Below are 288,358 nucleotides of genomic sequence, written 5' to 3'. Positions count from 1 at the left end.
TGGGCCTAGGGGATCCGGAGGATCCTCTTAGAAGAGGGGGTACTGTTAGAACTCTCCTGTTAGGTTTTTTTTAGTTTGCTGGTCACATGACCATTTTTGCCTATTTAATCCGGCTCCGCCCTCCTGGTCTTGCTGGACTTCATTGTATTTACTACTCTTGAGCTAGCTTGGTGCTCTGTTGCCGTTCTCTGTTAGTTTTGCTAGGTCTTCTGACCTCTATGCTTTTTGTTGTGTGTTTGTCTTTGACTGCTACTATTTCTGCTAGGAGGTGTCCAACTTATCCCAGTCCCTAGTTCTTGTAGGGATCCCTCCCTCACATCTATAGGTCTTCGTTCAGACTAGCCGAGGACTTTAGCGGGTCTGATCGCAGGATCAGGTTCCCCGTTACATCGTAGGGATCTAGTTTAGTTCTATTGTAGGGACAGTTCTCCTGTCTTTCCTTAGTTCCTGTAGCAGATCATAACATAGGAGATGGGGGGAACCAAAGATAGGGGGAACCATGTAGTGGGTGAGGGTGGAGAACACACTTTTAGGTTACACTTATTCATTCATATTTAATCTTCAGCCATCTTAAGTTCAAGGTCTTTGATTGTGATCTTCATCGCTGAATGTGGCTTTCTGCTAAGAACCTGCAGCCTATTGAAGATACACGGTCCTCGTCCTCTAGCCTTGAGGCAAGGAGCGGGTCAGAGTTAACCACAACCTCTACCCGGTCAAGGTCCCTACCTAAGAAGGCCTGGAGGGGAGTAGAGGAGACAAGCTCCACAGGCAAAAGGATCCCTGGGGGATACGGACGGAGCGGCATACGCCACCTGTATTTCTTTATTCTGGCCTAGTCAGAGGGACTCCTGCTGCAAGAGGGGTGACCGGCCCCCGATATCGGACTTTGCTACTTCACGTCTCAGTCAGAAAAGCCCGGAGGCTTAGTGGATCCCAGGAGGGATACGGACGGAGCGGCATACGCCACCTGTACCTCTCTACCTGCGTTCATCCAGTGGGACCTGGCCTTACACCTAGTTCTAACCACACAAACAGTCAAGTGAAGACTTAGTGGGAGAACTCCCCAAGGAGAGGAACACACACACCAGAGGGGTCTCGACAGGTGCTCCTGATCTATCTGGAAAGTGCTGAACCCCCTTACTTGTGGCCGCAGCACGCCGCGAGGAGCAGAGGGAAGCTTTGCGGCTAAAGTTCATTTGAATGTGAGTAAAAACCCGGGATGACTTCACACCCCGCTTCAGCCTGTTATTTTCTGCGCGACACTGCACCCACCATCCTCCCTCACACTGCCCTGAGGCCTGCTCCACCTGCGGGGAGCCATCCCATCTTAGCTGTCCGTAACACCGGCCTCAGTGGACTGAAACAGCGCTGGTGTTCATCAACGGAAACCGTAGGTGGCGTAGTCGGAAAAATACCACTCAACCCTGAAAGCCCATTAAACTACTTTTATGTGACCGCCCTGGGCACGGACCGGGTCCGGGCCACACTGACCAGGCTTCGAGTAAACCCATTTCTCATGGAGGGCCTCACAATAACTTCTTTTCACAGAAGAAGGCTCCCTATTCAGAGACGAGGGAAAATATGCTGGTAGACAGCTTTACTTACAGAGTGATAATGAACTTAAATACCTCGGACAAGTTGCAGAGTTACGGAAGACCTCGGACAGATTGCAGAGTTACTGAAGACCTCGGACAGGTTGAAGACCTCGGATAGGTTGCAGAGTTAATGCAGACCTCAGAGAGATAGGAAAGTTAATGACGAACTCAGACAGGTAGCAGACAAAACTGGAGTAACAAGAAAGTCTATTACCATGGAAGCCACACACAGCCCGAAATGAGTCCTGAAATCTGCAGGTGGACACATAGAAGAGGTCCTAGAAGAGCGGGGGCAAGTAGCAGATAAATCTCTGGAGTAAACAGAAAGTCTGAATACTTTGGAAGTTACCGACAGCCAGGAAGATGTTCCAGAAACCACAGGCAGGTTGCAATATTGGAAATCGCAGGCAAGTAGGTGAAAGTCCCGAAGACCACTGACAGGTAGAAAGGTTACTGGAAACCGCAGACAAACAGGTGATGTCCTGAAGATCACTGACAGGCAGCAGGGTTACTGGAAAAAGCAGAAAAAGTTCTCCACTGTCAGGTAGCAAGCTTACTGGAAACCGCAGACAAGTATGTGAGGTCCTCCACTGACAGCAAGCAAGGTTGCTGGAAACCACAGACAAGTAACTCATGGACTGGAACTGTGCACAGACCATTAAAAGAGTTACTAGAAAGTCTTAGAGCAATACCAAAACCCAGGTGTGAGTCTTGAGAGGCCTTAAATAGGCCTATGAAGTTCATTACATGAGAGCATGCCAGGCTACATGCAATGTCCGATGTGGAGCACAATAAAATCAAACGGACTGGGGCACTTTCATAAGTCAATGTGCTTGGTGGATACAGAATCTTACAAGAGGTAACAAGCTTAAAAAGAGGTAGACAGCTGACAATACAGCAATGGGCTGAAACTTGGTCAGTAGCAAAGTGAAACACTTAGTCTATAGCAGGAATGGACACCGACAAAAGAGTGTCCCTGTGCAGGTGTGGGGGGGGGGGGGGTAACGTTCACACAGTCAACAGTTTTACAACAGTTCTTGTACCCTGACGGGTAACTATTTACACATGTACTTTGCTACTCACTAGTAGCGATGTCCTCCAGATGCTCCTTCCTCCTCCTCATACTGTTCTTCAGACCCGTCCGGGTCCTCTTCGCTTTCCTCATAGCCATAGTGCTGCAGCTCCTCCTCTGTAAGCCGATGGACATGGAGGGTGTACGGTCCTTTTGCGCCCTCGTGTCGGGTAAAGGTGACCACATCACCTGGGTAAAGGTCACGTCCACGGTGTCACTCGGGGTAGATGGCTTTCAACGTCTCTGCGGGTCACAAAGACGTCGCCTGCCGTTTCCGGACCCCTGATGAAGCCCCAGCCGTTCTCCATGTGAAACATGATTACGGTCCCGATGATTCGGGGACCGCGGGCGGCCCGGGGGTCTTGACGGGCTTTGCGCTTTTGCTCAGCGCTTCGGGCCTGGAGCCGCTCCTCTCTGACGCGCCTCTCTCGCCGTTCCCACTCGAAGGTCACCAGCTGCTGCTGGCAAGCCTCTAGACGACGGACCGCGTCCGCCCGGGTGTCCTGAGTGAACCCCATTAAGTTCTCACCAGCGGGGTCCCACTCAAATTGGGCGTCTTCTAGTGGGAGCGGGGTGACCTCTACGGGCTCCGGAGCCGGTATCAGAGGCTCGCGCGGGGGCTGGGTTTTCCAGGGCTGACCGCTGGTCAGTTCAGCCGGCCACTCCAGCGGCAGTCCATCCGGACCAGTATGATGGGCAAACAGGTCTGCGCCCAGCCGTGGTATAGTGGAGGGACCCGGTTTGGGAGCAGCGCCCGGAGGCACTCGGCCTTGCGACCAGGCCGGTGGTCGCCTGCTGGTCGTGCCCGGTAGTGGCGCAGCCAAGGTAGGGGGCGCTGGTGAGGCAGCGGCGCCCGGGTGCACTAGGCCTTGCGTCCCGGCCTGTGATGCCTCTTTCTTTATTGCGCCCGGGGTCAAAGGGCACGGCGCGTGGCGGGGCGTAGCCGCGGCTCTTGCCGCCTGAGGCCTAGCTGGGAGTAGCGGAGGCGTGGTGACAGATACGGTTCCCGGGGCTTCGGGTCCCGCAACGGGATGCTGGGGCAGGCTTGCAGTTGCTGGGCCTGGGGTGGTTACGTCCCCTGTACTTGCCTCAGTCCTCGCGGCTCCCTCCGCGACGTCGTCTCCGGCCCTCACTCCTCCTGCACCGTCCTTAGAGGCAGGCAGACTCCGGGGTGCGGGTGAGGCCTGTCGCTGGTGGGTTCCAGCCTGCCGGGCCAGTTCCTCCCTCCACTCGACCATCCTCCGCTCCAGGTCCTCCAGTGCAGCTTGCGCACGCTCCGGGTCTCTAGGAAGCTGCGCTAGGATCTCTGCCAGGCTGCAGGGTGGTTCAGCCTGCAGCAGGCTCCGGGCCAAAAGGTTGGTGTGGCTGAATGCGTCCATTCCTGGGTGCAGTCTGTCTAGACTGATCCAGACCGCACCCTGCCCCACAGTTTTCTTTCCTGTCCGCCCCCATTGGGGGTGGTCTTGGGGCCATCTGCTGACAATCACCTTCAGGGGCAGCCCCCCCACGTTGATGGACATCTCCACAGCCGCACTCATGGCTGTTGGGGGCGGGCTCCTTCTTTGGCGCCATTCTGGGACCTGGCCCACGATGGGAGGTGGCTTCCTGCTGTCTTTTGGCGCGCACATTATGGCGTCCGTTCTGCTGGGGCGGGCGCGATTTTTCAACACAGTCAATTTCAATTAAACAGTCTCTTTCTCATCAGGAGCGCAATACCCGTTTGCGGCGGGTTGGCAACGATTCTGCCGACTACGCCAAAGCTGACGCGCCCCCTGGGCCGTGTGGGGAACCCGGAACCGGGCCTTTTGTGGGATGCTGGGGGTTGTAGTCACCGTGGCGGCGACCCGGTCCCGTGGCTCAGGGTGGTCAAACCAGTGGCAGTCTATTTGTAAGGTTTTAGGTTAATAGTCCGACTACGCCACCCGTGGATTGCGGTCAGTGCGAACCGCCGCTGCAAGGCAGACCGCTGGGGCTGATGGTGTATGCAGCTGAGGTAGTGTAACTCCCCACGGTAAGAGTGCAGCCCCAGGGCAGTGTAGTAGATGGTGGGGGTGATGGTGCGGGCGTCCCAGCACTAGGAGTGCTGTATGCGGTGAGAAAGCACAGAGACAAGGTATTGCAGTTCAAGCTCTTTACTCACAGTTCTCATCCAGGTCACTTGTGCGCAGGTAGGACCGCCCGAGCCGTGCTGCATCCACCAGGCAGGGGGCTCGATCAACCCCCAGATAATTCCGGAGTGTGGCACAGGACTCCCTTCTATCCTTTCGTCAGCCGTGCCCCACCAGTGACACTACCTCTGTCCAGCTGCCTCGGGTCTTCTCCTGGGAGGACTGGGTGTCCACTTCCCTGACCCTATGTGGTGTGCCTTTCTGGTAGGTGTAGTGAGGGGTCGCACCAGTAAATGGTCACGACCACCGGTCCTTGGTTAAGGATTAGTCGCCTCCACCAATTTGGGATCCGGTACCCTGTTCTGCCAACCCGTCACCCGCAATCTCCTGGGTCCTTAGGGTTCCTTCTGCCTTCGTGTCTCTGGGCCTCTCTTGGTGTCCTGTTCCTTTCTGCTGGCTCCGGCCTTCACCCTAGGCCTGCCTCATGGAGCTGGGCCCAGACTGAGCCACAGCTCCCTGTCAGCCCTCTCTGGCTGAACTCCTTCTCTCACTGAACTGACTGAACTGACCTTCTTCTCCCAGAACTAAGATGGTGCCCACCTTATATACCTCCCCTAGTGTATGAGCCCAGGTGACTTGCAACCAATGGGCTCCTGCCTATGCCCAGAAACCGTCCCCTCCTGCTCCTACATCACTGGGTTTTCCTCCCCCCTCCCCACTCCAGCCAGGGACAGATTCTGTCGTGCCTGCATTACTGTCTAATGGGAGCACCGTTGAGCTGTCCCCCGGAAATGGGGTGTGTGTGATGCATGCAGCTAAACGAGCCCTGGTCCACACTCCATCCTTACCCGGGAGTGGAATATCACACCTCTGGCAGAGGTGCAATACCCCTGGGCGCTACACAGGAACCATAAATGGGCCCTTTGCAGTCCAGTAAGGCACAATTCCACATGCTTTGGAGGTGTAAGTGACGCGCCCCTGGGCCTTCGTCGCGCGGCATCGCGCGCACGGGGGCTGGCTTACCCGGAGCCGGATCCGATGGGAGTAGTAGTCTCGTGGCGGTGACCCGGTCCGTGCCCAGGGAGTCAAGCTGGACGGCAGTGTTTTGAACGGTAGATGTTGGACGACTACGCCACCCGTTGAATGCAGCTATGGAGCTGCCGCTGCAGGGCAGACCGCTGAGGCCGGTGGTACGATTGTGCAGCGTAGATGGTATAACCCCCAACGGGAGGGGTATGGCCTCAGGGCAGCAGACGTAAATGATGGTGGTAGTGATGGTGCGGCAAGGAAGCTCAGAGACGTGTGATGCAGTTTCAGGGTTTTTACTCACAGGTGTTGCTCCGGTCACTTCGGCCAAGGGTGACCACCCGGGCCGTGCTGCGTCCACCAGGTGCGGGACTCGGTCAACTCCCGGGCAGTTCCAGAGCGTGGTCCTGAGCTCCCCTCTCTCTTTCTTCCTACTGGCCGTCCCCACCAGGGACCCACCTTTGTCCGGCTCCCTCGAGCCTCTTGGTGGCAAAACCTTTCCTGGCTTTCCTGACCCTATTCGTGGTATGCCTTCCTGGTGGATGTGGTGAGGGTCGTGCCAAAGCTTGACCACGACCTCCGGTTCCTGGCTAAGGATATTTTGCCTCTGCCAGTTTGGGATCCGGTACCCTTTTCTGCCAACCCTTCACCCTTCTGGTTTACTTCTGGGATCTCAGGGTTCCCTCTCTCCTTGTGTCTCTGGGCCTCTCTTCCTCCTTCTCTCTGCTTCAGGCCTGGCCCTGGAGCTGGGCCCAGCCGGAGCCACAGCTCCCTGTCAGCCGTCCTGGCTGAACTCTCCCTCAGAACAGACCCTGTCTCTAGATGGTGCCCACCATATATACTCCCTCTATGTGTGAGCCCAGGTGACTAGCACCCAATGGGCTCCTACCTCTATGCCCAGAGCCCCTCTCTTATCTGCCCCTACACTACTGGGATGTTCCTCCCCCCCCTCCCACTCCAGCCAGGGACAGACGCTGTCGTACCTGCACATCTAACTGGTGGGAGTACCGTAGTTCTGTCCCCCGGAAATGGGATGAGTGTAGTGCATGCAGCTATCTGAGCTCAGTCCCACACTCCATCCTTACCCGGGAGTGGAATACCACACCTCTGGTTCGAGGTGCAATACCCCTGTAGCAGCCGAGTCCTCGGGGTGCTACATTCCCCCCTGGTAAACCACAGCACGTCCTCGGGCTGGAAAAGAGTAAAACATACCAAAACATACAAACTTTTTTAAAACATACACTAACAGGTAAGACATCATAAACATTATCAGCAAATATAACATGACAGGTAACTTCTTATATATTATTCTAGCAGTAAAAACTTTTGATATAAAACTTTTTCATATAAAATGTTCTTGATCTTCTGGCCACGGTGCAACTTGTGACCAGGTAAAGTGCCACAGTCACTAGAAGAAAAACAGCAGTTCTCCTATAAAACCGGTAGGGGGCGCCTTAGGAAGCGCAACTATTTACAGGGTATGGCCGCTCTCAGTCCTCGGCCAGTGAGGATAAGGAATGGCTGCTCACAGTCCTCAGCCTGTGGGGATAAGGAATGGCTGCTCACAGTCCTCAGCCTGGTTAGGGATAGGGACACACGGGAAACAATTCACACTAGTCCCAACGGGGACCACACTTAAATTGGCAGCATGACAAGTACCCCTACGGGTAACTATATACAGTTTCAGTTTATGCTACTTCCCTTCAGCAGCGGTGTCCTCTCCTTGTCTCCTCCTGAGGGTAATCTTCAGACCCATCCGGGTCCTCTTGATCTTCCTCATACCGCAGCTCTTCCTCCGTCAGCCGGTGCACATGAAGGGCGTATGGTCCTTTTGCACACTGATGCCGGGTGAAGGTGACCTCATCACCCAGGTAAAGGTCACGTCCACGGTGTCCCTCTGGCAGGTGGGACTCGACATCCCTGCGGGTAACAAAGACGTCGCCGGGGGTTCTGTGATCCCTGATAAAGCCCCAGCCGTGCTCCATTTGAAATTTTATTACAGTCCCGGTGGCGCGGGGACCGTGGGCCGCACGGCGGTTTCGTCGGGTCCGGCTTTTCTGCTCCGCACTTTGGACCTGCAGCCGCTCCTCGCGGACCCGCCTCTCTCGCCGTTCTTTGTTGAAGACCTCTAGTTGTTGTCGGCAGTACTCCGCACGCTGGGCTGCGGCCGCCCGGGTCTCTTGGGTGAACCCCATGAGGTTTTCACCGGTGGGGTCCCATGCGAACTGCGCCTCCTCCAACGGGAGTGGGGTGATCTTGGCGGGCGCCGGAGCCGGGATCAGGGGCTCACACAGGGGCCTTTCCTTCCGGAGTCGGGGACTGAGGTACTCCGGTGGCCACTCAAAGGGCTGCCCATCCGGGCAAGTATGCTGTGCGAACAGGTCTTCACCTAAGGGCAGCACGGTGGAGGTTGAGGGCGCGGTGGTGATAGCTGCGCCCGGATTCACCAAGCCTTGCGACCAGGCCGGTGGCACTCTGAAGGTGAAGGGCACTGTGGAAACGGCGGCGCCCGGGGGTGCTCGGCCTTGCGACCAGGCCGGTGGCGTTTCCTGCTTGGCCACACTCTGGATTGAGGCGCGTGACGTCACAGGGGGCGCGGCCGCGGCTCCTGCCGCTTGAGGCCTAGTTTGGAGCGGTGGCGGTGCAGCATCGGGCACGGTACGGGGGATTTTGGGCTCTGCGACGGGGAGCTGGGGCAGGCTCACGGCTACTAGGCCTGGGGTGGTGACGTCCCCTTTACCTGCTTCCATCTCTTCAGCTCCTTCCACGGCGTCGTCTCCGGCCTTCGTCCCTCCTGCACAATCCTCAGAGGCAGACAGACTCCTCGTCTCGGGTGGCGTCCTTTGCTGGCGGGTTCCAGCCTGCAGGGCCATTTCTCTGCTCCACTCGGCCAGCACTTCTTGCTGCACTCGGGCCATCTTCCGAGCCAAGCCCTCCAGCGCAGTCTGTGCATGCTCCCGATCTCTGGGGAGCTGTGCCAGGATCTCCACCAGGCCTTCTGGGGTGGCGGCCTGCAACAGGCTCCTGACCACAGGGTCGGTGCTGCCTGACTCTCCCTCCATCTCCGGGTGCGATCTTTCCAGACTCCTCCAGGCTGCACCCATCCTCTCTCTTTTGTTCTTGATCCGCCCATACTGAGGGTGGTCCCGGGGCCACTTGGTGATTGTCAGTTCCAGGGGCAGACCCCTCGCTCTGATGGACATCTCTATCATTGCAGTCTCTGCTGGTGGGGGCGGTCTCCGCTTTTGGCGCTCTTCTGGGACCAGGCCCACGATGAGAGGTGGTCTCTTGCCACCCTCTGGCACGCCCATAATGGCGTCCGCTCTGCCAGGGCGGGAAATCGTCTCAGATGGCGGGAATCGTCTCCTAATGGCGGGAAACTCTGCGGATGGCGGGAAAAGGCTGCAGATGGCGGGCAAACGGCGGGAAACGACCCGAGATGGCGTCCGATGGCGGGGACCCTCTGGAATTGGCGGGAGACTTCTTCTTACGGTACATATAAACTTTTCTTCAGGCACGCAGTACCCGGTAGTTGCGGGCACGAAATCCTGCCGACTACGCCAAAGTTGACGCGCCCCTGGGCCTTCGTCGCGCGGCATCGCGCGCACGGGGGCTGGCTTACCCGGAGCCGGATCCGATGGGAGTAGTAGTCTCGTGGCGGTGACCCGGTCCGTGCCCAGGGAGTCAAGCTGGACGGCAGTGTTTTGAACGGTAGATGTTGGACGACTACGCCACCCGTTGAATGCAGCTATGGAGCTGCCCTGCAGGGCAGACCGCTGAGGCCGGTGGTACGATTGTACAGCGTAGATGGTATAACCCCCAATGGGAGGGGTATGGCCTCAGGGCAGCAGACGTAAATGATTGTGGTAGTGATGGTGCGGCAAGGAAGCTCAGAGACGTGTGATGCAGTTTCAGGGTTTTTACTCACAGGTGTTGCTCCGGTCACTTCGACCAAGGGTGACCACCCGGGCCGTGCTGCGTCCACCAGGTGCGGGACTCGGTCAACTCCCGGGCAGTTCCAGAGCGTGGTCCTGAGCTCCCCTCTCTCTTTCTTCCTACTGGCCGTCCCCACCAGGGACCCACCTTTGTCCGGCTCCCTCGGGCCTCTTGGTGGCAAAACCTTTCCTGGCTTTCCTGACCCTATTCGTGGTATGCCTTCCTGGTGGATGTGGTGAGGGTCGTGATAAAGCTTGACCACGACCTCCGGTTCCTGGCTAAGGATATTTTGCCTCTGCCAGTTTGGGATCCGGTACCCTTTTCTGCCAACCCTTCACCCTTCTGGTTTACTTCTGGGATCTCAGGGTTCCCTCTCTCCTTGTGTCTCTGGGCCTCTCTTCCTCCTTCTCTCTGCTTCAGGCCTGGCCCTGGAGCTGGGCCCAGCCGGAGCCACAGCTCCCTGTCAGCCGTCCTGGCTGAACTCTCCCTCAGAACAGACCCTGTCTCTAGATGGTGCCCACCATATATACTCCCTCTATGTGTGAGCCCAGGTGACTAGCACCCAATGGGCTCCTACCTCTATGCCCAGAGCCCCTCTCTTATCTGCCCCTACACTACTGGGATGTTCCTCCCCCCCCTCCCACTCCAGCCAGGGACAGACGCTGTCGTACCTGCACATCTAACTGGTGGGAGTACCGTAGTTCTGTCCCCCGGAAATGGGATGAGTGTAGTGCATGCAGCTATCTGAGCTCAGTCCCACACTCCATCCTTACCCGGGAGTGGAATACCACACCTCTGGTTCGAGGTGCAATACCCCTGTAGCAGCCGAGTCCTCGGGGTGCTACATAAGCGGGCCCCCTTACCTCTTGGGCCCCTGTGCAGCTGCACAAATTGCCAAGATGGTATGTCTGCCCCTGGTCTGTAGGCACCACTTACTCTGACACAGTATTTGTGTCTCTCACCATGATACTATATAAAGGTGTGCTGGTCTCCTCCACCTTGGGCAAACTACACTGACAGGCACCTTAGGCTAGAGAGCTTTACATGCTCCTTTGTGGCCCTCTCTAAATTCCTGTGTCATCGCACCATAATGCTACACATTCCCACTTGCTAGCTAGCTAAGCGACAGGCCTTTCTGCTGGGCTTCACAGCTTATTTTTGCCAGTCTAAACTCTACAGGTGGGAAACATGAATCTTTTATGTTCTCTATACATGGCATGGAAGAGTCGAATTATTATAAATATATTGATAACCTATCCTATGGATATCACCATTGGTTCACAAATGCCACCACGGTGTTCCGTTTAAAAACTGAATCTTTATTTCTTCACCAACGCATTAAAATTGATGACATAGTATGAAGAAAAAAAATATTCTTGGGAATTATATATAAATATATTATGGTTATATGCTACTCTAGGGAAATGTCATGAATATGCTGTGGCCATAAATTTCCTTTAATACTTTTAAAAGGGTGGCGTACTAATTCTTAATTCTTACGTGTTTTTCTTTACCCAAGGCAAAGGTTCAATTTACTGCCTTGGCTCTGACCAAGACAAAGTAACTGGTTGGAACCTTGAAGATTCCCCTTCCTATAAAAGTAGTATATCTTTGCCATGTCTTGCTTATTTTTATTTCTTACTATAAGTTAATTTGCTACAATAAGGACTATACCAGGAAAGGGGTTAAATTATCCTTTGCCAAGCAGCTAATTAAACTTCTCCTCCTTTTGCCAGGATAACTGGCTGCAGGTTGTGCTGCATCTTAACCCCTTTTGGCAGCAAGAATAATAGCAGAGGATAGGACTGTTTATACAGCGTATGAAAAATGACTTGCTGGGTTACTGCTCAGTATCTCAGGCAGCACAGATTAGACCGAGAGTAAAATACTTTGTGAAGCACTTGACGTTAATAGCTGATACTGGCAGCCATTTGCTGGAGCTGCCAATTCCTCAGTCTGTTATGACAAAAAAGATGTTTTCGTAATGGATGTGGACACTGTTCACTGGGTACAACTACCAGCGTATTTCCCATACTCAGAATTTTCCTACAAGACATCACTAAGACCACCACCAAAGGACTAATCCCCCCACTCAGTTTCTGCAAATGACTCCCTAACTGATATCACTTTCAAAGTCTGTACATTCCTTAGAAGATCGCTTTTAAAATCCACCTGGCACTGATGCTATGGAGAGGGCGGCGCTTGTCAATTCGCCCAGTTTTTTGATCACATTAAAGGCATTTTTTTTCCAATTTTATTTTCTTTGAAGATGTTTCCTACAATGCTCTGCTTCTATAGTTTCCTCTGTTTTAGTGATCAGCGAGCACGCCCGCCACTGCTCGATACTCGGTCAAGCATCGGGGTGCTCGGGTACGCTCGTTACTCGATCGAGTATCACGGGTGCTCGAGCGCCATGCTCGAGTCCCCGCCCCGCATGTTTTGCGGCTGTTAGCCAATAAACATGCAGTAAATGCCTGCCATACACGGTAAATGTTGGCTACTGGCATTACTGTGATTGGTCCGCTGCATCGGGTCAAATATAAGACCCGGTGACTTGATGCTCGGCACTCTTTCCTCTGAAAGCAGTTCAGGGATCGTTGATCTAGGAGGAAGAGCTTAGATTAGAGCAGGCATACAGGCAGTGTTTAATTACTATTGCAGCCCTCATACACAGCATGCTAATATGCTGTATACAGTTAGGTCCATTTATATTTGGACAGAGACAACATTTTTCGAATTTTGGTTCTAGGCATTACCACAATGAATTTTAAACAAAACAATTCAGATGCAGTTGAAGTTCAGACTTTCAGCTTTCATTTGAGGGTATCCACATTAAAATTGGATGAAGAGTTTAGGAGTTTCAGCTCCTTAACATGTGCCACCCTGTTTTTAAAGGGACCAAAAGTAATTGGACAGTTGACTCCAAGGCTATTTCATGGACAGGTGTGGGCAATCCCTTCGTTATGTCATTCTCAATTAAGCAGATAAAAGGCCTGGAGTTGATTTGAGGTGTGGTGCTTGCATTTGGAAGGTTTTGGTGTGAAGTAAACATGCGGTCAAAGGAGCTCTCCATGCAGGTGAAACAAGCCATCTTTAAGCTGCAAAAACAGAAAAAACCCATCCGAGAAATTGCTACAATATTAGGAGTGGCAAAATCTACAGTTTGGTACATCCTGAGAAAGAAAGAAAGCACTGGTGAACTCATCAATGCAAAAAGACCTGGGCGCCCACGGAAGACAACAGTGGTGGATGATCGCAAAATAATCTCCATGGTGAAGAGAAACCCCTTCACAACAGCCAATCAAGTGAACAACACTCTCCAGGAGGTAGGCGTATCAATATCCAAATCTACCATAAAGAGAAGACTGCATGAAAGTAAATACAGAGGGTTCACTGCACGGTGCAAGCCACTCATAAGCATCAAGTATAAAAAGGCTAGGCTGGACTTTGCTAAAAAACATCTAAAAAAGCCAGCACAGTTCTGGAAGAACATTCTTTGGACAGATGAAACCAAGATCAACCTCTACCAGAAGGATGGAAAGAGAAAAGTATGGCGAAGGCGAGGTACAGCTCATGATCCAAAGCATACCACATCATCTGTAAAACAGGGCGGAGGCAGTGTGATGGCTTGGGCATGCATGGCTGCCAGTGTCACTGGGTCACTAGTGTTTATTGATGATGTGACACAGAACAGAAGCAGCCGAATGAATTCTGATGTATTCAGAGCCATACTGTGTGCTCAGATCCAGCCAAATGCAGCCAAACTGATTGGTCGTCATTTCATACTACAGATGGACAATGACCCAAAACATAAAGCCAAAGCAACCCAGGAGTTTATTAAAGCAAAGAAGTGGAATATTCTTGAATGGCCAAGTCAGTCACCTGATCTCAACCCAATTGAACATGCATTTCACTTGTTAAAGACTAAACTTCAGACAGAAAGGCCCACAAACAAACAGCAACTGAAAACCACCGCAGTGAAGGCCTGGCAGAGCATCAACAAGGAGGAAACACAGCGTCTGGTGATGTCCATGAGTTCAAGACTTCAGACAGTCATTGCCAACAAAGGGTTTTCAACCAAGTACTAGAAATGAACATTTTATTTACAATTTTTTAATCTGTCCAATTACTTTTGGTCCCTTTAAAAACAGGGTGACACATGTTAAGGAGCTGAAACTCCTAAACCCTTCATCCAATTTTAATGTGGATACCCTCAAATGAAAGCTGAAAGTCTGAACTTCAACTGCATCTGAATTGTTTTGTTTAAAATTCATTGTGGTAATGTCTAGAACCAAAATTAGAAAAATGTTGTTTCTGTCCAAATATATATGGACCTAACTGTATAAGCCCCTGATCCGTACTGCAACAAAAGAAAAACAGCTTTTATTATACTCACCTGCAGGCAGGGTGGTCGGGTCCGATGGGTGACGCTGGTCTTGGTCCGGCGCCTCCCTTCTTCTTGCGATGCCATCCTCCTTCTGTGCTACGTCATCCACACAGTGTTCCCCTGCGTAGGCGTACTTTTCTGCCCCGACTAGAGCAGAGTAAAGTACTGCAGTGTGCATGCGCCGGGACTCTTTGACCTTTCCAGGCGCATGTGCACTGCAGGAATTTGCTCTGCCCTGGTCAGGGCAGAGAAGTATGCCTGCGCAGGAGCGCAATGCCGGAGAACAGTGGGTGGATGACGTAGGACACGTCATCCACACGAAGCACAGAAGGAGGGCAGCATCGAAAAAAGAAAGGAGGTGCCGGACAAAGACTAGCAACAGCCATTGTACCCGACCGCCCTGCAGGTGAGTATAATAAAAGGTGCTTTTATTTTGTTGCAGGCCGGATCGGGGACTTATATACAGCATATTAGTAAGCTGTACACACGTGGTTAAAATTGTTGGTACCCCTCGTTTAATGAAAGAAAAACCCACAATGGTCACAGAAATAACTTGAATCTGACAAAGGTAATAATAAATTAAAAATCTATGAAAATGAACAAATGAAAATCAGACATTGCTTTTCAACCCTGCTTCCACAGAATTTAAAAAAAATTAAACTCATGAATTAGGCCTGGACAGAAATGATGGTACCCTTGAAAATAATGTGACAAAAGGGACATGTTAAATCAAGTTGTGTCCACTAATTAGCATCACAGGTGTCTACAATCTTGTAATCAGTAAGTGGACCTGTATATAGGGCTACAGATACTCACTGTGCTGTTTGGTGACATGGTGTGTACCACACTCAATATGGACCAGAGGAAGCAAAGGAAAGAGTTGTCTCAGGAGATTAGAAAGACAATTATAGACAAGCATGTTAAAGGTAAAGGTTATAAGACCATCTCCAAGCAACTTGATGTTCCTGTGACTACAGTTGCTGATATTATTCAGAAATTTAAGATCCCTGGGACTGTAGCCAACCTCCCTGGACATGGCCACAGGAGGTAAATTGATAAGAAATCAAAGAGACGGATAATTCAAATGGTAACAAAAGAGCCCAGGATAACTTCTAAAGAGATTAAAGGTGAACTTCAAGCTCAAGGAACATCAGTGTCAGATCGCACCAATCTTTCGTTGTTTGATACAAAGTGGACTTCATGGGAGACAACTAAGAGAACACCATTGCTGAAAAAAAATCATAAAAAAGCCAGACTGGAATTTGCCAAACTACATGTTGACAGGCCACAAAGCTTCTGGGAGAATGTCTTATGGACAGATGAGACAAAAATGGAAGTTTTTGGCAAGGCACCTCAGCTCTATGTTAACAGACGGAAAAATGAAGCATATCAATAAAAGAACACTGTCCCTACTGTGAAACATGGATGAGGCTCTGTTATGTTCTGGGGCAGCTTTGCTGCATCTGACACAGGGTGTCTTGAATCTGTGCAGGGTACAATGAAATCTCAAGACTATCAAGGGATTCTAGAGAGAAATGTGCTGTCCAGTGTCAGAAAGCTTGGCCTCAGTCGCAGGTCATGGGTCTTGCAGCAGGATAATGATCCAAAACACACAGCTAAAAATACCCAAGAAAAACATTGGACTATTCTGAAGTGGCCTTCTATGAGCCCTGACCTATATCCTATTGAGCATCTTTGGAAAGAGCTGAAACATGCCGTCTGGAAAAGGCAACCTTCAAACACGAGACAACTGGAGCAGTTTGCTCATGAGGAGTGGGCCAAAATACCTGTCGAGAGGTGCAGAAGTCTCATTGACAGTTATAGGAATCGTTTTATTGCAGTGATTGCCTCAAAAGGTTGTTCAACAAAATATTAAGTTAAGGGTACCATCATTTCTGTCCAGGCCTATTTCAGGAGTTTATTTTTTTTTTAAATTCTGTGGAAGCAGGGTTGAAAAGCAATGTCTGACTTTCATTTGTTCATTTTTATAGATTTTTAATTTATTATTACTTTTGTCAGATTGAAGTTATTTCTGTGACCATTGTGGGTTTTTCTTTCATTAAACGAGGGGTACCAACAATTTTGACCACGTGTGTATATCAGGGCTGAAAGGTGATGGCCATATCTCATATGGGACAAACCTGGTGAGAGGTTCCCTTTAATACCGGAAAGTTTGCAAGCATATATTATATACCTAATTTAAAATGCGCAAGGCATGCGGCCCTCGCTCCAAATTTTTAGAGGGTCATCATGCGGCCCTCACTCATAATTCTTAGAGGGTCATCAGACGGCCCTCTAATACAGGATTTATCGGAGTCCCTCTTCCTTCTATTTTTTGTCAGTTCTTGCATTGTCCGCATAGGCTTTGTGAGTTTCAGAGTCCCTCCTTCACAAATTAAACAGGATGTGTCTGACTATCACATACACACCACATGTTCAGATAGGGTAGTAAAATGTTAAAATTACATTTACCGGTGACGTTTTAGTAAAACATTAGTTTTATTTTCCCCTCTACTATGTCATCTACTGTAGTCATAGGTGACGGGGAAATACGGTGAGAGATGGCCTGGCTATTAAGGGGTGGAGGACTGCTGCTATAGGGGCACCCCAGAATACACATAAAAACTGCTTTTATACGGGGTGCTCCAGACAACACATCAAGACTGCTGTTAAAGGGAGCGTTCCAGACAACACATCAAGACTGCTGTTAAAGGGGGCACACCAAACTACACATCCAGACTGCTGTTGTAGGGGGAGGTCCAGACCTCAGAACCAGACTGCTCTTATAGGGAAAGATCCAAACAGTCAGAGTATTGTTATAGGGGTTACCCCTGACTACACAGCTGGACTACAGAGCCAATCTGCTGTTATAAGAGGTGATCCACTACACAGTGAGACTGCTGTTATAGGGAGCACTCTAGATTACACAAGCAGTCTGCTGTTATAGGTGACACTCCAGTCTACAGACTGGTGTTATAGGAGGCGCTGCAGAATTCACATCCAGACTGCTGTTATAGGTGAAGGTCCAGACCACACAGTCAGACCGCTGCTAAAGGAAACACTCCAAACTACACAGTCGGTTTGCTATCATAGAAGAAACTCCAGACTACACAGTTAAAGTACTGTTATAAGGGGAGGTCCAGTCAACAGTCAGGTTGCTGTTAGGGGGCACTTCAGACTGCACAACCGGTTTGCTGTTTTAGGAGATACTAGATTAGAGCGACGGACTTGGGGGAGTTCCAGACTACACAACCAGACTGCTATTATAGAGAGCACTCTAGATTACACAGCCAGTCTGCTGTTCTAAGTGACACTCCAGATTACAGAAACTGAGTGCTGTTATTGGGGGCATTCCAGACGACATGTTCAGACTGCTGTTATAGGGGTAACTTCAGACCATAGGAAATTATGCTATTATGGAGTTAGGTCCAGACCACACAGTCAGGCTGTATGGGACCAATAGTGGCAAGTTTTGCTTCGCGGTTCTAAAGCGCACCCTGAGTGTGTGGAAACAATATGGGGCTTTGCTGTGAACCCATTTTCAGGCTACAAGTGGTCAAGTGGTTGGATGGTATGGCGAACTTCATAATAAGCAAGGAAACACAGAGGTGTGTCTAGCTCTTCTAGCACCCGGGGCAAGAATTCAGTTGACGCCCCCACCACCACCACCACCACCTCTTCCCCAGCAAATATGCGATTTGCAAACTAAGGCCACGGCCCCACTATCAGTATTCCCCACTATCAGTATTCGGTCAGTATTTTTTCTCAGGAGTGGGAGTCAAAACCAGGTGAGGAACAATCAGAGAAAAGGTATAATAGAAACAAGTCACCAATTCTGCATTTATCACCCACTCCTGGTTTTGGCTGCCACTCCTGAGAAAAAATACTGACCAAATACTGACAGAGGAGCCGTGGCCTTAGTCACATGCCGACAAGCTGCTCTTCCTAATTCTCTCTGAGAGAAGCAGGAAGTAAAGCGAGTTGTCACGTGACCGTAAGTATGAAAATCGCATATGAGTGAAGTGACCATATGATGACTGATGGAACCTGAAAACAGAGCTGAATCCTGACAGTGAGGATATTACACGCTGTCAGGATTGGCTGATACAGGGTTTCATTTTATAATTAAAGGGCTTGTGCAGGTTTGAGATGAAAGTCTGCAGTCACTCCATGTGACTGCAGGCTTCTGAATTCTCACAGCGCATGCACTGCACACTTTTGGATTCTCCCTTGCCGTGGGAAGAGTGGATGGTCATGTCAGCACAAGTATGCGATTTGTATATGACTCGCCCCCTGGGCCGTGGGGCACTCGGATCCGGGCAATAGGGGGAACGATGGGAGTAGTAGTGGCAACCCGGTTCCGTGGCTCAGGGTGGTCAGGCCAGTGGTAGTCCGTTATATGTTAATGATTATGTCCGACTACGCCACCCGTGGATTTGCGGTTATTAGGAACCGCCGCTGCATGCAGACCGCTGGGGCTGATGAGGTGTGCAGCTATGGTAGTGTGACTCCCCATGGGAAGAGTGCGGCCCCAGGGCAGTATAGTGGATGGTGGGAGTGATGGTAGTGAGAGTCCCAGTGATGATAGTGCTGGAGGAGCAAGGAGCACACAGACAACAGGTTGCAGTCCAGGGCCTTTACTGAAACAGGCAAACTGACCCCTAAACAGTCCCAGCTAGGAGGGGACCTGGATGTCTGAGAGCAACGGGGAAATTGGCCCTGGTCAGGGTGAGGGTGTAGGCCTACCGTGCTTTCTGCGCTCCTTCTGACTATCTCCTCCTGATAGGATAACAGCCCACGTTTCCAAGCTTTCCGTGCTTTCTCGCCTGTATGGCCTGCGACGTGAGTTCCTTTCTGCTCTGAGCCTTGTACGGCTTTACTGGTCCCTTCGGTTGTGGCAGGGCCTCCAGGCTTCTTAGGCCAAGGAAAGTACAGTCCCTTGCGAACTGGTTCTCTGCTGGGGGATGTAGAATCCTCCCAGCCTCAGACACCAAAGTCTGGTAAAATTAAGTCTTTTCTCTGCCAAGACAGGCTTGCTTCGCCTCTTGTCTCTGGCTTGTGGCTCTCTCCTACTGCCACACTTCCTCTTAGGTGCAATCAACTTTCTGTCCCTGCTCCACTCTGGGACACGTCTCAAAGCTGAGACAGGCAATCCAGTTCTCTCTAACCCTGTCCCCAGTACCAGCTTTTATAGGGGCAGCCTGCTCCCCCTACTGGCCTGAGACAGGAGGCATTGCATGCTAATGTTCCCCTGGCCAGAGAACCTCCCCCTTGCTCTCAGACACAGCTTTAATTACACTTGTGGCATCCAGGTAGGGTGACACATTCCCCCCTAGTGAAATTTAGTACTCCGGGACTAAACAATAAACAAAGACAATATGCACAACAATAAAACATTAATAGACAGACGACGCACAAATTGAGTTCTTTAGGTCACAGTGTGGTCTGTGACCGGGTGTCCATATCACCAAAACAACGGGGAGCCTTAACCAGGTGGGGGTCTGTCCTACCCCAAGTCCTTTACAGTCTTAGTTCATTCCTGGGTTAGGCTCAGAACGCAGTCCATACAAGGTCCCGGGTTATAAAAAGTCCATAACCTGTGAGTCCTTACGGTTGCTGCAAGAAACTGAAACACACTAGCAATAAACATGCAGGTAACTTTGGCAAACAATTCAACATTTGGCAACAGGGTTATTTACAATTTTTAGTACACTCTATATTCTCCAGCGAGCGGGTATCTGTCCCTTTGTGCTCCTGGTTGACCTACGTAGCCCACTGTCTGGTGGTAGACCAACCTGGCTTTCCCCACTAGCGTTAGGGGTACAGCTACCAGCTGGGTGTACAGGTAAGGCAGGCAGCTGTCTGCGGGTTCTTTGGCTTACCGCAGGCATGGCAGGCTCACTGTCAGCAGAGGGTTGACTCTCCTGGGCTGCTGGAACAGGCTCTTCTGCCTCTGGAACCGCTTGCTCCTCTTCACCTTCCGGCTCTGGTGCTGGTTGTTGCTGTGCCGGTTGCAGGAAATGCAGGACGGGTACCACTATGGCATCATTTATGCGAGTCCAGGACTGAGGGAACTCTCCGAGAACAGTGCTGATCATTTCTTCCTTGTCCTCTGCGGGTTCAAGGTCACTCTGATCCTCTTCTGCACTACGGAGTTGCTCGGGGCACCTTTTGAGGTGGTCTCTGGAGACGACACTAGTGGTTTCTCCTCCGTCCTTGGTGATTACGCACACCTTTGGGTTGTCATGGTCAGACTGCAGTACGGTGTAGGGTTCCCTTTCCCACTGGTCGTCCAACTTATGTAGCCTTCTTTTTCGCTTTAGGACTTGCTCACCAGGTTCTAGGGGACCAGCAGGGGCGTGTTGATTGAAGAGTCTTTCTTGCTTCTCTCTCACCTGGGCCAGGCTCTTCTCCACACTCTCCTGTACCTTCTTGTACTGCAGTTGCCTTTCCGTATCCCAGTCCGCATCCGGGGAGGTGTCCTCAGGTATTAGGACTCCCATCTCCAGGTCTACGGGCAGCTTTCCTGGTCTCGCTCGCATCAGGTAAGCCGGGGTGCAGTTTGTAGCGTTCACTGGGATGTTGTTGTACATGTCTACCAGGTCCGGCAATTTTTCTGGCCACAGGCTGCGTTCCTCCAGGGGCAACGTCTTCAGGAGATCAATGACTATATTGTTCATCTTCTCACACATCCCGTTGGTTTGGGGGTGGTAAGGCGTTGTCCGTATTTTCTTACAGCCATAGAGGTTGCAGAACTCCTGGAAGATTTCAGCCTCGAACGCTGGACCCTGGTCTGTCAGGACCTGTTCCGGATACCCGTGTGGACGGCAGAAGTATTGCTGGAAGGCTCTGGCCGCTGTTTGGGCTGTCAAGTCCTTTACCGGGACCACCACTAGAAAACGGGAATAGTGGTCCACGATTGTCAGGGCATAGATGTATCCTGACCGGCTGGGAGCCAATTTGACATGGTCCAGAGCTACCAGCTCAAGAGGCTGCGTGGTGACGATGGGCCTCAAGGGTGTCTTCTGGCTGGTGCGGTCCTTCCTCCTCAGGTGACAAGGGCCACAGTCTCTGCACCATTTTTCCACAGCTCCTCTCATGCCGACCCAAAAGAACCTCCCTCTTAGTAGGAACTCCAGTTTCTTCCAACCGAAGTGTCCCGCTCTGTCATGGTAAGCTCCCAGGACCATAGCTGCATCTCGCCTTGGGACCACGACTTGCCAGGTCAGCTCGTGCGTCCGGTGGTTGACAATCCTTCTGCACAACTTGCCTTCGTAGAGGAACAGCTTGCTCTTCTCCTTCCATAGCTGCTTGGCTTCCTCTGGGGCATCTGGATCTAGGCGGGCGTCTTCCCGGGTCATCAGATCTTTCACCAGGCGGACAGCAGGGTCACTATCTTGGGTTTCGGCCCAGCTGTGGTGAGGTAGGGGATTCATCATCACAGTTGTTAGATCCTCCTCCTTCACGCGATGAGAGTGTTGAGCGGCTCCATACCGGTGAAACGCGGGGAGTTCTACCTCTTCCAGCTCTTCTGGGTCTTCGTCACCTTCAGGTAAGTGAGGCATTCTTGATAGGGCGTCCGCGTTGGCGTTGGTTTTGCCTGCCCGGTACTTGATCACGAAGTCATAGTTGGAGAGACGGGCCATCCACCGCTGTTCCAGGGCACCCAGTCTTGCATTGTCCAGGTGTGTCAACGGGTTGTTGTCCGTGTACACGGTGAACTTTGCGGAGGCCAGGTAATGCTTGAAGCGTTCCGTCACGGCCCACACCACCGCCAAGAATTCTAGCTTGAAGGAGCTGTAATTCTCCGGGTTCCTTTCGGTGGGCCTCAGCTTCCGGCTGGCGTATGCGATCACCCGTTCTCTGCCCTGTTGGTTTTGGGACAGTACGGCTCCCAGTCCCACATTACTGGCATCTGTGTGGAGAATGAAAGGCTGGCCATAATCAGGGTAGGCCAGGATCTCATCCCCAGTGAGGGCCAACTTTAGCTGGCGGAAGGACTCCTCTTCCGGTTTATCCCACTTGAAGGGTGGCTTTTGACTTCTGGACTTGGACTGTCCGATCAGGAGGTCCTGCATAGGAGCTGCCATCTTAGTGAACCCGGGGATGAACCTTCGGTAGTAGCCTACCAACCCGAGAAACTGTCTCACCTCTTTGATGTTCGAGGGGCTTGGCCAGCTCTTGATTGCCGTGACCTTGTCAGGGTCGGGGGCCACTCCTTCCGCGCTTACCACGTGCCCTAGGTACTGGACCTTTGGTTTCAGCAGGTGGCACTTCGATGGTTTCACCTTCAGGCCATAGCCTGCCAGGGCTTCGAACACCTCAGCCAGGTGCTTGAGATGGTCCTCGTAGGTCTTCGAATAGACGATCACGTCGTCCAGGTAAAGGAGGACCGTCTCGAAGTTTCGGTGCCCTAGACAGCATTCCATCAGCCGCTGGAAGGTCCCTGGTGCGTTGCAGAGCCCGAAAGGCATGCAGTTGAATTCGCTCAGTCCCATCGGGGTGGTGAAGGCGGTCTTCTCCTTGTCAGCCTCTGCCACAGGAACCTGCCAGTACCCGCTAGTAAGGTCCAAAGTAGAAAAGAAGTTAGCTGATTTTAGTGCGGCTAAAGACTCTTCTATTCTAGGCAGCGGATATGCGTCTTTGTGGGTGATACGGTTGATTTGTCTATAGTCCACGCACATTCTCATGGTGCCGTCTTTCTTTTTGACCAGAACCAAAGGGGCTGCCCAGGGGCTACAGCTGTCTCTAATAACCCCAGCTTCTTTCATCTCTCTTAGCATGCCCTTTGCGTTCTGATAATGTGCAGGGGGTACAGGTCTGTGCCTCTCTTTTATTGGTGGGTGGCTCCCGGTGGGGATGTGGTGTTCTATCCCCTTTACTCTGCCGAAGTCTAGCGGGTGCTTACTAAAGACTCTCTCGTACTCCTGTACCACCCGGTAGACTCCTTGTTTTTGGTGCAGGGGAGTGGAGTCAGCACCCACGTGGAGTTTCTGGCACCAGTCCTCCTTTTGTTTCTGGGAGCCATTACCCTCCGCCTGTGGAGATGGAGGCAAGGGTTCCACGGCCCTGATAGCTTGGTGTTCGACGACAAACAGTTTGGCGAGTGTAGCGTACCTGGGTAAGTGTACTTCCCTCTCCCCAATGTTGAGGATGCGGACGGGCACCCTCCCATGACGGACATCAACCACCCCCCGGGCTGTCAAAATGGTGGGCCTGCTGTCTGAGTACACGGGTTCTACCATGGCTTGGTAGTCTCTACCTCTCAACCCGATTGCAGTCCGACACCAGATCATCATTTCACTTTTGGGAGGCATGGAAATGGGGAATGGATCACTGAGTCTTACGCTACCGATCTCACCACCAGACAGTTCTACCTGCTGCCGTCTCATCAGGGCTTTTATCTCCTTGTTGAGGACTCTCTGTTGGCTGGAACTAGCATTCACCGCCACCTGTTGTAGAATTACAATTACCTCTGAAAGACAATTTTCAATTATGTTAGTACCCACAGTTATTTTAGGGTGACTTTCACGACGGTCAATGTCCACAATAATCACTCCCTGTGCCGGCAGTTCAACTTTACCAATTTTAATGGTCATCTCCTTGAACCCCATCTGCGGCACGGGTAAGCCATTACTGGCGATGATGCTCAAGTTACTGTCTGGATACCGTGTGATATCAGCATCAGTCCAATACTGCTTAAAAAGTACATAAGGGATTGTGGTTACTTGCGACCCAGTATCCAGCAAGGCGCTCATGGGGATACCGTCCAGCACCACGGGTAAAACCGGGCGCCCCCCAACGTACTTATCACGCCAATTATAAGGGCCTGGTGATCTTATGCCTGGGGGTCGGCCCTCTGCCCCAGGTTGGACCCGTTTAAATTACAGTACCTGGAAATGTGTCCGGGCTGGTTGCATCGACGGCAAATGGGCTGTCCATCCTCTGCGTAGCGGTCTGTGGGCCTCCCTCGGAACGACGGGATCCTCCTCTGTCGACGCCACGGGACATCCTCCGGACTTGAAGCCAGCTTGATGGGTCTTGACGGGTCCACTTGCAACGCCTGGACGGTCCTGGTCAACGCCGCGACGCTCCTGGTCAGCTCCTGGACTTGGTGGTGCAGGCCTTTCGACGGGGCTTGGTTCAGGGCCTGTGCATCAGCCTCCACGGAGTCCATAGAAGAGGGCGCCGCCTCCTGGTGGTGGGTGATAGCAGGGCGCCGGGGGTTTATAGCGCCACTGGTTGCAGATTCACGGAGCACCCTTATGGCCCTGTCCTTAAATTGGGCAAAGGTCAGGTCGGGGTTCTGGAAGAACATGAGGCGCAGCTGGGCCCTGTGGGCGCTGGACAGCAGACCTTCTATGAATTGTTCTGTTAGCAGCTTATCCGTTTCCTGCACACTGCCAGGGTCAGTTTGTTGAATAGCCCTCAAGGCTTCCTGCAAATTTAGGGCATAGTCTCTGATGCTGTCCTGTGCCCGCTGCTTACATCCATAGAACCTCATTTTAATTTCAGCGGAGGTACGCGTATCAAAGGTACCCCGCAGCCGGGCCAGAATACCCTTCACAGTCCCTTTCTCCTCAATGGGCCATGATTTTACCTCCCTTTGGGCTGCGCCAGTTAACTGCCCTGTCAATATACTGACCTTCTGTTCCTCTGTCAGGGGGTAAACTTGGAACAAACTATACAGTCTTTCCTTGAAGTCAGTTAGGGCATGGGGCTCCCCTGAGTATTTGGGCAGCCAGGCCGCTCCAGGGATGTAGGGCAAGGAAAAGGGCATCACCGCTGCTGCAGCTGCGTTGCTGGTAGTGGGCGCCTCTGTGTCCGACATCTTCCTCCCCCCTAGTCAAGCGTGGCCTACCTTCCGACGATCCTCTTCTGTAGGCCGCGGCTCCGCTGCTGCTGCTATGGACGAGGACCTGGCGTCGCACTCCGATGACGTCAGCGTCGCTCTCTCTCCCTTCCAGGACCTTGCGCAGCGTCGGTGCGTGGGGCGGAGCTTCGGATCTCGCGCGGTTTTGACGTCCACGCCCCTCTTCTTCCCGCGCGGCGTCCTGGAGATGGCGTCCGATGGCGGGAAACAGCTGCAGATGGCGGGAAGACGGCAGAAGACGGCGGGAAAAGGTCCAAGATGGCGTCTGATGGCGGGAATCGGCTCCGGATGGCGGGAAACGACTCTGGACGGCGGGAAACTTTGCCACAGGTAAGTTACAAAAGTCTTTTTCAGGCACGCAGTACCCGGTGGTTGCGGGCACGAAATCCTGCCGACTACGCCAAAGCTGACTCGCCCCCTGGGCCGTGGGGCACTCGGATCCGGGCAATAGGGGGAACGATGGGAGTAGTAGTGGCAACCCGGTTCCGTGGCTCAGGGTGGTCAGGCCAGTGGTAGTCCGTTATATGTTAATGATTATGTCCGACTACGCCACCCGTGGATTTGCGGTTATTAGGAACCGCCGCTGCATGCAGACCGCTGGGGCTGATGAGGTGTGCAGCTATGGTAGTGTGACTCCCCACGGGAAGAGTGCGGCCCCAGGGCAGTATAGTGGATGGTGGGAGTGATGGTAGTGAGAGTCCCAGTGATGATAGTGCTGGAGGAGCAAGGAGCACACAGACAACAGGTTGCAGTCCAGGGTCTTTACTGAAACAGGCAAACTGACCCCTAAACAGTCCCAGCTAGGAGGGGACCTGGATGTCTGAGAGCAATGGGGAAATTGGCCCTGGTCAGGGTGAGGGTGTAGGCCTACCGTGCTTTCTGCGCTCCTTCTGACTATCTCCTCCTGATAGGATAACAGCCCACGTTTCCAAGCTTTCCGTGCTTTCTCGCCTGCGACGTGAGTTCCTTTCTGCTCTGAGCCTTGTACGGCTTTACTGGTCCCTTCGGTTGTGGCAGGGCCTCCAGGCTTCTTAGGCCAAGGAAAGTACAGTCCCTTGCGAACTGGTTCTCTGCTGGGGGATGTAGAATCCTCCCAGCCTCAGACACCAAAGTCTGGTAAAATTAAGTCTTTTCTCTGCCAAGACAGGCTTGCTTCGCCTCTTGTCTCTGGCTTGTGGCTCTCTCCTACTGCCACACTTCCTCTTAGGTGCAATCAACTTTCTGTCCCTGCTCCACTCTGGGACACGTCTCAAAGCTGAGACAGGCAATCCAGTTCTCTCTAACCCTGTCCCCAGTACCAGCTTTTATAGGGGCAGCCTGCTCCCCCTACTGGCCTGAGACAGGAGGCATTGCATGCTAATGTTCCCCTGGCCAGAGAACCTCCCCCTTGCTCTCAGACACAGCTTTAATTACACTTGTGGCATCCAGGTAGGGTGACACATATAATTTTGGCCACATTCTGACTAGACGTGCCCGGCCTCGCTCAATTCATTTTCATTGAGTGAGACCATGCATGTCTAGTCGGCACGTGTTCGCATGTATGCAAATCACAGGCACGAGTGACTCGTGACAGGGTGCAGTGCGCACTGTGAGAATTCAGAAGTCTGCAGTCACATAGAATGACTACAGACTCATCATAAACCTGGACCACCCCTTTAATGCTGCTAACATAAATAAAAATATAAAAATGTCAGCATCACAAAAAACATTTACATCCAGGTACCTGATAGATGACGTTGTCTCTGGAGTCGTTTTCTTTCTTTTCTTTCTCTTGTCCAGATGCCATGATGACTTTTCTCATCCACAGCCCGCCTTTGCAGACTTCCATCTTCTCCGGTCTTCTGTAGCACATCCCAACATGATGCCCTTAAAGATAGCAGTGTCATTATATTGCTCCTTAATAAAAATGTCTGCCCTACGGTGAGCCCCTGAATAAATAATTGCCCCTCACTATATTCCCTGCCCAAAATATGACCCCACACTGTCTCTCTTATGGTACTGACGCGCCCCCTAGGCCGTGGGGTACTCGGTGCCGGGCCGGTCGTTGCTAGCGGAGATGTCACAGTGGCGGTGACCCGGTCCGTGACCCAGGGCAGTCAATAAAAGGGGTTATTGATAGGGGATTTATAGTTTTTATATACAGTTCGTGATGCCATCTGTGGTATGCGGCTAAAGGGAGCCGCCGCTGCGGAGCAGGTCCTCTGGAGCTGATGTGAATGCAGCAGAGTTGGTTCAGCTCCCCACAGGTAGAGCTTAGCTCCAGGGCAGTGTAGATGTTGTTGTTATGAAGTAGCACTCATGGTGCAGTGTAGTGCAGGGAGTGATGGCGCAGCAGCAATAACTGACAGAGACGGTGGGGTGCAGTCTTCAGGGTTTTACTCACAGTTGTCAAGTTCCTCAGGTTGCACTGTCCAGCTTACAGCCTCCCACGTCGCGCTGCGTTCACCAGGCAGGGGCTCAGCCAACCCTCGGGTACCTCCAGAGTACATAGCAGGACCCCCTTCTGTGTATTCCTTCTGGCCGTCTCCCTGCACTTCACACCTAGTGTCCCACTCCAGTGATCGCGGACCTTGTCGGGCGATGTCTTCTCTGTCCCCTGGGTCCTCTATGGTTACCTTCTTGGTGAGACTAATGTGGATTGTGACTGCAGTACCTGAAATACTACAGCCTCTGGTTTCCTAGTTGAGAATTGAAGAACTCTGCAAGTTTAGGGACTGGTCCCCTCTGTGTGACCTGACCCCTCCACCGCCTGGCACATTCGGGTGTACGGGTGGCCTCCAGCACTTCCTGTACCCCTGGGGTCCCTTCCACGTTCCTGGTGCCTCTCCTGCTCCTCTCTCCCTCAGTCTGTCCAGGGCCTCCCCTCAGGCCCTCCTCCTGAGCAGAGCTCCTACAGAGCTCCTGCTCCCAACTCTTCCTCTCACTGAAGAACTGTCCCCTTCTAGATTGTTCCACACTCTTTTTATATCACTCCTTTCAATGCTCCCCTGATCTACGTCCTCCACCCACACCCACTACATGGTTCCCCCTTCTTTGGTTCCCCCCACTCCAGCCAGGGACAGGGCTCAGCAGGGAGCGCGACACATCTTGCCCTTCCAGCTGGTCTGGAGTAGTGTAGTGTTGGATGCAGGTGTTAGGGTACCGGGCTGTACTCCTTCCTTACCTGAGAGTGAGATACCACACCTTTGGGTGAGATGCAGTACCTCTGTGGTGACAGAACCCTCAGGGGCACCACAGTACATGCTCTTCACACTGCCCTCTCCTTTCCATAGTGGGCCCTCTCTTCACACTATCCTCTCACCCCATACTGTGTCTACACACATCCCATCACCCTCGCTCCCCATACTGTGTCTGTACACATTTTTCCTCTCGCTTCCCATAATGTGTCTGAGTCCACCCCCCCACGCGCTCCCCACAGATTAAATCTCCCCCCTCCACACAAATTAAATCTCCCCCAACCACACAGAATAAATCCCCCCCTCCACACTGAAACCCCCCCGCACACTGAATAAGTAGCCCCCCTCCACTCTGAATAAATATCCCCCTGCACACTGAATAAATCCCCCCCTCCACACTGAATAAATCCCCCCTCCACACTGAATGAATATCCCCCCTGCAAACTGAATAAATATCCCCCCTGCACACTGAATAAATCCCCCCCTCCACACTGAATAAATTCCCCCCTCCACACTGAATAAATCCCCCCCTGCACACTGAATAAATAGCCCCTCCTGCACACTGACTAAATCCCCCCACAAGGAATAAATCCCCCCCCACACTGAATAAATCACCGCCCTGCACTCTGAATAAATATCCCCCTCCACACTGAATAAATCCCCGCCCTGCACCCTGAATAAATATCCCCCTCCACAATGAATAAATAGCCCCCCCTGCACACTGAAGAAATAGCCCCCCACACGGAATAAATCCCCCCCCACACTGAATAAATAGACGCCCCCCCCATGCTGAATCTTCAGTGTCTTCAGCTCCGTAGCCACAGGAGCACTTACCACCGATGGTCTTCTCTCTTCTGGGCGCCGGCGAGTGACGTCAGCAGCGTGATCACATGACCCAATCACGCTGCTGACGTCGCTCTAAGCCGATGGTCAGAGCTTCAATTGTACTCGCATCTGAAAGACGCAAGTACAATTGAACGCTGGGAGCCGGTGAGCTGCAGCTTCTGTGAGTCAGCTGTCAGTATGACAGCTGAGTCAGAGAATGGCTGAATCCCAGTCCGGGGGGCGGCAGAATGCAGCCGCAGGGGGAGACACCTCGGACCGCCGCATTAGGCGGCCCGACTGCGTCCCCCTGCCGGCTGCGCCCAGGGCACATGCCCCGGCTGCCTCCCCCCTCTAGATACGACTCTGACGAAACAAGGAGACCAGAGTCTGATGTAAAAAGACAAAAACATTTTTACTGGAATTCCTTAAATAGAACAGAAACAATCGATAACAGGCCATACACTTTCGGACAATTCTTTTGTATCATACAGGGGCGTTCGTCTTATACGTATCAGACACAGCATTACGATGGTACAATATGGTTACACAAGTGTAGGAGTACTTTCCAAGCTCTCCTGCTCTGGCCTTTTCCTTTCTTATCCTCCACTATTACAGGTGCACCTCCGTGTTCCCTCCTGGTCAGAATGAAAACTGCTATCTTTCAGGACTGGCTAACACAGTGTCCTTTGTAGCCCGTCTTTCTAGCTGCCTTGGGGAATTCTGCCTCCCACAGCTCTGTTATGCTACGGCCCGAACTCACTCCAGATTGGTAGATGCTTTCGTCCTATTTGTCTTAACTCCACACTCCAGCCGTGTAAGCACTAGTCAGTTGCCGGTAGAACTTGTCCTCAAACTTGCTATCTTTAAATTTGTCTGTACTAAACACACTCTCCACTTGTGGCCTAAACAGTAATACTTCTTACTCCTTCAGAAGCTGCTGTCCCACTCTAACTAAGCAAACAAGAAACAAATCCCTATGTGCCCATTTTCACTCCCCCCACCATGGGCTGCTTGTGCCTAATAGTTAACCCTGTCCACAAGCTAACTAACTGTTGCAACACAGATTATATAAAATCACATATGAAACAGGCCAATGCATTACATTCATACAAATGTTTTTCAGAAGGAGTGCCGACAGCTCTTCCAATTCTTTATACACACACACGCTCTTTAAATGATTGCTGTCCTCGGCAATCCAAGGCCTGAAAAACATCCAAACAGGATTGTAATATAAAACAATCAATTCTTGGATTTAGGACATTCTGGATACATCTGTCTTCAAGGAACAGCAGTTCTTGGCATCAAATCAGGTCCTTCTTTGTAAAGATACCGGAAAATAAGAAAGTAAGACACAGTCCTGAACATCACCAACAGTCCATAAAGTGCAAAATAGATCTGTGGACTGAGCTCAGTCCATAGCTGAGGGTGTACAAACCTCAAACTGCATAGGCACCCCTAATCAAGGAGATAAGGACGCAAAAGGAGCAACAAAAATGGGAATATCTTTTACGAGCTGGATCCTTCGTCATCTGAGCAGTACCTCCCAGATTCACAGTGGCGCTGACATTGTGTAAAGGTTTAAATCTGTTGGTTGTATTGCCTGTAGCAGGGGTGGCAATGGTGTTGTCTGCCGCGTGGCCTGAATGGCTGGAAGTATGAATATTCTCCTTTGGAGTACCATATTAATGATGGTACCCTTGACCCTCCTGCTCTGTGGGTGACTTCTCTCTTTTGGCAGGGACTCCCCAATCACTCTGTCACTGCTCTTCACATGCTTCCTTCTCTACAGCACTCCTCTTCTCCCAATAGTCCACATCCTCTTCAGTGGCAGGTCGAGTCACTCCAAAAGCAAATCAGCCTTTTCTGCTGCACACCTTCATAAACGAGATGACTTCCCCAGGTAAAGATTGTGTAGACTAAGGGGTAGGTATCGCTTCTTCATCATTACACTCTGGTTTAAGTATATTTGGTCTCCTGTGTCTAGTTCTTCTAGGAATCCATTCCTTTTTCTATGTTAAACTGGATTACCCGGCCCTTGGAGCATTGGTCTTCAAAGAAGATCTTCTTTGCCGTGCCAACCATTCTTGAGCCATTGCTTCGGTTGCCTAGCACTCTTTCACAATATCAGTGGGCCAGTCATCTGATATGTGCAGTTTCACTGCTCTTCCAGCTGGCAATAGAGGTAATGAAAGGGTTAGAAAGTCTACCTCTGGTCTACCTCTTGGTCACGATTCAGTGGTTTCTCCAACCACCCTGTCCCCTTCGTTTTCAACGGTGTTCCAATCACCACCTGCCAGCGATGGGGCCGCTGTCATGGCCCAAATGGATGATGTTGCTGTTGCTGAAGCAGCAGGCTCCTCAGGCACTTCACCATCGGGTACCCAACTCCAGCACAGCACCCAGAATTCGTGGAACAGCATGCCGGTCGAAGGCCATGGTAGACCCGACAGCTAGCAGATAACCTCATTCAGCCGTTTGGGGCCCTTTCTGGTAACCTTCTGGATCTGCGTACCTGACATGGCTTTACAGGTCGCAACTTGTGGGAGACTGTTTGACTCAGTCTCGACTGCTTGCTCCTCTGCAAAGAGGACGGACAATCCCATGTCCTCGCTGTCGCTCTCAAACTCCTCACACTGGGGCTTCTGGCATGCTATGCTCTTGCTCAGTAAATCACGTAGTTCTCTCCTAGACCTCCAGCAGAACATTGGCGCTGGCTCTCTTCATCGCACACCTTTCCATTCTGCTCCACCTTTCTGGGGGCTATACTTTGGACCTGTCAGGAGCATCATGCTTTACTCCTGGTGTTTCAGCCTTCTGCCACACTTCCTGTGTTGTTCCTAAACCTCTTGGTGGGCACAGTTTTTGTTGCGAATACACCTTCTCCTTGTGATCGCCTCCCACAGAGGGTTGTATCTTCTCCACAGGGCATTTCCTTCTCTGGGCTGGACCTCTGGTGGGTTGGGCAACTCTTTGCACTCTTCGGCACCCTACACTAAAGATGGGTGGCTCTTTCTCTCCGCACTTCGACACCAATCGCCATCTTGATACTCCTTTCAGGCACCATCTTTTTTTGTGCCACGAGTCTTAACCCCGCAAAATTTCTGCAGTGGAAACCGATCCTGCCAACTATGCCAATTAGGTGTAAGGGACCAATCGTTGTGAGGTTTGCTTTGTAGTCTCAAAGCACTCGGTTATAGTAGCCCTGTGTGTAAACGATCTGGGAGTTTGCTGTCAACCCCTATTTAGACCACAAGTGATAATAAGCTATGGAACAGGGAGATCAGAGTCCAATGTAAAAGATGAAAACATCTTTACTGGAATTCCTTAAATAGAACTGAAACAATCGATAGCAGGCAATACAATTTCGGTACAATTCTTCTGTATCATACAGAGGCCTTCTTCTTGTGTGTATCAGACACGGCATTATGATGATACAATATGGTTACGCAAGTGTAGGAGTGCTTTCCAAGCTTTCCTGCTATGGCCTTCACCTTTTTTATCCACCACTATTACAGGTGTACCTCCGTATCCCCTCCTGGTCAGAACAGAAATTACTATCTTCCAGGACCTGCTAACACGGTACCCTTGTAGCCCACTTCTTCTATCTGCCTTGGGGAATTTTGCCTCCCACAAAGCTGTTATGCTACGGCCATACTCACTTCAGATTGGCAGATGCTTTCGTCCTAACGCCACACTCCGGTCGTATAAGAACTAATCAGTTGCTTGTACAACTTTGTTCTCAATCTTGCTATCTTTAATTCATCTGGACTAAACACACTCTCCACTTTTGGCTTTCTCCTAAACAGTATTACTTCTTACTCCTTCAAAACTGCTCTTCCACTATAACTAAACAAACAGGAAAATAATTCCTATGTGCCCATTTTCACTGCTCCCACCACAGGGTGTCCCCTAATAGTTAACCCCCGCCACAGGCTAACTAACTGTTGCAACACAGACTATATAAAATCACAAGTAAAACAGGTCAATGCATTACATTCATACAAATATTTTTCTGAAAGGGTGCGGACAGCTCTTCCACTCCTTTACAAGGCATCTGTTATGGGGGCACTTTAGACCATATATCTGGACTGCGATTATCTGAGGGACTCCAGGCAACACAGCCAGACTGCTGTTTTAGGGAAACTACAGTGGGAACCATTTCCTAATGAAACCAATATGTCTCTGAATAGGAGAATTTTCATGTATGGTTGATATTCCAATTTAAACAAAGGAACAGTGCTCCAAAAGACTATTTCAGCACATATTTTGGTGTATAACCTGGTTTGTACAATCCTGTGATAACAGAACATTAAAACATCCATACAGGCAGGAGTAGGGTGATTTTCTCCAGGCATCCTCAATAGTCTGACCCCTGTTCTCTATAGCTGCAAAATGACTGAAGTCAGTATAATCTATGGATATTTTGTGAGAGTCCAGACACAGCCCAGCTCTACCCGGGAATATCTGATGAGTGTCTCGCACGGCTCTTTGATCTTAGAGATTGACTTATAAGTATTAATATGATTCTCTTTATTGCCTTTCCCCAGTCAGATAATAAGTATAAAATGAAGCTTCTGCTAATTTAATGCATATGGCTAATCCTGCCGATCGAGAAGTACCTGAATGCTTAAAGGGTAAGCGTCTGGTAACACTGTCCCCGATGTCGGGAGGTTATCTAACAATGGGGTATACAAATTATTTCTAGACCCAGCAAGGACTTCGGAATAAGTCAATGACACAATATTATTCAAAGGAATCTGCCCAAAAATTATTCAAATTCTTGTTATAGATGCTTCCAGTTCTGGTCCTCACCACCACATCCTTACAGTGGGGTCTGTGTAAAAACTGAAAAGACAATATCTGTTTTTTTCTTCTTAAAGGCAATCGGCACGCCAGTCTTACTGAAGGCAACGCTGGAGTAAGATGCGCCCCATTCATTAAGAGGAGAACTCCACCAGAAATGGTACTCCAAATAGGAACTGACTAACAGTTCTGCCATAATTATGATGAAGTTGATGAATTAATAAATTTGAAAAAGTGGTACAAATTTTGTTGAATTTGACAGGCTGATTTTGCCACACTCCAATTCACCTAAACACTACACACTTTGGCAGAGTGTAAAAACATTAAAAAAATCACATTTTTTTTGTGCAACTTCGACTTGCACAAAAATTTTGCACCATTTTAAGGCATTTTGCGTCAAATGAAAACACTTTAATGAATCAGGCCCAATGTGTATAATTAGAATATAGTAGTATTTATGGGCAGTGGCCACTGATGAGCTCGTGTGTTGTGCCCCATCAGGTCAAAATCACCACTCTGTTGTCTTTACAGTCAACTACAGTTGCAGTCAAAATTATTCAACTATTATTACAGACTAGGTTTATAAGCCAAATTTACAATTTTTCTGCTTTTTCCATCAAAAAATGTTAAAATCTCAACACAACTAATACAAGTACTATCTCCAAATTCAATACAAAATATCACTTTTATGGACTGCTTCAGTCTCAGAATTATTCACCCATTTCATGTGAAGCGTCTTTAGTACTTAGTAGAGTCCATTTGGCTGTTATGACCTGCTGCAAATGTGATGCATAGCCAGACACCAGCTTCGGGCCGTGTTTCTGATTAATCTTAGATCACTATTCATGGACAATGACCTGCAGTTCACTAATACTCTTGGGTTTGTGTTCTGCAACTGTCTTCCCAACTTAGCAAATATTTTCTTGAGGTATGTCTGGGAACATTGCAATCATTCTCCTATAGAGAGGTTCAATGATGCCCAAGTGTCAGCTTCCTCACAAAAGACATGATGTTTTCTCCTAGGATTTTTTGATACTTGGAATACATCTTGCCTTCCACATGCTGATTGTTTCCAGCGCCAAAAGGAAGCAAAGTAGCTCCAGAGCATCATCAAGCCACTGCCATGCTGCATTGTAGGAATTACCGAGTCACCACTATGCTTCACTGTAGGTATCATCAAAATACAGGAAAATACAGCAGAACAGAGTACATTAGGTATAGTGACTAAAATAAAAGGGGCGTCAGGTCGCTTTAAAGCATACTTTCCAATTTTCAGGAGGCTCCCAAAAGATGACTTGGCAATTCTCTCAGAAAACTTTGGAAACCTCCCGGAAAGGAGTGCTTCCCTTGTGGTCTCTTCTGTATGGCACTGATAAGTTTCATCTAATGGTATTCGAAGACACATTCAAAGAAGTGTAAAAAAAAAAAAGGCCCCGGGGGCAGCTATAAAAAGAATCTCTGTCAATGTTCTCCCTGAAAGTCAAACTTAAATGTTGTCAAGTAAGTATTACGAAAGGTGTTTATCTTGCTTGAGCTTCCCCCTGATAAAAGCTCAAGATGAGAAATTTTGCTTCTTGGTGTGCGGCTATGGTGCATACCTGCCAACAGTTCTGCTTTTTTCTGGAGTTGTCCACAAACTGAAAAAAGCTCATTTTAACCTTGGTGCATATTCACACATTGCAGTCATTTTGTGGTTTTGCACAATGGCAGCAAAGCATGGTATAAGAACACAATATGCGAGTATGTCTCTAGATAGCTATAGCATTTACAGCTGTGTAAAAGAACAATTCAAGAAGAAAATATTTCTGCCCCTGCCTGCACAGCATGTTTTTCCCTATGGCCATTAAGTTACTAATATTGTATATACGTTAGTTAGTAAAGTCTGGTCAAATTCGGTGCTTGTGTTTTTTGGAAAGAAAAAAATGACATTGAGAGCCCTTAATAGAAACCAGCTGTGTTCCAGGGGTTAATGGAGCCTCTGATAAGTAGAGCATGAAACCAGAGGAGTCTCATGTTAATGGAGAGGTTGTGGTTTGATGTGCACAAGATATTAATCATGTACAAGACCACACTTTGATGCTTACTACTTGTAGAGGCGGCAGGGCCAGTCCATGATAAACACTTGCACCCTCTTCATTTATTCTGCTTTACAATTTAAGGGGCTATTCAGTTTAATAAAAACTATTTTCATAATACCTTATTTTCATATTATGACTGAGAATCTGTCACCAGATTTCACAATACAAACTGCATACAATTTTAAAGGGGTCGTCCAAGCAAAGATATATTGCAGGATAGTTCATCAATATCAGATTAGTGAGGTGTCGGCTATTCAACCCTTAACAATCAGCTGTTATTAAGTCTAGGTAACAGGTGTCGGACCACCATCGATCTGATATTGATGACCAATACCAACATGGCCGCTATGGGGGCCTTGAGCAGATCCTTGGCAACCACGAAAACCCAGCACATTTTAGGTGTAATAGCAGCGACCGGAGCTCAGCTCTGGTGGCTGCTGTTACATGCAGATGACTGCTGTATAACACAGCCTACATAATATGGGCTTAGCTCCTGAGCTCGCTTCATACACCTGCATGTGTGAGATGTACATGTACGTCACACATCGGAAAAGTTTTAAAGAGGAGGTTGTTTGCAAATGCCATCACTTCCGGGTGTCGGCTGTATTATACAGCAGAAACCCAGCTCTACAAGCCTGTATCAGTGATAACTCTGATCCCAGCAGTTTATCCCATTAGATACTGCAGTCAATGCTGACTATGGCATCTAAGTGCCTAGACAGATCTACATTGTAGAAGTAACCCTCCGCTACCCTACCAGCATTACACGATTGCGTGGTGCCCAGAGGTTGGCATGGTATCCAGGAGCCTAAAAATGGCTTCCAGGCTTTCTATGTATGTAAGCCTCTTAACCACTGTCAAAGAGAAGGCCCAATAAGTTGCCGGTCAGTTTTAGGTTGGGGGTCACACGAGCGTCGATTCTCTCATGGGAGAGAATCGGGCCGATTATGCTAATGACACTCGGCTCAGACTCTGATCAGAGTTTGAGCCGAGCGTCAGTTTACTGTGATCCGATTCTCTCGCATGACCAAATCACAGCACAGGTGTGGAGAACTTATTTTCTTCATCTTCTCAATTGTCTGTGTCCACGTAAATTGGACTGCACTCGGATGACATCCGAGTGCAGTCCGTTGTTTTACACACACCCATAGACTTGCACACGATCCGATATCGGAGGCACTCGCAGCATATTGAGATTTTTTTCCTCATGCCGAATCAGCATGAGAAAAAAAAAACGAAGATCTGCACTGCCCAATAGTGTAAGATTGGTCCAAGTGCTATCCGATAAAGCATCAGATAGCTCTCGTCTGAGTGTGAGAGAGCCCTAACTCACAGAAACATTCGCACTCTTTGCCTAGGTTACTGAGAACTCTGAGGTGGCTGCAGAGGTGGCGGGTAACCTAGGCAATGAGCTGTGCACAATAGAGTTAAGTATCTCTCCCTTCTTAAGAATGGAGTAGTTTTGTAATAAGATGTAAATTGCAAAGTTACTTGTTTTCACAAGCACTTTGCAATTTTAACCATTTAACAGCCTGAGACAATCCCTTTAAAGAAAAATAAAGTGCATCCTAAGGAACCCAACTGAGGAGCAGCAGCCCTTCCTCCAGTATTTTAGTCCAGGCCGGTCTCGTGCCTCTATGGCTATGATCCAGAAACTTCTCTTACGGCAGTTTTAGGTTGCCGCGGTAACAGTGAAACACTTTCCCTCCTGTTGATAGTTGCCTTCGTTGCTGCTCTCTGGTGAAATACATTTTTCTCATGTCATTCCATGGTGTAACGTGTGGTACAGGTGTGTTATTTTATATGTGGGTTTTCCAGATGAGACAGAAAGAACAGTCTCAGTTTATTTTTTCTTGCCTTCCGATGTAGCCAGATGTCGACCCCGCTACAGTCTGTGTGGGCCCCGATCCTGCGGCTGGTCCAGGAAATTATTACGACCCTTTGTAATTTGCCAAATATGGGGACCTCTCCTTCTAAGTTCCCCTTTCTAGAAACAAATCATGGGTTATATGGGATTTACATGGGCTGCCTGATATGTGTTCATTGGCTGAGGCTATAAGTTACTGTGTTGTCTTCCTTCAAATTGTGGACATAATTTATTGCATTTAGTGGTAACGTAGGATGACTCCTATACCTCATAGTTTGGGTTACGGTAATAGTAGTTGGCGCAGTCGTGCGCAGCTGTTGGAAGACGCCCATAGAAGACTCTGGAGCCCTATTATACGTCCATATGCCCCGGATTTTGTCGTGGCATGCTCCATTAGATGCTGCATTAGTATACTTTCCAACACAGTGGAGAAAAGGAAGACTTCTTGGAGGAATTGTGTCCCAGGTCCAATCTAACACCAGGAAACCTCATTAAGTTATTATACAGCGTTCTGGAGTCCATTGGTGCTTGGATTGGGGCATGGCTTCAAATGGGGGCATGCAAAGCCATTACCTTTTGGAGAGCCAGCATGAAAAGTTGGTTTAAAAAAAAAGTCTTGAATGCTTCTTTTAGGAGAAAATAAAATTAATGCTTATCTAAACGTATAATGTTGTCTTCTAAATATTTGGTCCAGTTGATAGACAACTGGGATCAGGAGTAAAATATTGGCTCTTTTGGGGGGGATTGGATCATGCATTGTGGTTGTGCAGGTGCACCTTCTTTCTCGTTTCCTATCCCTCGATTGAACTTGATGGACATTTTTTCAACCGTATTAACTATGTAACTATATATGTATTACAGAGGCCTTTTTCCTCCTGCATCTAGGATAAAATATACCCATAATAGACTATATATACACCATATGGCAACACAGGACATGCCTTTGGCTCCTTACTATGGAGCCTAAAACTCTGCATTGTCCATGCTCTCTTGACCACTTGGACATCGTGGGACTCTCAGTTGTTGGTTGCATGTTGGAAAAACTGGTAAATCCACTGGAATCTTGGTGATCACTTCATGGAGTGACAACACCTTGTATCGGACTTCTTCATACAAATACTTTAGAAGTTGGTTCAGGAACGGTTCACCGATTCCAATCCGAGGGTCCCAGGCCGAGCAGTAAGTCGTTATACCTCAATAACTTCTAACAACATAGACGATAAAGTGAGCAATCGTCCAAAAATAATCGGTACTTCTCTCTAACTAAAGCTTTTGATAATAAGAAACAGTAACTGGAAATCAGCACAAGACAATATGGCCGCCTCACATACATGCAGACCTAGCGGGAGAGGCCAGCGCTGTGATTTACTGCTCTTCATGGATACGGAGGCTGGTAAATGTCTGTTTCTTTATTTTTAATCCTACAGGGGAACCTGATAATAACTCACAATATGATTCTAAGAACAGAAAAGTTTGTTTTCTCGACTATGAATTTGTCATGTAAATAACTTGATACTGGAATCGGCATTGTCTATCTCGTCTTCCACTAAGGCAAACCTGAAATTCTCATACTTTCCATTACTTTGTACTTTTTGCAACAAAGCAGGTTTAGTCTTTCAGTCTTGGGGAGGTTGAAAAATGTATACAGCTAGCTGCCATAGAGCAGAATACTGTGTATGTAGCAATGATAGAAGCCAATCTGACGTGATATAAAGTAATGTGATTTTCATTTCTGTACTCATAAGGTTGCCACAAATCATGGATAAGAAAACTTTGCAAGGCAAAATTCAAGTTAAAACATGCGTATATCATCTGTATATAAGTCGCTGTAATAGAACACGGTAATTTATGAGGCTCTTGTGGAAACTTGTGGCGAGTTGTACACTATTGCTAATTTGAGAGGGTATAGAGTTTATATTTACAGCTTTTTGTTTTAATACTGCTTTTCTTGGACAAGAATATAACAATTATAGCACTCCTGTAATGGATAAGAATATAACTATTTTAATACTGCCCCCTATGTAACTAATATAATACTGCTGCTAACGTAACTACTGTAATATTGTCCCTTATGTGGAAGAATATAACTACTAAAATACTGCCCCCTGAGTACAAGAATATAATTACTAAACTACTATCAACTATATACAATGTAATATAACTAATATAATGATGCTTCCTATGTACAAAAATATAACTACTATATTGTTTCTATGTACAGTACAAGAGTAAAACTACTATTATACTGCCCCATGTACAAGACTATAACTACTGTAATATTGCCTCATAGAATCATAGAATGGTAGAGTTGGAAGGGACCTCCTGGGTCATCTGGTTCAACCCCCTGCTCAAAGCAGGATTCACTAAATCATCTCAGCCTCCTCTATGTACAAGAATATAATTACTATAATACTGCCCTCTATGTACAGTAATATAACTGCTATAATACTGCCCCCTATGTACAAGAATATAACTACTATAATACTGCCCCTATGTACAAGAATATACCTACTATAATACTGCCCCCTATGTACAAGAATATAACTACTATAATACTGCCCCTATGTACAAGAATATACCTACTATAATACTGCCTCCTATGTACAAGAATATAACTACTATAATACTGCCCCTATCTACCAAAATATAACTACTATAATAGTGCTTATATGTACAAAAATATAACTACTATAATACTGCCCCCTACTTACAAGAATATACAGGTGCATCTCACTAAATTTTGAATATCATCAAAAAGTTAATTTATTTCAGTTCTTCAATACAAAAAGTGAAACTCATATATTATATAGAGTCATTACAAACAGAGTGATCTATTTCAAGTGTTTATTTCTGTTAATGTTGATGATTATGGCTTACAGCCAATGAAAACACAAAAGTCATTATCTCAGTAAATTAGAATACTTTATAACAACAGCTTGAAAAAGATTTTTAAAATCTGAAATGTTGGCCTACTGAAATGTATGTTCAGTAAATGCACTCAGTACTTGGTCGAGGCTCCTTTTGCATCAATTACTGCATCAATGCGGCGTGGCATGGATGCGATCAGCCTGTGGCACTGCTGAGGTGTTATGGAAGCCCAGGTTGCTTTGATAGCAGCCTTCACCTCGTCTGCATTGTTGGGTCTGGTGTCTCTCATCTTCCTCTTGACAATACCCCATAGATTCTCTATGGGGTTAAGGTCAGGTGAGTTTGCTGGCCAATCAAGCACAGTGATACTGTTGTTTATAAACCAGGTATTGGCACTTTTGGCAGTGTGGACAGGTGCCAAGTCCTGCTGGAGAATGAAATTTCCATCTCCAAAAATGGAGTATCTGTAGCCCTATATACAGGCCCACTGACTGATTACAAGATTGTAGACACCTGTGATGATAATTAGTGGACACAACTTGATTTAACATGTCCCTTTTGTCACATTATTTACAGGGGTACCATCATTTCTGTCCAGGCCTATTTCATGAGTTTAATTTTTTTTTTAATTCTGTGGAAGCCGGGTTGAAAAGCAATGGCTGACTTTCATTTGTTCATTTTCATAGATTTTTAATTTATTATTACTTTTGTCAGATTCATGTTATTTCTGTGACAATTGTGGATTTTTTTTTTATTAAACGAGGGGTACCAACAATTTTGACCACGTGTGTATACACTATAATATTGCTTCTGTCTACGAAAGTAAAACTACTATTATAGTGTTCCCATGTACAAGAATATAACTACTGTAATACTGCCCCCTACAGAGGTTTGCTCACCCCCTCCCGTTGGATTTTTTGTGTATGTTACCTCACAATCTGGAATTTCACAGTTGTTTTTGAAGGTTTGCATCAGTTCATGTAAAGAACATGACTACAACTGTGAACATTTGGTTTTCTTTTTATTGTGAAGCAAACAACAAATAGAACAAAATAACTGAAAGCTTCACTGTGCGTAAGTATTCACCCCCCTAAAGTCAGGACTCTGTAGAACCTTCTTCTGCACCAATTACAGCTGCAAGTCAATTTGGATAAGTCTCTATGAGCTTTCCACATCTTGCCACTGGCATTTTTGACCATTCCTCAAGGAAAAACTGCTCCAGCTTCTTCAAGTTAGATGGTTTCCTCTGGTGAACAGCAATCTTCAAGTCTGACCACAGATTCTCAATTGGATTAAGTTCTGGGCTTTGACTAGGCCTCTCCAACACATTTACACATTTCTTCTTAAACCGCTTGAGTGTTGCTTTAGCATTATGCTTTGGGTCATTGTCTTGTTGGAACGTGAACTGCTGTCCCAGTCTCAAATCACTGACTGACTGAAACAGGTTTAGCTCAAGAATATTCCTGTATTACGTACCATCCACCTACCCATTGACTCAGACTATTTTCCCTGTCCCTGCTGCCGAAAAACATCCCCACAGCATGTGCTGCCACTACCATGTTTCACTGTGGGGATGGTGTTCCTGGGGTGATGAGCTGTGTTAGTTTGGCGCCAAAAAAGTTCAATTTCAGTCTCATCTGACCACAGCACCTTCTTCCATACATTTGGGGAGTCTCCCACGTCTTTTGGCAAACTCAAAACGAGCCTTACAATTTTTGTGAGTAAGTAAAGGCTTTTTTCTGCCCACTCTTCCATAAAGGCCACCTCTATGGAGTGTACAGCTTATTGTGGTCATACGGACAGATACGCCAGTCTCTGCTTGGGAACTCTGCAGCTCCTTCAGGGTTACCTTTGGTCTCTGAGCTGCCTCTCTGATTAATGCCCTCCTTGCCCGAGCTGAGAGTTTTGGTGAGTGGCCCTCTCTTGGCAGGTTTGTTGTAGTACCATTATCTTTCTATTTCATGATAATGGATTTGATGGTGCTCCACTGATCATCAGAGATTGGGATATTATGTTAACACTCAACCCTAATTTGTACTTTTCACCAACTTTGTGTCTGACTTGTTTGTAGATCTCCAGGGTCTTCATGGTGTTTGGTTAGTGGTGCGTCTTGCTTAATGGTGTTGCAGCCTCTGTGACCATTCAGAAAAGGTGTGTATATACTGACAGACCATGTCACACAGATTGCACACAGGTGTGATTTTCACTAAGCATGTGACTTATGAAGGTAATTGCTTGCACCAGAAATTTTTAGGGGCTTCATCGCAAAAGGGTAAATACATATGCACATGCCAATTTTTAGTTATTCTATCCCACAAATTTAATTTATGCATATATTTTTCTCATTTTACTTCACCATCTTAGACTATTTAGTGAGCCGTCAAAGCTGTAGAAATGGAACAGATAATGCACTCACCAACAGTGTTGCTTGATAATAGTCCTGTTTATTCGGGATTACACATGCAGAGTGGTGGTGCAGGTTCTGGGGTGCGGGGGTGAAAGGACAACGGCCGTTTCGCGCTGGTCCTGCGCTTCAACGGGTCCACTACTTGGTAGATGGCTCAGGTTTTACTATATATGGAATTTGCACCACCTGTCTCACATGCACATCGCTAGTGCCCTGTCTACGTGGTTTACAGGCTAACACTCCTTCATATGTAGAGTGCAGCGACTAGTGCTCGACATTCGAATGCTGCACATCGTGACACCAATTAGATTACAATAATAGAGGTTGCAATGTAACAAAGTAGTTAAAAAGCCAAGGAGGGGGGCTGAATACTTTTGCATGCCACTGGATATCGCCTAGAACACTGCCCCACTATGCACAAGAATATAACTGTTATAATGCTGCGTACAATAAAATTAGTACAATACTGCCCTATGTACTAAAATATAATTACTATAATACTGCACCCTATGTACAAGAATATGATTACTATATTATTGGACAAGAAAATGGATATGAACAGATTTGCAGTTTGGTATTTTAAAGGGAACTAGTCACAACGCTATTTACCTGCATATATAGAAACAATCTGCAAGTAAATAGTGATCAAATGCTCTATCTGGATTATTGGAGCAGAGGCTACAGGAAGAAAATGAGCTTATATTCTCCCTAAAACCACTGACTTCCAGTCATTGGGGTGGTGCAGGGAGCTATTAATTCATCGCTCACTATACTGTGACCACGCTTTAATCACACCCCTGCACCATGGCAGCCCAATCTGGAGCATATTGAGCAGACTGTCAATCATTGAGTTGTCCAACAATACACATCCCGTCAGCAGTGTTTCTCAGCACTGGACATGAAGTGACAGCAAACAGGACAAGCCCTTTAAGAGCATATTTACCCAGCATAAATTAATTAAACTAAAATAAATATTAAATAAACATAATTTTTGATGCAGAAATTTCTAGGACTGTCCCACTTATGAGAACAGGGCCTGCAGAAATCCATGCACCTGCTGCAGAAACAGCCTCATTCACATGTACTGAGCAGGTTTTTGCAACAAATCTTCAACTTGTGTATGAAACCCAAGGAATAAATCAATTAGCAACAAGAGGTCTAATATCTAAAATAAAATTGAGATCAGAGGTAAATTGGTCACTGCATTGTTATCTGCGCAATATTCTGAAAAAATGAGCAGGAAAGATTTGTCGTACGGCTCATAGTCTAGATTTTTCCTTCTTGGCGTCTCCCAGGAGGTGCTAGTTCCTGCGCAGTTTTTATATTTAGCACCTTAGAAAGGTCCGTCCATCCGTGTTATTAGCAGCTTCAGATAGGAAAATATCGCACTCCGCGTGACGAGAACCTGGAACGTTTCATCAAGCGACCTTTCATCTTCCAGCCATGATGTCAACTTACTTTACACCAGCACATAACTCACATGACGTAGGCACTACAATAGCCGGCCGATCATAAAACATATCCAGTAATTACAAAGAAAACACTGGCTTTCCCTTCCTTTCATTTCCTGGATCCTGCTCGCCTATCAACAGATGCCCCAGATTAGCAAAAACTTACAAAGTGCTCTGGTACCAAGAGTGACAATCTAGGGCTTAAGGCTCTCCGAGGTGCCAAAAATTTTGCTCATAGGTTTAGTTTTCTTTCAACTTGGTCAAATATTTATTTTTCAGCTTCCTGCAAATCCTTTACACGAATCGCGGCCTGTTATTCTAAAAGTCATTATTGTTAGAGAACTTGGCCTTTCAGGGGAGTTTTATAGGACCGTAAAGTCACAGGTTACTCTTCGAAAGGTGTTTATTCCACTCTGGCACAGAAAGAGAATTTCTACGAGTTGGAGAAGGTCGGGCCTCTTGGCTGCAGGTTCTAACCTTTCTCCAACCTTGTGATTTGTGTAGGTGCTTTTCACAACTGAGAATTATTCTTCCCATACTCGGTGGTGACAGTGTCACTAGTTCAGATGAAAATTCCCTGGCTGATCCTACAAAGAAATGTTGCTATCTCGAAACTTCATTGAAGACAAGATTGCTTTTCTTTCGTGGACAGGAACTCTAAGGATTTGTGGACACTGCGTCTTTTTCAGGTAAAGTTGTGTTCAAAATAATAGCATTCCAATATTACTAACCAGATTAATCACTGTTTTTGACATAAATTATATTACCACGTGTCAAACAATTTACCAATTGGTGCAGCAGATTCTAAGAAAACCAACAGACTCAGCATTCATGATCTGCATGTTTTTGAGTTTGTGCATTTGAATAATTAATTGAAAGGGGGTGTGTTCAAAATAATAGCAGTGTGGAGTTCAATTAGTGAGGTCAATCATTCTGTGAAGAAACAGGTGTGAATCAGGTGGCCCTTATTTAAGAGTAAAGGCAGCACATGTTGTACATGTATTTCTCCTTGAAAGCCTGAGAAATATGGGTCGTTCAAGACATTGTTCAGAAGAACAGCGTACTTAGATTAAAAAGTTGATTGGAGAAGGTAAAACTTATAAATAAGTGCAGATGATGGGCTGTTCAGCTGAAATGATCTCCAATGCTTTAAAATGGAAAGGAAAATCAGAGAGACGTCGAATAAAATAGAAGCCTACCATTCGAATGGATCGAAGAATAGCCAGAATGGCAAAGGCTCAGCCAATGATCAGCTCCAGGATGATCAAAGACAGTCTCAAGTTACCTGTGAGTACTGTGACAGTTAGAAGACGCCTGTGTGTAGCTAACCTCTTAGCAAGAAATCCCAGCAAAGTCCCACTGTTAAAAAAAGACGTGTACTGAAGAGGAATCATTTTGCCAAAGAACACATCAACTGGCCTAAAGAGAAATAGAGAAATATTTTGTGGACTGCTTAAAGTAAAATCGTTCTTTTTGGGTCCAAGGGCTGCAGACAGTTCATCAGACGACCCTCAAACTCTGCATTCAAGCCCAGCACACTCTGAAGACAGTGAGGCATGGTGGTGCAAGCATCATGATATGGGCATGTTTCTCTTACTATAGTGCCGGACCTATTTACTGCATACCAGGGATCATGGACCAGTTTGCATATATCAAAATACTTGAAGAGGTCATGTTGCCTTACGCTGAAGTGGATATGCCCTTGAAAGGGTGTTTCAACAAGACAACAACCCTAAACACACCACTAAACGAGCAAAATCTTGGTTCCAGTCCAACAAAATTGAGGTTATGGAGTGGCCAGCACAATCCCTGGACCTTAATCGATAGAACACTTGTGGGATAACATCAAAAATGCTGTTTCTGAGGCAAAGCCAACAAATGCCAAAAAGTTGTGGGATGTAGTCAACGCATCCTGGGCTGGCATAACAGTTGACAGAAGTTAGTTGACTCTATGTAACATAGATGTGAAGCAGTTCTAAACAACTGTGGGTATACAACTAAATATTAGGTTAGTTATTCATGGGAATGGTAAATCATCAAAAAAAGAGTACATATTGTGAGTTTGTAAAGACAAATTTAGACACTGCTATTTTATAGAACAGCCCAATGTTTTTGTTATTTTCTGTAAAGTAGTTAAAAATTCTATACATTTCTCTTCATGTTTTCAATTAGAAAACAGTGTACAATGTTCCCAATGCATGGAAATAAAAACTAGTATAAAGATTTTGTGCTTAACTCATGTTTTTGAACACACTGCTATTATTTTGAACACTACTGTAGGCTTGCTCCGAAAACTCGCCTGAAAAAAATCATAAAAAATGCTAAAAAGAATGACCATATGCACTGTAATGTCAAAACGGATTTCTGTGCATGTTTTTAGTCTTTTTGAGTTTCTTTTATCCACTTCAGGCTTCAAAAGGCACAAGGCGATAAAAAGAAGAGGCCTGGCCATTCCTCTGGGGCTTCCGCAAATGATCACCAAAGAAGACGCTTCATGAAAAAACACTGCCAGAGTTATCCTGAAGCGTCTTCTGCTTGAAATACTTGGCAGGTTTTCCCGAGATTAAAAGACATTTACCTTAACATCCACTTCTGCGGTGATATTAGTTGTAGATTCATAGATGACTGGTGATCATAGTAATGATAAAAATGTGGCTCCTTTCAGAAACTACATGACACTATCACATTCCTAAATACTCAACTCAGGAAGTCCTACTGCCCCATCCACATTTGGTCTATAATTAGAGTGTATTTTCCACCCTGTCACATCGCAGTATTGTGAAGACCACATCTTTCTACAGGTTACTACCACCAGTTAAAATGGGGTGGAGACCAGCTTGGAATGGAACACAATACCTGGACAGCAACCTGGAATGGAACAATATACTAGAAGCATGGACAACAGTTGGACAGTGGAGCACAGGTAAGAAAAGAGTGTCTACTATGGTGCTCATGCACCTTGATTGGTCAACAAAGGGATTATTTGGCACCATTTACTTCGGCATCGGAGGTGAACAGGGCCGATGATGTTACGAAACCACACACTTGGTCAAACGCATTCTCGATTGGCAGGTATTGTGCTTATGTTCTATTTTAATGAACAGTACACGTGCACTATACCTGCTGATTCTGCATGTGTTTCAGCAGGTGTGTAGGGTTGTAACGTCATTGTCATTGCTGATCGCCAATGCAAAAAATGTTAACCATACTGTTTGGAGGGACCATCATACTTTATAGGGGGCTGTTTGGGAGACCATCATACTTTACAGGGGGCTGTTTGGGAGACCATCATACTTTATAGGGGGCTGTTTGGGGGGACCATCATACTATATAGCGGGCTGTTTTTGGGGACCATCATACTTTATAGGGGGCTGTTTGGGGGGACCATCATACTATACATGGGGTTGTTTGGGGGGACCATCATCATAGTATGTAGGGGGCTGTTTGGGGAGACCATTATACTATATAGGGGGCTGCTTGGGAGGGACCATCATACTATATGAGGGCTTTTTGGGGAGACCATCATACTACAATGGGGGCTGTTTGGGGGACCACCATACTATATAGGGGGCTGTGAAGTGGACAATCATACTATATAGGGGCCTGTGACGTGGACCATCACACTTTAACTATTTCTCCCCACACACATGCATGTTCGGCCAAGCATTAATGTGTTTGCATTGGGGACAGTGAGGAAGTCCCTGACTGACACCTCTAGCAGCGGCATATCTCCCTTAAAAGGGTCGTCCCCTTTCAAAAAACTTCTGAATCCAGGCTCAAAATTGCTAAAAAGAATGAACATGTGCAAGGCAATGTAAAAACGGCTTGCTGTGCACATGATAAGTCTTTCGAGCTTCTTTTAACTGCTTTGCGTTTCTAAAGCCGCAAAGAGCTTAAAAGAAATGAGCGGTCTGTTCTTCAGACGACATCTTGTTGGAAGCCAGTCACTATTTTATACATACAAGGTTAAAAAAAGTAGCAAATGACGACCATTCCATGAAAAACATCGCCAGCGGTTTTCTGAAGTGTCTTGTGCTTGAAAAAGTCGAGTTTAAATGACGTTGTGTGCACATAGCCTTGGGTGTAAAAAACAGAAACTGAGCTTTACTTACCCTCCTCAGGTCCAATGCTGAGCATTGTACCCCAGCCTAGTTCGTGACAATAGGTCTGAGAGAAGGAGGACACTGCACAACCTTTCCAAACCATTCCGAATTTTCCTATCAATAATTATAATGTGATATAAGAATACATTACATGGTGCTGCCACCTACAGGATATATATGAGAATGCATGCAGCAACAATTCCAATGTGGAGAAGCAATGCAGAATTGATCCCTAGTCATGTAAGGCATGGGGGTAATTTTACTCTAATTTTACACATGGATGGATTTATGTCTTTGGACATGACAGAATATGGCACAGAGGTTTTTTTTTTAAGGGGAAACAGTCTTGTTGTATCAGCTAATTGATATGTTACTGAGCATGGTGTACCTGACATGGATGCCATTGGGATGGGGGGATCATTGCATAACAGAACTATCCGCTGCATAGAGTAATACCAGCTGTATACAGTTGTATGCGCCCCCTATTGGAAGTTGCATGCCGCCAGAATTTAATAATTTATCAAGTCAGAAGCTCAACTATAAAGACACATTATACACTGATCAATCATAACTACAGGCGGTGCTAATTGATTTGCCAGGCCCAGTCCAGCGCCCAGGTCAGTAATCTGTGGCAACTGAGCAGGAGTCCTGAGAGCCGCCTCCTGCCTGACGGTGCCAATGACTATTCTTTTGATTAGCCGGCCTGGTGCGACGTCATATGTGCATCACACCGAAACGATGACTTTGCACCAAACCGGCTAATCCAAAGAGGAGCCGGGGTATGCCATCAGGTAGAAGGCGGTTCTCAGGCCACAGATTACTGACCTGGCCGCCAGACTGGGTCTTGCAATTCCATTCATACCAACACTATTAATAACATTAAAACAATCTACCTAATATTTTTTAAGACCCCAAAATGCTACCAAAATAGTTCTGGCGCGTCGAGGCATAGACTCTACAAGACAAAATAAGGTGTCCTGTGGTATCTGCCACCAAGAAGCAGCAGATCCTTTAACCCCTTCACATATGCAACTGTACATCCTGCGCTAGGTGTCATGTGTGGAGGGGGCTCAGGATCTGAGCTCCCTCCACATCCAGCTGATGCCGGCCATCTTAAATAACATCTGTCTCTAACAGCCGTGGCCGGAGCTGAGTTCCCACACCGGTTGTTAAAGGGGTTATCCAGGAATCTTACACTTATGGACTATCCTAAGAACACATAATCAGTACTAAATTGGTGGGGGTGCGATACCTGGCACCCCCGCCGATCAGCTGATTCTGGTGCCAGCTGGACACGTGCAGTTGCGGAGCTGCAGAGCACAACGCATGTACTGCGAATCAGTCAAGGCAGATGTGCAGTACCCGGCTGCGGTCACTATACCGTTGACAGAACTGTGCAGCTCCGCAATTGAGCACTTCCCTTTCTTTGAAGTAAAACATTGTTTAAAAACAGGCAGGGAAATATTTTTAGATGTGTTAAAAAAATGTCCCTGTGCTGAGATAATCTTATAAAGGTGCCCCTGCTGTACTGTGTAATGGCTGAGTCTGACCGTACAGGAACATGGTCTGATCATACCACATCTCCTGGGCAGGGCAGGAGGCAAAAGAGTATACAGACATTACAGCAGGGGATCACAGAGGATTATTTCTGTGAGGAAAAATATTGTTTAAAAACAATCAGCAAATGCTTGTGTAGTGCGGGATCCTTCGCTCTACCGTCCTCCATGTGTAGTGTGAGGTCTGTCACTCTACCTGTCCTCCATGTGTAGTGTGAGGTCTGTCACTCTACCTGTCCTCCATGTGTAGTGTGAGGTCTGTCACTCTCTACCTGCCCTCCATGTATAGTGTGGGGTCTGTCACTCTTTACCTGTCCTCCATGTGTAGTGTGGGGTCTGTCACTCTCTACCTGTCCTCCATGTGTAGTGTGGGGTCTGTCACTCTACCTGTCCTCCATGTGTAGTGTGAGGTCTGTCACTCTCTACCTGCCCTCCATGTATAGTGTGGGGTCTGTCACTCTTTACCTGTCCTCCATGTGTAGTGTGGGGTCTGTCACTTTCTACCTGTCCTCCATGTATAGTGTGGGGTCTGTCACTCTCTACCTGCCCTCCATGTGTAGTGTGGGGTCTGTCACTCTCTACCTGCCCTCCATGTATAGTGTTGGGTCTGTCACTCTCTCCCTGTCCTCCATGTATAGTGTGGGGTCTGTCACTCTCTACCTGTCCTCCATGTATAGTGTGGGGTCTGTCACTCTCTACCTGCCCTCCTGTGTAGTGTGGGGTCTGTCACTCTCTACCTGTCCTCCATGTATAGTGTGGGGTCTGTCACTCTCTCCCTGTCCTCCATGTATAGTGTGGGGTCTGTCACTCTCTACCTGCCCTCCATGTGTAGTGTGGGGTCTGTCACTCTCTACCTGTCCTCCATGTATAGTGTGGGGTCTGTCACTCTCTACCTGTCCTCCATGTATAGTGTGGAGTCTGTCACTCTCTACCTGTCCTCCATGTGTAGCGCTGGGTCTGTCACTCTACCTGTCCTCCATGTATAGTGTGAGGTCTGACACTCTCTACCTGCCCTCCATGTATAGTGTGGGGTCTGTCACTCTCTACCTGCCCTCCATGTGTAGTGTGGGGTCTGTCACTCTCTACCTGTCCTCCATGTATAGTGTGGGGTCTGTCACTCTCTACCTGTCCTCCATGTATAGTGTGGGGTCTGTCACTCTCTACCTGTCCTCCATGTGTAGTGTGGAGTCTGTCACTCTCTACCTGTCCTCCATGTGTAGCGCTGGGTCTGTCACTCTACCTGTCCTCCATGTATAGTGTGAGGTCTGTCACTCTCTACCTGCCCTCCATGTATAGTGTGGGGTCTGTCACTCTCTACCTGCCCTCCATGTGTAGTGTGGGGTCTGTCACTCTCTACCTGTCCTCCATGTATAGTGTGGGGTCTGTCACTCTCTACCTGTCCTCCATGTATAATGTGGCGTCTGTCACTCTCTACCTGACCTCCATGTGTAGTGTGGGGTCTGTCACTCTCTACCTGCCCTCCATGTGTAGTGTGGGGTCTGTCACTCTCTACCTGTCCTCCATGTATAGTGTGGGGTCTGTCACTCTCTACCTGTCCTCCATGTATAGTGCGGAGTCTGTCACTCTCTATCTGCCCTCCATGTGTAGTGCGGGATCCTTCGCTCTACCGTCCTCCATGTGTAGTGTGAGGTCTGTCACTCTCTACCTGCCCTCCATGTATAGTGTGGGGTCTGTCACTCTCTACCTGCCCTCCATGTGTAGTGTGGGGTCTGTCACTCTCTACCTGTCCTCCATGTATAGTGTGGGGTCTGTCACTCTCTACCTGTCCTCCATGTATAGTGTGGGGTCTGTCACTCTCTACCTGACCTCCATGTGTAGTGTGGGGTCTGTCACTCTCTACCTGTCCTCTATGTGTAGTGTGGGGCCTGTCACTCTCTAACTGACCTCCATGTATAGTGTGGGGTCTGTCACTCTCTACCTGTCCTCCATGTGTAGTGTGGGGTCTGTCACTCTCTACCTGTCCTCCATGTGTAGTGTGGGGTCTGTCACTCTCTACCTGTCCTCCATGTGTAGTGTGGGGTCTGTCACTCTCTACCTGTCCTCCATGTGTAGTGTGGGATCTGTCACTCTCTACCTGTCCTCCATGTGTAGTGTGGGATCTGTCACTCTCTACCTGTCCTCCATGTGTAGTGTGGGGTCTGTCACTCTCTACCTGTCCTCCATGTGTAGTGTGGGGTCTGTCACTCTCTCCCTGTCCTCCATGTGTAGTGTGGGATCTGTCACTCTCTACCTGTCCTTCATGTGTAGTGTGGGGTCTGTCACTCTCTACATGTCCTCCATGTGTAGTGTGGGATCTGTCACTCTCTACCTGTCCTCCATGTGTAGTGTGGGATCTGTCACTCTCTACCTGTCCTTCATGTGTAGTGTGGGGTCTGTCACTCTCTACCTGTCCTCCATGTGTAGTGTGGGATCTGTCACTCTCTACCTTTCCTTCATGTGTAGTGTGGGGTCTGTCACTCTCTACATGTCCTCCATGTGTAGTGTGGGATCTGTCACTCTCTACCTGCCCTCCATGTGTAGCGTGGGGTCTGTCACTCTCTCCCTGTCCTCCATGTGTAGTGTGGAGTCTGTCACTCTCTACCTGTTCTCCATGTGTAGTGTGGGATCTGTCACTCTCTACCTGCCCTCCATGTGTAGTGCGGAGTCTGTCACTCTCTATCTGCCCTCCATGTGTAGTGCGGAGTCTGTCACTCTCTACCTGTCCTCCATGTGTAGTGTGGGATCTGTCGCTCTCTACCTGTCCTCCATGTGTAGTGTGGGGTCTGTCACTCTCTACCTGTCCTCCATGTGTAGTGTGGGGTCTGTCACTCTCTACCTGTCCTCCATGTGTAGTGTGGGGTCTGTCACTCTCTACCTGTCCTCCATGTGTAGTGTGGGGTCTGTCACTCTCTCCCTGTCCTCCATGTGTAGCGTGGGGTCTGTCACTCTCTACCTGCCCTCCATGTGTAGTGTGGGGTCTGTCACTCTCTACCTGCCCTCCATGTGTAGTGTGGGGTCTGTAACTCTCTACCTGCCCTCCATGTGTAGTGTGGGGTCTGTCACTCTCTACCTGCCCTCCATGTGTAGTGTGGGGTCTGTCACTCTCTACCTGCCCTCAATGTGTAGTGTGGGGTCTGTCACTATCTACATGTCCTCCATGTGTAGTGTGGGGTCTATCACTCTCTACCTGTCCTCCATGTGTAGTGAGGGGTCTGTCACTCTCTACCTGCCCTCCATGTGTAGTGTGGGATCTGTCACTCTCTACCTGTCCGTCATGTGTAGTGTGGGATCTGTCACTCTCTACCTGTCCTCCATGTGTAGTGTGGGGTCTGACACTCTTTACCTGTCCTCCATGTGTAGTGTGGGGTCTGTCACTCTCTACCTGTCCTTCATGTTTAGTGTGGGGTCTGACACTCTCTACCTGACCTCCATGTGTAGTGTGGGGTCTATCACTCTCTACCTGTCCTTCATGTGTAGTGTGGGGTCTGTCACTCACTACTTGTCCTCCATGTGTAGTGTGGGGTCTGTCACTCTCTACCTGTCCTCCATGTGTAGTGTGGGGTCTGTCACTCTCTACCTGTCCTCCATGTGTAGTGTGGGGTCTGTCACTCTCTACTTGTCCTCCATGTGTAGTGTGGGGCCTGTCACTCTCTACCTGACCTCCATGTGTAGTGTGGGGTCTGTCACTCTCTACCTGTCCTCCATGTGTAGTGTGGGGTCTGTCACTCTCTACCTGCCCTCCATGTGTAGTGTGGGGTCTGTCACTCTCTACCTGTCCTCCATGTGTAGTGTGGGGTCTGTCACTCTCTACTTGTCCTCCATGTGTAGTGTGAGGTATGTCACTCACTACCTGTCCTCCATGTGTAGTGTGGGGTCTGTCACTCTCTACCTGTCCTCCATGTGTAGTGTGGGATCTGTCATTCTCTACCTGTCCTCCATGTGTAGTGTGAGGTCTGTCACTCTCTACCTATCCTCCATGTGTAGTGTGGGGTCTGTCACTCTCTACCTGTCCTCCATGTGTAGTGTGGGATCTGTCATTCTCTACCTGTCCTCCATGTGTAGTGTGGGGTCTGACACTCTTTACCTGTCCTCCATGTGTAGTGTGAGGTCTCTCACTCTCCAACTGTCCTCCATGTTTAGTGTGGGGGCTGTCACTCTCTACCTGTCCTCCATGTGTAGTGTGGGGTCTGTCACTCTCTACCTGTCCTCCATGTGTAGAGTGGGGTCTGTCACTCTCTACCTGTCCTCCATGTGTAGAGTGGGGTCTGTCACTCTCTACCTGTCCTCCATGTGTAGAGTGGGGTCTGTCACTCTCTATCTGCCCTCCATGTGTAGAGTGGGGTCTGTCACTCTATACCTGTCCTCCATGTGTAGAGTGGGGTCTGACACTCTCTACTTGTCCTCCATGTGTAGTGTGGGGTCTGTCACTCTCTACCTGTCATCCATATGTAATGCAGGGGCTCTCACTCTCTCCCTGTCCTCCATGTGTAGTGTGGAGTCTGTCACTCTCTACCTGTTCTCCATGTGTAGTGTGGGGTCTGTCACTCTCTATCTGCCCTCCATGTGTAGTGCGGAGTCTGTCACTCTCTATCTGCCCTCCATGTGTAGTGCGGAGTCTGTCACTCTCTACCTGTCCTCCATGTGTAGTGTGGGATCTGTCGCTCTCTACCTGTCCTCCATGTGTAGTGTGGGGTCTGTCACTCTCTACCTGTCCTCCATGTGTAGTGTGGGGTCTGTCACTCTCTACCTGTCCTCCATGTGTAGTGTGGGGTCTGTCACTCTCTACCTGTCCTCCATGTGTAGTGTGGGGTCTGTCACTCTCTCCCTGTCCTCCATGTGTAGCGTGGGGTCTGTCACTCTCTACCTGTCCTCCATGTGTAGTGTGAGGTCTGTCACTCTTTACCTGTCCTCTATGTGAAGTGTGAGGTCTGTCACTCTCTACCTGTCCTCCATGTGTAGTGTGGGGTCTGTCACTCTCTACCTGTCCTCCATGTGTAGTGTGGGGTCTGTCACTCTCTACCTGTCCTCCATGTGTAGTGTGGGGTCTGTCACTCTCTACCTGTCCTCCATGTGTAGTGTGGGGTCTGTCACTCTCTACCTGTCCTCCATGTGTAGTGTGGGGTCTGTCACTCTCTACCTGTCCTCCATGTGTAGTGTGGGGTCTGTCACTCTCTACCTGTCCTCTATGTGAAGTGTGAGGTCTGTCACTCTCTACCTGTCCTTCATGTGTAGTGTGGGGTCTGTCACTGTCTACCTGTCCTCCATGTGTAGTTTGGGGTCTGTCACTCTCTACCTGTCCTTCATATCAGCAAGCTTCAAAAAAGCCCTGTGGCTTTAGAAAGTCATTCCTGCAATATGAGCTGCCAAAATTAGATCACTTTAAGGGTATAACCGCCAGTAAGGGCTTAATAACCAAGCATTATGGTGGCAGTGTAATAATATAACTCAGACAAATTGGGGTTTGCCCCAAAAGAACCCTCACTAGCACCCCTAAAACGTAACTTTGATTATTATTTAAAAAGCGGGGTAAATGGATATTTATACAATTTGTCCCTACACTGCCTAGATGATGCTAATTATGTATAAAGGCGTTAGCCAAGATTATCTAATGGTGACATCTCCGGGTTTCAACTCTATTGGCGAGATAGGACAATTATTTTTACAGCACAAGCAGCGTCATCAGTGGTTGGGACAATAGCTAGAATGCTATTAACCATTTACCCGCTTTTTAAATAATAATAAACATTAGGATTTAGGGCTTGCTAGTGAGGGTCCTTTTTGGCATCCCCAATTTGTCTGAATTAAATATATGTATCCCTTCCAAGTCCTTAATGTCCGTTTTATATATTTCCAGTGTAATATTAATAACAAGACCTTGAAAAAAACAAACATTCTAATAATGGCGTGAGCCACCTGTCACCAAGGGTTAAAGGGGAAACGTGAATGTAGAGCCACAGCAGCGCCAGCACTCACCAGCCACTGACAGACACCTGTCACTTCCAGCAGCCAATCAGGGACAAAGGGCGTGGTTTAATGGTTTAATCACAAGAGGTTAGATCGTATTTATTCTAATACGTCTCCTTCCTCAGTCATTTTGCTATTGCCTATAGATAAGACGTCCAAAGCACACGGTCTACAAGAAAATGGCGGCTGTAGTTTTGTCTGCCGGAAGTCTGGGGCATTATTCCCACTCACTCCCCGGTTCTGGCGGAATTGGCGGACGTGTTTCCCCGGTTGAGGTTCCTGGCGGAAGTGCTGGGATGCGGGCTGTCGGTGCCGTGGTGTCCGGCGGCGGGTGTAGTAGGCCGAGTGGCCGGAGTGTGTGAGCGGCGGGTACCGGGCGGGAGGGTTAGTGGCCCGTGGGGCCGGCTGGGAACATGGCCACTCGCCGCCTGACCGACGCCTTCTTATTATTGCGGAACAATGCCGCCCATAACCGGCACATTCTGGCCGAGCAAGTGAGTAACCCCGGCCGCCCGGGGAGTGCGCAGAGCCGCGGAGCGGTGAGTCCCGGCCCCGGGGTGTGACGGCAACATAGAGCCCCGTGTAGTGTGTGACCGGGGGAGGGTGTAATCTGCCCATTTATGTAATGTGTGACCGGGGGAGGGTGTGATCTGCCCATTTATGTAATGTGTGACCGGGGGAGGGTGTGATCTGCCCATTTATGTAATGTGTGACCGGGGGAGGGTGTGATCTGCCCATTTATGTAATGTGTGACCGGGGGAGGGTGTGATCTGCCCATTTATGTAATGTGTGACCGGGGGAGGGTGTGATCTGCCCATTTATGTAATGTGTGACCGGGGGAGGGTGTGATCTGCCCATTTATGTAATGTGTGACCGGGGGAGGGTGTGATCTGCCCATTTATGTAATGTGTGACCGGGGGAGGGTGTGATATGCCCATTTATGTAATGTGTGACCTGCCCACCCGTGTAGTGTGACCAGGGGAGGTGTGTGACCTGCCCACCCATGTAATGTCATGTACTGTGTATAATGGATATCCCCTATATATGAGTAATAACCTGTGTATAATACTGTACTGTGCAGAAGTTTTAGACAGGTGTGTACAAGGCTGCAGAGTAAGAATGTTATCAGAAATAGAAGTGTTAATAATTTGTTTTAAATTTCCAATACAAAGTGAATGAACAAAGAGAAATCTAATATCAGATGAATATTTGGTGTGACCGCCCTTTGCCTTCAATACAACATCAGTTCTTCTAGTTACACTTGCATACAGTCTTTGAATGAACTCTGCAGGGAGGTTTTTCCAAACATCTTGGAGAACCAACCACAGATCTTCTGTTTCTTCCTGCAATGCCAGACAGACTCAATAATTCTGAGATCAGGGCTCTGGGACTGTATCATCACTTCCAGGACTCCTTGTTCTCCTTTATGCGAAGGATACTTCTTAGGCCACGTTCACATGGTCAGTATTTGATCAGTATTTTACCTCAGTATTTGTAAGCTAAAACCAAGAGTGTGCTGAAAATACAGAATTTATGCCCATGTTTCTATTATACTTTTCCTCTGACTGTTCCTCACCTGGTTTTGGCTTATAAATACTGATGTAAAACACTGATCAAATACTGAACGTGGCCTTAAAGGGGTTGTCCACTACTAGGACAACCGCTTCTCTATCTGAATGTTTTGCGCCGATAAAATAAAAACACATACTTATCGCCGAAAAATAAATTCGGAGCCAACTAGTTTCCTCCCTGATGTTGTTGCATGAAGCATTTGTATCTGCCTGTATTTCTCAGCTTTGAGGATACCATTATTATTACTGACCAAATCCCCTACTCCATTTGCTGAAAATTAGCCTCAAACTTGCCAGGACCCTCCACTTATTCTGCAGCAGGGCAATGACCCCCAAACACACAGCCAATATCATTAAGAAAAATCGTCAGTGAAAAGAACAAGGAGTCCTGGCGGTGATAATATGGCCCTCCAGAGCCCTGATCTCGGCATCATCCAGTCTGTCTGGGATTCCATGAAGAGACAGAAGGATTTGCACAGGTGACATCCACAGAAGATCTGGGTTTAGTTCTCCAAGATATTGGAACAACCTCCATGCTGAGTTCCTTCAAAGACTGTGTACAAGTGTAACTAGAAGAATAGATGCTGTTTTGAAGGCAAAGGGCAGTCACACCAAATATTGATATGATTTAGATTTCTCTTTTGTTCATTCACTTTTCATTTTGTTAATTGATAAAAACTATTAACTCATTTTAAAGCATTCTCTTCAGCATTATTTCCACACTTGTCTTAAGACTTTTGCGTAGTACTGTATATATCACCTGTATAAAGGGAGACGATGTACGGTACATAATCTACACTACTCACAAAAAGTTAGGGGTATTTGGCGATCGGGCGAAATTTATGGAAAACTTAAAATATCACTGTTGCGTCAACATTTTATCATGAAAGTAGGGCATTTAAGTAGAAGTGTGCAATCAGGGCTGTGGAGTCGGTATAAAATGGACCGACTCCAACTCCTAAAATATATAATAAATTGGGTACAGTAGTTCAATGCAGTTTGTGGGGAATATTTTTTCATAAGAATTTGGGAAAGTTGTGAAATGTCCTATAAATGTCTGTCCTATTCCTGATCTAAGGGTCTAGACTTTTAGCTGAGATGAATCTGTGCTACAGTAAATTTATCACTTAAACATGAGCCATGGATGAGGGAGTCGGAGTCATGGAAATTGAGGAGTCGGAGGTTTGGCTTACTGACTCCACAGCCCTGCGTGCGATCATGATTTCCTCGTCTCAAACAATTTATTGAAGCAAACGCCAACAACAGTGGTGGCTAAGTCCCCCCTACCCCCCCCCCCCCCCCCAAAAAAAAAATGTCAGTGTCTCAATAACTTGTCATGTCTCCTTGAGCATGTCTCGTGCTTTTCACAAGTGGAGTTATTGTATGCTGTGGCATGGCATCCTACTCTTATTGAAGCGTGGCCCTCAGGTCATTGAGGTTCTGGGGTACAGAGTTATGAGCCTCTACGTGGTGACTCAGCTGATCCCACAGGGTTTCTATAGGATTCAGGTCTGGAGAAAGTGCAGGCTGCTCCATGTGATGTACCCCTTTTCCAGCAGCCATTCCCTAATGATGCGACCTCAATGAGCTGGAGCATTATCGCCCATGAAGATGAAATTAGGCCTGTTTTGTTTGTACAGAGGCACAATGACTACATTAATGAAGTTATTCAAGTAGTAGGGGCTTGTCACTGTACCATTCACAAAGTGTAGGGCAGTTCTGTACTGACTAGACACACCTGCCCACACTGTAACACCAACCAAAGGCTCGTCCGGTGACCACAGTGGCTGATGCATAAAGCTCTCCTTGACGTCTCCAACATTGTTGACCGCCATCATTTCTGCTCAGTGTGAATAAGCTTTCATCAGTGGACAGCACTTGAGGCCCACTGGTCCTCACTCCCTGGACCATGCAAGATGATGACCCCCTGTGCCTGGTGGTGTGGTCAGATACCCTTGGTCAGACTGCGCTGATGTAAAGGGTTTTGAATGGTCTGACATGACACTTGGATGCCACTCACCCTCCCATACATGTGCCTGGAGTTGTGTGGCATTTATCATCCGGTTCAGAAGGGCATTGTTCACAATGAAGCGGTCATCAGTTTGGAATATGGCCAAAGGACGTCCACTTCTCTGCCTTTCTGTGACTCTTCCACTCTCTCTGTGTCTCTGCTGATGACACTCTAAGCTCTGCGGCCATTTCTGTGTGAGAACATCCTGCTTGAAGCCTAATAATGGCGAGGTACTGGTCATCAATTGTTAGGTGTTGTTTGGGTCTCATGATGTCCATATGTGAACAGCATGATGAGGAGGACTGTTTAATACCAATTCTCATTGAACCCCGAAACTTATTGGGCGATTCATGGATCAAACACCTGTTGTGAATTTGCCATTAAGCTGCTTGTTAGAGAACAGCAAGTTGTGCAAAAGGTACTGAGACAGTGAACAGCTGGACATGTGCAGTCACAAGTTTAGAGAAGGTCACATTAAGTTCATCTGAAAAGGTTAGAGGGCATTTTAGGATCATCCTGAAATTTCCCCCGAAAGCCAAATATCCCTTTTTGTGAGTGGTGTATCTGGTCTGTATACAGGGAGCTGTCGCTGATATGCTGTATCTTTGTGCTGACATATATAATGCCTCCCTGTGTCTCAGGGTTGTCTTGCCTCCTCCTGGGCTGTTGATGGCGGGGTGGTCTGGTTACAGGCTTCCCCCCCCCGGGTGTCATGTTTGTTGCATGTGTCTCCAGTCTCTTGTCTATTTTCCCTTTCTTCTTCCATCTGCTGCTGACGTGTTCCCTTCTGGTCTGGGGCCTGGTGTAGGTGACAGACGCTGTGCATACATGACCTATACTGACTTGTACATTTCTGTTCCTTGCTCTGTTTTGCTGTCTGCTCTGAGGTATTACACTGCTGTGCTGTTCCAGAACTGTAGACAGTAGTGTTATAGTGCAGGATCCCACCCCAATATTTATCAGTGATGTATAGACCAGCGCTAGGTGTTGTCCTGCTGTAGACCAATAGATGACACTGGGTCTCCTCACAGACTCCATGGTGCTTTCTTTGGTTACTCTGGTGCCTTTTAACCATAAATCATATTCCTTCTGTGGGCTCTTTTTTTAGTGCATGCTTTTTTGAATAAAAATCACTTTTGCAATTGGGTTTCATTGAATATTGAATATGTTTGCCTTCTATAGCCTCTGTGTCTATTGTCGGCTGCAGAATGAGAAGCCATCAGTGAGCTCCTTCTGACTAGAGGAGTTGTAGTCTTTCTTCTGAGCTCCTCTCAGCTGATTTATGAAGAGTTGAGTTGAACGTTGTGGTCATAAACCAGCTGAGATGAACTTAGAAGAAGGAAGCGGAGTTATAAACTCCCATCAGAACGCGCTCACTGACAGATCCTTTAATAGCATTTTTATTAACATTCTGTTAAAGCTTTTGTACTAATCATCTTGTAAAGAATACAATAGTTGAATTTTGTTGACTGATCCACTTTAAAGGGTAATGTCTTATAGACACTATTGACCAGCTTGCATATAATGACTTCATATAAAGTTAAGTAGTTTAATGTATGTACACAGTGACCTATCGTGTACTGATTTTCGGGTTATATCCAGTATTATACTCCAGAGCTGCACTCACTATTCTGCTGGTGGAGTCACTGTGTACATACATTACATTACTAATCCTGTACTGATCCTGAGTTACATCCTGTATTATACTCCAGAGCTGCACTCACTATTCTGCTGGTGGAGTCACTGTGCACATACATTACATTACTTATCCTGCACTGATCCTGAGTTACATCCTGTATTCTACTCCAGAGCTGCACTCACTATTCTGCTGGTGGAGTCACTGTGTACATACATTACATTACTAATCCTGTACTGATCCTGAGTTACATCCAGTATTATACTCCAGAGCTGCACTCACTATTCTGCTGGTGGAGTCACTGTGTACATACATTACATTACTAATCCTGTACTGATCCTGAGTTACATCCTGTATTATACTCTAGAGCTGCACTCACTATTCTGCTGGTGGAGTCACTGTGCACATATATTACATTACTGATCCTGTATTGCAGCATATGTTATACTCCTGAGCTGCACTCACTATTCTGCAGCCTAAGATGTTAAAAAGGTTGTCCAGAGCTTTAATATTGATAGCCTTTCATTAGAATAAGGTCATCAATAAATAACCCGTGTGGGTCTGACACCCATCAGCGGTAAGTAGAGTAAGATTTGCACACTGTGTAGTGGCCGTTCTCCATTGAAGTGACTGTGATCTGCCAGTGTGCGGAGCTGCCCTTTCCTGGCTCTGTACAGTGCTTACAGATTGCCAGAAAACAGCTGATCAGTGAGGATGTCGGGTGTCATACCTGATCAGATCTGATATTGATGACTTATCGGAAGGCTAGTCTGCCATCAGCAAATCCGAGACTATCTTCTTTAATTTTCCCTGCTGGTTCGGTGTCTGCTCTTCACTTTGTGGCCATCTTTATATAACATACTGTACAATTATATGGTAGCGGCAAGCATCTGCCCCATACCCCTTATATTAAAGCAACCACTCAGCTTTTAGAGAGGTGTCTGCCAACAAGCTCGATAGAAAAGCATGGATCCACCACGCTGCTGCCCTGTATAAGAGCTCCTATCTGGGACAGTGACTACAGCTCTGTTCACATCCTGATTCACAAGGACAGATGCCATTCATATATATTGGGGTCAATCAGTTTATTTAGAGGGGCTTCATGCAGAGGAGAAGCAGTCTATGACGGGGGCTCTTATGCAGTGTGAATATAGCCTGAGAACTATCAACAGAAGGACATTTGCCATCCAACCAGTTGTGAGATGCCAAGTGACGTGGTCCTATGTATGATGACTTACAATCGTCTTCACCTTCCTTTCCCATTGGATCTATAGTTGTGAAATCTGTAGTCTTTACCAGCTTTGTGTTTTCTTTTTCTTATACGCTTTTTTTTTTGCCTTTCCACTTATTTGTCCCAAGGGTATCAGGTCCTGTGCCCACGGCCTGTCCTGAGAAGGGTGGGGAAATATCCGAAACCTGCAAGTCGCTGTTAATAGATCTGTCATTATGCGTCTCACTATGAGCGCACAATGGTGACCTTTTGTGAATCAGCCGTGCACCTTAACTCTTAAACGACCAAGCTTTTGTTAACTCATCGCCTTTTTTTTCCATCGGCATAGCCAAGCTAGGGCTATTTTTTTTTGCTGAATCTGTTGAATTATTCAGTGGCACCATTTCAGGATACATAAAACGTATCAGATAACTTTTATTGAAGCATTTTTCTCATTATCTCAAATGGGTAAAATTACAAACTGCTTGTATAAAAAAGTAACTTTGCAATTTACCGTACATGTTATTAAAAATTCTCTCTAGTCTCAAGAATGGAGCCATTTTTAATTGTATTGATCATTGCTCGTTACCGGCCACCGCTGCAGTCTATATGCAGTGCTTACAAGCTTTTTCTAATAGAACTTGTAAGCACTGATCTGAAGCTGGCCGGATGGCTGGAGTTGACTGTTCGATTTCGGCTACCTTTTGTTCCATTGCACTCCTCCCTTACTGTAGTGGCAATATATATAGATACATACATATACACAATGGTCCAAACTGTCAATTTATCAGAATATATATATATATATATATATATATATATATATATATATATATATATATATATATATATATATATATATATATATATATATATATATATATATATATATATATATATACACGAGAGATTTATCTATTTTTTTTTTTTTTTTTTTTTACACAAAAAAAAAAAACACTTAAAGAAATAATTTATTTTTGTGTCTGCATGTTCTAAGTTGGCTTTTTCATTGGGGGAGCTGTCATGTCCGTTTTTTTTTCTCGTAGCACGGGCCGCAAAACGCCCCGCACACTGATGACACACGGATGGCCAGGTACATGTGATACTGATGGGGCACACGGTTGCCACACGTAACAGACACACGGACACGGATCTCTCCAGTACTGTTTTTTTCCAGTACCGAAAATATCCGGACTTGTGAAAGAGGTCTAACAGCGAGTGGGGCTGAGCTACGTCCACTGCTTTTGACCTGTTAAATTCAGCTGTCAATCTCTGACAGTGGCATTTACAGCATGTGGCCTGGAGCGTGCTCTTCCATGTGCCTATCTGCTACCTTATGATGCATTCGCGGGCTGCTGATGGATTGACATGACAGCCCCATCCATTCCCTTTATGTTCTTCTATGAAACGTGATTTTACCTTGTATTGCAGTATATTGAATAGTCGATCGAATGTTCACAAGTTCAAGTCCCCTAAGGGGACTGAAACCGAAGCAAAATAAATAAAAATACAATACAAAAATACTCCAATCACCTTTCCTCCCCTCCCACCAATTAAACATACAGATGTTAAAAAATATACATATTTGGGATTGCCAAAAATAAATAAAAGTTAAATCAAACGTAAAGAGAAAAAAAGTAGCAATGGCAGAATTGAGCATTTTTGGTCACTACCACCCCCCCAAAAAAAAAAAAAAAAAAAAAAAAAAAAAAAATTCAATAGAAAGCAATCAAATTGTATCTACCCCAAAATGGCATCAATAAAAACTTCAGCTCGCCACACAAAAAAAAAATAAGGCATCACACTATTCCATCAACCAAAAAATGAAAACGTTACTGGTTTCGGGAAAAAAAGTGAAAAAAAATGTATATTCCGAGCTTTAAAAATTGTTAGTTTTGGTATCACTGTAATCGTACTGATCTGGAAAATCAGTCTGCCAGATTATTTGTACTGAACAATGACCGCTATGAAAACAGACCAAAAAACAATTGCGGAAATGCGTTTGTTTTTTCCTGCAATTTCACTGCAGTTGGAATTTTTTATTCCAGTTTTCCAATACGTTGCATGGTACAATGAATGGTGTCTGCAAAAGAACAAACCCTTATACGGCTATTTCGATGGAAAAATAAGTTATAGCTCTAGGAAAAAAGGAAGGAAAAAGTGAAAAATTGGCCGGTCCTTAAGAGGTTAAAGCAGCACTCTGGCCTTTTTTTATCCCCTTCTTTGGCCATAGGTAATATGTGCACAGTGAGTGTATTAAAGTAGTCACCCATCCTGTCTCTTCGCGTTCCCAGAGATTCTCTGGTCCCCCTCTTCATCCTGTGTCCACAGTACTGACTGGCTTGTTCTGAGTTTACACTTATAGTCTTACATTGAGAAAGCAGCTGGTCAGTCAAAGCTGTTTTTACCTGGTGCATAAGAGGACTGGACAAGTACTGGAAATTAGAGATGCAGGACGGGTCAGTATTTGAGTGCACATTACCTATGAATGGGCCATGGTCAATCATGTGCACTACCTCTCTGTTCACGCAGGGACTTTCTTGTGATCAATGGGGGTCCCAGATGTCTCACCCCCAATGATCGTACATTTATCACCTGTCATGTGGACATGATGATCCTTCATACAGATGTCTTGCTTAAAATTCTTGTTCTCTTTGCGTTATCAGTTTATAGGCAAGCTGTGAGATGACCAGTATGGCCAGAGGGGAAGACAGTTTGCCAGGCTCCTGAATGGCGCTCTGCCAGGGCGGCTCAATGGATTGCACTGTTTCCTTGCAGCACTGGGATCATGGGAAATATACTGATCGGTCACCAGACGTCCTGGGAAATGGACCTTAGTGTGTTTAAAGCGGCCCACAATCTGTAGATATGCTGATGCTTTATAATCGATGGGCAAAGCCTGGTCAGTGTGCCATTCAGGACTCGAGGTAAGATGGGTGACCCCTTCTGTGGACCGTGAATTGTTACTCTGCTTACCAAGATTTGGGGGAAACTCTGATCATTCTGCATGGAAAATCAAAGCTTTCTCTCTCTGCCTAAGAATCAGTAGTGTCGGTGATTGCTATTAATCAGCATTGATGATCTGTGTTCTGTCTCTCTCTTGTGCCACCGCCTGCACCCACTGAATGCCCATCCAGGAGCTCGATGAGGTACAGTCTCCCCCACCTAATTCTATTTTGGCTGTTTCATTTTCCATTGTAATTGATATTCTATCTGATCTCCCAGGGTTTGTTTATCATCTGTAACCATGGAAGATCATAGGTCTGCCTAGGACCTGCATACACAAAAATAGTCTATTTTTATTCATAGATTTGCATCATTCTTTCCATTAAATTCATTATAGCAAATCCAGTGGGTTTGTAATGATCTATAAATAGACTTCCATTGCTATTGTGTCTTCCATTTTTACAGGGTTATGGCTGAGCTGATTAGTCAGGGTCCATCAGATCTACATATGTTAGGGCAGCCAGTGTGGACGTGACGTACGTCAGGAGGTTGCTGTCAGGCTTTTTGTGTGGCCATACATTACTCCCCATGCTTGACCATGTCCTCTTGTTTTATTAGTTGGCAGATGATCGTATGGCCTTGGTGTCAGACATCAGTCTGGACCCAGAAGCCGCCATCGGAGTCACCAGACGACTGTCTCCAAAATGGGTGGATGGAGTGCAAGAAGTAAGATACAAACGATCACCTATGGTTCAAGGAGACGGTTAACAAAGCTCAAAAATCATCATCACTTATCCGCAATATATTTCCAGCAAATATAAATCCGACTACTGATCTGCTCCAGTATATGTTAAGCAGACTGACAGCCAATATGATATTGCAAGGTTGTCACCCAGCTTTCCTTGGCAACTGAGTGGTTGGGTCTGCAGCCATACGGCCAGGAATCCGAACCCAAGGAAAGGTGGGTGACAGAGGGCGGTGATGACAGCCTGTCAGGTTACTGGAATCTAATGTTAAAGGGAAGATATGATCAGAAAATGACCTACGGTTTAAATGTATTTTTTTTTTTTTTTTTTTTTTTTTTTTTTTTCATATCACAAACTATTAAAGATAAAAAATGAGAAATCATGCAGTTTCCATACTGGCCACTGGGGCTGTTTTAGACTCTTAACTTCCTGTTTCAGGAAATTCACATGTACATTAGGCACAATGAACAGTCACATATTATATGGAAGCCTCTAATGAGCGTGTGCAAAGGTCATTGTGAAGAGAGGGCGAGCTGTGACATCGCCTACTGCAATTGTTGGATCCTGTGTTATCAGCTGTGTATAGAGGTGTCACCTGTTTTCGTAATCCTGCCTGACAAAACTACTGAAAACTCTGCCTGCAAAGACAAAGTATGGGCCGGATTCATCAAAACTTGTATACTAGTATTCTGGCGTAAAAAGCTTTGATTGAAAAGTCGTATCATTTTGGTGCAACTCGAGGCTGCGCTAAAATTTTGCGACTTTTGGGATTCTCACAACCCAGCCCAGCTCCAAAAAAGTGGGTGGACCTGTGGCAGGACGAGCGGCGGCATTCACTACACCATACATCTTACTCCAGCAGGGACTGGAGTAGGATTTGTGTCAAGGCACACACTGAGGTGCATGACACTTGTCAGACGCTCCTGATTCATAAAGAGCCATGCACTTCTTCATGAATCAGGCGCATTTGACCCAGCACACTTCATCAAATCTGGCGTGGACAATGTCTGTCTTGATGAATCAGGGACCTATGAGTTAAAAAAAAAAAAAAAAAGCTCCCATGACCAGTGTAAGAATTGCAAGATTACTAATTTTATTATTTTTTTTTTTTAATAAAGATGATATGAAGAAAAAAGTCAATATTGTTTTTTTCTTGTTAAATGTCAAGGTCATGTAACCATTTTTTTTTTTTTTTTTTTCTTAAAGGGGTTGTACACCCCCATTAAATGATAACGTTCAGGCTGCCACCACTAGAGGGAGCAGTCTGTGTGCTGTTATTGTTGTGTTCCATGTATAACCAGTATGCAGTAAGCCCCTAACACTTTGTGCCCCAGATCCAGTATGACGTCACACGTATCAAACAGAAGATGAAGGAACTGGCCAGCCTACATGACAAGCACCTAAACCGACCTACGCTAGATGACAGCACAGAAGAGGAGCACGCCATTGAAATCACCACCCAGGAGGTCACGCAGGTACAGGACAGGATTGTCACACACAGGCGTATACCCCCCTGTTCTCCTGTTCTCACCGGGCGCATTGTCTTGTAGATGTTCCACCGGTGTCAGAGGGCAGTGCAGGCCTTACAGAGCCGAGCGAGGAACTGCACCGAACAGGAGGAGCGTGTGTTACGTAATGTGGTCTCCTCGCTGGCACAGTCTCTTCAGGACCTCTCCACAAACTTCAGACATGCCCAGTCTGATTATCTCAAAAGTAAGAGCTGCTAGGAGGATCTGAGCCTCACGTAGAGTCGGATCATTAGGGCGCAGTCAGACGACCCTATAAATGCAAGGACTGGCCGGCAGGTCTTCCAGCCTGAGCGTGACAACTTCATATATGAAGCTGTCACGCTTGGGTTGAGAGAACCGCCAGCCAGTCCATGCATTTCGGTCTGATTTATATGGTCGCCCTAATTATCGGCGGGATTCCAGTTTAACCTCTTTTTTTTTCCCTTGCAGGAATAAAGAATCGGGAAGAAAGATCAAAGCATTTCTTTGACACCTCTGTCCCCCTCATGGACGATGGAGAGGACAATACGTTATATGATAGGGTAAGGGCCATCTTGTGCCACATTGAGAATTATGTTTTCTTTTTGGGGTATTTAAAGGGAATCTGTCACCAGATTTCACAGTACTAATTATAGATATTATTAAATAGCTCTTGGACCTGACGAGGCTGGTGTACTTACTTTGAAAATCCCTGATGGTACATCTAGAAAATCCTTACTGAAAGTTTTCCAGCCGGATATTAGCATGAACATAAGGCCGGCTAGGTCTGGAATCATAAAGTGTTAATTTTAAGATCCGGATTACACCGTCATTCTGACATGGATTCGAAGCAAGAACCCCAGACCTATCTGGTCCAAAGGATCTATGTAATAATATATACAGATAGAGACAAATCCATTTTAACCCTGAATACACAATTTTAAAATGTTCTTTTTTTTTTTTTTTTTAACCCCACAAGGACCAGGGTGTTCGTTTTAAGTGACCAGACACCACTTGATAATTGTCCACTCATGGTCATTTAACATTTTATTATTTTTTTAGTTTATTTGCTGTCCTACGAAATGTTTACATTTTGTACACTGAGCTGGCTGCTTATCACAGGCATCTAGCCTTTACTCTTATCACTGCGGTTATTCAGAGAAAACATGGTTTGGAACAGGCCGAGCGGCCATCTTGGCTGGGCCCCACCGGATGTTCCCGACCTAAATCCCACTTCTATATTTCCCTATAGATGATCAGATGGGGGAGAAGCTTGAGGGACAGCATGAATTGCCCAATGGGTTCCCTTTAAGTCGAGTGTGAATAAAAAAAAATATCTATGCATATGTAATCTTTTTTGTCAATTTTTTAACCACTTCGCACCAGAGCCTGTTTTTGCCTTTGTGACCGGGCCAATTTTTTCAATTCTGACCACTGTCACTTTATGACGTAATTACTCTGGAACGCTTCAACGGATTCCCCTAATTCTGAGATTGTTTTTTCGTGACATATTGTAATTCATGATTGTGGTAAAATTTCTTCGATATCACTTGCGTTTATTTGTGAAAAAATTGGAAATTTGGCTAAAATTTTTCAATTTTTCAATTTTCAAACTTTGAATTTTCATGCCCTTAAATCAGAGCGATATGTCACACAAAATAGTTAATAAATAACATTTCCCACATGTCTACTTTACATCAGCACAATTTTGGAACCAACATATTTTTTTTATTGGGTAGCTATAAGGGTTAAAAGTTGACCAGCGATTTCTCATTTTTCCAACAAAATTTGCAAAAACATTTTTTTAGGGACCACATCTTATTTGAAGTGACTTTGAGGGGCCTTTATGACAGAAAATACGCAAAAGTGACACCATTCTAAAAACTGCACCCCTCAAGGTGCTCAAAACCACATTCAAGAAGTTTATTAACCCTTCAGGTGCTTCACGGGAATTTTTGGAATGTGGAAGAAAGCAATGAACATTTAACTTTTTTTCACAAAAATGTTACTTTTAGACACAATTTTTGTATTTTCACAAGAGTAACAGGAAAAATGGAATACACAATTTGCAGTGCAATTTCTCCTGAGCACGCTGATACTCCCATATGTCAGGGAAAACCACTGTTTGGGCGCACGGCATGGTTCGGAAGGGAAGGAGCGCCATTAGACTTTTTGAATGTAAAATTTGTTTGAATAATTAGCGGACGCCATGTTGCATTTGGGGAGCCCCTGATGTGCCTAAACAGTGGAAACCCCCCACAAGTGACACCATTTTGGAAACTAGACCCTTTAGGGAACTTAGCTAGATGTGTGGTGAGCACCTTGCACCCCCAGGTGCTTCACAGAAGTTTATAATATTGAGGCGTAAAAATAAAGTTTTCACATTTTTCCCACAAAAAATGTTTTTCATCCCCTAATTTAGCATTATCATAAGGATAACAGGAGAAATTGCACCATGAAATTTGTTGTGCAATTTCTCATTACAGGGAATCTTCCGTCATGGGTTCCGTCTGAATCACGTATTTCAGAGATTTACACGGAAACTCTGGTGTAAGCGCTTAGCGCAGAGCACAGGATAAATGTGAGCAGAGCCATACTGCGATCTTTGAAAGACATAATAAACAAATCAGTAGCAGGTGAAGAATTGGTTTTATTTATTTTTTATGCTGTTCCTCGTGCGGTGTAAGTGATGAGATTACTTTATTCTTCGGGTCAGTGCGATTACAGAGATACCAGATTTATATCGGGTTTTTATGACTGACAGCTGTCACACACTAAAAGACTCTTTTTTTTGCAAAATCTAGTTTTTGCATCGCCATATTTTGAGAGCTGTAATTTTTCCATATTTCGGCCGACAGAGTCATGTGATGGCTTGTTTTTTGCGGGACGAGTTGACATTTTTATTGGTACCATTTTTGGGTACGTAACATTTTTTGATGGCTTTCTATTCCGTTTTTTGGGAGGTAAAATGAACAAAAAACAACAATTCAGGAATTGTTTTTTGAGGTTTTTTTTTATGCCGTTCTGCGTGTGGTAAAAGTGATAAGGCAGCGTTATTCTTCGGGTCAGTACGTTTACAGCGATACTACACTTACTGTATATTTTTTTTTTTTATGTTTTGGCGCTTTTACACAACAATTTTATAGAAAAAATATTTTTTTTACATCGCTTTATTCTGAGAGCAATAACTTTTTTATTTATCGGCTGATGGAGCTGTATGGTGGCTTTTTTTTTTTTTTTGCGGAACAAGATGACCTTTTCAGCGGTACCATTTTTATTTCCATTTTGCTTTTTGATCGCATTTTATTCCACTTTTTGTTTGGCGATATGATGAAAAGCATCGTTTTTTGCTACGTTTTTTATTTATTTTTATTATGGTGTGCACAGAAGCAGTTAATTAGTGTGACAGTTTTATAGATCGGGTTGTTTCGGACGCGGCGATACCAAATATGTGTACTTTTTTTATGTTTTTGCATAAATATACGGATTTATTGGTTTAATATTTTATTTATTTTTATTTTGTGATTTTTTTTTTTTTAACAGTTTGAAAACATTTTTTAGACTTTTTTTTTTTTTTACATTTTTACTTAGTCCTGAATGGGACATTAATTTTTATTTTTCTAATCACTGTTCTCATGCAATGCAATAGACATGTATTGCATTGCATGAGAGCTCTGCTGACAGTGTAAAACTGTCATTATCTCCTGCTAGACTTCAGCTGCAGGCTGAGCCTAGCAGGACACCGTACATGGCAGACCCGGAGGCGGTCATGTGACCTCCGGCTGCCATGACAACGGCAAGTCCTCTCAGACATCAGGGGGCCGTCGGAGAGGTAAGTGGACGACCCCCTCTCCTCTCACTATCTTCTAAATGCCGTGATCACTATAGATTGCGTCATCTAGAAGATAGCAAAGGGTTAACATCATTGGGACCTGATCCAATCAGGTCCCGATGATGTCCCCTGTCAGAGCTGTCGCTCTGCACTGCACCCGCAGCGCTTGCAGGACCTTGGGGTACCTGAGGGCTGCGGGACCACCGACCGTTTATAAACGTCGCCGCTGCACAGAGCCCAGGCAGCGCCGACGTTTATGTACAGTGGGCGGTCGGGAAGCGGTTAAATACATAATTGCTCCAAGGGGATGTACATGACATCATTACTTAACTTTCTCAGTGTCACTGAGGTATTCATATGAAGAACTAATTATAGGTGAATATATAGCCCCTGTGATCCTATGCAGGGCTGATCCCCCGCTGATGAGACTTGAGACGTGTCTTCTGTTTGATGCCCAGGGTTTTACAGATGACCAGCTGGTTCTAGTACAGCAGAATACACTAATGGTGGAGGAGCGGGAACGGGAGATCCGTCAGATTGTACAGTCCATCTCTGACCTGAATGAGGTCTTCAGGGAGCTGGCGACCATGGTGGTGGAACAGGTATCTCACAATTTTTCCTGCTGTCTTATGAGGTTCATACACATTGGCTCAAAATTTAAAGGGGTTATGCAGAACTATTTTATTTATTTTTTTTAACTTTGCTAACTACCTGCCTGTTGTGCCCTGTGCCGATCTCTGCCGACACAGAGGGGTCACAGACTGCTCTTGCCGGCAATTCGGCAGCTTCTGCTCTGTTGACAGAGCTGCAGCTTCTCATTCGCTCTGCACTGTTGATGGTCATGCTGATTGACAGCCGGCTCCCTTCTGCCTAACTGCGGGGAGCAGACTGTAATAAGCATGACACCGGCAGTCGTGCCTCATCGGCAGAGCAGCCCAGAAGAGGAAGAACTGCTCTGAAGACATGGAGCAGCTAAATTACTGGCAGGAACGGTCGGAGACCGCTCTGAGCCACAGGCAGGTAGTTGCCTCTGTTAGCCACTACCTACCTGTTAGTTTTTAGGCCCATAGTAAATCAAAATAAATAGTCCTGGATAACCCCTTTAATGAAATGGATGATTTTTTTCCAAAAGGATTGTTTGTGACTATTCGTGACACTTGCCATTTCCTTATTTCTCCTAAACTTATTCTTGTTTTGTTATAGGGCACAGTTCTTGACAGGATTGACTACAATGTTGAGCAGTCCTGTGTTAAAACCGAGGAGGGGTTAAAACATTTGCAGAAGGTGAGTGCCTCTCCAGTGAGTGTATTCCCTTGTAGTATTCTGAGACGACACAACTTGTAGTTTCTTCCTTTTGCTCTTTTACTTTCTTACTTATTTCACTCGGAAAAGTCTATGCAGCACGGGAAGGCAGTGGATTGTATAGCACAAAACTTACCCTGTCCTCCTCTGTGCTTACAGTGGCCAATGCTCAGTGGTTGCTGCTTCTAGTGGGATTTTTATTTACTGTACATCAGGGGTCTTCAGTAAAAGTACAGCTCCCAGCATACCTAACAATTGTGGGAACCATAACCTTTATATGTTTCTATTAATGTAGCTATAGGAGGATTGTATACATTATTGACACGGTTTTTGGATACATATGCAAGCATTAATCCATTTTTTTACTTTTAATACCTATGATGGCTCCTATAATACAGTACAGACCAAAAGTTTGGACACACCTTCTCATTTAAAGATTATTCTGTATTTTCATGACTTTGAAAATTGTACATTCACACTGAAGCCATCAAAACTATGAATTAACACATGTGGAATTATAAGGCTATGTGCCCACGATGCAGAAATGCTCAGGTTTTTTTCCTGAGCTTTTCTGCATCTCCCTGGCAGAAAAAAACACATGCGGATTGTACATGCTTTTTCCTGCCAGGGACATGCGGAAGTGAAGCGTTCTTCACATGCATTTCCGCATGCAGCTTGACAAGCGCTTTCTAAGCGATTAGCATCACTTGGAAAGTACTTGACAACTTGGTCACACTATATAAATCCATGCAACCGGCATGGATTTATATAGTGTGACCCGAGAGAATGTCAAAAAATAAATATATACTTACCCTCCGATGGCCCGCGCTGCCTTGCTTCGCTCGGTCCCGGCTGCCGGCAGCGGTACACTGAAGGACCTGCCGACGTCAGCGTCGCGTGACCCGTCACATGACTCTGACGTCAGCGCAGGTCCTTCATTCCATCGCGAAGTGCGGGGGAACAAGGAGGAGCGCAGCACGGACCGCCAGAAGGTAAGTATATATTTATTTTTTATTTTATTCTTTTTTTACAGCTTTTTTAATGGTACCTGGGTGTGGATGAGACTCTCCTCTCCTCTACACTCGGGTACCATCCGCACATTAGAACGTGCCAATTACGCAAGTACAGATGCAGTCTTGCGGAATTGGCGCGTTCTAATGCAAGTCAATGGCGGCGAAAACGCAGCATTTCCGCAAAATAATTGGTAGTGCTGCGTTTTTTTCCGCAATGATAATCCGCAGCGGAAATTTCCGCAGCATGTGCAAAGCACATGCGGATTATCATTGGGGGACATGGCAGGCCTTCTAACGTGCGTTTTTAATGCGTTTCTGCAGCGTTTTTGCCGCTGCGGAAACGCTTAAAAAACGCATCGTGGGCACACAGGCTTAACAAAAAAGTATGAAACAACTGAAAATATGTCTTAGATTCTAGGTTCTTCAAAGTAGCCACCTTTTGCTTTGATGACTGCTTTGCACACTCTTGGCATTCTCTTGATGAGCTTCAAGAGATAGTCACCGGAAATGGTCCAACAATCTTGAAGGAGTTCCCAGAGATGCTTAGCACTTGTTGGCCCTTTTGCCTTCACTCTGCGGTCCAGCTCACCCCAAACCATCTCGATTGGGTTCAGGTCTGGTGATTGTGGAGGCCAGGTCATCTGGCGTAGCACCCCATCACTCTCATTCTTGGTCAAATAGCCCTTACACAGCCTGGAGATGTGTTTGGGGTCATTGTCCTGTTGAAAAATAAATGATGGTCCAACTAAACGCAAACCGGATGGAATAGCATGCCGCTGCAATATGCTGTGGTAGCCATGCTGGTTCAGTATGCCTTAAATTTTGAATAAATCCCCAACAATGTCACCAGCAAAGCACCCCCACACCATCACACCTCCTCCTCCATGCTTCACGGTGGGAACCAGGCATGTAGAGTCCATCCGTTCACCTTTTCTGCGTCGCACAAAGACACAGTGGTTGGAACCAAAGATCTCAAATTTGGACTCATCAGACCAAAGCAGAGATTTCCACTGGTCTAATGTCCATTCCTTGTGTTCTTTAGCCCAAACAAGTCTCTTCTGCTTGTTGCCTGTCCTTAGCAGTGGTTTCCTAGCTGCTATTTTACCATGAAGGCCTGCTGCACAAAGTCTCCTCTTAACAGTTGTTGAAGAGATGTGTATGCTGCTAGAACTCTGTGGCATTGACCTGGTCTCTAATCTGAGCTGATGTTAACCTGCGATTTCTGAGGCTGGTGACTCGGATAAATTTATCCTCAGAAGCAGAGGTGACTCTTGGTCTTCCTTTCCTGGGGCGGTCCTCATGTGAGTCAGTTTCTTTGTAGCGCTTGATGGTTTTTGCAACCGCACTTGGGGACACTTTCAAAGTTTTCCCAATTTTTCGGACTGACTGACCTTCATTTCTTAATGATGGCCACTTGTTTTTCTTTACTTAGCTGCTTTTTTCTTGCCATAATACAAATTCTAACAGTCTATTCAGTAGGACTATCAGCTGTGTATCCACCAGACTTCTGCACAACACAACTGATGGTCCCAACCCCATTTATAAGGCAAGAAATCCCACTTATTAAACCTGACAGGGCACACCTGTGAAGTGAAAACCATTTCCGGTGACTACCTCTTGAAGCTCATCAAGAGAATGCCAAGAGTGTGCAAAGCAGTCATCAAAGCAAAAGGTGGCTACTTTGAAGAACCTAGAATATAAGACATATTTTCAGTTGTTTCACACTTTTTTGTTAAGTATATAATTTCACATGTGTTAATTCATAGTTTTGATGCCTTCAGTGTGAACGTACAATTTTCATAGTCATGAAAATACAGAAAAATCTTTAAATGAGGTGTGTCCAAACTTTTGGTCTGTACTGTATATTGCAACACTACTGTATTGTGCTAGTCAAGCAGGGCGTAGTAGGCACCTAGACATGGCGAGACTGGGGGCACCCACTTAGGTCCGGTGGTCGCTATTGATCGTAGCATCTGAGGGGTTAAACAGCCTGGGTTGGAGCTATCTTCGATCCTGGGTTCACAGCTGGATTTTGGCTTTATAATACTATTAATGTTCTGCTATGGCGGCAGAATAGCCATCAGTGTGCTGTCCTATGGCGGATGACAGTAACTACATACAATCTGCGCCATTGACTACGCAGAGCAGGAAGGGAATAAACCCCCTTTCTATGAGGTGAGAAGCCCCCCACATGTCATTGTTTTGTACTTCTCTTCACCCCGTGTTGTCTTCTTGTTTTGCAGGCGGAGCAGTACCAGAAGAAGAACCGCAAGATGCTCGTCATATTAATTCTGTTTGTCCTTGTGATTGTCCTAATCGTTGTGCTCATTGGTGTGAAGTCTAAGTAGGTCATCTTCAGTTCCTTTCTGTTAGTTCGGACACTCCTGTGATTTCAGAGGGTTATTTTTTTTCCCCCTCGTGCCTTCCCATGTGTTCATAAAAATCATTATTTTTTTTAATTATTTTTTCTGCCGAGGAGCTGAAGTCATTTTTAACACTGAAGGAGATCATCGAAAAACTCAATGTCTCTTTGACTTGGTTGTTGTGATTTCTGACCATTAGCGGGGTTTTCATAAAATGGACTATGGACCAAAGCAATGACGGTGGGCTAAAACTTTGCACAATCTGCTTGAAAAAAAAACACTATTGTTTGGCCTGACGTCTGGAGCAGATGGAAGGTTTTTGTGGGTGCAGCCTGAGGCCTGACCTATAGGGAACGCTGGGTCAGCGGTGGTATCTAATCTGACCTAGTTTGCTGGGGGGGGGTTCTTTCTCTGATGTAACAGTGATCTTGGGACCCTCCTTTGCATCCTGTTGGTTATCTGCACGTTGGACTGGAATGAAGGATCCCAAAGCTGTGGTGTCAAGGTGGGCAGGCTCGCAATATAGCTGCCATCACTACAAAGACACAGCAAACTGTTAAGTTCTACATCGCACCGACTTGTCCCGTTTGGACTTAATTGAAGTGTTTGTCAGAGATGCTGGTGGCAGCGCTACTCTGAATCTTGTAGGCCCCTTGGCCTAGGTGGGATTAATACTCCTGCACCCCTCCCTACTTGGCCACTTTTCTACCTGTACCAGTTGCAGAATCTGGGACTTTTATAGTCAATAGCAAACACCCATCTCTAGGAAGACCAACCTGACAGACTCCTATTAAAGGAGTATTTTCCCTTTTCAAAGGGATCAACCCTGGGACCTCCGGATCCTGAGAAGGAAAGTCAATGCTTCTTCAGTGCTGCATGCCCTTAGTTTTTTTCCTTGCACGGCGGTCACCCAACTGTGCAAGAAGCTGTAGCTGCCTCTATTCACCTGAAGGAACCCCTGCTATCAATGGGAAAAACTGTGAGGTCTCCGGATCGGTGGGGGTCCCAGAGATTAGACTCTCCAAGGGTCATGCAATGATTGCATATTGTAGCGATAATTTACCAGACTTTTATGTAAATTATGCAAATCAATTTGCAGGACCTGGTCCTGTTCCATGTCAGTAATTCATGGTCGCTGGACTGGAACCCTGAGAACTGCCTCTATTTGACACCATCCGTGACTCTTCTTTTGATTAGCCAGGTTGATGTGGCGTCATCCTTGTGGCATGAACACGTGATGTCACACCAGGCCGGCCATCGAAAAGGAGTCATGGATGTCAAGTAGGAGGTGGTCCCAAGGCTCTCATCCAATGGCTAAAGACTTGGTCTGGTGAATCAATTCGCACCGACTCTATTGTCTATCATTTATTGATATTTTTTATTTGCTTCCTGTTTGCATCCATAGGATGAAAACCTGTTTTTACGTAGTACTGCTCACACAGGTGCAGGATTTTTTTTTCAAGGCACCATTGTTGTCATACATTTGAAATAGTCTGTCATCGGATTGATTCCCTTCAAAGGGAATCAGTCAGCAGTTTTTTGCTATTTAATCTAAGAACTGCATAATATAGGGCAAGAGGGCCTGATTCCAGGGATGTGTCGCTTATTGGGCTGTGTGCTGTAGTTGCAATACAATCAGTGTTTTATCAGCAGGAGATGATCACTGCAGGACTAGGTGTCACATGCAGGGCAGTCAGGCTGATCTGTGTGACCCCACCCCCACCACTGATTGGCAGCTTGCTGACAGTGTACACAGGAAACTGCCAATCAGTGGTGTGGGCGGGGTTATCCATAGCTCAGCATTCAGAGCACTGCTAAATCTACAGCAGAGAAAACAGGGATTCTATCAAAACTACACCAAGCATCCCAGTGAGTGATACATTGCTGGAATTGGGGTATCTTGCCCTGTATTTTGCTGCTCTCGGATTACATAGCAAAAGCCTGCTGACGACAAATTCCCTTGAAAAAATAAATAAATAATATGAATGAAATAACAGAATACGATAACCATTGGATCACACTGAAGTCAAATTAAAACCCACAATGCCCCGATTTATCATGTCTGGAGTTTTGCACACCAGTTTTGATGAAATGTGCGCTGGAGTAAGGTGCCCCTTAATTGATTTGGCACGTCTCTCAGCTGCCGTGCACCACTGCAGGGACTGGAGTACAGTACTATAATTCTGATGCCTTTATCGCCCTCTTTCCGCCAAGCTCTGGCAAGTTTTCAAAGAATTGTTGGAGGTGGCATAAAAATGTTAAAACTTCATGTTCAGCTTCAAACAGTTTTACTCTAATATTCTGCTGTAATCGGTGGAGCCAAATTATACAATAAATTTACAAAACCTTTCATTATCTACTGATATAGCGTTTCCGGTCTAGATTGACCAGCCTGATGGCTCATTCACTATTTGGCACTAACGTGAAGATGAGGACGTACCCTGGTAGCTGTCAGCCTGGCATTGAGGACTGCCAGCCCTGGCGTGGTCCCTGACCCTCTGCCTGCCACTAGCATTAGCTTCTAGAATTAGTCAAACTTGTGACAGTTGTGATACATTGTAAATACGATGATATATAAGAGTTGTATTATTATTTATCGTGAGCCGGACTCGGACAGTCGTCGCTTTTTTTTTTGCGTTTCACTGTCATTTTCCACATCTGCTCTTTGTAGCTGCAAATCATAAAACCCAAAAATTGTGACACCCATTTCTGGATCAGTTTGTAGCTTTACCCGTAAAGGTGGTGATGAGATGTCTGTATATTTGTAATTTATAAGACTGTAAGTATTGAGGGGGGTAACAAGCCTATTTTATTGGGAAAAGCTGCTGCTGTATGTTCCATGTAAGATAATGTACATGATGAAGTGCCCTGCGGAGTGCATGTCCCTAATGTTCGCGATCATATTGGTGGGATCATTCTCGGAGCCCCTTCTTTTATCATCCCGTTTATTTCTCTCATTAAACTGTTGGAGTGATTGTCTATCATGTCAGCGTGTATTTTCTCTTACCGTCGGTCCATGGTGCAGGTGCTGCGCCGCAGTTTGTGGAAATCTGTAGTATGTACAAGCACTTTAACACCAATATCCAATGATTAAATATAGATTAAAATTGGTAAAGTGAATGACATCATCACCTGTCAAGTAATGGGATCTATTTGGCAGCAAGCGAACAGTCTTTTCTTGAAGTAGATATGTTATCATCGGGGAAAAATGAACAAAGGGGTAAGGATGAGGCCACTTTGACCAAATTGTGATGGTCAGAACATTTACCAAGCAGAAGCTCATGTGGCGTGTTCCAGTATTCAGTGGTTGGGACCCACCAGAAGTGACCAACAATAAGGGTAATGGGTGCTCAAGGCTCATCCATCCTTGTGGGAATGATGGCTGCCGACCTCTCTAGTCCCATGGAAAAGCTACGGTAGCATAAACTGCTGAGAAAGTAATTCTGACTATGATGGGAAGATGCCGACCGAGTTCCCATGCTGACCCATCTCCACTGCCAAAAGCGCCAATATTGGGCATGATGTCTTCAGAACTGGACCCCGGAGCAATGAAACCAGATGTCTGGACTGATGAATTACACTTTTTAGGTGGATGACTGGGTGCAGAAGAGTTGACAGCAGGGGCACTATGAGAAGAGGACAAGCTGGAGGTGGCAGCATGATGATCTGCTGGGAAGCCTCAGTCCCTAGCATTTATGTAGAATTTTCTTTGACATGTACCACCTAACTCCTGACCAAGTCACCCCTCCATGGCATTGGTATTTTGTAAATTCATGACCTCTTTCAGTTGGTTATACCCCTGCCACAATGAAGAAATCACATGTGGTAGTAGAACACGGCACTCCTGAAAGCAGGTACACAAGTAGGAGCCAAATCCGTAGTATAATATCTATGAAGAACTTGGCACTCTGATGTAGAACAAAGGTGATTTATCTACAATCCAGTGAACATATGACGTTTTGGTCTCAGTTGAGACCTCCAGGTCTCCTATGGACGCCATACCTCTAGTGGTATTCCCACTCTCTAGTTGCACTGTATCCTGTGTATAATTTCATCATTGAGTCCTATATACTTCTGTGACAGTCTATATATCTAAAGATCTAAACTGAGACCAAAACGTCATATATGTTCACTATGGATTGCAAATAAATCATCTTTGTTCTACATCATCTCGGTGCCAAGTTCTTCATATATGCAATGAAGAAATCAGTCAGTTCTGGTTATAGGAACGTGAAAGTTCAATGTGATGATTTGTCTCCATATTCTTCAGATCTTAGTCTGATCTGTCATGTGAGATGTGCTGCGAAGATAAATGATCCATGGAGGCTGCACCTCATAACTTGCAGTACATAAAGAATCTACTGTTAACGGGATGGCGTCACATACCCCAGGCTCTTTCAAAGGTCTTCTGACATTTATGCTTCAACTGGCGACAGGTGTTTTGGCAACACAAGGGGAGCCTGCTGAGTATAGACTGGTCGTCTCAATTTTTAGTTCACTGATGTATTCTGTCATGCTGTATACCTTGACATCCATCATTACATTACCTATCCTGTACTGATCCTGAGTTACATTCTGTATTATACTCCAGAGCTGCCCTCACTATTCTGCTGGTGGAGTCACTGTATGCATACATTATATTACTTATCCTGTACTCATCCTGAGTTACATCCTGTATTATACTCCAGAGCTGCACTCACTATTCTGCTGGTGGAGTCACTGAGGATCAGTACAGGATAAGTAATTTATGTCCACAGTGACTCCACTAGCAGAATAGTGAATGCAGCTCTGGAGTATAATACAGGATTTAACTCAGGATCAGTACAGGATAAGTAATACACAGTTGAAACCAGAAGTTTCCATACACTAAGGAAAAAACATGCATATGTGTCTTTTTCTAATCACCCATGACAGCACGTACAACGAGAGAGGGGATCCGCCCTTCCAGGACAGGAAACCTACAGAATAAAAGGGTGGCGCCTCTCCACCACCTCAGTTGGTTTCCTGTCCTTGAGGGGGAACCTTGTTAAAACGGCGGCAGAAGAAAGAAAAGAAGATTATTCCCAGACCTGGGCCGGTCAGTTTCCAAGAGCCATGGTGTGTCCAAGGGGGCCTGTTCCGTCAGACGGGCGCGAGCAGCAGCCGCACCATTACCTTATGGTGGCTTGGCAGCCGCGCATCCCGGTTGCGCAGGACGCTATCCAGGAAATCGCGCCCTAAGACGCACGCCGGTGAAAAAAGAAGTAACTTCCACCATGTTTCTGGCTACTGTTTTGTACCAGCAAAAAAGAAGCAAGACAAAAATATATCTCATACCCTACCATAATTATATATAAATGTAAAGCAAAATTGCATAATAAATATAGGGTACTTAGTGAACTATTTTTGATCAAAAAAAGTATACAAGCCGTCCCACCAGCGGCAAGGTGACCCTAAATTGGGACGGTACCTATACTGCCTATATTAAAAACCTTACTGTATATCAAAGTTGAAGTAATGCATATAAAAGGGTAGACAAATAGGACCGGGTCCCAACTCCAGACCACCTAGGCCCGTGGTAAGCTACATATATACCAATCAGCTCAACAAAGGGCATGCCACACCCTTAAATTGCACAGAATGCAAACAAGTCAAAAAACCAGACAATGTGAACTGAGGTCTAAGATGGCAGACATACAAGAAACAGAGGCATGTTCACACTAGCAAAAAAGAAGCAAGACAAAAATATATCTCATACCCTACCATAATTATATATAAATGTAAAGCAAAATTGCATAATAAATATAGGGTACTTAGTGAACTATTTTTGATCAAAAAAAGTATACAAGCCTGCGGCCCTGATGATGAGCGTACCAGAGGGTCCTTGATGGGAGAACCTTAGACAGGCTTACCTGTTGAAGATCCGGATATGACTGAGCAGCGCCCCTGCCTGGGGTCGGCAGCTCCAGCTCTGTGCATCAGTGGAAAAGCTGCTGTGGAACTGCACCCCTGTCTGGGGTCGGCAGCTCCAGCTCTGCACGTCAGTGAGAGAGCAGCTGTGGAACTGCGCTCCTGTCTGGGGTTGGCAGCTCCAGCTCCGTGCATCAGTGGAGAAGCTGCTGTGGAACTGCGCCCCTGTCGGGTTGGTAGCTCCAGCTCCGTGCATTAGTGGGGAAGCTGATGTGGAACTGCGCCCCTGTCTGGGGTTGGTAGCTCCAGCTCCGTACATCAGTGGAGAAGCTGCTGTGGAACTGCGCCCCTGTCTGGGGTCGTCAGATCCAGCTCTGCACGTCAGTGAGAGAGCAGCTGTGGAACTGCGCCCCTGTCTGGGGTCAGCAGCTCCAGCTTTGATTGGTGCACTATTGGAGGCGCCCCTGCCTGGGATTGACCACCCCAGTATTGCTCAGGCATGGCCGGATGGAGAGTAACAGGCCTGTGACTCGTTCCAGCCTCCGAATCCGTACAGCTGGTGGTGAGTGATCTTCGTGAATGTTTACCTTGTTTATGGGGCCATTTCCTTGTTATGGTTACTAGGAAAGGCTGAAGGATGTTAGCACAAAACTCAAAAATGGGTGTGTGTGCGCTCTGTAAGACCCCATCTTGGCCAAGGGCCTCGTGCTTTAAATTTGGCTTCAGGACGGAAGCTGGACCTTAGACCTCTAGGCTAAAGTGAGCCACATGTCTGGGCCGCACAGAGCCTCATGATTGGGCTTCAGAACTTACCACAAAAATGAGCCTCAATCTGCTCAGTAAATGTTAAAGTAACACTCAGAGGTTTTTACTGTTGTCCCCCATCTGTTTACTCCATCCATAGGAGGGCACATGGTGTTAATACAGCACATGGCCTCTGTGGAGGTCTGCTGTCCAGCTGCGTCTCATCAGTTGGCTCCTTCAGGTGGGGCTAGTCTGACAGTTGAGATTTACCATCCAAAGGAAAGATTTATCCTTCATTCAGATAGATTACTCTATTAAATAAAAATCTGAGCGCAGTGCCTCATAAAGCCTCTTTGCGCTTCACAAAGAGCACATCTTAGCGCTTTATATCACATCATAGTGCCTCACAGCGCCTCTGGGCACATCATAGCGCTTCATAGCACATCATAGTGCCTCTTAGCGACTCATGGCACATCTTAGTGCCTCATAGCATAGTGCTTCATAGCACATCATAGTGCCTCATGACACATCATAGCATAGTGCCTCATAGCATAGCGCTTTATAGCACATTATAGTGCCTCATGGCACATCATAGTGCCTCATGGCATAGCGCTTCATAGCACATCATAGTGCCTCATGGCACATCATAGCATAGTGCGTTATAGCATAGCGCTTTATAGCACATCATGATGCCTCATGGGACATCATAGTGCTTCATAGCACATCTTAGTACCTCATAGCATAGTGCCTCACGGCACATCATAGCATAGTGCCTCAAGGCACATCATAGCATGGTGCCTCACGGCACATCATAGCATGGTGCCTCACGGCACATCATAGCATGGTGCCTCACGGCTCATCATAGCATGGCGCCTCACGGCACATCATAGCATAGCGCTTCATGTCACTTAATAGTGCCTCATAGCGCATCACAGTGCCTCATAGCACAGCGCTTCATGTGACTTAATAGTGCCTCATAGCGCATCACAGCGCTTCATAGCACATAATAGTGCCTCATAGCGCTTCACAGTGTCTCAAAGCACATCATAGTGCTGTATAGCGTCTCATAGTGCTTTATAGTGCCTCATGGCATAGTGCCTCATAGCACTTCATAGCGCCTTATGGCTCTTCATTGTGCTTCATAGCATAACATATCATAGTGACTCATAGCATATAATAGTGCCTTTTGGTGCATTCATAGTGCCATATAGCGCCTGTTAGTACCTCATAGCGCTTCACACTGCCTTTTAGTACCTCATGGGGCCTCATAGTGTCTCGGTGCTTCAGGGTGCCCCTGTGCCTTGTACTGCTTTATAGGGTGTCTGTGCCTTGTGGCGCCCCGGAGCCTCATAGTCCCTCTTTGTAAAGGTACTGGTTCCACAACTAAGTTATGTCTGACAAAACCAAGTTCAACGACTGTAAACTGTTCATGGCTAGCTTACCGAATTCAGGGGGAAAAATATCCTAGCCTCTATTTTGAGACAGAGAGTGGCAGTATTCCTGGCGGGTGCTCAGCTGGCTCGGTGTAATGCCAGTTGGGGGCAGGCGACCATAAGAGCACTTCCTTAGTTTTGCAGGTTAATAATAAACCTTGTAGGGTTTCACTCTTAAAGGTAGGAGGGATCACGTAGTGCTCATACAGCCATTGTGGGTTTGGGTCCAATCGAGTGCAGTTTTATTGCTTTTTACAGGTTGCACAGAAGTCATAAACATTAATATTTCTGGTCTTGTCCAAGCTCTGACTAAATAGGACAGACCCTGACTACTCATATACAGCTCAGCTAACCCAGCTTGATCAAACAAAACAATATTTATCCAGGGCAACCACTGATACTTGTGGAGTCTGGCCTGTGTCTCTGATTAGCTCCAAGACATACCAGCAGTCTGACTGAGGTGAATGCCTAGCCTGCTCTGGTGCTTAGCTCTCCAGGTGCCCTAATCAAAACCTGTAAAGATATTATTTAACCCAGGCCTACCTGGGTTTGCTACAACCCGAATGGGCTGTACAGATTCCTGAAAGTTAGATCATTGGAAATGGACTTTATAAGACCTGCTGGTAAATCTGCAGTTCCAGATTGCGATCTAGTAGTATAGGCGTTTAAGGAGGTATTCAATCAGGTTCCAATTTACATGAAACATCAAATTTCCTGAGAATAGTTCTTGGCATAAAATGAGGATTTAGGCTTTCAGTTTGTGTCCTTCCATTCAGATGTTAATGAGCCTTAAGGCTTTATGGAGAATTATAGTAGTTAGGACAACTCTCATATCGAAGAAAGAGGCATTGACAATAGTTACCTCAACAATTTCGGGTTTATGGGCAGATCCATCGAGCGCTGCAGAACTCACTGGGCAGTGAGTAAGAGTTGTGGTCTCCCAAGGTAGAATAAGGAGTCCTGCTATATGTCAAAATTAATAAGCAATATGAAAAAAATCGCTGCACTACTGTGTATAGGTGCACAAGTAGGGGCCGAACCCACTGATATATAGAAAAAGCCTTGGCACTCAAATATTCAAAGCGGTGAAATTTTTATTTGCAGTCCATAAGCATAAAAAACGTTTCGGTCATAGTGACCTTCATCAGTTAACGATTTCAGTATATTGTGGGGTTTGGATGAACTATTCCTTATGGGAAAAATGTTGAGGACCACCTTAGTGTGAGGGACTTGGCAGGCTCCAACAAGAGGTGGATACCGCGTTGTGGAGCCTGCCAAGTCCCTCACACTAAGGTGGTCCTCAACATTTTTCCCATAAGGAATAGTTCATCCAAACCCCACAATATACTGAAATCGTTAACTGATGAAGGTCACTATGACCGAAACGTTTTTTATGCTTCTGGACTGCAAATAAAAATTTCACCGCTTTGAATATTTGAGTGCCAAATCTTTTTCTATAAAAATGAATAAGCAGTCTGGCCACAACTCTGAACAAGGCAATATTGCTGTTAATAACTCTAATCTCCTACATTCCAGTAGTAGCATGGTCACAGGTACACACCCATGGGCTGCCTCTAAAGACCCGGTTCCTCTAACCTAAAGAAGCTTTAGGCAGTATATAAGAAAGCTCCATTCATATATGTATGGTCACAATGTAAAAGTCTTATCATACAACAGAGTAGCTTTATCTTACATAAACCATTATGGAGGAACTCGGCCAAGATCCCTAATGACACTTATGTCTAATCAATTCAGATGGCGAAGTCTTACCTTTTATCTTTAACAGCACCTCATATCAATAGGAAGAAAATTGCAAGTGGACCTTTTTAGCCCTAGACTACTGGAACAGTGTCCAACCTGCATTGAATAAGCAAGGAATGTGAATGTGCGTTTTGGATCTAGGCCCATTTTCAGTCCAAAGATGGCACCCTGGGATCTGAATCCAGTGCTTACAGCTCTAACAAGCCTTCGCTTGAACCTATGGATTCTGGGTCTTCACATTAAAAACTATTATCCCGGTGGCCCTGACTTCAGCATGGTAAGTTAGTGACATTCAAGCTTTGTCGGTTAATCCTTTGTTTATACAGATCCTAGAAGATGGGCCGGTTCCGGAGCTACCCTATCTTCCGAAGATGGCTTCCAATTTCCATAGAAGTCAGGAAATTGTGCACCCTACTTTCTGTGCTAATCCGGGGAATCCATGGCAGAACAATAAGAAAACGGATGTCCCCATCAAGCATTATGTAAGGTTGCGATTCAGTCTTCACTTTGCACCTTCTATAGACACTATAGGTTTGATCTGGGATCTTCTGCTGTCCTTTCCTTTAGGAAAACTGTTCTACAGGCTGTGGTCCCACCCTAACTTTGAAGTTTTTTCTCTGTAAACCTCTCGTTGTAGGTGCTGTCATGGGTGATAGGAAAACACTAAATTACTTACCGGTAATGTGATTTTCCTGAGCTCATGACAGCACCCTTATATTCCCTCCCATCACTTGTAGAAGTAGATCACTTCATTTCCTTCATGGTGTTTGATTCACGTGGTGTGTAGAAGGAAAAATCATGGGATATATAACTATTAAGTAGTGTCCTCTCATTCTCTGTAAACTACTGAGGTGGTGGAGAGGCGCCGCCCTTTTATTCTACAGGTTTCCTGTCCTGGAAGGGCGGATCCCCTCTCTCATTGTAGGTGCTGTCATGGGCTCAGGAAATCACATTACCGGTAAATAATTTAGTGTTTCTCAATGTCTGACATGAAATCAGAATAAACCTTTCCCATTTTAGGTCAATTAGGATTACCATTGCTGAAGCATAGTATGCTCAAAACCAAAAGATGTGGCATGCTCAACAAAGGTGTCCGCCTTCTGCAAGCCAATGCACCAGTTCACAAGTCACATGTTGCCCATATGGAAGCATGCACCTGTGGCTTTGAAATTCTACCGCATCCCCCCTATTCACTCGACCTTGCACCATCGGACTTCCACCTCTTTCCAAAAATGAAGTTATTTTTGAAGGGCAAACATTTTCCAGATAATGAGACTCTGATTTCCGAAGTCACAACGCGGCTTTTGGAGCAACCTGTCGACTTCTACAAGCGAGGTCTTTACAGTTGCTTAAAGAGATGGGAGAAGTGGGTGTCCCTAGGTGGCAGCTATGTAGAGAAGGACTAATAACTGTGCCAAGTTTCATTGCTCTCAGTCCACAGGAAGTGAGCCAGGGGAAATCTTTAATGAACGCCCCACCTATGTAAAGGTGTCAGTACAAGCGAAAGCAGCCATTGTCGGGCTGAAAGAATTACCTATCATGGAGATGGCACAAACTTTGTTAAAGGAATTCTTTCACTGGGTTACTGTTTCCCAAGCTGAGGGGGCAGGGACCATATAATGGGGACTGTCATGACACCACCAGATCGGAGCCACGTGCCCCCTGATCCTTCCTCACAATTTCCATGAGTTCCGGGTTTAGGATAATGTGAAGCGATCTTATAAATTTTATATATTTATTTACTCAAAAGAGCGATGCTATGTACAGTATATACAAGCGGTTACAAGATATATATGTATGCAGTAGTCAGACAAATACATTAAGGAAGCAGTAATACGATACATTAAAATAAAAAGGAATAAAGGTGAATATACCACTCTTTCATTAAAGATCTCTGGACGGCAGGGAGGGCGCTGTCATGGATCCAGAGCTGTTCCTTGGTCTTTCTGCACATCTGTAGCGACAGGTGACCCTCAACAGAAGACTCCTCCTCTCTCTCCGAGGGACACATTTATTCGTAACTTGGGCAGGTGAGAAAATAGGTGATTTACATGTAATCTCCTCTTCCCTTCTATCAGACCTTTCATAATCCATTTCCCAGCAATATACTCATTGTAAGGTGCGCATGTTAATTGATCTAACAAAGGGGCTTCCCCTGACTTCAGAGGTACTCAATTAGCTATTCTTCATTGCCATGATTCAATTAGCTCCCCCATACTCTTGTCAGGAATAGGCGTCTGCACTACAAAGGTATATCCTAGCTGACCTGTATTCAATTCTCTCCTGGCTTGTCACCCTGGTCAATAGCATCCTTTTAGTAATTGCCTTTTGGAACCGGCATAGTAATGTAATGGTAACTAAGTCATATTCTGACTGTGGGGAATATACCATTTCCCCTGGGGTCCTTTGAAGTCAGACAGACTAGCATTCCTGCTGAGACCTTGAATATGAAATAACTGGGAATATGAAATAACGGGGAATATGAATTTCCAGTCCCTGGCCTCACCACACCTCCCCCTTTTAGAGTGCGTTTGGAGGAAGTCCTCGTCGGTCATCATCCGCAAGCACTTCAGCAGCCTCCCCTTGCCTGGATAACCCATCTGCGTTACCGTGGGCCCGGCCGGACTTATACCGAACATCAAAGTTGTAGTGTTGGAGAGCTAGGCTCCAACGCAACAGCCTTCCGTTCTCACCGGCTACTCGAGATAGCCAAGTGAGGGGGTTGTGGTCCGTCACCACGGTGAAATGGTGCCCGTACATGTATGGCTGCGGATGCTGCAGAGCCCACACGATCGCCAGGCATTCCTTCTCCACCGTAGAGTAGGCCACTTCCCTCGGCAAAAGTTTCCGACTGAGGTATTGAACAGGGTGCTCTTGACCTGCTGAGTCAGGTTGGCTCAGCACCGCACCGAATCCGTAGGTGCTGGCGTCAGTCTGTACTACAAGCGGCCGGGAGTCGTCGTACGCCTGTTTCAAGGCCTGGAAGGAGCGCTCGCAGTCCGCTGTCCAGTTGACAGCTTGCGGCAGCTTCTTCCTGGTGAGGTCTGTCAGGGGCTTGGCCAGGGCACTATAGTCCTGTACGAACTTCCTATAGTACCCGGCCGTACCCAAGAAAGACATTACCTGTTTCTTGGTCCTTGGGGTGGGCCAAGCCGTGATTGCATCCACCTTCCCGGGTTCTGGTCTCAGTTTCCCCCCACCTACCCGGTGTCCCAGGTATTGGACCTCGGTCATGCCCATCTGACACTTTCCCGGCTTGATGGTCAAGCCCGCCCGGTGGATCCGCCCTAGCACCTCTGACAGATGCCGAAGGTGTTCCTCCCAAGTGGGGCAGAAGACGGCAATGTCATCCAGGTACGCAGCTGCGAACCCTTCGCACCCTGACAGCAAGGTGTTGACCATCCGCTGGAAAGTGGCGGGGGCATTCTTCATGCCAAATGGCATGACGGTGGACTCATATAGTCCAAAAGGAGTGATAAAGGCTGATTTCTCCTGTGCCTCTGGGGACGTGGCCCATGCGCTGGGGGACGGGCGGATCACCCCCAGCTCCAGCATCTCGGCAATCTCCTTCCGCATTTGCTCCTGTACCTCCAAGGAGACGCGATATGCCGTTCGCCGGATAGGGGCGTGATTCCCCGTGTCCACTCGGTGGACTGCCAGCTTTGTCCGCCCGGGCTTTCCCGAGAGGAGGTCAGGGAAAGGGCGCATGACCTCCTTCAGCTGGGACCGTTGGTCCTCAGACAGAAGGATGTTCATGGGGGCATCCTCCATGGATCCTCCCGCACGGGCTTGTGCGAGCAGATCCATGAGGTCCTCCTCCTCCCCTTCCTCCGGCAGACTGCACACCGGAAAGGCACAGGCTTCCCTGTCATGATGCGCTTTCATCATGTTGACATGGAAGACCTTCTGCCTGTTCCGGACCGGGTCAATTGTGACCAGGTAATTGACCTTGCTGAGCTGCTGATGCACGTCATAAGGGCCCTCCCATCTCGCTTGAAGCTTGTCGTGGGGCACAGGGACTAGGACCCATACTTTCTGCCCTTCCTGGTATGTCCTCTCTCGAGCATTCTGGTCATACCAGTGCTTCTGCTCTGCCTGGGCCTGGACCATGTTGTCATGCACCAGCTGCGTCAGAGCCTGCATTCTGTCACGGAATCGCAAGACAAATTACACGACTGAAACGCCCGGGGTGGCTGCTTCTTCCTCCCAGGATTCCCTCACGAGAGCGAGGGGTCCCCGTACCCGTCTTCCATACAGGAGCTCGAAGGGGGAGAACCCCGTCGGGGCTTGAGGCACTTCCCGGTAAGCAAACAACAGATGTGGGAGGTGTCGCTCCCAGTCGCGTCCCTGGGACTCGACCAACATACGGATCATCTGTTTCAACGTGCTATTGAACCGTTCACAAAGGCCATTAGTCTGTGGGTGATACGGGCTGGACACCAGATGTTGCACCCCTGTTTGCTTACACAGGCTCTGCATCAAGTCAGACATGAACTGGGTCCCTCGGTCTGTGAGCATCTCCTGGGGGAAACCAACACGGGTGAAGATTTCCAGCAGGGCTTTGGCCACTACATCTGCCCGGATGGAGGACAGCGCGACAGCTTCTGGATACCTAGTAGCGTAGTCTACTACCGTTAGTATGTAGCGTTTCCCGGAGCTGGTGGGAATGGGCCGCGGCCCAATGAGGTCCACAGCAATCCGCTGGAAAGGCTCACCTATTATGGGCAGAGGTATCAATGGGGCTTTAGGGCCTGGCCCCGCCTTCCCCATCCTCTGACAGGTGACACACGAACGGCAGTAGGCAGCTACTGCTGTCCCCATCTTAGGCCAATAAAACAAGTGGGCTAGCCGAGCCTTGGTCTTAGCGACCCCTAGGTGACCAGCCAATGGAATCTCATGCGCGAGCCGTAACAGCTCAGCCCGGTACGGATGAGGTACTACTAGGTGCTTCTCGCCGCGCCAACCTTCCTGTCCATCGGTGGGCAGAGTTTCCCTATACAGCCTCCCTTGGTCCCAGAACAAGCGGTCCTTGTCTGTCTCCAAGGGGGGCTTACCTGCGCGTTCCTTCAAGGCTTCCAGGCTGCTGTCGGCTTGGACAGCCGCCTGGAACTCCTGGCTGGAGCCCGCTAACAGGGACCTGAAGGCCGCACTCTCGCCGGAACCCTCAGGGAACGGCGCTGGGGGGTTAACACCAATGGGCCCAGTCCCATACCCAGGTGATGGGGTGGAGGAGTCAGGGTGCAAAGCGGCCTCTGCCTCCTGTGCCCTCCTGCTGCGGGTGACCACAGCAATGCCCGGGGTCTCCTCAGGGAGTCCCCGTCCCCTTCCCTCACCTGGATGGGTTGTGGGGTCACTGTGGGTTGCCCCAACATGTAATATACATTTGACAGGTTCACTAGGTTTTGAGCAGCTGGAGGGATCATGTGCAAGCTGACAGTTGGGAGGGGCAGGCAAGGCTCCCACCAGCTCCTCAGCCAAGCCAGAGAGTTCATTAGCACAACAATGAATCACATTAGCATTCTCACTGAAAAGTTCAGAGCTGGACATGTCAGCTGAGAGAGCAGGAAGGGGGGCTAAATCCCCCCCAGCTGCACTCCGGTCAGCTGGCACGGCACTACAAGGACCAGCATCCATGGTACCACAAAGCATATTATCACTTACAGATACATTACCACGGGGCAGTGGGGTTGCTCTCTTCCCATACTGAGAGGTGAGAGGCCCCAAGTCGGTCCCCAACAAGACATTAGCAGGGAGACGAGATGTAACCCCGACCTCTACCAGCCCCTTGTCCACACCCCAATCCAGATGCACACAAGCCATGGGTAGAGTTATCTCCTCCGTACCAACCCCGCTGACAGTCAGCGTCTTTCCAGGGATGATACTCTCCGGGGGTACCAGTTCAGGCTGTACTAGGGTCACATCGGCCCCCGTGTCCCTTAGTCCCATAACAACTTGATTCCCCACAGTCACTTGCTGGAGATTGTCATTGGGCCTGGCCCCACCCCTCCCCACCACATAAACTGTTGGACCCGCTGCTGGGGTTTGGGAAGTAGGGGGGGTTCCTCTTCCGGCTAGGGCAGTTCACCCTGTAATGTCCCGGCTGATTGCAGGCGTGACATCGAGGGGGTCCTCCCTGGGGCTTGGAAGGGGGAACAATGGGGCCCATAGGTTTTCGGGCGGGGGTAGTCTCAGGGGGATCTGCAGGGTCACCCACAACAGGATTGGTCTTACCCCCCCTCCAGCCGGTGCTGACGGGTCTCCGCGACGTCCGGTTGGCGACGAACTCATCCGCTAGCTCCGCAGCAGTTCTGGCATCTTGGGGTTTCCGGTCCAAGACATATTGTCGCACTTCCTCCGAGCAAATGTTTAAGAATTGCTCCTTGAACAGATCCAAGGTTGCTTCGTTGAGATTGTCCATCTCTCCCTCTGCCCATCTGTGAAGCTGGACACGCAGCTGGAGCAGAGTCTCTAGGTGGCTCTCGGTCGGTCGTTTCCTCAGGCTGCGGAATTTCACTCTGTACACCTCAGGCGTGAGACGGTACCTCAGGATCAGCGCAGCTTTAATGAGGTCATAGTCCTGGTGCTGGGCTGCAGGGAGGGACGAGAAAGCGTCCAGGGCTCTCCCTCTTAGCCTGGTGGACAGGGTGCGAGCCCAGTTTGCCTTGGGTACCTGGTACTGGAGACACACCTGTTCAAACCCTTTCAGGAAAAGGTCCAGGTCTCCGTCCGATTCCAGGACAGGCAGATCCTCTGAGCGCAGCTTAGCTCTTGGAGCTGCTGGAGTCTGTGCTGTTTGAGCCAGTGGGTCCTGCCGGCTCCGCAGCTGGGCTAACTGTAGCTGGTACTGCCGCTCCTCCTTTCTTTCCTGGGCATCTCGCTCAGCTTGCCACATGTCGAGCATGGCCTGGCTCTGCTCCTGCTGTCCATCTCTCAGCACCTGGAGGTAGGCCTGCATAAGAGCGTCCAGGGCCGGGTTACTGGCCCCTCCAGCTGGAGCTGTGGATTGCATAACAGAATGTCCAGGATTTTCATGGGTGTCGGGGGCACTTCCACCCTCCTCTGACACCCCAGTCTGGTCAGCGACTGGCACCACACTGCCACCTTCCATCTGCTCAGCGTCCCCTCTGGTAGCACTCATCTGGGAACCTTTGCTTCTGAGGCAGTATGCCATCCACCAGAGACCGTAGCCAAATAAAAGATAGGACAGAAAACTAAGAGGGGGAAGGGTACAGTATCGTACACACGCTTTCACTGTATACTATGTCTGATCTACTAACTAGCACCGAGCTCAGTTCACAGATATCCAAATCCCACCGCGCTGCCACCAATTGTCACGACACCACCAGATCGGAGCCACGTGCCCCCTGATCCTTCCTCACAATTTCCGTGAGTTCCGGGTTTAGGATAATGTGAAGCGATCTTATAAATTTTATATATTTATTTACTCAAAAGAGCGATGCTAGGTACAGTATATACAAGCGGTTACAAGATATATATGTATGCAGTAGTCAGACAAATACATTAAGGAAGCAGTAATACGATACATTAAAATAAAAAGGAATAAAGGTGAATATACCACTCTTTCATTAAAGATCTCTGGACGGCAGGGAGGGCGCTGTCATGGATCCAGAGCTGTTCCTTGGTCTTTCTGCACATCTGTAGCGACAGGTGACCCTCAACAGAAGACTCCTCCTCTCTCTCCGAGGGACACATTTATTCGTAACTTGGGCAGGTGAGAAAATAGGTGATTTACATGTAATCTCCTCTTCCCTTCTATCAGACCTTTCATAATCCATTTCCCAGCAATATACTCATTGTAAGGTGCGCATGTTAATTGATCTAACAAAGGGGCTTCCCCTGACTTCAGAGGTACTCAATTAGCTATTCTTCATTGCCATGATTCAATTAGCTCCCCCATACTCTTGTCAGGAATAGGCGTCTGCACTACAAAGGTATATCCTAGCTGACCTGTATTCAATTCTCTCCTGGCTTGTCACCCTGGTCAATAGCATCCTTTTAGTAATTGCCTTTTGGAACCGGCATAGTAATGTAATGGTAACTAAGTCATATTCTGACTGTGGGGAACATACCATTTCCCCTGGGGTCCTTTGAAGTCAGACAGACTAGCATTCCTGCTGAGACCTTGAATATGAAATAACTGGGAATATGAAATAACGGGGAATATGAATTTCCAGTCCCTGGCCTCACCACAGGGACAGAGACTCTGATTCCAGCACTGGGTTCCTTGCTGTAGTTTAGATCATTTCAATGTTTCATCTGCTGCAGTTTTGCTTGTCTTTACAATGATCTAACCATACTCCTGCCATAGATTGACAGTTTTATGTGTACACTGGGCATAAGCAGAAAGCTTCCAATCTGGTGGGAGAGACAATAGCTCATAAATATCCAGGATTACATAGCTGATCACGGAGAGGACTAGCAGAGCTGCAGCAGATTAAACAGTGAATTATCAAAACTACAGCAAGAATCCCTGTAAGTGTCAGATTGCTGAATCAGGGTCTCTGCACCTGCTTTATTTTGCATGGGGAAGGTTCACTTTAAAAAGAAGGAGAGCACTGGTGAGCTCAGCAATGATAAAAGTTCTGGAAGACAAAGTGGATGGCACCAGTTTTTTTTTACATTAATTACAAAAGAAAAACTCATCACAACATGTAACATATTCGGGAACGAGGAGGTTGGTGTATTGTCAAATTCTACAATCAAGACGCCTTCATGAATGGAAATCCAGAGGATTCATCTCAAGATGTGATCACTGCTGCCACTCCTGATCTGAAGCATACAATGACATTTACAAAATTAGTAAGGGAATTTGTGGATCTCATATGTAATGAAGGGTACACCACTCAATTAAATCAATAAACTCAGAGGAACAAAGAGTGTTTGTAGTACCCAAAAATAAGGGAGAAGACCATGTGTTTATATGCAAATTACAAAATGTTTAATAATTAATAATACAAAGAAAAACACAAGATCCAAAGCATGGTACATACAAAGTTACATAGGACAGACAAGGCACTTAGGGGAGATAAGACACAGATGGTGCGATTGTAGACCATCACAATCCATGGGTTAAACTACAATTGTGACACATTTCACAATACTTAGTTGTTATGGAAAAAACAGAGTATCACACGTCTCACATGGTAGAATAGTATAGCATTTTTGATAAGAGTACAGCCCACACTATAACAAATTTCTAATTCAACACAAGGTATAGCAGTGACATTTGTGAGAAATGGGCTGTACCAATGAACCAAAGGAGACCATTTACAAAGTATTCCAAATAACAATTGTGAACAGACAATCAATATTAAAGTATTGCATTCATACCCAGTAGATTGTGTGGCAACACCAATAGTGTCAGGGAAGAGCCCTGGTTTTTCCATAACAACTAAGTATTGTGAAATGTGTCACAATTGTAGTTTAACCCATGGATTGTGATGGTCTACAATCGCACCATCTGTGTCTTATCTCCCCTAAGTGCCTTGTCCGTCCTATGTAACTTTGTATGTACCATGGTTTGGATCCTGTGTTTTTCTTTGTATTATTAGTTATTAAACATTTTGTAATTTGCATATAAACACATGGTCTTCTCCCTTATTTTTGGTTACTACAAACACTCTTTGTTCCTCTGAGTTTATTGATACAATGACATCTGTGACACATGGAGGCAGTGTTATGGCAGGGGCATGCCTGGCACCAGTGGCGCTGGGTCATTGCTTGTTACCGATTCTGGGTCTATGGATAGAAGTAGCAGAATGAATACTGGAGGCTGTCGGGTTTATGGAATTCTTTAACTTGTAAATTGAAAGACCAGAATTGCTGTTTTTTACCTTTCGCATCTTCCCCCTTTAATGCAATAAAGAGTGATAAAAACATCTTATGTACCTCAATATGATACCCATGAAAAGTACAGCTCGCCACTCAAAAAAGCGATCCTCGCACAGCTCCGAGTACACAAGCAATGGAAACCACTAAACCATATAAGAAAAAGATGTTTGTGATCACGTAGTCGTAATGACCTACAGACTCCTGCCACCCACTCATTTCTACTAAACACTGTAGAAGGAAAACAGAACCAAAGGGTGGAATTGCAGGGTGTTTTTTTACTTTTTTTACAAATTTGGAATTTTCCTGTTTTTCACTACATTATATAGTAATTAGTGTTGAGCGAGTATGTTCTGTCCGAGTATGCTCGGGCCGAGCTCCGAGTATTTACAGCTGCTCGGTGATATGGTTGAATCACTCCCGTGTGCATGATTTGCGACTGTTAGACATTCCTCACATGTAATAAAGCTGTCAATTTCTTACACATTCCTCACATGTAATAAAACTGTCAAACAGTTGCAAATCATGCACACGGGTGCGATTCAACCATATCACCGAGCAGCTGTAAATACTCGGAGCTCGGCCCGAGCATACTCGGCGAAAGGGTTAATAGAACATACTCGCTCAACACTAATAGTAATACAGTCATATGAAAAAGTTTGGGCACCCCTATTAATCTTAAGCTTAATGTTTTATAAAAATTGGTGTTTTTGCAACAGCTATTTCAGTTTGATATATGTAATAACTGTTGGACACAGTAATGTTTCTGCCTTGAAATGAGGTTTATTGTACTAACAGAAAATGTGCAATCTGCATTCAAACAAAATTTGAAAGGTGCATAAGTATGGGCACCCTTATCATTTTCTTGTTTTAAATACTCCTACCTACTTTTTACTGACTTACTAAAGCACTTTTTTTGGTTTTGTAACCTCATTGAGCTTTGAACTTCATAGCCAGGTGTATGCAATCATGAGAAAAGCTACTTAAAGTGGCCACTTGCAAGTTGTTCTCCTGTTTGAATCTCCTCTGAAGAGTGGCATCATGTGCTCCTCAAAACAACTGTCAAATGATCTGAAAACAAAGATTATTCAACATAGTTGTTCAGGGGAAGCATACAAAAAGCTGTCTCAGAGATTTAACCTGTCAGTTTCCACTGTGAGGAACATAGTAAGGAAATGGAAGAACACAGGGACAGTTCTTGTTAAGGCCAGAAGTGGCAGGCCAAGAAAAACATCAGAAAGGCAGAGAAGAAGAATGGTGAGATCAGTCAAGGACAATCCTCAGACCACCTCCAGAGAGCTGCAGCATCAACTTGCTGCAGATGGTGTCACTGTGCATCGGTCAACTATACAAGGCACTTTGCACAAGGAGAAGGTGTATGGGAGAGTGATGCGAAAGAAGCCGTTTCTGCAAGCACGCCACAAACAGAGTTGGCTGAGGTATGCAAAAGCACATTTGGAGAAGCCAATTTCTTTTTGGAAGAAGGTCCTGTGGACTGATGAAATCAAGATTGAGTTATTTGGTCATACAAAAAGGCGTTATGCATGGTGGCAAAAAAACACAGCATTCCAAGAAAAACACTTGCTACCCACAGTAAAATTTGGTGGAGGTTCCATCATGCTTTGGGGCTGTGTGGTCAATGCTGGCACTGGGAATCTTGTTAAAGTTGAGGGACGCATGGATTCCACTCAGTATCAGCAGATTCTTGACAATAGTGTTCAAGAATCAGTGATAAATATGAAGTTACAAAGTGGATGGATCTTTCAGCAAGACAATGATCCAAAACACCGCTCCAAATCTACTCAGGCATTCATGCAGAGGAACAACTACAATGTTCTAGAATGGCCATCCCAGTCCCCAGACCTGAATATCATTGAACATCTGTGGGATCATTTGAAGAGGGCTGTCCATGCTCGACGACCATCAAACTTACCTGAACTGGAATTGTTTTGTAAAGAGGAATGGTCAAAAATACCTTCATCCAGGATCCAGGAACTCATTAAAAGCTACAGGAAGCGACTAGAGGCTGTTATTTTTGCAAAAGGAGGATCTACTAACTATTAATGTCACTTTTCTGGTGAGGTGCCCATACTTAGGCACCTGTCAAATTTTGTTTGAATGCAGATTGCACATTTTCTGTTAGTACAATAAACCTCATTTCAAGGCAGAAACATTACTGTATCCAACAGTTATTACATATATCAAACTGAAATAGCTGGTGCAAAAACACCAATTTTTATAGAACATTAAGCTTAAGATTAATAGGGGTGCCCAAACTTTTTCATATGACTGTATAAATGGTGTCATTCCAAACTACAGCTCGTCCCACAAAAAACAAGCCTCGCACGGCCATGTCTATGAGCGAGATGGAAATAACACTTCATAGCTAAAAGTCTACGCTTCTATCACGTTTTGATGATTTTGTTTGGAATCATTTCTACTGGAAAAATTACAGAGATTTTATTTTCCAAATACTTTTGGCCTCAACTGTTTGTCTTCCATCAAATTTTGTGCAGTGATCGAGCCTTAAGGCAGCCATGATGTGGTCTCATTTCAGCAGCTTCACACCAATCATTGAACCCCATAAATAGGGAGAAGTCTTGCAGCTATAATACAGATGCTAAGATAAGACCCTGTCCACACTGTCATGTTCCTCACTGATTGGATACAGTGAAGTGTAAGAAGATGGAGTTGATAAAACCCCATCATATCATGTAACTGGTCCAATACTGCATATGATTTATCCTTAGGGCTATGCTCTGTGTGTGGCTTGGGACACTAACCACTAATGCACTGCAGAAGTCATCATCTTTCTAGTCCAGCTCCTATCTCCTGGGGATTGCACTGGCTAGATTTGCTCTACTTCCATCTTTTCAGCTTTTAATTCTCTTATTTATTAACCCCTTAACAACATTTGCCATACTAATACGCGTCTGTGCCCTGGGACTTAAGAGCCAGACCCGTATTAGTACGTCATGGCGATCGCGCGCGCACACAGGCTGTGCGGGCGCGATCGCCGCCGGGTGTCAGCTGATTGTCACAGCTGACACCCGGTACTATGTGCAGGGTGCGGTCCTGCACCGCTCCCAGCACATTAACCCCCACGATGCTGCGATCGAAGTCGATCGCGGCATTGCGGGGGCAAGGGGAGGTGATCGCCGATACTCACCTCCTCTTCCGGCTTCCAGCGCAGTCTGCAAAGGCTTCCCGGGTGTTGCCATGACGACCCGATGTCGTCATGACAACATCCGGGTCACCAGACATCAGGAAGATTGCTTGGACATGCACAGTGCATCTCCAAGCAATCTTCACACTGTGCATTTCTGACAGCTTGCATGGCATAGGGATGGTGCTGCATTCCTGTGACATGCAGGCGATCAGAGAAAAAAAAGTGAAAGTCCCAGAGTGGGACAAAGTAATAAAGTGTATAAACTGTGTGAAAGTGGAAAAAAAAATAAAAAAAAAATTTGCAAAAAAATAAAAAAAAATAATCCACCAAAAATAAAAATATAATGTACCCATCAATAAATATTATTATAAAAAAAACAAAAAAAACAATAAAAGTACACATATTTGGTATCACCGCGTCCGGAACAACCTGACCTATAAAACTGTCCCACTAGTTAACCCCTTCAGTGAACACGGTAAAAAAAAAAAAAAAAAACGAAGCAAAAAACAATGCTTTATCACCATACCGCCAAACAAAAAGTGGAATAACACGCGATCAAAAAGACGCATATAAATAAAAATGATACCGCTGAAAACGTCATCTCGTCCCGCAAAAAACAAGCTGCCATACAGCTCCATCAGCCGAAAAATAAAAAAGTTATAGCTCTCAGAATAAAGCGATGCTAAAAAATATTTTTTTCTATAAAATAGCTTTTATTGTGTATAAGCGCCAAAACATAGAAAAATGATACAAATGTGGTACCGCTGTAAACGTACTGACCCGAAGAATAAAGATACCTCATCAATTTTACCACACGCGGAACAGAATTAAAAAAAAAAAAAAAAAAAATTCCTGAATTGTTGGTTTTTGTTTATTCTGCCTCCCAAAAATCGGAATAGAAAGCGATCAAAAAATGTCACGTGCCTGAAAATGGCACCAATAACAACGTCAAGTCATCCCGCAAAAAACGAGCCGTCACATGACTGTCTGCCAAAATCTGGAAAAATTATAGCTCTCAAAATATGGCGATGCAAAAACTAGATTTTACAAAAAATGCGTCTTTTAGTGTGTGACAGCTGTCAGTCATAAAAACCCCATATGATTCTGGCATTGCTGTAATCACACCGACCCGAAGAATAAAGTCGTCTAATCACTTATACCGCACAAGGAACAGCGTCAAAAATAAACTCTTGGGTTAGGATTGGGCTAGGGTTAGGGCTGGGTTTTGGACTAGGGCTGTGCTGGGGCTAGGGCTGTGCTGGGGCTAGGGTTGTGCTGGGGCTAGGGTTGTGCTGGGGCTAGGGTTGTGCTAGGGTTGTGCTAGGGCTAGGGTTGTGCTAGGGCTACGGTTGTGCTAGGGCTAGGGTTGTGCTAGGGCTAGGGTTGTGCTAGGGTTAGGGCTGGGGTTGGGATTTTTTTCAAAAGTAAGAAAAAAAGATGACGATATGGCGACTAGTGTTGAGAGCAAGTGCTCGCTACTTGAGTTTGCATTGGGTGTTCTGGTATGCATTGAGTATCGTGGGTATTTGAGTGACATGCTCGAGTCTCTGCCCCATATGCTTCGCGGCCAAAAAACTTTACGGGGATTGCCTGCCATGCACTAGCGATCCCCGCATGTTTTTTTTTGGGTGTCTAATAACCGTGAAACATGCGGAGCAGGGACTCGAGCATGTCACTCGAGCACACGCTGTACATGATGCATACCTGAGTACCCGATGCAAACTCAAGTAGCGAGCACTTGCGCTCAAGAATAATGACAACTTATTCAATATGATGACCTAATGTAAACAAATTCTGTGCCGTACCTCTGGGTTCAAAATGTTCACTATACACCTTAATAAAATCCTTGAGGGGTATAGTTTCCAAAATGGGGACACTTGTGGGGGAGCTCCACTGTTTAGGCACATCACGGGCTCTCCAAACGCGACATGGTGTCCGCTAACAAATTGAATGGAAAATCGGCTCAAATTGTTAGCGGACGCCATGTTGCGTTTGGAAAGCCCCTGTGTGCCCAAACTTTGGAGCTCCCCCACAATTGACCCCATTTTGGAAACTAGACCCCCCCAAGGCACCTATCTAGATGCATAGTGAGCACTTGGAACCCCCAGGTGCTTCACAAATTGATTCGTAAAAATGAAAAAGTGAAAAAAAAAACATTTTTTAATTTTTATGAATCAATTTGTGAAGCACTTGGGGTTCCAAGTGCTCACTATGCATCTAGATAGGTGCCTTGGGGGGTCTAGTTTCCAAAATGGGGTCACTTGTGGGGGAGCTCCAATGTTTGGGCACACAGGGACTCTCCAAATGCAACATGATATCCGCTAACAAATTGAATGGAAAATCGGCTCAAATTGTTAGCGGACACCACGTTGCGTTTGGAGAGCCCCTCTGTGCCCAAACATTGGAGCTCCCCCACAAGTGACCCCATTTTGGAAACTAGACCCCCCAAGGCACCTATCTAGATGCATAGTGAGCACTTGGAACCCCAGGTGCTTCACAAATTGATTCATAAAAATGAAAAAGTGTTTTTTTTTTCACTTTTTCATTTTTAGGAATCAATTTGTGAAGCACCTGGGGATTCCAAGTGCTCACTATGCATCTAGAAAGGTGCCTTGGGGGGTCTAGTTTCCAAAATGGGGTCACTTGTGGGGGAGCTCCAAAGTTTGGGCACAGAGGGGCTCTCCAAACGCAACGTGGTGTCCGCTAACAATTTGAGCCGATTTTCCATTCAATTTGTTAGCGGATACCATGTTGCATTTAGAGAGTCCCTGTGTGCCCAAACATTGGAGCTCCCCCACAAGTGACCCCATTTTGGAAACTAGACCCCCCAATGCACCTATCTAGATGCATAGTGAGCACTTGGAACCCCTAGGTGCTTCACAAATTGATTCGTAAAAATGAAAAAGTGGTTTTTTTTTCACTTTTTCATTTTTACGAATCAATTTGTGAAGCACCTGGGGGTTCCAAGTGCTCACTATGCATCTATAAAGGTGCCTTGGGGGGTCTAGTTTCCAAAATGGGGTCACTTGTGGGGGAGCTCCAAAGTTTGGGCACACAGGGGCTCTCCAAACACAACATGGCGTCCGCTAATTATTCAAGCAAATTTTACAATCAAAAAGTCAAATGACGCTCCTTCCCTTCTGAGCCCTGCCGTGCGCCCAAACAGTGTTTTTTCCCCAAATATTGGGTATCTGCGTGCCCAGGGGAAATTGCACAACAAATTTTGGGGTCCATTTTTTCTTGTTACCCCTGTGAAAATAAAAAAAATTGGGTCTAAAGTAACATTTTTGTGAAAAAAGTTAAATGTTCATTTTTTTCTTCCACATTCCAAAAATTCCTGTGAAGCACCTGAAGGGTTAATAAAGTTCTTGAATGTGGTTTTGAGCACCTTGAGGGGTGCAGTTTTTAGAATGGTGTCACTTTTGGTATTTTCTGTCATAAAGACCTCTCAAAGTGACTTCAAATGTGATGTGGTCCCTAAAAAAAATGGTTTTGTAAATTTTGTTGGAAAAATGAGAAATCGCTGGTCAACTTTTAACCCTTATAGCTCCCTAACAAAAAAAAATATTGGTTCCAAAATTGTGCTGATGTAAAGTAGACATGTGGGAAATGTTATTTATTAACTCTTTTGTGTGACATATCTCTCTGATTTCAGGGCTTAAAAATTCAAATTTTGAAAATTGCAAAATTTTCAAAATTTTCGCCAAATTTCCGTTTTTTTCACAAATAAACGCAAGTCATATCGAAGAAATTTTTCCACAATCATGAAGTACAATATGTCACGAAGAAACAATCTCAGAATCAGGGGGATCCGTTGAAGCGTTCCAGAGTAATTACCTCATAAAGTGACAGTGGTCAGAATTGTAAAAATTGGCCCGGTCATTAACGTGCAAACCACCCGCGGGGCTTAAGGGGTTAAAGACAAATTCAATGGTGGGAACTTAAAATGATTGTTCTTTGTTTCAACCGGCATGTTATTAGAATGGAACGTGGACCGCACAACCTCTCCGCCTTATCATTGGTCCTCGATTAGGGGGCGGGCCTTAGTAATAGCAAATGAGTAACTTTTAGCAACAAGACGAAGGCGGATCCATTGTATGTCAGTGATATGATTGGCTGCTGTGAGGAAGGCCAGGCCCAATGTTGACAGAGAGGTTTGTGTCTATCCGTTGTGAGACCAGCACACGGCTCAGACATGGCCAATGTTCGGCTGGAGTTCAAATCAAGTGCCGGGGATGCAGACCCCCAGACCAGGCCTGTGCTGATCCTGGGACAACTGCCTAACCTGCTTCGGGTTCTGTGGAGCGATGTGAGGGGAAAGCTGCAGCCCCGCGTCACCGAGGAGGTGAGAGACCCCGCAGGCCGGAAGTTGTCTGCAGTCCTTGTCCTTTGTGCATACATACCGCCCCGGGCTCTTGTTTACACTAAGGGGCGCTGCTGCACTACAAGTCTCAGCAAGGCCTTGTGGAGGTGTTGTACACTGACCGTCATATTCACAGCCGTGGTGTGCAACCTGTGTCACTGCAGGGCATGCTGGGAGTTGTAGTTCAGCAGCAGCTGGAGAACCGCAGGTTACCAACGTGGCAGCAGTTTCTCCATCCCTACTGTATGGACGGCAGCACCCGTCACCTGCCCGTCTCCGCACCCTCCTGGCTCCATATGGCTCTGGTACTGTTGGTGTAGAACTACAAAGCCCAGCACGTTGGCCTGTGCTGCAAGCCGCCAGAGACCGAGATAATGCGTAAACGTGAGACTTTACCCCTCAGCTCAGGGTCTGGATTACAGATGTGTTTTATTACTGCGCTGAGATAGTGCAAAGTACAGACTGCTGTAAAGACCTCTGTGCCCAGTATAGGAGGGGAGGGGAGGGGCAGGGCTGTAACCCCCCCTCTCCCTCTATACTTGGTACAAGATGTCCCTAAAGACCCACCCCGTAAACTGGGCACAGGATGTCCCTAAAGAACCCCCCCGTATATACTGAGCACAGGATGTCCCTAAAGAAACCCCCCCCCCCGTATATACTGGGCACAGGATGTCCCTAAAGAGCCCCCCCGTATATACTGGGCACAGGATGTCCCTAAAGAACCCCCCCCCCCCCGTATATACTGGGCACAGGGTGTCCCTAAAGAACCCCCCCGTATGTACTGGGCACAGGATGTCCCTAAAGAACCCCCCCCCCCGTATATACTGGGCACAGGGTGTCCCTAAAGAACCCCCCCCCCTTATATACTGGGCACAGGATGTCCCTAAAGAACCCCCCCCCCCCCCGCATATACTGGGCACAGGATGTCCCTAAAGAACCCCCCCCCCCGTATATACTGGGCACAGGGTGTCCCTAAAGAACCCCCCCCCGTATATACTGGGCACAGGGTGTCTCTAAAGATTGCCCCCACCCCGTATACTGGGCACAGGACAACCCTAAAGGCTACCCCCCACCCCCCCATATATGTTTGTAAAGACCTCTTCCACCCCTGTAAAGATCCCGGCGCTGTATATACTGGGCACAGGACAGCTGCAGAGACCTTTCCTTCTGTTTTCTAGACCCAGGACATCTGTAAAAGCCTCTGCCCCCCTGTACTGGGCACAGAATGTTTGCAAAGGCCTCTGCACCCCGTGCACAGGGCATAGTATGAGCCCCCCGTGTACTGGGCATTGTATGACTTATTGTCAGGATATGATACTAAGAGGTGCTGCAGTCACCTGTATAGGACTGTCTTATTTACAGGGCTTGAACTGTCCTTGGATTTGGACAGGACTGTCTTATTTACAAAGCTTGGCTCTCGCCCTGTCTATTTGCAGGAGCCAAGATTACTTTTCTAGAAAGGATGGACCTTGATCCGTTCCCATTGCAGCCAAGTTTCTTCTTCCAAGAGCCAGAGCTTTTTTTCTATTTTTCTGTCAACAATATATGAGGCTTGTGATTTTTATGAGATGAGTTGTAATTGTGAACGGCATCATTCAATTTATCATATGATGTGCTGAAAAACGGGGAAGAGTGCTCTGAAATGGTGAAAAAAATCCATTTGATTTCAGTGTTTCTCACTGGATTTGTAGAGATTATGGGTGACATTAAAGGTGGAAAAAGATCTGAAATGATTCTTCTTGGTATGAAGTTGTAGCTGAAGTATCCAAACAACAAAAAAAACAATTGTGGCATTTCAATATATCTTTTTTTTTTTTTTTTAATTTTTCACAGCATATATCTTATGGATTTTTTTTTTCTATGCTTTAGTGGCGAGAGGGGCCACAGTTTTATGCAACCCATTGGCACCCCTTGATTGTGTTTCAAGGAGGCTGGGAGGGTGGATATGGCTTCTCATATGCACTATCAGAGATTGCCAGTGGCATTTAAACGGTTAAACAGCTGTACTCCTTTTGTGGAGTGGACTGAGCTCCTCGGACTGATCCATTCTGTAATAGTAGATCATGGAGCAGTAATGAGATAAGTAGGTGTCATGGTTTTGCTCCCTTCATATATTATTAGAGCATTTTAGCGCTACATTTTTTTAGAAACAGAGGTTCAAAACCCCTGCATAGACATAAAAAGAAATTACATTTTCACTAGATGCAGTCACCACTAGAGGGAGCTCCATGCTTGCTGCATACATGGATCTCGGTAATAACACAGTATGCAGTGAGCACCCTCTAGTGGTGGCTGCTTGTAGCCAGATTGTTGTAACTATTGCCATGTAGGAGGATGGTAGCTTTACATAGGGAAAGATCTGTTCATGTTGGATCTAAAAACACAATAATCACAGGGCGTCTTGTAGCTGATACCACCCAGAATGAAGTGTAATCTGTAGGGGAATGCGGCAGCACTACTGCAGGCGGAATAAATCATGGCACTGTTCCCTTGAATTCCATCCCAACCGTACTTTGACAGTTTCTCGACGTGACTGGGTTTTCCACAGACATCATGCCAACCGCAAGGTCTGCTCCAGTCCCAAGTGCCAGGTAGGAGTGAGAACGGGAAGAGTCCCTGGTGTACGACCTGATTTTCCCCTCTTTCTAGATCTGGTTTCTTGCTTTACCCCCTACATGAAGTCATTTGTGTTTTTGCTTCCTCATTCAAGATATGGAAGAACGCTCTGGGCACCTTAAGTCCCAACCCCACCGACAACTGTCCTCTGTACCTGAACCTAGCCACAGTTGCCGCCCTGCCTTCCCGAGTCAGCCGCCATAACAGCCCTTCTGCTGCACACTTCATCACACGTCTAATCCGAAACTGCCTTCCATCGGGAACAGCAAGATGTATCCTGGTAAGTGGTGCCACGGGCCGGCTCATCAGCCATGTAGACCAGTGTGCTGGCTTGTAATAAATGATGGTAGTATAGAGATGTCTTGGGTTGGTGGGAGTTAGTTTTGATGGTTACAGACCACTGCTCGGGTACTTTCCTTTCCATAACCCAAGGAGAAGCCATGGGGACATCAACCAGGTCCATATCATTAAAATGCTAATTTGTGCTGTACCCAATCCTGACTTTGTCATATTATCTGCGGATGTATGTATAGGCAGTGTATAATGGCATAATGACCTCCCGCAGATGGTGTGTGAGCGATCAGAGGTTTTCGCCAGCGCTTGTGCCATTGCTCGAGCTTTCCCACTGTTCACCCGTCGCTCCAGTGCGTCCCGCCGAGCCGATAAAAAGAGCGTTGCCATTGAGTTTCTAATCGTTGGGCAGAACAATGGACCAATGGAAGTTACCACCCTAAAGGTAACGTGACCCCCTTATCTGGATTCTTCTTCCTTCCTATGGTTTATGGTCACTCATACTAGTCATCCTCTCTTACTAGTGCCTGGAAAGTGCAACCGAGGGGGTAAGACTGGCGGCACGTATTGTGGACACCCCCTGTAATGAGATGAACACAGACCACTTCATTGAGGTAAGTACTGGTAATTGCCATCTACCATTCTGATTCTGGAAGATACTAGCGTTGAGTTGGCATAATTTATATCGGGCCACATAAAGGGCATCCAACTTTGCACCCTCCAGTAAGGACTGTTATTACATCGCCGCGGGGGCTGGGCGGTGTACTTTACGTTTGTTCACCCCACGTGTGATCTAAATCTCACTGCTAATCTTGCAGGAAATTTCAGCCGTTGGGAAGGAGCTTGGCATCACGCCAGTGATTATTCGAGATACGGAGCTAAAGGAGAGAGGATTTGGAGGTGAGATTGGACTGAAGCCTGGTATAAGACTCAGGGAAGGAGTGCGAGCGCCATCATATACACATCTTTATACAGCTTGTACTAATCTCACTTTTTGTGCTGCCACCTCTCTGGCTTTTCTTCCATTTGGTGGAATATGCTTTAATAAGTATCTTGTGTCTTGTAGGAATATATGGTGTTGGCAAAGCGGCCGAACACCCTCCTGCCATGGTCATCCTGAGCCATACCCCAGAAGGTGCCACTCAAACCATTGCCTGGGTTGGTAAAGGCATTGTGTATGATACCGGAGGACTCAGTATTAAAGGAAAGGTAGGACTCCATATATGTCTTCCGAAGTGCTCCAGAAGTCTCATATGGGAGGGGGTGGAAAATAGGCTACTCATAGTAAAAAATAAAAAAAAATTAGGGCACTGAATGTATTATGGGAAGCGTCATTGCTTGTCTATTGTACTAGCTTTGAGACATTTCCCCCCTTTGTCAGTGCTTCATGCTGTTGGCAAACTGAGAACATGTTTCCCTCCATTTTCATGATCATTGGAAGCCTTGAGAGCAAACACTCAGAGAGAGACATCATGTCCTAGTGATTTAGCAATGATTGAAAAATCTCATGAGGGTAAAAAAAAGTGTAATTCAAAGACCTCGATCCCATAAGCTGAATGTTACTTAATGTTGGTGATCCGGAGTGCTGCAGATTTCACATCTTTGTATATTCGAGGGACTGCGTGGTCAAAGTCCTTGTGTCCACCCAATATGAGGTCTTTGTGCCCAGTCCCTTGATTCTGATATTTATTACCCAGTCTTACTGTTACTTTGTTTCTGGCTGGTACAATGTAAATCAATCACTAGTGACCATCCCCTGCTGAATGTACTCTGGTAAGGACTGTAGGGGACAGCTGCCCGCTCGCATATCACAGCGAGGGAGGCAGCACCTTCTCTGATGGATTTCTCTCTTATTACCAGACCACAATGCCGGGAATGAAGAGAGATTGTGGAGGCGCAGCCGCGGTCCTTGGAGCGTTTAAAGCGGCAGTAAAACAGGTTGGTAGAACCGATCATAGCGCACAACACGTTGGCTTGGTGCAATTTTTGCTTTTAGATGCAAGATAAGAGGGTATACAACTCTATGCCCTTCAATAAAGCAATAATTTCAGCTTAACCCCATCCCTCCTCAGGCGATTTTCATTTTTGTGTTTTGCTTTTTTTCCCTTTTTTAAATGGCCATAGCTTTTTATTTATTTATTTTTTTACATTGACAGACATATGAGAGCTTGTTTTTTGCAGGACAAGATGTAGTTGTGAATGACATCACTCATATTACAAATATAGGGAAAATGGCAAAAAAAGTTCCAGGTGTGATGAAACAGTAAGGGAAAAAAACCTGCAAATCTGTCAATTTTTTTTTCACTTTTTCCGAATTCATTTACAGTAAAAATGATTTGGAAACTTTATTCTCCAGGTAAGTGTGATTATGACGATAGCAAACAAAACCCTATACATGTTTGTTATTTCAAACTTCTCATTTTTTTTAAGCCGATTTAAAATAGTAAAAAAAAATATTCAAACTTCTACATTTTATTATACACAGTGGGTACGGAAAGTATTCAGACCCCTTTAAATTTTTCCATCTTTGTTTCATTGCAGCCATTTGGTAAATTCTAAAAAGTTCATTTTTTTTCTCATTAAAGTACACTCTGCACCCCATCTTGACTGAAAAAAAAACAGAAATGTAGAAATTTTTGCAAATTTATTAAAAAAGAAAAACTGAAATATCACATGGTCATAAGTATTCAGACCCTTTGTTCAGACACTCATATTTAAGTCACATGCTGTCCATTTCCATGTGATCCTTCTTGAGATGGTTCTACTCCTTCATTGCAGTCCAGCTGTGTTTAATTAAGCTGATAGGACTTGATTTGGAAAGGCACACACCTGTCTATATAAGACCTCACAGTGCATGTCAGACCAAATGAGAATCATGAGCTCAAAAGGAACTGCCCAAGGAGCTCAGAGACAGAATTGTGGCAAGGCACAGATCTGGCCAAGGTTACAAAATAATTTCTGTAGTACTCAAGGTTCCTAAGAGCACAGTGGCCTCCATAATCCTTAAATGGAAGAAGTTTGGGACCACCAGAAGTCTTCCTAGACCTGGCCGTCCATCCAAACTGAGCAATCGTGGGAGAAGAGCCTTGGTGAGAGAGATAAAGGAGAACCCCAAGATCACTGTGGCTGAGCTCCAGAGATGCAGTAGGGAGATGGGAGAAAGTTCCACAAAGTCAACTATCACTGCAGCCCTCCACCAGTTTGGCCTTTATGGTAGAGTGGCGCAATGGAAGCCTCTCCTCAGTGCAAGACATATGAAAGCCCACATAGAGTTTGCTCAAAAACACATGAAAGACTCCCAGACTATGAGAAATAAGATTCTGTGGTCTGATGAGATGAAGATGGAACTTTTTGGTGATTATTCTAAGCGTTATGGACAAAACCAGGCACTGCTCATCACCCAATACAATCCCAACAGTGAAACGTGGTGGCAGCATCATGCTATGGGGGTGTTTTTCAGCTGCAGGGACAGGACGACTGGTTGCAATTGAAGGAAACATGAATGCGGCTAAGTACAGAGATATCCTGGATGAAAACCTCTTCCAGAGTGCTCTGGACCTCAGACTTGGCCAAAGGTTCACTTTCCAACAAGACAATGACACTAAGCACGTGGTAAAACCAAAGTAGGCAGGGGATGGAAATTCCAACAAGACAATGATCCTAAGCACATATCCAATTTAGTCAAAAATTTGTTAGCAAAGCAAAATGTTCGCCTGTTGCAATGGCCAAGCCAATCATTTTGATGTAAACCTTATAGAGCACCTTTTGGGATGAGTTAGATCAGTGTTTCCCAAACCCCATCCTCACGGCCCCCCACAAGTCATATTTTCAGGATCTCCTTAGTATTGCACAGGTGAGAGAATTCCTGATGCCTTGATGATGCTTCAATCACCTGTGCAATACTAAGGAGATCCTGAAAACATGACCTGTGGGGGGCCGTGAGGATGGGGTTTGGGAAACACTGAGTTAGGGGGACGAGTTGGGGCCCGTACCCATAGCAATAAAGATGAATTGTTTGCAGATTTGCAAATGTAGCAAGATCCCTCTAGATGTCTTGAATACCCTAGTGGCTTGAATGCCCCGTCAGTGCGGTGCAGTAATTAAAGCAAGAGATTATGCTACAAAATACTAAGTTATGGCATTTTAAACAATGAATTACTCTCTATGTTGTGATCAATAAATAGTACATGAAAAACTTATGGCAGTCAGATTTTTTTAATTAAATGACTATACCTATATTCAAAAGCATTTTGGTTAAAATTAAGGTCTTGCATGATGACAACTTCATGCACTTTCAACTCATCACCAGGGAAATGGCAGCAACCAGACAAAAGTAATCACACTTTAAAAAAAAAAAATGCAAAATTTTTGGTCGCCACTGTATGTATTTATTTTTGCTACATTTTCTTAATTGTTAATTGGGGAAAAGGGATAATTCGAATATAAATATATATTTATTTATTTTACTTTGTTAGTCCCCTTGAACGTGTACTATATACAGCAATACTGCAGTATTGCTGTATATAGTGAAAATCATTCATCTGTGACTCCTAGGTACAGGCTGGATGTCACAGAAGAGATCACATGACACAGGCATGGTGGTGTTCAGCCGGCCCCAGTCTGTCATAGCAACCTGTTGGCTCCCTGCTATCACAATGCAGGGTGACCAATGGGCGAGTGAACTACCATCCAGGCTGGATTAAATGCTTAAGGCTGTGTGCCCTCGTAGCGTTTTTCAAGCGTTTTTGATGCGGAATTTCCGCAGCGGAAACGCTTGGTAACCCGCACCCCATGGTCCCCAATGTGATTCCGCAAGTTCTATGCACAGCGTTTATGCTGCGTTCAAAAATCCGCAGCATGTCATTTAATTTTGCGTTTCCGCAAGCAGAATTGCCTTTGACCAATGCATAAAAAACGCAAGGCAATTCCGCATGTGGAAAACGCGTGATAAATGCGCGATAAACGCGTGCGGAATTCCGCATGCGTTTTTCCGGGAGAGGACTTGCAGAAATGAAGCAGAAATTTTCTGCTTCATAAATGCAACGTGGGCACATAGCCTTAATGTCACTGTCAATGATTGACGGCAGCACTTAAGAGGTTACCTGCAGGGATTGTCAGGCACAAGGATTGCTGATGTTAAAGAGGCAGATGTTGGATATTTTCTAGCTGGCATCTGCTCTTTGTGGTGCGGGCTCTGCTTGAATCCCTGACACGGTCCATGACGTAATGGTACATTAAGGAGTTAAAGGGAACGAGAACCACTATAGGTGTGACTAGCAGAAGAGACAGATTCCATCTGTGTAATCCACAGTGTTGGCATATACCTATACATGGTACCAGCACTTCAGGTCATGGGTGTGAAAGGAGGGTGGCAGTCAGGATTAAACTTTCCTCTAGATCCTTCTTCTTTTATTTCAGGGTTTTAAGGACAACCTCCATGCCCTGTTCTGCCTGGCTGAGAACTCTGTTGGACCAAATGCAACTCGACCGGATGACATCCACTTGCTGTACTCTGGGAAGTGAGGATACCTACTTGTTTCTACTTTACTTTTGACTTTGTGGAAATAATACACTGTTGTATTTCTATAACCTGAAATCTTGTGTCCATCACAGTACTCGCACAAAGTTGCCGTATTCATTGCCTGTCGTTCAGCTAATCTCTTTTAAAGCTCTCTGTAAGATCTATGTAAGCTGTCAGTGAATGGAGATGGACATCTTTTATATTCAGAGGCTGAAAACCTGTCCTGATCATATCCAGTTGGTACAATTTGTCTCATGACCTGACCCCCTGGCTTCAGGAACCCCCAGCAATCAGCCTCTATTTCTCTAGACAAGTATGAACTATGGGCATTATGAGTGGCAGAATATTCTCAGATAAATTATGTCATAGTTACATAGATTGAAACAAGATCTAGGTCCATCAAGTTTCCTCCACCAATTGTACAGTTTTGTCACTAAATTATCTATAACCCACAATGTTATGTGTATCGAGGGAATCGTCCAGCTTTTTTATCAAAAGTTGTTATAGTGTCTGCCATCACTACCTCTTATGGTAGGGCCTTCCACGGTCCGACTGCTCTGACTATAAAGAACACTTTCCTGTTTAGCTGTCAGAATCGCCTTTCTTCCACCCGTCATGCGTGGTCCCTGGTCCTTAGTATGGTCTTTGGAAGGAATAAGTCATGTGCTAGTCCTTTGTACTGACCACACATATATTTATACATGTAAATGAGATCCCTTCTGAGGCGTTGTTTTTCTAAGCTAAACAAGCTCAACTTTTTCAACCTCTCATCATATTAGAGGCCTTCCATCCCTTGTAATAATCTAGTTTCTGCCTTTGAATTGACTCTAACATCTGAATATCCTTTTTAAAATGTGGAGCCCAAAACTGGATCCCATATTCCAGATATGGCCTCACCAGTGATTTATAAAGGGGCAACAGTACGTTGGGATCGTGGGATTTTATTTCTCTTTTTATACATCCTAACATCTTGTTTCCTTTTGCGGCTGCAGCATGACATTGAGTACTGCTGCTCAGCTTACTAGTAACCAGAATACTCAAGTCCTTCTGTTCTGTTGTACCGAGTATACTCCCATTTAATGTGTATGCAGCAATAGGATTACTCCGTCCTAGGTGCATTACTCTACATTTATCTGCATTAAATCACATTTACCAAGTGTTTGCCCATTCAGTCATTTTATCCAGATCATTTTGCATTGTAATGTCAAGGTCAGATTTTTGTATCCTTCATAGTTTGGAGTTGTCTGCAAAGACACTGACACTTTACTCTCAATCCCATCCCCAAGGTCATTAATAAAGAGGTTAAACAGAATCGGTCCTAGCACAGATCCCTGTGGGGTTATAGGAAGTTTCGCCCCCAGCAGTTTTCCCCCAGGTACATTTCGCCCCCATGAAGATTCGCCCCCGCACGTTTCGTGGGGCGAAACATCCGGGGGCGAACTGGGGGCGATATGTGCGGGGGCAAAACATCCTGGGGGCCAAATGCTGGGGACGAAATGTGCGGGGGCGAACTTCTGGGGGCGAAACATCCAATTCCCCTGTGGTCCCTACTGCTGACTATATCCCATTTAGAGAACGTACCGTTTATGACGACTTTGTTTCCTGTCTTAGCCAATTCCTTACCCACATAGTTTCCCCTTCTGTAGCCTCAGTATAAGGCTGCCATGAGGCACAGTATCAAATACCTTTGCAAAGTCCAGATAAATCATATCAGCCGCATTACCAACATCCAGATTTGCACTTACCTCCTCATAGAACCCCAGCATGTTAGTTACACACAACCTATTCTTCATGAATCCATGCTGATTATCATTTATTATATTATTCTCTGTGATATAACTCTGCAGGTCATCTCTTATAATGCCCTTAGAAACTTTGCACACTACTGATGTCAGACTTACTGGACGGTAGTTACCTGCATCCACCTTCTTACCTTTCTTAAATATCGGGACCACATCGGCCATCCTCCAATCCTGTGGCACTACCCCTGTTACCAGAGAGTTTAAGAATATGAGATCCTTTAGTATCCGTGGATGAATACCATCTGGGCCGGGGGATTTGTCAATGTTTAATTTTCTCAGACGCAGGCGTACTTCTTTTTGTGGTGAAATTAGATTTTTGCCTTGTTGAAAAATCTAGCTTGATTTCTTTTTTACAATTCTTATTTAGGCTTTTATACTCCTGAAATGCTATTTCTGTTATTCTCAGCCTTCAAGATTTTGAATGCCCTTTGTTTTTGTCATCTTATACTTTTGTACTGTCTTATTTATCCACAATGGTTTCTTTTTATTCCGGGACATTTTATTACCAGAGGGTATAAGTTTTCTACAGGATTCTAATAGTATTTCCTTAAACATGCCGCATTTACGTTCGGTATTCCCAGTTACCATGACATGGTCCCAGTCTACACGATTAAGCTCTTCCCCTAATTTTTGAAATCAGCTTTCCTAAAGTTCCAGGTTTTTGCATTTCCCCTTTGAAATGTTATATTGAATATTACATTGAAACTTACCATATTATGGTCGCGGTTTCCCAAATGCTCCCGGACCTGTAGATCTGAAATTGTATCTGGTCTATTTGACAGAACCAGATCCAGCAGATTACCTGGTTGGTTCATCTACCAGCTGAGAGAGGTAATTGTCCTGAACTGTAGATAAGAACTTGCAGCTTTTAGCACAACCAGAAGATTCCATGTCTCATTGAATGTCTGGATAGTTAAAATCTCCCATAAGAAGGACCCTATTTTGACATTTTGATTTATTTTCCTTTTTGAACTCTTCCTAGAACGGTTGAAATTAACAATACTGATGCAGAGGGGAGGCTAGTGCTGGCTGATGGGGTGTCCTATGCCTGCAAGGACCTAAATGCAGATATCATTCTGGATATGGCAACCTTGACTGGTGCTCAGGTGAGACGGGTGGGTGTGCATATTTTTCTTCTGGTTGTGTTTGCAGTAAAGCTGCCTTTTTAATACTAGGGATGGACTTTGTTTTGTTTTTTTTTCAGGGCATTGCCACTGGCAAATATCACGCTGCAATACTAACCAATAGTGAGGAATGGGAGATGGCCTGTGTGAAGGCTGGCCGCAAGTGTGGAGACCTGGTTCACCCACTGGTTTACTGTCCAGAGCTGCACTTTAATGAGTTTTCTTCTGCTGTGGCTGATATGAAGAACTCTGTGGCGGTGAGTGGAGGGGAATGATGGGGTGTTACTTGCACTCCTTTATCACTGGTTTCTTATCATTAGGGCATCTTAAATCTGCAGTATAAGGGGCTGACGCTGGTATTTTTCTGTCATCTTTTAGGACCGGGAGAACGCGCAGAGCTCATGTGCTGGCCTCTTTATTGCATCTCACCTTGGTTTTGACTGGCCGGGAGTTTGGGTGCATGTTGATATAGCATCCCCTGTTCATGCGGTGAGTATTTACCAGCCTTCGATGGACAGTTGCATGTTGAAGAATTGATGTAAAATCTACATGATGGATTCTAATTTCTGCAGCCTTCTTTATAAGTTGCAGATCTTGCATTTCATTAAAACTGGTAAAAAGGGAATGTGGAGCCTCAGTTTCCCCCTCACTAATGAGCACTGCTCTGGGTACTTGCTCCACTTTAAAAGGGTTTTCAAACAATGATTTTTAGTGGATTATTGCCTCGTACCGGACAATTTGATCACCTACAGAGGTTTGGTTGTAGGAGTGACAAAAAGGTAATAATGAAACCAGCCCCTTCCATTATACTTGGAGTGGAGTGCGGAGAAATGTCAGGAATTCAGCGGAATGGGACATCTGATGGCTATCCATAAGAGTACACTGGTCTGTCATGGGCAAAAATCAATTTTGAGTTGAAAACCTCTTCTAGTGGGTGAAATATGCAACAATTCTCACAATAAATATATACATTTAATTGCTGTATGTCAATGCAGATTTTTCATTAGCCTGTTCTTTTTGTGCACGTTAAATGTCCTTTTCTTAGCCAGAATCGGGGGCGCACAACCTCCTTTTCTCCAAGAACAATATTGTCTGATTGAATAAATCCCAGATTTCAATATTGAGGGGGGCATCCATATTTCACCACTATATGTGCACCCCAGAGATTGAAACACAGTGCACCCTTATACCCGGCCCTGCTCTGGTGCTAAGCGCAACTCCTACTCCTCACGCCGGAGAAGAGTGTCTGAGCCCAGATGGTTGGAGGTATCACAGGCCGCAGCTGGCCCCTGGGCAGCAGATTGTGCACTCCTGGAATAAACCATTGCGCTGGCATTCTGTATTTCTGAGACATATTAGCACATATATGTTTTATTATATACACTAATTATTTCATTGCCTCAGTACAATAAGGTGAAGCAGGTAAAGCTGTATCTAACCAAGATCTTCATCATTCTCCATATTCACACACATATTCTGATCTGTCCGCAGGGCGAGAGAGCCACCGGCTTTGGCGTCGCATTACTCCTGTCTCTGTTTGGCCGTGCTTCAGAGGACCCTTTACTAAACATGGTTTCTCCTCTGGGAGAGGATGAAGTCATCGAGACTCCCGAGAGGGACACCAAAAGGAGACGTCTTGTGTGACCACTACATGATTGCGCCGGTCTGATCCAGGCACAAGGGTTTCCTGTCTCTGATCTGACTATTTCTATACCTGGCACCTATTAATGGTATACAGTGTTGAAAAGTATTCATACCCTGTGAACTTTTCTACATTTTTCACGTTACACCCACTAACTTATATGTATTTTATTGGGATTTTATGCGATATACCAGCACAAAGTAACAAAAATTTGTGAAGTGTAAAGGAAATGATACATGGTTTTCTAAATATTTTAATATAAATCTGACCAATGGCCTCCAGAAGTCACATAAGTAGTAAATTTAGTTCAGTTGTGTGATGTACTATAAAGATTAATGCTATTGTGTTACCGTGTTAGCCAGAAGAATCAATGTAAATACTTTTATGCCCAACGAGCCAAAATATTCGAAGAGTCTCCTTTGTCAAGCAACTTTACAAAACAATTACTGTGACAAGAGCACAACATTTAAGAGATGTTACAACAGGCTCTTTGTCAATGTGTTGATACCACCTAAAGTCCACCTGTGTATAATTTATTCTCAGTATAACTACAGCTGTTCTGTGAAGGCCTCAGTGGTTTGTTTGAGAACATTATGGATCAAACAGCATCATGAAAACCAAGGAACACAACAGACAGGTCAGGCCTAAAGTTGTGGAGAAGAGTAAAGCAGGGATCCCACCTAAACTGATATCCCAAGCAAGGAGAGCACAAATTAGACAAGCACGTTCAGTACATCAGTATTTGTAAGATAAAAGTGGGTGAAAAATGCAGAAGTGGTGACTTGTTTCTACTATACTGTTCCTCTAACTGTTCCACTCTTGATTTGGACTTTCAAATACTGACATAAAATACTGAACTTGGCCTTAGTTGTATATTCTACAAATCTTGCCTTAATGGAAGAGTGGCAAGAGGAAAGCCATTTATGAAATAAGCCATCAGAAGATCCGTTTGCAAAAAGCCATATAGGGGACACAGCTAGCATGTGGAAGAAGGTGTTCTGGTAAAATGAGACCAAAGTAAAAACTTTATAGGCAAAATTCTGTGTGTGATGGAAAACTAACACGGCACATCATACTGAAAACACCATCCCCACTGTCAGGCATGGTGGCAGCATCATGCTGTTGGGATGCTTTTCTTCAGCAAGGACAGGGAAGATGGATTGGGCTAAATACAGGGCAATCCTGGAAGAAAACCTGTTAGAGGTTGCAAAAGACTTGAGATTGGGCATAGGTTCACCTTCCATCAGAACAACGACCCTAAACATACTACCAGAGCTACAATAGAATGGTTTACATCAAGGCATATTCATGTGTGTGAATGTCCTAGTCAAAATCCAGACCTAAATCCCATTGAGAATTTGTGGCAAGACTTGATAGAACTTGAACTCTATAGTGTCACCTATTGGTAGCAGCAATCCTACAAGTCACAATCTACCCTTTAACGAGTCTTGCAATATGACTTAGGATAATAGCCAAATCAGAATCTCAATTTGCAAACACGGTGGCTAGGTGAGAAGGTCTGGACTGAGGTCTAAGGGGTAACATTTCTCCTTGTGAAGAGTGACAAGACGAGACTTGAAAATTGCTGTTCACAGACGCCTCCATCTAATCTCATGGAGCTAGAGCTAGTTTGCAAAGAAGAAAGGGCAAAACTGTCATCCTCTAGATGTGCAGAGCTGGTAGAGACATACCCCAACAGAGTTTCAGTGAAAGGTGGTCCTACAAAGTATTGACTTGCGGGGACTGCATGTCACAAATATCAGATTTATATTTTTAAACCATTTAGAAAACCACATATTTCCTTTGCACTTCACAAATACTTGCTATTTTGTGTTAGTATATCACATAAAATTCCAATAAAATACATTAAAGTTTGTGGGTGTAAAGTGAAAAAATTCACGGGATATGAATACTTTTTCACGGCACGGTATGTGGATGGTGCCTGCAGGAGTTGGTGTCCTGATGTTTTTCAGCACTGTTGAGTACACGAGGCTTGGAAGTCTCAGGCGGTTATCACCTTTCTAGATAGCTCTGCTTACTTTCCGCTCTCCATGTATTTTTGGCCACCTTCTCCACCAGGGGATGTTTTAGTGTCTGTCTTTCTACACAACTTTGCTGTTTTTATTAAAACTCACTCCATACGTGTCTTGGCTTTTGTTGTCAGTGCTTGGTTTGCGCTTAATCCTGGCTTAGTAGCCTTTTATATTGCCTTTCACTGGATTGACGATTTTACTTGGCAGCATCGGTTGAGTCCTGTGTGTTGGCGACCTGATGGCACCTTTGGGTCGTCACTGAACACCTTTCTTATCTTTTATAAACTAGTATGGTTTATTCATAGTCTCATACAAAGTAAAGATAACAGCAGCATCGTCAGTATAACATCAGCCTCCTCCATAGACACATTCAGATACATGTCTCCGCCTGAAATGTTTTTCTGCCCTGTGGTTCGGTTAGCTCACTCGTCATGCCGTTCTCTTGTCCATTTGATCATAGTTTCAGGAGAGCGATACAGGAAGATTAACTTGGCAAACAATTGCTCCTCCAAGTCTAAGTCTCCGGTTTCTCGGACTAGAAAAATGTCTGTGCAGAGCTTCAGAATCCGGTCCACATTGGGTAACTCCTCAAACATGATGGATCGCGAGATGCCGTTGAAGAATTCTCGGATGAATTTGCCAATAACCAGGACGACGGACATATAAAGACCCACAATGCTGCAAATTCAGAAAAAAAATAATGAGAAAGCAATAATAATTAACTGCTAGGGCATTCAACTATTTTCTCATGTCTGTGTCATAGTGGGGGCTTTTTCAGGAGTCTCCAATAGAGGTTATGTCGTTCTTGACGGTGAGAAGAGTGCAGCATGCAAGGATTATATAGTGGTAAAAGCAAAGCAAACTACAAAAGAAAAAACCCTAAAAACCTTATCTTTAATCATAATTCTAAAAAGGTACTATAGCACCTGGATGTAACCAAACTAACAAACACTATATACACATAGGGTCGTATAGCGGGATAGGAAATTTGGGGACTAGTTAGCAATCGGCTGCTCCCTACATGGCTAACTAGTCCTAAATGTGGGATTACCCTGATGACCCCCTGCATTACTAGAAGAGGGGGGGGACGCCTTTGAAATTTGAGGACCCTGCTGGAATGATGTCCATCACGTAGCAGCTCCTCAAGCCAAGTACTTCTTTATTCAGGCCATACCGGCTCCATTTGAGTTTTTTCATATTGTCTATTACTGTGACTGCTGTCCACCATTGGGGACATATGCCCCTATTGTAGGGATGAAAATTGGATTTTAATGTCATTCATCATTGTATTTACTGTTCACCATCAGGGACTTATGCCCTTTATGTAGGATTGAAATTTGTATTGTAATGTCACTTTATATATTACTTCTAGGGTTACTGGGTAGGGTCAAAGAGGGATAGTCATTGTTGAGCTGGGATGCCATATTGTGAATTTAGGATGCCAACCTCCATGGGTAGGTAGGGAACAGCCTAGGGCTAACTTGTCCCAAATTTCCTATCCCGCTATACGACCTATATGTATATAGTGTTTGCTAGTTTGTTTACATCCAGGTTCTATAGCACCTTTTTAGAATTATATCATTAAAGATACGGTTTTCAGGGTTTTTTTCTTGTTCGTTTGCTAAGGGATCCATATTATATAACTTTTCTTGTTGTTCTCTAAAAGCAACAGAAACCTTGATGGCCGCTCACTGCGCCTTCCCTCCTGTTTATTTTGTATATATTTTGGCCCTTACTTTTAAGGACAAGCCTGCTGGAGAAGGGATATGTTCACACACAGCATTTTTGCTGCATTTTTTTTTTCTGCAGCCAAAACCTGCTCTCTTGACAGTAAAAACGCTGTGTTCCAAATCCCAGTTTTTCATGCATTTTTTGCAGTGTTTTTGGTAGGGATTACATGTGTGCGCTGTCTGCCGTACATGTTTAATAAAATTAGTTTTATTCACCAAAAACACCATTGCTTTTTTTTTCATTTTCTCATTGATTTCTATAGGAGATAAAATGCTGAAAGAATTGACATGTTGCAGATTTCAAAAATACTGCAATTATCAAATTCAGTAAGGGGAAAAAAAAACAAGCGTGTGCATGAAATATCTGAAATCTCATTGCTTTTGATGGTACTGTAAAAAAACAACTTTTAATTTACATAAAACAAATGCAGCAGAAAAACATTGCATGTGAACTTAACCAAAGATGCACCAAACTGAAATAAATGCTGGCTAAGAGCTAAAGGTAGACTTTCAATTATAATCTAACATCAATTTTTGATACACAGCAGGTGAAATAATTACTGAACACGTCACCAAATTTCTAAGTAAATATATTTCTAAAGGTGCTATTGACATGAAATTCTCACCAAATGTTGGTAACAACCCATCCAATCCACACAGGCAAAAAAATAAAACCATACATATCCATACATTAAATTATGTGTAATAATGAGAAATGACACAGGGAAAAAGTATTGAACACGCTTCCTGAAATGTATTTAATACTTTGTACAAAAGCCTTTGTTGGTGATGACCGCTTCAAAACACCTCCTGTATGGAAAAACTAGTCGCATGCATTGCTCAGGCGTGATTTTGGCCCATTCTTCCACACAAACACTCTTCACATCCTGAAAGTCTCATGGGCTCCTTATATGAACTCTGAGCTTTAGTTCCTTCCATACATTTTCTATTGGATACAGCTCAGGTGATTGGCTCGGCCATTATAGCAGTTTTTTCTTTATCTGACACCAATTGAGAGCTTCCTTGGCTGTGTGTTTGGGATCATTGTCTTGCTGAAATGTCCACCCTCGTTTCATCTTCATTTTTATCAAGAATGTCTTGGTACATTTGTCCATACATCCTTCCTTCTATCACATGAAGTTTGCCAGTGCCGTATGCTGAAAAACAGCCCCACACCATGATGTTCCTACCTCCAAACTTCACTGTTGGTATGGTGTTTTTGAGGTGGAATGAATTGCTTTTTTGCCTCCAAACATGGTGTGTATTGTAGCATCCTGAGAGTTCAATTTTAGTCTCATCTGACCAGACTATATTCTCCTAGTATTTCACAGGCTTGCCTAAATGTTGTGCAAACTTTAAACGTGCTTGAACATGATTTTTGTTCAGCAAAGGAGTATTGCGTGGTGAGCGTGCATACAGGCCGAGGAGGTTTAGTGCATTGCTTGTAGTTTCCTTTGAAACAATTGTACCTCCTGATACCAGGTCCTTCTGTAGCTTTCCAAAAGGAGTCCTTGGCTCTTTGACAACTCTTCTGACAATTCTTTCAGTCATCTGCCTGAAACCTTGTGGGGAGTACCTGGTTGTGGCCAGTTTATGGTGAAATTATGTTCTTTCGACTTCCGGATTATGGCTCCAACAGTGCTCACTGGAACCTTCAGTAGTTTAGAAATTCTTCTGTAACCAATGCCATCAGTATGTTTTGCAACAATAAGGTTGTGAAGGTCTTGAGACAGCTCACTGGTTTTACCCATCATGAGATGTTTCTTGTGCGGCACCTTGTAATTAGACACCTTTTTATTGGCAATCAGTTGAACCAGCTGATATTATTTTTCACCAAGTGGCAGGCTTGCTTACTAATTACTGATAGATTTCAGCTGGTGTCATGACTTTCAATGGCTTTTCGCACCTCTCATGCTTCATGTGTTCCCTGTGTCATTTCTCATTATTACACATAATTTATGGGCATCTATGGTTTGATTTCTTTGCCTGGGTGGATTGGATGAGTTGTTACCGACATCTGGTGAGAATTTCATCTCAATAGCACCTTTAGAAATATATTTACTTAGAAAATTGGTGACGTGTTCAGTAATTATTTCACCAGCTGTATCAATCTTCCTCCAACTTTTTGGAGCAACAACCTTTTGATTGTCCTATGGAAGGCTAGGATGGGAGAAAATGATGAGTTGTCCAAACAGGGTCATGGTGAATTCCCTACAAGCCTGTAGGTGAGATGGAAATGGCCAAGAGCCTTGTCCATATATTCCTATAGCCTCTTCCAACTCTCGCCTTCCAGAAGAGGAGTAAGAACTGGAGACTCGTATGTTAATGACAGTCTCCATATATAACAAGTGCACATTTTACAGCTGATTCAGGCCATTTCTGCAGTGGAAAATATGCACTGTGTGTATACATGGCTTTTGATTGTATGTAACGTCTATTTCATAGAATAGGTTAGTCCAGTTATTTGCAAAAACTAGCTTCAAGACATATTCTGCAATGTATTCAGACAGGATAGTGACAGGATAGTATAAAGACATCTTACCCATATCCAGCTAGAAATCCCAGACTCTGGGGACTGGCTTTATCGTTGTATATAACAAGCTCGATGTTCTTGCTGCAGCCGGCCGGGCCGCATGCCGGGTTCCACTCCTGAATCAGCCACCACTCTGTCACTTGACTTGATGTGCTGTTCACAGACAGCTGCTGTAGTTTTAGGGTTAAGTTACGGAAGAAAGCGTATTTTTGGATATCTTCTGCCTTGTCTAAAAATTCTGGAAAATTATAAAAGTAAGGTATAAGTGATCTTGATTGTTTTTTGGGGTAACTTTACACCCCTGACAAATCTGCATCAAAATAATCATGTAGGATGTGCAGGTTTTGTGGTGCATTTGTCAGGGCTATAAAATGATAGCTCTCACGAATCCACCTTAGAGACCTCCATACACATTAGAATAAAGTTTGTCGAGATTGGCTGGTAAGCTTACATGTATGAGGGGTCTCCCAACTCTCACCAGATAGATTATGTTGGGGGAGAAATGGATCCAGCTCGATGGGTTTCCAATAGCCGATCCTATTCTCTGGGAGATAAGCTGCCGCCAGAGGAGCCTGACCGCGGCTCTCTCACGGGGAAGACCGGAGTGTTTCTGTGTATGGGGCAATCAGGGGAGATAGCTATTGGCTGACAGCTATCTAGTGTGCATGGGTGGCTGAGGAGGGTTGACATTTGTACTACTATTGGGTAGATCTTACCTGTCTGAAGCCGATGAGCAATTTTTGCTTCAGGACCTGAATTTGCTCTGAGGTGTTTTGGCAAAATATTCTTCAGCATGCTAACAAAAATATAAATACAAAGATTTTTAATTAACCCTGATCCCTGTCTGTAAATTTAAATATTGTATCTAAAGGGAACATCATTGCAACAATTTAAAGGGGTTGTTCCCATGAATAAAAGTTCATTTTAATCAATAGCTCTTGTAGTAATAATCATTTCCACAATTGGATGTGTTTAAATAAAATGTTCCTGTGCTGAGATAATCTTATAAATGTGCCCCTGCTGTGTACTGTGTAATGGTTGTGTCTGACCGTGCAGGAACATGGTCTGATCATACCACATCTCCTGGGCAGGGGAGGAAGAAAGAGTATACAGACATTACAGCAGGGGATCACAGCTGATTCTTTCTTTGAAGTAAAACATTGTTTAAAAACAGGCAGGGAAATATTTTACCTCACAAAAAGAATCCTCTGTGATCCCCTGCTGTAATGTCTGTATAATCTTTTGCTTCCTCCTCTGCCCAGGAGATGTGGTATGATCAGACCATGTTCCTGTACGGTCAGACACAGCCATTACACAGTACACAGCAGGGGCACCTTTATAAGATTATCTCAGCACAGGAACATTTTAGTTAAACACATCCAATTGTGGAAGTTATTATTATTCCTAGATCTATTGATTAAAATCAACTTTCATTGGTGGGAAAACACCCCTTTAAAGCCTGGGGCGTATTAGTACGCCCCAGGCCATCACCCCCAGTTCAGTGAGGGCTCCAGCGCTGAACCCGCACTGAACCGGGCACATGTCACCTGATCTATACAGCTGACGTGCCCGCAACTGCCGAGGGTGGAATCGCGATCCACCCGTGGCTGCTAACCAGTTAAATGCCGCTAACAATCTCTGACAGCGGCATTTAACATCGCCATGCTGAAGCGCTGCATTAGCTCCGCCCATCGATGACCCCGTCACATGATCGTGGGTCACCGACGCGTGGGCATGACAACCCGGGGTCTGCAGCAGTAAAGATTGGTATGAGCGCCACCTAGTGGTTGGCGCTCAAAGCATTTGAGCATTTCTGCTACACAGAGGCGATCTGCTCATCGCCTCTATGTAGCAAGCAGAGGCAATCAGACTGCTGCTGCTTCTAGTCTCCTATGGAAACTATTTAAACATGTAAAAAGTGCAAAAGAAATGTTTTTAAAAATATTTAAAAAATTTAAAAAAATATAAAAGTTTAAATCACCCCCCTTTCGCCCCATTCAAAATAAAATGATAAAAAAAAACAACCCACATACATATTTGGTATCGCCGCGTTCAGAATCGCCTGATACATCAATATAAAAAAATAATTAATCCAATCGGTAAACGGCGTAATGAGAAAAATATTCTAAATGCCAGAATTACGTTTTTTTTGGTCACCGCAACAGAGCAATAAAATGCAATAACGGGCCATCAAAATATAAAATCTACCCCAAAGTGGTATGAATAAAAACGTCACCTCGACGCGCAAAAAATAAGCTCTCAACCGGCCCCAGATCCCAAAAAACGGAGACGCTACGGGTCTTGGAAAATGGCGCTATTTTTTTTAGCAAACTTTGGATTTTTCTTTCACCACTTAAATAAAAAAGAACTTATACATGTTTGGTGTCTATGAACTCGTAATGACCTGGAGACTAAGAGTGGCAGGTCAGTTTTAGCATTCAGTTAATGTGGTAAACTGAATGTGGTAAAAAAAAAAAAAAAACAACTGTGGTATTGCTCTTTTTTTTGCAATTTCACCACACTTGGAATTTTTTTCCCCATTTTCCAGTACACGATATGGTAAAACCAGTAATGTCGTTCAAAAGTACAACTTGTCCCACAAAAAATAAGCCCTCACACGACCATATTGACCAAAAATTAAAAACGCTACAGCTCTGGGAACAAGGGGAGCAAAAAATGGAAATGCAAAAATGGAAAATCCCAAGGTCCTTAAGGGGTTAAGCATCAATAATTTAAAAAGAAAAAAAAATACAGTTTTGTGTCTACAGCTCCTATACAGACCTATGTGTTTCCATAGTTACAAACTATTCTTGCTATCCTACCTTATGGTATGAGTGGACTGGTGGGAACAACTTTACTGAATTAAAGGAATTCTGTCAACACAAGACGATTGTTCAAACCAAGCACAGGTGCTCTGTGCACCCTGGTCATATCCAAACAGTTCAGTGCACCTTCCAACTTACTTATTTTCCATCTCCTCCTTCCTCATACTTGGTTGATAGCTCTGGCTTTACAGAAACCATAGGAGGGTGGAGAGATGCTAATAGTGCACTGAGCGTCTGTGCTTGGTTTGAACAGACATTTTCTGCTGATAGACTAATTTTAAACTGTGTCATGGCTTGGTTTCGTGACTCAATCTGGTGACTTCTTGCTGTGTGGCTGGTTTTGCTCTCTGCTGAGCCACAGCCTGTATGGTGTCTGTCCAACTGCTGATAGTTCTCTTGTCTTTGCTTTCCTTTCCTTGGTTTGCTTCTACTCAGGTGTGTCTCACTACCTCATTTGGTTCTGTCCTATCACATCTTGGGAGGGGCTATTTATAGTCACCTTGCACCTGCCTTCTCTGCTGGCTTTACTTCAAGATTGATAGATGTTTGGAGTTCCAGTGTGACATTTTCTATGTTATGGGCACAAGTCCCAGCCCAACTGCTGGTTTATAACCCAACTTTGCGGTATGATTAAGATCTTTAATGCTGCTTGTTGGGGATAGTAGACTCACAATCAAGCCCAAATGTCCGGCTTTAGTATCAATGCTATAATGGGGGCAATTAGACCTTTGTTTCTACCTTGATAAGAAAATGGTTTTGCTTTAGGTTCTTGCACTTAGTACAAGCAAGGTTCTGGCCTCTGAGCTGGGCATTACATTTATATAGCTTCCCATAGTTGGGCCCCCGTTCTGATCGTCCTTTATTCACATTGAGTTCATTTTTGACTTTTACACTTTTTTTGATCAAAAACAGTGTTTACTAATACCCTATGTTATTTATATGGACTATTGCTTTTTACTTACTTACAGCAGGGTGTATGTTCATTTTGTGTCTATCAGGTTTTGTTTGCTTTAGTACATGTAATAATAATACTCTGCAGGCCATTTTCTTAATCTAAAAAAATAGTGAATATAATCTTAAACCTTTTTCCTTTCGACTGAATATACTGTGTAAGACTAAGATCACACTTTGCATTGTAGTTCGGCAGAGGCCTTAGGTAAGATACCCACATTGGCTCCCTTCTTTCTCCTTTCAGCATCTGGACTATTTGGTCGCGGGTTTCTGTATCCTCATAGCATACCGTGTGCTTCCCAAAACTCTCTGCACTCTTTACGATGGACGCATTCCTGGAACAGACAACGTCAGGGGCATCAGAGTACACCCAGGTCTGGCATCAGCCTATTTCTCCAGGGGCCGGCTCCATCTGCTGACGTACCTGAGAATACTCCAGTGAATATCAAAGTATATCTGACTAGATTCTGACAGTTCCTCTATCATGGCTCCGCGGCTGGCCGGGCTTATGCTCCAGAGCAGGCTGGCATTACTCTTTATCTTGGCAGTCACAATGTCCTCGGGCATGTAATTAACAATGAATTGCATTGCAGACTGGGTAAGAAAAAGGAGCAGAAAATAAAGTTATCCAGGCATCAGGATCTTACTGATGGTATAGGCTATATTTAGGGCCCACAACTGGAATATAAAGGTATATACACATTAGATAAAAGTAGGCTGAGCCTGCTGATTTTGGAGGGATCGGCTAGACATCTAATGCGTTCGGGGTCCTCCTAACTTTCCGCAATAGAAGATGTCAAGGGAGAGTAGGATCCCTCCCTGTTGAATTTCAATGGCCTATTCTTACAGAGAACATGGGAGAACTTGGCCGAACCGAGCGGTCCTGTGTATGGGGGAGGCGGAGGCGACCGCTGTCGGCCACACAGATATCTAATGTATATGGAAAACTTTAAGCGTATCTGATCATAACTATATTGTCATAGACCAATGCTCCTGGTGAATATTCTGACTGATCGTATTGGGACACATATAGCTATGGCTAGTATGGACATGACATTTAGTCTGATGTCGATGCCAATGGGTTTATCTTATAAAAGGGCAAAAAAAGCCATATACTCACAGGATGTAATGCGTATCTATATGTCAGTTCATCATAAGCGGAGTGAGAATAGGGGACCAGATTCTGCTGCTGAGCGCTCATGGTGAACAGAGGCTGAAAGAAAATGTAAAAACTCAATATTAAAGCCCAACTGGACTGTAGCTAATGTCTATGCATCCTGTTATCATATAATACTGTGGATAGAGGACCATGCAATTAAATCACGAGAACATTACCAATATTAATTCAACTGACTATGGATTTTGATTGAGATATATCGTAGGCATGAATGGACCAGTTATTGTGTCGCAGCATTGGACTAGGATCGTTCAGGCCCCCGTATTAACCTTTACAATTCCAGCTGTCATGTTTTCTTTTGCTCTTTACAAAAAGGAAAAAATTGTCCCAATTTAATGCTAATTCCCTCCACAGAAACGTATCAACTCTACTCTAAACAAAGGGGAATCCGGCCTTACACATAAAGTATCTCCCATCATACTTGGTTCAGACCGACCATGTATTAAATGGCTGTCTATTCGCTTTGGTTGCTCGTTCCTCCCAACAGTAACAGACTGCCCGAAGCTCATTTCTAAGCAGCATCCCTTTTAGAACACTTTTAAGACCTAACTCAGCTTGGGGATATTTACAGTATTAAAACTAATGTCTTAAAAGGAACCTTTCATCTAGAAATAGACTTTACCTCTAGATGGTCTGCAAGTAAATAACATTTAAATCATGTCTGGCCAGCTTATTGGCACAGGGGCTACAGGGAAAAAATAAAGTTATATCTTCCCTGTAGCCACTCGCTTCCTGTAATCAGGGAGGTAAAGGGAACTATTATAGTCACCGCTCGCTAATAAGGCCCCAGCACATTGATTGACACAGTGTGTGCAGAGCAGTATGTCAGTCAAGATACAGGAGGAGTGATTACAGCTGCACTAACTGTGTAGTGAGCAGTGACTTTTACAGCTCCCTGCACTGCCTCAATGATTGGAAGTGAGCAGCTGCAGGGAGGATATAACTTCATTTTCTCTCTATAGTCGCTGCTCCAATTACAATGCCAATTATGATTAAAATGCTATTCACCATCAAATTAGCCCTGTATCTGCAGGTATATAGCGTTTTTGTTGCAGACAGGTTCCATTTAATATCTAGCTAGCCAGAACAAGAAGTCCATCTCAATAAATTAGCCTCACCATCAACTGTTTGTGCGCCAGAAAGTCAAATCCATGCCAGCCCACGATTTGCTTTATAATATATAGGACAACCTCCTTTAGTACTTTTTCTTTTGTTATTTTGTTATTCCTTTTAATCTATGTGATTGTATATATACTGTATATTGTTTTGTTCCCATTTCGTAAAATCTTTGTATATTTTTTATAAACACTGCCTACTTTTTCTCTTGCTCTGTAAACCACACCCCTGAAGCCTTATGCTACCTGTAATGAGTGCCTAATCGGCCTGTGTAAACGATTGGTGGTGGCAGCTAGTAGTTACTTTTGTTATTGTGGAGTTGGCAGTGACCGTACTGGGATATATATGTATATTCCATGCATTGGAGTCCGGAGGTGTATATACCATACGCTCACTGTGAGTTCCCCCATAACTGGCCTTGTAGGGGAAATAGCTGCGGCCTCATCCATTACGCGTCAGTCAATTGCCTAATTGTCCTGACGAGTGGAGGCAGCGGAGTTGCGTCCTCTGACAAATTGGTGGCAGTGGTGGGATCTGCGTGATCTCTCTGGTGTTTTCCCCTGACATAATAGTATTTATCAATATGCCCCAAAGATTAAACTTATTGTTAGACAAACAGACTAGACAGTCTTAAAAGTAAGACACATTTATCACAATGTTTAATGCTGGAGGATAAACTTGGTTCAGCTTTAGATTGGCTATCATTAGAAATTTGCAGAAAAATTTTGCCACTTGGCGCCACATGTCAAGCCATGCCCCTTTAAATGAAGACACACACTGTTGTTAGACAAGGCGCAGAAATGGTCTAAAACATGAATTACATTTTTTTTTCTTGGTGCAGAGTGCACCAGATACGTGCATTTGGTTTATTTTTCACCCTTCGTCTACTCCCTTCCGGTCCTCCCACCTTGTACGGATCACTTTACTCCTTCCTGCAGAGTTTCTTAATGGTGACTATAATTTAGTGTGTATTCAGGTTTAGTCTCAAATTGCAGTCATGTCGCCTTTTTTGCTGCTTTTTTTTCCATAGCCATGGCAAAATCGCAGTGCTTTACCCCATTTTAGGAAAAATTTGAACAAAAGCAACGTCATCACTACTGCAACATATGACCCTTATAAACCCTTCATGTATAGACCTCATGGATACAACAGAAAAATCCTTGGCGGCTGACAAGGAGGAGGCATCAGAACATACAGAATGGAGGATTTGGATGTAAACTGCCTATTATGTTACTATTGTAATGGAATATCCCTAGAATAGGAAAGTCAAAATATAAAATTTGTAAGATTTGGGATCTATCATAACACAGACGTAATAGCGGCCATGATCATCTACCTCATAACCACTGATGCTAATCTGAATAGAAACATCCAGGGGTTGGTTGGTGACTCCCGCCACAGACTTCACCAATGACATAAAGAGTAATGGAAACCAGACAATGCAGATCAAGGCAAAAATAATCACACCACCCATTCCATATTTCACAATCTTTTTCTTCTTCTGTCCTGGAGGCTCTGGGTATTTCTACAAAATAATAGAAAATCTGTCAAGTTTAAGTCAGCAAATACAGAAGACACCAGCAGCTTATTCCCCTCTTCCCCTTGAACACACATGCACGCTTGGCTTAACTAACTGTACATATGTCCGAGATGGTCAGGAATGTTTCGGCTGACAGCAACTGAAGATTTATGGCTGCCTCAAGGCACAGTCCTCTTTTGATGTGGATTCCAGTTGGCGGACCCCACAATCTGAATTTGACATCTGAATTGTTCTGCGCACAATAACATGCCCTAAGATTTGTGAAGAGTTGTACCCGGACAGGACAATGGACCACTCATGTTATACTATAGAGAGCTATGAATCTATAATATACAGTAGATGCTAAATTGCAGGCATATTATGGTTTTCTGAAAGTGGCCCCAGTATTCACCTGACATATAAATCAGATATACTGTATTCCATACAGCTGTACATCTGATATTGACTCTTAATATATAAAAAAAAGTATACCCCTTGATATGTGTTCTTGTAAAATATCTTCGTATTATAAGTACACTATACTAAGCTTTCCAATACAGTTATACAAGAGAAATGCCAGGAAAAAAATGCCAAGTTTCTGCATACATTTAGTTCAAAATACCCACCAGACATGGGAGGAGCGGAGTCTAGGCAGACAGAATTTTTACCTTCTCGGATTCCCGCCAGCACTTCATAATGAAAATATTAGCATAGATGTCTTCCACACATATCCAACTCGATAAACTAAGTGTGGTATCTGTCCATATCCAATCCATGACAGCCCTCATCTCAGTCAGAAAGGGTACCATGCGGAAGCTATGGAAGAAGAGTAAAAAGATGCACCATAATAACTTATACATAAAAGGGCCAAGTAACGCAGCGCTGTTCTACATCGTATTGGCTATACTAGAGTTTTTTAATGTGCGGTGCGTGCATCCGAAGGCGTATGCCCAGTATTCTAACTCACCATGCTGGAGAGGAGCGGCACAGCAAATCTCATCTGGAGGAGGAACCAGTAATGGGTTGCACCAATCTACATTGCACAGTAAGTGGAGCGAGGGGTATAGATGGAGGAATCGGGATATTTGCAAGGTTCTATTTGGAGTGCAGGGTGCCAGAAAGCTGCTCTAAAGATGTCAGACCGGAGCGAAAGAGGGTGGGACCGTCACAAGAAGGGCAGTAATGCCAGCAATTGCTTACTACGAGAGAACAGTGCAGGAGTCTACATACTGCGGCCAGTCTGCCGAGGCTTCAAGGGGACAGGATGTAGAGAATAAGCTGCTTCTTGGAGGCCCCACTGGCAACTATACAGGGAAGGGGTCTGTATTCATTTTGGGATCTGACATCATGGGGCCTAGTAAGCACTAGAGGTACTCAGGATGGTGGACATAGAAGTGATGATTGGCTACCACTAAGGACCAGACTGGAGTAAGAATTAAACTGCTGATATACTGTAAGTCTTAATATGTTCAGAGCCTTAATTTGTTAAAGGGGTTTTCCAGTTTCAGAAAACATCTTGCCCAAGACAGTGTTTGTTTTAAAAATAAAGCAGTGCTTTTCTCACCCTCCCCGGGCTCTACATCTCTGCCCCACCGCTCCACTCTGGGTCTTCACTGCTGATCTCAGTGTCTGTTCTTGCTTGTAGTACTGACGTCAAGCCAATCAGCAGCCAAGGACTGAGCTCAGCGGCTCTGCCTGAGTTTGCAACACATACCGCTTAGAGGTGCTGAACTCAGTGATTGTGACTGCAGTGCTGTCAACGTTATGTGAACACTGTATAAGACATCATGAGCAGCAGAGGCTTTGTGCTGGACCCGGGGAGGGTGAATAAAGCACAGTTTATTTGTTTGAAACAAACTGCATCTGGTAATGGGTCTTCTGAAACAGAAAACCCCTTTAACCTGTATAACTGATTGCAGTAGTATAACTTCTCATAAGCTTCAGTTTCTCACCCCTGGAATAGGAAGAGGTTGATGCAGTTGTAACTCTTCGTTAAAAAGTTTCCCAGGACTCTATTAGGGTAGCCACACTTGATCTGGTAAGCTGACAGACCAAAATACACGCATTTCACAAAGTACCACAACTGCGCCACATGATTTGTGTTAAATCTCCTGTAAAACAGATAAAAAAGAAGAATGAGAATGTGGACATCATATAGAAAGAATTCACATGACATCTGGATTATGGTGAAAAGAAAACGCTGCAAGTCCATGTTGTGTGAGTAAATTAGGTCAATCATTGGCTTTCTGATTGTGTAGGATTCTTGTACAGTAAAATCTAAATTCACAGTCACTTTACTTGTTTTTTTACATAAAGGAAGATGCATCAATATGACTGACAGATGCGCTCAGGAAAAGTAGATTTTTGGGTACTCACCGTAAAATCTGTTTTTCGTAGTCTTCATGGGGGGACACAGAGCCATGGGATAGTCTGCTGCCACCTGGAAGCTGACACTATTATTGCAATTTAAATAAAAAAGGCTCCTCCCCAGCAGACTATACCTCGCCTGCTGGAGTCAGGCTTCCTCAGTTTTGAGAGAAAGCAGTAGGTGGAGAAAAACCAAAGAAAAAAAAAAATTATGGCAAGAAAACATAACTGCACGCCCAACCGGGCAACCAAGAGAGGATACTGTGTTCCCCAATGAAGACTACGAGAAACAGATTTTACGGTTAGTACCCAAAAATCTACTTTTCTCTTCTCATTGAGGGGTACAGAACCATGGAACATCTTAAAGCAGTCCCTAGGGTGGGAAAAGAGTTAAATATACTGTTATCACCCAATATTTCCACCTTAACTCAAGCGGAAGTCTTGGCTACTGCCACCTGCAGTATCTTCCTACCAAGACTTGCATCTGCCAAGGCAAAAGGATGGACCCTGTAAAACTTAGAAAAGGTAAGCCAAAATAGTTGCTTTACAGAGCTGTAAAGCCAATGCCTGATGATGAACTGCCCAGGAAGCTCCCACTGCCCCTCGTAGAGTGCGCCCTAATCCTGAACGGGGCCACTGTGACTTCGGCTTTATAGGCCTAGAAATTACAGTCTTGATCTAGTGGGCAATGGTTGCCTTGGAAGTGACCTGACCCTTATGAGGGCCATCTGGTATGATAAACAAGGAATTGGATCACCTGAATGAGGCAGTGGCCGATAAATAGTACTTTACGGACCCTGACAACGTCCAACTTCTGCAGAGTCTTCTCAATAGGATGAGATGGTGTAGGACAAAAATATGGCAAAACAATGCCCTCGTTAAAGTGAAAATTCGAAATCACCTTCGGGAGGAAGGATGAATCTGGCTTCAACACTTCCTTATCCTAATGTAGAATAAAGTAAGGAGCACATCAGGAAAGAGCCACCAGCTCAGAAACCATCCAGATAGAAGTAATGATTAACCTAAAACAGGTCTGAGAGAGACCTTGTGTGACGATACAGTTTATAATCTTAATCAGCCAGACAGATTTGTTAAGCCAAGAGAAATAAACTAATGTGTTTCTGTTGACTTATGAATGTATGTGTATTTCTATGGCTGGTCAAGAAGGGCAGACCAGTATTTGTATAACCCTGAATGTTGTCTTCTATTGGTCTGTGAACAATGATGTTTGTTACTATGCTAATTGCATATTATACTAAGCTAGCTTGTTTATTTACAAGAGCCTTCTGCTATACCAACTATGTAAATTGATTAAATACACAAACAATGAGACCTGAGCCCTGTGGAATAATATCATCCATAACCTTTGACCTGTGGATGTGTACTTAAAAGGACATGCGCCTCTGTAGCAGGCAGACTTTAGAAGGAGAATCAAAGATCAGACTCTCTCAGACCATCAGCTTGGTAGCATGGATTTACCCAAAGAGACACAGATTTGGATTCTACATGATTCCAGCCTAAAGGTATATGGCCCTGACTGGAAAGATACGGATCTGCTCCATTGACCATTAGAGAGCCCATAGATACATTTAGGGAGACCTGGTTGGGACGATGAAGTCATCTGGCCCCATGGATATGTTGTTTGTGGTTGCCAGGTGGGACCCTCCGGTCGCCTGGAACCCATGGAGACATTCGAAAAAGCCAGATCGAGACCACCTTGTCATCTGACCCCATCGAAACTCTCGGTGAGGCTAGGGTGGGACCCTTGGTTCTCCTGGCCTTGTACCTCGATGGACTGTTGGCTTCGTAAGCTTGCCGCTACCTTCACTCTGTGGGGGTCCGCCAGAAGCGGGGAACCACTGGTTGAGGTAGTTGGCCCTGGAAGTCTCAAAGTCACAGCTGTTCTATCCCAGGCTGGCCAGAGGAAGGATGAGGACTGTGTAATGTTGCACCATTTTGGGTATTAGCTGGGACTGTTCTGTGTGTTTATTGCCTGTTTTGTGGATCAATAAAGTATTGCCACACTTTTTTAACCTCACCCTGTGTTATCTGAGTAGTATTATGCCTTGCCTCCAACTGACCATGGAAAAAACTTGGAAAGCCTGATTCCAGCAGGCAAGGTATAAGCTGGTGGAAATGAGCCAATTTGATTTAAATTGCAATAATAGTGTCAGCCTCTAGGTGGCAAAAGACTATCCAATGATTCTGCGTACCCCAATGAGACGAACGAGAAAGTTCCTATTTGTGGGATTCGAACACATGCCTAATGCAAACCTTTAATATGCACTCATTATGAATACTATTGCTCAGTATGTCTGTACTGTTTGAAGAGAAATTGAACTACATAACTGGTTAATACTGACAACATAATCAGGGTCAGACTGGGCTGTCGGGGGAACCGGGAATTTTCCCGGTGGGCCCCACCCCCTGCTGCAGAGGAGAGTGGGAGAAAAAAAAAAAAAAACTGTGGTTTTAAGGGGTGCCTGCTGTGAAGGATGCGCGCAACTCAGCTGCCGGAGAAGGAGGACACCTCACGGGAGCGCAGGAAGGTAAGAGGTGTGTGTGTGTAGAATGGGATGGGCTCCTGGCTGGACACACAAGGGGGGGCCCTGGCTGGACACACAAGGGGAGGCCTGGCTGGACACACAAGGAGGAACCCTGGTTGGACACACAAGGGGGAACCCTGGCTGGACACACAAGAAGGAACCCTGCCTGGACACACAAGGGGGAACCCTGGCTGGGCACACAAGGGGGGGAGCCTGGATGGACACACAAGGGGGAACCCTGGCTGGACACACAAGGGGGGCTCTGGCTGGACACACAAGGGGGAACCTGGCTGGACACACGAGGGGGGGCCCAGCTAGACACACAAGGTGGGAACCTGGCTGGACACACGAGGGGGGAGCCTAGCTGGACACAAGAGGGGGAACCCTGGCTGGAAACATGGGAAGGAGGGGGCAGGATGGGTATATGGGGGACAGGCTGGACACATGGAGGCCAGGATGGATATGGGGGGCAGGCTGGACACATTGTGGCCAGGATGGATATATTGGGGGCAGGCTGGACATATGGAGGCCAGGATGGATATATGGGGGGCAGGCTGGACACATGGAGGCCAGGATGGATATATGGGGGGGCAGGCTGGACACATGGAGGCCAGGATCTATATATGGGGGGGCAGGCTGGACACATGGAGGCCAGGATGGATATATGGGGGGGCAGGCTGGACACATGGGGGGGCTAGGACAGATATATGGGAGGGGGGCAGCTGGACACATGGAGGCCAGGATGGATATGTAGTGGGACAGGCTGGACACATGGGGGGCTAGGATGGATATGTGGGGGGGGGGCAGGCTCGATACACGTGGGCTAGGATAAATATATGGGGGCCAGAAGGGATATATGGAGGGGTGTCGGGATGGATATATGCAGGGGGGAAGGGCAGGATGGATATATGAAGGGGCAGGCTGGACACATGGAGGCCAGGATAGATATGTAGGGGGGCAAGCTGGACACATGGAGGCCTGGATGGATATATGGGGGGGGCAGGCTGGACACATGGAGGCCAGGATGGATAAAGTGAGAATGTGCTCTAGAAGAGATCAGTTATTGATAACTGCGTGTTATTTTCTGCAGAGATGATTCTTGGCTGGAAGAAGTGATGGCTGTCTGTGCCAGATGAAGAAGAAAAGCAAAGATGAAGGACTTCACTTAGAGACGTCACTGGTGAGTCAGTGTATTACATGTACACTTACACTACACACGTGGTCAAAAACTGAGAAAACTGCTCCATTTGTCTCGTGAAGGTTGCCTTTTCCAGGCGGCATGTTTCAGCTCTTTCCAAAGATGCTCAATAGGATTTAGGTCAGGGCTCATAGAAGGCCACTTCAGAATAGTCCAATGTTTTCCTCTTAGCCATTCTTGGGTGTTTTTAACTGTGTGTTTTGGGTCATTATCCTGCTGCAAGACCCATGACAGGCGACTGAGACCAAGCTTTCTGACACTGGGCAGCACATTTCACTCTAAAATCCCTTGATAGTCTTGAGATTTCATTGTACCCTGCACAGATGCAAGACACCCTGTGCCAGATGCAGCAGAGCAGCCCCAGAACATAACAGAGCCTCCCCCATGTTTCACAGTAGGGACAGTGTTCTTTTCTTGATATGCTTCATTTTTCCATCTGTGAACATAGAGCTGATGTGCCTTGCCAAAAACTTCCATTTTTGTCTCATCTGTCCATAGGACATTCTGCCAGAAGCTTTGTGGCTTGTCAACAATTAGTTTGGCAAACTCCAGCCTGGCTTTTTTATGATTTTTTTTTCAACAATGGTGTTCTCCTTGGTCGTCTCCCATGAAGTCCACTTTGGATCAAACAACGACGGATGGAGTGATCTGACACTGAAGTTCCTTGAGCTTGAAGTTCACCTTTAATCTCTTTAGAAGTTATCCTGGGCTCTTTTGTTACCATTTGTATTATCCGTCTCTTTGATTCGTCATAAATTTTCCTCCTGCGGCCACATCCAGGGAGGTTGGCTACAGTCCCATGGATCTTACATTTCTGAATAATATGTGCACCTGTATCACAGGAACATTAAGCTGCTTGGAGATGGTCTTATAACCTTTACCTTTAACATGCTTGTCTATAATTTTCTTTCTAATCTCCTGAGACAACTTTTTCCTTTGCTTCCTCTGGTCCATGTTGAGTGTGGTACACACCATGTCAACAAACAGCACAGTGAGTATCTGTAGCCCTATATACAGCCCCACTGACTGATTACAAGATTGTAGACATCTGTGATGCTAATTAGTGGACACAACTTGATTTAACATGTCCCTTTTGTCACATTATTTTCAGAGGTACCATCATTTCTTTCCAGGCCTATTTCATGAGTTAATTTTTTTTTTAAATTCTGTGGAAGCAGGGTTGAAAAGCAATGTCTTATTTTCATTTGTTCATTTTCATACATTTTTAATTTATTATTACTTTTGTCAGATTCATATTATTTCTGTGACCATTGTGGGTTTTTCTTTCATTAAACGAGGGGTACCAACAATTTTGACCGTGTTTATATAGTATATACAGAGCTCCTGTGTATGTCACTGGTGATCACTGTATTACCTATACACTATATACAGAGCTCCTGTGTATAATGTCACTGGTGACCACTGTATTACCTGTACACTATATGCAGAGCTCCTGTTTATAATGTCACTGGTGATCACTGTGTTACCTGTACACTGACACTATATACAGAGCTCCTGTGTATAATGTCGCTGGTGGTAATAACAGTGTTGTTAGTATTGTGGTTTGTATTCATGATCAGCATTGTAGTATTTGGCCACTTTGGAGTGGTAATATGTGGTCTGGTCATGGTGTAGCCGTATTTGTTCCTTGTATGTGGTATTATTCGGTCACTATGTGGTTGTAATGTGTGATCTAGTCATGGTGTGGCAATATTTGTCCCTTTTGTATGTGGTATTATTGGTGTTGATATAGTGGACTGTGTTGTGTATGGCGGTCATTTTGTTCTCGCTGATATTAACTAGGAAAATATTTTTTTCTATTAGGCCATAGCCCCACCATCAGTATTTGGTCAGTATTTTTTCTCAGGAGTGGCTGCCAAAACCAGGAGTGGGTGATAAATGCAGAATTGGTGACTTGTTTCTATTATACCTTTTCTCTGATTGTTCCTCCCCTGGTTTTGACCCCCACTCCTGAGAAAAAATACTGACCGGATACTGACCGAATATTGATAGAAGGGTCGTGGCCTTAGAGATTAAATACTTGGACCAGAGCAGCAGAGATGCACTTACAGGGGTTCTCTGGTGAAAACAAGTAATCACCTCACCACAGGATCAGTGATAATATTGATTTGTGGGGGTGTGACTGCTGGCACACAATTGGCAGAATGTGGAGCTTTTCTCCCAATTAGACTGGAGCGGCATGTGAGATGCGACCACTGATCCATTCATTCCCTCAGTGGCTGTGAGCGCTGCTCTTTTTTGGAAGCCCTCAAGAGAATAAATAGAGCTGCGGTCAGATGTTCCACCTGTCGCTGCATTTTAAAATGGGGATAAGTGTCAGGGATAAAACTTCCCCATTCTTCCGATAGGTGCGTTTTCCAATGTTCGGATTCAAACGATCAATAAGTGATCACCTATCCTGTAAAGTCCATGGATCGGTGATAACTTGTTTTAACCAAAAAAACCCTTTACTGCAAACTACAGTAATTGTACATCCCAGTTTTAGTGTCGCACAATAGATGTGCAGGAGCCGCCAGTCAATGCTCCACTATAACAGGGATAACGGATAACAGATAATTGCATATTGCTGTAGGTGGACCCCTAGAGTCAGTTCCCCCTGTGGGCCCCAGACACCCCAGTCCGACCCTGAACATAATAGTTCAATATGGATTATAGTTGGATGCATATATATTTTACACCCTCCCTGAAGATCTTAAATGGGTGTTTTCCATCTGCAAAACAGTTAAAACAAGCACATACATGCTGCACTTTTTTAAATATACTGTATATGTATTTTAATGAGTCATATGATTAGATCAGTTTAAAGGGGTTATCCAAGGATGGAAAAAAATAAAGGAAGAAAATGTCATTTTGAATAAAGTCCTAAATACCTTTAATCAGGAAATAACTTTCATTATCTCTGTGGAGGTAATGACTATATCACATTAGAATGGACGCCGTCTTGTTACACTCACCACGGAATCATATCCTATAATGTTACTAGAACAGGTGTCTGTGAGCATGTGAAGTAGGAATCTCTGCCCCTCCCATCATGTCCATCAAGATGTTCCCCAGTGGATATGCTGAGCTAACACTGGAGATACCAGGGGTGCTGAGGTAAGAAGAGGCCGCTCACACTGCTGTCCACCCTGTCTACCTGATCTAATACTGGAGATACCAGAGGTACTGAGGTAAGAAGAGGCTGCTCACACTGTTGTCCACCCTATCTATATGATCTAATACTGGAGATACTAGGGTTGCTAAGTTAAGAAGAGGCCGCTCACACTGTTGTCCACCCTGTCTTTCTGATCTAACACTGGAGATACCAGGGGTGCTGAGGTAAGACGAGGCGGCTCACACTGCTGTCCACCCTGTCTCTCTGATCTAACACTGGAGATACCAGGGGTGCTGAGGTAAGAAGAGGCTGCTCGCACTGTTGTCCACCCTATCTATATGATCTAATACTGGAGATACTAGGGTTGCTAAGTTAAGAAGAGGCCGCTCACACTGTTGTCCACCCTGTCTTTCTGATCTAATACTGGAGATACTAGGGGTGTAGAGGTAAGACGAGGCTGCTCACACTGCTGTCCACTCTGTCTATACGATCTAATACTGGAGACACCAGGGGAGCTGAGGAAAGAAGAGGCTGCTCACACTGCTGTCCACCCTCTATATCTGATCTAATACTGGAGATACCAGAGGTGCTGAGGTAAGAAGAGGCCGCTCATACTGCTGTCCACCTTGTATATCTGATCAAATACTAGAGATACCAGAGGTGCTGAGGTAAGAAGAGGCTGCTCACACTGCTGTCCACCCTCTATATCTGATCTAATACTGGAGATACCAGAGGTGCTGAGGTAAGAAGGGGCTGCTCACACTGCTGTCCACCATGTCTATCTGATCTAATACTGGAGATACCAGAGGTGCTGAGGTAAGAAGAGGCTGCTCACACTGCTGTCCACCCTCTATATCTGATCTAATACTGGAGATACCAGAGGTGCTGAGGTAAGAAGGGGCTGCTCACACTGCTGTCTACCCTCTATATCTGATCTAATACTAGAGATACCATGGATGCTGAGGTAAGACGAGGCCGCTCACACTCCTGTCCACCCTGTCTATCTGATGTAATACTGGAGATACCATGGATGCTGAGGTAAGAAGAGGCTGCTCATACTGCTGTCTACCCTCTATCTGATCTAATACTGGAGATACCAGAGGTGCTGAGGTAAGAAGAGGGTGCTCACACTGCTGTCCACCCTCTATATCTGATCAAATACTGGAGATACCAGAGGTGCTGAGGTAAGAAGAGGCTGCTCACACTGCTGTCCACCCTCTATATCTGATCTAATACTGGAGATACCACAGGTGCTGAGGTAAGAAGAGGCCACTCACACTGCTGTCTACCATCTATATCTGATCTAATACTGGAGATACCAGAGGTGCTGAGGTAAGAAGAGGCCACTCACACTGCTGTCCACCATGTCTATCTGATCTAATACTGGAGATACCAGAGGTGCTGAGGTAAGAAGTGGGTGCTCACACTGCTGTCCACCCTCTATATCTGATCAAATACTGGAGATACCAGAGGTGCTGAGGTAAGAAGAGGCTGCTCACACTGCTGTCCACCCTCTATATCTGATCTAATACTGGAGATACCAGAGGTGCTGAGGAAAGAAGAGGCTGCTCACAATGCTGTCCACCCTGTCTACCTGATCTTATACTTGACATACCAGTTTGCTTATTTTTGAATGAGACAGTAGGTACACAGACTTGGCTTATGCTCCACTAAGAAGAGGGTCCCCATTCTTTGAGTTGTTGGGGGTCCCAGTGGTCAGACATGCAGTGATCAGTACGTTATCCCCTTTGTATAGGAAAACCCCTTAAACATATTAAAGACATAAAAAATAGATAAAACACTTATGGAAACTACGCTCATGTAAACACAGCCTCAACATTCAGTGTATTTAATCTGGATTAACTTTTCCCAAGATTGGCCATTTTAGGCTATGGAAAGAATGACTATAGGTTTCTTCAATGGGATGAATGACAGAAAGAGCAGAAAAATCTCACTCCTAAATAGGATAAGGAGTTTTGTCAAATATTTTATTTTTTTGTCAAAACCCTACCTTTCAGTGACTCCAGGAAGGATAAAAAACATCCAGAAATGGATTCCAAAAACCAGGACAACCTGGAAGACACATTTTCCAAACATTGTCTTTCGCAAGTAGATGGCTCTGTCAACTATCATGGTGCCAAACTGTAGTAGAAGCATGACCAGAAAAGCCTCTGGGACTTGATCCTCAGATAGAGATTCTGTGATATCTGCTGCAGCAGAATGTTTCTGTGGATGAAAAATTCAGGTTTTCAATTTCTGCACTTAAAGCATACCTGATTTTTCAGGTGACTTTTGAGAATAAGCTGTTATATAGGCATATCTATAGTAATGTACATACATATATGTAACTTTTTCACCATGCTTTCTTTCATTTTCAGTTGTCTCTGTGCTAGTAGGTAGAGACTAACTGCTATGATGCCTACCATACACAAAACACAGTGTTACGCTCGCACCCGGACTGACTGCCATGAGCGTGGTTAGTGGTCCCACTGGGCCACGAACCGAGGAATGCCTGGAGGGGCGTGACTAGGGGCCTCGCCAGATCCGACCACGAACACACAGTGGCTTAATCGGCTCCGTGGTCTGAGGAGGGACATGGGAGGTGCTACTCCAGGTCAGACTCCGGACACAACTGTTGACCCACACCGGGGAATGCTGGAATGGGCAGGTTTGGCTGGTATGCAGACAGGCAGGTGCTGGCAGGCACGACTGGTATGCAGACAGGTGGGTACTGGCTGGCACGGCTGGCATGCAGGCAAGAGGGTACCGGCAGGCACGGCTGGTATGCAGACAAGTGGGTACTGGCAGGCACGGCTGGTATGCAGGCAGGTGGGTACCGGTAGGCACGGCTGGTATGCTGGCAGGCGGGTACTGGCAGGTAGGGAAACAGGCTGGATAGGGACCAGTATAGACTGGGATACAGGAACAGAGCCGCAGGTGCGGTGGACAAGTAGAGCAGAGCTGAGCTGCAGGCGCGGAGGACAAGCAGAGCAGAGCAGAACCGCAGGCGCGGAGGACAAGCAGAGCAGAGCAGAACCGCAGGTGCGGAGGACAAGCGGAGCAGAGCAGAGCAGAACCACAGACGCGGAGGACAAGCAGAGCGGAACCGCAGGGGCGGAGAAAAAGCGGAGCAGAGCGGAACCGCAGGCACAGAGAGCAAGCGGAGCAGAGCAGAGTTAAGCTGCAGAGGGCAAGAAGAGCAGAGCGGAGCAAAGCCGCAGGAGCAGAGAGCAAGCGGAGCAGAGCGGAACCGCAGGCGCGGAGCGCAAGCGGAGCAGAGCAGAGTTAAGCTGCAGGTGCAGAGGGCAAGAGGAGCAGAGCGGAGCAGAGCCGCAGGTGCAGAGGACAAGTGGAGCAGAGCAGAGCGGAACCACAGGCGCGGAGAACAAACAGAGCAGAGTAAAGCTGCAGATGCAGAGGGCAAGAGGAGCAGAGCGGAGCAGGACCGCAGGTGCAAGCAGACAGGACAGGGCTCTGTTCACATGGAACAGACTGGGAAACACAGGAAGATAGCTAGAACACAGGAGGTAGATACGGGGGCAGGGAAACGGGACAAGCAGAACCAGATACACACAAGGTACTTGCAATGAAGTAGCGAGTGGACACAAAACTCACAAACAGAAGTACAGAGACAACGAGTTGGAGTTAGGTGCAGGTTCAGACACTGCAGGAAAAGGGAAGGATCGGACATAGAGACAAACTGTTAACGGGCTAGGACACAGTTCAGACAGGAACTGAACCTGGAACAAGATACAGGAACGAGCCTGGGTACTCAGCCCCCAGGGTGGCGGAAACAGACTAGAAGTCACAGATACAGGTAACGGGCCTGGGTACTCAGCCCCCAGGGTGGCGAAAACAGACAAGATACTGGACAGGACCTGGCAACTAAGGTGCACAGAACACACTGAAAAGAAAGTGTTGCTGAGGCACCTCCTACTGGGTGGAGGGGGTTTAAGTATCGAGTGACTCACAGCAATAGGCTGGGGACTAGGACTGCGCACACTTAAGAATCAGGAAGTAACAGGGTCGCCGCCCTAAGCAATCAGACAAGAGACATGCACACAGCAAGTAATTGAGCAAAGTGTGCAGCCTGGACTGATAGGTAAGTTGGCGGTCTTGCATGGTGGGAGATGGTAAGCCATGCCAGCACGCCGCCAGGGATGTTACAGACAGATACATGTGGGATATCTGCTTTCCGAGTTTCTATGTATGTTCAGAAGCAGCAGCAGTACTGAGCAGTGTAGATGTAAGTCCAGCAGTCGGATGAGATGAATATTGCAAAACAGTTGTACTATGTCCATGTTCATCCCTCACAGTCTGCTGTTACCTCCTCCTCTCCTTCCTCTCTCCATAGACCTTATTAGGCAGCTATAATCGAATCCCTACATGAGCTGACAATCCATCTCATCTTGAGGAAGATGGATTTTAGTTACGTTTTTTGAGTCAATGAAAAGTTCAGAATGCAGGAGGAGGAGAAGAAGTGTGTCATAAGAGAGAAAGAAGTATATTTCTCTGATAAGATATTACAAAGTTTCTTATCTCAGCTTGTACTATGGATATGGTGAAACACTGTATTTTTGGACAAGCACTTGACCCTGAGAGAAGAAAATGTATCTTTCTAAACAATACCTACCCCAAATGCCCAATACCCGAAGATGACAATGATAAAATTAATTACGTCGACCAGGAACATAATTGCATAGACGTCACACACTGGACTATATTCTGGGTGTATAATGTCGTAGAAGAACTGTCTGATGGGCAAGTAGATCTGCAGGGCTCTGCGAAAAGATCAATGGTTCATATCATCTAATGACAAGACTGAAGTCAAACTCTACATCAGATCTTGGAAGGACTGAATAGTTTGCTGGTTTTTCTCCCTATATGCAATTATAAAATGTTACATTTTCACCGCCAGTTTCTTCAGTTTGATCCACTGCTGCTTTAGCCTTTCCTTCATTGTCTGACGTTTCTTTTTTGGGTTACGTTTGAAACAGTTCCACTTCCTCTTAGCATCTTTCTTCTGAGGAGTACCTGAGAGGTGAACAGAGATGTAGCCAAACAGTGGGTGGAATAGATTAACACATACAGTACTACATACATATATGCACGAGGGTCTTCTCTGAAGAAAACATCAAGGTACCTTCAACCACTGGTTTTTGAGATGCTCTCCTCTTTCTAAAGACGTTCTTTGAAGCATTCTGATGTTTAAATAGATTCCAGGGAACCAGTCCGGTGTCAGTATCATCTTCTCCTTTACTCCCTCGTTTCCTTTGCCTCTTAGTCTTCTTCTTCTTTTTGGACTCTGGTAGACAAACCTCCTTATTGTCCCACAGACCATGACACTACGTGCAAGAGTTATCATTACTACAATAATACATACAAATCTGCCATATTCACACATCTGATTGTATGATCAATAGTAGAAAGGTCAATTTGTCATTTACAGCTCAGCAGCACCAAATAATAAAATACCTAAGTTTTGCACCCACCTACATTACAATAGAACTGGGGTGACGGTACCTGGACTGACCAAATACACATGTGAGTAGCGTTACATTCTTACCTATCTTTAAGTGTTAAATGGACTTGTGTCCTTACAAATTAGCTATGCACTGTGCACTTTAACATCTGAGTGGAGCTCAGGTACATTATATACATATAGATGGGATAGGGGATTTGTTTGACATACCCTTAGTTCTGTTTGCTCCACTTAGTGGTCTCTAATTTCTTTCCCATGTGATTGGTCAGTCTTTGGTATCTTAATTATAGCTTACCATCCATTTATCTATACCACTTTGTATGTTTTTTATGCATTTGTACTAATAAAAATTGTGTATTTTGGTAAATAATGTTCTTATACGTCATTTCTTCTGTGTGAATATACATACAAATCTGCCACATTCACACATCTGATTGTATGATCAATAGTAGACAGGTCAATTTGTCATTTACAGCTCAGCAGCACCAAATAATAAAATACCTACGTTTCGCACCCACCTACATTACAATAGAACTGATAGTATATGTTACTAATCAAAGCTTACTTTAAGGATAGACCGATGCAAAAACAGGGCAAGAAGCTGTATCAGGTCAAAGTGTACATAGCCATCTTTCTTTTCAATGCCAATTATGTTGGGGAGACGGAACGGTTTATCTGCATTCATACTCCGATACACTGTCGATGTCCATGGAAAAAAGCCAAACTGGAAAGAATACTTTATGACAACTGTAATCTAGGAAGATATTTAGTAAAACAAAAGAAGGCATAGTCATAAAATAAAGAAATAAAGCAAATCATCAAAAACAAGAGTAACTGCAATAAACGCAAAAATCTGTATGCATTTAGAACAATATAATAAATGGTTACGTTTATTTTCAGAACTTATACTGTATTACTCCTAAAATTGATGAATGGCCGACTCTGCTCCCTTCCCCAATGGCCACCTCCCTTTGCTGTGCTCCACGTCGGGTTTCACAAGTTGCCCTAAGACCTTCAGTGACATCACCCATGGCCTTTTAGGGCTGACTTTGACACTCATGTGTGTCTGAATATTGAACTGCAGCAACCTCTGGGATTATGTATAAAGTGCTCTATGTGACCCACCGGTTATAGGAAGTTTCGCCCCCAGCAGTTCACCCCCAGCAATTTGCCCCCAGGTACATTTCGCCCCCGCACATTTCGCCCCTATCATTTTGCCCCCAGGAAGATTTGCCCCCGCACGTTTAAAACTGGGGGCAATATGTGCGGGGGTGAGATGTGCGGGGGCAAAACATCCTGGGGGCCAAATGCTGGGGACGAAATGTGCGGGGGCGAAATGTACCCGGGGGCGAAATGTACCCGGGGGCGAATTGCTGGGGGCGAAACATCCAATTCCCGTGACCCACCAGGTAGGTAGATTTCACTAAAGTTCACCATGTGCCCTGTTAATCGCACCTGAGCTCCTAAAAAGACTATCCAGACAGCTGTAGCTTCCCTTCTCTCTCACAGAGGACTCCAGCTTTTCTTCATCCCAGCGACATAACTTTTCATATATGGTGGCTGTTTGCAACCAACTGCTATCTAACATTAGTATTTATTTATTTATTTTACTCACTTATATAGCGCCATTAATTCTAGATATTATCAGCACTGTCCCCATTGGGGCTCACAATCTAAATTCCCCATCAGTATGTCTTTGGAGTGTGGGAGAAAACCAGAGAACCAGGAGGAAACCCAGGCAGAACATACAAGCTCCTTGCAGATGTTGTCCTTGGTGGGATTTGAACCCAGGATCCCAGCACTGCGAAGCAACAGTGCTAACCACTGGGTCACCATGCTACCATGTATGTGTGTCTAAGCTTTAGTCTAAGGCTAAACAGTAACTTATATTTCCTGAATCAAAGGCTTGTCACATCTAGAATACAGAATAGTAATTTGCTGGAGCTCATACCTCAGTATAGATAATGGCCGTCATCCAAAAGCGTTTAGTTGGTCTAGGCACAGACAACATGGCCCATAGGAAAATGAGAATCGGCAGAATCAAGGACAGGATAGATGCTGATACCATGTGATTAAGAATGATGACAAAATAGCAAAGCATTTCAGACTTTGATACAATGGTATTATATAGAGCAAAGATGAGGCGCAGGGGGCGCGGGAGAGTCTGATAAAACTTGTCCGACTCCTCCAGCTCTTCATCACAATACATCCTGGGGAACAGAGAAGAATACATGCTATCGGAGCAAAGTGAAGCTTTCTCTGGTACAAAAAGTATTATATATAATTTACCAAAGTAGTTCATCATGCTAAATACAAAGACAAAGGACACATTATACAAAAATATAAAAGTACTAACACATCAATCACAACAGAGCAATTGTGTAGGATTTTCTATATTTTGCCCAAAGGGGTTGTCCAGGACTTGGTTATTTATGCCTTCTCCATATATTAGGTCATTGATATCAGATGGGTAGAGGTCCAATATCTGGCACCCAACTGATAGTAGGTCCTAAGGTGGCCTGATCTATACAGTGTGATGGCTGCTATCTGGTCCCACTGAAGTAAATGGGAGGTGAGCAGCAATACCTGAGAACAGCCACTATGCAGTGTATGGAGCTGTGCTGTTCTGGCTCTGTACACTGTGATCAGTGGAGGTAAGGGCCCCCCAGATGATGATGATGAGGACTTCATACTTCATTACATAAGCAAATACTTTGCCAATATACTCAAATACTTATTATTATGCTTTGCTTGTATAGCACCATCAGATTCTACAGCACTTTACATACATTATTGTTGCTGTCCCCATTGGGGCTCACAATCTACATCCCCTATCACTATATCTTTGGAGTGTGGGAGGAAGCAGAGAACCTGGAGGAAACCCACACAAACACAGGGAGAACATACAAACTCCTTGCAGATGTTGTCTGTGGTGGGATTTGAACTCAGGACCCCAGCACTGCAAGGTTGCAGTGCTAACCAGTGAGCCACTTGCTGTCCTAATGCTGCCTTACAAATACACATCCTAAGTTCTGACAATTATACTGATTGAGTCATTTGCCTTTTTATGTCCTTTTACCTGTTCAGTAGCAGTTCGCTTGCAGTCAATAGCTGTGGGACATCCGTCAGCGGCCTGCTGTCATCATCCAGTCCTTGAGTTGTTTCCTCCGCCGCAGTGGACGGCTGCTCTCCCTTTAAAATAACTGTACTATATGACGGTGGGATATCTGTTCTTGTTTCTGTCATTTCGGCATCCCCTTCGTATTCCTCATCTTCCTGACCCAGCCCCAATTTACCATCCTCATGTAGGCTGTGACAAAGGAGGTAAACATTAAAGGAAAAAGTCAAATATCTATATTTTCCACCACTACCATTCCGCTAAATATTATAGCTTTTTCAGTGAACCCCCATCATGGGATGCCATTTACTTTTGTTAATCTCCTCAGGTCCCCTATTATGTACAGTTCAATCTCTAAATATAAAGTTATGGTGGCACAGAACTGCTGTTCTGATACAGAGCTTTAAAGGAGTTTTCCCACGAACAAAGTACATTTTAATTAACAGATTTTGGAATAAAAATAAGTTCCACAATTGGAAGTGTTAACAAATAAAATGTACCTGTGCTGAGAAATCTTATAAATGTGCCCCTGCTGTGTACTGTGTAAGACCTCTTTCACACGTCCAGATATTTCCGATACTGGAAAAAACAGTACCGGAGATATCCGTGTCTCCGGGTGTCCTGTGTGGCATACTTGAATATATAGTTTTTCAAAGAAAAGTCCAGCAAGTGAGCTGTCAGTCAAGCAAGAGGAGGTGGAACTGGGCAGGGATTAGAACTGGAGTGATAGTTGCAGGAAGAGCTTCCACTCACCTAAAACACTTTAGCCTCATTTGCATATTGATTAATCTCTGGATTGGACATGTAGAGGTATTGCTGGCCTTGTCTTTCAAAGAGCTATATGCACATATACACAGCTTGGGGGTGAAATCCTGATGACAGATTCCTTTTAACAATGGATGCAGTTAGTTGCTAACTTTAACTGCCTGTAGTCACCACTAGGGGGAGCTTAAGAGCATACTGCATACAACTCATAGATTGAGCACAATAATAAAATAGTATGCAGTATGCAGTATTACCCTTAGTAGCTCAATAGGTTGAACCTAAAAAGTTAATGGGTAAATTCAGTTCCAAAAATTACATTGTGTTCCCCTGCCACCTCCTTCCCTATAACTGCTTTAGCTATAAACAATTCCTAGACACTAAAAAAGTTAAATATCTTTTTTGTCTGGATATCAATATTGAAGAAACTGAATTGCTGAAAATGAAAATAAATCAATAAAATGGCAGCGTATGTTGAGAAAATACAATAAATGTTGATCATTCTCACTAGTCCGTTGCATTATTAGTTATGGTCTAGTGTTTATATCACTTTGGCACTGGTGGATTCTCTTGTATGTGATTTCTATAGGTTTGTGACCATATTGTGGTTGTCATTCACTCAGATTTACCTTGAATCTAAACTATCAACAGATGTGGAATCAAAGGCGAGCATTCGCTGGGGTTTTCGTCCTTTCGGGATTTCATCAGGACCAGCAGGGTCCTCATAGGACAAAACCAAATCCTCTGTGACACAGCTGCCAAAACAACAATACCATCATCCATCCACATTATACACTGTATACCATAGCGGACTCAGTACACCTACAAGGTCACCTGCTGGATCTCATTTTTACCTGGAGACAAAACTGTCCTGAGACTGCTGCGATTCAATACTGAGGATCTTACAGATTTCCAGCCTCTTGGACTGAACAGTCTCCTCTCTGGTAAGACTAACATGGTCATCGTTCTCCTCACTGGACAAGGTTTGAGTTCTTGACAATTGTTTGGCTTTGTAATACTCAGATATACTTTCTTGAGAGGCTTCTTTGCCCTGAAATAAATAATCCATATTATTACTTACTTGCGTGGGAAACACACAACTGTTCCAAAACGTACTAAATGTTATACCCTGTCCAGGTTCCTCTGTAGCATGCAGCGTTCAATCCTCAGGACAGTGGCAATGTCCACACTATTTTTACAGAAATTGTTTAGAGTCTCAATGGTGTCATCAGCGAGCGCTTGAATGAAGACCCAGGAGAACTTCACAATATTTATGACCCTTTGAACAATATTTTCTGTAATGAGGGAATGTAGGTTAAGCCAAAGATGGTTATAAGAAGTATATATTGGATTATTGCATTATCACATCATACCTGGTCCATCTATAGTGTCCTCCTGACTTTCAGTCTGTGATTCCTCTTGTTGGGGTTCCTCTGGTTTTTCTTGATTTCCTTCTTGCCATACAACAATAAAAATGGTGTAAATGGTCACAAACGTTGCATAAATCAATAGTACAAGTTAATAAAAGAAACTTTGTAATATATCTTATCATAGAAATATAATTCCTTCTCTATTTATGAGCCACTCCTGAATTCCTCATTCACTCTGGAAATCAGCTACAATTCATCTTTGTCAAAACAAGAGGCACTGCCAACTCACTAAATGATGAAATTACAGCTGCCTGTAGAAGTCTATGGATATAGTAAAAGGGAGGGAAGAGCACAGTGATAGAAAAAAGAGTGACACTCAGAGACTTGTGCACACACTTTCTTCTAAATGCTTATCGAACCCAGTGCTGGATTTACAGCAACACTGCTTACTACTATTGTATAATTTATCCATACTGCTGCTGAACATGTGCTACATGGAGGCAGGAGAGCAGGACTCTTTCATGTCTGGGTGTGGTATGTATGGGAGAAATCAAAGCAGCCAGTTTCCTCCCCCAGCTCAGAAACAATTGAAAATTAGAGATGGAGCATTCAGTGGGTAAAACTGTATATTGGCCAGGAATAGTGTTATTTCTCATTTACACATACACATGAAAGCTAATTTTCAAAAGTTACCTAAACAGGTATGTATTTTATTCTTTAAAATAGATGGGTGTATGTAAATAAAAATTTGTAGAATATAAGTCTGTTCTTGTTCTCAATAACATATATTGTAAGCTGAGCGATAATTTGTAATAATTTGCAATAATTTATAAATGCATTATATTACTTATCCTGTACTGATCTTGAGTTACATCTTGTATTGTACTCCAGAGCTGCACTCACTATTCTGCTGGTGGAATCACTGTGTACATATATTACATTACTGATCTTCAGTTACATCATGTATTATACTCCAGAGCTGCACTCACTATTCTGCTGGTGCAATCACTGTGTACATACATTACATTACTTATCCTGCACTGATCATGAGTTACAGTGTGTACGGAAAGTATTCAGACTCCTTTAAATTTTTCACTCTTTGTTTCATTGCAACCATTTGGTAAATTCTAAAAAGTTCATTTTTTTTCTCATTAAAGTACACTCTGCACCCCATCTTGACTGAAAAAAAACAGAAATGTAGAAATTTTTGCAAATTTATTAAAAAAGAAAAACTGAAATATCACATGGTCATAAGTATTCAGACCCTTTGCTCAGTATTGAGTAGAAGCACCCTTTTGAGCTAGTACAGCCATGAGTCTTCTTGGGAATGATGCAACAAGTTTTTCACACCGGCATTTGGGGATCCTCTGCCATTCTTCCTTGCAGATCCTCTCCAGTTCCGTCAGGTTGGATGGTGAACGTTGGTGGACAGCCATTTTCAGGTCTCTCCAGAGATGCTCAATTGGGTTTAGGTCAGGGCTCTGGCTGGGCCAGTCAAGAATGGTCACAGAGTTGTTCTGAAGCCACTTCTTTGTTACTTTAGCTGTGTGCTTAGGATCATTGTCTTGTTGGAAGGTGAACCTTCGGCCAAGTCTGAGGTCCAGAGCACTCTGGAAGAGGTTTTCATCCAGGATATCTCTGTACTTGGCCGAATTCATGTTTCCTTCAATTGCAGTCGTCCTGTCCCTGCAGCTGAAAAACACGCCCCATAGCATGATGCTGCCACCACCATGTTTCACTGTTGGGATTGTATTGGGCAGGTGATTATCAGTGCCTGGTTTTCTCCACACATACCGCTTAGAATTATCACCAAAAAGTTCCATCTTCATCTCATCAGACCAGAGAATCTTATTTCTCATAGTCTGGGAGTCCTTCATGTGTTTTTGAGCAAACTCTATGCGGGCTTTCATATGTCTTGCACTGAGGAGAGGCTTCCGTCGGGCCACTGCCATAAAGGCCCAACGGGTGGAGGGCTGCAGTGATAGTTGACTTTGGGAACTTTCTTCCATCTCCCTAATGCATCTCTGGAGCTCAGCCACAGTGATCTTGGGGTTCTTCTTTACCTTTCTCACCCAGGCTCTTCTCCCACGATTGCTAAGTTTGGCTAGACGGCCAGGTCTAGGAAGACTTCTGGTGGTCCCAAACTTCTTCCATTTAAGGATTATGGAGGCCACTGTGCTCTTAGGAACCTTGAGTAATGCAGAAAATCTTTTAGAACCTTGGCCAGATCTGTGCCTTGCCACAATTCTGTCTCTGAGCTCCTTGAGCCGTTCCTTTGCGCTCATGATTCTCATTTGGTCTGACATGCACTGTGAGCTGTTAGGTCTTATATAGACAGGTGTGTGCCTTTCCAAATCAAGTCCTATCAGTTTAATTAAACACAGCTGGACTCCAATGAAGGAGTAGAACCATCTCAAGGAGGATCACAAGGAAATGGACAGCATGTGACTTAAATATGAGTGTCTGAGCAAAGGGTCTGAATACTTATGACCATGTGATATTTCAGTTTTTTCTTTTAATAAATTGGCAAAAATTTATACATTTCTGTTTTTTTTCAGTCAAGATGGGGTGCAGAGTGTACATTAATGAGAAAAAAAATTAACTTTTTAGAATTTACAAAACGGCTGCAATGAAACAAAGAGTGAAAAATTTAAAGGGGTCTGAATACTTTCCGTACCCACTGTATATCCTGTATTATACTCCAGAGCTGCACAGTGTGCATATATTACATTATTTATCCTGTACTGATCCTGAGTTACATCCTATATTATACTCCAGAGCTGCACTCACTATTCTGCTGGTGCAGTCACTATGTACATACATTACTTATCCTATACTGATCCTGAGTTACATCCTGCATTATACTCCAGAGCTGCACTCACTATTCTGCTGGTGCAGTCACTGTGTACATACATTACATTACTTATCCTGTACTGATCCTGAGTTACATCCTGTATTACACTCCAGAGCTGCACTCACTATTCTGCTGGTGGAGTCACTGTGCACATACATTACATTACTTATCCTGTACTGATCCTGAGTTACATCCTGCATTATTCTCCATAGATGAACTCCCTATTCTGCTGGTGCAGTTGACGCGCCCCCTGGGACATATTCCTTTTTGAGGGGAATACCCGGCACCGGATCAGATGGGGGTTTGTAGTCTCCGAGCGGCTGTGACCCGGCCCCGTGCCCAGGGCGTCAAGCTCAGTGTTATGTGGCAGCTTTACAGATGTTACTAAAGTTCTTTTGTGTCGACTACGCCACCCGTTGTAATGCGGTCACTGTGGCCGCCGCTGCAGCAGGGTCCGCTGAGGCTGATGGTGGATGCGCAGCTTGGTGGGATAACCCCCAACGGGAGGGGTATAGCCTCAGAGGGGACAGGCGCAGAGGATGGGGGTTGTGGTGGTGCAGTGCAGCCGGCAATGAAGACAGACTCGGGTTGTGCAGTTAAGGGTGTTTACTTACTGCTGATGTTGTACTGGTCACTCCAGCTGCTAGTGACCACCCGAGCCGTGCTGCGTCCACCAGGTCCTGGATCCGGTCAACCCCCAAACAAGTCCAGAGCGTGGCCCTGAGCTCTCCCTCTGTCCTTTCTTCAGCCGTCCCCACCAGTGATTCACCTAGGTCCAGCTCCCTCGGGCCTTCTTTTGGGACACCCTTGGCCCTGGGTTCCCTGACCCTTCATGTGGTGTGCCTTCGGGGTGAATGTGGTAGGTGACCGTGACAGACACTGCCCACGGTCTCCGGTCTCTGGCTGGGGATTGTTTTTGCCCCCACCAGCTTGGGTTCCGGTACCTTCTTGCTGACTCCTCACCCGGTGCTCTAATTTGGGTTCTTGGGTCCCTTCAGTCTTCCCCCTCTGGGTCTTTCTCTTTCTTTCTCCTCTCTCTCTCTCCAGGGCTGCTGTTTCCTTCTCTCTCCTCTCCAACTGACTTGTTCTCAGCGTCTGACCCTGATCTAAGCTGGTGCCCTCCTTATATATCCCTCTATGTGTGAGCTCAGGTGACCAGCACCCAATGAGCTCCTATCACTACCCAGACTGCTCCCCCTATCTGCCCCTACACTACATGGGATGTACCACCCCCCTCCCACTCCAGCCAGGAACAGGCTCGGTTGTACCTGCACATTTCTAAGTGGGAGTACCGTCGGCCTGCTCCTCTGGAATGGGATGTATGTAGTGCATGCAGTCTATCTGAGCTCAGTTCCACACTCCTTCCTTACCCGGGAGTGGAATATCACACCTCTGGGTTGAGGTGCAATACCCCTGTAGCAGCCGAATCCTCAGGGTGCTACATTCCCCCCTGGTAAATCACAGCACGTCCTCGGGCTGTAAAGACAAAAACACCAAAACATACAAAATTTTTATAAACATAAACATATAAAACATCATATAAAACTTTCATATAAAACATTCTCGTCGTCTCTGGTTTCAGGTTCCTCCTCCGGACACTGTGCAACGTGTGTCCGGGAAAAGTGCGACAGTCTCTCAGAAAAACTGGTTTTCCTATAAAACCGGTAGGGGGCGCTTTAGGACGCGCAACTATATACAGGGGAAGTTGAAAGTTGGCCGCTCTCAGTCCTCGGCCAGGTAGAGGGTAGGGAATGGCTGCTCACAGTCCTCAGCCTGTAGGATGAAGGGGTTAACGGGTAAACAGTTCCCTGGTCCCAACGGGGACTATTTTAGCAGCAACAGTTTCAGTTTCTATATACCCCGATTGGGTAACTATTTACAGCTCCTGCTCTGCCGCACTCAACGGCGTCTTCCTCCTGCTCTTTCTTGATATGATGTTTCTTCAGACCCGTCCGGGTCCTCTGGCTCCTCCTCTCCGTACCGCAACTCCTCCTCCGTCAGGCGGTGTACGTGGAGGGCGTAAGGTCCTTTGGCACACTTGTGCCGGGTGAAAGTGACCTCGTCTCCGACGTAGAGGTCACGGCCTTTGTGACCTTCCGGCAGGTGGGACTCGACGTCTCTGCGGGTCACAAAAACGTCACCGCGGTTGTTACGGTCCCGAATAAAGCCCCACCCATGCTGCGGGTTGAACTTTATCACTGTCCCGATGGTGCGGGGACAATGCGCTGCATGGGGGTTCCTCCTAGTCCGGCTCTTCTGCTCCGCGCTCCGGATTTGGGCCTGTTGTTCTCTGACCCGCCTCTCCTCCCGTTCTCTCTTAAACTCTGCCAGCTGTTGACGGCAACACTCTGTACGTTCAGCTGCGGCTGCCCGAGTTTCTCCGGTGAACCCCATCAAATCTTCTCCCGTGGGGTCCCACACGAATTGGGCTTCTGCTAGAGGAGGCGAGACCCGAGCCACGGGCTTCGGAGCCGGGATTAGGGGCTCACACAAGGGCCCTAGTCTTTGCTGCCGCTCCAGCTCAGGGTACCCTTCGGGCCAGATGAAGGGCCGCCCGTCCGGCCATGTGAGCTGGCCGAAGAGGTCCTCCCCCAGGTGTGGCACCCTAGGTATTGCGGGCGCGGGCGCGGTGGTGGTGGCGCCCGGGTTGCCCAGGCCTTGCGGCCAGGCCTGGGGCACCTGGAAGGTGAAGGGCACCGTTAGGACGGCGGCGCCCTGGGCTACCTGGCCTTGCGGCCAGGCCGGAGGCTCCGCGGAGGTAGGGGGCGCTGTTGGTGATGCGACGCCCGGGAATTCTAGGCCCTGCGACCAGGCTGGTGGTACTTCCTGCTTGGTCACGCTCGGGGTCGAGGCGTGTGACGTCACAGGGGTCGCGGCGGCGGCTTCCGGTTGGGGCCTAGTCTGCGTCGGTGACATGGCGTTTTCGGGCACAGCAGGGGGACTTTCGGGCTCTGCGACGGGGAGCTGGGGCAGGTAAGCGGTGTCACGGCTTGGGGTATAGGCGTCCCCTTTACCTGCCTCCATGCGTTCGGCTCCCTCCTCGGCGCCGTCTCCGGCCTTGGGTCCTCCCGCGCCATCCTCAGAGGCGGTCTGCTTCCTCTTCCAGGGTAGCGTGCTCCGTTGACTGGTCTCTGCTTGCTGAGTCATCTCCCGGCCCCACTCCGCCAGTATCTCGCGCTGTACCCGGGCCATCCTCCTTGCGAGGCCCTCCAGGGCAGTTTGTGCACACTCCCGGTCTCGGGGGAGCTGCGCTAGGATCTCCGCTAGACCTAGCGGGGTTGTGGACTCTAGCAGGCTCCTGACCATCGGGTCGGTGCTGCTCTGCTCGGCTTCCGGCAGGCTCCTGGCCAGCGGGCCGGTGCTGCTCTGCCCTCCTTCCTCGGTCTCTAGCAGACTCCTGGCCAGCGGGCCGGTGCTGTTCTGCTTCCTCTCCATCTCCGGGTAAGCTCCTCCGCTACTCCTTGTTAGACCTCTTGCCTCCGGGTGCGCTCGCTCCAGACTGCTCCAAGCGACACCCATCTTTGTTCTTCTTTCTCGTCTCCTCCCACTTCGAGGGCGGTCCCGGGGCAACTCGGTGACTGTCAGCTCCAGGGGGAGTTCTTTCACGCTGACAGACACCTCCAGCATCACAGTCTCTGTTGGTGGGGGCGGTTTCCACTTTTGGCGCCATTTTCTGTCCTGGCCCACGATGGGAGGTGGCCTCCTGCCCTCCTTTGGCACGCCCATAATGGCGTCCGCTGCTCTTCCAAGGCGGGAAATCTGCGGTTTTGGCGGGAATCGCTTCCCAGTGGCGGGAAACTCTGCAGATGGCGGGAACAAGCTGGAAATGGCGGACAATCGGCGGGAAACGACTGGTGATGGAGTCCGATGGCGTGGACCCTCCGGAACCGGCGGGAGACTTCTTTCTGAGGTAAACTTGCACTTTTCTTCAGGCACGCAGTACCCGGGTGTTGCGGGCACGTAATCCTGCCGACTACGCCAAAGTTGACGCGCCCCCTGGGACATATTCCTTTTTGAGGGGAATACCCGGCACCGGATCAGATGGGGGTTTGTAGTCTCCGAGCGGCTGTGACCCGGCCCCGTGCCCAGTGCGTCAAGCTCAGTGTTATGTGGCAGCTTTACAGATGTTACTAAAGTTCTTTTGTGTCGACTACGCCACCCGTTGTAATGCGGTCACTGTGGCCGCCGCTGCAGCAGGGTCCGCTGAGGCTGATGGTGGATGCGCAGCTTGGTGGGATAACCCCCAACGGGAGGGGTATAGCCTCAGAGGGGACAGGCGCAGAGGATGGGGGTTGTGGTGGTGCAGTGCAGCCGGCAATGAAGACAGACTCGGGTTGTGCAGTTAAGGGTGTTTACTTACTGCTGATGTTGTACTGGTCACTCCAGCTGCTAGTGACCACCCGAGCCGTGCTGCGTCCACCAGGTCCTGGATCCGGTCAACCCCCAAACAAGTCCAGAGCGTGGCCCTGAGCTCTCCCTCTGTCCTTTCTTCAGCCGTCCCCACCAGTGATTCACCTAGGTCCAGCTCCCTCGGGCCTTCTTTTGGGACACCCTTGGCCCTGGGTTCCCTGACCCTTCATGTGGTGTGCCTTCGGGGTGAATGTGGTAGGTGACCGTGACAGACACTGCCCACGGTCTCCGGTCTCTGGCTGGGGATTGTTTTTGCCCCCACCAGCTTGGGTTCCGGTACCCTCTTGCTGACTCCTCACCCGGTGCTCTAATTTGGGTTCTTGGGTCCCTTCAGTCTTCCCCCTCTGGGTCTTTCTCTTTCTTTCTCCTCTCTCTCTCTCCAGGGCTGCTGTTTCCTTCTCTCTCCTCTCCAACTGACTTGTTCTCAGCGTCTGACCCTGATCTAAGCTGGTGCCCTCCTTATATATCCCTCTATGTGTGAGCTCAGGTGACCAGCACCCAATGAGCTCCTATCACTACCCAGACTGCTCCCCCTATCTGCCCCTACACTACATGGGATGTACCACCCCCCTCCCACTCCAGCCAGGAACAGGCTCGGTTGTACCTGCACATTTCTAAGTGGGAGTACCGTCGGCCTGCTCCTCTGGAATGGGATGTATGTAGTGCATGCAGTCTATCTGAGCTCAGTTCCACACTCCTTCCTTACCCGGGAGTGGAATATCACACCTCTGGGTTGAGGTGCAATACCCCTGTAGCAGCCGAATCCTCAGGGTGCTACACAGTCACTGTGCACATACATTACATTACGTATCCTGTACTGATCCTGAGTTAAATCCTGTATTATACTCCAGATCAGCACTCACTATTCTGCTGGTGCAGTCACTGTGTACATATATTACATTACTTATCCTGTACTGATCCTGAGTTACATCCTGTATTATACTCCAGAGCTGCACTCACTATTCTGCTGGTGGAGTCACAGTGAATACAGTACATTAATTATTCAGTGACTTAACCAACAGAATAATGAGTGCAGCTCTGCAGTATAATACAAGATGTAACTCAGAATCAGTACAGTATAAGTAATGTGACGTGTGCACACAGTGACTCCACCAGCAGAATAGTGTGTGCAGCTCTGGAGTATAATACATGATATAACAAATGATTAGTGAAGGATAAATAATGCAATGTAGAATTTTAAAAAATACCCATTTTGTAAGTACAATTTTGTATGTCAATTAATCGTGTATGTCAGTTGTAAAATAGTATGTAAAGGTGAATCTTTGCAAGTTGTATAAACTTACTAAAAACTGAGTAAGCAACTAAAAGGATGGTCCATGCACAAAAATTAAAATTTCTCCAAACACAGTATGACAAATGATGTTGATCACAACATACCATCTGGTTGTTGCTTTTCCATCTCTTTGCGGATCTGCTCTCGGATGGTCAGCTCATCGTTCTTCCGTAAGTTCAGTGCAGATTTGGAGCTTGTGGTCCATGCTTCATAGGCTAGCTGGAGACAATGTCAAAAGTATAACATCAATGTATTCTAATTTTACTTACAAGGAAACTCAGATACAGATTTGTCATACATGGTCGACCTAGAACATTATTATTAGGCTTCTTTATAGGGGTCGCCATGCCGCATACATTTTTTTAAGAAAAGAATAGAGACGAACCGGTATGTAGGACATCAGGAAAGGTTATAATGTCAGTCTACCCTACAAGTGCCTGAATAATGAGGCTACAATCAGTAATGTGAACCAGTTCAAGCTTCTATGTTCTGTAGCCTGAGACCAAATGTTAGGAGTAAGACCCAAATCATTTACCTGAAATGCTGTTTTCTTTTTCGGGGGCTCCTCTTCCCTTTTTTCTTCCCGAGTTTCTTCCTCTTCGCCCTCGCTGTCTGTATCAAATAGGCTGTAGGTTCCACTACGAACCACTGAAAAATGCATTGATAGATTTCAAGTGAACCTGTCAGCAAGTTTTACACATAGAAGTAATGTTTGGCTGTATAGAACCGAAGAAGAAAAAAGGATTTTCTGAGACTTCCATCCATAAAATTCATCTTATTATCAGGAATTCATTTAAATCAGGAGGATCCATCATGAGGATAAAACCTCATAATTGATCCTCCTGTTTTTAAATGAATTTCTAATAAAAAGATGAATTTTATTGATGGAAGTCTCAGAAAATCAATAGCAATACAATAGCTGAGCTTCACCGGCAGGAATTGGTACCCATTCATCAACTTTCTGTTGTATTCCCGAACAATATTGGCGTGGTGAGCTTCGTTATTTCATTTTTTTCTGCAAACTGTTTGGCTGTATAGTGGATAGTGACTCTATAAAAATGATACCTTTTTTGCAGAGATCCGATTACAGGTTCCCTGACCCTAAGGCCCCATTCACTCGTTCAGTATTTGGTCAGTATCTTACATTAGTATTTGGAAGCCAAAACCAGGAGTGGGTGATAAATACAGAAGTGGTGACGTGTTTCTATTATACTTTTCCTCAGATTGTTCCATTCCAGATTTTGGCTTACAAATAATGATGTAAAATACTGACCAAGTACTGCCATTAAAACACTTAGATTATGTTGTTGTAAAGGGGAATTCTAGTATATAACCAATGACAGATCTTAGGATAGACCATCTATATGTGATTGTTGTGGGTCCAACTGGTATAACTGCAGATGAGCACTGTAAGAACGCAGGAGTTAAGGTCTTATGGCAGGTATGTGTTACTAAAATGGTTTTTATCTTGACTGGATTTTGGGTCTTGATTTAGGAGTGACCAAAAGAGCATGGGTGGGAAAGGTCGCTCCCATACTCCAGTCGGATCTTACAGGTCTAATAAGTAGCAGCTGGGAATAGCTCAGCACAGTGTGTTTGTAGTGGACAGTCTATGCTATGGGAAGTGCATGTAATACCAAATTGGTGAGAATGTTTGAGTTACTTTGCCTTACCCAGAGAAAGGACTGTTTTGCTATTCATATGTGTTGAAGAAAGGCTGCTTTCATTTTTAGGTGTGGCTACCTAGGAGAGTTTTTATTCTGTTTGAGCTTTATTCCCATAGTAGGTTATGAATAAGAAGTATCACTTCAAAACGCGTCAACCAACACCTTGAATGTATCTCCCTTGGGACTATTTCCTCAGATGACACACTTGTCCATATGTCTTTGTGGATTTCTTATGGAATTATATATTTTTTATGGATGAAATTTTCTGAATAAAAATACACGTTTTATTAGAAGTGCTGGATCAACCGCCTTTGTTATATGGACTATTCCCTTTGGAACTTGGATCCGTGCACATCTGCATTTGTGTATAGGTGAGCTGATTACTATTTTTCTTTGCTGCTTTCATTTTTGTAGCTGTAAATTTTATGAAGGTCAATAAACTTTATTCTGTTTTGATATAAAAAAAAAAAACTGTGTCGGAGCATATAAGCCAGAGAGCTAAACCCCCACAGCACCCTAGGTAGGTCAATGGTTAGACTCATGTGGGAAGTTATCAAATGGTAAGCCGAAAATGATCACCACTATTATATATCAGTGAGAAATTCAAAACGGCTAGATCAGAAAAACCTAATGAGATGGTGACAATTTTACAGAAAATGATAACAGGGATTACTTCTTCTTTGAGTCAAGTTTATAAGTAGGATTATATAGAAATCAAAGGACTTTTATTTAGTATTATGTAACTCGGAAAGATGAACTTCTAAAAGTCAAAACTGATGTCAATTCACATTTTACTGCCAAAAATAGATGAGTGCAAAAATATCCCAATGTTACCCTTCAAAACACACAAATCGTCGCTTCTTACTCGTTGTGTGAGACACCCAGGGTTGCCACCATTTCTTTTTCCCATCCTTGTCTTTCTTTTCACTGTCATCTGTAATTACATAAAAGAAGAAACATATACAATATACAGATGTTGTATCATGACCTATTTACATGGAAAAGTTTGGTCCCTAATAATAGTTATTGCCTGGAGCATACACCATATTATCGATGGCTAATGATCAATACTTCCACAAGGTAGATGTTTTTCCCACACATTTTGCGCACTAGTTATAAGATGAAGCATAATTTAACCTTCTATATGAAAAAGAACGAAGGGGGTATAAGGACTGAAAAAATAATGCTACTGTTTGGAAAAACTAAAATAAAACTAAACTAAACTAAAATAAAGGGAATCATCACCAGGTCTTTGCTATCAGCATTCTATGGAGGCAGAGACCCTGATTCCAGCAATGTGTCACTTACTTTACTGGGTGATGCAATTTTGATGAAAAACTGATGTATCTGCTACTGAGCTAGAAGTTCTCTGAATGCTGAGCTTTGTATAACCCCGCCCACACCACTGATTGGTAGGTTTTGGCAGCATTTTTCATGCGGCTCCCCCCTGTCGTCTGCAGAGGGCCTAATAATTGCCCGAATCGATGGGAACAGTGCTCAAATGACATGGGAACAGCATAGGGAAGACCCCTAGAAGCATTTCTGACTCCCAGGTCACTGCTGTCAACAACGTTATCAGAGGTATTACGCCTCTTTTACAGACTCACAATAAAACATGCAAAAACAAATCTAAAATGGATTTTCCTGGGAAATATGTTAAGGAACATCCTTTCCAGGGTAATGACTTGTATATAAGGCAAAATAAATAACCAAAACCAAAAATAGTCCTCCACACCTTGGGCTATGTTCACACGTACCGTTTTTGATGCAGTTTTGCACTTTTGCATTGATTTCAACCAAGACAAATGCATTCACTGGGAAATGTCATTTTAAAATTTTACAACCTTATCTGGCCATGTGGTGTGTGACACATCATGAGACACATGCATACAGTGCTGAAAAGACATGGGAACAACATGAGGAAGAACCCTGGAAGCATCTCTTACTCCCAGGTCACTGCCTAAAAGTGTGCCCATCATAAGTGATCCTTGGCGAATGAGAAGATGCCTCCTGCCTTGCACATGTCATTGCAGACTTGCAAAAATCACCATTCACGTCCTTGTCCGAGTGCAGGAGCGTTCAGTTGTCCCTACCCCATTCCTTGGAATGCAAGCGCAAGTATGCAGCCATCCACCCACGCATCCACAGGCTGCAATACTATACTGACAAATTTTTGACAGCTGCTTGCACTTGAAATGTGGCCTTTTAGGCTCGTGGAGGCGGAAGCTGTCCACAATCTTATGGCGGCGGCGACCGGGTATGTATACTCGGTCCCCAGCCGCCACTATTTGTCCCGGTGTCCTCTCTGCCTTCCACAAACATGGGCCCTACAACATTACCCGTGCCCTCCCCAGTGAACTTACTGGGAAGGACCGCCTTCCCACAAATACGTGGTCAAGTGAATGTGGCCAGGGACGGTACGGAGCCAGTCCAAAGCTTTTTTTGCTGAGAGTTGAATTTCACCACAGTCATATTCTTTACCTTGGTGAAAGGACTTGGGAAACCATATCTACTCCAGCTGTCATTTCTCCCAGGAAGTCCTCTAAAGCTACTTTCACTTGAAATGTGGCCTTTTAGGCTTGTGGAGGCGGAAAATGTCCACAATCTTATGGCGGCGACCGGGTATCCATACTCGATCCCCAGATGCCACTGTTTCTCCCAGTATCGTCTCCACCTTCCACAAGCACGGGTCCCACAACATTACCCGTGCCCTACCCAGTGCACTTACTGGGAAGGACCGCCTAACCACAAACACGTGGACAGGTGAATGCGGCCAGGGACGGTACGGAGCCAGTCCACAGCTTTTTTTTGCTGAGAGTAGTATTTCACAACAGCCATATTCTCTAGCTCGGTGAAAGGACTGGCATAGAGAGAAACCATATCTACTCTGGGTGTCATTTCTCCCAGGAAGTCCTATAATGCAGCTTGTTGCAGAAGCAATGGCAGCCCGTCCAACATCAGCTCGCACTTGTCGGTGGTGCTTCGACACACAAACATCTTTCTTTGCGTCTTTAATTTCATGACTAGAGTTGGGCAATGTCCTGATCTGCAATGCGGTTTGAGAAATAACATGCATAAGCACATCCAATCCACATTAAAAAAGCAGACACAGAGTGTCCGGGAACCTTCCCACACACTTTTCTTAGCCAGAGCTGCTTCTCGACAGGGTTGGACGGGCCCACCAGAGAACCGGAGACTCCTCCGGTGGGCCTTGACTTCCTCTTCGGGAGAGTTCATAGTGCCAAGGTGAGGCCATGATGATAGAGGCCACCATCTGCTTAGTTTTCTGTTACTTGGAATGCAAGCACAAGTATGCAGCCAGCCACCCACCGAGAGGCCGCAATACTAAACTGCCAGATTTCTGGGCAGCTGCTTGCACTTGAAATGTGGCCTTTTAGGCTCGTGGAGGCGGAAGCTTTTCACAACCTCATGCTGGCGGGTGTCCATACTCGGTCGCCAGCCGCCACTATTTCTCAAGGTATCGTCTCCGTCTTTCACAAGCGCAGGTCCCTAAACATTACTGCTGGTACTTTTCTGTGGGAATCTGCTTGCCTCCTACCAGCCTGGAATATTTCCAGTAAACTATGGTATGACGCCATGGTATTAGCACTGCCCCCAGTACCAGTAGCGAAGCCATCCCCAATTTCCTTCTCAGGAATTTTATTTAGTAGACTGAGTAGCTGCCCAAATACATTAGTTTCTTACAAGGGAGCTGAAGATAGAGTGGCAGTAGGTGCAAGTTTCTCCAGCCTGTTAGATGAGGGTGAACGGCAGCACATTGGATCAGTGGTTAGCACTGAAGCCTTGCAGCGCTGGGATCCTGGGTTCATATCCCAGCAAAGACAACATCTGCAAGGATTTTGTATGCTCTCCCCCTGTTTGCGTGGGTTTCCACCTCAGGAGAGTGTCTGGGAACCTTCCCACAAACTTTTCTTAGCCAGGTCTGCTTCTCGGCAGGGTTGGTCGGTCCCACCAGAGAATCCTCTGGTGTGCCCAGGCTTCTACATCAGGAGAGTTCATGATAGCACTAACTTTGCAGCTGCTATGGGGCTCTTGAGCGGGGGAAAAAGGTGAGCCCTCAGAATCAAATCCTCTGGTGGGCCCAATATTTTTCAATCTGAAACAGCTTCTCAGTGGGAGTTGTATTTCACCACAGCCATATTCTTTAGCTCGGTGAAAGGACTGGCATAGAGGGAAACCGTATCTACTCCGGCTGTCATTTCTCCGTCACCAGGTTGAGCCCATTGTCACACATGATCATGCCTGGCTATATGTTCAGCGGTGAGAGCCACAGATCAGGCTGCTGAGTTACTGCTTTCAACAACTCTGCAGCGCTGGGCGGTTTGTCACCTAAGCATTAAGCATGTTATCTTCAGCACAGCCTGTTGCCACTTGGCCAAGGCAGTGCTGCAGTGCTTTCAGCTTGTGACTGATGTGGTCATTTCAGGGATGGAGGAGGAGGTGCAGGAGCTGTTTTTTATACTAAAGAAAGATCCTACTGTTTTGTTTCTTTTTTACGTTATTTTTTAAGACAAATGCATTCACCGTAAAATGTTATTTTAACATTTTACAACCTTATCTGGCAATGTGGTGTGTGACAAATCATCAGACACATCCTGTTTCATTTATGATGGAGGGATTCTGAACGTCACAAAGCCTATTTTTATAAAGCCATCAGGCAGCCCTTACTATTCTTAAAAGGCCAGCATTCGGCCTTCGTTATTGTTAGAGAGCCATCAGCCGGCTATTCTTAACGAGTGGGTCTCCTATACTGTTATTGCGTATGCAGTGACTGCAAGGGCTGCCAAAAATTCGGACACAACCCAATACTCCTTTGAAGAGACATAGAGGAGGGTCTCAGTAAAAAAAATGTTTCCATTATAAAGGAGCGGGTCTCCTATAGTGGTAATGTGCATGCTGTGACTGCAAGGGCTGCCAAAATTTGGGAAAAACCCCACTAACAATTTAAAGACACATAGAGCAGGGCCACAGTAACGAGTACGACATGTTTCCATTAGAAAGGAGCGGGTGTGCTGTACAGTTATAGGGTATGCAGTGAGTCCAACGGCTAACCAAATTTAGGCAAAACACCACTAAGAATTTAAAGACACATAGAGCAGGGCCACAGTAACGAGTATGACATGTTCCCATTAGAAAGAAGAGGGTCTGCTATACAGTTATAGGGTATGCAGTGACTCAAACGGCTAACCAAATTTAGGAAAAACCCCACTAACAATTTAAAGACACATAGAGCAGGGCCACAGTAATGAGTACGACATGTTCCCATTAGAAAGGAGAGGGTCTGCTATACAGTTATAAGGTATGCAGTGAGTCCAACGGCTGACCAAATTTAGGAAAAACCCCACTAAGAATTTAAAAGACACATAGAGCAGGGCCACAGTAACAACAAATTCCCATTAGAAAGGAGAGGGTCTCCCATGGTGTTGGCTTATGCAGTGAATGCAAGGGCTGCCAAAAATTGGGAGGCACTCCAATGCCCCTTGGAAGAGATGGAGAGGGTCTCATGAAAAAATGTTCCCATTATTAGGAAGTGTGTCTCCCATAGTGTTGGCCTATGCAGTGAATGCAAGGGCTGCCAAAAATTGGGAGGCACTCCAATTCCCCTTGGAAGAGACTTAGAGAGCCTCATAAAAAAATGTTCCCATTAGAAAGGAGCGGGTCTCCTATACTTGTAATGTCCATGCACTAAGTGTATGAACTGACAAACATTTACCCCTGGGTGGTATATATGAACATACTGTATAAAAAAAATTTTTTACAGGCATCATAAACACCCTTTAAAAAAATTATGTGGGTGTTGCATCACAGACCACGGTCACCCTGGTGATATGGTGGTGGAGGATAAGGATGAGGAGAAGGAGGAGGACAAGAGCAAATAGCCAAAATCAGGAAGCGTATACCCATGTGTGGGTGTGAAAAGTTGCATGGGAATACACCTCCCAAAAAAAGACACTGGATTTGAGTTTATGTTTCGCTGCTATCATTTGGTGGTGTTGAGAAGTCTGGTCCAATCCAGCCCTTGTTCATTTTTATAAGAGTCAGCCTGTCAGCATTTTCAGTTGACAGGCGGATGCGCTTATCAGTTATAATTCCACCAGCGGCATTAAAAACCGGCTCTGATAATACGCTAGCGGCAGGGCAGGCCAGGATCTCCAAGGCGTGGAGAGCCAGTTCATTCCACGTATCCACCTTGGATACCCAATAATTATAAGGCACAGAGGAATCACGGAGGACGTTGGTACGGTCTGCAAGGTACTCCCTCAGCATCCCAAACTTTGCACTCCTTGTGAGAGTACCCCGCGCCTCAGGGCTTGTGCGATGGGAGGGGCTGAGAAAATTCTCCCAGAACTTTGACAGTGTTCCCCTGCCTCTGCTGGATAGGAGTTGTGTCTCTCTCGCCTGTAGTCCTTGGTTGTCCAATGAAATATGACCTCTGCCGTCAGCGTTTTCAGATGGGAATTTTTTTATTAGTTCCGCAACAAGGGCCTTCTGGTACAGCCCCATTTTTGTAGACCTGTCCGCCTCAGGAATAAGAGATATAAAGTTCTCCTTGTAGCATGGGTCTAGAAGTGTCACCAACCAGTAATGACTGTCACCCAAAATTTTGAGAACGCGAGGGTCATGGGGAAGGCAGCGTAACATAAACTCAGCCATCATTGCCAGACTGCTAACAGGCAAGACTTCCGTGTCCTCACCAAGAGGACGAGTGACCATGCTCTCCTCCTCCTCTCTGTCCTCAGACCATCCACGCTGAACAGACGCTATGACAGTTGTGCAGGTAGTACCGTCTATAGCGCATGAAACTAGCTCCTGTTATTCCTCCTCCTCTTCCTCATTGTCACCCAATCCATGTTGGGATTTGTGTAATCACCCTGTATGGTTCCTTGCTCCATCTCATCGTGCTCCGCCTGCAATGCATCCTCTTTGATTGTGAGCAGAGAGCGTTTCAGAAGACAGAAGCGGGATGGTGACACTAATTATGGCGTCATCACCGCTCACCATCTTGGTGGAGTCCTCAAAGTTTTGGAGGATGGTACATATGTCTGACATCCATGTCCACTCCTGAGGTCTTATGTGTGGAGTCTGAACTGAATACTGAAGGCCTTGTTGATGCTGATACTCAACAACTGCCCTCTTTTGCTCACAAATCCTTCCCAACATCTGCAATGTAGAGTTCCAACGCGTGGGGACATCACACACCAGTGTGTGAGCCGGAAGCTGCAAACGCTGCTGAAACACGGCAAGGGCGGCGGAAGCTGCAGACGACTTTATAAAATTGGCACACAGGCGGAATACTATAACAAGCAGATCCGGCAGCTTCGGGTAGGATTTGAGAAATCGCTGAACCACAAGGTTAAGCACATGGGCCTGGCATGGTACGTGTGTGAGCTCGCCTCAGAGACGCCACCAGGTTACAACCATTGTCACACATGACCATGCCTGGCTGTAGGTTCAGTGGTGTGAGCCACAGATCTGCCTGCTCTTTCAGAGCTGTCCACAACTCTTCAGCATTGTGCGGTTTGTCACCTAAGCATATTAGCTTCAACAACACAGCTTGTTGCCGCTTGGCCGAGGCAGTGCTGCAGTGCTTCCAGCTTGTGACTGATTTCGGAGATGGAGGCTGAAGAGGAGGAGGAGGCTGAGGTGCAGGAGCTGTAGACTGTGTGGGCAACCCTGATTGACCTAGGGCCTGGGATCCTTGGTATCGGAAGGACGTATTCCGTCCCAAGGTCCGACTGGGTGCCGGCTTCCACTATGTTAACCCAGTGTGCCGTCAGCGAGATGTACCGTCCCTGCCCACAAGTCCCTGCACTCCACGTGTCCATGGTTAGGTGGACTTTCCCGGTAACTGCGTTGTTGAGGGCACGGCTAATGTTTTGGGACACGTACTTGTGTAATGCGGACATGGCACACAAGGAGAATTAGTGGCGGCTGGGGACCGAGTACCGAGGAACGGCCGCAGCCATCAGGTTGCGAAATGCTTCCGTCTCCACGAGCCTAAAAGGCAACATTTCGAGCGCAAGCAGTCGCGAAATGTGGGAATTTAGTAGTGTGGCCTGTGGGGCTTTGGCTGTGTATTTGCACTTGCGTTCCAAGAACTGCGGTAGGGACAAGGACGAAGACATGCTTCCTGATGATGCTACTTGAGAGTGTGCAATGACAGGTGCAGGGTAGGAGGCATCTTCGCATGCACCATGGACAGGGGATTGGCTTGCATGCACAACAGCGGAAGACACAGTGGTGCCACCCGCAGACACTGTTCCTGGACCATGAGGTTCGGCTAACAAAGTCGGTTGCTTTGCTGCCATGTGACTGATCATGCTGGTGGTGGTCAGGCTGGTCGTTTTGCCACCCCTGCTGATTCTGGCCTGGCAGGTCGTGCAAATGGCCTTTTTGCGGTTATCGACAGAGTCTTTAAAAAACGGCAACTTCCTTCATGTTGGTGTTAAGGGGAACGGTTGCCTGCCTTCTTTCTGCGGCCACCACACTGCTTCTTCCTGCCTGTTGGGGTGCTCTGCCTCCCTCCCCCTGTGTGCTGCTCTCCTCGCTCATCCACCACCTTGTCTTCCACTTCCGCACTCTGGTCCTCCTCCTGACTTTCTGGCAATTGTGTCTCATCATCGTCCACCTCGTGACACTTCCTCGTGTGACCGTGGCTGCTTAAATATTTTAGCATCGCTACATGCGATCTCCTCTTGCCCCACTTCAAGTAGACTAGGTGAGAGGTCCGAATATATAAATGGAAAAGTGAACAGCTCTTCGGAGTGTCCAAGTGTGGGATCAGTTGTCTCTGGACACTCGGCATGGTGGGAGGAAGGAGGTTAAGGGTGAGGAATATGCGGTCCAGACTCACAGCTACTGAGACTTGACCATGTGGAAGACAAGGTGGTGGTGGTGGCTAAGTGACTGGAAGCATTATCTGCTATCCAAACAATAACCTTTTCACACTGCTCTGTGTTCAAAAGTGATGTTCTGCGGTCCCCTATTAATTGGGACAGGAAGGTCGAGCGAGAAGATGTGGGTGTTTGTTGTGGCACAATTTCAGCTTGCCCACGGCCTCGGCCTCTGCATGCACCATCATCACCATCACGTCCAGTTCCCCGTCCCTTTCCACGTGCCTTGCCCATTTTAAATGGAGGACAATATCTTCCACGCTCACTACAAATGACTGAATTTGGAGCGAACTTATATGTGATCCGTGTGACGGACAAACCACAGTTTTAAATACCTGGCCTGTAGGTAACTACTTTGAACAGCAAACTGGTGTCAATTGCTTCACTGACACATGGAAACAAATTTTTAATGGAGGTCAGAAATGGCAGTATTTTCTGAAAACGTATATGTGATCCGTGTGACAGAGAAAACACAGTTTTAAATACCTGGCCTGTAGGTAACTATTTTAAACAACAAACTGGTGTGAATTGCTTCACTGACACACTGAAACAAATTTTTAATGGAGTCCAGAAATGGCAGTATTTTCAGCGCAATTATATGTGATCCGTGTGACGGACAAACCACATTTTTAAATAGCTGGATTTTTAGCGCTGTAATATGGAAAGGACCTGGCTGTATTCTGCAGTGCCAACAAGCAAATGGCGCAGAAAAACGGTGTTCTCTGGATTGCTTTTTAAGCAAATAATGAGGATTAAGATCCAAAAAAAATTATTCCTGGCCCCTGAGACCTGGGCCTTTTTTTTAGAAATATCTAACAGCAGCAGCAGACAAAGCTAGAATGGAGCCTCTTGTGCTATATGCACTGCAGTCTGCTATATACAGTCATGGCCAAAAGTATTGAGAATGAGACAAATAGTAATTTTTCCAAAGTTTACGCTTCATTTTTTGTAATGGCAATTTGCATATATTCCTGAATGTCAAAGAGTGATCAGCTTAACAGCAATTACTGTATTTGCAAAGTCAATATTTGCCCAGAAAATGAACTTTAACCCCCAAAACACATTTCAACATCATTGCAGTCCTGCCTTAAAAGGAGCAGCTAACATCGTTTTAGTTATTGATCCATTAACACAGGTGTGGGTGTTGATGAGGACAGGGCTGGCGATCAGTCAGTCATGATTAAGTAAGAATGACATCACTGGACACTTTAAAAGGAGGCTGGTTCTTGCTATCATTGTTTCTCTCCAGTTAACCATGGTTATCTGTAAAGAAACACGTGCAGCCATCATTGCACTGCACAAAAATGGCCTAACAGGGAAGAGTATCGCAGCTACAAAGATTGAACCTCAGTCAACAATCTATCGCATCATCAAGAACTTCAAGGAGAGAGCTTCCATTGTTGTCAAAAAGGCTCCAGGGCGCCCAGGAAAGACCAGCAAGCGCCAGGACCGTATCTTAAAACTATTTCAGCTGCGGGATCGGACTACCAGCAGTGCCGAGCTTGCTCAGGAATGGCAGCAGGCTGGTGTGAGTGCTTCTGCATGCACTGTGAGGCGGAGACTCTTTGAGCAAGGGCTGGTTTCAAGGAGGGCAGCAAAGAAGCCACTTCTCTCCAGAAAAAACATCAGGGACCGACTGATATTCTGCAAAAGGTACAGGGAGTGGACTGCTGAGGACTGGGGCAAAGTCATTTTCTCTGATGAATCCCCTTTTCGATTGTTTGGGACATCTGGAAAACAGCTTATTCGGAGAAGAAGAGGTGAGCGCTACCACCAGTCTTGTCTCATGCCAACTGTAAAGCATCCTGAAACCATTCATGTGTGGGGTTGCTTCTCAGCCAAGGGAATCGACTCACTCACAGTCTTGCCTAAAAACACAGCCATGAATAAAGAATGGTACCAGAATGTCCTCCAAGAGCAACTTCTCCCAACCGTCCAAGAGCAGTTTGGCGCCCAACAATGCCTTTTCCAGCATGATGGAGCACCTTGCCATAAAGCAAAGGTGATAACTAAATGGCTCATGGAACAAAACATAGAGATTTTGGGTCCATGGCCTGGAAACTCCCCAGATCTTAATCCCATTGAGAACTTGTGGTCAATCATCAAGAGACGGGTGGACAAACAAAAACCAACAAATTCTGGCAAAATGCAAGCATTGATTATGCAAGAATGGACTGCTATCAGTCAGGATTTGGTCCAAAAGTTGATTGAGAGCATGCCAGGGAGATTTACAGAGGTCTTGAAGAAGAAGGGGCAACACTGCAAATATTGACTTGCTGCATTAACTCATTCTAACTGTCAATATAACCTATTGGTACTCATAATATGATTGCAATTATATTTCTGTATGTGATATAAACATCAGACAAACACTAATAAAAACCAGAGGTCAGCAGATCATGTGAAAATATAATTTTGGTGTCATTCTCAAAACTTTTGGCCATGACTGTACACTGCCAGCCTGCCTATATACACTGCCTGCCTGACATCTCTGCAGATCGATTAGTCCTCAGAAGGACTGTTTGTTGAGATGGATATGTGTCTCTAATATAGTCTGTACACATACACTAACTAGAAACAAGCAAATCTCTCCCTAGCTCAGCAGCACCTCTCCCTACACTGTCTGATCCGGAGTGACTGTGACGAGCATGGCGGCGCCAGCTCTGATATACACCCGATGATGCTGTGCGGCCAGCCAATCACAGTAATGCCACAACCACCATGGCTGCGGCATTACAATGAGTGGCAGGCAATCCCTGCATGTTGATCGGTTCTGTAAAGAGGGCTAAACATGCAGGGAGGAGACCCGAGCTCCCGCCGAGCAACCCCAGAAATACTCGGCGAGCGCCGAGCATCTCGAACAGTGAGATGCTCGGGCGAGCACCGAGCAATAGCAAGCATGCTCGCTCATCACTAGTTAGCACCCTTGGTATAGGCCATCAATATTAGATCGATGTAGGTCCAATTTTCCTAACCCACACCGATAAGCTGCTTAAAGGGACAGTGACACTCCCAAAAGAGCTGCACCCCTTTCACACATCGTGTTGTGCCAGAAAAAATGACTGGAGATGCTGACTCTGAGAGTTAGACCACGGCCCCACTATCAGTATTTGGTCAGTATTCGGTCAGTATTTTTTCTGAGGAGTGGGAGCCAAAACCAGGAGTGGGTGATAAATGCAGAATTGGTGCACTTGTTTCTTTTATATGTTTTCTCTGATTGTTCCTCACCTGGTTTTGGCTACCACTCCTTAGAAAAAATACTGACTAGTGATGAGTGAGCGTGCTCATTTAACCCTTTAAACGAGCACGCTCGGGTACTCGCCGAGTAGTTTCGGCGTGCTTGGCATTTCAATAACAGCCGCTGCGGCTGCATGTGTCACATCTGTTAGACAGCTGTGACACATGCAGGGATAGCCTGTTTAAAGGGTTAAATGATCACGCTCGCTCATCACTAATACTGATCGAATACTGACCAAATACTGATAGTGGGGCCGTGGCCTTAAACTCCTACTGATCTAGTATAGATATCCCAAGGAAAGGCAACCCTTTAACAAATAGGATATTTCATATTCTTCTTGCAAACTTAGTTTTTACCTTTGTCCTTTGACGCCTCAGACGTATCCTCTCCTCCGCTGTCCTTCCCTGGTTTCTCATCATTTGTTGACTTCTGTTTCAATTTGATTTGCTCCATCCTGCAGATTTATATGACATACCCATATGAAGTCATGAAGAAAACAGTCCACTTACACTACGAGGTTCATGCACACATCACTCATGTAAACTGGTGCTTACAGGATTAGGAAAAATGTCATAGTGGACACCTAGATCAACAGCATCTCAACACTGAGGTCCCAATTCATCATTAAGTCTTTTTTTTTCTTGAGGTATTCGCTAACGTTTATTGCGCCAAATTCATCAAAATGGAGCGCATGGTTCATGAATTTGGTGCAAACTATAAAAACAAGGGCTTCTTTCCTGTCATTAACCATTTTGAGCAAACTACACCAGGGGTAGACTGAAGTTGAGTTGCACCAAATTTTGCGACTTTCTAGAAAGTCACATTTGATGAATCAGGAGACAATATCTGGAATCACCACAAAGTGAAAAAAACAAAAACAGGCGAGTATATGTAAAATGGACTTAAAAAATGCATAAATAGAATAATGAATTGGGTGATGACAAAAAAAGCCCCAAAACACACAAAACTAGACAAAAAAAATAGGCACAATGATGAATCGGGGCTTGAGTCGTTTTGATGAGTTTTTGGAGCACAAACTCCAAGTTTTTGAGAAGCTTTCAGATTTGGAGAGTTTCTGCTCCTTTTCTGCTCCAGAAACTCCTCATAATAATACTCGGTGTGCACATACCCTTACATTAGTAAGGACTTACTGTTTTTTCATTGCTTGGGAACATTTCTTTTCCTCTTCTAGGCGAACAGCTACTACTTTCTTAATTTTCTCTTCAAACAGTTCTGCTCCTCTAAGAGTGTTGACAAAGAAAAGAAGATAGATAAAAAGCAATTAAAACAGCCTCTGATTCATTGCTTTCTTTGGAAGTACAATTAAGAGATTTATGCAACTTCTGTAAGAAAATGGATTTAAGAAATCAATTTTTTTTCCTTTCCGGAAGCAGGATCCATGGGACAGAATTCGTACCTTGAAGCCAAGAGTTTTGAGGCTTTCAGATCTGCCACCACGTAGAGGAAGTAATAGCTGGAGAACACACGACGTTGGATCAATAGGAATGTAAAACAGATGGCATCCCACACAATGCCTGCTTCATTTTCTGGCAGCTCACATGTCTCATCAGATGGGATTTCTGTACAACAAGATATTAATGATGAAGTGTCAAGAAGGAATCTGCACGTACCAGTTATGTAGTAGAACTCCAACTTACTCAGTTCATAGCCTTTGATAGTACAAAACATACTAAATGTCTGGATGAGCCAACAATTATTCTTCATCAGTTTATCTAGATAAGCACAAGCCCCGATCTGAAAAAAAAAATATCAATATATGGTCAAAATTGATGGCACCCATGAAATTGTTCCAGAAAATGAAGTATTTCTCCCAGAAAATCATTGCAATTACACGTTTTGATTTGTTATACACATGTTTATTCTCTTTGTGTGTATTGGAACAACACAAAAAAGCAAGAAAAAAAGGCAAATTGGACATAATTTCACACAAAACTCCAAAAACGGGCCGTACAAAATTGTTGGGACCTTTCCAAAATTGTGGGTAAACAACTTTGTTTCAATCATGTGATGCTCGTTCAAACTCACCTGTAGCAAGTAACAGGTGTTTGCAATATGAAAATCACACCTGAAACAAGATAAAAAGGGGAGAAGTTAACTAAATCTTTGCATTGTGTGTCTGTGTGTGCCACACTAAGGATATGTGCGCAAGATCAGAAATTACTTGCAGAAATTTCTGCAACGTTTCTGTAAGGTTCTGCACCTCTTGGCAGCAAAAACGCTGCGGAAATTCCGCGCGTTTTTGATGCTTTTTTTTCTTTTACATACGTTTTTTGTGCGTTTTTGCCTGCGTATTTGCCATGCGTTTTTTCTAATGCATTGTATAGGAAAAACGCTGGCAAATCCACACAAACAATTGACATGCTGCTTATTTAAACGCACATGAAATTCTGTCAGGAAAATTCCTGATCTTATGCACAGATCTTCCAAATTCTCACTGGAAATGCTGGGATAAGCATTACATTGCATTTCTGGACCATTTATGCTCGGAAAAAATGCTCACAAAATGCACAAAAAATGCTCCATGTGCACAATAGCCTAAGCATGGAGAACAGAAAGAGGAGAAGAGAACTGTCCTGAGGAGATGAGAACCAAAATTGTTGAAAAGTATCAACAATCTCAAGGTTATAAGTCCATCTCGAGTTCTTGATGTTCCTTTGTCCACGGTGCACAACATAATCAAGAACTTTACAACCCATGGCACTGTAGCTATTGTCCCTGGATATGGACAGCAGAGAAAAATTGATGAAAGGTTGTAACGCATTATAGTGTGGATGTTGGATAAGCACCAATCAAGTTCCAAAGAAATTCAAGCTGTCCTGCAGGCTCAGGGTGCATCAGTGTCAGTGTGAACTATCCGTTGACATTTGAATGAAATTAAACACTATGGCAGGAGACTCAGGGGGACCCCACTGCAACACAGAGACATAAAAAAGGAAGACTGCAATTTGCCAAAATGTACGTGAGTAAGCTAAAATTCTTCTGGGAAAGCAACCTGTGGACAGAGGAGACCAAGACAGAGCTTTTTGATAAAGCACATCATACTACTGTTTACCAAAAATGGAAGGAGGCCTACAAAGAAAATAACACAGAACCTACAGCCAAATATGGTGGAGATTCAAACATTTTTTGGGGGGCTTGTTTTGCATCATGAAATCTGAAGATTACCATAGGAATTTGGGTCACAATGTAGTGCCCAGTGTCAGAAAGCTGGGTTTGTGTCCTAGGTAATAGGTCTTCCAGCATGACAATAACCCCAAGCATACTTCAAGAAGCACCTTGAAATGGATGGAAACAAAGCCCGTGGAGAGTTCTGAAGAGGCCAGCAATGAGCCTGCATCTAAATCCTATTGACATCTTAAAATTGCTGCTGGGAGAAGTCACCCTTCAAATATGAGAGACCTGGAACAGTCCCAAATTCCAGCTGAGAGGTGTAAGAAACTTGTTGATGGTTATAGGAAGCGATTGATTGCAGTTATTTATTCCAAATGGTGTCCAACCAAATATTAAGTTGAGGGTGCCAACAATTTTGTCTGGCCCATTTTTGGGGTTTTGTGTGAAATTATGTCCAATTTGTCTTTTTGCCCTCTGTTTTTTTGTGTTGTTCCAATACACACAAAGGAAATAAACTTGTGTATAACAAAACATGTGTAATTGCAATAATTTTCTGGAGAAATACAATTTCAAGGGTGCCAACACTTTCCGCCATGACTACGGTATATATAAAATTAGCTTATCATTTTCCATTGATGTAATTAAATTAACTAAAATACAAGAGTCAGAAATGTATTAATAAATGTTTCACTATTAAATAAACCAAAAACTACCACATAAAGAGGAGCTAAAAATTTTATTAGAGGGAATGTATCCAATATATCCTCTATCAATTGTTGAAATCAGGTTTTTGTTTTAAATGTATTTTTTAAAAAAATTTGCAATGTTTTTTTTTCATATCACAATCTGAATTTTAAAAAAAATGCAATTTTCACACCGGCCACTGAAGCTTTTTAGAAATATATTTCTTTTTTTTTTTAAATACAGATCGTGGATATGAATATAAAATTAAAAAAATAAAAAAATACGGTAAATAAAAAAAATATATATATATCACAGAAAAACTTGATTTAAACAATAGGTTACTTCCTGATGACACATTCATTTTAAAATAGACTCTATTGTCAAGAACTAATTTTTCCACACTTACTGAAAGAAGGTTTTTCATGGTAATTACAAAAGCCGTATAGGTAATAAGATAGTCCCAGAGCTTGAGAAGATGACGGACTGGCTTCATCAGGAGGCTACCACCAAACAGCATGAAATGGAAACAGGCCATCAGGTATACCATACAGAGTATATTAATCCGGGTGGTACCAGTGATAAAAATCAGACACAGCACGAACCAGAAGTGATAACTAAATACAACCACTTTAGCCATATCCAGATAGGACCTGTACAGTATGGAGGACAAATATGGTGAGTCAGGCTGGGTTTATTCCTGCTGCTCCCGAGCTTTCCATTTTTATATAAATCTGCCATACAGTTCAAGAGATATTGGCATTTTTTGGGTGCTAATTTTCATGTTCTTTACCAATAGGGTATTGCTCATAGGGTAATAACGCAGAGCAGCCTAATGACACCCCCCAAAGAATCCCGTGAGCACCGCCATTTTGCTAAGGACCATAAAAATTAGCACAAAGTAAATAGTTCCATAAATTAGAACTGTATGGCAGATTAAAAAAACAAAACAAAAAAAAACTCAAAACACATACTCAAGTACCCTGCATGTTCCCAACCACCATAGCAAGATGGGTAAAGATTTCTTTAATTGATCATATCTTTTACATAATTTATTAATGCTGCAGTGTTTGAAGAATAAATTTTTATTCCACAGCGTCACATGTGCTAATGACTGGGGCGTAGTCTGCTGGGTTTCTCTACCCCCGGACTGGTTCTGCAATGGATTTTCTAAGCCTGCCTACAATACTTGGTATGGTAGGACCATTACGCACACTGTCAATCACACCCAGGGGGGCATGGATAGAAAATCTGAGACAGGACTAGTCTGGAAGAAGAGACACCCCCCCAGGACTAGTCCTGCTTCATTAGCACATGCAACACTGGAATAAAAATTCGCTCTTCAGATACTGCAGCGTTAGTAAGTTACATAAAAGAAATGATCAGATTAAATAAATCTGCGCTCACATCTCTATAGTAGCAGATGATAGCAGTTAAGGGATTTGACAGAATCCCTTTAAATGTATTAATACAGTAAATCTGTCCTGTTGTCTATACACTATGTCACTTATTGCCTACGTGTAGTATACGAAATACCTGACATCCAAAATGCTTTTCATACATGATAAATAGGAAAGAAAGCCATAATGCTAAAACCAGCAGCTCTATGCCTTAGCTCATATGTGTCCTGTTCTGGGGCAAATGAAGATCCTAGATATCTATATTACTGAGCTATGAATGTAAATCCAGCACTGGGATTTTTACTAAGCCAAAACTTTATTGAAAAACACTGAAAATGCACCGAACAGCTGCTGACGCATTTCGGAACAAACATAGGTCTTAAGTCAGAGCTATCAAAAGAAAAGGGTTTCTGCAGAGCCTCATCTAAATGGAGTAGAGGTCGGGCATGCACACCTTCGCTCCATTTATCCCATACGAGACTGCTGGAACTAGCCTAACACTGTACCTTCTTTCACCAGCAGCATCAAAGACAATAAATGAAGCAGAGGTGGCACATGCTCAAACTCCACTCCATTCAGATGTGGCTCTATAGAGCCCCAATTTTGGAATTGGCTTCCAAAGTTTGGTTTATCAGCTTGACCTACTTGGTAAAAACCTTTTAATTAGTACACATATGTATTCACTGGCGGACACAGACAGAAAAGGGCCCCTGTGCAAGAACAATATGTGGGCCATTTTCAGCCCAAGAGCTCCTAAAAATGCAAAATTGCACCTGCTTTGGAGGTAGAGATTGGCCTTCTTATCTCTTGGGCCCCTGTGCGGTCGCACAGGTTGCACCAATGATATGTCCGCCCCTGTATGTATTTAAAGCGCAAGTAACACAGTTATATTGAAACACATGCACAGGTATCAATTATATTAACTATCTGAAAGGTCCAAAAACAGTGCCACAAAACAATTCTTCAACCTATCTAGAAATCGACCTTCTTGGACTTGTTCATTCATTGCAATTTGCTGCAGATTTTCCATCTTTCAGTGTATTACAGTCTAGAGATAATTTTTGTGCGAAAATTAACCTGTGCTGTAGGTTTTTAAAAGGAACCTGTCACTTGATTCATGCTGACCAAACCACAGGCAGCATTAACCAGGGTCTGGCTGCATGCATGTCAGGTATATATTTTCTGTGAAGCTCTCCAACATTTCAAAGAAGGTATAGCTTAACCCTTTCGCCCCGAAGCCTGTTTTCACCTTCCTGACCAGGCCAATTTTTTAATTCTGACCAGTGTCACTTTATGAGGTAATAACTCTGGAACTTTTCAACAGATCCAGGTGATTCTGAGATGTTTGTTCGTGACATATTATACTTCATGACAGTGGTAAAATTTATTTGTTATGACTTACGTTTATTTGTGAGAAAATCTAAAATTTGGCGAAAATTGTGAAAATTTTGCAATTTTCAAACTTTTAATTTTTATGCCCTTAAATCAGAGATTTATGCCATACAAAATAGTTAATAAATAACATTTACTACATGTCTACTTTACATCAGCACAATTTTGGAGACATAATTTTTTTTGCTAGGAAGTTATAAGGGTTAAAAGTTGACCAGTGATTTCTCATTTTTACAGCAAAATTTACAAAACCATTTTTTTAGTGACCACATCACATTTGAAGCGACTTTGAGGGGTCTATATGACATAAAATACCAAAAAGTGATACCATTCTCAAAACCACACCCCTCAATGTGCTCAATATCACATTCAAGAAGTTTATTAACCCTACACCTCTCAATGAATTCATCTAGGGAATCATATTGACACCATAGGTGTATCACAGCATTTTATACCATTGGGCAGTGAAGAAAAAATAATTAAATTTTTACCACCAAAATTTTGTTTCAGCCCCAGATTTTACATTTTTACACTGGGAAATAGCTAACAATGGCACCAAAATTATTCCGACAATTTCTGCTGAATTTAGAAATACCCGATATGTGACTGTGCAGTATTGCTTAGCCATATAGCGAGACTCGGGAGGGACAGAGCGCTTTTTGCCTCCTGGAGCGAAGATTTTCCTAGAATAGTTTGTCAACTCCATATACAGAGCCTCTACGTGCTAGAAGAGCAGAATCCCCCTCTAGTGACTCCATTTTGGAAATATACCCCTTTGTGAATTTATCTACAGGTATAGTGATGATTTTGACTCCATGCATGTTTTCCAGAAACAAGCAGCAGTGGATGTTGCTAAGTGAAGATTGCAAACTGCCATTGTAGTGACCAAAACGTTGTAGTGACCAGTACGTTGTAGTGACCAGTACGTTATGCCCAGCTCGTGCTTCTGGAGACATGCACCTGTAAATTAAGCATGCTCTCATCGCTACAGGAATGCCAAACATGTGGATGCTAAATGTGGTTTAGAAACACTGTGGAGCCTAGAAGGGAGGGGGACGTTTGGATTTGGGAGCACAGAATTCGCTGGATTTCTTCTGGAGGGCAAGGAGCCATTTCTTTTTTCCAGAGCCTTTGTGCTACCAGTAAAGTGGAAGCCCTTTATATTTCCGTTAACAGATTATGAACCTGAGTGAGAACTTGTTTTTTTTGTGAATGGAGTTGAAGCTTTTATTTTATATTTTACATAAGATTTGGGATCACATTTATCCTGTGATCTACACTGAGCACTTATATCGGGGTTTCCATCTAAATCTTCAAGTGACGTGATTCAGATGAAACCCCCGATGGATCCATTCACTATAATGAGGCAGTAGAGTTACTCTGGACTCCAACTGGCCTCTGTTCAGCGTCATCCTTCTTTTCAGAAGTTCACAAAACTGTGGCACTTTTATGCACTCCGAACAAAAAGACGGACACCTCTGGATCATAGGCCAGACGACATCAACAGTGCCTCCATCTGCCTCATTATAGGGAATCTTCTGCCGGGGTTTCCATCTGAATCAAGTATTTCAGAGATTTACACGGAAACCTTGGTATAAGTGCTCAGCGCTCAGCCCAGAGCGGAAGATAAATGTGATACTGCTATCTTTGGGAGGTAGAATGAACAAATCAACAGAAGGTGAAGAATTAGTTTTATTTATTTTTTACGCCATTCCTCGTGCAATATAAGTGATTAGGCGACTTTATTCTTCAAGTCGGTGGGATTACAGCGATACCAGATTTATATTGGGTTTTTATGATTGGCAGCTATCACAAACTAAAAGAAGCTTTTTATTGTAAAAGTTACAAGTTTTTGCATCGTCATGTTTTAATAGCTATAATTTTTCCATATTTTTGCCGACAGAGTCATGTTTAGCATCCTACTATCTAGGAGGAAGTGGGGACCAAACCTCATTGTTGCGCACGCCGGAGGTCACTGGAGCGGAAGTCACAGTGACTCCCGGCGCTTGTGCGCTAGAGCAGACAAGTAAATAGTGCAGGGAGAAAAAAAAAGCGCTTTCAGCTATAGGCACATTGTGCATGCGCAGGATGTTCAGCTCTAGACTGCAAGTCACAGAGCCCTGTGACGTGTAGGGGTGGTTAGGGGAGGGGGGGGGAATATTTAAATTAAGTTTAAATTAAGCCTAGAAAAACGGATTGAATAAAAAGAGATTTCTTTGCAAACAGATCTGTAGTATTGGCCATACAGGTAAGTATAGATTTACATTTATATAACCTGTATGCCCATATTAGACGTCTGATAACGTCAAAGGGGTGACAGATTCCCTTTAACTGTTCACAATAACAGTAATTTTGACCAGGGGTGCCCAAACTTTTACATGTCATTGTATCTCTGTATAAGAGTCCATATAGAGATAGCTGTCAGTCACTGATAGGACCGGCCACTGGACTTAAAGTATCAGAAAGAGCAGAAGATTAAATGATTAAATGATTAAAACACTGGTTATACTGAATCTTTACTCAAAAAACTATATATTAATCTGATCAGCTCCTCCTGCCCTAAAACATGATGTCTGCAGATTGGACTGCATTTTCTTTGTGACAGGTTCCATTTAAAGATCCAGCTGTAGACCATAGTAATAGAGGTGACTAGTTCGGAGTCGTCTTCGGCCAGGTTCTCCCTGCATCACTCTAGTTGATTGACAGGTTTCTCCCAATGTACACACATGGGAAAGTCCTGTCCATCACCTGAAGTGGTGTTGGAAAAGGCTAGCTAGATCTTCTAATTATATTTCTGTAAAATACTCTGGCATTTCAAACAAATACAAAACTGTCTGCAATCACAGAGCCAGGCTCTGATTCATGTGGCCTGTGGCTTGGGCAGCATGAATCGACTCACAGGTTCCATTTAAATCAGCAGCATATCAAATTTGTGCAGATATTCATTGAGGATTTCACACTTTATATAGCAAGGTGGGAAATCTTTCAACAAATCCACATCAAAATCTGCGACAAAATTTACACAGAATTTTTTCCCTCACATGTGAACATACCATTAGAAGCCATATACATTGATAAATACTTACTTGCAGTGGAGGAAATTAGGTACAGGGCTATACTGGCTCAAATCTCCAGGGTCCAAGTCTTTACTAATCTCAATGTTATCACCAGCTAGCATTCGCACACAAGTCAAGTTCTCATCCTCAAATACCTGCCACTGCAGAGAAGCGAGGAGCAACAGCATGGTGTCATCTGGCCAGGAATAGAGAGGAGACTAATCATATCAAAAGACAGGTTAATGTTAATAAAGCATTGCAAACACAGTCTAAAAGCATGAAGGAGCTTATTAAGCAACTGGTCCAGGCTAATCTACAGTTGCAGTAGCAACAGCAGACCCAACAGGGGACAAACAATCTTCTGATCCAGCAGTTTTAACAGCAGCAGCAGGAGTTAAAGCAGCAGCAGCATCAGCAGCAGATGGCTCTCCTGGCAAAAACTGTCCAGGCCAGGAAGATGACATCACCCACAAGCCAAAATGAAGGTATCCGGATGAGGCGAACGGTAGGGGAGGCCTCACAGAAAATTGCGCTTTCCTGACTGTATTTGAGAAGGCGGCAGACAGAGAGAAACTTGCCCTAGAGTAATGGGCATAGGTCCTAGCTCCATACCTTATGGGGGAACTGCAGAAAGCGTACTACAACCTTGCCCTGCAGGATGCCAAGGACTGCTACAAGTTGAAGACGTAGATTATGGCACGTTTTGGCGTCACCCTGGCAGTCCGATCACAACGGGTGCACCTTTGGCACTACCAAAGGGAAAAACCTCCCTGGTCCCTTATGTTCAATCTGTTACAACTGGTGCAAAAATGGCTGCAGCCTGAGACCAGCTCTCCAGCACAGATGGTGGAAAGAGTGGTAGTGCACCGATTTATCCACTCACTACCGAAAACCGTGCAAAGCTGGATTGCCCAAGCAGATCACTAAAATACAGATGACCTTGTGAGTCTTGTGAAAACATACTTGGCCATGGCGAACTCCCTGAGCAATCAAAGGAGCCTGAGGTCACATTTCTTGGAGACCCAAAAGAAGGGGCCAATGCAGTGGTTGAGGGGTGCACAAAGACCTAGGATGGGTCTAAGCCGGTGTGGTAAAGGGGCTTGCTCCGCTGTACACGGAGGTACACATGGAACACTGTCTCTTTAAGTTTTCGGGTTGGTTTATTCAAACATCATAAACCAACCTAGAGTTCATAAAGTAAATACAGCCAATTAGGCATAACGGCAAAACCAAAATACAAAGATGCAGGACAGTCCATATATCGGCCGGGGTCCGGCCACTCAGGGTTAACCATACACGGTTCAGCACAATACATGCAAGCTCCTCTCTGGAGCAAAGATACTGCCCAACATCTGAGTGAAAAGGCTGGCTATTTAAAGCCCAGACCACACCCTGGGGTGGAGATATGGTGAATGACATTCTGCCCGCACTACAGTCATTCACCTATAAAACATGCCCTTTTAAATGGCCGATTAACCCTCTCTGTACCTACTTTGCAGGAGAAGACTTCCATGTTTCACATCACTGAAGCTAACAGACTCAGTAAAACATATCTCCCCTCCAGTATTCTGCCAGTGACTTTGACACACCGGGTACAAGAAGTACATCTAGTAACATTGTCTGCTGGAGGTGTCATGCCTGCTTCATATATCAGCCATTTGTCCCTTGACCTCAGAGCCAATGGACTGCATCGCAGGCTGGTGCTACCCCCACTTCGCGTACCCTGCCTGCAGTGCTGTTCCTCATCCTGGCAAGGGGCCTCAGGAATGCCAGGTGACTGTGAGCAGTGTCCAAGTGACAGGACTTCTTGATTCAGGGAGTTTGGTGACCCTGGCAAGGGCCACATTTCAGCATGTGCTAGTCCCTGGGAAGGGGTGAAGGTAAGGTACAGTACAGACCAAAAGTTTGGACACACCTTCTCATTTAAAGATTTTTCTGTATTTTCATGACTTTAAAAATTGTACATTCACACAGAAGGCATCAAAACTATGAATTAACACATGTGGAATTATATACTTAACAAAAAAGTGTGAAACAACTGAAAATATGTCTTATATTCTAGGTTCTTCAAAGGAGCCACCTTTTGCTTTGATGACTGCTTTGCACACTCTTGGCATTCTCTTGATGAGCTTCAAGAGGTAGTCACCGGAAATGGTCTTCCAACAATCTTGAAGGAGTTCCCAGAGATGCTTAGCACTTGTTGGCCCTTTTGCCTTCACTCTGCGGTACAGCTCACCCCAAACCATCTCGATTGGGTTCAGGTCTGGTGACTGTGGAGGCCAGGTCATCTGGCGTAGCACCCCATCACTATCCTTCTTGGTCAAATAGCCCTTACACAGTCAGGAGGTGTGTTTGGGGTCACTGTCCTGTTGAAAAATAAATGATGGTCCAACTAAACGCAAACCGGATGGAATAGCATGCCGCTGCAAGATGCTGTGGTAGCCATGCTGGTTCAGTATGCCTTCAATTTTGAATAAATCCCCAACAGTGTCACCAGCAAAGCACCATCACACCTCCTCCTCCATGCTTCACGGTGGGAACCAGGCATGTAGAGTCCATCCGTTCACCTTTTCTGCGTCGCACAAAGACACGGTGGTTGGAACCAAAGATCTCAAATTTGGACTCATCAGACCAAAGCACAGATTTCCACTGGTCTTATGTCCATTCTTTGTGTTCTTTAGCCCAAACAAGACTCTTCTGCTTGTTGCCTGTCCTTAGCAGTGGTTTCCTAGCAGCTATTTTACCATGAAGGCCTGCTGCACAAAGTCTCCTCTTAACAGTTGTTGAAGAGTGTAGCGTCGGCGTCCCTGCCTCCTGCTAGGCAGGGACGCTGTTCCCCTCACCTCTCCGCTCCGAGCCCGGCGTCTTCCTCCCGCTCTGCTGGCAGCACGCGCTCCTTCCCGGCCACGGTGCTTAGGGCGCGCGCGCACTCCCCCCCTCTTAAAGGGGCCGCGCGCGCCGTCCTAAGGAGTCCCCGGCCAATGGCCGGAGGACTTCACCATATATAAGGCACCTCCTCCAAAATGGAGGTGCCCGAGCAATGTTGTTGCACTGTTCACTACTCTGCTTCAGCCCTCAGGTCCAGTTTCCAGTTACCTGCCAGTTTCCTGCCAGTTTGCTGTCTGATTCCTGCCTGTTATCCGCTTACCTGCTTGCTAGCCTGAGGTCCGACGGTCTGCCTTCCGACATCTGTCAGTCTGTCTATGGACCAGCTTGCCCGCTCACCTGGGAGCGCTCACCTGCTACCTGTCTGCTAGCCTACCTGGAGGCTCCGCCGTCACGTGCTGTGACCACCTGCCAGTCCAGAGACTCTTGCCCGCTCACCTGGGAGCGCTCATCTGCTACCTGCCTGTTAGCCTACCTGGAGGCTCCGCCGTCACGTGCTGTGACCACCTGCCAGTCCAGAGACTCTTGCCCGCTCACCTGGGAGCGCTCATCTGCTACCTGCCTGTTAGCCTACCTGGAGGCTCCGCCGTCACGTGCTGTGACCACCTGCCAGTCCAGAGACTCTTGCCCGCTCACCTGGGAGCGCTCATCTGCTACCTGCCTGTTAGCCTACCTGGAGGCTCCGCCGTCACGTGCTGTGACCACCTGCCAGTCCAGAGACTCTTGCCCGCTCACCTGGGAGCGCTCATCTGCTACCTGCCTGTTAGCCTACCTGGAGGCTCCGCCGTCACATGCTGTGACCACCTGCTTATCCAGAGACTCTCGCCTGCTCACCTGGGAGCACACATCTGCCATCTGCCTGCTAGCCTACCTGGAGGCTCAGCCGTCACAGGTCGTACCTACCCTTTACCCAGAGACTGTCCCGGTCACTTGCCGTGACCTCCTGCCCGTTTACCCAGAGACTGTCCCGGTCACTTGCCGTGACCTCCTGCCCGTTCACCCAGAGACTGCCCCGGTCACTTGCTGTGACCTCCTGCCCGTTTACCCAGAGACTGTCCCGGTCACCTGCTGTGACTACCTGCCTGTCTTCCCTGGTCGCCACCCGCTTCCTTACAAGGACCGCCCCCTTGTATAAGTTGCTCAGAGGTTCCGCCTCCCAGACCCGTTACAGTTTGCTCGGGCCATGGAACCCGGTGGCACCCAAGCTCCCTCGCTCTCGGACCTATGTCATGAACTGTCCCAACAGGAGTCCATCCTGAGTCACCTGCGGAATGTCAACTCCCGCCTGGACACACTGACTGCTCCACCAGCAACCACCGCTAGTGTCATGACTCGCAACCCGGCAGCGCCGCTGCCCACCAACACCATGGTATCCTGTCCTGGACCCCGGCTTTCCACACCTCCTCGCTTCGGAGGTGACTCCGCCCAAGCTCGGGGCTTCATAAACCAGTGCACCCTGCACTTTGAACTCTTGTCCCACCAGTTTATCTCCGACCGGTCCAAAGTGGCCTTTATCATGTCCCACCTTACGGGGGAGGCTCTGGCTTGGCTAAATCCTCTATGGGAGAGAGGAGACCCCCTTGTGGCCGACTTGTCAGCCTTTCTCACGGCTTTCCGGAAAGTCTTCGATGAACCCGGACGGAAGACCTCATCCGCTTCGTCTCTGCTACGCCTCCATCAGGGAAGTCTCACCGTGGGCCAATATGCCATACGGTTTCGTACCCTTGACTCGGAGCTGGCCTGGGATAACGACGCTCTGGTATCTGTCTTCTGGGAGGGTCTGTCCGGCCGTATTAAAGATGAACTCGCCGGTCGAGACGTTCCTACCACTCTCGACGACTTAATAACTCTTGCCACCCGGATTGACCTACGGTTCCAGGAGCGCGCCAAAGAGGTCACCCGTGAGAGGAGGTTTCCACGTCTAGCTCCTACCTTCCAGAAACCCGTCACTCCCTCCGTTACTCCCCAGGCACACTCTCCTGAGCCTATGCAGGTCGACCAGACCAAGATGGTCAAAACCCGTCAAGACTTACGTCGTGCCGAGGGGAGCTGCTTCTACTGTGGCAGTAAGGAGCACCGGATCCGTACCTGCCCGGAGAGGTCGGGAAACGCCTGTGTCTAGGATCGCTCAGAGAGGTCGTCCTAGACAAGAATAAACCCTCTCCATCTCTGCTGCTGTCAATCTCAGTCATCTGCGGGGAGAACCGTTATTTCGAATTAGCCCAACTTGACTCTGGAGCAGCCGGGAATCTTATTTCACTGTCCCTGGTAGAAAAATACCGCATTCCCACCAAACTTCTGGCTGTACCCTTATCTGTCGCTGCCGTGGATGGGGGCCTCTTACCACGTCCCATCCAACTCATCACCGAATCCATTACTCTGCAGGTGGGAATGCTGCATTCTGAGAGCATCTCCTTTCATGTTCTGCCTGGACTCTCTCACGCCCTCTTACTAGGCCTACCTTGGCTCCAGAAACATGCACCCGTGCTTGACTGGCAGACCGGAGAAGTCCTTCGCTGGGGACAGGACTGCCATAAGACTTGTTTGGTTCCCGTTCATCCCGTCCGTCCTTCTCCTACCCCAACTAATCTACCTGGACTTCCGATTCCCTATTGGTCATATGCTGATGTCTTTAATAAAAAGGAGGCAGAGACATTACCCCCTAATAGACCATACGACTGTCCTATCGACCTGTTACCCGGTACTACTCCTCCCCGTGGGCGTATTTACCCGTTGTCCGCTGCTGAGACCCGGTCTATGTCCGAATATATTGAGGAGAATCTGGCCCGGGGATTTATCCGGAAATCTACCTCCCCGGCGGGAGCAGGCTTCTTTTTCGTTAAAAAGAAGGACGGCTCTCTCCGTCCCCGTATAGACTATAGAGGCCTTAACCAGATCACGGTGAAGAATAAGTACCCCCTTCCGCTCATTCTGGAATTATTTGATCGTCTGAGGGGGGCTAGAATCTTCACCAAACTGGACCTCCGTTGGGCGTACAACCTGGTCCGTATCCGTCAGGGGGATGAATGGAAGACTGCATTCAACACCCGAGTGTCACACTGTCACAGAATACTGGAGGTAGGGGGCCTAAGCTGACCCTAAGCTGGGGCCCTGACTAATCCCTCAACCTGGAGGTACTGTTAAAGGTACAGAGGTCCAGGCCGCCAGCGTAACCCCTACCTCCTAAGGATCCCTGCACCTCAGTAATCTAGTCCTGAGAAGGACCCCGATCACAACAATTGGGAACCAGAAATAATATGCCCACACACAGTATTTAGACGAACGAGACAGTACAAGGGAAAAAACAAAACCACCTTGCATACAACTTCTACACAACTACAACAGAGGGAACACCAACGGGAAAGGAGATAAATGATAAAGCGAGGAAAGGGAAAAAACACTTCCAAATACACTTATCTCAGCAACTCCAAACACCACGATCCGCTCTGTAAGTCTGAATGAAAAGCTTTCACCGACACCTCCCAAACAGACCTGCAGGAATATGAAGGAGTCTCACTAAAGAAGCATTGATTGCAGCTGGGCGAGGCTGGACCTCAGCTAGCCCAGAGAGAGAGAGAATTAACTCCTTCACTGCCGAAAAAACACAAAGCACCAACAAGTCAGCTGCGAGAAGTCAGGCTGTGTACACGTGACGATCTTCGTGGCAACACACCCGTGACACCGGGACGGCCACTATGAATATCTGGTAATGCCCTTTGGTCTTTGTAACGCTCCCGCTGTCTTTCAAGAGTTGGTCAATGACATCTTCCGGGACCTTCTCTACTCCTGCGTAGTGGTGTACCTGGACGACATCTTGGTCTTCTCTCCGGATCTCCAGACTCACCGGAGGGATGTTCGTCAGGTCCTGCTCAGGCTCAGGCAGAACCACCTCTTCGCTAAATATGAGAAGTGCCTCTTTGAGCAGACCTCGCTTCCGTTTTTGGGCTACATAATTTCTCAGACCGGCCTACGAATGGATCCTGAGAAACTGTCTGCCATCGAGAAGTGGCCTCGACCGGAGGGGTTGAAGGCTATTCAGCGGTTCCTGGGCTTCGCCAACTACTACCGTCTCTTCATACCGCACTTCTCTTCCCGGACTGCCCCAATTTCCGCGCTCACCCGTAAGGGCACTAATCCCAGAGAGTGGCCGCCCGAAGCAGAGGAGGCCTTTCTTTCCTTAAAACAGGCCTTCTCTTCCGCCCCGGTGCTGCATCGCCCGGACGGCAACAAGCAGTTCTTCCTGGAAGTTGACGCCTCCTCCTCTGGAGCCGGAGCGGTACTTACCCAAAAATCATCTTCCGGGAGAATGGTAACTTGTGGCTTCTTCTCCAAACTCTTCTCCTCTTCCGAGCGCAACTATTCCATAGGAGACCGAGAGTTATTGGCCATCAAGCTGGCATTGGAGGAGTGGCGTTACCTGCTCGAGGGGGCTCTTCACCCGGTAATAATTTACACTGACCACAAGAACTTGGCTTACCTCCAGCATGCCCAGAGACTTAACCCGCGCCAAGCCCGGTGGTCCTTGTTTTTTGCTCGCTTTGATTTTGTTCTTCATTTTCGCCCGGCTGACAAAAACATCAAAGCAGACGCCTTGTCCCGATCCTTTCTGGTGTCTGATCTCGAGGAAGAACCTAAACATATCATCGATCCCGCCAGAGTAATGTGTAGCACCCTGAGGATTCGGCTGCTACAGGGGTATTGCACCTCAACCCAGAGGTGTGATATTCCACTCCCGGGTAAGGATGGAGTGTGGAACTGAGCTCAGTTAGCTGCATGCACTACACACATCCCATTTCCGAGGAACAGACCGATGGTACTCCCACTAGAGAAATGTGCAGGTACGACAGTGTCTGTTCCTGGCTGGAGTGGGAGGGGGGTGGAACATCCCAGTAGTGTAGGGGCAGATAGGGGGAGCAGTCTGGGTAGTGCTAGGAGCTCATTGGGTGCTGGTCACCTGAGCTCACACATAGAGGGAGTATATAAGGTGGGCACCATCTTAGGACAGGGTCTTTTGCAGAGTGAGGTCAGTCTGTGAGAAGTCAGTCTGTCAGTCTTCTGCAGAGCAGTGGAGGAAAGCAGAGGAGCAGAGCAGCCCCAAGGCCAAGAGTGAGAGAGGAGAAAGAAAGACCCAGAGGGGGAGAAAGAAGGAACTCTGAGAGCCCAAACTAAATCTAAGGGTGAAGAGTTGGCAACAGGGTACCGGATCCCAAGCTGGCAGAGGCTACAGCACACCTTAGCCAGGAACCGGAGGCCGTGGGCAGAATCTGCCACGGCCACCCACCATATCCACCTGGAAGGCAGACCACGCATAGGGTCAGGGAACCCAGAGACAAGGGTTCACCAACAAGAGGCCCGAGGGAGCCGGACTTAGGTGGATCCCTGGTGGGGAAGGCCAGAGACGAGGACAGGACAGAAAGGGAGCTCAGAACCACGCTCCAGAACTACTTGGGGGTTGGCCGAGTCCAGGACCTGGTGGACGCAGCACGGCTCGGGTGGTCACTCAAGGCCGGAGTGACCGGTATAAGAACAGCAGTAAGTAAAGAACCCTGAACTGCACAACCCGACTCTGACTCTCATTACCATCTTCACTGCACTTCCACAACCACCATCCTCTGCACCTGACCCCCTGAGGCTATACCCCTCCCGTTGGGGGTTATACTACCTGGGCTGCACAAACACCATCAGCCTCAGCGGACCCTGCTGCAGCGGCGGCCGTAGTGACCGCAATTCAACGGGTGGCGTAGTCGACATAAAGAACTTTAGTAACATCAGTAAGGACTGCCACATACTGAGCTTGACACCCTGGGCACGGACCGGGTCACAGCCACTCGGAGACTACAACCCCCATCTGATCCGGCTCCGGGTATCCCCAACAACACTGGCCCAGGGGGCGCGTCAACTTTGGCGTAGTCGGCAGGATTACGTGCCCGCAACCACCGGGTACTGCGTGCCTGAAGAAAAGTTCATCGTTACCTTAAAAAGAAGTCTCCTGCCGGTTCCGGAGGGTCCCCGCCATCGGGCCCCATCACAGGTCGTTTCCCGCCGGTTGTCCGCCATTTGCAGCTTTTTCCCGCCATCCATGGAGTTTCCCGCCACTGGGAGACGATTCCCGCCATTTCCGAAGATTTCCCGCCTTGGAAGAGCGGACGCCATTATGGGCGTGCCAGAGGGTGGCAAGAGGCCACCTCCCATCGTGGGCCAGGTCGAAGAATGGCGCCAAAAGCGGAAACCGCCCCCACCAACAGAGACTGTGATGCTGGAAGTGTCCATCAGCGTGAGAGAACTGCCCCTGGAACTGAAGTTGCCCCGGGACCACCCTCGATGTGGGCGGAGACAGAAGAAGAGAACAAAGATGGGTGTCGCCTGGAGCAGTCTGGAGAGAGCGCACCCGGAGACAAGACGTCTGGAAGAGAGTCCAGAGAGAGCCTACCCGGAGATGGAGGGAGAGCCAGGCAGCACCGACCCAGTGGTCAGGAGCCTGATGCGGGCCGCCACCCCAGGCAGCACCGACCCAGTGGTCAGGAGCCTGTTGCAGGTCGCCACTCCAGAAGGCCTGCTGGAGATCCTAGCACAGCTCCCCCGAGACCGGGAGTGTGCACAGACTGCGCTGGAGGGCCTCGCACGGAGGATGGCCCGGGTGCAGCGAGAGACGTTGGCGGAGTGGAGCCGAGAGATGGCCCAGCAGACCGAGACTCGTCAGCGGAGCACGCCACCCGAGACGAGGAGACAGACCGCCTCTGAGGATGGCGCAGGAGGACTGAAGGCCGGAGACGGCGCCGAGAAGGGAGCCGAACGAATGGAGGCAGGTAAAGGGGACGTCACTACCCCGAGCCGGGAAACCGCGTGCCTGCCCCAGCTCCCCGTCGCAGAGCCCGAAGTACCCCCTGCCGTGCCCGTCGCTGCAACGTCACCGCCGCAGACTAGGCCTTAAACGGAAGCCGCGACCCCTGTGACGTCACACGCCTCGACCCCGAGCGTGGCCAAGCAGGAAGTACCATCGGCCTGGTCGCAAGGCCTAGTACCCCCGGGCGACGCAATACCAACAGCGCCCCCTACCTCCGCGGAGCCCCCGGCCTGGTCGCAGGGCCAAGTAACACAGGGCGCCGCCGTTCTTACGGTGCCCTTTACTTTCAAGGTACCCCAGGCCTGGTCGCAAGGCCTGGTTAACCCGGGCGCCGCTACCACCACGGCGCCCATAACACCTAAAGTGCCGCACCTGGGTGAGGACCTGTTCGCCCAGCCTACGTGCCCGGATGGGCAGCCCTTCATATGGCCCCAGGAATACATCCAGCTGGAGCTGCAAAAAGCAAGGGCCATGTGCGAACCCCTGATCCCGGCTCCAAAGCCCATGAAGAGGATCTCGCCCCCGCTAGAAGAGACCCAGTTTGAGTGGGATCCCACCGGAGAAGACCTCATGGGGTTCACTCAGGAGACTCGGGCAGCCGCAGCGGAGCGTGCAGAGTGCTGCCGCCAGCAGCTCGAGGTCTTTGAGAGGGAGCGGAGAGAGAGGCGGGTCCGGGAACAACAAGCCCAAATAAGGAGCGCGGAGCAGAAGAGCCGGACCAGGAGAGACCCCCGTGCAGCGCATGGTCCCCGTACCATCGGGACTGTGATAAAGTTCAATCTGCAGCATGGGTGGGGTTTCATCAGGGATCACCGCACCCCAGGCGACGTCTTTGTGACCAGGAGAGACGTTGAGTCCCACCTACCGGAGGGACACAGAGGTCGTGACCTGTATTTAGGGGACGAGGTCACCTTCACCCGGCACAAGTGTGCCAAAGGACCCTACGCCCTCCATGTGCATCGCCTGACGGAGGAGGAGCTGCGGTGTGAGGAGGAGCAAGAGGACCCGGACGGGTCTGAAACTGAAACTGTCCACAAAGAAAGAGCAGGAGGACGCCGTCGTTGAGTACGGTAGAGAGAGACTGTATAAAGTTACCCGTCAGGGTATAAGAACTGTTCTAGTTAAAATATAGTCCCCGTTGGGACCAGCAAAGTGAACTGTTAATCCCGTGTGTCCCTATTTCCACTGACCGAGGACTGAGAGTGGTCATTCCTCCCTAATACCTGGCCGAGGACTGAGAGCGGCCATATCCCCTTGTATATAGTTGCGCTTCCTAAAGCGCCCCCTACCGGTTTTATAGGAAACTGTTTTATTCCAAGAGAGACTGTCGCACTTTACCCGGTCACAAGTTGCACCGTGACCGGAGGAACCAGAGACAGGAATGTTTACAAAAATGTTATTTATATGAAAAGTTTATTGCTGCTGATGATGTTTTATATGTTTTATATGTTTATGTTTTATGAAAAAAATGTATGTTTTTGGATGTTTATATCTTACAGCCCGAGGACGTGCTGTGATTTACCAGGGGGGAATGTAGCACCCTGAGGATTCGGCTGCTACAGGGGTATTGCACCTCAACCCAGAGGTGTGATATTCCACTCCCGGGTAAGGATGGAGTGTGGAACTGAGCTCAGTTAGCTGCATGCACTACACACATCCCATTTCCGAGGAACAGACCGATGGTACTCCCACTAGAGAAATGTGCAGGTACGACAGTGTCTGTTCCTGGCTGGAGTGGGAGGGGGGTGGAACATCCCAGTAGTGTAGGGGCAGATAGGGGGAGCAGTCTGGGTAGTGCTAGGAGCTCATTGGGTGCTGGTCACCTGAGCTCACACATAGAGGGAGTATATAAGGTGGGCACCATCTTAGGACAGGGTCTTTTGCAGAGTGAGGTCAGTCTGTGAGAAGTCAGTCTGTCAGTCTTCTGCAGAGCAGTGGAGGAAAGCAGAGGAGCAGAGCAGCCCCAAGGCCAAGAGTGAGAGAGGAGAAAGAAAGACCCAGAGGGGGAGAAAGAAGGAACTCTGAGAGCCCAAACTAAATCTAAGGGTGAAGAGTTGCCAACAGGGTACCGGATCCCAAGCTGGCAGAGGCTACAGCACACCTTAGCCAGGAACCGGAGGCCGTGGGCAGAATCTGCCACGGCCACCCACCATATCCACCCGGAAGGCAGACCACGCATAGGGTCAGGGAACCCAGAGACAAGGGTTCACCAACAAGAGGCCCGAGGGAGCCGGACTTAGGTGGATCCCTGGTGGGGAAGGCCAGAGACGAGGACAGGACAGAAAGGGAGCTCAGAACCACGCTCCAGAACTACTTGGGGGTTGGCCGAGTCCAGGACCTGGTGGACGCAGCACGGCTCGGGTGGTCACTCAAGGCCGGAGTGACCGGTATAAGAACAGCAGTAAGTAAAGAACCCTGAACTGCACAACCCGACTCTGACTCTCATTACCATCTTCACTGCACTTCCACAACCACCATCCTCTGCACCTGACCCCCTGAGGCTATACCCCTCCCGTTGGGGGTTATACTACCTGGGCTGCACAAACACCATCAGCCTCAGCGGACCCTGCTGCAGCGGCGGCCGTAATGACCGCAATTCAACGGGTGGCGTAGTCGACATAAAGAACTTTAGTAACATCAGTAAGGACTGCCACACACTGAGCTTGACACCCTGGGCACGGACCGGGTCACAGCCACTCGGAGACTACAACCCCCATCTGATCCGGCTCCGGGTATCCCCAACAACACTGGCCCAGGGGGCGCGTCAAATGCAGGTGGCTCCCGTGAGTCTAAATCGTCTCCCTCCCGGTAAGACGTTCGTATCGGTACCTGATCGGGAGAAGATCCTACACTGGGGTCACTCGTCTAAACTAGCTGGCCACGCCGGTCAGAAAAAGACCCTCCAGCTTATTACCCGGCACTACTGGTGGCCTACCCTGCACAAGGACGTAATAGACTTTGTTTCTGCCTGTGTGTCCTGCGCCCGCAGCAAGGTTCCGAGACACCTGCCAGCCGGTCGCCTCCTTCCTCTGCCAGTACCTGCTGCCCCCTGGCAGCATATAGCTATGGACTTCATAACCGATCTCCCCGTCTCTGCCGGTTGTACGGTCATTTGGGTGGTCGCTGACCGCTTTTCCAAGATGGCTCATTTCGTTCCCCTGCCAGGCCTCCCGTCTGCACCCGAGTTGGCTAAAGACTTTATCCACCACATCTTCCGCCTTCATGGCCTGCCCCTCCACATCGTGTCGGATCGTGGGGTACAGTTCACCTCACGCTTCTGGAGAGCCACTTGTAAACTGCTAGACGTCACCCTGGACTTCTCCTCCGCTTACCACCCTCAGTCTAATGGTCAAGTGGAGCGGATCAATCAGATCCTGACCAGTTACCTCCGGCACTTTGTTAATGCCCACCATTCTGACTGGGTGGATCTCCTGCCATGGGCCGAATTCTCTTACAACAATCACGAGAGCGAATCTTCCTCCAAATCCCCGTTTTTTGTAGTCTTCGGTCAGCATCCTCGGATCCCATTTCCTGTCTCCACCTCGGTGGATAATCCGGCTGCGGAATCTCTTGTTAACAAATTTTCCTCCATGTGGGAGAGTACCCGGTCCGCACTCCTTCAGTCGTCCGAGCGTATGAAAAGACACGCTGACAAAAAACGTCTGGATCCTCCTCAATTCCATCCTGGGGATAAAGTCTGGCTCTCGTCCAAGTATGTCCGGCTCAAGATTCCTTCCTATAAGTTAGGGCCTCGGTTCATCGGTCCTCTGGAGGTCATCAGTCAGATCAACCCGTTGGCCTATAAATTGAAACTCCCGGCCAACTTGCGGATCCCTAACTCCTTCCATGTATCTCTCCTCAAACCCGTGGTACTTAATTCTTTTTCCAAGTCTACGGGTACGCCTCCTGCTCCGGTTTCCGCTGAAAACGAGTTTGAGGTAGAGAACATTCTGGCCACCAAAAGGGTAAGAGGAAAGCCCTTTTTTCTTGTAGATTGGAAGGGGTTTGGTCCTGAGGAGAGAACGTGGGAGCCCCGGGAGAACATCCATGCCCCTCTCATCCTTGCTAAATTTCTGCCTGGCCTAAAAAAGGGGGGGCCTAAAGGGGGGGGGGGGTACTGTAGCGTCGGCGTCCCTGCCTCCTGCTAGGCAGGGACGCTGTTCCCCTCACCTCTCCGCTCCGAGCCCGGCGTCTTCCTCCCGCTCTGCTGGCAGCACGCGCTCCTTCCCGGCCACGGTGCTTAGGGCGCGCGCGCGCGCGCTCCCCCCCTCTTAAAGGGGCCGCGCGCGCCGTCCTAAGGAGTCCCCGGCCAATGGCCGGAGGACTTCACCATATATAAGGCACCTCCTCCAAAATGGAGGTGCCCGAGCAATGTTGTTGCACTGTTCACTACTCTGCTTCAGCCCTCAGGTCCCGTTTCCAGTTACCTGCCAGTTACCTGCCAGTTTCCTGCCAGTTTGCTGTCTGATTCCTGCCTGTTATCCGCTTACCTGCTTGCTAGCCTGAGGTCCGACGGTCTGCCTTCCGACATCTGTCAGTCTGTCTATGGACCAGCTTGCCCGCTCACCTGGGAGCGCTCACCTGCTACCTGTCTGCTAGCCTACCTGGAGGCTCCGCCGTCACGTGCTGTGACCACCTGCCAGTCCAGAGACTCTTGCCCGCTCACCTGGGAGCGCTCATCTGCTACCTGCCTGTTAGCCTACCTGGAGGCTCCGCCGTCACGTGCTGTGACCACCTGCCAGTCCAGAGACTCTTGCCCGCTCACCTGGGAGCGCTCATCTGCTACCTGCCTGTTAGCCTACCTGGAGGCTCCGCCGTCACGTGCTGTGACCACCTGCCAGTCCAGAGACTCTTGCCCGCTCACCTGGGAGCGCTCACCTGCTACCTGCCTGTTAGCCTACCTGGAGGCTCCGCCGTCACGTGCTGTGACCACCTGCCAGTCCAGAGACTCTTGCCCGCTCACCTGGGAGCGCTCATCTGCTACCTGCCTGTTAGCCTACCTGGAGGCACCGCCGTCACGTGCTGTGACCACCTGCCAGTCCAGAGACTCTTGCCCGCTCACCTGGGAGCGCTCATCTGCTACCTGCCTGTTAGCCTACCTGGAGGCTCCGCCGTCACGTGCTGTGACCACCTGCCAGTCCAGAGACTCTTGCCCGCTCACCTGGGAGCGCTCATCTGCTACCTGCCTGTTAGCCTACCTGGAGGCTCCGCCGTCACGTGCTGTGACCACCTGCCAGTCCAGAGACTCTTGCCCGCTCACCTGGGAGCGCTCATCTGCTACCTGCCTGTTCGCCTACCTGGAGGCTCCGCCGTCACATGCTGTGACCACCTGCTTATCCAGAGACTCTCGCCTGCTCACCTGGGAGCACACATCTGCCATCTGCCTGCTAGCCTACCTGGAGGCTCAGCCGTCACAGGTCGTACCTACCCTTTACCCAGAGACTGTCCCGGTCACTTGCCGTGACCTCCTGCCCGTTTACCCAGAGACTGTCCCGGTCACTTGCCGTGACCTCCTGCCCGTTCACCCAGAGACTGCCCCGGTCACTTGCTGTGACCTCCTGCCCGTTTACCCAGAGACTGTCCCGGTCACCTGCTGTGACTACCTGCCTGTCTTCCCTGGTCGCCACCCGCTTCCTTACAAGGACCGCCCTCTTGTATAAGTTGCTCAGAGGTTCCGCCTCCCAGACCCGTTACAAAGAGATGTGTCTGCTGCTAGAACTCTGTGTGGCATTGACCTGGTCTCTAATCTGAGCTGCTGTTAACCTGCGATTTCTGAGACTGGTGACTCGGATAAACTTATCCTCAGAAGCATAGGTGACTCTTGGTCTTCCTTTCCTGGGGCGGTCCTCATGTGAGCCAGTTTCTTTGTAGCGCTTGATGGTTTTTGCAACTGCACTTGGGGACACTTTCAAAGTTTTCCCAATTTTTCGGACTGACTGACCTTCATTTCTTAAAGTAATGATGGCCACTCGTTTTTCTTTACTTAGCTGCTTTTTTCTTGCCATAATACAAATTCTAACAGTCTATTCAGTAGGACTATCAGCTGTGTATCCCACCAGACTTCTGCTCAACACAACTGATGGTCCCAACCCCATTTATAAGACAAGAAATCCCACTTATTAAACCTGACAGGGCACACCTGTGAAGTGAAAACCATTTCCGGTGACTACCTCTTGAAGCTCATCAAGAGAATGCCAAGAGTGTGCAAAGCAGTCATCAAAGCAAAAGGTGGCTACTTTGAAGAACCTAGAATATTAGACATATTTTCAGTTGTTTCACACTTTTTTGTTAATTCTATAATTCCACATGTGTTAATTCATAGTTTTGATGCCTTCAGTGTGAATGTACAATTTTCATGGTCATGAACATACAGAAAAATCTTTAAATGAGAAGGTGAGTCCAAACTTTTGGTCTGTACTGTATATTCATGGAGACGCCAAGAACTATCCCATGGCCCAGGTCGACAAACGCTCAGACTGTGGTTCTGAGTCACAACCAAGTGGGAGTGGTCAAGGACTTGTTGTATGCTATTGTTATTGTTCAAGGTTTTCCTTTGTTCTGGGACTTACAGGTTAAACCTGTTGCACACAGTAGTCCGGTATGCCGCCAGGAGTCGGCTACGGTAACAAAGTCACATGATATAAAAGGTGAAATTCTGGCTAGAAAGGAAGATGAGGATGTATCCCCTGAAGCCAATATCCCTGACTTGGAGGAGTCCCAGGACAGCTTTAAGATTGCCTAGCTCAGAGACTTGACAGTAAAAGGTACTCTGGAAAATTTAAATGGGGTTCCCCAGGAGACAGGAGCTGATAGTCGGTTTCCACAAGGGGCCAGGCATAATGATTGGTTGTGTTGTGGGAACAAAGTGAAGGGATAGGTAAAAGAGGTTAACTATAAAGTACACCAACCAGTGTAAAAGGAAGGCTTGTCCTATATATTGTTGCAACCTACTAAAACCCTGGAAGGGTAGGGACCTGCTCAAAATTCCTTGCTGGTTGGCCCGGCCAGAACCAACCTTGAGGGTGTCAAAGTGGCAGGAACTTTGCCGCCTTCCAAAAATCAACACAGCCGAATTTTGGTACCCAAAAATAGGGTCAGGTTCTTAGAGTTCTTATTAAAAACATAAGCACAATGCCCTCCTAAATGGGTAAGTATCTTTTCCAGTGCTATATAATGCTTATTATGCGCATAAAGTAGTAATGTACGGCTAATTCACATACAAATTAGAAATACTGGATCTGGCCTTTTGGCAAAGTCGGGAAGGTACAACCACTTGATCAGATTTGAGTTGGGTTTTAGTCGTAGTGTCCTCCATGGGTAATCTGTACCGGAAAACAAGAAAGTCATTAATTACACAAATCCAGTAAACTTCATGGGGTATCATCAGAATGTATCTGTGCTACCTGTATAATTAGTGGGGTGTAAAAGGAAAAGAAATGGTGCTAACAAGCTCTATAGTACATTGTCTGTACACTGCGTGCAGAATTATTAGGCAAATTAATATTTTGACTATATCATCATTTTTATGCAGATTTTCCAACTTCAAGCTGTATAAACTTCAATGCTTACTGGATGAAGCAGAGCAGGTGATATGTACGAGTATATGTGTAATGAGCGAGTGTGCGGTGTAAGGTGTGCAGAATTATTAGGCAGCTTGTTTTCCCCAGGCAAAAATAGGCCAAAACAAGATTTACCTGACTCAGAAAAGTCAAAAATTGTTACAAGTCTTACAGAGGGATACAGAACTTCTGAAATTGCTAAGATATTGGGGAGAGAACCAACAACAATTTTGTTGCTGATGACCCACTGGGTTCCAACAGGAGTCCAGAAATTCGGATGACGGATGATGGGAATGGGTGATCGATAGCGCTGCCCAGGAACCGATGCCACAAGACATGTCTTTTTATATATATTTTTGCCTGATGAAGAGGCTAGAACAGCCTCAAAACGTGTAGCAAATAAATATACAGTTTCAAGATCACTCTTTTGTGGCATCCGTTCCTGGGCAGCGCTATCGATCACCCATTCCCATCATCCGTCATCCAAATTTCTGGACTCCCGTTGGAACCCTGTGGGTGTAGCTGCACCCCTCAGGGAGCTTCTTCTTTCCTACTTGTGCAGAGTTGTGCCGCACAGGGTAAGTAATTATCACCTTAAAGTGTTCCATCCACCTTGTATGATTTCCACTAGGGGCGCTTCCCCTTTTTTTCTTCATGGTTTTGGAAATGTTGAAGAGCTTCAGGTTGGAGACCACTGCCTATCAGGCTAATTCTATTCAAATACCCAATCACTGATACAGGGGGATTTTTTTTAATTATATTTTATGAGTCCATTAAAATATTCAACCTATATTTCACAGTAGTAGAAAGTTTTGCACTCTATAGTTTAATAATGTAACTTTGAACAACGATAATACGTGTCATATATCACAAGAGTAGTATAAACTTATACTTATAAGCAAATATCTTGAACAATATATGTGCCATATAATACACTAGTGGCACTAATCAATAGTTGGAGGCATCTGATAGAATTAGATACACTTATATTGTACTTCTTATACAATCTATCCTTAACACAGAAGGATATATTAGACTATAGAGAGGAAAACTTTCTATTACAGTGGAACATAGCTTGAATATTTTAATTGGACTAATAAAATATATATTAAAAAAAATCCACTTTTATCAGTGATGGGCTCTTTAAGCTAGTGGATATTCATATCTATACAGCACCTGCAGCTGGATCAGTGATTTACTGTATTTCTATAAAATATCCACTACAATGTACATCACCACTTTGGGGTACAGTAAACATCTCACTTTAAAAGAGGACGTGTCACTTGCCATAAAAATGTACTTTTGACACTGTTCTCCTGATTCACATAGAGGGAAGAGGAAGTTATATATCAAGAAATGAGAGGAACACGAACAAAAGAAAAACAATACCAGATTCGGGAGAACAGTGGCATTTACCCCAAGTAAAAGAAAAATACATATTTATGGCAAGTGACAGGTCCTCTTTAAAAGGAACCCGTCATGTCTAAAAGCTTCATCAACCTGCAGATATGGGATTAATATGCAGGTTAATATTGTTCTAAAGCTGTCCAGCTGCTGCACTGAGAGCCCCACTGCCAGGAGGAAATGAAATTTATTCCTCCTGCAGCCCCTGGCTTTCAGTTATAGTGTGTCACCCTGGCCTGGATGCCACAAGTGTAATTAAAGCTGTGTCTGAGAGCAAGGGGGAGGTTCTCTAGTCAGGGGAACATTAGCATGCAATGCCTCCTGTCTCAGGCCAGTAGGGGGAGCTGGCTGCCCCTATAAAAGCTGGTACTGGGGGCAGGGTTAGAGAGAACTTGAAGGCCAGTCTCAGGACTGAGACTTGCCCCAGAGCAGAGCAGGGACAGACAGTTTTTGTATTGCACCTAAGAGGAAGTGTGGCAGGAGGAGAGCCACAAGCCAGATACAAGAGGCGAAGTGAGCTTGTCTTGGCAGATAAAGGACTTAATCTACCAGACTTTGGTGTCTGAGGCTGGGAGGATTCTACATCCCCCAGCAGAGAACCAGTCCGCAAGGGACTGTATATTCCTTGGCCTAAGAAGCCTGGAGGCCCTGCCACAACCGAAGGGACCAGTAAAGCCGTACAAGGCTGGGAGCAGAAAGGAACCCACGTCGCAGGCCATACAGGCGAGAATACACGGAAAGCTTGGAAACGTGGGCTGTTACCCTATAACGAGGAGATAGCCAGAAGGAGCGCAGAAAGCACGGTAGGCCTACACCCTCACCCTGACCAGGGCCAATTTCCCCGTTGCTCTCAGACATCCAGGTCCCCTCCTAACTGGGACTGTTTGTGGGTCAGTTTACGTGTTTAGTAAAGACCCTGGACTGCAACCTGTTGTCTGTGTGCTCCTTGCTCCTCCAGCACTATCAGCACTGGGACTCTCACTACCATCACTCCCACCATCCACTATACTGCCCTGGGGCCGCACTCTTCCCGTGGGGAGTCACACTACCCTAGCTGCACACCTCATCAGCCCCAGCGGTCTGCATGGAGCGGCGGTTCCTAATAACCGCAATCCACGGGTGGATTAGTCGGACATAATCATCAGCACATAACGGACTACCACTGGCCTGACCACCCTGAGCCACGGAACCGGGTTGCCATTACTACTTCCATCGTTCCCCTATTGCCCGGATCCGAGTGCCCCACGGCCCAGGGGGCGAGTCAGCTTTGGCGTAGTCGGAAGGATTTCGTGCCCGCAACCACCGGGTACTGCGTGCCTGAAAAAGACTTTTGTAACTTACCTGTGGTGAAGTTTCCCGCAGTCCGGAGCCGATTCCCGCCATCAGACGCTATCTTGGACCGTTTCCCGCCGTCTTCTGCCGTCTTCCCGCCATCCGCAGCTGCTTCCCGCCATCGGACGCCATCTTCAGGACGCCAAGCAGGAAGAAGAGGGGCGTGGACGCCGAAAGCGCGCGAGACCCGAAGCTACGCCCCACGCACCGACGCTGCGCAAGGTCCTGGAAGGGAGAGAGAGCGACGCTGGCGTCATCAGGACGCGACGCAAGGTCCTCGTCCAGAGCAGCAGCAGCGGAGCCGCGGCCTACAGAAGAAGATCATTGGAAGGTAGGCCACGCTTGACTAGGGGGGAGGAAGATGTCGGACACAGAGGCCCCCACTACCACCAACGCAGCTGCAGCAGCGGTGATGCCCTTTTCCCTGCCCTACATCCCTGGAGTGGCCTGGCTGCCCAAGTACTCAGGGGAGCCCCATGCCCTAACTGACTTTAAGGAAAGGCTGTACAGTTTGTTCCAGGTTTACCTCCTGACAGAGGAACAGAAGGTCAGCATATTAACAGGGCAGTTAACTGGCGCAGCCCAGAGGGAGGTAAAATCATGGCCCACTGAGGAGAAAAGGACTGTGAAGGGTATTCTGGCCCGGCTGCGGGGTACCTTTGACACACGTACCTCCGCTGAAATTAAAATGAGGTTCTATGGATGTAAGCAGCGGGCACAGGACAGCATCAGAGACTATGCCCTAAATTTGCAGGAAGCCCTAAGGGCTATCCAACAAACTGACCCTGGCAGTGTGCAGGAAACGGATAAGTTACTGACAGAACAATTCATAGAAGGTCTGCTGTCTAGCGCCCACAGGGCCCAACTGCGCCTCATGTTCTTTCAGAACCCTGATCTGACCTTTGCCCAATTGAAGGACAGGGCCATAAGGGTGCTCCGTGAACCTGCAAAAAGTGGTGCTATAAACCCCCGGCGCCCTGCTCTCACCTACCACCAGGAGGCGGCGCCCTCCTCTATGGACCCCGTGGGGGCTGATGCACAGGCCCTGAACCAAGCCCCGTCGAAAGACCTGCACCACCAAGTCCAGGAGCTGACCAGGAGCGTCGAGGCGTTGACCAGGACCGTCCAGGAGTTGCAAGTGGACCCGTCAAGACCCATCGAGCTGGCTTCAAGTCCGGAGGATGTCCCGTGGCATCGACAGAGGAGGATCCCGTCGTTCCGAGGGAGGCCCACAGACCGCTACGCAGAGGATGGACAGCCCATTTGCCGTCGATGCAACCAGCCCGGACACATTTCCAGGTACTGTAATTTAAACGGGTCCAACCTGGGGCAGAGGGCCAACCCCCAGGCATAAGATCACCAGGCCCTTATAATTGGCGTGATAAGTACGTTGGGGGGCGCCCGGTTTTACCCGTGGTGCTGGACGGTATCCCCATGAGCGCCTTGCTGGATACTGGGTCGCAAGTAACCACTATCCCTTATGTACTTTTTAAGCAGTATTGGACTGATGCTGATATCACACGGTATCCATACAGTAACTTGAGCATCATCGCCAGTAATGGCTTACCCGTGCCGCAGATGGGGTTCAAGGAGATGACCATTAAAATTGGTAAAGTTGAACTGCCGGCACAGGGAGTGATTATTGTGGACATTGACCGACGTGAAAGTCACCCTAAAATAACTGTGGGTACTAACGTAATTGAAAATAGTCTTTCAGAGGTAATTGTAACTCTACAACAGGTGGCGTGAATGCTAGTTCCAGCCAACAGAGAGTCCTCAACAAAGAGATAAAAGCCCTGATGATAAGGCAGCAGGTAGAACTGTCTGGTGGTGAGATCGGTAGCGTAAGACTGAGTGACCCATTCCCCATTTCCATGCCTCCCAAAAGTGAAATGATGATCTGGTGTCGGACTGCAATCGGGTTGAGAGGTAGAGACTACCAAGCCATGGTAGAACCCGTGTACTCAGACAGCAGGCCCACCATTTTGACAGCCCGGGGGGTGGTTGATGTCCGTCATGGGAGGGTGCCCGTCCGCATCCTCAACATTGGGGAGAGGGAAGTACACTTACCCAGGTACGCTACACTCGCCAAACTGTTTGTTGTCGAACACAAAGCTATCAGGGCCGTGGAACCCTTGCCTCCATCTCCACAGGCGGAGGGTAATGGCTCCCAGAAACAAAAGGAGGACTGGTGCCAGAAACTCCATGTGGGTGCTGACTCCACTCCCCTGCACCAAAAACAAGGAGTCTACCGGGTGGTACAGGAGTACGAGAGAGTCTTTAGTAAGCACCCGCTAGACTTCGGAAGAGTAAAAGGGATAGAACACCACATCCCCACAGGGAGCCACCCACCGATAAAAGAAAGACACCGACCTGTACCCCCTGCACATTATCAGAACGCCAAGGGTATGCTGCGGGAAATGAAAGAAGCTGGGGTCATTAGAGATAGCTGTAGCCCCTGGGCAGCCCCCTTGGTTCTGGTGAAAAAGAAAGACGGCACCATGAGAATGTGCGTGGACTATAGACAAATCAACCGTATCACCCACAAAGACGCATATCCGCTGCCTAGAATAGAGGAGTCTTTAGCCGCACTAAAATCAGCTAACTTCTTTTCTACTTTGGACCTTACTAGCGGGTACTGGCAAGTTCCTGTGGCAGAGGCTGACAAGGAGAAGACCGCCTTCACCACCCCGATGGGACTGAGCGAATTCAACTGCATGCCTTTCGGGCTCTGCAACACACCAGGGACCTTCCAGCGGCTGATGGAATGCTGTCTAGGGCACCGAAACTTCGAGACGGTCCTCCTTTACCTGGACGACGTGATCGTCTATTCGAAAACCTACGAGGACCATCTAAAGCACCTGGCCGAGGTGTTCGAAGCCCTGGCAGGCTACGGCCTGAAGGTGAAACCATCGAAGTGTCACCTGTTGAAACCAAAGGTCCAGTACCTAGGGCACGTGGTAAGCGCGGAAGGAGTGGCCCCCGACCCTGACAAGGTCACGGCAATCAAGAGCTGGCCAAGCCCCTCGAACATCAAAGAGGTGAGACAGTTTCTCGGGTTGGTAGGCTACTACCGAAGGTTCATCCCCGGGTTCACTAAGATGGCAGCTCCTATGCAGGACCTCCTGATCGGACAGTCTAAGTCCAGAAGTCAAAAGCCACCCTTCAAGTGGGATAAACCGGAAGAGGAGTCCTTCCGCCAACTAAAGATGGCCCTCACGGGGGATGAGATCCTGGCCTACCCTGATTACGGCCAGCCTTTCATTCTCCACACAGACGCCAGTAATGTGGGACTGGGAGCCGTACTGTCCCAAAACCAACAGGGCAGAGAACGGGTGATCGCATACGCCAGCCGGAAGCTGAGGCCCACCGAGAGGAACCCGGAGAATTACAGCTCCTTCAAGCTAGAATTCTTGGCGGTGGTGTGGGCCGTTACGGAACGCTTCAAGCATTACCTGGCATCCGCAAAGTTCACCGTGTACACGGACAACAACCCATTTGACACACCTGGACAATGCAAGACTGGGTGCCCTGGAACAGCGGTGGATGGCCCGTCTCTCCAACTATGACTTCGTGATCAAGTACCGGGCAGGCAAAACCAACGCCAACGCGGACGCCCTATCAAGAATGCCTCACTTACCTGAAGGTGACGAAGACCCAGAAGAGCTGGAGGAGGTAGAACTCCCCGCGTTTCACCGGTATGGAGCCGCTCAACACTCCCACCGCGTGAAGGAGGAGGATCTAACAACCGTGATGATCAATCCCCTACCTCACCACAGCTGGGCCGAGACCCAAGATAGTGACCCTGCCATCCGCCTGGTGAAAGATCTGTTGACCCAGGAAGACGCCCGCATGGATCCGGATGCCCCAGAGGAAGCCAAGCAGCTATGGAAGGAGAAGAGCAAGCTGTTCCTCTACGAAGGCAAGTTGTGCAGAAGGATTGTTAACCACCGGACGCACGAGCTGACCTGGCAAGTCGTGGTCCCAAGGTGAGATGCAGCCATGGTCCTGGGGGCTTACCATGACAGAGCGGGACACTTCGGTTGGAAGAAACTGGAGTTCCTGCTAAGAGGAAGGTTCTTTTGGGTCGGCATGAGAGGAGCTGTAGAAAAATGGTGCAGAGACTGTGGCCCTTGTCACCTGAGGAGGAAGGACCGCACCAGCCAGCAGACACCCTTGAGGCCCATCGTCACCACGCAGCCTCTTGAGCTGGTAGCTCTGGACCACGTCAAATTGGCTCCCAGCCGGTCAGGATACATCTATGCCCTGACAATCGTGGACCACTATTTCCGTTTTCTAGTGGTGGTCCCGGTAAAGGACTTGACAGCCCAAACAGCGGCCAGAGCCTTCCAGCAATACTTCTGCCGTCCACACGGGTATCCGGAACAGGTTCTGACAGACCAGGGTCCAGCATTCGAAGCTGAAATCTTCCAAGAGTTCTGCAACCTCTATGGCTGTAAGAAGATTGGGACAACGCCTTACCATCCACAAACCAACGGGATGTGTGAGAAGATGAACAATATAGTCATTGATCTCCTGAAGACGTTGCCCCTGGAGGAACGCAGCCTGTGGCCAGAAAAACTGCCGGACCTGATAGACCTATACAACAATATCCCGGTGAATGCTACAAACTGCACCCCGGCTTACCTGATGCGAGCCAGACCAGGTAAGCTGCCCGTAGACCTGGAGATGGGAGTCCTAATACCTGAGGACACCTTCCCGGATGCGGACTGGGATACGGAAAGGCAACTGCAGTACAAGAAGGTACAGGAGAGTGTGGAGAAGAGCCTGGCCCAGGTGAGAGAGAGGCAAGAAAAACTCTTCAATCAACACGCCCCTGCTGGTCCCCTAGAACCTGGTGAGCAAGTCCTGAAGCGGAAGAGAAGGCTACATAAGTTGGACGACCAGTGGGAAAGGGAACCCTACACCGTACTGCAGTCTGACCACGACAACCCGAAGGTGTGCGTGATCACCAAGGACGGAGGAGAAACCACTAGCACCGTCTCCAGAGACCACCTCAAAAGATGCCCCGAGCAACTCCGTAGTGCAGAAGAGGATCAGAGTGACCTTGAACCCGCAGAGGACAAGGAAGAAATGATCAGCACCGTTCTCGGAGAGTTCCCTCAGTCCTGGACTCGCATAAATGATGCCATAGTCGTACCCGTCCTGCATTTCCTGCAATCGGCACAGCAACAACCAACACCAGAGCTGGAAGGTGAAGAGGAGCAAGCGGTTCCAGAGGCAGAAGAGCCTGTACCAGCAGCCCAGGAGAGTCAACCCTCTGCTGACAGTGAGCCTGCCATGCCTGCGGTAAGCCAAAGGACCCGCAGACAGCTGCCTGCCCTACCTGTACACCCAGCTGGTAGCTGTACCCCTAACGCTAGTGGGGAAAGCCAGGTTGGTCCACCACCAGACAGAGGGCTACGTAGGTTAACCAGGAGCACAAAGGGACAGATACCCGCTCGCTGGAAAATATAGAGTGTACTAAGATTGTAAATAACCCTGTTGCCAAGTGTTGAAATGTTTGCCAAGTTACATGCATGTTTGGTAATTCTGTGTTTCAGTTTCTTGCAGCTACCGTAAGGACTCAAAGGTTATGGACTTTTTATAACCGGGACCTTGTATGGACTGCGTTCGGAGCCTAACCCAGGAATGAACTAAGACTGTAAAGGACTTGGGGTAGGACAGACCCCCACCTGGTTAAGGCTCCCCGTTGTATTGGTGATATGGACACCCGGTCACAGACCACACTGTGACCTTAAGAACTCAATCTGTGCGTCGTTTGTCTGTTAATGTTTTATAGTCATGCATATTGCCTTTGTTTATTGTTTAGTCCCGGAGTACTAAATTTCACTAGGGGGGAATGTGTCACCCTGGCCTGGATGCCACGAGTGTAATTAAAGCTGTGTCTGAGAGCAAGGGGGAGGTTCTCTAGTCAGGGGAACATTAGCATGCAATGCCTCCTGTCTCAGGCCAGTAGGGGGAGCTGGCTGCCCCTATAAAAGCTGGTACTGGGGGCAGGGTTAGAGAGAACTTGAAGGCCAGTCTCAGGACTGAGACTTACCCCAGAGCAGAGCAGGGACAGACAGTTTTTGTATTGCACCTAAGAGGAAGTGTGGCAGGAGGAGAGCCACAAGCCAGAGACAAGAGGCGAAGTGAGCTTGTCTTGGCAGATAAAGGACTTAATCTACCAGACTTTGGTGTCTGAGGCTGGGAGGATTCTACATCCCCCAGCAGAGAACCAGTCTGCAAGGGACTGTATATTGCTTGGCCTAAGAAGCCTGGAGGCCCTGCCACAACCGAAGGGACCAATAAAACCGTACAAGGCTGGGAGCAGAAAGGAACCCACGTCGCAGGCCATACAGGCAAGAATACACGGAAAGCTTGGAAACGTGGGCTGTTACCCTATAACGAGGAGATAGCCAGAAGGAGCGCAGAAAGCACGGTAGGCCTACACCCTCACCCTGACCAGGGCCAATTTCCCCGTTGCTCTCAGACATCCAGGTCCCCTCCTAGCTGGGACTGTTTGTGGGTCAGTTTACCTGTTTAGTAAAGACCCTGGACTGCAACCTGTTGTCTGTGTGCTCCTTGCTCCTCCAGCACTATCAGCACTGGGACTCTCACTACCATCACTCCCACCATCCACTATACTGCCCTGGGGCCGCACTCTTCCCGTGGGGAGTCACACTACCCTAGCTGCACACTTCATCAGCCCCAGCGGTCTGCATGCAGCGGCGGTTCCTAATAACCGCAATCCACGGGTGGCGTAGTCGGACATAATCATCAGCACATAACGGACTACCACTGGCCTGACCACCCTGAGCCACGGAACCGGGTTGCCACTACTACTCCCATCGTTCCCCTATTGCCTGGATCCGAGTGCCCCACGGCCCAGGGGGCGAGTCAATAGAAGCGCGACCAGTGTGGTTTCAGTCAGCGATCAGTAAACGATGGCTGCAACCATGTCCTGACACTGACAGACAGCCGGCTCAGCACTGATGCACTGGTGGTTACAGCGGCCGCTCATTATGTACTGAGCAGTGACTGACATTGCAGCTGCCGGAGGAATAAAGTTAATTTCCTCCTTGCAGGTGGTCTTCCAGTGGGGCGGCCTCATGGCATATCTGCAGGTTAATAGCGTTTTTTGATGTGTCAGGTTCTCTTGAAGAGTGTATTATTATTATTATTATTTTTTTTATTATTATTATTAATAATTTATATAGCGCCATTGATTCCATGGCGCTGTACATAAGGAGGGGTTACATACTAAATACAGATATCACTTACAGTAAACAAACTAACAATGATAGAACGGTACGGAGGGAAGAGGACCCTGCCCTTGCGGGCTTACATTCTATAGGAATGGGGCGGAGACAGTAGGTTGAGGGGTTGCAGTAGCTCTGGTGTTGTTGGTTGAGGTGGCAGCAAGCAAGGTCATGGCAGGCTGTAAGCTTGTTTGAAGAGATGGGTTTTCAGGTTCCGTCTGAAGGATGCAGGTGTGGTGGACGTGTTGAGGCACAGAATTCCATAGGACGGGGGATATTCGGGAGAAATCTTGGAGGCGATTGCGTGAGGAACGAATAAGTGTGGAGAAGAGAAGGAACTCTTGGGAGGACTGGAGGTTGCGTGAGGGAATATATCGGGAGATTAGTTCAGAGATGTACGGAGGAGAGAGGTTATGGATGGCTTTGTAGGTCAGTGTTAGTAGTTTGAACTGAATACGCTGGGGGAATGGGAGCCAATGAAGGGATTTGCAAAAGGGGGGTAGCAGAGGAGTAGCGAGGCGAGAGATGAACAAGTCGTGCAGCAGAGTTGAGGATGGACTGGAGGGGTGCGAGAGTGTTAGCAGGTAGGCCACAGAGGAGGATGTTGCAATAGTCGAGGCGGGAGATGATGAGGGCATGCACAAGCAGTTTAGTAGATTGACGGATTCTGGAAATATTTTTGAGCTGGAGGCGACAGGAGGTGGCGAGAGCTTGGACGTGAGGTTTGAAGGACAGGGCAGAGTCAAGGGTTACTCCGAGGCAGCGGATTGTCGGCACAGGGAAAAGTGTAATGTCATTTATTGTGATAGAAAGATCAGGTGGGAAAGATATGCGAGATGGGGGAAAGATAATGAGTTCAGTTTTGTCCATATTGAGCTTGAGGTAGCGGGAGGAGAAGAAGGAGGATATGGCTGCTAGACATGCTGGGATTCTGGACAGCAGAGAGGTGACATCTGGGCCAGAGAGGTAGATCTGGGTGTCATCAGCATACAGATGGTACTGGAAGCCATGGGATTTTATGAGCTGTCCCAGGCCAAAGGTATAGATTGAGAAGAGTAGGGGTCCTAGGACAGAGCCTTAAAGGACTCCAGCAGAAAGGGGGCAGGGTGTAGAGGTAGTGTGGGAGTGGGAGACGCTAAATGTGCGGTTAGAAAGGTATGAGGAGATCCAGGATAGGGCAAGGTCTTTGATGCCAAAGGAAGAGAGGATCTGTAGTAGGAGGCAATGGTCAACTGTATCGAAAGCAGAGGACAGGTCAAGAAGAAGCAGTACAGAGAATTGTCTGTTAGCTTCGGCTGTAAGTAAGTCATTGGTGATTTTGGTAAGGGCAGTTTCGGTGGAATGGTGGGGGCGGAAGCCGGATTGTCGGTTGTCGAAGAGAGAGTTAGATGAAAAGTGGGAGGAAAGTTCAGCGTGAACGTGTTGCTCAAGGTGTTTGGAGGCAAATGGGAGCAGCGATACGGGGCAATAGCTGGACAAGGCTGTTGGGTCGAGGGATGGCTTATAAAAATCTATTTTCAATAGTTCTGTAATCAATTAATGGAGAAACGGAACGAATATCTAGCCATGCTCCTTTTTTCCATTCCTAACCACAGAGAAGAGGAAAGGTAGATGGAAACCATATTCTAGTGTTGTTAAGGGAGGGCAATAACCCTTCAGGGTTGACCAAGTGAGTGTCAAATTATTATGTTGATTGCGCAATCCACAGAAAACCAAACGGAGGCAATGCGTGCTCTGTACTGGGAGGATTCAAAGAATCTCTGATCCCGTTTATTTTGCTTAGCATTTTATATTGTTTTGAGTTTATTAATGTCCAATCATCTACATCCGTACTACAGTACTACAGGCTAACCAATGTTAGTGAAATTATTACGGAAACACATATATGGTCATATTATCATCATTAATTCGAAGCACGATTTACAAGGTCAATCCTGGCCTAGACTAGTTAGACAACAGGAGCAAGGTGTCTGAACAAAATGTTCTCTTGAGAAAAAGTTAGTGTGAGAAAGTTCCATGGGAAGAGAAAGAAAGAATGTATGTTATCCAAGGAGTGATAATAACATGATTTTAAAGCAAGCAGACAAAATGGAGTTGCTCTAGCATGAGTATCAATATGTCCTTTACGCTTGGATAGCATGAATATTAATATATCCTTTACAGTGTCCTCTGGGGGTCCTAACAAGCATGAGAACCCCCCCACAAAATACCGGTACATTATTTTGGTGACTATAGAAAATGCGCTCTGGTCAACATGTGATAGGGGCACTGTTATAATAATACCTGTGCAGAAGGCTGGAGGAATGCCAATGCAGAGCAGATACTGGACAGTCATTATACTGGCTATGAAGCAACAATATCTTGGCCAAACTTCTGCAATCGTTTTTCTACGACGCAAATATAGCAAATATAGTAGCCAGCCAGCATGCAAGGCTGCGTAGAAATCCATCCGCTGTCCAATAACATTCACTGCAATCACAAAACAAACCTAAAAGAAAAAAAGCTGATTATAGTTTAATGTATATATACGCCTCAACATTGAAATTGCAACACCGAGAAGGAAAAGTTGTGGAATTATGGAACTCACAGAATAGATAGATATGTTAATAATATGTAAATAATGAAAAAAAAATGAAAACCAAATTTTCTAAACATCTCGATTTATTCAGTATCAAGTATGAAAAGTACCCGCACTTACACACTTTTGCATGCTACGACTTTTCCTTCTTGGTGTTGCAATTTCAATGTTGAGGAATGTATTTATTCTTCAACATAATAGAACACTTAAAAAATAGACTTGGGTATCAAAAGTAATAATTAGTCTAGCAAAATTATTATGAACAAAGTAGCCAGATAGCAGCTATGACACGCTTCCTTTTCACTTGTACAAACTTTAATACATGTTCTCTTGTACTTTGAGAATTGCCAGCATCTTATCTGTTTCTGTCTGAATGGCCTTAATCCCATAACTAACCTCAAGTCCAAATTTGTAGAAGAAATAATTAACAAAGTATTTAAAGCAGTTGACAAGACCGTCATCAAGACTCTGGCGGGTGATGTTATCGAAAATGCTGCCAGTGATGGGGGTGGTGAGCTTGTTGTGCACACGATAATAAAGCTGGTGTCGATACACAGTTGACTCGATCGCCATCAGTGCCAGGACAGTCAGATTGTTCTATAGATAAAGACAAGTAGTCAAATATTTGAGTAGTAGTCCTTCATACATACTAATCATTTCCACGTATGTGTATGCGACTCAATCTTCAGCCCACCATCCTCTTAGTTTTAGGATCTCTCATTCTTACTTACTTATGGTATCTAGAAGTTACCTGGAGGCAGGGTAGAACGCTATCTGCACATTTTCTCAGCCCCCCACACCACAAAGCCGGGTCCACAGGGTCAATATATAGTATAGATTTCTGTAGCAACTGATCCGAGATTGGACTGTAGAGACTGCCATTGTGATACAAGCCCTGCATAAAGAGAATGGATACATATATGGAAAAAAAAAGCAGCGCTTTTCATGCAAAATGGGTGGAAAGTCCTCAAGGTTTTCACCGAAACTTCTTGTATACAAATCCAAAAAATTGGGAAAGCACTCCAAGGTCAGATGGTGTTAAAACTGATTTTAATCAGCTCATACGATATTTTGGCTCAAAATAGCAAAGCATGGCGCTACATGAAAGTGTCAGATGCATTGATACATAATGTACCAGAGGTTCACAATTGGATTCAGGTCTGGGGTACATGAGAGCCAGTCAAAGGCATTAATGCCTTTGTCATTCAGGATCTGCCTAGACACTCTGGAGACACGAGTCAGTCCATTGTCCTGCACCATGAGGAACCAATGACTGACTGCACTAGTGTAAGGTCTGACCATGGCTCAGAAGATTTCACATGGACCCTCGAAGAATATGCTTCCCCAGACCAACACAGACCCATCACCAAACCAGTCATGCTGGATGATGCTGCAGGCAGCAAAACTAGAGAGGAATCAGTGAAGAAGGATAAGAATAGACTAATTGTTTGTGGCCGACATCTGCAAAATCATTCAGTTTTTTGGGGATGTCTTGTTGTTGCCTTTCCTTAATTTTGTTGAGCTTTATGTATGCAATACAGATATAAAATCAGGAAATATCAGTCAGCAGAAACAGGCAGACCTGAGTGCAGTTGGAAGAATACTCTAGTGGTTTGACAAACTTCAACTGATACATCATTTTGCAGATGACCATCACACAGGACCACACTGTGGAGATGTTCGAAGCGTATGGACGGAGGTGTGAGTAGGGCAGTGCAAACACCCAGGGCATGTAGAAAAGACAGTTCATCAGGGAGACCTGGGAACACAAAATAATAACAAGACGTAGATGGGTATTGAAGCATCGCTATTCAATGGTAATAACTAAACATTCAAGAGTAACTGGGAATGAACAGGCACATGTTGAAGGACTTGAAACTCAAACTATTCTACATGAGCAGATATATGGTATAAGAAAATAATAAACTAACAAATGACTTCACTCCCTGATCTCCCCAATTGGTCTCTATTTACAGAGATGCCATCCCTACATAGTCACTGGCTGCAACTGTTGCATGTTCCTGTGTCACGACAACTTCTCTGCAGCAAAATGGCGGGACCGGTTTGACGTTCCTACGTGAAAGTGCTCCATTGACCTTATGCTATTGCTCTCAAATGCTATTAGAGTGCTGAGAAAACAGACAATGGAGGCTGAAATGGAAGTCTATTCTCAGCAATGAGTCTGGCTTTTGTCTTGGACGCAATGATAGCCAGGGATTGGTCTGGATACCACGTGGGCAACACCATGAAGAGACCTTCTCAAGGAAACATCACATCGATCCTACTCCTGGGATTATGGTGTGAAGTGGCATAATTTATGGCAGCTGCACCCCTCTGGTATTTATTCCAGGTACACTAGCAGCTCACTGTTACATTGATTTTTTTCATGTAACGAGTGGAACGGCCATTTCTCCAAAGTGTCCCAGGAGCCATTTTTGCACAGGTCAATGCCAGGCCGCATGTTGCTTGCACTACTTTGCCACCATGGCCTGCAGCATCTCCAAACTTGTCTCCCGGCGAGCACATCTAGGACATTATTGGTCGGCAATTGCACAGGGAGCTGATCTTGATAATTTTGGTGCCCATGTGCATTCAGCAAGGCAAAACAATACTCAGACAACCATTAATAACTTCATTGATAGCTGCCAAGGCTGTAAGTGTTGGGTTTAATACACATTGTGCTCATACTCGATACTGAATACATCAAGATGTTTGGGAACTTTTGTTTCCATGTTTTCATAACTTGCATATGTTTAATATCTATCCATCCTGTTATTTCATGACTTTTAAATCTTGGTTTCGCAATTTCAATGTTGATGAGTGTAAAAATGACATGAAAGAGTCATCTCATGGGACATTATTTAATATTATTTGATACCTCTTGGAGCGTGATCCAGATGACTATGGTTGAGACGATCTTGATGATATGCAGTTCCAGTAATCTCCACAGGAGCACTTGGACATTATGTATAAAATTTAGCAGGGTTAGCAGCAGGGACATTAGCTTATCGATCACAGGCACCCATGGGTTATTATCTGGAACAGACACAAGTTTTATTACTTCACAACCTAAAGACCCAGGTAATGATGCGCATGTGTGCTTTACATTGCAAAGGAATATATAGGAAATAATATAAATATAATATAAATATATATATATACATATGTATATGTATATAAACTAACAGTCATGACCAGTTAATAGCCTTAACACACTTTACATAGTGGGTTTAATTATGCAGACAATATAAAAGGGTAGGTATCAGTGAGACGATCCTTTAGTAACCCAATACACTGCATAGTACTGTATAATATTTATTGACTGACATATTACCCTATTTACGCGCATAATATATTTGGCAGTATGGCGGGTCTCAGCTGCAGGACCGCCTGGAATCCGTAAACTTTCAGTGGACCTTTTGAATAGACACGGGTCCCATACACTGGGACATTTATAGAAGATGGCAGTAAACGGAATTGCAGATTCCATACAATACAGCATGAAACAGATACCTGAATTTTGTGTACACGCTTCTATAAATGGTATTTTAAAACCTAATATTATAATGATAAAGATCTGGATTTTACCAAGAGATTGTGGATCATCCTCAGTCGTGTCTCCATCCTCCGTAATGTTATCAATTTTTTCCAGTGTGCTCTGACTTGAACTTTTCTTTTTATCAGCATCCAAACTATAGAAAACTTGAAAGACTCAACAAAAATATACAAGAGACAGTCCACAATTTGTTGTAAATGCAGTTTATTGCCTTGTCATTAGTGGACACCAAAGACTGTGGTTATGGGCTGCTGCCACTAGGAGGCGTACATAAAGTCAAAACTGTTAGCTTCTCCTACATAGGATAGACCTCTCCTACACATCCTAAACTGTTTTATAATCCATAGGCGGCAGTCCTTACGACTTTCACAGGTTTTATATCATTTTCTCATTTTATCACTTTATTCTGGGACACTGGGACACAGTTTAGAAACAGGGAGAAGGTGAACAGAGCTGATTTATCACAATGTTTCCCCCTTTCTAAGGAGACAAAGAGGAACCTAGCAGCCTAACTCCTCTATTGTTCACATTCCTTTGGGTCACCCAGGTTCCTCTGTATCCAGTGTACTCGCTAAATAGGGTGACAGTCAGTGTTTCCGCTAAGCTGAGTCTGAAAAGGAAAAGAGATTAAACTAATGAGATCAATGAGCCCAATAACAGATAAACCTGTATACAGATGCATATAATTTCCATTATATCTGCAACATAAAACCCATTCCTTTGACCTCCACTCCAATGCTCCCTTTTTCTGGAGCACTTTGGAATGCCCGTCGCAGTCTATCCTTCCGGGGCCTCACCAAAACATGGCTGACGCCCTCCGACACGGCCTCACCTGCTGCGCTGTGTTACGGTGACCTTCAAGTCACCCACACTCCTCCCACTGTTAATAGACACAGTGGTGGAGGGGGTCTTCTCCTTTCTAACAACTGCACCTTCAATCCCATCCCACCTCTACCCTCCCTTATCCTCCCTTTTGAAGTGCACTTTGTCCGTATCTACGTATCTACTCTCCCTCTAACCTAAGTGGCCATCATACACTGACTGGGCCCAGCCATGGCCTTTATTGACCACTTCTCCACCTGGCTTCCACACTTTCTCTCTGCTGACATTCCCACCATCATCTTTGGCGACTTCAGCATCCCTATTGACACCCACTGCAGCCTCCAAACTCCTGTCACTCGCTTCATCCATTGGTCTGACGCAGTGTTCCTCCACAGCCACCCACACCGACGTACATACTTTAGACCTTATCTTCCCCTGCCTCTGCTTCCTATCTATCCTCTCAACCTCACCTCTCTCCCTTTCTAACCCCCATCTACTCACTTTCTCCTCCCTGTCCTCTTCACCTGCCATCCATTCCATGTCCAGCAACTAGCGCACTCCCACAGAAACTTTGCACATCTAGATACACACACACTCTCTGACTCTATTCTACCACTGTACTCCATATCTTCAATCTATGACACAGACAGCGCCACAGTTTTCTACAACGCCACACTCGCGTCAGCTATTGATTCGGTCGTCCCTTTTGTGCATTGCAGAATTCGATAAATCAAAAGACAACCCTGGCACAACAACCTCACAAAAAACCTTCAGTATAAGAGTCCAGGGTTGTTGAGCGGCACTGGAAGAAAACACACTCGCAAAAAGACTTCACAGCATTCAAACAAGCAGTTCTACTTCACAAACCTTCTTTATCCCACAGCCCCAAACAGTTAATCACAACTTTTAACTCCCTCCTACATCCACCACTGCCCCCTCCAATCTCCCTCATCTCTGCAGAAGACTTTGCAGCATATTCCAAACATAAGATTGACCAAATAAGACAAGCCTTTACTAAACAACCACCACAACTCCTACTTATAAAAGACCACTGCTCCTCCCCTACAACCTTCCTCCCTACCATTATTGAAGGAAAGCTTTCTTATCTCCTTTCCAAATCCCACTTCACCACTTGTGCACTTGACCCCATCCTATCCCACCTCCTCCCCAACTTCAATACCATACTTATCCTGGCCCTAACCCATCTCTTCAACCTTCAAACATTCCACAATCACACCTGAAGAAACCATCCTTCGACCTGACCTCTACGTCCAGCTATCCCATATCGCTGCTGCCGTTCGTCTCCAAACTCCTCAAAGCATGTCCATGCTGAACTTTCCTCCCACCTGTCATCTAACTCACTCTTTGACAACCTACAATCCGGCTTCCGTCCCCATCACTGTCCTGACCAAAATTTCTAACAATTTACTTCTAAAGCTAACAGACAATTCTCTATACTCCTCTTTGTAGACCTGTCCTCTGCCTTCAACATAGTTGACCACTCCTTCCTACTACAAATCCTCTTTTTCCTTGGCGTCAAAGACCTTGCCTTCTCCTGGATCTCCTCATACTTTTCTAAACGCACATTTAGCGTCTCCCACTCCCACACTACCTCCTCACTATCTCCTCATCCCACCTTCTCTCTATTGGTGTCCCTCAAAGCTCTGTCTTGGGACCCCTACTCTTATCAATCTATACCTTTGGCCTGGGACAACTCATAAAGTCCCATGTCTTCCATTACCACCTATACAGTGATAACACTCCACTCAGATCTACCTCTCTGGCCTAGATGTCACCTTTCTTCTGTCCAGAATCTCAGAGTGTCTACCAGCCTTATCCTCCTTCTCGCTTCTTAATACTCAATGTGGACAAAACTGAATTTATCATCTTTCCACCATCTCTCCTAACTCCTCTAACTGATATATCTATCTATCTATCACAATTAATGAATTAATGACACTCTCCGCTGCCTCGAAGTTACCCTAGACTCTGCCCTGTCCTTCAAACCGCAGATCCAAGCTCTTACCACCTCCTGCTGCCCCCAACCCGAAAATATTTCCAGAATCCATCCTCGCCTCAACCCTGAATCTACTAAAATGTTAGTACATGCCCTCATCATCTCTCGCCTCGACTACTGCAATATCTTACTCTATGGCCTCCCTGCTAAAACTCTCGCACCTCTCCCTACACTACTCCTCTGCAAATCCCTTCATTGTCTCCCAAATCCCAAATGTATCCAGTTCAAACTGTTAACACGGACATACAAAGCCGTCCATAATCTGGCTCCTCCGTTTATCTCCAAACTAATGCCCTGATTTCTTCGTTTTCTTCTCCGTATTCATATGTTCTTCATCCAGTCACCTTCAAGACTTCTCCAGAGTATCCCCCATCATCTGGAGTTCTGTGCCGTAACACATCCAATTATCTGCCACACTCAGAATCTTCAGACGGAATTTGAAAACCCATCTCTTCAAGAGAGCTTACAGCCTGCAATGACCCCTTGCCACCTCACCACCACCGAAGCTGCCACAATCCCCTAACATACCGTCTCCTTCCCCATAATCCTGCAGCATGTAAGCCCGCAAGGGCAGGGCCCTCTCCTTTCTGTACCAGTCTGTCATTGTTAATTTGTTCACCGTAACTTATATTTGTATTTTGTATTTAACCCCTTCTCATGTACAGCACCATGGAATCAAAGGTGCTCTAAGAGATCACAGCTTAGATAAAACAGTGGTGACAAACACTGAGAGGGTGACCCTGCTAATTTTTCAGGGAAATTAGAGAATTAGGATGGGATATGTAGGACCTGGCCTCCCTTGAGCCATGAAGTCATCTCCTTTTAAACATCTGCATGAGTTCTTTAGTGTCTGAATTGACAATTTTTCCTGCCGTTCCCCCTTCCTGGTGTTTCACTAAGACAGTGCTATCCTCTGTCAGGTCCCTTTCTTCCTTTTGAAGGTGGACCCTTTTCTACAGAATGCCTTCTATATTAACTTCATGTGGTTACAGCACTTCAGAACTATCAGTCAACCAACCTTTTCTACTGGTCAATGCTCTTTCCATAATCTCCAGTTCCTAGTTCTTTTCACCAGAGCCATGGTGGTCCTAATGGCTCGATTAAAATAAAAGGATATTTTTGTAACTTGCCTTTAAAAGGAAGTTCATTGTGGACACAGACTCCACCTATTTATTTCATTCCCAGATTTTGGGCATTTATTGGTTTTGTTGGATGGTTTCCTACTCTTCTTCTCAGTTCTTACCCTTTCAGAGTTTTGTTCTGGGTTAACGGTTTATCTGATCCATTGACGTCTCCTGGTTGTAATCCCTACTTGTGTACAAAGGTTCAGTGTCTTCCGGAAGGATATAGCCTGTGTAGGAGAAACTAACAGTTTTGGCTCATTGGCTTAACACCTCTTATACACATTAGACAAACTTCGGCTGAACCCACCACTATTGTCAGGCTCGGCTAACAGTTTGATGTGGAGTGATAATGATTTTGCCAGTTTTTTTGTTTTTGGGAGATGAAAGGAGTCGAGAAAGAGAGAAGAGCACTCGGCAGAGCAGGCGCTCCTCTGTATGGAGGAGTCGGGACAGATAGCTGTCAGCCAAACAATGGTTCGGCCAAATGATGGTTTGGCCAACAACTATCAATTACGTATGGGGCCCCTTAGTGTTTACCTCCTAATGGCAGCAACCTATGCTATGGCCTTCTGTGTCTTTTAAATTAACTGAGAAATGGATTATCAAAAAAAATCACTTTTCTGCATGTTTATTTTTTCTCATTTACATTAGATTCTTAGCTCACCTGTAGAACAAATGGCATATGTAAAAGTAACATTTACTGTCTACACAACCATCAGTTCTGTATCCGTTTTTTGATGAACACCAGTGATACCCATCAGATTCCATTGACTTGCAATGGCATCTGTCTGTTTACACTCAAGTGTCCATCATTTTAGTAGAAGACACAGTCCTAAATAATATTTGAAACCTGCATTACAGCCTATTATGTTAATCTGACAACTTTGGTAGATCAACTCAATTGGCTGCTTAAAGAGGTAGTCACAGGATACTTTCCATTTAAGTTTTCAACTGATTTATTAAAAACGTACTGCGTAAACCAGTCCAAAATTAGGTAAACAAACACAGCCCTTTTGGCATAACAGGAAAAACAAAATAGCATACAGTACAGTCTTTGTGGCTGCGAGGATCCGCCCGCTCAGGGGAACAAAAACAAAGTTCAGTTCTCCAGACCCACACTGAATGAGTCCAAAGGCTCCACATTTACCTTCTGGACCACACCCTAGGGGGGAGATATGGTGAACAATCTCCCACACACTATTCATCTGTTCACAAAAACCCAGCACTTAATATGGCCGATTAACCCCTCTCAGAACTTAGTGTACTGGAGCATTTTTCCAGGTTCATATCACTGAGGCTAACATCCTCAGTGACACATATCTCCCCTCCAGTATTTTACCAGCAACCTTCTCGCACAATATATATTTGTATTACTTCTATCACTCACTTCATGGAAAGCATTAACTTCATAAAATTATAGGACCCTTGAAATTGAACATTTTGTTGAAAAAGTTTCTACATTAGAAAACTGTTTTTGGTTCCTTACGTTGTCTTCAGGTTACCCAGGTTAGCTTTTATCCTGAAAGAGAAAATACATAGAAAAAGGATTTTTGTTTCCGATTTTTGCCAGTTGGGTTTCATCAAGGTGCTCATAAATTTGATGGAATAAATGGGACAGCAACATGTAGAACTATTTTTTCTGTGACCAAATCTGTGACCGATGCTCTGAAGGCGGATGTCAGCACAGCGTAATACTGACCATAATATAAAGATGTTGGTTCCCTTTTAGTATGATAGAAATGCCGTAATTGTCCCATAAATGACACTAGAAATATTTGAAATAAAAAAAATCTAATAAGACTGGGTGAATTTCACATTTCTGTTCCCATTCATAACTGCTTACATCTGAATCTCTGGCAAAATCAACGTTTAGACATTGCCCGACAGAACTATTGACTTCAAAACATGAAACTTTGGACTTTGTTGGACCTCCTTTTTGGTGGGGTAAGGCTTTTTGGCCAAACACAATAACATAGTCAACTATTCTATTGCCGCTGGCTACAAGGTTGGACATTGCCGGAAAGGAAGTGAAATATTTTGTGACATAATATGAACTCCGAATTTGATGAAATGTGACTGCACCAATCAAAAATGTAAAAAAAGCAGTAATGGACCCTTTATTTTTCTTATTATTATTTTAACATTATACATATGTGTGTCATTAAATTACTCACATGTTGGACAGAATGAGGACACGGCTTTCGAGTTTCTTCTTGCTGTAAAAGAAAAAACATTAGCACTGTAATGTGAAATGGCTCTTAACAGTGCATCACACAAACCAATCCCCTTTTCTTACAGACCTGTCATCAATGCCTCCTTCATTGACTGGGATGTTATTAAGGTCTGTTAGCTTCAAGAAGTCCTCGTTAAAGTAATAGAGCTGGAGGATACAAGCCAGGAGGAAGGAGGACGGAAGCAGTATCCCAGCAAACAGCTCCACCGTGCTGTACTGCTCCAAACCCAGGTCTCTCAAGCTGACCATAAATAGTATTTGGAGAGAAGAATTTGTCACTAATTTCACATACACACTTGTTCATTAAGCCATTTTACTACTGTATATTTTGTAATGTAAGATGTGATTTTGTTCTACTACTGAAAAATTATATAAAAAAGTGTGCCATATCAAAATATGCTTAGGTATGATGCTTTTACCAAATCTAATAACATTTGTCACGAGAGTCAAGTGACCGACTCTTCAACTCTAGTGTTTATACGAAAAGAACCTGTAATTGGTTCCCATACGTATAACTAGCTATATAAACTGCAGCAGTGGGCTAAATGTATTCAACTTATATTACCATGCCATATAAAATCCCCCTGTTTTCTCACCCCTCTTCAGACATTCCCAAAATCTGAAGGAAAAATCCAGAGATGGTCTTGAACTGGTAGACATAGACAGCAATGAGAACCACCATAGAGTAGGAGACCACTGTGATCCAAAAATATTTTAGGATTCTTCTCCACCATTCATAATGAATCTGAAAATTATTCAGGAAAAGTGTTGGACTTTATTTAAAAATGACTCGACTTTCTCATTGTGGGTAATAATAAACCCTTGAAGCTTTAATCGTTATAAGGAAAATGACAGTGATGATGACAAAGTGAAAGATCTCAGTGATCCATTAACCGAGGAACCAAAATGAGCTGCAAACTCTCAGATATGGCTCACCCTTACCAAAAGTGCTGCCTTCCTAGGCAACGTTGGTGTTTTACTTTCTTACTGAATTTTCAGTAATTTCCAAATTTTCAGTAAAAATCTGTAAAATTAGATGCTTCAAAATCTTAGTTATTAGATATGAGTCAAAAGTTGCTCACCTTGTACAAAGACACGCAGAACAGGAACTGCACAATGTAAAGGATCTTATACAGCACAACCTTCCCGCTAAAACTGATCACAAAAAACATGGCACCACAAAAGTATATCCAGTACTTCACTAGTAATCCCCGCACCAAGGAGCCAACCATTTCCATAAATGCATTTGGAGGTTCTTCAGTTTCTGTAGAAAACAAAATACAATGAAATGGTATCTGGAAAAAGAGATTAGACATATGAGTAATTATCATTTGAGAAGTCAAAAAGATATTACTGAAACTAATGGACCCTATTTTGGTTAGATCTTGACCAGTTAAGGGACTTTCAAGTTGTCCAATCTACAAAGGACCAAACAATTCCAAATTCTTTGTCTTTGTCATGGTTATTACGGTATGTCTCTGGTTAGAGCATGCTCTCATACCATTAATTTTTGCCTACTAACCACTTTCTTCCACCAGAACCTCTTTCAATGATTCCTTTTCCCCTTCCTGTTGTCTCTCCTTTAGGTTCTGCCGTAACAATATCCAGAAGATGAAGGCATAGAAGATCTAAAAAAGAAGAAGAATCTGGGTAAAAACAAGTCAATTTATTCACAAGGACCAATTGAGAAGATATTCTGCTCGTCTCACCTTTAGTCCGAGATGCACACACGGCATAGAATATGGCTTTAAGTCAAAGTCAATTAGGACAGCTGTAGGTATTCCAGGGAAGAACTCTTCTTGGGAGATATTGAGACCCACAAAAAAATTTTGGACCACTAATATGTTTGCATATGAAGCCAAAAATGGGGCACTTAGCATGGCATAACGACGCCGGTCCCGTGTCATCCAGATTATGCATGACCAGATTAACAAGACAAATGTCAGCCAGCTGTTGTGTGTGATACTCCAAACCTATGTAACAAAGTTATCTCATTAATACTAAGAATAACAAAAAATTATCATTTCATTCAAATTATAAAAAGAGAAGACCACAAGAAAATGAACTCTTTACTGTACATTAAAAATGTGAAAATAGTTTTTATTATCTAAACTGAGATTTGATCAAATGAAATTGCAGGCTAAAGGGCCAATCAGATTCTCGTGACATTCCTTCATCTAATTTTTGTCAGACACAGTGTTGTCATGGATAATTTGTGTGGATCTAATTTACAAAATTGCTTCAGACTTTAACTGTGATGCAAAGTAATGGAAAGGGCATAATCTGTGATAAATCTACTTACCATATGAACATACTCTCAAAGTCAAGCAATGCTACTGTATGTAGCACCCCAGAAATGGGAGATACCACACCACCAAGTGTTAAATGGTTATATAATTCTATCTGACAGTATGCACTTCTCTTTTTTAAGATGATATTTAAGCTTCGTTCAGACTTCAGGGTTTAATTCACGTGTTCACAGATAGAACGTGTTCCCATTACAGTCTATGGACATGCTTACATTTAAAGTCTAAGGACTTGCTTACATGTATAGTCTATGGACTTGCTTACATTTATAGTCTATGGGCATTTCTACATTTATAGTCTATGAGCATGCTTACATTTATAGTCTATGGGCATGCCTACATTTATAGTCTATGAGCATGCTTACATTTATAGCCTATGAGCATGCTTACATTTATAGTCTATGAGCATGCTTACATGTCTGTTTTTTAGCATGCCAATTGTTCAGGAAAAAAAATGAAGCCAAATTTTAATCTGATTTGAAGATCAAAATTGCAAATGAAGTGAATGGATCTGTGAAGGAAAAACACATAGCACTTGGATGTCATCCATGTGTCATCTGATGGTAAAAAAAATAAATAAATGCCCCACTGCTGGTAGAGCCTGATACTGGGATCAAACATAGATGAAAATCAAATATGGCATACTGCTGAACATAGGCATTTTTTTTCTTGTATGCAAAAAAAAGGACGTTTCAATGAGGTTTTACTGGTATGGTTCACTTTGAATTGTATGAGTTTGTAGTTTTACACATTTGTGGTTCTCCTAGATTTGCAACTTACCTGGAGAACTCCCCATTCTCCTGCACACATCACAGAAGGTTCTAGCTGGTGGTTGTGAAACAGGCCACAATCCCAGGTTAGAGTCAGGGTATTTAGAACATTTAGTCATCCCATGCTGAAGTTGTAGATGCAGCAACAGTCAGAAGCCATATAGCCTTTACCCCAGAGAGGGGGGCTGCCAGAATGTCCACAAGGGTACTACTCTGTATTAAAAGAAGTCTCTAACCCCCAAATTTAAAGTAAACCACTTACATATTCGTACAGGGGATATAGCTTATAAAAATCATAACAGCAGTATGTATTTCACTATGTTCATTTTATATAAAAACAGTTTTATTAGATTAGCAAATGAGGGGGCTCTGGTGCACACTTGGTGTAGCCAAGAGTTCAGTACACTGTTCCATCCCCTCAATTAGCATCCTCCGCACTTCCCATTAGCTCAATTGACAGCGCTCACTTAGCAATGCTGCGTGAATTGAATCCCCAGCCCTGCATGCACCGACTCTGCAAGAGGCGAGAGAGAACACAGAGTGAGAGTGTATGCAGGAGAGTTCTTATCCCCCTCCTGTGTGTAGCAGCGGCTCACTGCACACAAGATTAGAGCAGCAGTCCACCGCTTTAGACAGAAGAGGGATATCAGTAGGTGCACATACACACTATTTATGCACGCGCTCAGTCCTTGCGGTGTCATTATGGGCATGCTCTTGTTTCCTTCTACTGTCAACATCGGCCTCCCACCACTGTGTGCTGCAAATGGCCGCTGCAGACAGGAGAGAAGGATGAGATTGATTCCTGCATTATCAGAGCATGCAGTGCTGAAGATTCAATTCAGGCAGCGTTCCTAAGCAAGCACTGTCCATCAACATAATGGGAAGTGTGGAGAATACTAATTGAGGGGGTGGAACAGTGCACTGAACCTTTGGTCATGCCATGGGTGCACTAATGCCACCTGATTTACATATGTAATAAAATGTTTTTTTTTCTTATATATATAATATGAAAGCAGTAAAATCTATTCTACAGGTATAATATTTTTAGGCGCTAAGTCCCCCTATGTGATTTTATAAGTAATTTGAGTTTTGGGAATGACAGACTCCCTTTAACTGGATAAAGTAGGAGTTACAGATGGCTGGGGTGTTACCTTGTTACACTCAGTGGAAGAAGATTTTGCCAGAGAGCTGGATACTGAGTGCAATGCCGCCTGTAGATTGTGAATAGTGTGTATGCAGCCCTGAATACCCAAAGACATAGTGAGAGGGCCTATGGCCCAACCTTGGAGGAAAACCTCACCACCATCCAGGTTATCTGCTGCTGTTGGTAACATTTAAGCTTGTGCCTTGAGGGCTACAGATGATGAAAACACTGAGCTTTTTGTGCTATTACAGTGACAACGTGAATTCTGGCTTTAAACAGCTCTCCTATTCTCCTTGATTTTATTTAACATCTGAGCTGAGGTACACCGCACCACACCAGCCGGGGGATCGATACAGCCAGTATCACCCCCATCTATTTCACCGGTTTTCGGTAGTGTGGGAGGGCAGGAATGGTCACCACCATCTTTGGAGGCAGGTTCTGTATGGCATCACATCACAACCACCACCCTCTTCCCATTGCTCTACAACTAGCACATCCCACCATAGTGTAAACATTTTAATGTACTTCAAAGGGTCTAATTGGTAGGTCTCCTTTAAAAGGGTTGTCTGGAATTGGAATTAGGAGTCTGATCTCCTCCGGAAACACCAGCAATAGAGACTAAGATAGTCCTTAGGTCGTATCTCGTACTAGAGCTCATACACATGCAGCTAAGTGGTGCAGAACTGCAATGCTTGACACAGATCATATATAAAAGAGGCGCTGTTTCAATAAAGAAAAGAAGACCATTTTTTACTAATCCTAGACCACCCCTTCAAGGACTGAAAGCGGTTGGCAGAACTGAAGTATTCATATTGGCTCATGATGCAAATATGATACACCATCTTACCATCATGACAATTAAGGCGCTAACATAACTCTGCCTCATGATAAACTGGCCAAGGACAGCCATTCCACTGGGCTTTGACTCGGCTGCTGCGATCTCCTCTTCTTCCTCTTTCTCTGAGTGACATGAAACACAAAAGAGTATTCTCTAAAAATACAGTTAAGAAAATCTAAGATACTGTATATCTGTGAAGGAAACACTGATTACACAGAACGATCTATCCATTATTAAACAGATAAGTGACAGCCTCATGCTGCAAAATCTGTGCATTCAGTTAAATGGTATAAGTGAGTTACTCTATATACTGACTGAGGCCACAGCCCCTCTATCAGTATTTGGTCAGTATTCGGTCAGTATTTTTTCTCAGGAGTGGGAGCCAAAACCAGGTGAGGAACAATCAGAGAAAAGGTATAATAGAAGCAAGTCACCAATTCTGCATTTATCACCCACTCCTGGTTTTGGCTCCCACTTCTGAGAAAAAATACTGACCGAATACGGACCAAATACTGATAGTCGGGCTGTGGCCTGAGTGTGATGTTAGTGTGCAGAACCATGCAGTCTTATTGTGCCAAACTGACCTGACTCCACAGTTTTCTCCTCATCTTCAAGGTATATAGGCACTGAGAAATCAGTCTGTGCTTGTACTTCACACTTCAGCAGCGGCAATTCTTGCCATCCGTTATGCATCAGATACTCAGGCTAAAAATGGAGGTTAAATAGCAGTTAACATCTACCAAAATCGAAATGTACTTTTCTATGTTGCCCACAAAAAAAATTATCAAATTAAATGTTATTACTCTTTACTAGCAGCAGTAGATAACTCACAGACTGTATTTTTCAGACTGCATATTTTAGCAAGAATGTTAAGACCCGGACCATCAGGAGGGGAATGCATGGCATTATTATGCATTGTTTTCCTCTCCTGAAAGGGTTAATGTGGCTGGAATGGCTTCCCGTCATGCTGGGGATTGGTTCAGGTAGCCAGCCTGTCAGTGAGGTGTCTTCCCTATGCGACAGCTGCTGATAGGGTCCTAATATTTATTAAACATTGGTGGTGCAGGGTATTAAAGATGGCAGCGCCTGAGGAGGGTGTCAGTCCTCAGACGCTGCTCATCTAGTGCTGCTGCCGCTGCCGTGCCTATTTCACCATGGACGCCCTGATGGAGGAGCTGCGCCGCAAGATGGGGGAGGAAGGTGCACTGTCGTGGATCCGTCGGTGCCTGGACCAGGATGAGGGAGATGTGCCCGTACCGAGTGCCGCCCGCAGACTGAACGGAGAACAGGAAGCACTGGAGGAGCGCAACACCGACGCTGAGCCGGAAGCCCTGATGACGTCATCCGGCGGCGCGGTCCTGCGCGCCGGAGCCAGGAGCAAGAGGAGGAGAGTGGTATTCTCTCCATCCCCAGTGAGGGCGTACGGGACACCAGGGAGGAGGCGAGGACGCAGGGGTGCCGCTGATGTCACCCCAGACACAAGGACCAAGCTGGCTTCAGTTGACCACCGGCTGGAGGAAGACGTTGCTGGTCCTGAGGCTGACGGTCCGCAAGCTGGAGAGCCCACAGAGAACGAGGTCTTCAGGCATGAGGACAGTCAGGACGGGTCGCCTGAGGGCGATGAGTATAGCCATCATGATACACACTACACTCTGGAACAGTTGTCACATGTATTGTCCTCATTGAGGGACTTATTACAGCCCCCTGCTGTGCCTTCTAGGCCAGCTAGTCTGTCCTTCACGGCCCCGGGTGTAGCTGAGGTATGAAAGCACTTAGACCAGGGCCTGGGGGGCGAGAGGGGGAGCAGGAATCCATGTTAACTCCTGTAGCTTCAGGGGTTAAAGGGGAAGGGGAGGATTGTTATAAGGAAGCGTTAGTATGCACTGTCTCCCCTCTGGGTTATCACTTACCCATAACAGTAAAAAAATAAATAAAATTTGGCGTAATGAATATTTGGATATCTTGTCTTTGCTGCCAGCTTCTAAGGACTTTTTGTCCCGGCTGGAGAAAGACGATGATAGTGTGGCGACCCTGAGGGTTCGACCGCCACAGGGATGCTGCACTTCTTTAATGGAGTGTAGTGTTCCTCCTCTGAGGTAAGAACAGTGTGATGGTCAGGACTCCACCTCCACATCCAACACCACATTTCTCCACCAGAGGGGGCTAGAATGCACTAGGTGCTGCCCTCCTGGTTACAGGGAGACTGGGGAACCAAGAGTTAGGGGAACCATTTAGTGGGTGAGGGTGGAGGACTCACATTTTAGTGACACTTAATAATTCATATTTAATAAAAAAAAACATTTTGGTTCTCGGTCTTTGTATTGTGATCTCCCTCCCTGAGCGTGGATCCTGTGTGGGCCTGCAGAGGACAGAGACACGGCCCTCGTACCTTAGCCTTGGGTTCGAGGGGCAGGTTTCAGATAATGAATGTCTGAACCCGGTCAAAGACCATGACCAAGAAGGCCCGGAGCTTTAGAGTGTAGCTCCACCGCAAATGGATCCCAGGGAGGATGCAGACGGAGCGGTGTACGCCACCTGTCCTCGCCAACCTGATATATTCAAAGGGAGTCCGGCTGCAAGAGGGGTACCGGCCCCCGACACCCGACCTTGCTACTCTATGTCCTGGTCGGGAAAGCCCGGTAGGCCCTGAGGATCCCACCGGGTAACGGAAGGAGCAGAGCTGCCACCCGTGCCCTTTTTCTGAGAGGAGTTCAGAGGGAGACCCGGCCTATCCACACACACACAGACAGGAAAGTACCCGGTCTGAAGTCTAGGAACGCTCTGGTGCGGGGTCCTGATCGAACGCTGGACTTACTCGGAGGTTGTCGGATCCCCGTCCCTGGTGACCGCAGAACTCCGCAAGGAGCAGGGAGTCGCCTTCCTACTGCCATCTCTCATGTGAGTAAAGCCTTGGAAGTTCACCCCTATGGCCTCCGAACTCTTTATTCTGCGCCACACCGCACTATGCAGACTTTCTAGACTACTACCCCCGACCTCCTGTCTCTCTGCCCTGAGGCCTTGCTCCACCTGTGGGGAGTAGTAACAACGATGGCACCCGCATGGCGCCAAAAGTGCGGACCGCCCCTTCCATCAGAGACTGTCAGCGGGGTAATGCCCGTCAAACCAGATGGGCTGAACGAAGGTGGGCCTGTCAGCATGCCGCCCAGGAACCGCCCCGAAAGAGGAGGAAGAAGACAAGCAACAAAGTGTTGCCATTGCAGTTGGAGGTTGGCAATCTTCGGGAGCAGACATGGACGCTTCTGGAGCGCAACCTACCGAGCCTTCTGAACTCGGTTCAGGTCCTTCACCCGGCAGGGAACAAGGAGGCAAGATCTTGACAGCGGGAGAATTGGAGTTTCTCCACCAGGAAGCCCCGGGTCTTATGCGGAGACAGAAAGAGGCCCAGGAGGCGGCGACGGCTGCGTGGCGGGAAGAAATGTTGCTGCGCATCCGGTCCCGCCGCCAAGGAGCTGAAGCTCAGGAAGATACGGTGACAGAGGTCGTGAGCGGCCCAGAGGCGGGTGAGTGTGCTACCCCTGTCCCGGCTGCTGAGCCTACCGTACTGATGCTGGACCTCATGACCGAATATCTCCTGCCCGGCGCGATCACCTGGCAGCAGGTCTTTGCCCCGGAGCTGCAAGCTTCAGCTATCAGTGGAGACCTGCAGTGCCGCCCTACTCCCGATTCCGAAGCACCTGAAGCTGCAGAGGTGTCCACCGGCCCCAACCCGGACTGGTCCACACTCGTAGAGGAACCGCAGCAACCCCTAATGACACCGCTACCCGCACCGACAGTCACCTGGCCGGAGGCTGAGGAGTGGGCCTGGGACAACCAGGGGGGGGGCCTGATGGGCTTCCCCCAGGAGACCCGGGCTGAAGCGCAGCGGAGGAGTGAGCGGTGCCGTGAGCAGATCCTCCAGCTCACTCAGGAGCAACGCCAAAGGGAGGTCCGCTGCGAGCGCCTCGAGGTGAGGGCCAAAGCTGCCAAGTCCCGGGTCCGACAGGAGGAGGCAACCCATCCCAGTCCCCGTGTGGAAGGGCAAGTCGTCCGCTTCCACCATGAGGCGGGGTCAGGGCCGGCTCCAGGTTTTTCTGGGCCCCGGGCGAAAGAGTCTCAGTGGGCCCCTTTAACACATACCACGATTCATGATGCACAGATACGGCGGAGAAATATATATATATATAGTACAATGCAAAGATTTCACTTCTTACATTACATGAGTGATATCTATTGTAAATTCCACAATAGCTCAGAAACCGGTGAATCGCTCCACACAGAATACTGGCCCCCATATAAGGCTCCATACGGAATACTGGCCCCCATATAAGGCCCCATACGGAATACTGGCCCCCATATAAGGCCCCATAAGGAATACTGGCCCCCATGTAAGGCCCCATACGGAATACTGGCCCCCATATAAGGCTCCATGCGGAATACTGACCCCCATATAAGGCTCCATACGGAATACTGGCCCCCATATAAGGCTCCATATGGAATACTGGCCCCCATATAAGGCTCCATACGGAATACTGGCCCCCATATAAGGCTCCATACGGAATACTGGCCCCCATATAAGGCTCCATACGGAATACTGACCCCCATATAACGCTCCATACAGGATACTGGTTCCCTTATAAAGCTCCATACAGGATACTGGCCCCCATATAACGCTCCATACAGGATACTGGTCCCCTTATAAAACTCCATACAGGATACTGGCCCCCATATAACGCTCCATACAGGATACCGGTCCCCTTATAACGCTCCATACAGGATACTGGCCCCCATATAATGCTGCATGCAGGCTGTTACCCCCCACATAATGCCCCATACAGGCTGTCCCCCCCTTATAATGCTCCATGCAGGCTGTTACCCCCCACATAATGCCCCATACAGGCCCCCCCACTTTTAATGCTCCATGCAGGCTGTTACCCCCCACATAATGCTCCATGCAGACTATTCCCCCCCACATAATGCACTATGCAGGCTGCCCCCCCTTTATAATGGCCCATGCAGGCTGTTCCCCACCTTATAATGCCCCATGCAGGATGTCCCCCCCTCTCTTTATAATGCCCCATGCAGGATGCCCCCCCTCTCTTTATAATGCCCCATGTAGGATGCCCCCCCTCTCTTTATAATGCCCCATGCAGGATGTCACCCCCCCCTCTTTATAATGCCCCATGCAGGATGTCCCCCCCTCTCTTTATAATGCCCCATGCAGGATGCCCCCCCTCTCTTTATAATGCCCCATGCAGGATGTCACCCCCCCCCTCTTTATAATGCCCCATGCAGGATGCCCCCCCTTCTCTTTATACTGCCCCATGCCTCCATACATTTAAAAAAAAAAAATCAAATACTCACCTCCCTTCTCCTCACCTGCTACCTGCTGCCCGCTGCTCGGGTCCGAACTCCAGCGTTGTCGGCGTCTTCCCGCTCAGCGCTCCCTGTGACGGCTCAGGGGAGGGCGCGGTGTAAAGACGTCACCGCGCCCTCTGACCTGAGACGTCACAGGGAGCGCAGAGCAGGAAGACAGCTGATCTGCGGAGGCACGGGGAGAGGTAAGTATCCAGCTGCCGGGGCCCTGAGCAAGCGGCGGAGAAGGGCGGGCGCTGACACCGCTCTCCTCCGCCCATAGCCCAGCGGGGTGCGCGACTGCCAGTGGGCCCCTCTGCCAGCTCAGGGCCCCGGCATTTGCCCGGGTGCGCCGGGTGCTGACGCCGGCCCTGGGCGGGGTGGGGGTTCATCAGAAGTCCCCAGCATGAGGACGACGTCTTTGTCAGCCGGCGGGACGTCGAGCCGCGGCTGAAGAAGGGACCCCTGGCCAGAACCTCTTCCCGGCACCATGGGGTGCGGGGGTGGTACGCCCTGGATGTCCACAAAGTGTCCGGGAGCGACGCCCCCTCGCACTCAGCATCAGGGGACCGGTCAGCCTCCATCGGGAGGAATGAGCCTTTTCCCAGGAGGGAACCCGAGATCTAAGCAGCCCCGGTTGTAATCTGTTTAAAGTTAAAATGTTAACATTTATGTTTTGATTTTTCTATCCCCGGTTTCTGGAGACATTGGTCCCTGCGGAGTAGCAGCAGACAGACTCCCTTCCTGTATATAGTTTGCATCTCTTTAGGTGCTCCATATTGGTTTTATATAAAGCCGCGTTTATAATTCTACCTCAGACCTCAGAAGAAAAACCTGTCAGGGTGGCTCTCTTGGAGGTCCAACTCGGGATCTACATGCCCTGCAGCCACCCCAGGGCCCACGTTGGGGGTTTGGGACAGGTCCCTCGCACTTCTGAACTGACTTTTTGTCCTTGCACTTTAACCCGTCTGTCTGCATATTATGTCTCTGGAAAATGCTAGCACTTTTATAATTTTATACTTTTGTACTTTTATAATGTCATGTTTGCAACGTTTAAGAAGATGTGCCTCCCATAAAGGGAAGATGGTTTATTGTTATATAAAAAGAAAACTTTCCTATGTGTTACTTTTTTGCAGCCCGCGGACGTGCTGTGTTTCACCAGAGGGGAATGTGGCGCCCCTGAGGGTTCGACCGCCACAGGGATGCTGCACTTCTTTAATGGAGTGTAGTGTTCCTCCTCTGAGGTAAGAACAGTGTGATGGTCAGGACTCCACCTCCACATCCAACACCACATTTCTCCACCAGAGGGGGCTAGAATGCACTAGGTGCTGCCCTCCTGGTTACAGGGAGACTGGGGAACCAAGAGTTAGGGAAACCATTTAGTGGGTGAGGGTGGAGGACCCGACTCCGAGTCCCCCATCTCCCAGGGTAAAGGGGCTTACAGGAGGCTTTGAGGCATCACAATAGACGCAGACCGATTCCACGGTCTTTTAATAATTGGCTGCAAGCCTTTTGTATTTACGCCAGTGTTATGGGTGAGAGGTTTCCCAGCAAGTGTTCAGGGTTTTTCCAACATGTGGAAATATTATTGGAAGCATACAAACATTTTGGTAATCTGAGCTGGTATTTCTATGATGAGAATTTTAGACAGAAACTATCGGTATACCCATCCCTTAGATGGGGTTTAAGGATGTGGGTTTGTGGCTGAACCTTATGTTGCCCTCCAAACCTGCTAATGTTCAGCGCCAAATACCGGCTCAAACTACAACGAGGAAAGGTACTTGCTTCGCTTTCAATGAAACACAGTGTAAATGGCCCAACACCTGCAAATACAAACACGATTGCTCCTTTTGTGGAGGGTCACATCCTATGTCCAGGTGTTTTAAAAAAGCGAGCCTGTCAGGACAGCCCTCCACAAAGGAACCCCTTAACAAGGGCATTTACTCCAGTAAGTCTGGAGAAAATGCGCCCCTGGTTAGAGCGGTACCCAGACCGCAGGAGAGCCAGTTTACTAACTAATGGTTTCACGGAGGGTGTCTATATTCCCCAATTCCTGGGGGAAGGCTGCATATGGGTGAATAATTTAAAATCTGTGGATCTACACCCAGAGGTGGTAGAGAAGAAATTAAAGAAAGAAATAGTGGAAGGGAGAGTAGCGGGCCCCTTTATGGTGCGTCCGTTTAAGAATTTTCGTTTATCACCTCTGGGTGTAGTCCCTAAGAAGGAGCCAAATTTGTTTAGGCTTATTCACCGCTTATCATATCCATACGGGTCTTCTTTAAATGACAGCATTGACAATAGCGTTATTTCTGTTAGCTATATATCATTTGATACGGCAGTGGAGATAGTTAAAAGTTTTGGGCCTGGGGCTTTAATGGCCAAGGCCGACATAGAATCTGCCTTTAGGCTGCTGCGTATACACCCTAGTGGGTTTAATTCTCTTGGTTTTCAGTTTAATGGTTCTTTCTATGTAGATAAATGCCTCCCTATGGGTTGTTCAGTATTGTGTTTTTATTTTGAGGCGATTGCTTCATTTATGGAGTGGGTGACAGCAGTCAGGTCCATGAAGGGCGGTATAGCGCACTACTTGGACGATTTTCTTTTTGTAGGCCCAGCTGATTCTGATGTTTGTAGTGAGCTGTTAGCTATCTTTCAATCAATTTGTGTGGAGTTTGGTATCCCGCTAGCTAGAGGGAAAACTATTCATCCGGTTAGTTGTATTGAATATTTAGGTATTGTAGTAGATACAGTTAAGGGCGAGTGTCGATTACCTTTAGTTAAGATTGACAAATGTAGGAATGCATTGCTAGCATTACAGTATTCAGTAAGGAGAAAGCAATGTTTAAAGAGGTTGAGTCTGTGTTGGGTTTGCTAGCCTTTGCGTCTAGAGTTATGCCTATGGGTAGAGTTTTCAGTAGACGCTTGTCCGCGCACATTGCAGGAGTTGGGAACCCGCAGTTACATGTGCGCATAACCAAGGAGGTCAAGGAAGATTTAGAAGTCTGGTTAGATTTTTTGCAGTATTTTAATGGCCTATCAATTTGACGGCCTGCCTTTGTTGCTGAGGTTGAATTGGAGTGGTATATGGATGTAAATTCTTCCTTAGGTTTTGGTGTCTATCTGGGTGGTAAGTGGTGCGCAGAGAAATGGCACCCTGCCTGGTTAAAAAATGGCGTTTTAAATAATATAATTTTGTTAGAAGTTTTTCCCATTTTGGTATCAATAGCGATTTGGGGAGAGCAGTTGTCTAATATTGTTGTGAATATTCTCATTCATTCCAGTAGGAAAGGAGTAGTTCTTGCTGTGAATTGCTTGTCAAGTAAATGTAAATTAGTAGTTAGACTGCTCAGGCATTTAGTTCTGTTGTGTCTCAAAAGGAACATTTGGCTGAAGGCGGTAGAAGTTGATAATAAATATAGTGCAGTTGCTGAATCACTTTCTCATTTACAGTTCTCAGATTTCTTCAGACTCGCACCCCGCGCTCAACGGATAGGAGAGGATTGTCCAGGATGTTTGTGGGGAATAATCTGGGCCTAATAATGGAATTATTGCAAAGGTCACTAGTGGTTTCAACCTGGAAGGGTTACCTGGCGGCTTGGGAGCTGTGGTCAGAATTCTGTGCGTGTGGCAGGTTGAGAGCTGACAGGTGTTCGGAGCAGGCTGCTTTAACTTTTGTGTTGACATGTATTCATAAAGGGTTTGCATATTCAACAATAGCAAAAAATTTATCTGGTATTTCTTTCTTTCTTAAAATTCTGGGCCAGCGTCCAATTAATGATTATTTTTTAATTAAGCAGGTATTGAAGGGGTACAAGAGGAAGCGTTTTGTTCGTGATGGAAGGTGCCCGATTTCCCCAACTATGCTAAGAAATCTGTGTGAAGTGGCATTTACTTGTTATAATGAATTTGTGGCTATTTTATTTTCCACAGCAGCAGTTTTAATGTTTTTGGAGCTCTTCGTATAGGTGAGCTGTTACCCAGAAGTAAGACGGGCACAGAAGGATTTTCATGGCAGCACGTGAAGTTGGAAAGAAAATCATTAATGCTTTTTATAGCTAGGTCAATGACAGATCAGTCCGTTAAAGGTTGTGGTATTCATTTAAAATGTTTTTCTGATGCAGCTATCTGTCCGGTCTGCACAGTGAAGAGCTACTTGGATATTCGCCCGGCAAATGGAGAGAAGTTCCTGCTTCATCGGTCTGGTGAGCCTCTGACGCAATTCCAGTTTAGAAGTATTCTTAAAAAGTGTTTGTCGGTGATGCAGTTGGGAGATAGATATTTTTCTACCCATTCCTTTAGGATTGGTGCTGCGACAGAGGCCGCCAGATTGGGATTGAGTGAGGAAGTCATTAAGAGATTGGGAAGGTGGGATTCGAAATGTTATAAGTTGTACATAACACTATTGTTTTTTTCTGTTGTAATTTTTCTAGGTGTCACAGTCTGGATTTTGGGCCATTCATTTATCCGATGGGCTTAATGGAGGGCGCAACAGCGCTGCTACGGGCCAAATTTATCATTGTCTTCGGATAAAGTGAGAATTTTTAGGTTTGGAATTAGTGGACAAAGATGGGACAGTCTTTTGGATCAAGTGACCCTAATGGGTATTCAAGCTCCGGCCCCTGACATCATTATTGTACACCTAGGAGGAAACGACATTGGAAAGTTGGGCACTACTGACCTGTTATTCCAGATGAAGAAGAGTTTGTTAGAGTTAAAAAAGTAATTTTATAATGTTAAGATTATATTTTCTGAGGTTGTTTCCAAGCTTTTGTGGGTTAGGTCAGCGGAGCTGAAGTTTTGTGAGAAAATATGTAAAAGGTTAAACAGGTCTTTGAGTAAATTCATGCCACTAATTGGTGGGTTTTCATTTAGACACGTGGATTTGGAAGGAGGATTGCCAGGCCTTTTTCAGGTTGATTGTGTTCACCTATCTGATGTAGGTCTTGACATATTCAACCTAAATTTACAAGCAATGGTTGAGTTGGTCCTTGGATGGGCGGGGCCATGCGTGTCTTTTTAGTCACGATGGCCGTTTGGGGTTAGTCGTTCAGGAGACGGAATGGACACCAGGTTGGTAAGGTAAACGGGCTTGAGCTTATGGCTAAGCTGCGGTGTTATAAGAGTTTTATTAAAGTTATGTTTTTTTAAGTATAAGAATTTTTAATAAAGGCCATACCCATAAATTTTTCCAACCAAATCTGCGTATGTCATGTTTATTGAGTGTGGTAAATAATAGTTTTTTTTTAAGTAGGTTAATATGCTGTATAATGCCATAAATCTTCTAAAAAGTCCCTGTATCTCTATGACTCCCCTAAGCTGCTTCCTTAAAGATCAGGCAGATCATTGACTAAGGATTTCTGTGGCTGCACAGGTCTCTCTCTCCCTACCTAATTTTGATCTATCTAAAATGTGCATGGCAGATAGGAAATCAAAAAGCTCTCAAAGCTTTGTGTGCATCACTTTCAGCTTTCTTACTGCCCCCCCTGCACTTAGTCTGTCTGAAGAAATGCATTTACTCATGTACACATAGGCTAAAGGCCCCGTCACACTAAGCGATATCGCTAGAGAGATCGCTGCTGTGTCACGGTTTTGGTGACTCACCAGCGACCTCACCAGCGATGTCGCTATGTGTGACACTTTGCAACGATCAGGCCCCTGCTGTGAGGTCGCTGATCGTTGCAAAGTGTCCTGGACCATTTTTTGGTCGTTGGCCTCCCGCTGGCCAGCACACATCGCTGTGTGTGACCAGCGGGACCAACGATCTGGCTGGTAACCATGGTAAATATCGGGTTACTAGGGGCACGCGCGCACTTAGTAACCTGCTGTTTACCATAGATACCACTCTGCTACGGTGAGCGGAGGCTCCAGCGCACCGTAGCAGAGTGGTATCCATGGTAAACAGTGAGTTACTAGGGGCACACGCGCACTTAGTAACCCGATATTTACCATAGTTACCAGCCTGCTCCTGCTTAAGCAGCAGGCTGGGAACGGGAGCAGGACATCGTGGAACGATTCTTTCCACGATATCGCTGCTCCCCTCATCGCTGGTGAGCCTGCCTGTTTGACAGCTCACCAGCGATGTATTAGCGATGCAGCAACGATCCCTGACAGGTCGTATCGTTGTCGGGATCGCTGCTGCATCGCTTAGTGTGACGGGGCCTTTAGTCTGGCCGCCCCTCTTTTCTCCTTTACATTGATGCTGTTAGTGAAGCTGCAAGCGGCAGAAGCCACTACACAGGAAGTCACAGTAGCTGGAGCATAGCTTAGTAGAAAGCTGTAAATATATAGGAGTTGTGTTGCGCTGTCTGGCAAATAATAGTTTTGTTACTTAGTTGTGTCTTTAGTCTGTCTTATACCAAAGAATGTACAAGGATTCGATTTAATAATGCACAGCAAACTCTGCTCAGTACAGCAACCCTCTCCTGTTGTAAAGAGAAAGGGAAAACAGAGCCCCAGCGGAGCCATGGGCGTTGTAACCCATGACTTAGCTTTATACGGCAGCTAAGGGGTTAATTAAGTACGTTTAAAGGAGTGGGATGTTTGTAAGAATTAAAAGTTAATGGGTGGGTTTAGAAAAAGCTTGGGTTTATAGGTATTAAGGGCAGGGGTTGTGGTTTCAAAACACGTGGAGGTCCCTGCCCTGTTTATCTGGACGTTTTATAATCTTAGAATAATAAAGGGACACTTTGTTGTTCTTCAGGGTCATTTCGGCTTTCTCTGTAAAGAGGGGATTCTTGTAGCTGGTGGCAAAATTGTGGTGGGGGTTGGTTTCAATCTAAGTACATGCTACCCTCCAAATGTGTTTGGAATTTGCTACTGGCCTAGCTGACTTTTAAGACTCTTCAGTGTAGGGTCCCTGGGAGTCAGAAGTATGGTGAGGAGCTTCTGGCGAGCCTGTGGTTGCGGTTAATGCCAGAAGGTTACAACACGGCTGTTTTTTGGAGCTCTAATTACCTCCTTACTTCAATTCATTTATTTGTTCTTCTTTGTTGTAATAAAGGTTGTTTTGGCAAATTTCATCCAAATGACTGGTCTGTCTCTCGTTTGGGAAGTTGAGGAAAGGTGCACAATAAAGAGGTAAATACTGGCCAACCTCTACAATACTAGAATAAATGGTAATGAGTGCAATGGATTTGAAAAATGCCCCTAGGAAGTGATAAAATCATAGCATACATTAAATAGATGTAAAATTGAAGAAAAGGCATTACAAAATATCCAACCCACTAGTAAGGCTTCATCCACAAATTGAGTTTTTTTTCACATACGAGAAAAATGGGCCGAGTTTCATCAGTGATTTTCATCAGAATTTCATCACAGTTTCATCAGATTTTCATCAGAGTTTGGTCCGATTTTTATCAATTTTTCTCATATGTGAAAAAGACGTTTCTCCACCTCTTTCTATCTAACAGTCAGTGAAAATGGATGGTATCCGAGTGATGTCCAATTTTTTCACGGACCCATAGACTTGCATTACTGATTTTGACCTGACACTCTGATCAAGCTTGTACATGTCTCTGCAATTTTGCGCTGAACGATCGGTTCACGAAAAATCACGAACATGTGAACCGCCGCATTCACTATTATAGGTATGATTGCTATCCATGAAAAACACGGATAGCACTCGTACAAGAAAAACTGACGTGTGAATTAGGCCTAACACTAGGTTCTTTCAAGTAGGTTATCACTGTAAACCAACTCAATATGGCTGGATATAGCACATTCTCAGTTGCTTCCAATATATTACTGACACAGTAATAGGTCATAAGCTTTTCGTTTTCTGCTTTATGTGTCTTTCAACTTTGGGAGAAAATCCAATGGGAACACTCACTTGTATGAGCTCAGCATTTGAGTTCCAAAGCAATCCATCCAGATGGTGATCATCTTTGGGGCAGTTTTCTTTGCTAGTCATAGTTTCCTCCTTTAATCAAATACTTATAGAATTATACATTTTTCCAAAAGAACATCCATAGTATAGAAAACCGGGAAGATTTTGGGACATACCATTGGAATTGTAGCCCACTGCTGCACCAACATGACCAATGTATAGTATTGAACTAGAAGCATAAATGGGTTTGTGAAAACCGGCCAGTGCAGATCTCGGTGAAGATGAATCATCCATATTTCTGTCTGATTGGTCCTGATAATTGCAGTCATCCCAAAAAGCCTAGACATTTAGAACAAATATTAATTATTTTTGCAAAAAAACGTTAGACAAGATGTCAAGTAATTATATGAAATCATTTATACTATTTTTTTACTGAACACTGGTTTTCTCATCTGCACATATCCAAAATAAAAAACAAGCTGAAAACCTGATTTAAATAAAGACAGCATATTAAAATAGAAGCTAGGACTAATCATGTGAAGCCGTACCTTGCATATAGATCCTGGGGAGGAATTACTTCTTGAAAGTAAGGGAGCTGATACAAATAGACGGCTGTCAAGTGACCTGCACTAAAGATTGCAGCCATGACACAGAGACTACTGAAAACTACAAGGGTTACACTCCGGTTACAGGCCCACCAGGAACACAAAAACAGGAAGATGCAAAAATAAAGGGCCGAGGTCACAGATGGTAAAATTATACCTGCAGAAGACAAACAGGAGCAATTACTACAAAATACAAGAGCTCGATCAACACCAGATTAACACTTTAAAGACCGGGCAATTTTTTATTTTAACTTTCAAGAGTCATAACTTTTTTTTACTTTTCTGTTGATTTAGCAAAGGGTCACGTTTTTTTGTGGGAAAAGTTGTGGCTTTCGATGACACAAACCATTTTACCATGCGATGTGTAACGTGGCATGGGGCTGGTACTCGTCTCTATCCCACATGCAACCTAAAACGAAAAGGTACATCACAGGTTGTTAAGGTGTTGAAGCGGTTTTCCACTTTCAAGTTTCTTCAGCCCATTGGCTTGTGCTAGCTAAACGTAATAAATTCAGCATTACGCACCTTTCCCAGGCCCAGCGTTGGCTCTCTGCTGCTGTTCCTGTTAATTGTGTACAGGCTGCAGTATTGACGTCACAACTACAGCGCATGTGACCGCTACAACCAATCATTGGATTTAGCGACTTTGCCGATGCAGATGGAGTGGTGTAAAAAAACAGCATAAGGGGATCCTGTTGATGTCAACAACTCATCGATGAAAAGGAGGATACAAATAGCTCGGATGGGCTAAAAAAGCAGATAACCAGGTGTTTTGCCTAAATGTTTAAACAGAAAGGCAAGGCTTCAGTGAGCAAAAAAGCACAAAACTTAGATCGCTGAGCGACGGAAAAGAATTGCCTGGTCAGCTAAATCCAGATTTCAATTGCATCTTTATGATGGGAGGGTCAGAATTTGTCCCAAGCAACATGAATTAATAAACCATTATTGCTGGGTGTCACAGTTCAGGCTGATGGAGGTGCAGCAATGGTGTGGGGGATGTTTTCCAGGTACACCCTGGGTTCTTTGATGCCACTGAATGGACGTTTGGACAGTAGGGTTTACCTAAGTATTATGGTCAATGATGTTCATCTCTTGGCAACGGTTTACATTTTGACAGAAGGACAATTTCAACCAGACAATGAATGTCACAAATATATGTTTGATTATTCATGGATTAGTTCTAGAGATATCAAAGCTAGTTTTCCTTGCTTCCCCAGCCTTCACAGACCCCAGATCTTAATCCTATAGAACATCTGCAAGATGAGGTACATTGGGCTGCTCAGAGCATGTCAGTGTCTCCATCTGATTTGCAGCAACTGCGAGATACTATCCTCTCCACATGGGCCTATATTTCTGCAGAACGATTTACACATATAGTGGAATGAGCACAGGAATGAGGATCTTTGGTAGGATAAATGGAGCCATTGAACTAGACTTGCTTTGTAATGTGGAAAGTCAGCAGGTACTGTCTCTGGATTGGTTTCTGCAGGTTTCGGTATGCCAGGCCGCTAGGGGATCTCTTGGCATCTATAAATCTCAGAATATACTCGCCAAGAATTTCACCTAACACTGAGGCCAGGTTGAGACAAGTTTATGAAAAATCAAGCCATCCGTGTGTAGGTTTTTACATCCATGTGGCATCCATATTTGTACATCAGCAGTTTAAAATGTACATGGTCAAACCGGTTAATAATGGCAATGTATCTGAAAATATTGGCTGCAATACAGATGATCCCTATGTGATACGATTTTTTTTTGCGCACACAAGACTTTAATGGGCGAGCTTCACCCGACGTACAACGAAAGTAATGCATGCTTTGATTTTTTTCACTTGGCCCATGAGAAAAACTCTCATCTGAAAAGCCCAACTGTATGACATTGGTCAGTGTGCTGTTAGTGTGCTATCCGATTTTAACTTGGACAGCACATGATAAACAAAGTCTAAGGGCTCATTCACACGTTAGGTTTTCACGTAGAGTGCTATCTGTGGTTTTTACAGATAGCACCCAAACCTATGATATTCTATTGGACTGTGTACATGTCTGATTGTTTCCTTGACCCGAGTCATCTGCGAAAAATATCGAAGACATGTTCGATTTTGATCCAAAGGTAGGATCAAAATCATCAATGCAAGTCAAATGGGTCCATGAAAAAAATCGGACCTCACTCAGATGACAGTCATATGATTTTCATGGACTGTAAGTGTGGCGCCCCTGAGGGTTCGGTCGCCACAAGGGGGGATACTGCAGCCTGTCAGCAGGTGTAGTGTCTCCTCACCCAGGTAAGGAAGGTGCACTGGTCAGGACCCTGAATCTACATTCAACACTACACACTCCTGACCTATGGGAGGCAAGTATGCACCATAGTGCTGCCTCAGCAGGATTACAAGTGGGGGAACCAAAAGTTAGGGGAACCATGTAGTGGGTGAAGGGTAGAACATAGTTTTAGTTTACACACATAATTTGATATATAATAGCCAGCCATCTTGAGCACAAGGTTCTTGGCTCCTGTTCTTGTTTCTTAGTTCTTTGATCTTCACAGCTGGCAGCGGCCTTGTGTAGGAGCCTGCAGTGTGCTGAAGATGCACAGTCCTCGTGCTCTGACCTTGACATGAGGAGCGGGTATGAGTTAACAGTGTCTCTACCCTGGTCAAGTTCCCTTGCTTAAGAAGGTCGGGAGCTATAGTGACAGCTCCACAAGCAAAAGGATCCCAGGGAGCACGGACAGAGCAGCGTACGCCACCTGTACTCTCCATTCTGGCCTTGCCAAAGGGACTCCTGCTGCAAGAGGGGTACCGGCCCCCGATATCTGACTTTGCCACTTCACGTCTCTGTCAGAGAAGCCTGGTAGGCTACAGTGGATCCTGTCGGGTGACGGGCGTAACGGAATTGCCGCCTTACCCTACATCTGTGCATAGTCCAGAGGGAGACCCAGCCTTTGCACGTACACGGACAGGAGAGGTCGAAAGGGACAGTTTAGGAACACTCAGAGGGTCCTGATCGATGTGCCTGAATATCCTGGGTGCGCTGAGCCCTCGTCTCTGGTGGCCGCAGAGCGCCGTGAGGAGCAGGGAGAAGCCTTGCCGCTGCTTACCAAAACCGTGAGTAAAGATGTGGAAGACTATCCCTAAGGCCTCCGGACTCTTATTATTACACCACACCGCACAGGACCAGAACTTCCTCACTACTACTACCTCCTCCATCCGTACCTCTGCCCTGTGGCCCAGCTCCGCCTGTGGGGAGTTATACCATTGCCTGCTGCCACAACATCCAGCCTCAGAGGACTGCTAGCAGCGCTGGTGGCGCATCACCAGACACCACAGGTGGCGTAGTCGATAAATACCACTCAACCCTGATAGCCCATTACTTTTAATGTGACGGCCCTGGGCACGGAACGGGTCCAGGCCACGACTCCCTCCCCAACATCTGACCCGGCTCCGTGTACCCCATTTCCCAGGGAGGGCTGTGAGCGTCACATAAGAACATGGACTGTGTAGGCAGCCCCAAATCTAAGAAGCATCATTGTCAGAAGCTCCCTGTCATCTCCGCCAGCAACAGGAACCTTTTCCTGCAACCAAAAAAAGTGTAAAACCTGTCCATTTATAATGACCACGGACAAGATAAAGATCTCCAACTCACATCAGGACTACAACATCCCAAGGTCTTTCAGCTGCATCACATCTAATGTGGTGTACTTAATTATATGTACCAAATGTCCACCTGGGGTCTGCATATTGGGGAAACAGGACAAAAACTTAGAACAGGGATGAATTCTCATCGCCACTCAATAAAAGAAAAAAGAATAGATCTACCTGTGGCCAAACATTTTTGTATCCCTGATCACAGGATCATAGACCTGAAATTACTGGTATTAAAAGGTAACTTCAAATCTCAGAGAGCCAGAAAAATTTGGGAATGCAAACTCATAACAACCTTTGACACACTCAGTGCAGGAATGAATGTGTCACGTGGATTTATGTCATTCTACATCAACTAAGGAATGTGCTCCCCAGATCTGTGGGGGCATCAGTACCCTGGACCAGACCTCAATCATAGGACAATAAAACTTTCACATTCCTTATCTATGAACTGCTCCAATATTTACGGCCACAACTGTTTATCCCTCTCCCATAGTAATAGTGCTGCTTCATGTCACTTGTCTCATTTATTGCATTATTCTTGTGCCCTGTTGTGTATAAATATGTGATCCTTTAGATTTTGCAATATTCTATGCCTGATGAAGAGGCCTGAGTAGTCTCGATAGCTTGCAATTTGTTGCCATCTTTTCAGTTAGCCATTAAAAGGTATCAACCACTGAAGACTCTCAAATCTTAATATTTTTCTGTCCGAATGGAGAAACTTTTTTTTTAATTCCTCCACGTCCAAGAAAAATGGATGACACTCGGACCACAGACTGTGATCAAGGTCTGATCAGAATAATCGGTTTGTTATTCTTGCATGTCGAAAAATCAGATGTGTGAATGAGCCCTTACTGTTATTATAAGGCTATGTGCCCACTATGCAGAAATGCTCAGGATTTTTTCCTGAGCGTTTCTGCATCTCCCTGGCAGAAAAAAACGCATGCGAATTGTACATGCGTTTTCCTGCCAGGGACATGCGGAAATGGAGCGTTATTCACTGACATTTCCGCATGCAGATTGACAAGCGCTTTCCAAGCGATTAGCATCACTTGGAAAGTGCTTGTGACAACTAGGTCACACTATATAAATCCATGCAAACTGCATGGATTTATATAGTGTGACCCGAGAGAATGGTTAAAAATAAAAAATAAATGTATACTTACCCTCCGATGGCCCCCGGTGTCCTGCTTTACACTCCGTTCTCCCTTGCCGACAGCGGTGGATTGAAAGACCTGCCGACGTCAGCGTCGCGTGACCCATCACATGACTCTGACGTCAGCGCAGGTCCTTCAATCCACTGCAAAGTGTCGGGAAGCAAGGAGGAGCGCAGCGCGGGCCGCCAGAAGGTAAATGTGCATTTATTTTTTATTTTATTCTTTTTTTTACAGATTTTTTAATGGTACCTGGGTCTGGATGAGAGTCTCCTCTCATCTACACCCGGGTACCATCCGCACATTAGAACGCTTGGATTACGCATCTACATATTCAGTGATGCGTAATCCATGCGGTCTAATGCAAGTCAATGGCGGTGAAGACGCAGCACTTCCGCAAAATAATTGGTAGTGCTGCGTTTTTTTCCGCAATGATAATCCGCAGCGGAAATTTCCGCAGCATGTGCACAGCACATGTGGATTATCATTGGGGAACATTGCTGCCCTTCTACCATGCGTTCTTAATGCGTTTCCGCAGCATTTCCGCAGCTGCAAAAACGCTGCAGAAACGCATTAAAAACGCATCGTGGGCACACAGCCTTATAGTGATGTGATTTTTAAATAAAGCTGTGGCCATTGAATACCAAAATAATATGCTGTGTACTTTATTTTATTTGGGACTTACAGTTACTATAGTTTGTGTCATGAGCTAATAAATGAAGGTCCATCCCAAATCCAGGAGTCATGGGAAATACTTCTGTAGGAAAAATAATTCCATACACATATAATTTTTCATAAAATGTTCTATAAATGTTTAATGATGTCTGCATAGCTTATCAGGGGAAAGGCGGTATTATTTATGAAGTGCAACCTAAAATGGAACATTTACAGCCAGATTTAGTGGAACAGTTTTCAGACTTATTATCAGGCAGGAATAAGAGTAATTCCAATAATAGACGTTCAGTAAATGAGGAATAGTTGCATATAATGATAATTCACTGGAATGTTAGAGGGGGGCTGACGGCATGTGATACACCATAAAATATTCATGGTATTTTGTATTGAAACTACCTGACAGACCAAGAAGAAGTGTGACCACCACTTTTCCTGCTGTAGTGAACAGAGCCTCAAACAAAATCTTCATTCCAGAGATGAAAGCCGTCATCTTCTCAATGAGTTTCGCTCGCGTATCATTGACGTCCTTATCCACGGTGTCTTCCTCTGTGGAAAACTCAGTCTCATTCTCACTTTCTTCCGTCTCAGTCTCTGTCTCAGATTCCTGTGGTAAAAAAAATACATTAATAAAAACGTTCCTGCTTGTTTTCTTACCACTTCCATTTATGACATGTCAAACAAAATCTGTCTTGTTGAAGGTGTTGGAATCTGAAATGATCCTCATCTTCGAACAGAGAACATTCATGACAGATAAGTTTAAATACACAGAACTGTAGTCCAAAAGGAAGAACGTATCCGAACAAGGTTTCTGAAACATACAGTGAATATAAAAATATATTAAAAGTAGTCAGTACACAGCTGCCATCATTTACATTGATTTTGATTACCGTATTTTTTGGACCATAAGACCCACTATTTTCTTCCAAAATTTTGGAGGAAAGTGGGTGGGGGGTGCGTCTTATAGTCCAGATGTACGGTACATAGTCTGACTGTGGATGGGGGGAGGGATAAGGGGATCGACGGTCATTATTCCAGAATGGGGGTCATTATAACAACAAGAAGGGACCCGGAATGGAAGTCATTATACCAGAATGGGACTCAAGATGGCGCACATTATTATATGATAGGCGTCATTATACCAGGACGAGGCCCAGGATGGGAGTCATTATACTAGAATGGGGTCCAGGGTGGGGGTCATTATACCAGGAAGGGGCCAAGGATGGCAGACATTATTATAGGATGGGGGGGCATTATACCAGGAAGGGGCCCATGATTAGAGACATTATTCCAGGATGGGGCCTAGGACAGGAGATGTTATTACTGGAAGGGACTCGGGATGGGGACATATTATCAGAAAGGGGCCCATGATTGGAGACATTATTCCAGGATGGGGCCTAGGACAGGAGATGTTATCACTGGAAGGGACTCAGGATGGGGACATTACACCAGAACAGGGCCCATGAGGTGGAACATTATAACAGGAAAAGGCCCAGGACAGGGGATATTATAACAGAAAGGGGCCCAGGATGAGAGACATTATTAAAGTTTTGGGGCCAGGACAAAGGTCATTATTATAGAAAGAGGTCAGGAGTGGGGACATTATTACTGAAGCAGTCAGGACGGAGGCCATTTTTATAGAAAGGGGCCCAGGATGGGGGACATTATTACAGGAAGGGGCCAGGACAGGGAACAATATTACAGGAAGGTGCCATGATGGGGACACTATTATACGTATGTCTCACCAATACAGAGATGGGGGCCCAGATCCTTATTTTGCACCAGGGTCCATGGGACTCTAGTTACACCACTGGTGTGCTCATATCAGAAGGGTGTGTGTAGATGGAATCTTATAGACGCCAGTATTCCCGCTGATTTTTTTAAATCAGAAGACGCTCTATGAAAACGGCAATGGTGTTTTTCTGAAGTGTCTTCTTTGTCGTCCTTTTAGGTGTGTTGGAGGCGACCATGCCACAGTCTTTTTTTTTATTTTGTTTACAAAACTATGTAAAGAAAGTAGTGAACAGCTTCCAAGCAGAAGCCGTCTGAAGAATGTTCAGGTCACTTCTTTTGTCTACTTCACAGCTTTTGAAGACTGAAGAGGTTAAAAGAAGCTCAAAAAGATGTGCACAGCAAGTCGTTTTACATTACAGTGCATATGCTCATTCTTTTTAGAATGGCACAGGCCGTCTTTTTCATGCCTGGAACCCACTTGAAAATGCATTCAATAAACGTTAAAAATAATGAACATATGCACACAAAATCAAAACAACTTGCTGTGCACATGTTCTATCTTTTATAACTTCTTTTTAACTGTTTCAGGATTTGAAAGCCATGAAGTGGTTAAAAGAAGTGACTTGGCCATTCTTTAGGTGGTTTCTAAGCTTTTTTATATATAACATTTTTTTTTAAAACGATGACAAAAAAAGATGATTCAGGAAAAACATCGCCAGCATATTCCTGAAGCGTCATCTGCTTCAAAAACTATGCGGGTACACGGCGTCTTTATAGACCCAATGTGCACATACCCTTTAATCACTTTTTCAGACAGATTTTGCCCTTAGACTATGTGCACACAGAGTGTTTTTGCTGAGCTTTCAGAGCAGAAACTGAGAGGAAATTGAGATTTGAAAGTCTCTGTTCAGTTTCAGCTCCAAAACCGCTTCAAAAACTCACTTTGACCATATACTAAGGGCATCTTCACATGATGTCTTAAAGAGTTTGGCCACTTTATCTTTACTTTAACATATTTGTTGGGTACCCTTGCTATTATACAAGTATGACAGGTTCTCCTCCTGCTCTTTCCTCACAGACCAAACAACTGTCCAGACCATGCAATGGCTGTTGGTGGAGGAGCATGTGACCAGACCTGTCTATCAGCCTCCTCCAATAGAAAAGCAGCTTTCCACTGTGAGGTGTTTTACAATTGGGAGGCTGATGGATAGGTCTGGTCACATGCTCCTTCACCAACTGCCACTGTATGGTCTTGAAAGCTGCATTAACAAGAGCAGGAGGATAACCTGTTATACCTATATAATAATAAGTGAACACAATATCATGTCTCCAACACATTTGATAAAATAAAGATAAAGTGGCCGACCTGTTTAAATGATTTTACAGCCAGCAATAGACAGTGCCACACCGCGGGTCTTGAAGGCAAAAGGTGCAAAATTTTTTATGAAACTTAAAGAAGTTGTCCACTACTTGGACAACTACTTCTCATGCCCTGTGCTTGACCTCGATAAAATAAAAAAACGTATACCCCCTTCTGTGCCGGCGCCGTTCCAGTGGTGTCAGCACTCGCGGTCCCAGGGCTCTCGTGCAGTTGTTGTGACACATGAGTCTGGTGCCCAAACAGTGCTGGCATCACTGTCTCCACCTTTGTACGAATTGAACATGAAGAGGAAGTCAGAGATCAGCTGCAGCCCAGACTTCCTATTCATGTTCAATTCGACAGAAGGCGGGGACAGTGACGCCAGCACTGTTTGGACGCCAGGCTCACGTGTCACAACAACAACAAAGGAGCCCCGGAAACGCGAGTGCCGACACTGCTGGAATGGCGCTGCCATGGGAGGTGAGTATAGGCTTTTTTATTTTATCGGAGGCAAACATTTAGAACAAGAAAGGGTTGTCCTATTAGTGGACAACCAACCCCTTCATCTGCACAAATGATTTTTTACTCCAAAAAAAAAAGAATTGTCCCCAAAGGTTGGCAACCTCCTTAATTCCGATGGCAGAGCTGCCGAGGTTTTCCTAGGACGAGCTGCTTCAGATAAAATACTGAAGTAGCTTTGCTGGCGGTTTTGCCGGCTCTGATGCTGGCTTCTTTTCCCTTTACTTTCACCTATAAAGAGCTGGTATCTTCATTTGGAAGAATCAGCATTTTACATCTTTTAACTGCTTCACAATTTCCTAAAGCAGTTAAAAGAAGATACAAATGACTGGATACTTGCACAGTAATCTCATTTTTACATTGCTGTGCATAACATTACATAACACAATACAATCATAATTAACTTAACCACATTATAAATATCTGACACGTTACTTGGTGGATAACATTGGCCACGGACTTTATTAAAATTTACCATCCAACAATCAATAGTATAAAACTATTTCATTAAACCATCTGTAAATATTTAACCATAACTTGGGCAGCTTAGCCCAATACGTTCAAGCCCGTTAATCATCAAACCTCTGTCCATCCATTACCTGGACATCAAACCCCAACCGGCCATCTTGCCTTTAAGAAGGCAAGCATGGCCTTGTCCTACCTAGGGCTATCTCAACTATCACCTGTAAATTCAGATTAAAAATATCATTACCAATATTAGATAAATGTGCCATATCATCTCTGTAAAGACCAGACGCTCAACCTTCAAAATCGACATGATAGAACAAAAAATACCCAATCGACGGCATGAATTAATAAAATACTTTGATTCAAACGCTTCTGAATCCGCTCACAAAAGTTAAGATCGTCAGATTTTACGCACAGCAATCTGGAAATGATTTCTGAAAAAAATGATTTTAGCTATAGGAGACAACCTCCTAACATCTAATAAACCCCTCGTTATCTGAAACTGCAAGTCCACTGTTTCTATCTTTTTGATGTCGTTCTCTCCATGATGAATAATTAAGACGTCAGGGTCTAGGAACCTATTGCTCATCATGAAGGTCTGGTAGACCAGTCCATTCCAGTGCTGACCTCTGATCCCTAGCCAGCAGACCCTCAATTGCTTTGTTGACCAGTATACATTTGGACTGTAATAGCATTGTTGTGCCCTATTCTCGGCCCAATGTATGAAAGAGTGTCCGAGAATCCATACCGTATAACCTATGGAAACTACAACAAAAAGAATTAGCATCATACATTATTATCTAATATACAACTGATAACAGTCCAACTCCCATCTGCCCACCCTTTTAATAACCTCCTGTGATGGATCAACCCCGTACTCCAGGATTTTGCCACATGGCGGTTGTTGTAGCGCCTATGCAGCTAATGGGACATAATGTTATAAAGTGGGGTGAATATTGTGATTGCATATTGTTGGACATGCTGTGATGTGACCGAAGCACTCCTGGCCCCCACCTTCCTGTGCTCACTTAGCAGTGGTAAACAGACAATGTGCTGATTAATGGGTTATTGCATAACTGCTGTCTGGGAGCCTACTGTGGGTATTATTTGGTGAGAACAATGGGTGCTAAAAATAGCCTGTGTGATTCTCTATAAAACCTGCTTGTGAGAATAAAAGTTAAGTTCATCTTGGAGACACTGTGCGATAGTCATATTTTATATATCCCAGTGTAAGAGAAGCCTTTCCATGTCAGGGGCCTGCAGAAGAAGATTGGACATCTGCGGATGGGGTAACTAGCTCCCGTCACACCTCAAACCCAACCTGGCAGCCTCCGTTGTTGCTCCTATGCGATATAGCTTTTCTACACAACTTAACTAAAGCACCCCTTAGTGACCAACAATACGTTTTTTACTGACCTGCGATATAAGAGACTAGAATTCCCCGACAGGTAACTATCATATAGCTGTCAGCTGTACACTATAGCTGACAACTTTCTTCATCAGCCATGATCATTGTTGGCACCGACCATGGCCGTTTAACCCCTTAGATTCTGCTGTCAATAGTGACTACAGAATCTAAATAGTTAACAGAGTGTGGGGGCTCCCTCTTTAACCCCATCGGCAGCCTAAGATCTTGATTGTGTGGTCCTGATGTTTGCCATGGTCAAATTATCGCCTTAGAGTCTGCCGGCTATAGCGGTCTATTCAGAAGTTATCAAAATTTAGGTGGTAAAAATAAACTTTTTCATTCCTGTCCTGCCACATTGAGGGGTGCAGTTTTTAAAATGATATCACTTTTGGGTGGTTTCCAATATATAGGACCCCCAAAAGTCACTTCAAAACTGAACAGGTCCGTATAAAAATAAGTTTTGTAAATTTCCTTGAAAAAATTAAAAATTACTTCTCCATTTTTAACCCTTCTAAAATGTTAACAAAATAAAACAACATTTTACAAATGGCGCTGATGTAAAGCAGACATGAGGGAAATTTTATTTATTAATGTTTTTGTGTGGTATGACTTGAAGGAATAATCATTCAAAGTTTGAAAATTGCACGACTTGTTAAAGGGTTGATTGTGACTTGTAGGATTGCTGCTTCCAATAGGTGGCGCTATAGAGTACAAGTCCTCTTTTTCTCTGAAGAGACAATTTGCAGATTTTTTTAAAAAAATTGTCAAATTTCTGATATTTTTGTAAATGAACGCAAAACATATCAACCTAAATTTACCATTAATATAAAGTATAATGTATCACGAAAAGACAATCTCAAGATCAATGGGATATGTTGAAGCATTCCAGAGTTGTTACCACATAAAGTGACACATGTCAGAGATCAAAAAAATTGGTCCAGTCACTAAGGGATTAAATTTAGTAATCTTAGCAACAGGTTACCACCAGTATTCTCCTTTAACAGTATTTATAACAGTGCCAAGGTATCCAATACAATTATTGGGCAGGGCTATCTTATAATCAGCTAGTGGGCTGCCAAAATCTTTACTAACTTCCATAAACATATTTAACAACTGGCTGCATGTTGAAGAATCCCTAGAAGCAAAAATAGAAAATCATCTAGATAATATGCCAAACCACCTTTTATAGACCACACCGCTACTACCCACTCAATAACAGATGAAAATGCTTTAAAATAGAAATAAGAGAATGATTGCCCAATTTGTAAACCCTTATCAACATAGAAATATCCTTCAAATTGAAGGCCCAATGAATTAAAACCCTCTGTTTGAATAGAAAAAAGCCTAAACACAGACTCGATATCTGCCTTAGCCATCAAGCCCCAGGCTCAAAACTTCTGACAATTTCTGCCGCCTGTTCAAATGAAGTATAGCTCACTGAAACTAACCTATGATCAATGCAGTAATTTAATGAAAAGCCATATGGGTAAGACAGGTGATGAATTAGCCAAAATGAGTTAGGCTCTTTCTTTGGAACCACACCCAGATGTGTGAGGTGGAAAATATCAAAAGATGGCTTAACAAACGGACACGCCACTCTGCCAGCTTATCTAATTTTGCTGCTACCCCCTCCGAGTGAATTTCCGCAAACTTTAGATTACAAACCCAAGTGCGTCCACTATCATTGAAAGGAGGAACATGAAAGTAGTCAGCAAAACCTTCAATTTAGAGTTTGGCTATTTTGAGGTTTTGATACCGCTCTAGCCAGGCTAACATGCTCCCCAATTTTACTGGTGATAAGGCTTTTGCTCATGTATTTCTTTGTGGATGGCTGACCAGGCAAACGTGCTCTTTTAAAACACTTTGCCATAGAGTGCCCCCCTCCACCAAAGGAACACTCGTGTTTGTACTTACATGTATTAGGCCATTTATATATTGCGACTCGTTAAACACAAAATTTGTCCCTTTTTTAAAATTAGCCTGATGGGAAGAAGACTGTGCCCTTATTACCCTGGTTGGAAGCAACAGGGTAAGTCAGAGCCCAACATCCTTAACCTCCATTTTAGGGACGAAAAAAATGCAATTTTTTGTCCAAAATTTTCGTAGTAAAAATATCAGCTTTAACCTCCAAAGTTTTGATATGCCTCTAAGATTATATCCACGTGTTGAAATAGTCCTGAACATTTTTCTGGAAATTTCTCACCCATTACACTAGCATATATACAAAACACCTGCAACCAGTTATTAAAAGATCTGGGTATAGGACAGTGTCTGTTGTCATCTAACTCTTTTTTTGTCTAATTTGGCAAGGAATTCCTTAGAAGCTGGCAACAGTGACAGCCGATCTAAAAATTTGTTATGCCAATTTTTTTCTTTTATTGACATAGCTAAATGAAAACCTAATGGTAAAATGAGACATGTAAGGGTTTCCTTGTAGCATGTTTCTCCTACCCCTTTAACCCTTGAAGCTACTGGGGTAACAATTGACTCCTGATCCCCTCCCTCTAACCTCCCTAACCCTTCATCTAAGTGCCTCCATACCTCTGATACCTCTGGGACCCAGGGGGACTAGATAGAGCATATGGAGGGTACAGTTCCAGTGGGAAAAAGACCCTGCAGGAAAGCTACACATGAGGCTAATTGGGACAGGACAGTTGGGATTTGTGCATGGGGGATACCATGCTCACCGCCAGCTGCCTACTCCTCTGTCGGGTTGTTCCACCTGCTGGGCTGGTTTCCCTCTCGCCTACCAGCTGAGCAGACCTGGCTTTGGGATTAGCGACCGCACTCCTTGGCATGTGGTCGATTGAGCCCTGGCCAGCAGACAGCTCAGATTTTTTGGGCCTGCTGCACCTCTTCTTCCTCGACACCTTATCAGGGTCCTTATTTCTCGGACTGGTGTTGGGCAGTACAGGATTATAAATCCCTTTGGCCTCACTCTACTGTGCATGCCCGTGCTCACTGATGACATCATCGCAACTTCCGGCGCTGCTTCAGTGACGTCTACTTCCGGGTCATCGCTCGTCCTTGCCGGACCACCGATGGCTTCAGGAGGGGAATTCAGGAATTGCTGGAGGCATCCGATGGCTCCATGTTTTCCTATCTGGATCTTCAGTTCTTCTAGGAGGCCCTCCATCTTCTGGACACCACTGTAGCTTTGTGGTCTGCCAAGGACCCTCAACGCTGCTGTAAGGGGGAAGACCGGGGTGTAAGTCCTTTCAGAACAAGGGATCCGGAACTGCCGGGGCCGTGCCTCTTGTTGCAGGGGGAAGACAGACTGCAAGACAGGAGTCAGGTGATTGGGAAGCTGGGGGTGTGTCCAGAGAGAGAGCTCAGGAGTCAGGTGACAGGGAAGCTGAGCTCGTGTCTAGGAAGAGGGTGGAAAAGGAGTTTTTGCGTGGGAAAAGCGGCAGTGGACAGTGGGAGTCAAGCCCGACTAGAGGGAGAAGAGACGCAGGATCCCTGGAGCCGAGCAAGTGAGGTGCACTGTTATGGACTAGGGGCTCAGCGGGTCAAACCGGAGACCGCCCGCTACCGCCAGAAGATGGAGCATTGTTTAGGCGGGGAAGCCAGAAGAAAGCAACAACGGCATCAGCCGGCAACTGCCTTGTGAGAAACAAGAGTCAGCTAACTGTGAAACTGCCGATTACAACCGTGTCGACTCAGCTACATCTAGCCCAACTGTGGATTGTCAGTTATAGCATATTACCTGCTACTCCCCTTGTTGTCCCCATATTTCCCATGTTACTCCCTGCGTGGAGACTGGCCCTGTTAGAGTAAATCCCCCTTGTTTATTAACCCTGTACTGGCTGCTCTGTGTTTCTGTGTCACTTCATCTAAAGTACCTGTGTTACACTGCCACCTTTTGTCACCCACCAGCCCATATTTGTAAATAATAAATACCAATCACAAACCATAACCATGGGAGAAAATAACTGGTTCGCTTCCCAACCAACCACCATGCCCTGAGTGAGTGAGCCCAGAGCATGGTAACAAAGAACCGGCGGGAGAACACATGATATATGGTGATGCCATGTGTTTCCCTCCTAAAGGGTCTGATGACCATCATTTTGTTCATTTTTGTTGTTGTTGTTTTGTAATGCATTTTCAGAAAGATCTCAGGTGTAATCCTCACATACTCTAAGGATTAATTTAGCATAGAAGACCTGAAGTAAACCAACCTCTGCAGAAATTAACACCACTTTTTACATGAATGAATTTCTCAATCTTATTGCTTCCTTCACTGCACAGTATCAAAGCTAAAGTTATTTTTACACTTGTGTGATTTCTCTTCTGTCAGGATTTAGTTGCAGAATAGCGGATTATAGATCAATAGGATCAGTCAGGAGTCAGAATGTCTAAGGGTCCATTACCTAATAGATAATCCAGGTCCATCATGGCTTCCTAAACATGGAAGCTGTGATACCACTGTGGTCAAAACTTTATATTTGCCAGAGCATTGGCCAATTTGGTAATGTGCCCTAAAAACTATAATAGACAATACCTGAATTATCCCCTTCACAGCATGTGTTGTAAATGTACTTTGCTAGTCGGAAGCGGGTGTATGGAGCGGGCTCACAGGGTTAGACCCCCCCATAACCAACAGGTGATGGCTGTGTGTTACAGCCAGGACCTACCTCTAACAATCATGGGGTGAGCATCCATCCGCGATTATTAACCTATTAAATCCCGCTGTCAAACTCTGACAGCGGCATTTAACACGTGCCGCCATTGGGGGGGCGTCATTCCATGCGCCCATCAGCGTGCCTGTGACGTGATCGCGGGTCACCGATGGGTTGCTATGAACGCCAGGGGACTGCTGAAGACCCCTGTTCTTGTCATTATAGAGCTCCTTTACCCTGCCTGTGACCAAGATTCAAAGGAGACCGTGATTTTTGCTATATGCACCAATTCTGTGGCATTGCTGTATATAGCACAAGCGATCAGATGATCACAGCTTCAAGTCTCATAAGGGGATTAACAGGAACAGTGAAAAAAATGTTTAAAAAATATGAAAAAAAACAAAAAAAACATAAACGTTCAAATCACCCCTCTTTCCCTCATTAAAATAAAAATAGTAAAAACATTTAAAAAATACACATATTTGACATTGACGAGTTCAAAAAAGTCCTATCTATAAAAATATCAAATTAATTAACCCGAACTGTAAACAAAAAAAAATCAAGAACGCCAAAATTACGCTTTTTTGGTCTCAGCAATGCCACAAAAAATGCTGTAACAAGCGATCAAAACATCACAACAATCTCAAAAAGGTATCAATAAAAACTTTGTCTCGCTCCGCAAAACATAATCTATCACATAGCTCCATTGACCAAAAAATAAAAACGTTACAGGTCTTGGAAAATGGCGACATAACCTCAAAATATTTTTATGCAAACTTCTGATTTTTTCTTCACCACTAAAATAGTAAAAAAACGCTTTGGTATCGTCGTAGTTGTACTGATGAGCAGATTCATAGTACAAGGTCATTTTTACCACAAAATGTACACCGTAAAAACAATTCCCAAAAAACAATGTCAGAATTGCATTTTTTCACAATTTCTACACACTTGGATTTTTTTTCCTGTTTTCGAGTATTCTATGTGGTAAAATTAATGGTGGCATTCAAGAGTACAACTCGTCCGACAAAAACATGCCCTCATATGTCTATGTGGACAGAAAACTCAAAAAGTTATGGCTCTGGGAAACAGGGAAGGAAAAAACTAAGACACAAAAACAGAAAATGGCCCCATCATGAAGGGGTTATAGTTATAGACAAGAGGCAAATCCCATTCACGAGAATGTGTGTCGTGGATAAAAATCCTCCTCATATAAATACTTGTGTCTGAGACGCCAGGGAAAGCTCACCTCATCTTCTTCTTCCTCCTCGCTGTTTACACGAACACTGATTTTGGGAGCTCCTGTTCTTACTAGTTTTTTGCAGGCCCTTCGAATAAAGTATCCAGAAAATAACATGCCAATATCGGAAGCTAACAGACGGACTATATTCCAAGCATCTACATCGCTGAATCTACAAAATTAAAGAAAGAACCAATCAATTTTTCAGCAAGACAATGATATATATGGAACAAATACTTTTAGGATTATCTATCGTTTATTTCACCGAACCAGAGAACGATGGTTAGTTATGATCAAAATCGGCCATTTATTCTAACTTTCATCTAAGGTGTATACGCTCTCGAAAATCACTCAAGGTTCTTCAGGGATATAGGTGGAAGAATTTCAGACGTCCATACACTTTGGCCAACAGCTCTCTTCAAACCTCCAATGCACAAGTATGCTCACCCAAGTGAGCTTGTGTTGTAGATGGGGAAAGGTTAGTTAGCGGCTGCCAGACAGTTCTAGAAGTGTCTTATGTCCTCTGGGCACCAAAGGATAGGAAGTTGAAATTCAAGATGTCCAATCTATTTTTCCTCCGATACCATCTTTGGGGAAGAATTTGGACTGCATACACAAAATTGAAGCATTTTGCAGATATTAAACTTATAAGTATGGTCAGCTTAAAGGGATTACCCATTACTTGGACACTCCCATCTTAAATTCTGTATTTTCCTGTTTAAAATGAAAAAAAACAAACAGATACTCACCTTCTACACAGGCATCATTCCAGTTATGTCAGCACTGGTTGCCGGCGTTCGCGTGACATTATGTCATATGAGAGCTGTAGCCCAAAAGCAGCTGCCAATAGGCTGCAGCTCTCACACTTCCATTGGACGAAACTCGGTCATTCGGGGGAAGATGTGAGTACCGAGCCCATTAGTGGCCACTGATTGGCTGCAGCATTCACAGAGCATACCAGTGTCGCACAAACGCCAGCAGACCAGGCACCAACTTCACTGGATCAGCACAGGTGCGGGAGTTAAGTATCCATTATTTTATTTTATGCAAGGTAATAGAACATTTAAGAAAGGGGTTGTATAAGCAGTGGATAACCCCTTTAAGAGTTGTAGACATTGTACTTCTGCTGTTCTTCCTATACAGTTCTTCTTATGTAGTTCTTCCTAGACACATTCTATTTAGTCTAATAATTGAGGAAGTTAATGTATCTTTCCCCAGATACATGTTCATAAAATATAAAAATCAAATAGGTTATTTACTACAATATACTTCTTACCTCATAATTCCAAAGTGTTTCAGGATTTCCTCCCAGAGGTAATCTGAATAGAAGGTGACAAAGAACATTATCCAGAGTCATTATCCAGAAAGAAACCAACATTATAATAGTGAGCAGTTATTGCATTGCCCACATAGATATTTAATAATTGTATTTATTTTACAGCCTGCTTCCAATATTTTTTTAGCTCTCTTTAATATAATGCAAGGTACTATAAGGTGTTTTCCTTGTAATAAGATTTATCACCATTCTACACAATACATTTTATTCACCACCATATTGCTACAACTACCACAAAACTGCAACCTATTGCCACAAATTAATGGTACCAAAACACCTATGATGATTGCTAAAAATCAATTTCACATATCAGCTTTTTTTCATATGTATGGCTATGTTCACACCTTGTGTTTTTTCAGCGTTTTTTTGAAAATTTTCACCTGCCTTTTAAAAAGTCTATGAGATTTCAGAAATCTCATGCACATAACTTGGTTTTTTTGTCCTTAGTATTTCGTGCGAAACCTTGGGTTTTGCAGAATGCAGCATGGCACTTCTTTCAGATTTTTTTTCTGCGTTTTTTTGAAAATGGGTGGTGCAAAAAACGATCCCAAAATGCAGGCATTAGGTTTTGCTGCATTTTTTTTTCAAAAAAAAGCAAGTACAGTAGTATGTGAAACACATTTATTTTTGCGATTTTCACAAGTTTACCATCTTATCTTGGTCACCTGAGATGGCAGTTTGGATTAGTACAGTTTAATTAAATTAGTGATGCGTACAAACATTGGCTGACCAAGGTGTGAAATTGAACAATACCTGTGGCCGACAAAGGTGTGAAATTAAACAATGTCTGAGCAACTCAATGGCAGACCAAAGTGTGAAAGTAAACAGTGTCCTAGGAACTCATTGCACTGCCATTGGTGACCTGTGTTCATGCTTCTGTGGGGGAAGCAAAGATGAACGTTAGCATCGTGAAAACCACACCAAAAACGCAGCAAAAAAGCACCAAAACCAGCGTTTTGATGCTGCTTCTTTTCTGTCAAGAGAGCATGTTTTCCTGCAGTTAAAAGCAGCAAAAACACAATGTGTGAACATAGCCTAATAGTGATAGACTGCTCTGCTGTGTTCCCACCCCTAAAGACAATAATCATGCTATGTGTACAGTGCCATGCAGTTTTACATGTGATATGAAAAGGGATGTGCGTCTTCTACATTGTGTAATGGTAATGTACAGTGTATAAGAATGTAAAGTGTTAATGTACAATGTGAGCAGTGCATAGTGCAGGATAAGCTCAGGGATAGACTTGGGATAGTACAGTACTGTTAATGTAGTTAAGTTGCTTAGCCATGGTACAAGATAAGGATAGGATAGAATATAGTTAATGGATAAAACCTAGCCCAGTGGGTGGGGACTTTTGTTAGTGAAAAGGGGGCACTTTCCGGTAGTGACAGAGAAAAGGAATTGCAGTGACAAGGTCAGGTTCAGGTAGAGTGGGTTGCTAGGGCCAGTATGTGCCAAGCATTCAAAGTAGTGGGAATCCCTACTGGAATCCTGAGCGGACGCCACTGTCCGGAGCCCAAAGTCTGACTTAGGGGCACATCATGTCCTCTGGCGTACAGTGGAAGATGGACAGGAACCTGTGTAGGCAGAAGGTGGACAATCCCAGGTGCACTGCTAAAGTGGACAGGAAATCCCTGAGGATGATGGAGTCAGTGGGCTTAGGGATAGTCCAGGACGAATAAGTGGTAGGGCTGAAGATGCGTTGTACTAAGGAAGTAAGAAACATGGAAAGCTGTGCCTTATCCCACATGTTACAACTTGATAAACTTCAACTGACCAGTAAACGTTTGCTTGCTGCAATGAACTTTGTGTCCCTTGAATTGTGTGGTGGCTCCTGAAGATAGAAGCCTGGAGACAACGGAAGTCTGCGACCTACAAGTGAGTGTGATGCACCCCACATCTGACAACACACTTGGGCGGGGACATTGTTTTCCTGTAAAGTGCCAAAGCGTAACCGGACAGCAGCTCGGTCATGTATAGCGCTCTTGGCAACTTTACACATATGTCAAAAACAATCTATTTTTTTTTTTGTGTGTGCTGGAACAATTTTTGGTCTGTGTCGCAGTTTTTACAATCCTTATTGCATCCGTTTTTTCTCATAATGCAAAAAAAAATGCTTCGCTTCTCCTTCCCTTTTAACTGTGAAATACAGATCCTATGTGCTATTCTATCCATTTTTTTTAATTAAGGGGCCATTGACCTACATTGGCAAGTATCCGTCATGTGGATCAAAGTAGGATATGACTCCTTTTGTTTTTTTTGTATTTTATAGACAGTTTGCAAAAAAATAAAAAAATACATATGAAAAGGCACATTCTAATAAGTCTGTGACCTATCCGCAAAAATAACGGAAAACCCACATTCCGAACTGATGTGTGAAACCTTCCTGAGTCTGATTATACCCTAAAAATTCTACATCTTTATAAAGTCCACCAGTACATAATCTTACCTTCAGGAGGAACATAATTGAATGCAATTTGGAAAGATGACTGTATGACGAGTAGCAAGAAGCTGGTATAGTATATAGACTTTAAGAATTTTCCAGTGTGTCCTAAAGGAAAGAAATAAATAAGATGAGAAAATAAACTGACTAAACACTAAGCGGCAAAATTCATTTAACCTAGTTTCCAAAAAGGCAGAAATTGTAATATTCTGCCACTGCATAGAACTGAGAAATGACTTGACACCAGCAGATAGTATTTTGTAATTTTTACAAATGTGACAAAAATGAGTGACAAAAGGCACGTAATGAATAAAGGTTAATGCAACTGCATTAATTTGAAAGGACCCATAAAATGCAGCCTGCTATTTCCTTGGGGCCAAACTACAAGTAACTTGTCCTAAAATGCATGCAGAGTTTTGACGTTTTCCTGATTTTTAACTTTTTTCTTTTCCGTAAACGGACTTAAAATTTAAAATCTGATGTGAATTTGTAGCCTGTTTTTCAATATGATCAGGATAGATCACTTGTAAAGTGGAAAGTGTGTCTAACATAAAAAAAATATAAAAAATCATACAATGTATACCATGGAACAATGCAGCTGCACAGCAATGGATACAGAAGAAAAAATATTCCCAGCTGATAGATAACCAACACTTCATCCAAGAAACAATGGTATAAATGGTAACTAAAAATATGTATAAATATATATATATATATAGATATATAAATATGCACACACATATAGATAGATACACATATTTAGCTATCTCTATCTCTCTCTCTATATATATATTAAGCAATGTATATATATATATATATATATATATAATGAAAGTAAATATATATAAAAGCAAAAAAGAAAAAGAAAGAAGTCACAAACCAATTACTTTTTAAAAAAAAAAAAAACTCTAGAGAAAAACGTATTCCAAGTTATAGAGTTATTAAAACTATACTTTTAAGGTCTGAAATTTCACAAAGAAATAATGAAACAAGCTACATATTAGGAATTAAAAACAGTTTAAAAAAGTTCCCCCCCCCCCAAAAAAAAATCTACCTTTCATTGTAGTGTATGTTGGTTTTGATAGAAGAGGGATAAGCATTAAGTACACAAAATAGATGACGGAGAATCCATTGAAACGGATGCAAATGGCTTCAGGATGGAAAGAAATTGATATTAGATGTTTTCAGCTGTAATAATACATTTTAGAAACTCTATAATAGATTACATTATAGATTTTTTTTACATGTTTAGGTTATGAAATTGTGGATGGGCACTAAAATCTTAGCATAATCCTATATTTTGCAGATAATACACAGATAATCAGGCAAGGATAATCTCTCAGATGACACTTAGAAAGTAAGAATTCTAGAAAACATGATACTGTATATGCAATTATGTCCTTTGAGAAAGATTTGTGTGAGACTACAGTGGCGTAGTGGATTTTGATACCTACCTGCCAGTAGGCAGCCAGGGAGGAGGAAACGGAAGACTAGCCCGCATAATAGTTCATTTGCCATTCTCTATGCCAATCAGCAGAGGAAGGTTAGGATGGGTCGAGCAGTGTGGTCACAATAGGATACACATCTTCGCAAGCCTAGGAACGTAGTATATTGGCATTTACATTTCGTGCCCTGGGTTGACTGATGGGTTCAAAGAATTAGTAGTGTCAATGAAGAGTACAGACCCACCTGAGTGTCCACACTGGTCAAGAGAGCAGCCAGGAGTGAGAGGTCTTCCCTGTAGTGAGGGGAGGTGCCTGAGAGCAAAGGGAAGGAACATATTGATCCAGATGCCCTCATATCCCACTGCTCTCTGGGCAATTCACACTGCTATTAAATCTCACTCCTCACCTTCCCGTCTCTGCTGTACACAAACAAGCTGTTTACAGTGGAAATGCAGACAAAGCTTAGGTCAGGGAAACTCAAATCTGACTCCACAAAGAGGAAAAAAATGCTAGTGCTATATTAAAGGAGAGCATTCCCATTGGTAATGATTATTGGTACAGAATAATATTGCAATATCCTGAAATTGATTTAGATGTATCATGTCTCCATTTAGAAATGGTTTCCCAGTTTATACAACTATCGCTATCTTGAGATCTATTTATTATGTATATCATGTATCTAAAATACTGAAGCTTTGTTGAAAAAAGGTGCAAAGTTTTGTAGAGAGACGAGGCTTAGCTGAGCTGGAAACGGGACATGACTAGTGATGAGCGAGTGTGTTCTATTAACCACTTCGGCGAGCACCCGAGCGTGCTCGCCGAGTATTTTGGCATGCTCGGCATTTTTTTGAATGTCGCACAGTCAGACAGGCTATCTCTATATTTGTGACAGCTGTCAAACAGCTGTGACACTTGCAGGCCGGGCGACATTAAAAGAAATGCAGAGCACGCCAAAATACTCGGCGAGTGCTCGCCAAAGAAGTTAATAGAACATGCTCGCTCATCACTATGACATAAAATTGTGCAAAAATTAAGGTGCAGAACAATAAACCAGAAAAAGAGGTGCTATCAAGTTAGACTAGTGTATATAAAGATGCAGCTAATTCTTCATCCAGCATAAACCACTTTGCTACATTTGCCGCATTTTCAGACTTCCTAGTCAAATACTGGCCATGGCCATAGACGTGAGATAACTGTCAGCTGAGCAGTTGTTGGGAAGACATCTATCTCTCCATATTCCCCAAAACACACGAGCACCCAACTTTGCAGTACATTCAAGCATTTTACAATGTGGAGAGAGGATAGCATTTCTCTAAAGCCCCCTATACAATTTAGGGCTCGATAACACGACAGTATTTTCGGTCTGCGTGCTATCCGTGAAAAAAACAGACAGCACTCGGACCAATGTTAATCAATGGGCCAGTGCAGATAAACAATTTTTTTTCACTGACCGAATCTGCATGTGAAAAATATCACAACATGCACTAGATTCTTCCATAAACTGGATGAGACTCACCCATTCAAGTTGATGGGTACGTAAAATATATCGGATGCCATATGGAGCCACAGTTTAGTATCCAATTTTTATGGATACATTGCAATTCTCTAACATAAGAAATTTTAAATGGTCTTGTAAATGATTAATAGCTGCTGCTTTAAAAAATGTATTGCATATGAACTGCACACGGATTGTACACAGATCGCAAGTGAGAAAAACACTGTCCCACTTTTCTGGAGGAAACGCTGACCGATTCTTTAATACGCTCGTGTGAACATACCCTTAGATAGCTGTCGGCCAAACAATGGCCAAGTGCTCCTGTGTTCTCTATGAGAGATCCACTGCCTGAAATGTCTGGCAACGAATTATATCTGGGAGAGCAAAAGGATCGGCAGTTCACAATCAAACATGCCAGATCACTATCTCCGCCTGACATAATTTTTTCGGTACCGCCATACTCATTAGACTTTCGGATGAACCCTCCATACACATTGGACTGTTGGCTCAACCAGTTCCATATTGGTGGGTTCAGCCAACATTAGTCTAATACGTATAAAACCTAAAGACCTGCAAATCTCCCCTAAAAACGAAAGAATTGGCCATTGAAACTCTAACTGCCCAATTCTTATCATACCTGACATCATATGTTAAAAAGAGTAGGAAGACCCCCATGCACATTAGATGATCGGCTTGTTCAGATGAGTTTAATCTAATGTGTATGGGGGCCTTAAGTTTACACGGTCTAAATAGTTAACAGGATGAGTAAATCTGCCCCAATATATTTGTCAGAATAATGGGCATTGTGGGCCTACAGATAAGTCTAACTTGCAGGGAATGATCACTGATTTATAAAGGCTCCTTCTTCATTTGTGGTCTTAAAATATTCAGAGTCTCTGTGTCTCTGGACTCACTGGCCCACATTTAGCAAAACTGTTTCAAAGAAACACTAACTTTTTTTGCCCATAGCAACCAATCACAGTGCAGCTTTCATTTAACCAGAGCTGATTCAAAAATAAAACATGAGCTCTGATTGGTTGTTATGAGCAAAAAGACAGGTCTTATTTTATTACATACTTTTAATAAATGAGGCCCCTTGTGCATATGACACGCCTCCAGGGCAGTGGGGTACTCGGAGTCCAGGCTGGTAGATGCTGGGGAAAAGGGGGATCTGTCACAGTGGCTGGCCCGGTCCGTGGCCCAGGGCGGTCAACTAAAAGGGGGGAAAGTTTATATGGGATTTGTAGTTTGATCATGACACCACCTGTGGTTTCTGGTAATTTGTACCAGCGCTGCTGCAGACCTCTGAGGCAGTTGATAAGGCAGTTGGGATGGAATGGCTCCCCACAGGTGGAGCGGGCCTCAGGGCAGTATAGAGTTTGATGGTGGGTGGTGATGCTGGGGCTTGTAGTGCAGGCGGGATGGCGCAGGAGGAGTAACTGACAGAGACAGGGGTTCGCTTCAATACCTTTACTGGTGCGGATGTCAGGTACGGTCCAGGGTACTCAGTAGGATGGGTGCACTTCAGGACTTCTCCCCAGTGAGCGGGTATAAGGCCTCCTGGTCCGTGTCTGCCTCTCTGTATGCTCCTGGCCAGCCTGCAACTGGGCCTAGCTTCTGTGTCGTGCTGTTCCTTCACCTGTCGCTTGGTAGTAGGACCTTCTGCTGGCAACCACTATCCCTGGACGCCAGGGCCTTCGTTGTTCCTGGTCCTTTAATGAGTTCAGCTTCAGGTCTGCCAGGGACTTGTAGTCCTGGTATGCCGGTGATCCCTACTGGGTATAGAGGACCCTGTAAGCGCGGACCCGGTGTCCGGTTTGTATACTCGGGGTGAGCCTATGATGCTCCTCTGCCCCCTTCAACTCCTCTCTCCACTCCTCTTTGCCTCCGGCCACACTCAGGGCCCTCAATACAGCAGCAGACATGCTGCGTCTTCGCTGCTCTCAGCGTCAGCACGCTCTCAGACTCTCTGACTCTGTCTTCTGGCCCACTCTAGGACCTCACTGGCCAGACTAGCTCGCAGCCTGGGGCTTAGCCTGGCCTTCAGCCACACAGACTTCAGCTTGTCTGGTGCTGCAGCATCGTGTCACACTCACTGCTTCCCACTGAGTGGCTTCCTGAACTCCACCCCCCAGGATATATATACCTGACAGGGTTCCATCTAGTGGACTTGGGTGGAAGTGTCTGCATGAATTGAGGCCACTGGGGAGAATCCATCTGTGCAACACCCAGGAGTTCTGTGACAGCCTGCAGCCGCAGGGCGTCACACATAGGTACGGGACCATATTATGAGATATTCTTCTCTAGAAGCAATGCTTCGCAGAGAGAATACTTCCATAATATGGTATCCAGTGGACCATGGTGCTATTTTTTCTGTCAAATTCTGTGGACTGTGGAGATTTAGGCCCCGATTCATCATTTGCTTTTTTCTTGTCAGTTTCCTTTTTTGTCTTGTGGAATTAGTTGCCATTTTTGGCTCCAAATTCATTAAAATGGCACACGCGATTCATAAATTTGGCACAGGTAAAAAAAATGTCGCACATTGGCGCCAAAGAAAGTGTAAAAATTGCACAAAAGATGCTGGCATGCTCAAAAATACACCAGGGGGACTAGAGTGGAATTGCAACAAATTTTGCTTCTTTTTAAAAAGTCGCAATTGATGAATCAGGCAAAAACATCTGGAATTGCTAGAATCCACTCACAAAGTGGAAACAAAAAAAAACAGGCCAACATATATAAAATAGACTTCAAAAAAGGCGCAAAAAATAACAAACTGGGTGCAAACCAAAAAAAGGCGCAAGACCAGGGTTGTCAGAAATTCAGAAATTCCAGGACTGTCAATAAAAATTGGGCACTTTTTTGCCCTGTCCGTAAAAAAAGTGTAAGGCATCGGTGATCTTTTTGAAGCTGAAGAAATGTATACAGATTATTTTTACTATTTTACTATAATCATCATTGTACAGTTTACAGTGTATGCAGCTGATGTTTACATATCAGAATTATGAGATGTAGACACATATAATTTATAATGGTTTATTATGGTTTTCCAATGTGTCCGTAAAAAATATTGTCTGTCTGTGATTTTTTGATAAGCTGTCCGGAAAAATAAACAAGTCAAGGTGGCAACCCTGCGCAAGACTCAAAAACTAGACAAAAATAGGCACAAAGACAATGATGAATCGGGAGTGGGACTTAAGTGCAGTGATGATCTACCAGTTACAAATATCCAGATTAGGGACAAATATGTATAAATTGTTTCTAGTGATGAGCGAGCATGCTCGTTACTCGAGATTTGCAAGCATGTTCAGGTGTTTTCCGAGTATCTTCGGTGTGCTCAAATGTTATGTTAGAGTCACTCTGTGTGCATCATTTGCGACTGTTTGAAAGATTTAATACATGTGAAGAATGCCTGTTTGTTAGACATTCCTCACATGTATTAAAGCTGTCAAACAGTCGCAAATCATGCACATGGAGTGATTAAAACATAACATTCGAGCACGCCGAAGATACTCGGAAACCACCAGAGCATGCTCGCCGAAAGGGTTAACAGAACAAGCTCGCCCATCACTAATCGTTTCCTTTCTTTTTAGAAGGAAGGAAATGAAGAAATATACTGTTATAAATTATATATTGATTACCTTCCTAGACAAAATAATTGTGATTGTATTTAGGAATTAATTCATAATAACATTTACTTTAATAGATTTTTCTTTCTATTCATGGAGAACTCTCTGAAGATCTCAGCGGAGGAGGCCCTGAAACCACTTTTATTCCTTCTCTAATCCAGACATGAGAGTACTAGCCACTTAGTATCTTCGCTGTCCATGGACATGCGTGGATATCTATCTCCTGAAATAGACAGAGAGTGAAGAAATGGCAGAACGTAATGGAGAGTTTAGACCAAAGTAGCGCAAGGGAAATGTTGAACAGTTGCCCAACCAATCAGATTTCAGATCTCATTTGTCAGAAATTGTCTGGAACATGCAAGCACTAATGTGATTTGTCGCTATGGTCAACTGCACCACTTTTCTTTTGCACTAGTTTTTTACAAACAGAATAAGAAATACTTTATTACATATATCTATATATCATGTATAAATATTAGGCCACGTTCACACGTTCAGTATTTGATCAGTATTTTACATCAGTATCTGTAAGCCAAAACCAGGAGTGGGAGATAAATACAGAAGTGGTGACGTGTTTCTATTATACTTTTCCTCTGATTTCTCCACTCCTGGTTTTGGCTTACAAATACTGAGGTAATAACCTTTCCCCCTTTTCCTTCCCTTTATAATTTTATAAAAATCTTAATAAAAATGATTAAAACACAAATACTGAGGTAAAATACTGACGAAATACTGAACGTGTGAACGTGGCCTTAGAGTTGGTGCGAGTCGATTAGCAGGACCCAGTCCATCGGCCATTTCTGTAATCTGTGGCTGCTGGACAGTAGCCCTAAGAACCAACTCCTACCTCCTAGAAACTGCGTCTCGTCTTTTGATTAGCAGGTCTGGTGCGACGGCATCGTAGCGGCGTGAGACACACTTGATATAACGCCAGAGGGGCTAATCAAAAGAAGAGCCGCAGATACCAGGAGGTAAGAGGCGTTCTCAGGGCTCCCAATCAGCACTGACAGATTTCCTACATGGCTGATGGACCGGGTCCTGCAAATTGATTCGCACCAATTCCAGAAAATATATACAGTATATTAGCTGCACATTAGACATTAGCCAATAATTGAATCTACATCCATCCCACTCCACTTATAATTAAATAAAACAATAAGGCAAGAGAGTTAAAAACCAATATATAAATATATATATATATATCTGTATGTATATATACATACAGATATATATACATATATATATATATATATATATATATATATATATATATATACACATATATATATAGTACATTTTTACATATTCACAAAATAATAATGGAATGAACCTTACCCTTTACCTTGGCTATGGGCAAACCAAAATGTGCAAAGTGGGTGATTTCAATTTAGCATGCCGTTGTCTGTGCACCATCCGGGCTGTGTAGACAATGGAAGGTATACTAATCAGTACACTTTCCTCACACAGTGAAGAGGAGGGACTCTATAATCTGCCAGGGCTTGTACTGACCTCAAGATGCTTTTAAATAATGTTTACATAATAAAACATTTATTGAGGTGCAGAACAGTCTTAATTTTACTGCTTGGCGTACAAGCTGATTTGCTTATAAATGGTAACGACATCAAAGTTTTGACTTTCCAAAATCCATTTGCAGAATTAGTTATATAGGTCAGATGTTAACATTCATTAAAAGAAAATTTGAGAACAAAATTGTTCTTAAAGTAAACATTAGGCTTCTTAGTGATTGAGCACTGTCCAACCTGGTTTAATTCTAATTTACTTTGTACAATGTAGTTCTGGCAGAATTAATCTTCCAATAGCTCCACTTTAAAATAGATGTCCACTCTTAGGGTATTATTTTATAAAAACATCCAACTTGTATTTGGTTCAGGATTCTGAGCAGAATCCGAGGGTCCACACCAGGATGAGGCTAATTCATGTACCGTGACCCAGTTGATGCCGCTCCAGCGAGCAAGCCCCAGAGCTGCACTGAGCTCAGGAGCGGTGTCCTGTCACTCAGTGAGCTCGGCTCAATGCATTCTCCCCGGCTCCTCAGTGTGAGCATTCAGAGTATTACAGCGGGGGACAACTCTGGACAGGTGAGTATAAGGATTTTATTATTTTATTTTTATTTTTACACATGGACACTACGGGAGCATGTACTACTCCCAATATTGTCCCTTGCTCGTGCTGATCACAGTGTGAGCAAGGGACAATGATGAGGGCAGCGTTCAGCACCCAGTGATTGGGAACAGTGCTAACTGTACCGCTGATTCCCAAACGCCGGTACGTGTCACACTGATGAAACACGGATGTCATCCATGTGTATTCAACGTGGGATATTTTGCGGACCGTGCAGCATGTAAAAAACAGATATGTCTACGTGTGGAGCACACGGACACACGGTCCATGGAAACACACCGACGTGTGCATAGACCCATAGATTTGAATGGGTCTGTGTGTCAGTGTCTCCAGTACGTGTGGAAACCACACGTACCGGACACACTAATGTGTGAAAGAGCCCTAAAGCTGTGTGCCCACAATCTGGAGCCGCAGCGGGTTTGAAGCTGTGGACTTATGCAGCATCAAACCCGCAGCAGCCAGATGTTACATCATAGTGGATGGGATTTGTAGAAATCCCATGTCCACTATGCATCTGCGGTACACCCGCGGAAACTGACATGCGGCGCGTCTTTCCTGACCGCAGAATGTCAATTTCTCGTGCGGGTCCACATGCAGCCTTCCCCCTAAGACCTAACCTCTATGAGAAAATTCCGCATGTTAAAAAAAATGGTGCCGCTCATTTGTATAGATGAGCGGAAGCCGGTGGCGGCTCTTCCGCAACGTCTGGGCCGCAGGCCTGGACGCGTCCTGGGTACATCGTCAGCTGCATTGGGGACATACAGAACAGAAAAAAAGGAAGAATCAGTAAAGTCAGAATGCAGTAAAAAAAAACAATTTTTTTAGTTTTCTTTTCATTGAGCTTTGTGGGGTAGAGCTTGTTTCTGTGGTATTGTTAATTTAATTTTTATTCTTACAATTTACGGATACACAAACTTTTAACTACTTTGTAAAATTATTATTATTTTGTTTTTAATAAAATAGCAGTCCTGTCATTTTTTATTTATTTTATTTTTTTACAGCTTTCATTGTGCAGCATATATAACATTTAATAAAAAATGTAAAAGCTTGGATAGTTAGACATGGCAATTTAAAAACATATAAATAAAACTTTGCACCCACAAATTAGGTTTTTGTTTCTTTTTTTTTAAATTACATCATCTAAGTTTCATAGATAAGTAAAGTGGCCAAGAGCGGTAGTCATGACAGAGCTGCTGTCCGGTTACGCTCTGGCACTTTACAGGAAAACCATGTCCCAGTCCCAGTGTTCTGTCAGGTGTGGAGAGCATCACACTCACTTGTTTCCGCAGGCCTCCGCTGTCTCCAGGCCTCTATCTTCAAGAGCCGCCACACACAATTCAGGGAACACAAAGTGCATTGCAACAAGCAAATGTTTACTGTTCAGTTCAAGTTCATCAGGGTGGAACAAGTGGGATATGGCGCAGCACTTCAAGTTTCTTACTTCTTTAGTACAGCGTATCTTCAGCTCTACCACTCGTTCACCCTGGACTATCCCGAAGCCCACTGACTGTCAGCCTCAGGAATTTCCTGTCCACTTCAGCAGTGCACCCGAGACCAGCCACCTGCCCTTCACATGATTCCACATCCACCGACCTCGAGATGTCAGAAGACCAAACCCTCTCCCTGGTACCTGGCCCGAGCCCTAGGCTCCAGACGTTGCAAGAATATCCACAAGGGATATCAGTACGGCCTTCCACTGCCTTGAACGATTAGCACATGCTGGCCCTAGCAACTCAAAGCACCTGAACTTGAATTTGTCACTTTACTTCCCTATCTACTGACACTACCAGGAAGTGCCCACCTTTTATTAACACTAGTCACCAACCACTGGGCCAGTTCTATCCATTAACTATATCCTAACCTATAGACTAAACCTATTGTTCATATCTTATGTCCTTTGCCGTTGCTAAACCACTCAATTATATGAACAGTATTTATCTTATCCCTAGTCTAATCCTGTGCCTACCCTGCACCAGGAGCTACTCACATTGTCCATTAACACTCTATATTACTTATATGCTGTACATTACCATCACACAATATAAAAGACGTAAACCACTATTCACATTACACAGCGAAAGCGCACTATACAAATAGCGCAATTGTTGTCTTCGGGGGTAGAAACTAGTGATGAGCGAGTATGTTTTGTTAACCCTTTCGCCGAGTACGCTCGGGCGAGCAGCGAGTAGTTACAGCTGCTCGGTGATAAGGTTGAATCACTCCCGTGTGGATGATTTGCGACTGTTTGACAGCTTTAATACATGTGAGGAATGTGTAAGAAATAGACATTCCTTACATGTACTAAAGCTGTCAAACAGTCGCAAATCATGCACACGGGAGTGATTTAAACATAACACCGAGCAGCTGTAACTAATCGGTGCTCGCCCGAGCATACTCGGCGAAAGGGTTAACAGAACATACTCGCTCATCACTAGTAGAAACGCAGCAGAACAGTCCATCAGAATTACATATACAGCACAAAAGTCAGCATCCACATCCTTACCACTCTTGACAAAGCTGTGGACACCTAAAACGTTTAATTATCAATTTCATTACCAGAAACCCCAAGAGAAACCAACAATTATGTGCTGGGAAGAGCATCCAAGACCAGACAGCTCATTCTGGAAACAAGTTTTCTGTTGATGGTCTGCAAGAGAACTTACTGGTACTTCTTAGTCCATTTGATTTATGGAGAACAGTCACAATGAGTTATCTAGTGGAACATACTGGTGGGTATAAGATTTAATATTTTGATATAATGCATTGGAAAATGCTTTAAGTGAACATTCTTTGCTGGCTCCAGATGTCTGTATCGCTGTAATAACAGACCCCGGACAAATGTAATCAGCAGAGTAGAAATTGCCGATGATCAGCAATGGGATGTCTAGATATAATTGACAAGCTACCAGATACAGCAAATTTTAAAATGGAAAGGAAACTCAAGTCTTTCTCATCATCGGAGATGACAGGTGGAGTAATGAGGCCATTTTATAGCACAATATATAAGTGTGTGTAATGTTTAACGTAAGCCAATGGCCGGCTGGATACGATGACATTGCATTATAATAATGTTAGCTACATCTCCAGATGTCAGGAGAGAAATCTGAAGACTAGCCTATACATTAAAGACGCTCGCATTGAAATTATATTTTTTCTTTGCAAGAAGGACATTTAATGTAAATGGATAATGTTATATTGATTAGGAGACAGAAACTAAGACATAGACTTGGCTTGTGCACTGCCCATGGCTCTTGTACAGACTAGAGACGGTCGAAAATGTCACTATTCAGTCTGCACAATACTGAATTCTTTTATTCTAGAAAGTAAAAAACAAACATTTTGAGATGTGTTCCGTTCATGATTTCATAACAAAAGGTGTCGGGTTCTGACTAGGACCATCAATTTTTGGAAGTGGATTAAAGGTAATCAAATTGTTAAGGCATATATTGAGTCCTTCTCCATTAAAGAGAACCTGTCAGAACGATTTTGGAATGTAAAGTAAAAACATGGACGTTATGGCGCTGTAATACTGATTACATTGATACCTTTGGTGGAGAAATCCGCTTTGTGCTTTTTCTATAATCACCATTTTGCTATTTAGATTTCGGTGCACAGGGGCCGGACTGTGCACTGGGCTTTCTCCTTCCTGTCTGTGATTCCTTTCTTTTTTTTGTTAGTGGTAACTTCCACACATCACCCACGTAATTCAAAATCTGATTTAAATATTAGGTCATTTTTATAATAGCTTCCCTTTAAGGCTGGTCATACACATTAGATGGCTGTTGTCAAACAATGTCATCTCAGCCAACCCTCCCATACACCCATTGAGTCAAGCTCTTGAGTCAAGTTCTATATGAGAAAGCCACCGACTGACACATCAGTCAGCGGTTTATCTCAGGGAGAACAATGCTATGGCAGTCTGAAATCAGACATGCACAGTCGACATCTCTCCTGACCATCAGTCGGCCCCATAGACCGTTGGTCGAATCCATCAATATCAGCGGGTTCATCCGACATGAATCTAATGTGTATAGGGGCCTTAAAGGGGTGGTCCAAAACTAACATTGATTTAATCCTAAATGCCTGTTATTGTAATAATCTAATCTCTTTCCTAATATACAGTACTTTGATTAAAAAGTCCCTAACATTCCCTCTCTACTCTAAGTGTTTTTTTTTTACCAATGTCCAGTTTGATGATAGTTTGTTTGAGAATCCCCGTTGCATTCTAGGATACTCTAACGAGACATCATCAGGGAGCAGAGGCTGCAGTCACTGCCGCTGCATCTGCTCTCTCCCTGAAATGAAGTGTCTTCACTGAGCATGCGTTGGTTGTCAATTCTGACATATGCTCAGTAGGATGATGTCACTGTGCCATATTCTTTATAATGGACAGTGTCAGTGCGCTTCTTTGCTGGTTTTGATGAGATGTGACGAACCGTCAAGAGAGTGCACTGTCAATGCACATTGTAAGGAGAGAACCCCGCGAGCAGGAAAAGCAGAGACCTGCTCCGCCCCTGAACATGATGTCAGTTTCAGAGGTGGGACTGGTCTCTATTCTTACTGCTCGTCGGGTTCTGTCCTTACAATGCACACTGACATTGTGCTCTCTTATCAGCTTGTCACCTCTCATCAGAGCCAACGAGGGAGCAGACTGTCACTATGCATTAAAAAGAATATTGTGCAGTGACAAGATCCTACTAAGCATGTCGGAATTGACAACCAACGCGTGCTGATTAGAGCAGAGACTATCCCAGCTGCTAAAACGGACGGGGATGGAGGCTGCAGCAGTGAATGCTGCCTTTGCCCCTTGATTATGTCTTGTTTGAGTATCCCAGCATGTAACGCACCCCCTGGGCTGTGGGGTACTCGGTGCCGGGCCGGTTGTTGTTTGGGAAGATGTCACAGTGGCGGTGACCCGGTCCGTGAGCCAGGGCGGTCAATCCAAAGGGGATTATTTTACAGGAGATTAATAAAGTTTTAGATATATATAGTTCGTGACGCCACCTGTGGTATGCGGCTAAAGGGAGCTGCCGCTGTGGAGCAGGTCCTCTGGAGCTGATGTTAGTGCAGCAAAGCTGGTGTGGCTCTCCACAGGTAGAGCTTAACACCAGGGCAGTCCCCCTGGCGGAACCTCCAACCCCGGGCGCCTGCTCTGCCGATCTGCTCCCCGGTCTCCAGGCGGAATCTCCCGCTAAGTACTCCGGAGATATCTGAGGGTGGACTGAACCCCTCCCTGAGTAAGCGCAGCACGACGAGGGAAGTTACACTGGTACCTGTAACTTGGACTGCAATAACCGTGAGTAAAGACCCTGAAGACTGCACCCCACTGTCTCTGTGATTATTATCTGCACCATCAACCCCTGCACTACAACGCCCAGCATCACCTATAACATCCCGGGAGTAGGATGGTGGAGTAGGCGCCCGGGATCGGAGGTTCTGCCAAGGAACCCAGGAGTAGGTCGGTGAAGCAGGCACCCGGGATCGGAGGTTCCGCCAGGGAGCCCAGGAGCAGGCTAACACTCTCAGCGCCCGGGACAGAGAATCTCTCCTTACCTGCTCCCGCGACCGCGCTTGTGCCGACCTCTGCCTTCTGGCTCCGTTCAGGCTCCTCCGGGGCTGGGGCGCTGCTGGTGGAGTGCAGCGCTGGCTGCTGCCAGATAAACAGCTTCTCCAGCAGCTCCTTTCTCCAGCCGGCAATGGCGTCCTGCTGGGCCCTCTCCATTCTCTGGCCCAGCTCCTGGATTTCCGCCTGGAGGAATTCGGTATCCTCCAGGGATAGCTCTGCCATGGCCTCCTCCAAGGTGAGACGCCTTGCCGCTTGTTGCAGACCACGGATGGGAGCTGGCTCCTGACTCTCCATTTTGCCCTCCGGGTGCGGTCTGTCTGGACTCCTGGAGACTCCGCACTGTCTCCCAGGTTTCTTCTCTCCTCTCCCCTTTCGGGGGCGGTTCCATGGCAATTTGCTGTCGGACACACCTTGGGGCGGCCCCCCCAGCTTGATAGACACATCCACATACATGGTCACTGTTGCTCGGGGCGGGCCTCGCTTTTGGCGCCATTCTGGAACCCGGCCCACGATGGGAGGCGGTTTCTTGTTGTCGTTTGACTCGCACATAATGGCGCCCGTTCTTCTGGGGCGGGCGCCACATTCAGTATAAAACACAGTCTATAGGCGCACAATACCCGGTGATAACGGGTGGGTTCATATCCTGCTCGTGACGTGACTCGCCCCCGGTGGGGCCTTACTGTCTGGGGCAGTATATATGTATATCACGGTGGCTGGCCCAGGGCGGACAGCGTGCCAAAAAGGGGTTTAGTAAAATGAAAAAAAAAGTTTGTGACGTCACCTGTGGATTCTGGTAAGAGGTTACCAGCGCAGCGACAGTCCACTGAGGCTGATGTTAGGGGCAACTTTGATGGGACGGATCTCCACAGGTGGAGCAGGCCTCAGGGCAGTGTAGAATGAATGGAGGTGGGTGCGCTGGGCGTTGTAGTGCAGGTAGGGAAGGATGGCGCAGCCGGAGTAATGGACAGAGACAGGGGATTTCTGCTTCGTTACCTTTACTGGTACAGCTGGTAGATATGGTCCAGGGTACTCTAGGTGAAGGGCGCACTTTCGGACTTCTCCCCAGTAAGCGGGTATAAGGACTCCTGTTCCGTGTCTGTCTCTGTGTAAGCTCCTGGCCAGCCTGCAACTGTGCCTAACCTATGTGTCTTGCTTGTTACTCCACCTGTTGCTCTGAAGTAGGACCTCCAGTTGGTAACCATTTTCCCTGGACGTCGGGGCCTTTGTGGTACCTGGTCCTGTGAGTCTAGCTTCAGGTCTGCCAGGGACTTGTAGTCCTCCTGGGATTCCGGTTAACCCTACTGGGTGTGAAGGGTCCCTGTAGGCTCGGACCCAGTATCTTGTAAATATATTGGGGTGAGCCTGGTATGCTCCTCTGCCCCCTTTTATCACTCCTTCTCTCCTCACCGTCGGCCATGCTCGGGGCCTTCACTACAAGGCAGATGGCGTGCTGCTTCTTCACTGCTCTCTGAGCATCGGCACGCTCTCTCTGTCTGGCTTCAGAGCTGCTGGAGGCCTAGCTTGCCTCTAACAGCAGACTGTGTGCTGTTCGCTGTCTGAGCACTGACTCTGACTGACTGAGACTCAACTAAAACTAACTGAGCTGCCTGGCTCCACCTTCCCTTTATATATCCCTATCAGGGCTCCCTCTGCTGGTATGAGGTGGAAGGTGGAGGTGTTTGCATGTAGTGAGGGCCTCTTGTGGAGAAATCCGTCCGTGCAGCCTTCTGGGTTCTGTGGCACCAAGCGCAGCAGGGCGCCACAGACGCCAAAGATGACGCGCCCCCTGGGCCGTGGGGTACTCGGTGCCGGGCCGGTCGTTGTTTGGGAAGATTTCACAGTGGCGGTGACCCGGTCCGTGACCCAGGGTGGTCAATCCAAAGGGGATTATTTTACAGGGGATTAATAAAGTTTTATATATATATAGTTCGTGACGCCACCTGTGGTATGTGGCTAAAGGGAGCTGCCACTGCGGAGCATGTCCTCTGGAGCTGATGTTAGTGCAGCAAAGCTGGTGTGGCTCTCCACAGGTAGAGCTTAGCTCCAGGGCAGTGTAGATGTTATAGGTGATGCATGGCGTTGTAGTGCAGGGGTTGATGGCGCAGATAATAATCACAGAGACAGTGGGGTGCAGTCTTCAGGGTCTTTACTCACGGTTATTGCTGTCCAAGTTACAGGTACCAGTGTAACTTCCCTCGTCGTGCTGCGCTTACTCAGGGAGGGGTTCAGTCCACCCTCAGATATCTCCGGAGTACTTAGCGGGACCCCGTTCTGTGTGTCCTCTCTCTGGCCATTTCCCTGCACCTCATACCTAGTGTCCTAATCCGGTACCCGCGGGCCTTGTCGGGCAACGTCTGTTCCGTCCCCTGGGTCCTCTATGGCTACCTTCTTGGTGAGACTGATATGGACTGTTGGTTGCAGGACTTGAAATACTGGAGCCTCCGGTTTCTAGTTGAGACATAAAGTGCTCTGCTAGTTGAGGGACCGGTCCCCTTTGTGTGGCCTGACCCCTCCATCTCCTGGTAGGTTCGGGCGTACGGGTGGCCTCCAGCACTGCCCGTACCCCTGGGGCCCCTTCTTCGTTCCTGGAGCCCTTCCTGCTCCTCTCTCCTTCTCCTTCAGTCCTGGGCCTCTCCTCAGGCCCTCCGCATGAGCAGAGCTCCTACAAAGCTCCTGCTCCCAACTTCTCTCACTGTAGACTGCTCTCTCTCACTGCTACTACTCCTAACAAGATGGCTTCTCTATTTATACTTTCCTTTCATGTGCTCCCCTAAGCTACTTTCTCCACCCACACCCACTACATAGCCCTTCCCAACAGCTAGGGACCCGGGACTGTGCTCTCCCTTAGGAGCAATCTCGCCCTGCCCCCACTGCGGGTATGTGTTGGATGCAGGTGTTAAGGTCCCGAGCTGTACTCCCTCCTTACCTGAGAGTGAGATACCACACCTCTGGGTGAGATGCAGCATCTCTGTGGTCACCGAACCCTCAGGGTGCCACACATGCACTGAGGATTCTCAGATGAAGCGTCATCAAACAGGAAGTTGGTAAAAAAAAATAAAGCAGATTATATAGGGAAAAGCAGGGACTTTCTAATTAAAGTACATTAGAAAAGAGATTATCACATTAAATAGATTGATTTAATCCTAAATGTCTATGTTAGTTTCGAACCACCACTTTAAGGCAGGTTTTAGTGGCCATATTACGGCCACAACACTCAGACTTCCCACGTTTCCAGTGACCAGAATTTAGACCACCATTGAATTTTATGGTGACCCAACTTTGATTTAGTAGAACTACAAGAGGCCTAGGTTTTGCTAAAATGCAACTTCATTAAGTAACATCGGAAACTTGTCTAAAATGATGTTTTCCAAAGTCTCATCCACAATTATGTAACCACTAACTACTAGTGTAAATCAAGCTTTATGTGAGCATTAGAGATGAGCGGTGTTTGACTCAAACTGTTCGCCAATCTCAAATTCGAGCTGTTTTGGGCGGTGTTCGAGCCGTTTGGCGACCCCGAACGATTTGAAAAAAATTTGGCTGTTCGAGGTTATGTTCGATAACTGTTCGTGAACCAAAATCATAACTGGATTTTTTCTCAGTAATGCTGAAAATTAATGTTAATACGCAGTTTGAGTGTACAGCGGGGCGGGGGGAGGGGCAGGGGATGGATCTCTGCATAAATAATGAAGATCTCCATTTTTTTTTCTCTTTCCCGCATTTACAGTGGGGAGGTGCAATCTGTCAGCCTATCAGCAGCGCACACACGGAGCAAACTGCTTTTTGTCACACAAGCAAGGGCATGTGTCATTGGCAGTGTATGTCACATGTCCTTGCCCTATAAGACCCAGCCATTTTCCACGTAGCCACCATTTTCTCACTGCTGCAGCTGCGTGTTAGACAGCACCGCTATAATTTGAGTGTTAATTTCAAGCCAATTTTCGCACAAATCTACAGATAGCTTGGAAGTAGGGAATAGTTGTGATTGCAGTCCTTTTAAGGGCTAGGTTACATCATTTCCTACGACTTTTATCAGGCAGGTCTGTGCTCTTAAATAGATAGGTTGGGAGTAGGGACTAATTGTAATTGCAGTCCTTTTGAGGGCTAGGTTAAATCAGTTTCTATCACCTTTTGCCAGGCAGGTCTGTGCCAGTGCTGTGCAAGTTTTTTTCACAGCATTTGGCTAAACCTAGCTAAGCAAATCCTTTTTGGCCTCTTGCAGTGTGTGTTAGTCAGTGGAGTAGCCTATCTGTGTTGCAAGCTATACCACCTGTGTATAGAATACAAATTTTTTTACTGCACCTAGCCAAGTAAAACCTTTTGGGCATAGCATCATTCTATTAGTCCATCTATACTAACCTCCACCAGGTTGCAAATTAAAAATAATTTTTATCTGCATCTAGCTCTGGAAAAATATTTGGGCTTGTAGCAGTGTGTGGGACTTGTTCTATTAGTCCATCTATACTAACCTCCACCAGGTTGCAAATTAAAAATAATTTTTATCTGCATCTAGCCCTGAAAAAATATTTGGGCTTGTAGCAGTGTGTGGGACTTGTTCTATTAGTCCATCTATACTAACCTCCACCAGGTTGCAAATTAAAAATAATTTTTATCTGCATCTAGCTCTGCAAAAATATTTGGGCTTGTAGCAGTGTGTGGGACTTGTTCTATTAGTCCATCTATACTAACCTCCACCAGGTTGCAAATTAAAAATAATTTTTATCTGCATCAAGCTCTGAAAAAAAAATTGGGCTTGTAGCAGTGTGTGGGACTTGTTCTATTAGTCCATCTATACTAACCTCCACCAGGTTGCAAATTAAAAATAATTTTTATCTGCATCTAGCTCTGAAAAAATATTTGGGCTTGTAGCAGTGTGTGGGACTTGTTCTATTAGTCCATCTATACTAACCTCCACCAGGTTGCAAATTAAAAATAATTTTTATCTGCATCTAGCTCTGAAAAAATATTTGGGCTTGTAGCAGTGTGTGGGACTTGTTCTATTAGTCCATCTATACTAACCTCCACCAGGTTGCAAATTAAAAATAATTTTTATCTGCATCTAGCTCTGAAAAAATATTTGGGCTTGTAGCAGTGTGTGGGACTTGTTCTATTACTCCATCTATACTAACCTGTACCAGGTTGCAAATTAAAAATAATTTTTATCTGCATCTAGCTCTAAGAAAATATTTGGGCTTGTAGCAGTGTGTGGGACTTGTTCTATTAGTCCATCTATACTAACCTCCACCAGGTTGCAAACTAAAAATATTTTTTATCTGCATCTAGCTCTGAAAAAATATTTGGGCTTGTAGCAGTGTGTGGGACTTGTTCTATTAGTCCATCTATACTAACCTCCACTAGGTTGCAAATTAAAAATAATTTTTATCTGCATCTAGCTCTGAAAAAAAATTTGGGCTTGTAGCAGTGTGTGGGACTTGTTCTATTAGTCCATCTATACTAACCTCCACCAGGTTGCAAATTAAAAATAATTTTTATCTGCATCTAGCTCTGAGAAAATATTTGGGCTTGTAGCAGTGTGTGGGACTTGTTCTATTAGTCCATCTATACTAACCTCCACCAGGATGCAAATTAAAAATATTTTTTATCTGCATCTAGCCCTGAAAAAATATTTGGGCTTGTAGCAGTGTGTGGGATTTGTTCTATTAGTCCACCTATACTAGCCTCCACCAGGTTGCAAATTAAAAATAATTTTTATCTGCATCTAGCTCTGAGAAAATATTTGGGCTTGTAGCAGTGTGTGGGACTTGTTCTATTAGTCCATCTATACTAACCTCCACCAGGTTGCAAACTAAAGATATTTTTTATCTGCATCTAGCTCTGAAAAAATATTTGGGCTTGTAGCAGTGTGTGGGACTTGTTCTGCTAGTCCATCTATACTAACCTCCACTAGGTTGCAAATTAAAAATATTTTTTATCTGCATCTAGCTCTGAAAAAAAATTTGGGCTTGTAGCAGTGTGTGGGACTTGTTTTATTAGTCCATCTATACTAACCTCCACCAGGTTGCAAATTAAAAATAATTTTTATCTGCATCTAGCTCTGAGAAAATATTTGGGCTTGTAGCAGTGTGTGTGACTTGTTCTATTAGTCCATCTATACTAACCTCCACCAGGTTGCAAATTAAAAATGATTTTTATCTGCATCTAGCTCTGAAAAAATATTTGGGCTTGTAGCAGTGTGTGGTACTCATTGTATTAGGCCATCTATACCAAGCTCCACCAGCTTTGAAATTACTAATAATTTTTAGCTGCATCTAGCCCGGAAAATAATTTTTCTTCCCAATAGTGGTAGCAATAGAAATATGGGGCGCGCGCCTGGCTAACAAAAATATACGCTTCATAACAAAAAACACCAGCCTAGCGCACTGCATTAATAAGATGGCATCATCGTCTCTCCCAGTGCTAGGCCTACTACGCCGGCTAGCATTCCTGTGCCTAAAACACAATGTATGGGTCCGCGCTAGCCACGATGCTGAGGGGTCTAAAGCTGCTGCTAACGCTTTATCACAATTCAATTGGCAGATTTTCACAGAGCTCCTCCCCAACACCCACCCATCGGGCAACAGTTGCCCACCCTCCCTATGGGATCTAGTGGCGAATAGTTGATGCCATTAATCAGAGCGTCAGTTGCCCCATCGACGTGGCAAGCATACGGTAAGGCATGGGAAGAGTGGACACGACTAGTAGCAGGCAGACGGGTTGACCAATGTGAACAAGCCAGATCACAAGTCACCATAGAATTTCTCCACCAGCTAATGACGAGGGGCATATCAGGGGCGTCAGCGCAGCAGTGTCTGACCGGAGTAACATTTCACTTCCAACTACTGAATTGGGGAGATGTGACAAAGAGATTCATCATCAGACAATCCATAAAAGGGTGGAAAAGGGGTCAGCCAAGTCAGGAGTGCAGATGTCCCGTCCCGTGTCACTAAAACTGATTTCTCACATCATATCCCTAACACCATTAACATGACACTCACAATTTGAAGCAACACTACTGTCTACTGCATTTGCGATCGCCTTCTTCGGGGCACTATGCATAAGCGAATTAGTCCCTCAATCCAAAATTACCACCAGTGGAGGCTTATTACACCAGGACGTAGTCATAGCCAATAATGCAATACGTCTACGCATACGCCAATCGAAAATGGTTCCAGCGGGCAGGGGCACTTGGGTACTTCTACAACCCACAAACGGTACACTGAGTCAGGTAACAATAGTAAAAACATATATAACCATCAGATCACAAAGTAATTTCTTCCTATCACACATTGATGGAATGCCATTATCAAGATACCAGTTCCAAGCTATATTTAATAAATGCATAACATCGGCAGGGAACCACCCCAAAGATTATGGGACACACTCATTCCGCATAGGCGCGGCCATGGAAGCAGCAAGAGCAGGACTGTCAGAAACGGAAGTTCAGAGGATAGGGAGATGGCGATCCACGTGTTTGGCGAGATACATAAGACCGGACTTGTTATCCTAACGTGGTTTGTTTCTTTTACAGGTGACGCTAAGCCAACAGTGTGGGTGATAGGCCACTCGTATATATATTGGGCAGAAAAAAGGGCGAAAGTCCGCCCAGGCGGGAGGAAATTAGAGTTTCATAACACATATTTAAACTGGAGAGGTATTAGAGGCCTGCTATGGCCACAGGTACTAATGGAGGTAATCAAGGTAGGGAGAGAGGCAAGAGGTCCGGTCACCTTAGTTATACAGGCCGGGGGAAAACGACCTAGGTCATCACAAGAGCACATAACTAATGGCAATAATGAAACTAGACACTGAGCGCTTCAGAGAATTTTTCACAAAACTAACTATAGTATGGTCAGAGATTGTGCCGATAGCGGTATGGCAAGGTGCTTGAGACATCACGGCCATCGAACGGACAAGGCGGGTAATAAATATTCGGATGGCAAAATTTAGAAGAGACAGAGGCGGTGTAGTGATACAATACCGACAACTGGAAGGAGATAAAGCAGGCCTCATACGGCCCGACGGTGTTCACTTAATGGATATTGGACTGGACATATTCCTGTCAGGACTCCAGGACGGAGTGGAAGAAGCGTTAAGAGTGATGGATGGGGGTCAGAGTCCTGCATACGAGTACGCAGGATCCTCCGTGGCCTGGAAATAGAAAGGACATGTTGGAGAGTTAAACTTGTTGGCCAACTTGCCGGTGTGGAGACCCAGTGCATGCTGCAGCAAGCTGAATTATTTTAGAAATAAAATGCCTTTCTAATGGAATGAGTATAAAGATTTAATAAAGCTGTGACCGATCCTCACCCATCCAGTTGTAAGAGTTACATTATTGTATTGTCAAGGAAAGGGGGGCGGTAGGGGGGCTGAGCGTCTGGGTTTGGTTGGGGGTCCCCACAGTCTGCCTAGGCTAGATGCATTTAAAAATTCTTATTAGATACACAGGCGGTGCAGCTTGCTTCGCAGCTGGGCTACTACGCTCAAAGTATTGCTTAGGCTAGATGCAGTTAAAAATTCTACGCTGACTAGCAGACACTGAAGCTTTGGAGCAGACCTCTGAGTAAACAACTCTTCAGACTCAACCATCTGTGTTACCCCAAGCCATAGTGTATGTAGTTTCTTACAGTTAAAAGGGGGGGGGGGGCGACCCAACCCACCTGGAATTGACGATGCCAACGTCACGTAAAACACAGCAAGGGGACTCCAAAAAGAGTCTCCATTTTTTCCAAAAATTGTGGCACAGACACCACTTAAGTGGCATCAATTGCCCCAGAGTTGCTTGAAACGGTTGGTGAGGTGATTTCACCAAATCCTCAAGCTTTTAGTCTCCCCAGGATGATACAGGGGTAGAAAAGTCCTTGCGGATCCATGATTTGTTCATCTTTATGAACGTGAGTCTGTCTACATTCTCAGTGGACAGCCGCGTGGGCTTATCTGTCAGCACACCACCAGCAGCGCTGAACACACATTCAGAGAGAACGCTGGCTGCAGGGCATGACAAGATCTCCAAGGCGTGAGTGGCGAGCTCCGGACATTTTTCCAGATTGGAATCTCAAAATGAGCAAGGGTCCAGTGACACAGTCATGGCTTCGATGTTCACTTGGAGATACTCCTGTACCATCTTCTCTAGGCGTTGACTATGTGTCAGACTTCTTGTCTCCTGTGGCCTTGCAAAGGATGGTATAAAAAAGTGGTGAAACGATTCCACAAAATTGCTGTTACCAGCAGATACTGTGTTACTGTTACGGTTTGAGTGATGAAGACTCGACAGTCCCACGGTTTGCAAGTTAGAACTGTGAGATTCACTACGTGCACCACTGGTGTTTTGTGGAAAAGCACATGTAAGATTCTGCAACAGCCTCTGCTGATACTCCTGCATGCGTGAATCCCTTTCTATGGCAGGAATTATTTCGGCAAATTTACCTTTGTACCGGGGATCTAAGAGTGTGGCAACCCAGTAGTCGGGATTACTTTGAATTCTGGCAATCCAAGGGTCATGTTGCAGGTAGTGCAGCAAGAAGGCACTCATGTGTCTTGCGCATCCAGGAGGACCAAGTCCTTGTTGTGTTGGTAGCGAGGTAAGAATCATGCTTCCTTCCTCTGCCTTCTCCCCCCAACCTCACACAACAGAAATGTGATCAAGGTCTCCCTCATCTGATGAGTCTTCCATGCCCTTCGCCAGTTCGTCCTCCACTTCTTCCTCGGCTCCTGCACCTTCCTCAACAGTTTGGCTGCTACCATGCGCCCTGGTTAATCCCTCTCCCCCACCCTCCCATGCCTGCCGCCTTGGTGCTGCCGACCGTCTGGAACTTGGAGATGTTATCCCTTCCGCATACGACTCCTCCTCTACTTCCTCCACCTCCTCTTGTCCCACCACCTGACTCTGAATTCTGTTTAACGTGTGCTCCAGCATGTAAATCACCGGAATAGTCATGCTGATAATGGCATCGTCAGCACTAAACATCTTCGTCGCCATTTCAAAACTGTGCAGAAGGGTGTGTGGCGCCCCTGAGGGTTCAGTCGCCACAGAGGTACTGCATCTCACCCAGAGGTGTGGTATCTCACCCTCAGGTAAGGAAGGAGTATGACTCGGGACCCTAACACCTGCATCTAACACATACCCGCAGTGGGGGTAGGGCGAGATTGCTCCCAAGGGAGAGCACAGTCCCAGGTCCCTAGCTGGCGGGAGGGTCCTATGTAGTGGGTGTGGGTGGAGAAAGTAGCTTAGGGGAGCACATGACAGAGAGAGTATAAATAGGAAGCCATCTTAGAAATAGCAAGCCAGTCAGAGGAGGAGAAGTGACAGGAGCAGAGGCTGCTCCGGAGGCGGGCCTAGCCTGGGAGGCCCAGGACTGAAGGAGAGAAGAGAGGAGTGGGAGCAGGAAGGCTCCAGGAACCGAAGGGACCCTAGGGGTACGGGCCGTACAGAAGGCCACCCGTACGCCCGCTGCTACCAGGAGGTAGAGGGGTCAGGCCAGATAAGGGGAACCGGTCCCTCAACTAGCGGAGAAACAGCAAGGCTCAACTAGAAACCCGGAGGCTGCAGCATTTCATGTACTGCAGGCCAAAGTCCACACCAGTCTCACTAAGAAGGTAGCCAGATAGGCCGCAGGGGACGGAACACACGTCGCCCGCCAAGGCCCGAGGATACCGGATAGAAGTGTCACTGGGTGTGAGGTGCAGGGAGAAGGCCAGAGAAAGGAGACACAGAAGGGGGTCCTGCTAAGTACTCCGGAGCTATCTGGGGGTGGACTGAGCCCCTCACTGAGTACGCACAGCAAGACGGGGGAGATTGCTCTGGTACCTGTAATCTGGACTGCAACAACTGTGAGTAAAGATCTTGAGACTGCATCACACGGACTCTGTGTTCATTACTGACTCCCTGCACTACAACCACCATCATCCACCCACACTGCCCTGAAGCTACACTCTTCCTGTGGGGAGTAATAATACCATTGCTGCAAAACCACCAGCTTCAGAGGACTGTTCCGCAGCGGCGGCCCCTTTGGCCGCACTCCACAGGTGGCGTAGTTGGACATTATAAAACCCATATATACAAATTACCCTTGGATTGACCGCCCTGGGTCACGGACCGGGTCACCGCCACAGTGACTACAACCCCCAGCGTCTACCAGCCCGGCTCCGGGTACCCCACGGCCCAGGGAGCGTGTCAACTTCATAGGTCCCTGATCTGAGACCACTCCTGCAGTGTGATTTGCCCCACCTCTGGATCTCGTTGGCCCAGGCTATACGTCAGAACGTATTGCACCAGGGCTTGTCGGTGCTGCCACAGTCGCTGCAACATGTGCAGAGTTGAATTCCACCATGTCGGCACATAGCATTTCAGCAGGTGAACTGGCAGGCCCAATGACTTCTGTAGAGATGTAAGTCGTTGAGCTGCTGGATGCGAACGGCGGAAGTGAGCACACAGCGACCGTGCCCTCTGCAGAAGGCCCTCTAGTCCGGGATAGTGGGCTAAAAATTGCTGGACAACCAAGTTCAACACGTGAGCCATACAAGGCACGTGTGTGACATTGCCCCGGCGAAGGGCCGCACCCAGGTTTGCAGCATTGGCGCACACGGCCTTCCCTGGTTGAAGGTCCAGTGGAGACAACCATTCATGAAACTGGGTCTCCAGAGCTGACCACAACTTCTCAGCTGTGTGACATTTCCCAGACATTTCAAAGTAAACACCGCCTGATGCCGTTGAGCCCTGCTGCCAGCATAGTAAGGAGGTGTGCAGGATTCCTTCTGCGCAGTTAGAAAGCGGGTGGCATTACCAGACAGGCTTTGGGTGCAGGTGGAGGACCGAGAGGAGGTTGAGGAGGCAGAAGCAGTGGAGGAACTTCTAGATAAAGAGGATTGATGTACAACTCGTGGGGACGGCAAGACTTGGACAGCAGCCCCTTGTCCTGCTGTCACCATAGTTACCCAGTGCCCAGTCAGCGACATGTAATGCCCCTGTCCATGTTTACTCGCCCAAGTGTCTGTGGTGAAATGCACCCTGTCACACACAGAGTTTCTCAAAGAAGCGGTGATGTTGTGTGCGACATGCTGGTGGAGCGTAGGCACACCTTTCTTTGAGAAGTAGTGCCGTCTGGGCATCTGGTACTGGGGCACTGCGATGGACATAAAGTCTCGAAAATCCTCTGTGTCCACCAGGCGAAAAGGCAGAATTTCTGTAGCCAACAGCTTGCAGATGGTGAAATTCAACCTCTTAGCTTTGTCATGGCTTAGACGGGGTTGAGTAGGGTGTCCCCGGCAAACTTGCCGGTCTGTGAGGAAGATGCAGGCGGAAAAGTTAGGTTGCCTTGATCCAAAGGTGGTGCTCTCGATGTCGGAGAGCGCTCAACACCAGCTGGTGTTTCCACTTCCAAATGAAATGATGACCTGCCAATCACACTGGCTGTTGCGGGTAAAGAGGTGGCAGGTCTGCGTCCAAAAACATGTGTGACTGCTGTCCCCCCAGTCACAGAGGATGAAGAGGCCGCGGATGCACAAGATGGGGCAGATGGTGGTTGGCCCGGCCCGCTAGGCCGCATTCTAGCACAGTGAGCTTCCCACTGCAACTTATGCTTCATATCCATGTGACGGTTCATGCATGAAGTACTCAAACTATGGATTTTTTGGCCTCTACTTAGCTTTTGGTGACAAATATTACAGATAACACGAGTTGGGTCATCCTTATCGATCTGAAAAAATGCCCAGGCTATGCAAGGCTTAGAGCCCATGCGACCGG

The 288,358-nt window shown here is 45.7% G+C and overlaps 3 protein-coding genes across 5 annotated transcripts; 2 read left to right on the top strand and 1 right to left on the bottom strand.

Moving 5' to 3' along the window:
- Positions 1 to 56,299: 56,299 nt before the first annotated feature.
- Positions 56,300 to 78,864, top strand: STX16 (syntaxin 16). Of its 2 annotated transcripts, none has more exons than XM_073683051.1 (8): positions 56,300 to 56,634; positions 66,088 to 66,195; positions 67,550 to 67,690; positions 67,766 to 67,928; positions 68,174 to 68,265; positions 71,993 to 72,136; positions 72,738 to 72,818; positions 76,093 to 78,864. In XM_073683051.1, the coding sequence occupies exons 1-8, from the start codon at positions 56,509 to 56,511 to the stop codon at positions 76,195 to 76,197; spliced, it is 960 nt and encodes a 319-aa protein (XP_073539152.1). In that variant the 5' UTR covers positions 56,300 to 56,508; the 3' UTR covers positions 76,198 to 78,864. The 2 variants fall into 2 exon arrangements, with proteins under 2 accessions (XP_073539152.1, XP_073539154.1); XM_073683053.1 differs by having other exon boundaries at positions 56,301 to 56,589.
- Positions 78,865 to 103,156: 24,292 nt separating this feature from the next.
- On the top strand, positions 103,157 to 118,561 carry NPEPL1 (aminopeptidase like 1). Of its 2 annotated transcripts, none has more exons than XM_073683049.1 (12): positions 103,157 to 103,402; positions 106,131 to 106,316; positions 106,602 to 106,772; positions 106,852 to 106,941; positions 107,146 to 107,227; positions 107,394 to 107,536; positions 108,188 to 108,265; positions 111,746 to 111,846; positions 114,633 to 114,765; positions 114,855 to 115,031; positions 115,153 to 115,263; positions 116,266 to 118,561. In XM_073683049.1, the coding sequence occupies exons 1-12, from the start codon at positions 103,253 to 103,255 to the stop codon at positions 116,416 to 116,418; spliced, it is 1,575 nt and encodes a 524-aa protein (XP_073539150.1). In that variant the 5' UTR covers positions 103,157 to 103,252; the 3' UTR covers positions 116,419 to 118,561. The 2 variants fall into 2 exon arrangements, with proteins under 2 accessions (XP_073539150.1, XP_073539151.1); XM_073683050.1 differs by having other exon boundaries at positions 103,159 to 103,402; positions 114,633 to 114,756.
- Positions 118,562 to 118,689: 128 nt separating this feature from the next.
- LOC141271488 (piezo-type mechanosensitive ion channel component 2-like) lies at positions 118,690 to 262,445 on the bottom strand. Its single transcript, XM_073681553.1, has 54 exons — positions 262,400 to 262,445; positions 261,352 to 261,453; positions 258,845 to 258,887; positions 257,578 to 257,740; positions 246,620 to 246,827; positions 240,701 to 240,914; positions 240,308 to 240,491; positions 240,156 to 240,245; positions 227,560 to 227,680; positions 226,985 to 227,097; positions 223,627 to 223,890; positions 223,440 to 223,545; positions 223,000 to 223,181; positions 222,514 to 222,662; positions 221,985 to 222,158; positions 221,859 to 221,900; positions 221,171 to 221,203; positions 215,754 to 215,857; positions 215,044 to 215,201; positions 213,748 to 213,924; positions 212,917 to 213,060; positions 212,562 to 212,762; positions 211,871 to 212,075; positions 199,248 to 199,349; positions 182,328 to 182,493; positions 176,859 to 177,102; positions 174,295 to 174,391; positions 174,054 to 174,216; positions 173,788 to 173,877; positions 172,993 to 173,090; positions 161,349 to 161,417; positions 159,352 to 159,464; positions 158,921 to 159,035; positions 150,262 to 150,330; positions 150,017 to 150,183; positions 149,743 to 149,939; positions 149,518 to 149,643; positions 148,944 to 148,947; positions 148,088 to 148,308; positions 146,960 to 147,218; positions 145,574 to 145,762; positions 144,670 to 144,871; positions 144,431 to 144,560; positions 144,160 to 144,307; positions 141,538 to 141,752; positions 132,253 to 132,411; positions 130,969 to 131,116; positions 130,118 to 130,306; positions 127,609 to 127,701; positions 126,913 to 127,082; positions 126,707 to 126,823; positions 123,429 to 123,508; positions 122,722 to 122,950; positions 118,690 to 119,127 (listed from the first exon to the last, which is right to left on the bottom strand). Exons 1-54 carry the CDS (start codon positions 262,443 to 262,445, stop codon positions 118,872 to 118,874), a joined length of 7,848 nt encoding a protein of 2,615 aa, XP_073537654.1. The 3' UTR covers positions 118,690 to 118,871.
- Between the last annotated feature and the right edge of the window lie 25,913 nt (positions 262,446 to 288,358).

This window comes from Phyllobates terribilis, unplaced genomic scaffold (genome assembly GCF_046119375.1).
Source record: "Phyllobates terribilis strain yellow unplaced genomic scaffold, ASM4611937v1 Scaffold_5__5_contigs__length_657084704, whole genome shotgun sequence".
Lineage (NCBI taxonomy): Eukaryota > Metazoa > Chordata > Amphibia > Anura > Dendrobatidae > Phyllobates > Phyllobates terribilis.
The sequence above is the reverse complement of the archived record's forward strand: the minus strand, read 5'-3'. Positions and strand labels throughout refer to the sequence as shown.

What these genes read in the sequence shown, in the direction of transcription:
- STX16 (XM_073683051.1), top strand. Translation starts at nt 56,509, where the DNA reads ATGGCCACTCGCCGCCTGACCGACGCCTTCTTATTATTGCGGAACAAT. An exon ending in CCACCCAGGAGGTCACGCAG is followed by an intron (nt 67,691 to 67,765) that starts GTACAGGACAGG and finishes ATTGTCTTGTAG; the next exon opens with ATGTTCCACCGGTGTCAGAG. An exon ending in CCAGTCTGATTATCTCAAAA is followed by an intron (nt 67,929 to 68,173) that starts GTAAGAGCTGCT and finishes TTTCCCTTGCAG; the next exon opens with GAATAAAGAATCGGGAAGAA.
- NPEPL1 (XM_073683049.1), top strand. Translation starts at nt 103,253, where the DNA reads ATGGCCAATGTTCGGCTGGAGTTCAAATCAAGTGCCGGGGATGCAGAC. An exon ending in TGGAAGTTACCACCCTAAAG is followed by an intron (nt 106,773 to 106,851) that starts GTAACGTGACCC and finishes CTCTCTTACTAG; the next exon opens with TGCCTGGAAAGTGCAACCGA. An exon ending in ACACAGACCACTTCATTGAG is followed by an intron (nt 106,942 to 107,145) that starts GTAAGTACTGGT and finishes CTAATCTTGCAG; the next exon opens with GAAATTTCAGCCGTTGGGAA.
- LOC141271488 (XM_073681553.1), bottom strand. Translation starts at nt 262,445, where the DNA reads ATGCTTATCCCTCTTCTATCAAAACCAACATACACTACAATGAAAG. An exon ending in CTGGGTGTCTCACACAACGA is followed by an intron (nt 159,465 to 161,348) that starts GTAAGAAGCGAC and finishes TGCATTTTTCAG; the next exon opens with TGGTTCGTAGTGGAACCTAC. An exon ending in TGCATCGGTCTATCCTTAAA is followed by an intron (nt 144,872 to 145,573) that starts GTAAGCTTTGAT and finishes TCTTGCACGTAG; the next exon opens with TGTCATGGTCTGTGGGACAA.